The sequence below is a fragment of the Pinus tabuliformis genome, chromosome 3_1 (assembly GCF_031772625.1).
Source record: "Pinus tabuliformis cultivar Carrire ecotype Pingquan chromosome 3_1, CPIR1, whole genome shotgun sequence".
NCBI classification, from domain to species: domain Eukaryota; kingdom Viridiplantae; phylum Streptophyta; class Pinopsida; order Pinales; family Pinaceae; genus Pinus; species Pinus tabuliformis.
In genome coordinates, this window is record NC_142301.1 from 767,517,922 (window position 1) to 767,806,279 (window position 288,358).

The 288,358-nt window shown below is 39.5% G+C and overlaps 1 protein-coding gene across 25 annotated transcripts; it reads right to left on the minus strand.

The window, feature by feature from the left end:
* Positions 1-1,488: 1,488 nt before the first annotated feature.
* LOC149189636 (protein VAC14 homolog) lies at positions 1,489-231,096 on the minus strand. 25 transcript variants are annotated; one of them, XM_089411880.1, is made up of 23 exons: positions 230,651-231,095; positions 177,250-177,363; positions 176,852-176,917; positions 110,369-110,458; positions 110,114-110,233; positions 109,911-109,939; positions 109,592-109,734; positions 109,378-109,472; positions 108,326-108,412; positions 108,015-108,122; positions 107,662-107,753; positions 107,340-107,421; positions 81,260-81,325; positions 80,990-81,105; positions 80,766-80,886; positions 80,496-80,657; positions 80,258-80,386; positions 65,376-65,444; positions 3,716-3,996; positions 2,958-3,069; positions 2,714-2,737; positions 2,466-2,499; positions 1,489-2,024 (listed from the first exon to the last, which is right to left on the minus strand). In XM_089411880.1, exons 1-20 carry the CDS (start codon positions 230,738-230,740, stop codon positions 3,051-3,053), a joined length of 2,079 nt encoding a protein of 692 aa, XP_089268006.1. In that variant the 5' UTR covers positions 230,741-231,095; the 3' UTR covers positions 1,489-2,024; positions 2,466-2,499; positions 2,714-2,737; positions 2,958-3,050. The 25 variants fall into 25 exon arrangements, with proteins under 25 accessions (XP_089268006.1, XP_089268005.1, XP_089267997.1 ...); XM_089411883.1 differs by lacking the exon at positions 2,466-2,499 and adding an exon at positions 3,384-3,547 and having other exon boundaries at positions 1,994-2,428; XM_089411879.1 differs by lacking the exon at positions 2,714-2,737.
* Between the last annotated feature and the right edge of the window lie 57,262 nt (positions 231,097-288,358).

Below are 288,358 nucleotides of genomic sequence, written 5' to 3' on the forward strand. Positions count from 1 at the left end.
ATCGAGTTATTCCATCTTAGGAAAAAAATATTTTGATCCTATAATCCTTTCTTGTGACATTCTGCTTCTAGGAAAATGCTAACAAAATTTCAATGGCTCGTTGAATGTGATAAACAAGGAATACTATCCAACTCAATGCAATGAACATTGGCCATGAAAATAAGCAGGCATGTGACATGAGAAATAAATTACAACTCAAAAAGAAGAACCAGGTAAATTATAGCTTGTACCCACCATTTTTTGAGCCAATGGAAGAATATAAACCTTGCCTATGCAAAGCAGTCGTGGAGATACAGCTGGAGTGCAAGGCTGCCATCGTGGAGTGCTTGAGAAAATGAAGTGAAAATGCATCAACTCAGGGTTATAGACCATGATTAAGCAAGTGGAAAATGTTTTTTAACCCTACTTTGAAGTTCAATCTGGTCATGGGTTAATTTTCTTCAGTCAACAAACAAAAATGGCAAAAAAAAACAGCACCAAGAGGCAAAATGACCATCTGTTTTTTGTTACTATGATCTTCCATGACGAAGGACCATATGAATGTCTCATTTGGTAAATATTTCCAACTACCCAATCAATGAGTTCAGAACTTAGAAGATAACAACGTTTCATTTGCAAAAGAGTCCACAAGTAAAGGAACAAAAGTACATTATATTGCATTGCATTGCAATGTAGAGTAAGAGAAGGCCATAATAAGAATGTTTCACTGCTAAAAGCCCCAAAAACGTCAACTGTTTTAAGCATCCAAGAAAATATACTAGATTCAACCAGATCAAAGAGTATATTTTGCTCCTATAATCTGAAATGGCTAAAGACCATATAACAACATTTCATATGCAAAAAACTCCACGAAGGGAAGGAACGAAAGTACATTGCATTGCAATGTAAGACTAAAAAAAGCCATAATAACAGGGTCTCATTGCAAAACCCCAAAAATGTGAACTGTTGAAATATCCATGGACAAATACTACATTCAAGCAGATAAAGAGTCTAAATCAATATTTGATTGTGTCACAAGCTGCTCAGCTTCTAGCGATCAGTCCTTTGGAAAGGGGCCCTTGGATACTCTATTAAAAATAATTATTGCATCAAAATCGAAAATCTTCAGAGAAAAAATTGGAAGAGCTGGAGTAACAAACCAAGAATTCCTATTGTTCTACCCAACTTTATGGACATACAAATAACAAGTTGGCCTGCAATTACTTATATTTCAAGATACATACCAGCATGTCAAATCAATCAGCATCAGAACTTCATTGAAGATAACAATACTTTAAGACATGTTATGAAGGCAATTATAGATTAATCATTTACATTCTGAAGCCCAAAGCTAGCTTATCATCCTGTACTGTTAAAGAGCACAATTTTTTACCTTGAAAGAAATGAGTTCCACATTGAATAAGATGATACAAATTATAACTGAGTCACTGGGACACAAAAAAGCCAGCGTAAACAAAACGACTGTAACATGAATAGGTGTGACATGTATTGTTCTGCAATGACCCTCCTTGTCTACTTGTAATTAATTGCTTGTGTATGCAATAATATTCAACAAACTCTCAGGATTTTTGTCAATGTAATTGACTCTTTAGCACAAAATTTGGTGGCAGTTGGTCAGAAATATTTCTCTTACACCCCAATATACAACACAGATACCTCTGTTATCACTTGCCCTTAAATTATCGATAATCTGATGAACATTCTCTATTGTGGAAATGTGATCAAATATATCTCAAGACGACATGTGAACTTCAGTGCCTGTAGTCCAGTGTTTTGTTCATTGCGGCAGATGCAGATCACGATGGTAAATCGTGCTTGGTGCAGGGTAGAACATCTGCTGAAATTTCTTGCAAAATGCATGACAGCCACAAGGATGTTGTGTATGGCCTGTGATTTGCTAGTTACATTTTGCTCAGCTACAGATCTTTCATACACATCCATGCACTGTTTATAGACAAAAGGTTCGGTAGACTGAATGTCAGCAAGCACAATATCACCCATGTAGGTTGTTACAGGGACAACATCTGCAACAACTTTGTATATTAGAATTCAAATTTACTAAATAATCATCATATCATGTTGATATTCGCAACCACTAGTATTGTTGCTCAATACTAGAATAAAATTTTAATGTCATCCAGATTCCAAACAGCAGGAAGCAGTTCTTAAATTGAATTGCAATATAAATGATAGTTTTTTTCATCGAGGCAATTAAAAATGACACGTTCAACATGGCAATTCTCCATCATTAATGACAGGGAGATAGTTATCACTGTGATCTGTGTGTTGCCCGTGCAAATAACATTCATGAGAATCACTGGACATCTTCAGTCACACAAAGTGACTTTTTCAAACTTCAAAATACTCTCAATGCTGCCAGGGAAATTACTGTTTGATACAAAAAATCTTACATCCTTCAGAAAACCTTCTGCATGAGAAAGAAAATAAATTGATTTCAATCTTACCATAAGATGATGCTTTAAAGCCACCAGAAAGTGCCTGTTATATTAGAAATAAAGCTCAAATTAAAAGGAACAACAAATCAGAGGAACTGCTAACTAGCAAAACTCACTGGCCAGTTATCAAACAGTCTTATACACCGAATCATATAATTAATGACACAGATGTAGACATTCAACAATTGAATGATTTGCCAAAACAATTTAAATTCATTTTCGCAATAATATTCAAAAAATATGTTTGGCAGAGGCACCTTTGACAATCTTAGTGCACAGTCCTGAGAGAAAGGACAGAGTCACTCTTCAGTACAAAGCAAGAGACATCTCAGTGATCTGCTATTTGCTTCAGATCATCTATAATTCATCTAGGCAATAACCATAACACCGCCTTACAAGGGAAATTGAAATATAAAATGTCTGTAAGTTCCCACACAACGCTTGGAAAAGAAATATCAAAATAGAAAAGGCATTTGAAGCATAGCGTTTGCAAGTTCCTACCAGTAACGCTTTAAAAACAAGTACCAAGAATAGTAAAGGAAGGAGAAAGGAACAGCAAATCCACATCTCCTACAAGAAATTCAGAAATAGCATTCACTGCATCTTAGATGACCTGCAAAAGCAAAAGGTCCTCGGTTAAAACAAGGGTTTGGCAAAAGACCAATTCAATGGTATGAAGCATCTTTGAGGATTTGATTCTGAGAACATGACTTGTTCTCTGATGAGGTCTCTACTTTGCATAGTTTTCATTAAGAGTAATATTTTCATCTAAAACCAAGAGGAGTACAAAATTACTATAAAATTTAAATTGCTCTATAATTAATATTATGAAAAACATATTTACAGATGAAATTTCAAAGGAACCAAAGGCAAATGTGGTATTGTCAGCTTGGGTGTGCTAAAAGGGATAGCTTGAGTTAATCTTACTCTCCAAAACAGGATTTCATCTCCTATATCCCATTAAAGTGTAGCTTTAAGCACCAATGATGGACAAATTTTTAGCTGATTTCTTGTCAAGCTTGACACAACGATCTTGAAAGAGTATGACTTGCATTCTCTGTCATCCATCTTCTCTGGCTATGATCTAATTTCTACACACACCATTGTAAAAATGTTTCAAAATTTTCAAGAGGCAACTAATGAATAAAATCAACATACAAAACTGAAAAGTTTTCTGGTGATCCTGGAGTCAACATAAAATACCTAACCTGTCCGCTAACCAAAAAAATAGGCTTTTGAACCTGTTTATATATTAGTACCTGCGGCTGCGGTGAAACCGGTGTTGTTGTTGCATATGCTCAAACTGTTGCAACCTCACAGCGAAATTAATTCCAGTTGTTCCACTGGCAAACTCTGTATCATCATCACCATCTTCGCTACCTTGCATACCATTGCCAAGGCCAGGGATGTGTGTCAAGAGTTGAGCACATAGGTTTCCAGAGGTACTTCTTAATGCGCTGATGTTTAGCTCTTCACCACTAAATGTGTATGTCGGAACAGTCTTCAGTCTTTTCTTTAAAATCCCGAATGCAACACTTTGCTACATTTTAGGTACAGATAGAGAATAATCAGGTTCTTCAAATGTCTCCTCCATACATGGGTGAATAATATGCAGATGCATACAACAAATGTATCTCATTCTTTTGTTTTAATTTTAGCCTAAGAAGAAAATGTGGGAAATAAAAGTGTAGATGTAAACTAGAAAATTGGATGACCAACAGACCAGAAATGAATGCATAACCAATCTGTGCAAGTCAGTTCTTTTAAGGGCAGGAGCAGAGCATGAAGTGGAATCAGGAGGTGAAAACACTAAGCACTAACTTCCAGAAAACCCTGGAAGAGAAACATCCCAGGAGAGTTTTTTATATAACATATATTTTAATATAGTTTCATGCATATATATTCCAAAAAAGCAGCAGAAGGTCAAATTAGTTGCAGAAAAAAAGAAGACGTGGATTTTGTGCTACTTGTAGACAAATACTATATTTTTAGGAAGGTGGAAATGCAACCTGTAGTAGATTAATGATAATCATGTTATCAATTGGAATCAAAGCAAAAATGCTAAGGTGACACGTTTGAAGGACCCAAACCCAAGGATTGTCCACTCTGATACCAAATGTTACTGGCCAAATAACCCAAAAAGCATAAAAACTGAAAACATAAGTAATGCCATGCCTTGAGAATGAATAGAAGTGCCACTTTGAGGTGGCAACCTCCATTACACCTTATATTTACAAATAATTATTTATGATTTCTAACCTAGATTTCCTTGGCCTATAAATAAAGGGTACAATTACAAATAATGAGCCTAGCAAACCCAAGTTTCAAGGCTTAACAATCAACAATTAGTACACAGATAACATCAATCATCTAACAGTTTTAACATTCTCACTAAATGATCAACCATAACATCAGCCTTCAAGTTTCACGTTTCAACAATTAATATTTGTCATAAACAACCTGTAACAAATAACATCAACATGTAATTCAATAAGGTATCATAACCAAATAGAGATGTTATATGCAGTCAAGTATCATGAAACATTTACAAAATAGGCCATAATAAATAAATAAAGATCTTAAAGTTTTAGAACCTAATTGAAAAAGAGACATAATTTTATTATCTACTATACTTCCTCTTGCCACAAGAAACTTTTGATTTCCTTTCTTGTGCTTTAACAACAAGAGTAGCACAAATTGGTCACGGAGCATTGGTATGAGCTCCCCCACTACCTACACTCCCCCAGCACAATGATGGAGGTTGTAAAGCTAAAGATGCTATATCTGGTATCCTACTAGTGCTAACAATGGTAGTGGATGGGGGTGGCATCTCTACTGCATAATCAACATCATGAGCCTGATCAACCAAAAGTTCAGTTTCTAAGCACACTAAAGTTATGGCTTCATCCTCCAAAATATGATTCTCTGGACTGTTGTCCTAAGTATTATATGTTCTATCATTCTTCATTGCCATGAAATAATGGGGCAACGACCTCAAGTTATAGTACACACAAACCAAGCTTTCTATTTGATCTACATTCAAGTTGTTTCTCTTCACAACGTGGATGAAGTTGTAAGTGCTCCAACACCTCTCTACAAAAGAAGCCTCCACAACATATGAAATCACCCTCACCATAAATATATGTAAGATGTGTGGTAGAACCACCATACGTGTTCCACCATTCTGTAGTATTCATCCTATTTAATTTTTAGTTGCATGAATAGAACCAAAGACTCCAATCCCACTAATGTACAAGTTCAATTTGTTTCATACTTGATCACATTCAACCTCATCACAAAGCAGCTTGTCTAATGCAATCATACACCTATTACAAACCTCAAGATCCATGCTTGGTCTTCTCTTAACCCCACCCCTAGGTGTTGGTTTGGCACGTTGCCACACAATCTATTAGTTTTTGTAGCATCGGATGTGTTCTAGCCACGAAATTTGGTGGAGAGGCTAGAATACATGTATTCTCCAAAACCCAGAAATCATTTCTGGAAATTCCACCTAGAGATGACTTAATTAAAATAATTAGTCTTTTTTTAATGGTGCCTAAGTCTAAACTTAGGAAAACTTATTAATTAAAGGGTATTAATAAGTCATGGTGAGAATCTTCTAGAAGAACACATGGATCGAGTTGTAGTTAATCTTAGTCATCACTTATGTTTTAATCTTGGTCGTTGATGTCTCAACGAGAGATTATAAGAAGAAATTCGATGGGGTTTGGAGAACACACTTGAGACACCAGAAATTTGATTTTGTTGGGAAATCGATCTCTAGAGTAGCAGCATTCAGTTGCCGAAGGTGATTCAGTAAGATCGAAGCATTGAGAGATGGGCAGGGATAGTAAGGTCAAAGGGAGATTTTTCAGTCTGGTGAGTGCATAGCAAAGAGGCAGTGGGTGCCACAGAGAGGTAGTGCAGTGCTTCAGAGGGGAATTTGTATTTTGTTGGGGAGAAGCAATGATCCAGTGCCAGAAGTCGGAGTGGGATCCTGGAGGCCAGGAGAATCGATCTTCTAGACAGCAGCTGATCAGTTAGCGAGAGAGACATTGATCTGAGTTGTAAGACACAACACTGTGTAGGCTAACGCAGGGACTGCGCAGAGGCATCAAAGAGTAACTCATCTTGAGCCAAGGTCACTATCGGGTCGCCAGTGGGAGTGAGATTTTTCTCACTAGACTTTTTGTCAGTCATTTCTCTGTATGGATTGCTATATTTGAGCATCCATAGTTTTGTACTCATATTTTCTACTGCATAATAATAAAACCCTCAGCTATTGCACCGGTTTTCCCAAGTTTCTGAATCACCTACTGCAACAACTGATTAAACTTCTCCTATTTGTTAATCACTAAAACAAATTATTTATTGCTTCCTACAGCAAATATCGAAGCTAATACTACTGCAAGCTTCACTTAATTAATTTGCTCAAAACAAGAACAGAACAATAGAGAAAGATACACACAAGTGACAGTATTTTTTGGACAAACAACCCTAGAAAAACCCAAAGCCAGAAAATCAGTGCAGAGCTTTGAGGGTTTTTATTATTATGCAGTAGTTTCTAAATACAACTTTGGATGCCCTTTCGGCAATTCAGTTACAGAGAAAATAAACTGGCAGAAAAACTTAATGAGATTACCTCACTTTACACAGCAAATCCCGGTTGTTCTGACAGTTGAATTGTTGAATTTTCTAAGTCTATCCGTTAGAAAATTAATTTGTATTCTACAGGTTTATTTCTTCTACTTGTTTAAATTCGAACAAGTTATTTAATACATTTAAATACCGAAATAAACACAATACAGTCACAACATCTACAGATCATCAACTGAAAGAAAACAAGCACACAAGTGACACCGTTATTTTTGGACAAATGTCCCCGAAAAAACCCAATGCGGGAAAACCAGTGCAGCTATTTAGAGGGTTATATTATTATGCAATCTATCTGAGTACAACTGGGTGCCTAACTGGCTCACCCGACAGAGAAAAATACACGGTAGCAATACCTCTATATCCGGAAACAGGTATTCAAAAAACCTGTCCCACGAAACCCTCTCCGGCACAACTGAAGCTCAGCGCTAGCCCTTTTGGCCTCTGCATCAGCCTTCTGCTGACCTGCGTCAACCCCAGGACCCTCTGCGTCAGCCCTCTGAGGCACTGCGCAGCCTCTGGGACCCTCTGCATCACTCCAACAGCCTCTGCATGGATGACGCAGTCCCTCTAGCCTCTGCGTTGTCTCTACTGAGCACTGCGTAGCCTGGACTGGCTGTTGCTCTCGCTTTCTCTACTTCTGCACTGGTCTCTCAGTATTGTCTCTGCCTCTCTACTTCGTACAATGTTGCACAAAGCGAGGACGAAGCGGGGACGTGGAAGCATCATTTTCCAAAAATCTAGGAAGCAAAGCGTCTGCTATATATATATATATATATATATATATATATATATATATATATATATCTAAGTTGCAGGAAACGTTGCCTACGGGTCCGTTTCCGGCCGGAAACGAAACGGAAACGCGTTTCGGCGTACCGTACGGCTTGGAAACGCGTTTCCGGCCGTACGGGCACGTTTCCCGAAATGGAAACGTGCCCGTACGGCCGGAAACGCGTTTCCAGGCTGTACGGGCCCCGTTTCCCCAAAAAAATGACTTGTTTTTAAAAAAAAAAAATTTCTAATTAGTTTTTAAATTTTTTTAGGGTTTCTAAGCTGTTCTAGAAACCATTTCTAAAGTTATAAAAGAGCAGTGCCTCTCATTCTCTCATCACACTATTCAGCGAGGAGTTTCTCTTGGAGATTGGCAGTTGTTTCAGTAGCTGGTGTTTTGAGCAGTGAGCAAAGTAGATTTCAGTAGCAGGAGAAAGAGATTTCAGCAGCAAGAGAAGGAGATTTCAGCAGGAGATTTCTGTAGCAGCAGATTTGGCTCAGCTACAGCCATATTTCTCTTCTCTTTTCTGGCATTTCCGGGTAGTTTCAACCACAGAAAATTAATTTGGGTAAGCCACATTCATTTTGTTAGTTTTTTCTTACTATTTCTTCAATTTTGCTAGGGTTTATGCCGCTAAATTGCTGAAAAACGTTTTTTATTTATAGATTTGTTTTTTAAATTTATTTTTGCAGCAGATTTGGCTCAGCTACAGCCATATTTCTCCTCTTTTCTGGCATTTTAGGGTAGATTCAGCCACAGAAAATTAATTTGGGTAAGCCACATTCATTTCTTAGTTTTTTTCTTACTATTTCTTTAATTTTTCTAGGGTTTATACAGCCAAAAATATGAAAAACGTTTTTATTATTTACAGATTTGTTTTTTTAATTTATTTTTGCAGCAATGGCTTCCAGCCAAAGTGCAGCTGCAACTTCAAGCCCTAGGGCCAACCCAAGGGCTGAATATTATCCTCTTTGGAGGCATGTGACGAAGCTTCAAAAATGTGGAGGTGGTGGCTCATGGGAATGGCGATGCACTCTTTGCAATAATACGTACAAGGGCTCCTACCCAAGAGTGAAAGCGCATCTGTTGCATGGAGGAGGACAGGGGATTCTGGGTTGCACAAAAACATCAGATCCGTTGGTAAGGAGGGCATATCAAAGAGAGCAAGATGAGGCGGATGGTACTAAGAGAAGGCATGATGAGCATACTCAGGCTACATCTAACATTGAGCCAAGGATTGTAGTTGAAGCAAGAAAGAGGAGAGCTGGTCACACTCAAGAACATGAACAAGCAGCACCCAAACATACCAGAGGCTCAGGGGCATCCCAATCAGTTCAGGATAGCAGAATTGCTAGATTGGTGAATGTGCAAGCAAGAGAAAAAGCTGATTCCAGAGTGGCCAGGTGCATTTATGCATGTGGTATCCCATTCAATGTTGTTCGCTCTCCTTACTGGCAAGATATGATAAGGGCAGTTAACAAAGCTCCTCAAGGGTACAAGGGGCCCAACTATGAGAAAGTCAGAACCCAGCTTCTCAAAAATGAGAAGGAACTTGTGGAGGACGTTTTAGCTCCAATTCGTTCTTCCTGGAGTAGCTCTGGGGTTACCATAGTCTCAGATGGTTGGACAGATATGAGGCGCAGACCATTGATAAATATCATTGCCACTTCCCCCAAAGGAGCAATGTTTATCAAGGCAGAAGACTGCTCAGGAGAGGTGAAAGATGCACAGTTCATTGCTGATGTTATTATAAAAGCTATTGAACAAATAGGGGCTAACAGGGTGGTGCAAGTTATCACGGATAATGCACCAGTTTGCAAAGCTGCAGGTTTAATTATTGAGGGGAGGTATGACCACATCTTTTGGACACCATGCATTGTCCATAATCTGAATCTGATCTTAGAGGAGATCGACAACAAAGTTTCCTAGATAAAGGAAGTCACAGGGGAAGCAAGGGAGATTATCAAATTCATCACCAACCACCACCAGTCTCAGGCCATATTTCGAGAGTACTCCAAATTGGAGTTGTTAAAAGTTGCTGAGACAAGATATGCCTCAAACTTCGTGATGTTGCGCCGCCTTGTTGAGGTTAAGCATGCATTAGTTTCTATGGTGGTGAGTCAACTTTGGATTGAGTGGAGACAAGCAGATTCAGAGCGGGGATCTATGGTGCGTAGATTGTGCCTTGATGAGGATTGGTGGAGCAAGGTAGATTTCTTGCTAAAGTTCACAACCCCTGCATTTGAGCTTCTCCGGAGTGCTGACACTGACCAACCTTTCTTGGGAGAGGTATATGATGGCATGGATTCCATGGTTGAGAAAACTATGGAAATCATTTCGCAGGAGTCTCCACAACCTCTGTTTGTTGATGATCATTTTGCTGGTTTGATCAAGAAAATCATTGTTGACAGGTGGAACAATTTCAATACACCATTGCACACTTTAGCACATGCTTTGAACCCCAAATTTTATGATGAGGAGCTTATTGCTAAAAGCAATGGGAAGAGGAAGGCACCCCATAAGGATAGAGAGGTGGCTACTGGGGTGAAAAAAGCACTAATGAGAATGTTTCCTTCTCATCTACATAGGGAGGTAAAGGAGGAATTTGCCAGTTTTGCTGCAGGAATAGATGATTATGCAGATATATCAGCTTTGGAGGAGAGAAGCACCATGAATCCAGTTAGGTGGTGGATTTGTCATGGAGCGAATGGTGTACATTTGCAAAGCCTTGCCATTCGTATTCTTTCACAAGTGGCAAGCTCTTCATCAGCAGAAAGGAATTGGAGCACTTATGGTTTTACTCATTCTGTGAAGCGCAATAGGTTGGGCTCACAGAAAGCAGAGGATCTTGTTTATGTGCACTCCAACCTTCGCCTTGCATCTCGTAGGGGTCCAGAATACAACAGTGGTCCTTCTAAAGAATGGGATGTGGATGCAAAAAATCCTGATTTGGATCTCTCTCTTGCTGCCCTGAATATTGAGGAGGATTCTGGAAGTGGAATTGGTGCATCATCTTCTTCAGCACCACCATCCACTGTTGAGCATTCTGCTGCTTCTATTTTTGATGAGGATTGTTATGATGAGGATTAGTCTTTTGTGACTTGTCTCTATAGTTCTTGCAGCCTTATAGTCTTTATTGTACTTGCAGCCTCATATACTAATATAAATAAAGGCTGATTTTGGATTTTCCAATTCCTATATTTTTATTTTCATTATGTGATGACTCATGAGTAAATGTGATCATTGTGATGTAAATTTAATCTTAATGTTAAAATGTTTAAGTAAATGTATCATTAATGCTTTATGATTGCACATATATATATTAATAATTTTTAAATGTTTTTAATATATATATATATATTCGCGTTTCCCCGTTTCCAAAATTTGGGGAGGTCGCGTTTCGTTTCGCTTCCCCGTTTCCCCGTTTCGTGCAACTTAGATATATATATATATATATATATATATATATATATATATATATATATATTTGCATTTATACTCAAAACAAACATCCCAAATACCAAATTAGTTGTAGAAGACATGAAAACATGCATTATTTTGCATAAATCAAGATAGATATAATATCCATTGTACATTAATGATTAATTATTCGAGCATCAACCATTTAGATGCATCAACCATCTAGAATCTAGATTCTTCTCCTCTTGTCTAGCCTTTGCATCTACCTCGATTGTCTAGGGATATTAGTCAACATTGCTCAATTTTGATCAAACTACCTAATTCAAGACTTAAAATATGGTAGAAAAAGCTTAACATGCTTGATCGATGATTTTGACTTGATTGAAAGGTAATTTTTTGCTAAGGGCGTGCCGCGTGACAAAGGAGTTCAACAATTGACACCACCAATAGTAGGGTACATATAGGGCTTGGTGCTCTTGATTAAATGCTAATCGCATACCTTCATACTTGATATAATCTAATGAAATGCCACAATCCCATTGATCCTGAATTCCTGAAAATTGTTAAGTCTGTTGAATTTTGAATAGGATATGAGATTCTATTTTCTCCATATGAAGTCCAATGAGGCTGGAACCACTCTCAAACATCATGAGTCATTTCATGGTAATGTTAAAAATTTAAGTAAAAGGATGAAAATGAAAAATAAAGGAGAATGTCACTTTTACTTTAAGAATTTAACATTACCATGAGGGAGCATCTGCTATATTTATATTTTTTTTGCCTTCATTTGTCACCCTAACCCAAGGTGGACCCACCCCCAACAAGCAAACTCACCTAAAATTTTTAAAAAAATTGAAAAAAAAAAACGATTTTCTAAACGCTTTTCCGGAAGCGTATGGGAAGCGTACGCTTCCTCCTCTGAAGCGCCACGCTTCCGACGCCCGAAGCGTCGTACGAAGCGCGCTTCTGAGCCACACTTCCGAAAAGTCCAGGAAGCAGCAAAAAAAATCGGAAGCGCGCTTCCGGCCAAGCTTCCTAGGTGCTTCCGCACGGGACGCGCTTTTGGGCTTGGAACCGGGGGGGGCGCTTCGTGCAACATTGACCTCGTACTCACTGCCCCTCGCTGTTGATCATTGATTCAACTTTGCTTAGCAACCCCACGCTAGCAAAATGAATGACTGATCACTCTGATGTGTTCTCTAACTGACCCTCAAGCTTCTTCTTGTACTTTTCTCGTTGGTCCATCAACGGCTAAGATTAGATTTGGCTTGATCCATGACTTTTGGACCCTTCTAACACAGTTTTATATTAATACCCATTAATATTTTATTTTTCCTAAGTATAGACTTAGGAACTCCATTAAAAATATTACTTATTTTAATATCTCCCAAACCGAGTACACTCTGCCCAAACCATTTATGGGTCTTGGAGATCTCATGTGCTTTAGCCTCTCCACCAATTTTCATGGCTAGAGCACATCTGATGCTACCCCAAATCAACACTCCCTCTTAGCGAGGATTGTGCTCTAGTAATACTCCTCACTGAGTATCACACTGATTATATGGCACTGGTACCTGTGCTGATGCTAGGCCTCCCCGCCCAACATCCTCTGCACTGCTGCATCTTGTACTATTGCCCATGGCCCTGCCACTGCCACTGTTGCATCCGTACGGCAACTCCCTCTGCATCCGTGCTGCTGCTGGTCCATACTCCCAACACTGCATCCCCCTCTCATCATGCTACATCGTGCTACTGCATACTGCTACTGCACTGCAACTCGATTATTGAGAAGTAAGTAACTGATCCACCCAAATTCTGACATCCCTGTCAAGCTAGAAACACTCCCGATGCTAAAGCTCTCTCTGTCGCTAACAAGTGCTCCCTCTACTGACCTCTGCGTTGCTGCAACAACTCCCTGCATCTCGCACCACTACAAACCTCTTTGTGCCATCCTGCACCGTTGCAACACTCTTGTGTCTCTCATACTGTTGCAACCTGCTAGCCTTGCGCTACCCGGGGACTCCTGCGCTGTAGCACTCTCTACCGCTTCATCTGCATCCATCTCTACCTACATCTACTAGTCCTGCTACTCCTCTTCGGGTTTCCCATAGCAAGGTATAATCCAAGAGGTTGGGTACCTCAAGGATCCTGCCCCTCATCGTCTGTAGTCCTTCTGACTACATCTCGATGTCTCCCCACTTCTTCTCAAGTGGCACAGCATTCATGGCACAATCGTCATCCTCCTCGACTTCCTTCTCCGCCCTCGCTAGCATTGCCTTGGACTTAGAAGCCTCTCCCTTGTTCTTCTTCCTCAGACATTTGTTCGCATAGTGACCAAGTTCCCCACAGTGGAAGCACTTGACCTTAGAGAGGTCCTTCTTCTTCCTCTTCTCCTGCTTTCTCGCAGATGCCAGAGACGCATCCTCTTCCTCTTCCTTCTTGATCCTAACCCCTTTGCTGCTACTCCCCGTCTTGGTCAGCCATCTGATCTCTTCTTGACGAAGAGCCGCCCACAATTCTTCCCAATCCGGAAGACTCGCCCTACCCAGTATGCTCTGGACAAACATCTCCAAATCCTCAGACACTGTGTTAAGTGCGGTCCTTACCATCAACACCTAATTCGGCGTGGCCCCAATGGAAGTCATTTGGTCACGGATCTCCTTCAACTGACCGAGGAAGGCATATATCTGCTCTCCCTTCTGCATCTGGTATTACCTCAGTTGATTCTCCAGGAGCATCTTCCTCTGCACGGAAGTATGTTGGTACAATGTCTTCAAAGTGTCCCACATCTCCTTTGCCATTTCCTTCTCGGCAATATGTGGAACTGCATGATCCTTGACCCTATTAAGGATGATACACTTTGCCTTAGCCATTGCCTCCTCGTACCTTTCATTAGCTACCGGGTCAACTGGGATAGCCATCACTTTCAAGGCGAAGCCCTTGATACGATGTCTATCTAGAACGGACAAGATCATGGTCTTCCAGACCACAAAGTTGGACGCTCCGTCCAACCTGTTCTGATCTCTCAGCCCATTCACGGCCATCTCACTGCTCTTCTGTCGACTCCTTCGAGTCTCTCTACTTCCTGCCTGGAAGTTCTCGATTCGACTCCTGCTGAGTCTCTCTACTTCTCGTCTGGAAGTTCTCGGTTCAACTCCTCCGAGTCTCTCTACTTCCCGTCTAGAAGTTCTCTTCTAGACTCCCTCTGAGTCCCGATTTCCCTCCTGGAAATCCTTCTGCCAACGTCAAATTGCCCCACTCTGATCGTCTGTGCAATTACAACATTGATCCGCATTCCTTGGTTAGAAATCTGCCTCAGCAGCAACTCCCTCCACCTTGGTCTTGCCCTGTTAGGTATTGTTCTGACCACAGTACCCCACCAGCTTTGCTCCACAAACTACCCACAGCCTCCTATGCCCCAGAACTAAAGGATTGAGCCTCTTGGCTCTACGCAATCCCAACATCGACAAAACAACTCTCTCAGCCAACTGCGTCAGCCCACCTGGCCTCTACGTTGCTCTGCGTGAGCCTGTTTCTGCCCACCTTAGCCTTTGCGCTGCCTCTCTTTGGCCCACACTGATGACGCAGTCCCTCTGCATCACTCCTTCCTCTGTCGCTTTCTGCAAGGATCAGCTCTGTCACTCGGGACAACTGAATCTGTTGCAAATGCTCTGCTAAGTTGATGCCTTCAGTTTTCCTGTGATCTGCAACCACGCTCTGATACCATGTTGAATTTTCTAAGTCTATCCGTTAGAAAATTAATTTGTATTCTGCTGGTTTATTTCTTCTACTTGTTTAAATTCGAACAAGTTATTTAATACATTTAAATACCGAAATAAACACAATACAGTCACAACCAATGTTGCACGAAGCGGGAGCGAAGCGGAAGCGCGAAGCGGAAGCGCGGAGCGCGGAAGCGTCATTTTCCAAAAATCTAGGAAGCGAAGCGTCCGCGGAAGCGTCTGCTATATATATATATTTTTTTATATTTTTTTGCATTTATACTCAAAAAAAACATCCCAAATACCAAATTAATTGTAGAAGACATGAAAACATGCATATTTTTGCATAAATCAAGATAGATATGGCATCCATGATTCCATTGTAGTTACTAGTATGTACAACAATCATCTATATTCTAGCTATTACAAACATACATCAGTATCAATTTGATACTGCTTGATGCCTATAAAATTTCATAGGACAAGCTCAAGCAAGAGAAGGAATGCAATCACAAGGAAAGTTATCAAGTTTCTATCAAGCAAGGGACTGTTAGAATTCAAGTTTGGGAATATGTCAGAGCTGGGCTCAATTGCTCATGAAGGCCACAAATCAAATTTGAAAATGCAAACCATGATTGCAAAGTCCTCCTTCAGCATTTAATGGAAGCAGCCAGCAAGGAGGCTTGGAGAGCTAATTCAAGACTATTTAGGGCAGCATCTCACTTGCTAGATCAGGCCACAAGTCAAGAAGTATTGATGCTTTTTCTGTGCTATTTTGTGGAGGGTTTGTCTCTGTTTACAAGGCTGCAGGAAGGTGCTGCTACAGCTGTATGAGGAGGAGGATTTGAGAGCGCCAAGAGGCCTAGAAGGGACCTACTGCCCTAGCTGCAGTCATCTCAAGCAACAGCACAGGTAAAGGGGGGTGGTTCCTTGTCATCGAAGGAGATTCTCATTCTTCTCTAGGCCACAAAGAAGGGTTGTTTCTACAGCAGCTTGGGGGGTCTGTTTTGAGGGGGTGAAGGCCTAGTTAAGGTCCTCTACCCAGGCCACAGTCATCCTGAGGATCAGTGCAGTTATAACCAAGTATATTTTCATGTATATGAAGACCTAGACCTTGCTGTAGCAAAACCGTGAATTGTAGGAGGCTTGAGGAGGAACCTTAAGCCCCACCAGCAGTACATTGAATACCTAGTAGATCAGCATAGGTGGAAGCATAGTTGGACATAAGATCACAGTGATTTGAAGCAAGGTAAGGGCAACAAACTACATTAGCAAGAATTGCAGACTTTACAAGGAAGTCTCTCAGATCTACTCTCACAGTGTATTGATAATTTGATACTGCACCTCTGGAATAATTGGACGTTCGTTATATGGCTATGCTCTTGCTCCTGGTATGATTTACCAATAGTGTCATATGATCATTGGCATATGCTTCAGTATGATTCTTTGCATTATGACATTTGTTCATGACATCAATTCAATATGGACATGTCACTTGCTTCAGTCATATATATGTTATCGTTTCTCATATAGATCAATATTGGTATGGCTTCCCAATATTGGCAATGATGGGTATAAACCTATAAGCAGAGACTTCTTCATTCTTATATGCACTTAGCATTATGTATGGATATCACTGCTCAAATAGCTTGAGTATGGTATTGCTATGTTCTAATTACAGCAGTATATGCATGACCTCAACTTCAACAGTTGTATATATTTATGTGTGTGTGTGTGTATCAATCTCACAAATATGTATGGCATCCCTATGTATGATGGTACAGTATATGAATATATAGAAGTGCATCCATCAGTTCAGTAGATGATTGCGCTTCCGGTTGCGCCACGCAACCCGCCCTTTTTCAATGTATATTCATTGAGTTGACATTGTATTCAGAGCAGTAAGACCGTATATTCAGGCTACAATGCTCAAGTTATATGGTATTAGGAATCCTATATGAGAATGATGTCATATTGGTGGGTTGCGTCCAGGTTGCGTCAAGGTTGCGTCAAGGTTGCGTCCAGGGATGCGCGATTCCGGGGGGCCGCAACCTCAAATGGCAGGAATCGTTTTTTTAACCCGGAATCGCGCCACCTCAAAAACGGATCCGCGCTTCCACTGGGGATTCCGGATCGATTCGCTCCGATCCGCGATTCTGCCTTTGGATCCGGGGGGGGGGGGGGGAGCGATTCCTGCAACACTGGTCACAACATCTACAGATCATCAACTGAAAGAAAACAAGCACACAAGTGACACCGTTATTTTTGGACAAATGTCCCCGGAAAAACCCAATGTGGGAAACCCTGTGCAGCTATTCAGAGGGTTATATTATTATGTAATCTATCTAAGTACAATTGGGTGCCTAACCGGCTCACCCGACAGAGAAAAATACACAGCAACAATACCTCTATATCCGGAAACAGGTATTCAGAAAACCTGTCCCATGAAACCCTCTCCAGCACAACTGAAGCTCAGCGCTAGCCCTTCTGGCCTTTGCTTCAACCCCAGGACCCTCTGCGTCAGCCCTCTAAGGCACTGTGCAACCTCTGGGACCCTTTGCGTCACTCCAGCAACCTCTGCGTGGATGACGCAGTCCCTCTAGCCTCTGCGTTGTCTCTGCTGGGCTCTGCGTAGCCTGGACTGGCTGCTGCTCTCGCTCTCTCTACTTCTGCGTTGGTCTCTCAATATTGTCTCTGCCTCTCTACCTCGTACTCACTGCCCCTCGCTGCTGATCACTGATTCAACTTTGCTTAGCAACCCCACTCTAGCAAAATGAATGACTGATCACTCTGGTGTATTCTCCAACTGACCCTCAAGCCTCTTCTTATACTTTTCTCGTTGGTCCATCAACGGCCGAGATTAAATCTCTAATCAATGGCTAAGATTAGATTTGGCTTCATCCATGACTTTTGGACCCTTCTAACCTAGTTTTATATTAATACCCATTAATATTTTATTTTTCCTAAGTTTAGACTTAGGAACTCCATTAAAAATATTAATTAATTTAATATCTCCCAAAAACTGGGTACAATCTGCCCAAACCATTTCTGGGTCTTAGAGGTCTTATGTGCTTTAGCCTCTCCACCAATTTTCATGGCTAGAGCACATCCGATGCTACCCCAAATCAACATGAACCAACTATCCCTGAGTATCTCTGCGTTGGCCCTGTGTAGGCCCTGCATCAGCTCAACTGGGAAACGTCTTGCCCTCTGGAGCAGTTTCCAGCCCTCCCGACTCAGAAATATCAGTTCCTCTGCAAAACCTAGACTTTTGCTCTGGGTGACTGCGTTGTCTCAGTGTGGGTCCTTCTGGCTCAGCATCAACCCCTCTTCGGTCTGCGCTGCCTCCTCCTGGTGTCTCTTTGTTGCGTATCCTGACTCTGGAAAAGATACTCCAACCCAACTATCCCTACCGCTCACTACAACAACTCACTATCAAAATTCTCCCAACAGCTCCTCTACTCTGCTTCAGAAAATAGAAATTCTAAATTCTCTGTGTGTTTTTCCTAGTGACCCTCAAGCCTCCTAAAAAATCTCCCCATTGACATTCAAAGGCCCAGATTATAAGCTAATCAATGGCTAAGATCATTTCTGCTTGATCCTCGTCTTCTTCTAGAAGTTACACCCACAGTTTATATTAATACCCTTTAATTATTTTATTTTCCTAAGTTTAGACTCAGGATCCCTTTAAAAATAATTAATTAATTTAATAAAATTGTTTCTGACGGAATTTCCCAAAACGCTCTTTGTTCTTTGAAATACATGTGCCCAAGCCTCCCTGCAAAATTTTAGACTTAGAGCACATCCGATGCTACTAGAAATCAACACATTGGTCCAAAAATAACTATGTATTTATGTGTGTGCATCTATTCTTCCAGCATTATTTTCTTCCGCAGTATTGTATTTGTGAAGGTTGTAGTGTATTAGTTTCGATATTTACCATAGGATGCAGTAAATAATTTGTTCAAGTTTATTTAACAAATAGAAGAAACTTAATCAGTTGTTGCAGTAGGATTCGGGGTTTTCCGAATTTTCATATCGGAGCACAGATCGTAAGTCGAAGAGCTCAGTCGCAGAAGGGAAGAGGAACTCTGAATCTCTGTAGAGGCAACGCAGTCCCTTGGGCCATGAGGGTCAGTTTTTGAGGAAAATTTATTTCTCTAAGAGAGTCGACAAAGAAATTAGATTTTCCAGATCAGAGCTTACCAGAGGCAGAGGGAGACGTAGTATTTTCCTTGCAGAGCAGATCTTCAGCTGGGACGCATTTATTTTGCAGCAGTTTGCTAGTGCAAAATAGCATTAGGAGGAAGGAAGAGCACACACTGAGAGAATTCTTTTCTCAGCAGACTTCTAGACCAGAAGTTCGAATTTTCCTAGTAGACCAAGAGTAGTTGTGAGCAGATTTTCCCACTACAGCAAGGAGTGCGAAAATCCAGTCAACAGTTGCATAGAGGAGAAGAGGAGGAATTTGACATTTTTGCAGAGATGGCATCAACAAGGCTAAGAGATCAAGATCGATTGGTGTTGATTTGAGGTAGCATCGAATGTGCTCTAGCCACGAAAATTGGTGGAGAGGCAAAGGCACATGAGATCTCCAATACCCAAAAAGGGTTTGGGCAGATTCTAAACAATTTGGGAGATATTAAAATAATTAATATTTTTAATGGAGTCTCTAAGTCTAAACTTAGGAAAATTAAAATATTAATGTGAATTAATATAAAACTGTGTTAGAATGGTCCAAAAGTCATGGATCAACCCAGATCTAATCTTAGTCGTTGATTACAGACTTAATCTCGGTCGTTGATTTGTCAACGAGAAAAGTATAAGAGGAGGCTTGAGGGTCACTTGGAGAATACACTGAGGGAGACCAGTCAGTTCAATTTCTGGAGCGGGGTTAGCTGAGAAATTGAACCAGTGGTCTAGTGAGCAGTCAGGAGACAGCAAGTACAGAACAGAGAGATGGGATCAGCAACTAGAGATCAGCTCTGAGGCAGAGAGGCTGACACAGGGCATTTCAAGCAGATGCAGAGGCAGCGGGAGACTGCGCAGCAACTAGCTGGGCCTGCGTGGGTGACGCAGAGAGGCCCAGGGCTGACACAGTCAAGCAGGGGCTGACGCAGAGGGTCTGAGAGCCACGCAGAGGTCAGTCGGGTTGACACTGGGATTGGGAGAAGTGCTGGAGAAATTTTTCTCTCTGTGGGTAAGCCAGTTTGGCACCCTGTTGTACTGAAGAATTGCTGAATAATAAAATCCTCCCTTGCTGCCACGTTTTCCCACATTGGGTTTTTCCGGGGACTGTTGTCCAAAATATCTGTGTCAATGTGTTGATTCTTGTGCATATGTTTGCTTCTGTATTATGGTGTGATATCTGCAGTAGTATTTATTTTAATGTTTATTGAAGTAATTCATAAATAACTTATTGTGGAATAAGTATGAAAAGTAAATCAGTTGTTGCAGTGATAGAATTTTCACATGGTATCGGAGCGAGTAATCAGAGACAGAAAGGGAAAATCAGTTATAGGTCGACACCACGATGCAGAGGCATCCACATCAAGGGACTCACACAGATTTTTAGAAGATTGCACAAGAGAAAGAGATTTCGATTTCTCTATGTTGGCTTCCAGGCTGGAAGAAGAAGTGGCATGTATGACTAGTGTTGCATCATCAACAATATGGTATATAGGCAGTGGAGCCTCGTGGCATATGACAGGAATCAGGGAGTGGTTCTCAAAATATCGAGAAGAGAAGATGAACTTTTAAATCACCATGGGGAACAAGGCAAAGTGTACTCCAGTAGGGAAGGGTACCATAGTTTTTCAAATAGAATCAGGAGAACGGTTCCGTGCTACAAATGTGCTACATGTGCCAGGATTGGGGATGAGCTTACTTTATGTGTCGCAACTACCAGGCAAGGGCTATGACGTCTACTTCATCAAGGAGAAGGTATACGTCAAACACCCTAACTGGAAAAAGAAAGTGCAGATCAGGATCAAAAGTAATCGGTTGTATAGACTACACCATGGAGCTCTGAGAATTCTCAAGAGCACTGTACCAGGAGTTTCGAATCTGAGTACGGAACAAGATGATGTATGCAGGGGATGTGCTCTAGGAAAGTATGCCAAGGCAGCATTTCCTAGGAGCAAACACAAGGCCAAGAGTGTACTAGGATTGATACACTCAGATATCTGTGGACCTATGTCCGTCAAAGCTCTCAGTGGTGTTGAGTATTTCCTTACCTTCATTGATGACCACACAAGGAAAACTTGGATTTATTTTTTGAAAACCAAGGATGAGGTTTTCTGTCGATTCAAGGAGTTCAAAGCTCTAGTGGAGAATCTGACCGGGAAGAAAATAAAAGTTTTGCGCTCAGATAATGGTGGAGAATATGTTGATAAGGACTTCACTGATTTTTGCGCTAAGGAAGGCATCAGAAGAGAGTGGACAGCTCCCTACAATCCGGAGCAGAATGGGGTAGCAGAAATAAAGAATAGGACTATTGTAGAAGCATCTAGGGCCATGATGTATGATCAAGATATGCCAAAATTCCTGCAGGTGGAAGCATGCAACACAGCAGTCTATGTTCAGAACAGGACTACTCATCGGGCATTGGGCAAGATTACTCCAGAGAAAGTCTTCACAGGGAAGACACCTGAAGTCAGTCATTGCAGGATATTTGGGAGTTTAGCGTATTGCCGCATACCCAAAGAAAAGAGGAAGAAGCTAGATCAGACTGCGGAAAAGGGATATCTGGTGGGATATCGAAAACGCTAAGACATACAAAACCTATCTTCCAGAGAGCAAGAAGGTAGTAGTACGACGAGATGTAAAGTTCATGGAGGACAGGACTTTCAGAAGATCTCGCGAGATTCCTTCCGAGGAGCAGTTGAGAGAGGAGTCATTGGTTAAGCCTCTTCAACCAATAGAAGTAAAGAATTCTTCCTCAGGTCAAAAAAATTTTCAGGATGAGGAGCGAACAGAAGCACCTGCTGGCAGAGGAAGAACTAACAGGGAACTTCATCAGATTCTGTGAGATGCAGAGGACTTCATCGGTGCGCTAAGAAACAATAAGAGGGAGCGAAAACAGCCAGATAGATATCAGGCATTAGTAGCTCAAGATGGAGACCCTGCCAATTTCAAGGAGGCAGCTCAACATCAGGTTTGGCTAGATGTGATGGTAGAGGAGTACAACTCCATAATGGTGAACAATGTCTGGGAGGTGGTGCCAAGGCCTCAAGACAGATCAGTGGTAGGTTCAAGATGGATCTACAAGATCAAATATGCTGCAGACGACAATGTTGAGAAATACAAGGCCAAGTTTGTGGCTAAGGGGTATGCTCAAAAGGAAGGGATTAACTACGAGGATACTTTCGCCCTGGTAGCCAGGGATACATCTATTAGGACCGTGATATCTCTTGCAGCCCAGATGGGATGGGAGATCCATCAGATGGATGTCAAAACGGAATTTCAGAGGTATACATTGAACAACCAGAGGGCTTTGAAACTCATGAGAAGAAGTCTCATGTATGCAAATTGAAGAAAGCCTTGTATGGGCTGAAACAGGCACCGAGAGCATGGTATGGTCGAATAGATGGCTACTTGCAGAAGATGGGATTTGTCAAGAGTGACGCGGATCCGAATCTCTACTATCTGGTTGTAGAGAACGAGCCGCTAATCTTAGTATTGTATGTGGATGATCTCTTTTTAACAGGATCATCTAGACTCATTGGGGACTGCAAGAAGAATCTAGCCACAGAATTCGATATGAAAGATTTGGGACAAATGCACTACTTGCTAGGGTTGGAAGTTTGGTAGTAGAAAGGAGAAATTTTCCTTGGGCAAGGGAGGTATGCTACAGAAATCCTGAAAAGATTCGGGATGGAGGACTATAGAACTATGACTATGCAAATGATCACCAACTGGAAGAAGATTGATGCATCAAAAGACAAGGAAGTCGATCCCACCCTATACAGCCAGCTCATAGGGTCCCTAATGTATCTGGTCAATACCAGGCCAGACATTTGCTACGTTGTCAACACCCTCAGTCAGTTCATGGTGGAACCAACGAAGGCACACTAGGCAGCAGCCAAACACGTTCTCAGGTATTTACAGGGAACAGTGGATTATGGGCTCTTGTACACTAAAGGTAAGGATATCGGTTTGAGTAGATTTACTGATGCGGATTGGGTAGGAAGTTCTGTGGATCGGAAAAGTACCTCTGAGTACTATTTCAACATTGGATCAGGAATGACCTCCTGGTGCAGTAGGAAACAAAAGTTCGTGGCTCTGAGCTCATCTAAGGTAGAATATATGGCAGCAGCACAGCTTCGTGTGAGGACATATGGCTTAGAAAACTGCTTGTGAACCTATTCAGAAGGAATATGGAGGCGACCAGGATCATGTGCAATAATCAAAGTTGCATCAAGCTCTCTGAGAATCCAATGTTTCATGATAGGTCTAAGCATATTGATATCCGATGTCACTTTGTCAGACACTGTGTCCAACGAGGAGTTGTACAGTTGAGCTACACTCCTACAGGAGACCAGGTGGCGGACATCCTCACCAAGGCCCTTGGAAGGACAAAGTTTGACTACTTCAGGGAAAAGATGGGGATGGTAAAGGACCCGTTTCAGAAGTAGAAATGGGAGTGATAGCAGCACGGATGCAGAGGGAGTTGCACTGCGGATGCAGTGTTGGAAGAAAGGACCAGCAACAACACGAATGCAGAGGGAGTTGTCGTACAGATGCAGCAGTGGCAGAGCCATGGGCAACAGTGCAGGATGCAGCAGTGCAAAGGATGATGGACAGTAGGCCTAGCATTAGCACAGGGACCGATGCCGGATGATCAGGGTGATGCTCAGTGAGGAGTATTGCTAGAGCACAGTCCTCGCTAAGAAAGAGTGTTGATTTGATGTAGCATCGGATGTGCTCTAGCCACGAAAATTGGTGGAGAGGCTAAGGCACATGAGATCTCCAATACCCAAAAAGAGTTTGGGCAGATTCTAAACAGTTTGGGAGATATTAAAATAATTAATATTTTTAATGGAGTCTCTAAGTCTAAATTTAGGGAAATTAAAATATTAATGTGAATTAATATAAAACTGTATTAGAATGGTCCAAAAGTCATGGATCAAGCCCGATCTAATCTTAGTCGTTGATTAGGGACTTAATCTCGGCCGTTGATTTTTCAACGAGAAAAGTATAAGAGGAGGCTTGAGGGTCACTTGGAGAATATACTGAGGGAGACCAGTTAGTTCAATTTCTGAAGCGAGGTTAGCTGAAAAAATTGAACCAGCGGTCTGGTGAGCAGTTAGGAGGCAGCCAGTACGGAACACAGAGATGGGATCAGCCACCGGAGATCAACGCTGAGGCAGGAGAGGCAGACGTAGAGCATTTCAAGGAGATGCAGAGGCAACAGGTGACTGCGCAGCAACTATCTGGGCCTGTGTGGGTGACGCAAAGAGGCCCAGGGATGACGCAGGGAACCAGGGGCTGAGGTAGAGGGTCTGAGAGCCACGCAAAGGTCAGTCGGGCTGACGCTGGGATTGGGAGAAGTGCTGAGAATTTTTTCTCTCTGTGGGTAAGCCAGTTTGGCACCCTGTTGTACTGAAGAATCGCTAAATAATAAAATCCTCCCTTGCTGCATCAGTTTTCTCACATTGGGTTTCTTCGGGGACTATTATCCAAAATATTTGTGTCAATGTGTTGATTCTTGTGCATATGTTTGTTTTTGTATTACGGTGTGATATCTGCAACAGTATTTATTTTAATGTTTATTGAAGTAATTTCATAAATAACTTATTGTGGAATAAGTAGGAAAAGTAAATCAGTTGTTGCAGTGATAGAATTTTCACAATTGGAGGGAGCCTCCAACTATATGATCTGGAAAGCAAGAATTTCCAGTCTTCTAGATGAATATGATCTCAAAGCTTACATCGATAGTGTGGTAGTTGTACACGCAGATGCAGTTCCGTTGAAGACCTATAAGAAAGAGATGGAAAAAGCAAAGAGGTTGATCACGTGGTGTCTCACATAGCTGGGAAAGATACTGCCCCACAGATGTGGGAAGCACTTGCTATGCTATAAAAGGGATCTTTCGAACAACGGAAGATGTATCTTGAGGAGAAGCTGAGATGCACAAGGATGTAGAAAGGGGAGCGCATAGACCCCTTCCTCGCTAGGCTTCAGGATATACGAGACCAGTTGTTTGCAGTAGGGTCAGTGCCTCAACTTGCAAAATTGGTGTGGTTTGCTCTAAACAATGTTTCCGAAAAATGGCAAGTCTTCGTCCAGAGTATACTGGGTAGAGAAAAGATGCCAGATTGGGATCGTATGTGGGTTGATCTGCAACAGCGTGAGATCGTTGATTTTGGATAGCATCGGATGTGCTCTAGCCATGAAGATTGGTGGAGAGGGTAAAGCACATGAGATCTCCAAGACCCAGAAGTCGTTTGGAGAAATTCCACCCGGATGAAGAGTTATTAAAATAATTAATATTTTTAATGAGTTCCTAAGTCTAAACTTAGGAAAATAAAAATATTAATGTGAATTAATAAGAAATGGGTGAGAAAGTTCTAAGTGACGAGGATCAAGCCAGTTCTAATCTTAGCCATTGATTAGGGACTTAATCTCGGTCGTTGATTCGTCAACAGGAAAAGTATAAGAGGAGGCTTGAGGGTCAGTTGGAGACACACCAAGTGATCAAAGAATTCGATTTTCTGGGGCGAGGTTTGCTGAGGAAATCGAGTTAGTGATCAGAGTTGCAGTGAGGGGCAGTTCAGCAAGGGATTTTCATCCGAGGCTGAAGAATACATAGCAGAGAGGCAGCACAGTGCCGGGAGAGACAGCGCAGGCCCTAGAAGGGCTAATGCAAAGGCCGAAGAGTTCATGCAAAGGACGTAGAAGGCTGACGCAGGTAACAAGAATCCATAGAGGCTAACGTTGAGCCTCAGAGGCAGCGCTGGGGAGATTCTGTGCGGCAGACTAGGAGTAGATCAGTCAACTTTGAGCCAAGAGAGGGTGATGCAGCTCCTGGAGGAGTGACGCGGTTCCAAAGCAATGCTTGGAGCAGATTTCGTTGTCCAGCATAGGTAACAGCCAGAGTCACTGTGGGGCTTGACCATCTGGTTGCTGATTTGCCAGAATATCTGTCTCCGGATAGAGGTACTACTGGCGAGGATATTCTCTGTTGGGTGAGCCATTTCTGGCACCCTATTTGTATTCATGAAATATGCTTAATAATACAAACCCTCTATATGCTGCATCGGTTTTCCCAAATTGGGTTTTTCTGGGAACGATTGTCCAAAAATAACAGTGTCCCTTGTGTTATTGTCTATGTTTATTTCAGTGCACAATCTATATATTTGTGAAGGCTATAATAGTGTTTACTTCAATGTTTATGCAATTAAATAACTTGTTAATGTAAAGAACAAGTAGGAGATTGTAAACCAGTAATTGCAGTAGGGGTTTCTGATGTGTTAGATTCAGGAATTTTCACATGGTATCAGAGCGATTGCAGATCATAGGCGACTGAAGACACCAGCTGAGAATTTGAGAATTTGCAGCAGAGAAGCAGCTGTCCCGAGAGACAGCGTTGTTCCAGAGCTAAAGAGGCAAGAGGAGTGACGCAGTGCAGAGAGTGTGACGCAAAGGCTCACGCAATGCCTGTGTCAGCATTCTGAGCCGGGAGAGGAAGATGCAGTAGCTGGGAGGAGCCCACGCAGTAGCTGCATCAACCATCAAGGCCAGCGCAGAGGCAAAGGAGGGCAGATCAAGCTCATGCAGAGCCAGGAAGGATTGACGTAGTCGGTCGGGAGGAGCAAATTCAGCGCACGCAGAGATTGTGTAGAGCTTGAAGGGCTCAAATTCTTCGAGTTGTCGGGGCTAAGGGAGTTGTGGAGATTTTGATTTGTGGAGCTGGTGGGACGTTGTTTGTGTCGGTTCAGAACAGTGTCTAAGGAGACTGAACCAAGGTAGAGGGAAGCACTACCTCAACAGATTTCTAGCCAAGAAATCTAGATCTAGGTTGCAGCGGTGGCAAAGGAGGATTGGAGAGGAGTGATTCGACAGTTGGCCGAAGGATTTCCAAGAGAGAAATCATGACTCAAAGGGAGTCGAAGAAGAGCAGAGATGGCAGTGAACGAATTGAGAGATCAGGACAGATTGGACGAGGCTTCCAATTTTGTCATCTGGAAGGCCAAGATCCTGGCAATCCTGGATAAACATCGCATCAAGGACTATGCCTTGAAAACAATAGTTGTCCCAGTTGACCCTGATGCAAATGAGAAGTATGAGGAGGCCCAGGCGAAGGCGAAATGCATGATCCTAGATGGGGTCAAGGACCATGTAATACCACATATTGCTGAGAAGACAACAGCAAGGGAGATGTGGGAGACCCTGACCACCTTATACCAGGGCTCTTTCGTGCAACGAAAGATGTTATTGGAGAATCAGCTGAGGTCATATCAGATGCAGAAAGGAGAGGAGACATATCCATTCCTTCTCAGGTTGCAAGGGATTCGCAACCAGCGTACTTCCGTGTGGTCTACACCGGATCCAGAGTTCATGGTCAGGACTGCCCTAACTACAGTGTCCGAGGAGTGGGAGACATTTGTCCAAAGTATTTTGGGGCAGAGCGACTCTCCCCAGTTCGGAGGAGATGTGGGTAGCTCTTCAACAGGAAGATCTCAGGAGATTGACCAAGGCGAGGAGTAGCGGTTAAGGGAGTTTGAATCAAGGAGGAGGAGGAGGAGGAGGATGCAGCTCTCTGTTTAAATTGGCAACCAGGGCAAAACTTCATGTGGGTCATCTTATTCATGGTTGATAATATTTTTATTAGATTCCTCTCGTCGAGAGGTGTAGGATTAATATAAATATCATCCGATTCCGATAAGTATTCATGGAGATATGAATTTATTTTGATTATGGAATTATTATCAGGCTGACCTACAACTCATGTAGGCTCAGAAGCCCAATAGTCGCATCTATTCAATCACCAACGTTGTGTATAAATATAAGAGGACTTTTCCTCATTTGCACTCACTCTTCTCATCACATTTCTCTCTCTCTACTGTGCAGAAATGAGTCTCTTCTCTACTGCGCAGAAATGGGTCTCTCTCTCACACATGTGAAGCCGGAAGCTATTGAACCTGAAGCTGCAACTGCAGATCCAAATATTGACCTGCGTGGCCTAGAAGATCTCCTCTTTGGAATTGTGCTATAGGTCCATCTGGATTTCCTCTGAAAGCCGCAACTTTTGGTGGTGGAATGAAGTCAATCCGACGAACAGTTTGCAAGATATCGACTGCCCTAGTTTGAAGCCGGAAACTGTTGAAATTGAAGCTGCAACTGCAAAAGTAAAGATTGACCTGCATGGCCTAGAAGATCTCCTCATCTGAACTATGTTGTAGGTTCATCTGAACCTCCTCTGGAAGCCGCAACTTTTGGTGGTGGAATGAAGTCAATCCGACGAACAGTTTGCAAGATATCGACTGCCCTAGTTTGAAGCCGGAAACTGTTGAAACTGAAGCTGCAACTGCAAGAAGTAAAGATTGACCTACATGGCCTAAAAGATCTCCTCATCTGAACTGCGTTGTAGGTTCATCTGAACCTCCTCTAGAAGCCGCAACTTTTGGTGGTGGAATGAAGTCAATCCGACGAATGGTTTGCAAGATATCAACTGCCCTAGTTTGAACCCGAAAACTGCTGAAACTGATGCTGCAACAGCAAGAAGTAAAGATTGACCTGCGTGGCCTAGAAGATCTCCTCATCTGAACTACGCTGTAGGTTCATCTGAACCTCCTCTGGAAGCCGCAACTTTTGGTGGTGGAATGAAGTCAATCCGACGGTCGGTTTGTGAGATATCGTCTGCCCTAGTTTGATAATGAAGCCGCTAATGTTGATGCTGCTGATCTAGGGTTTGCTACTACTGATATAAATCAGATTTATTGTACTATTTCTCTCTGCTGAATTATTGAAGATAAAAGAAGATTTGATCAAAGGGTTTCCCCACACATTGTGGGGTTTGTCCCTGGCTAGCCGCCACATCTTGTGTCTCTTGTCTTGGCTTGTTTTCTGTCGATCGTTTAATGTTCTATCTGCACTTTACTTTATGTACATGTGATTGCTAATCTGTGGAATATAATAAGAAAAAGAAGTAAACTGTTATAAGCATAGAACATACCATAACTTAACATGGTATCAGAGCTGAGGTGAAGACAAAGCCCCAGCAAGAGCAAGAGCAATCACCGAAGAGAAGATTGGCCAGGCTATCCTAAAAGAAATACGGGGTCCTCAACATTCTTTCCTGCCGAAGACAAGCTCCGTGAGAAAGATGACTATCACGCATGAAAGATGTCTATCGATCTAACCCTAGAAGATCCAGGAGTGTTGGACCATGTAAGAGGCAATATTGTTGAGCCTCCATCAAATGCATCCGCTGCTGCATGGAACAAATGGAAAACCGAAGAAGTCAAAATAGAAGATCATCCGAGACTCTATCGACAAGCACTTGGTGGCCTACATCTCTGAACTGGACACCTCCAAGGAAATCTACGATAGACTAGGAAATGGCACTCACGACTCTTGGAGGATTACCATCCGAATGATACGTGTTCAGGACTACTCTTCTGAACTATAATGTAATTCCTAGTTTCGAGGTATTAATGGCTAGATGCATTCAAGAAGAAATAAGGGAAGAAGAGCAAGAAATGCCCATGCCTAAAGGTCCTCCTACTGCCTTTTCTTCTCATGCTAAGAAAAGAAATAATTCCGGGACTAAATCAAAAGGAAAGGCTGGACCTAAGGGTGGAAGAAAAGGACGATGTTACATCTGCGATAAAGCAGGTCACTATGCAAGGGAGTGCCCTGATAGAAAGGACTCACACCGGGACGATGATCAAAATCCCTCTGATGGCAAATCAAAAGAATGACAAATTCAACAGCAAAGGTAAGAGGAGAGCTGGGGATCGAGGAAGAGGACAACCATTCAAGAAGGCTAGAAAGTCCAGGATGTATTAAATGCACCTGACCTCAAAAAGAACCTAGTGTCCATCTCGACAATGGAAGACAAAGGCTACAAGGTAACCTTCAGCAATGGCAAGGTATGTATATGGAAAAATAATGTTAAAGATGCCTTTACTCTTGGGTTTTATGTTGATTCATTATATCAGGTCGATGGAAGTCCACTAGGTGTCATGTCTTATGACACATTTCTTCAGTCCGAACTTTGGCATCGGAGGTTTTCCCCCCTTCATTATAAATCTCTACTCAGTGTAAGACAAATGGTGAGAAAGATGCCCGAATTCCAAGTAGAGAAAGAAGGTGTATGTCTAGGATGTGCCGAAGGAAAGCTCAAAAGGGGACCATTCCCCTCAAGCCTAAGCAAGACCTCCAATATATTACAGTTGGTTGACTCAGGCATAGCTAAGGTTGCCATTAAGAGGGAGACTACTACACCACATTCTCCAGAGCAGAATGGTGTGGCACCGTACGATTGTGGAAGTTGTCTCTATGGGTAGATGATGTAACAATGCCTGATGTGGAAGAACCCATGGATCCTATTTATCCACCTGAGCCTTCCTCTTCTAGGAAGAGGCCTTCATGGCTTAGAGGGATACTTGATGATGCTGAAGGACATGCTGCACCCCGAGGAACCTTTTGTAAAAGTAAGAAACCTAATAGGTATTAGGGATACCTGACCATCATGAGCACGGTCATACAAAATAAGCCTTCATCATTCTCAGATGCCTTCAAGCATCAAGTATGGAAGGATGCTATGACCGAAGAATATGAGTCTATTATGAAGAATGATGTCTGAGAAGTAGTTCCCAAACCCCAGGACAAGACAGTTGTTACTTCCAAATGGCTTTACAAGATAAAACATGCAGCAGATGGAAGTACGGAAAAGTATAAGGCTTGTTTTGTTGCTCGTGGTTTCTCCCAAAAAGAAGGTATAGACTATGATGAGATATTTGCACCTGTTGCTAGATATACGACCATCCGCTCGATCATAGCCCTTGCCGCTTCACAAGGACGGAACCTACATCAGATGGATGTCAAGACCGCATTCTTGCACGGCTCGATCAAAGAGGAGGTCTACATGGAGCAACCCAAAGGATTTGAGATTTATGATCGAAAATCTCATGTATGCAAGTTGAAGAAGGCTCTCTATGGGCTGAAGCAAGCACCCCGAGCATGGTATGAGAGGATCAACAACTACTTGATGAAGCTGGGATTCACTAGGAGTGAAGCCGATCCTAACCTTTACTTTAAGGTTGAAGATGACAAGCCTCTCATACTAGTGTTGTATGTAGATGACCTCTTTCTAACAGGTGCAAACCCTCTCATTCACAAATGTAAGAGGGAGTTGGCTTCTGAATTTGAAATGAAGGAGCAAGGGCTTGAAGTATGGCAGAAGCCAAGGGAAATTTTCCTATCTCAAGGAAAATATGTGGTAAAGATATTGGAAAAATTTGGTATGATGGACTGCAAGCCTGTGACTACCTCGAGGATCTTAACTTTTAGAAGTTATATGGTAGTGATGTCGAACCAGATTTCGAAAATGCCTCTGAGTTTCAAAAACTCATTCGCGTTGATGTTCTTGGTGAACCTCTGTCCGAACATATGTTTTGGAGTTAGCACTGTGAGCTCATATTTGGTTGAGCCTCACTGCATTGATGCCAAGAATCTTCTAAGATATCTTCATGGCACAATTACTAATGGATTGAGATACACTACCGGAAATATGAAACTGCATGATTATTCGAATGCTAATTAGGCAGGTAGTGTGGAGGATCACTGGAGCACCTTTTAGTGTTGTTTCTCTTTGGATTTTGCTTCGATATAATGGATGAGCAAGAAGCAGAAGTCAGTGGCCATAAGCACCGCCGAGACCGAATACATATCTATGAGTATGATCTCGTATGAAGCTGCCTGGTTGGGGAAGCTCTTCAGTGAGCTGTTTGAACACATACCACTGTGATTCTCTGTAACAACTAGAGGTGGGATTCGATTATTGAGGAATCTCGTATTCATTGATTGCTCCAGCAGATCGACATCATCTGGGATATGGTAAGTCGATGAGCAAGGAGGCTCCATCGCATTAAGATGATGTACAGGTCGATACACCTTGTCAAAGCCCCAAGGAAAGATCTAATCTGTGATTTTCCCAAACGACTTGGAGTCATCAAGAAACCCTTGTACAAGGGTCCTGCATGTTGCATACATTGAGCTCTGGGAGCTCTGAGGGCTTGCGGTTCTTACTGGAGCAACATACAACCACAGGGTGACTCACCCTCCCCTGGTGGTGCGCACTGGAACAAGATGACTCGCTCTCTTGTGGGACAAGATGATTCGCTCTCTTGTGGAACAGGATGATTCGCTCTCCTGTGTAGCAAGATTGATGTGTTCTCCTGTGAGGCCTGGATTGATGTGTTCTCCATGGCGATTGTAGCAAGATTGATGTGTTCTCCTGTGAGGCCTGGATCGATGTGCTCTCCATGGCGGCCTGGATTGATGTGTTCTCCATGGCGATTGTAGCAGGATTGATGTGTTCTCCTATGAGGACAGGATTGATTAGTTCTCCTGTCGAGGCATCCTACCCATGCAGTCTAAGACTCATGGGAAGTACCTCTCATCTAATCAATGAGCAGGGAAATGAAGTTAGGGACCATAGTAGTATCGATGGACGTATCGTTGTATCTACCGTACTCCCTACACTAGGATGACCTCCATTGATCTGGGATCAATGATACTGGTCTAGGACCAGTGGTAGGAGTTGTACCATACTATAACGCTGACTTCGGGTCGGTTGAGACTTGAGACTGGTCTGGGACCAGTGGTACATACTCCGAGACTGACTTCGTGTCAGTGCAGTATTGGTCTGGGACCAGTGAGAGTGGTACATACTATGACGCTGACTTCGGGTCGGTTGAGACTGGTCTGGGACCAGTGGTACACTCTCTGAGACTGCGATACTGGTTTGGGACCAGTGGTAAGAGTTGTACCATACTATGACGCTAACTTCGAGTCGGTTGAGACTAGTCTGGGACCAATGGTACATACTCCGACACTGACTTCGTGTCAGTGCAGTACTGGTCTGGGACCAGTGAGAGTGGTACATACTATGACGCTGACTTCAGGTCGGTTGAGACTGGTCTGGGACCAGTGGTACACTCTCTGAGCCTGCGACATTGGTCTGGGACAAGTGGTAGGAGTGGTACTTACTATGAAGCTGACTTCGGGCCGGCTGAGACTGGTCTAGGACTAGTGGTACGCACTCTGAGACTGACTTTGAGTCAGTGGAGGATGATACTGGTCTAGGACCAGTGGAGTTGTACTCACTATGATGCTGACTTCGGGTTGGTTGAGACTGGTCTAGGACCAGTGGTACATACTCTGAGATTGACTTTGAGTCAGTATGATACATCCTCGATCATTTCTTCTTCTTCATAATTCAGACAAAAGCAGAGCAGAATAGAACAATGCAAGAGCAGAGCAGAACAGAGCAAAACAGTACCGATCAGTATAGGGCAGAACAAGACAAAGCAGAACAGGCAGAATAGAGCAGAGCAGGGCAAGGGTCAGGTTGTACAGGGCAGTGCATTTGATGGATGAATAGTAACGACCGATAGACAGATTGCAGATGAAGTTCTCCCTGGTTGAGAGGGAGTGTTAAAATTGGCAACCAGGGCAAAACTTCATGTGGGTCATCTTATTCATGGCTGATAATATTTTTATTAGATTCCTTTCGTCGAGAGGTGTAGGATTGATATAAAGATCATCCGATTCCGATAAGTATTCATGGAGATATGAATTTATTTTGATTATGGAATTATTATCAAGCCGACCTACAACTCATGTAGACTCAGAGGCCCAACAGTCGCATCTATTCAATCACCAACGTTGTGTATAAATATAAGAGGACTTTTCCTCATTTGCACTCACTCTTCTCATCATATCTCTCTCTCTACTGCACAGAAATGAGTCTCTTCTCTACTGTGCAGAAATGGGTCTCTCTCTCACACATGTGAAGCCGGAAGCTGTTGAACCTGAAGCTGCAACTGCAGATCCAAAGATTGACCTGCGTGGCCTAGAAGATCTCATCTTTGGAACTGCGCTATAGGTCCATCTGGATCTCCTCTTAAAGCCGCAACTTTTGGTGGTGGAATGAAGTCAATCCGACGAACGATTTGCAAGATATCGACTGCCCTAGTTTGAAGCCGGAAACTATTGACACTGAAGCTACAACTGCAGAAGTAAAGATTGACCTGCGTGGCCTAGAAGATCTCCTCATCTGAACTGCGTTGTAAGTTCATCTGAACCTCCTCTGGAAGCCGCAACTTTTGGTGGTGGAATGAAGTCAATCCGATGGTTGGTTTGTGAGATATCGTCTGCCCTAGTTTGATAATGAAGCCGCTAATGCTGATGTTGCTGATCTAGGGTTTGTTACTGCTGATATAAATCAGATTTATTGTACTATTTCTCTCTGCTGAATTATTGAAGATACAAGAAGATTTGATCAAAGGGTTTCCCCACACATTGTGGGGTTTGTCCCTGGCTAGCCGCCACATCTTGTGTCTCTTGTCTTGGCTTGTTTTCTGTCGATCTTTTAATGTTCTATCTGCACTTTACTTTATGTACATGTGATTGCTAATCTGTGGAATAAAATAAGTAAACGGTTATAAGCATAGAACATACCATAACTTAACACTCTCACATCAGTGGGATAGCAAGGGGTACAGAAGAGGAAGAAAAAATACATCTCCAAGGTCAAGTGCTTCAACTGTGGGGAGCTGGGACATTATGCCTCTCAGTACCCCAAGGAGAAAGGCAAGGGAGAAGCTTCTGACTCAAAGGTTGCTCTAGCAAAGGCGGAGAAGGATGTCGAGATTGATGACAATTGTGCCATGAGTGCTCATGCGCCTCTAGAGAAGAGGTGGGGAGACATAGAGTTGTAGTTGAAAGGACTATAGAATGAGGGCAGGATCCTTGAGGTACCCAAACTCTTGGATCACATCAAGCTACGGAAAACCTTAAAGACAGTAGCATGATGACAAGTGTCGGGTGGAGCAAGGTGTGATGGAGCGACAAGGAAGTGCTAGAGTGCAGAAGTCTGTAGCAGCGCAGTGGAGGATGCAATAGTGCGAGAAGCACAGAAGAGGTTGCAGCAGTGCAATGGTAGCAAAGGGAGCACAGAATAGCAACAGAGGTAGCTTCAGCATCACGAGGCTAACAGACTAAACTACATGTCAATGTTTGGGTGAAGTCAGTTACTTCTCGGTAACTGAGTTGTAGTGCAGCAGTGTGCAATGGATGTGGGGCAGCAAGCCAAGCATCAGCACAGAGGACTGATGCGGAGGATCAGTGTGATGCTTCTATGGTGAAGCATTGCTAGAGCACATTCCTCGCTAAGAGGGAGTGTTGATTTTGGGTAGCATCATATGTGCTCTAGCCATCAAAATTGGTGGAGAGGCTAAGGCACATGAGATCTCCAAGACCCAGAAATCGTTTGGAGAAATTCCACCCGGATGAAGAGTTATTAAAATAATTAATATTTTTAATGAGTTCCTAAGTCTAAACTTAGGAAAATAAAAATATTAATGTGAATTAATAAGAAATGGGTGAGAAAGTTCTAAATGACGAGGATCAAGCCAGTTCTAATCTTAGCCATTGATTAGGGACTTAATCTCGATCGTTGATTCGTCAACAGGAAAAGTATAAGAGGAGGCTTGAGGATCAGTTGGAGACACACCAAGTGATCAAAGAATTCGATCTTCTGGGGCGAGGTTTGCTAAGGAAATCGAGTTAGTGATCAGAGTTGCAGTGAGGGGTAGCGCAGCAAGGGATTTTCATCCGAGGCTGAAGAATACATAGCAAAGAGGCAGCACAGTGCCGGGAGAGACAGCGCAAGCCCTAGAAGGGCTGACACAGAGGTTGAAGAGCTAACGCAGAGGACGTAGAAGGCTAACGGAGGAGACACAGAAGCCATAGAGACTGACGCTAGGCCTCAGTGGCAGTGCTGGGGAGATTCTGTGGGGCAGACTGGGAGCAGATCAGTAGACTTTGAGCTGAGAGAGGGTGACGCAGCTCCTGGAGGAATGACGTATTTCCAAAGCAGTTCTTAGAGCAGCTTTAGCTGTCCAGCATAGGGAACAGCCAGAGTCACTATAGGGTTTGATCATCCGATTGTTGATTTGCCAGAATATCTATCTTCGGATAGAGGTACTACTACCTAGGATATTCTCTATTGGGTGAGCCATTTCTGGCACCCTAGTTGTATTCATGAAATCTGCTTAATAATACAAATCCTCTATACACTGCACTGATTTTCCCGAATTGGATTTTTCCAGGGACGATCGTCTAAAAATAACGGTGTCCCTGGTGTTATTGTCTTTGTTTATTTCAGTGCATGATCTGTATATTTGTGAAGGTTGCAATAGCGTTTACTTCTATGTTTATGCAATTAAATAACTTGTTAATATAAAGAACAAGAAGGAGATTCTAAACTAGTAATTGCAGTAGGGGTTTCTGATGTGTTAGATTCATAAATTTTCACAGAGATGAGGCAAGATTTGGTGAAGACCACCATCACTAGCAACAACAATAGTAGTGGGACAAAGCAAGTAAAGGAATAGGAGAATGTGGGCCTCGCATCAAAGGGGCAACGGGAGCAGTGCGGAAGGAAGAAGGGCATTTCCAAGGTCAAGTGCTTCAGATGTGGTGAGCTTGGCCACTACAACACTCAATGTCCTCTTAGGAAGAAGGACAAGGAGGAGAAGCAGGATCAGCATGCTACATCCGTGGAGATCGATGGGTTGTCCTCCAGATTGGAGGAAGAGTTTGCCATGATCACCAATATACCTCTAGGAGTGAGGTGGGGTGATTTGGTTTTGTAGCCCCAGAGAGCTACAAATGGGCAGGATTCTTGAGAAGATCCACCTCATGAATCAATACCTTGCTACAGGAGCCTATAACATGTAGTAGTAGGATGGATCAGTGGGAGTTGGTGCAGTCAGGTGCCAAAGTGACAGATGTAGCAGCTAGTATCAAGTCAGATACTTGGCAACGCAGTGCAGAGTTGGCAATAGTACAATTGGCACAGAGCAAAGTCAATCGCAGCGTAGAAGCTTCAGTGACAGCACAAAGTCTAGCAGCAGTCAGGACTCTGGTGACAAATGCATCATACTGACCACAGTTGGTTCAATATTTGGGATGCTTTTCAGTTGCAGTTGTAGCAGCAGCAGATGGAGAGGGAGTTACAGTGCAGATGCAGTGTTGGAAGCAGTTCAGCAGGGCCAGCAGTAGCACGAATGCAGCGTTTATCAGAGTTGTGCAGTAGTTGGTGGGCAGCAACAGCCAGACATCAGCAGCGTGATAGGAGGTGGTGCAGAGACAAGGTGTTGCTTCAGTGGGTTGCAGCACTAGAACACATTCCTTGCTAAGAGGGAGTGTTATTTTTTGTAGCATCAGATGTGTTCTAGCCACAAAATTTGGTGGAGAGGCTAGAATACATGTATTCTCCAAAACCCAAAAATCGTTTCTGGAAATTCCACCTAGAGACGACTTAATTAAAATAATTAATCTTTTTTTAATGGTACCTAAGTCTAAACTTAGGAAAATTGATTAATTAAAGGGTATTAATTAAGTCATGGTGAGAATCTTCTAGAAGAAGACATGGATCGAGTTCTAGTTAATCTTAGCCATTGATTATGTTTTAATCTTGGTCGTTGATGTCTCAATGAGAGATTATAAGAAGAAATTCAATGGGGGTTGGAGAACACACTTGAGACACCAGAAATTCGATTTTGTTGGGAAATCGATCTCTAGAGTAGTAGCATTCAGTTGCCAGAGGTGATTCAGTAAGATCAAAGCAGTGAGAGAGGGGTAGGGATAGTAAGGCCGGAGGGAGATTTTCCAGTCTGGTGAGTGCATCGCAGAGAGGCAACGCAGTGCTTCAGAGGGGAATCCATATTTCGCTGGGGATAAGCAGTGATTCAATGCCAAAAGTCGGAGTGGGAGCCCAGAGGCCAGGAGAATCAATCTTCCAAACAGCTGCTGATCAATTAGCGAGAGAGACGTTGGTCCGAGTTGTAGGACGCAACACTGCATAGGCTAACGCAGTCACTACGCAGAGGCAGTAGAGAGTAGCTCATCTTGAGCCATGGTCAGTGTTGTATCGCCAGTGGGAGTGAGATTTTTATCACTAGACTTTCTGTCAGTCATTTCTCTGTATGGATTTCTATATTTGAGCATCCATAGTTTGTACTCAGATTTACTACTGCATAATAATAAAACCCTCAAGCTGATGCACCAGTTTTCCCAAGTTGGGTTTTTCTAGGGACATTGGTCCAAAATAACTGTGTATTTATGTGTGTGTGCATCTATTCTTCCAGCGTTATTTTCTTCCGCAATATTGTATTTGTGAAGGCTGCAGTGTATTAGTTTCAATATTTACCGTAGGATGCAGTAAATAATTTGTTCAAGTTTATTTAACAAATAGAAGAAACTTAATTAGTTGATGCATCAGGATTCGAGGTTTTCCGAATTTTCACACAATCTAGCAAAAGTCCTGGGGGGGAACCTATGGGACAAATACTAGACCAAATGACAACAATGAGACAAACACCCACTACCAATGCAGTCAATGTCCCTTGTTTTTTACAAACTTTCACCGACGGGAGGAGCCTCCGTATGAAAGGAATCCCTTGTGATGATAGGGTCAATATCAAGGTATGAAGTGATTCCCAAGGCCCATTCAAGGAGAGACTCAATTAGGGCTCAATGCTTCAATGAATCTAAAGGCTCTCTGAGAAAGACCTAGGAGGAAAATCTAGACTTAAGGCTTGGAATTTTCAATGATGAAGAGTATACCTAAGGTCAAGACTTCGAAGATGATATAGTACCTCTCAAGTAGCTTTGTAAGATGCTTAGACACCTTAAATAGGCTTTCGCTATTCTTGACTCTTGAGAGACCTAATTAGGGCTTATGCTAGACCTAGGGTTTTTAGGAAAAACTTGGGAAGAAATTCCTCCAAAGTGCTCTCTAGGTCAAAGTAAGATAGAAGAAAGGGTCTAGTAAGATTTATTCCTTTGAATACTATGTTTACAGACCCACAAGAAAATCACCTTATCCAACGGAAACCAATTAGGTTATTCCTCCAAGGGTACACCTAGGGCATAAGATTTCAGGAGAGTTGACCGTGAGAATTCCACCAAATTTTGAGATCCTCTAGAGGAGACACCATCACAGTTTTCAATCCAAGAAAATTCAAGAAATTCATCCCCTAAAGAATTTCGCAAGGTGCCCTAGCTAGCCATCTAGGAAAAGGGGCCAAAATTTTTGGAGAAGGGAAAAGAGAAGGAAAAAAAGGTTGACCACCAATTTTGCTCGAACCAGTGCCTAATTCTTAGGGTATGGAGTCTATGATGATTAAAGATTTGCAAACTCATCTTTAAGGAGGTCAAAGAATGATGCTCTAGCAACCACTCTTCAACAATTACATACTCAATATCTATGGCTTTTCATGGAAAAAGAACAAAATCCCATCCACTAGGAACATTCATCTATTGTCATTCAAAAAGTAACATGTCCAATTTACAACCAAACCATCTTTCATAATGATATTCAACAAATTAGGGCACAAGAGATTTAGCTAGTAGCAATAATTCCACACATTAATGATTAGACATTATTGTCAGAAAAATTTTCAACAAAATAGCACTTAAAAGCTAACAAGAGATATATCCAACCATAGAAGAACAAGTAGCTCCAAGAAAGATCGAAATTTCAGCCTCCAAAGATATTGAAATGCGTCAATAGCAGTCTCCAATATCATCCAAGAAAAAGTGTGAAATTCTTATTACAAGAGAAGTCTAAGTGATGATGATGATCTCTCACAATGAGAGTCATCTCTATTTAGCCTCAACTAATTCAATTTAGCCTAATTAGCCCCTAGCAATTATAAGATAATGTGCAAAATACAAATCTTAGTCACAAGCCCACCAAGTAGCTAATAAAGTGATGAAGAAGCCATCCATAAGTGAGCCGGTGTAGAAGGGTCGTTGGAGGGCCTTGTTGAGTCCTCAATGTGCCATGATGAGAGAGAGAGATCCATGAATGATAGACAAGGGGGTGGCCCCTTAAACTCTATGTAAATCATCATGTGGTGCTCTAAAGTGGCTCTAGGGCACAAGTACTAGTCTCATGGGTCTTCAGATTAATGATAAGCCTATAGACTGCTCCAAATGTGGACTATGAAGATGGTGCATTCCCTTCCATGTCTCATGGGTGAGACAAACCTCCTCTAGTCCTTGGATTGTTAGTTTTTGTAGCATCTCACAAGTGTTCTAGTCTTGACTCATGTCAGAGAGGCTAAAGAACACAAGATCTCCAAAACCCACAAAAGGTTTTAGGAGAAAACATATAGAGATGGCTCAATTAAGTTAATTGATCAATAGTTAAATATTTCCAAAGTCTAACTTAGGAAAAATGATTAATTATCAACTAAGTCACATGACACGGGGATTCGGGATTCGTGGTGTCGGATTCGGACACGTTGACCCCCCAGAACAGGACACGTAGGATTCGTTATATATTATTTTATTAAAATATATATATGTGTATATTAAAAATTAGATATTTCTTACACAAATTTTAATTAATAATACAAATTTATTGATTTCAAACATAGATCTTCATCTATAGCTATTAGCATGCATAGTACATACAAAATTCAAATACATGTCAATCTATTATCTATTTCTTATGCTTGACCCTCTTGCCACCATGAGAAATGTCTAATTTTTTAGTCTTGTTGGAAAATTAGGATCTTTGTCATTAATATCACCCTCTAAGCATTAATATCCAGAGGTATCTTTGTCATTACCTTTGTATCTGTATAGGGATCTTTGTCATTAATATCACCCTTTAAGCATTAACATAAGATAGAACAAGCATAACATGTCAAGTCAAGATTTTGTTTGAGTGATGCGTACATTTTTAGGAGGGTCATGATACAGGAGTTCAACAACCAATGTCACTAACATCAAGGTACATAGAGGGATTGGTGCTCTTGATTAAATACGAGTTCCATACCCTAATACATGACAAAATTCAATGGAAACATTGCAATCCCCCAATCCTAAAATCCTGAAAAACTGATAAGTTTGCTGGATTTTGAATGAAATCTAAAATTCTACTTTCTCCATATGAAATCCAATGAGGCCGGAACCACTCTCAAACATCCTGAGTCATTTCATGGTAATGTTAAAAATTAAGTAAAAGGATGAAAATGAAGATTAAGGAGAATGTCACTTTTACTTTAAGAATTTAACATTACCATGAATAGCATATCAATACTAGGGTCTAGACTTGATCATTACGCTGCCAAAACGCTTGCCAAATGAAAATATGCGTGGCTATAATGACCAAATGCGGCCTTTTCATACCCGCGCAGGTCACTTTTGTCGCCTAACGAGTCCTGGAAAATAGGACACGATTCCCAAAATCGTGACACGTTGGGGGATTCGACGTGTCAAAATAGGACACGACATGTCATGTTTTTTGGACAGGAATTTCGAGAGAATCGTGTCGGACACGACGGATTCAGATTCGTGGGCCCTATAGAACGAATCCGGTTACTTAGATTAACAACAATTAATTGAGAAAGGTGAGAATTCTCTAGAAACTCACATGGATTGAGTTATAGATGATCTTAGCCACTGATGAGGATCTATGTGAAAATTTCTGACATGAAATTCTACTACAGTAACTGATTTATTTCTCCTACTTATTTCTTACAATAAGTTGTTTACAAAACCCTTCAGCAAACATTAAAATAAATTCTAATGCAGTTATCACATAATAGCATAGAGAAAATAACAATGATAAACAAGCACAAGAATCAATCACATCAACACAGTTATTTTGGACAACTATCCCCAGAAAAACCCAGTGCATGAAAACTGGTGCAGCAGATGAGGGTTTATTTATTATTCTTCAGCAACAATCTCTTTACAAGGAATAATTTTGCAGTACATAGAAAAACCTTCAAGAAAACACCTGAGATAATTTTCCTCCTCAACTAGGAGAAATTCTGACACCACAGAGACCCTTTATCCTTCACTGCGTCATCTGCGTGACTGTGTCATCCCTGCGCCATCTGCGTGAGGACTGCATGAGATCTCGTCCCTGCCTGTGCTGTCTCTCAGAGCTCTCCCTCTGTGCTGTCTCTCTGAGGCACTGCGTCACCTCCTCCTCAGTCTCTAACTAATGTTGAAACCCTCCTCTTCCTTCACCCTGCAACTCTCCCTCTGAAATCGAAATCCTTCTCCTTGAGAATCGATTTCCCTCGGGTTACTGAGTTTTTCCCTGTGTATCTCCAAATGACTCTCAAGTCTTCTCTTATACTTTTCCTGTTCATGAATCAACGGCCGAGATTAAGTCTCTAATCAACGGCTAAGATTAAAACAAACTTGATCCTCGTCTCTTAGAAGCTTCTCACCCATATCTTTATTAATACCCATTAATATTTTTATTTTCCTAAGTTTAGACTTAGGAACCCATTAAAAATATTAATTATTTTAATAACTCCTCATCCAGGTGGAATTTCTCCAAATGATTTCTAGGCCTTGGAGATCTCATGTGTTCCAGCCCCTCCACAAAATTTCGAAGCTAGAGGACATCCGATGCTACCCAAAATCAACAATCTAATCATGGTCGTTGGTTCACCAATGAGAGATTATAAAGCAACTTGATGGGTAGATGGAGAACACATTTGTGAGGTCGAGTTCCTTGACAGAGATCAAGCTATCCAATTGTAGCAACAGAGCAGGGAAGAAGAGTTTGAGCCAGAAGGGACACAAAGACAAAGAGGGAGTAGAGATAGAGATTCCGGAGGAGATTTTTGATGTCGGAGACTCAGTTGTAGGAGGGTCGAGTTTTCCTCAGTGAGGCTATGCAGGGACTATGTAGGAAACTTTAGAGGAGAAGCTTGATTCAGCTGAAGAGAGGGTCGATTCAGTTGCTAGGGACTGAGAGAAATTCTAGAAGGCCAAGCGAGTCATTCTCAGAGGCTAAGTTGGGTTGGATGTCTTGATTAGAGCAGTGTCCAGGTAGTGCGAATTTTACCTGAGCAGAGGCAGCACAAAGGTTGACACAGGGGCAGTTTGAGTAGCTTGTTTGTGCCAAATTTGGAGTTGGATCAATGTCGAGTGAGACAAAAAATGTCTCACTAATTTTTGGCCAGATAATCTTGCAAAGGATTTCCAGTTTGGGCATCTAGCTTGTACTCAGAATTTTCACTGCTACATAATAATAATAATAAGACCATCATCTACTGCATCGTTTTCCCACATTGTGTTTTTTCGGGGACATTTGTCCAAAAATAACTATCAATTTTATTGTGTGTGCTATCATTTTCTCAGTTTCCAATTTATTTCTGCTGCATATTTTATTTGTGAAAATATACAAGGTGATTTATTCATTGTTTGTTGTAGCAAATAAACTACATAATTTAATCAGTTGGAAGAATAAATTTCCAGTTGTTGCAATTTAAGGAAATTTCACATGGTATTAGAGAAGTTTTGAAGACAAATCATTGGCTCAGTAAAGAGGGAGAAATTTTGCAACTTCAGAGGGAGTCTCTAAGCAGAATTTCCAGATCTAGGCAGAGGTCTAGCCAGGGAGTGCGAATTGTTGGGCAAGGGTTTGATTTCCAGTTTCATGGGCAGGAAAAGTTTGAACAAGCTAACAACAGTTCCAACAGGTAGTGATGTTGTCGGGAAGCAATTCCGGTGAACAAATCAATAATTTTGTTGAGCAAATATGGGCGCAATTGGTTTGCAGTAGCAGAATCAGTACCAAGTGGAAGAGAAAAAGCACACACAAAAGGATTTTCTGAGAGGGTTTCCAAATTCAATTTTCTAGAGCAAGTTTGTGATTTCCAATAGCAAAAGGAAGTAGCAGCAGGAAAAACTACACATTCAAGGAGAGAGTGCGAGTAGCTGAGTAGGCAGCCAAGCACGAAAGGAGGAGATTCCTATTTATTTTCCCAGTTGTGAGTTTTGCAGAAATGGCCTCAACGGGACTTCGAGATCAGGATAGGCTAGATGGGGCATCCAACTACTGTATTTGGAAAGCCAAAATGTCTTTCCTACTAGATGAGCATGGTCTGAAGACATACGTAGAAAGAGTTGTAGTCGTACCTACTGTTAATTTTAGTTAACGATGGTATGTTCTATGCTTAGCACAATTACTTCAATGTTCCTTTAGCAGCGCAATGACAATTTCCAATTTAGTTTTCTGATAGCAATCACATTCACAGTAACTGTAGATAGAACATGAACAATAAAATGTAGAAGACAAGCGAAGACAAGAGAACAACAGATTTTGCGGATGCTAGGGAAAAACCCCAAGATGGGGAAAACCCTTTGATCAATTCTTCTTGTTATTATATCAAATGTTTAGCAAAGAGAGACAGTGCAAAAAGTCAAAATTGACTTGCCAAATCAAAGCCAAAACAACCCTGTCAAATTTGCAGTGAAATTCATCCCTAACCAGAAAGTCAAAGATGGTCAACGCAACAACAAAACATCCTCTTTGGTGCTCGGTCAAAGGCAGTAAAACTCAACCTTCAACAATGGTCAAAGTCAACCCAAAACAGTCACAAAATATACGGTCAAACTTGGTCAACCTGAAGCAACCCTGCAGTCAAACAAGCCTACAACCAACGCAAGTCAAACAACCCAAAAATCTTGGTTTATGTGCCAATCAATGTGGCCTGGTCAAACAAAGTCAAACCCTCCAAAATCGCAGTCAAACTTGGTCAAACAGTCCTTGATCAACGCTGGTCAATGCTGGTCAAACTTTAGTCAAAATCTGAAATCTTTGGCCATGTACTTCTGTTTGAAATTCGTCCTCCTTGCCACATGTGTGAATGAAAATATATGCCCAATAGTTGTACGAACCAACGAGACGAGAGAGAAGAATGTGTGAGTGAATGAGGTGCCAAATGAGGTTGGTGTTCATTTATATTTATACAGGTCGTTGAGGATGAAGTGACATGTCTTTTGCACTTCATGAGCCTAAATGATGATGTGGCCGACCTTGACAATTTGCATGTGTGGGCATAAATTCAAAAGCACGTTTCTGCTTGTTTGAATTTGATGATCTTTAGGTCAATTTGGTCCTCTCGAAAAGAGGAATTCAATGCAATCATCATCTTCATCAAATGAGTTGTCCAAAGTGGAATTTGGCCTAGTTTCCAATTTTAGCACTCCCTTACAACTAGGGAGAATTCCACCTGCCAATCCATCCATCACATCGATCATCATACCATCTTGTTGTCATGTATCATCTTTGTATCTCATTTCTACTCTGTTGAACACTAAGATAGATCATGAAGAAGAATTGATCAAGAGTGAGTCACAAGACCTTGCCACTCTCCACTAACAAAAGTCAGTCCACATAATCAAAGGTATAACCCCAATCAGACTTTATCCCACATCAAGTTGTTGAACACCATGCATCCTAGACATAGGGAGTACGGCAGTTCATGATGCGTCCATCTGTAGTGCTATGGTCCCTATCCACTTTTCCCAACTCATTGGCCAAATGAGAGGTACTTCCCATGAGTCTCGGACTACATGGGTAGGATGTATGTCGGGACATCCATAGGAGAAGGTGAACCACTCATCCTGCTCATATGCCATAGGAGAAGGTGAACCACTCACCCTACACATGTGTCATCAATCATAGGGGAAGGTGAACCAATCACCCTGCACACATGTCAACCATCATGGGATATCACAGGGGAAGGTGAACCACTCACCCTGTACACAGTGCACCTATAGGCAAAGGTGAACCACTCACCCTATGGTCACTCGTAGCTCCAAGAAGTACCCCAAGCCCCCAAGAGCTCCCAGAGTTAAATGTTCAACTCAAATGGGACCCTCATGGGAGGGTCCTTCCACGACTCCAAGTCTCTCTAGGAAGGATAAGAATTTGACCTTCCCCAAGGGCTTTGTGAGAATGTCAGCAACTTGCTCATTGATCCTGATGTGTTGGAGCCTTATCGCTCCCCATTGTACCATATCCCAGATAAAGTTGTACCTGATATAAATGTGGTTGGAGCGACCATGGAACACGGGATTCTCTAAAAGGTGAATCCCACTTTGGTTGTTGCAATAGATCACAGTGGTATCCAGCATGTGCTCAAATAGTTCACTGAAGAGCTTCCTCAACCAAACAGCGTCACAGTAGGCCATACTAGTTGAAATGTATTCGGCCTCAGCGGTGCTGAGAGCAACCAATTTCTGCTTCCTGCTTATCCATGAAATTGAAGAAGACCCCAAGGAGAGGCAACAGCCTGACGTGGTCTTTCGATCCACCACACTGTCAGCCTAGTCAGCATCAGTATATCCATGTAGCCTCAAACTTCGAGTAGTGTATCTCAGGCCATAGTTGATTGCGCCACGGAGATATCTTAAGAGATTCTTAGCAGCAATCCAATGTATGTGGTGAGGCTCAACCATAAATTGACTCAACGTATCCACAGTGAAACATATGTCTAGTCGGGAGTTTACCAAGAACATCAGGGCCCCCACAGGTTGTCGATACTCGGAAGGGTTTGCCAATTCAGGCCCAGCAGCACTTCCACATAGCTTCTTGAAGTTGAGTTTGTGAAAATTCCTCGACCAGAATCCCAGAATCCCTACTGCAGCAACTGATGATATTACTCCTATTTGTTAAATTCCTTTAAACAAATTACTTGCAGTTTCCTACGGAAAATATCGTAATACATACACTGTAGCCTTCACTTAATTAAATATTATGCGGAAACAAGAGACTGAGCAAGAAAGAAAATACAACACAATTGACATTGTTATTTTTGGACAAATGTCCCCGGAAAAACCCAATGCGAGAAAACCGGTGCAGCAAATCTGAGGGTTTATTATTATTAAGCAGTAGCAAATTTTGAATACATCTTTGAATACCTCTCGGGTTATTCAGTTACAGAGAGAGAAATACTGGCAGAAAGATTTGTGAGATTACCTCACACAATCACTGAGAAAAATCCCAACTAATCCGGACACTAGATGAAGTGCCTCTCATAGGCCCTACGCTGCCTCTGCGCTGCCTTACGCAGTCCCTGCGTCAACCCCTCTAGGCACTGCGTCACCCAATCAGTTGATCGATTTGTTGCCCAAAGTCACTGCTCTCAGCCTCCCGGTCTCGGCTTCTGAAACTGACTCATTCCAACAAAATTTCAGACTCTCTCTCACCGTGGCCCTTCGCGGCCCTACGTCAGCTTCTACGTGAGAGCTACTAGATCACTCTTTGCCTCTCTCTGTTGATGATTATCCAGCTGAGAAAATCTCTCTCTATGGATGCCATCCCTACCCTCAACTACAAGAAATCTACTCGATCAGAATTTCCTCCTAAGAACTTCTCACTTCAGAAATTTGATCTCTTGATCTCTCAGTGTGTTTTCCAAATGACCCTCAAGCTCCCTTAAATAATATTCTCATTGACATTCAACAACCCAGATTAAAAGCTAATCAATGAATAAGATCATTTTAACTTGACCCTTGTCTTCTTCTAGAAGTTACACCCACAATTAGATTAATATCCATTAATATTTTTAATTTCCTAAGTTTAGACTTAGGGTCCCATTAAAAAATATTAATTATTTTAATAAAATTGTTTCTGGGTGGAATTTCCCACAATGCTTTCTCAGTTCTTTGGAATACATGTGCCCAAGCCTCCCTGCAAAATTGGAGGCCTGGAGCACATCCGATGCTACCCCAAATCAACACTCCCTCTTAGCGAGGAATGTGCTCTAGCAATATACGCTGTTGCATACTGCTCTGACTCTGAAGCATCATCCTCTACGCTGCTAATGTCTGACATGTTGTCCACCAACTACTGCATTGTTGTTGCAACTGTACCAATGTTGTCCACTATCAACATTGCATCGGTACTATAGCTTCCTCTCAAGTGCTGCATCTGTTTTGTTGCTAGCATTGCCACTACTAACTGCTACTGCACTGTAATTTGTTACTGCTACTCCATCAGCAACGGAAAAACATCCAAAATTACTTGACTAACTGTGTTCAGTATGATACATGTGAATGCTGAAGCCTGACTGCTGCTAATCTTTGCATTGACCCTCTGAATATACTGCGTTGTTGTTGACCTCTGTTGTGTGTGATTTGCACAACTGCCAACTCTGCTCTGCGTTGTTCAGCCTCTGGCACTCCTAGCCACTGCCACTGTCTCCCCGACACTCCTCGACACCATCCGATACTAGTCCATCCTACTACTCCTTATCTGGCCTCTCGTAGCAAGGTATTGATCCGAGAGTTGGACTCCTCAAGGATCTTACCCATCTATAGCTCTTTCGAACTACAACTCCAAATCAGCCCACCTCCCTCCTCGAGGTATCTCGGTTATCATGGCGAACTACTCCTCTTCGATCTTTGTGGGCACAGCTGTCGGATCGTGTTTCTCATCCTTGTCCTTCTTCTTGAGAGGACATTGAGTAGCGTAGTGACCCATCTCACCACACCTAAAACACTTGATCTTCGAGACGTCTTTCTTACATCTTCGTTTCTCCTATTGTCCCTTTGATGCAAGGGTTGCATTATCCTCCTCCTCCTTGGGCTTTGACCCACTACTATTGTTGCATTCGTCAAGTTTGACCTTGAATAAATCTCTCCTCAGCTCCTCTTGTTTTAGAGTTGCCCACATCTCATCCCAATTCCGCAATGTTGCTCTGCCCATGATACTCTGGACAAAGACTTGCCACTCATCTGAGACAAAATTTTGGGCCAATCTGACTAACTCTGAATCCTGAGGTGTATGCCCCGTAGCAAACAACTCATCACGGGTTTCCTTCAGCTTCGTGAGGAATGGATCCACACGCTCTCCCTTCTGCATCTGAGCAGATCTCAGCTTCTGCTCCAAGTACATCTTCCACTGCTCGAAAGATCCTTGATATAGCGTTGCCAAGGCATCCCACATCTCCTTAGCAGTCCCTCTGCTAGCGACATGACACACCACGTGATCCTTTACTCCATCAAGGATCATCCTCTTGGCCTTCACCATTTCTGATCTGTACTTCTTCAATGGATCTGCATCTGCAGGGACAACCACCACATTGTCGACGTATGTCTTGAGGGCATGCTCATCTAGAAGGAATGACATTCTTGCCTTCCAGATGACGTAGTTGGATGCTCCGTCCAACCTGTCCTGATCCCTCAAGCCACTGGTTGCCATATCTGCCAAAAATAGAAAGTCGAATGACCTCCTCTCTCCTCTATGTTGTTGTTGGGCTAGCCTACGCACTCCCTACTAGAGCTAGTAAAACAGCTACCCCTAGTTGCTGCTCAGCGCTAGAGAATTCGAATTCCTTGGCTAGGAATTCTTTGAGGAAGAAATTCCCTCAGTCATGCTTCTCCTCTTTCTCCTGACGATTTTTTGCCCAGCAAACTACTTGCAGAAAAAATCTGCATCCCACCAGCTCAACACACGCTGAGAATTCAGCGTTGCTCCCTCTGCCCCAGCAAAAATTTGAACTGGAAGCCCTTCTCTCCGTCAACTCACTTGGAGAGAGACTGCCTCGAATTTTCAGCCCTCCAGCTAAGAACTGCGCAAACCCTCTAAGATTTCAAACTGCTGCCTCCTACAGCTTTTTCGATTTCCCTTTTCTGCTCAGCACTAGATCTACCAGCTCTGCTCTTCTTGCTTCACTTGCAACTCTAATACCATGTGAAAATTCCTCAACTGAAATCCCTACTGCAGCAACTGATGATATTACTCCTATTTGTTAAATTCCTTTAAACAAATTATTTGCAGTTTCCTACGGCAAATATCGTAATACATACACTACAGCCTTCACTTAATTAAATATTATGCGGAAATAAGAGACTAAGCAAGAAAGAAAATACAACACAATTGACACCGTTATTTTTGGACAAATGTCCTCGGAAAAACCCAATGCAGGAAAACCGGTGCAACAAATCTGAGGTTTTATTATTATTAAGAAGTAGCAAATTTTGAATACATCTTTGAATACCTCTCGGGTTATTCAGTTACAGAGAGAGAAATACTGGCAAAAATATTTGTGACATTACCTCATGCAATCACTGAGAAAAATCCCGGTTGATCCGGACATTAGATGAAGTGCCTCTGGCAGGCCCTACGTTGCCTTTGCGCTACCTTATGCAGTCCCTGCGTCAACCCCTTTAGGAACTACATCACCCAGCCAAATGATCAATTTGTTGCCTGGAGTCACTTCTCTCAGCCTCTCGATCTCACACCCCGGCGCCCGGCTTCTGAAACTGACTCTGCCCAGCAAAATTTTGAACTCTCTCTCACCCTCTACGCTGCCTCTGCATGGGCCCTTCATGGCCCTGCGTCAGCCTCTGCGTGAGAGCTACTAGATCACTCTCTGCCTCTCTCTACTAATGATTCTCCAGCTGAGAAAATCCCTCTCTCTTCGGATGCTATCCCTGCCCCTCAACTGCAAGAAATCTACTCAATCGGAATTTCCTTCTGAGAACTTCTCACTTCAGAAATTCGATCTCTTGATCTCTCGGTGTGTTTTCCAAATGACCGTCAAGCTCCCTTAAATAATATTCTCGTTGACATTCACCAGCCCAAATCAAAATCTAATCAATGGCTAAGATCATTTTAGCTTGATCCTTGTCTTCTTCTAGAAGTTACACCCACAATTAGATTAATACCCATTAATATTTTTAATTTCCTAAGGTTAGACTTAGGGTCCCATTAAAAAATATTAATTATTTTAATAAAATTATTTTTGGGTGGAATTTCCCAAAACGCTTTCTAGGTTCTTTGGAATACATGTGCCCAAGCCTCCCTGCAAAGTTTGAGGTCTAGAGCACATCCGGCGCTACCCCAAATCAACAAAGTTCTATTGGAGTAGACACGGACTTACAATCCACCATCCCACATCTCTCTAGCAGCTTCACAATATATATTCCTTAAGAAAAAAACATATCACCTGGCTTTTGCCAAACCCCCAGGCCACTGAAATAGTGCACCAGTCCTAGGTCCTTCATCTCGAACTCGGAAGTCAACTCCCTCTTACATTGATAAATGAGAGGGTTAGCACCTGTCATAAAGAGATCATCAACATAAAGGACCAAGATGAGAGGCATGTTCTTTTCAACCTTGAAGTATAGGTTTGGATCAACATAGCTCCTCATAAATCCTAGCTTCATAAGATAGCTATCAATCCTCTCATACCAAGCTTTAGGGGCTTGCTTTAAGCCATAGAGGGCTTTCTTCAACCTGCATACATGAGTCCTTTGATCTTGTACTTCGAACCCCTGAGGTTGTTCCAAGTAGACTTCCTCCTTGATCGAGCCATGCAAGAAAGCAGTTTTAACATCCATTTGATGTAGTCTCCATCCTTGAGTGGCAGCAAGAGCAATAATAGATCAGATCATGGTATATTGGGCAACCGGTGTAAATACCTTGTCATAGTCCACTCCTTCCTTTTGGGAGAAGCCTTGAGCAATGAACCTGGCCTTATATTTTTTATCACTCCCATCAACTCCATGTTTAATTTTGTAAAGCCATTTTGTGGTGACCATGGACTTGTCCTTGTCCGTGTCCTTGGGTCTAGGTACCACGTCCCATACATCATTCTTCATGATAGATTCATATTCATCATTCATCGCATCCTTCCATACTTGATTTTTACAGCGTCTTCGAACATGCATGGTTCAGCTTGAACAATGGTGCTGATAGTAGCCAAGTACCCTTGATACCTGATTGGTTTCTTACTTTCGCGGAATGTCCCTCTTGGAGCAATATGCCTTTCAGCATCTTCTATAGTATCTTTGAGCCATAGAGTTCGTTTCCTAGAGGTAGAGGGATCACTAGGAGGTGGATCAATAGGATCCATCGAACCATCAACGTCGAGCATAGGCTCATCTGTTGGAGGTTCATCTTGTTTTTCTGTAGCATCATCATTGTCCTTCCTTAGGATAGGGAGACCTCTAGCTTTCCCAAAGGCAGAATCTTCATCAAAGGTGACATCATGACTTACTTCCACATCTCTTTAACTAGGTACATATCTTATATGCTTTTGAATTTTCATTGTAACTAATGAATATACCTTTCTTCCCAGATGCTTCCAACTTGTTTCTTTTCTCTTTAAGCACATGAAAATACACTGGACAACCAAATATTCTAAAACGAGAAACATCAAGTTTCTTACCAGTGAAGATCTTCTCAGGTGTCTTGAAATCCAATGCTTGATGTGGGCTCCTATTTTGAATATATACAGCAGTGTTGACAACTTCTCCCCATAAGAACTTTGGTAGACCTTAATCATGAAGCATGGCACGGGTGGCTTCCATGATTATTCGATTCTTCCTTTCAGCAACTCCATTTTGCTCAGGAGTGTATGGAACAATTGTCTCCCTCTTAATGCCAGCCTCTCTGCAAAAGTCATTGAATTCATTTGATTCATATTCGGTTCCATTGTCGGTCCTCAATATCTTGATCTTCTTCCCTGTTTGATTTTCCACCAATGCTTTGAAAGAACAAAACCATTTGAACACTTCATCCTTCTTCTTCAAGAAATAGATCCATGTTTTGCATGAGAAGTCATCCACAAAGATTGCATAATATAGGTATCCTCCCAACGATGTTACGGGCAACATACTAGATAGATCAGAATGGACCAATTGAAGAATATCAGTAGTCTTGCTTTCACTAGAAGGGAATGGTCCCCTTGTAAGTTTCCCAATTGCACAACCCTGACAAACACCTTCATGGTTCATATTGAATTCAAGCATACCTGTAACCATCTTCCTTACCCTAGGTAAGGCTTTGTAATGCATGTGGGAAAATCTTCGATGCCATAGCTCAAATTGAAGTGAAGTATCACTTGTCAAAGTTCCCAAAGGACTTCCTCCAACTTGATAGAGACCATCAGCCCTAAATCCAAGTGTAAATGTATCTTTAGGGTTTCTTTGCCAAATGCGTACTTTTCCATCAATGAATGCTACCTTAAAGCCTTTATCTTCCATCGCAGAAGTAGACAGCAGTTTCTTCTTCAAATCGGGCACATACAATACTTGTAGATGAATGGTTTGACCTTGATTCAAGTGAAGAGTGACAATACCTATCCCTTTCACGGGGTAGGTGGCATTATCTCCAAGTATGATCTCTAGATTAGTCTTCTTTTCAACCAAATTTGAGAGGGCCTCCTTATACTCAGTGAAGCGAAGCACCTTGAGGCTCCACTATCAATCAACTAATGATCCAATGTGTTCGAAGGAAAAGCGATAGATAGAGCGGAAATAAGATAAAACTCATCTTGTTTTTCTACAATATTACTTCCATCATACCTGGAATTTCTCGTCCTTTTGGGAAGTCGACCATTTCCATTTCGAGCAACGAGAGCATTCCTCTTTCCTTTGTTGTTGAACCCATTGTTCCTTTGATTGCCATTGGCTTTGAAATTGTTGTGGTTGTTGTTGTCATCATCCCATGGAGAATTCTTCTTGTGAGAACAGTCTCTAGCATAGTGGTCAAACATGTTGCAATTGTAGCACCTTCCTTTTCTCCCCCCTTGGAATCCTTTCTTGAATCCTTGACCTTGTCTTCTTGGACTGGCATTATTCGTCCTCTTTGCATGAGCATAGAAAGTAGTAGGTTCATTTCCATTTGAGGGTTTGTCTCTCTCCATCATCCTAGTCTCCTCTTGAGTGCTTCTAGCCAATAACTCATCAAAACCATGTATCCTATAATTGTTGAGAATGGTGGTGACAAATACATCCCATGGTCTTGGAAGACCTCCAAGAGCAATGGGTAAGTGCTCTCTGTCAGAAATAACTTCTCCAATAGATAGCAAGTCATTCTTGATTTGCGTTATTCTCATGAAGTACGATTGAATAGACTCCCCTTTATCCATCATGATATCCTTCAATTTGCTTTTGAGAAAGAGGATTTGATTTGCATTGTTCACTTTGAACATCCCAACCAGCTTATCATACATTTCCTTAGATGTTCCTAAATCAAAAATATAGGCAACCAAATGCTTTTGAATGGAGTCAATGATAATTTTCGTAGCTTTGACGTCACCTTTCTTATACTTCGTCTTGGCAGCAGTCGTGCATTTGAAGGAGGCTCCGCCAATTTTCCCTACACATAGTCATTTGCATCATGCTCTTCGAAAGTCAAGTCCAAAGTCATTTTCCATGCATGATAGTCAGATTTGTCATTGAGCTTATCCTCAGTCTTGAACTAAGATGTAGAAGCCATTGAGGCTTATCCTTGTCGACCAAATCTCTCTTTGTGATTTCTTTTCTCTCTCTTGCTTGGGCTTTGTCTTCACCTAGGCTCTGATACCATGTTAATTTTAGCTAACAATGGTATGTTCTATGCTTAGCACAATTACTTCAATGTTCCTTTAGCAACCCAATGACAATTTCCAATTTAGTTTTCCAATAGCAATCACATTAACCATAAATCACATTGACAGTAACTGTAGATAGAACATGAACAATAAAATATAGAAGACAAGCCAAGACAAGAGAACACCAGATTTGGTGGATGCTAGGGAAAAACCCCAAGATGGGGAAAACCCTTTGATCAATTCTTCTTATTATTATATCAAATGTTCAGCAGAGAGAGAGAGTACAAAAATTCAAAATTGACTTGCCAAATCAAAGCCAAAACAACCCTGTCAAATCTGCAGTCAACTGCAGTCAAATTCAGCCCTAACCAGAAAGTCAAAGATGGTCAACGCAGCAGCAAAACATCCTCTTTGGTGCTCGGTCAAAGGCAATCAAACTCGATTTTTGGCAGTAGTCAAAGTCAGCCCAAAATAGTCACAAAATATGTGGTCAAACTTGGTCAACCTAAAGTCAACCCTATAGTCAACGCAGGTCAAACAACCCAGAAAATCTCAGTTTTTGTGCCAATCAATGTGGCTTGGTCAAACAGAGTCAAACCCTCCAAAATCACAGTCAAACTTGGTCAAACAATCCTTGGTCAACACTGGTCAAACTTCAGTCAACTTCTGAAATTTTCAGCCCTGTACTTCTGTCTGAAATTCATCCTCCTTGCCACACGTGTGAGAGAGAAGATATGCCCAATAGTTGTACGAACCAATGAGAGAAGGAGAGAGAAGAATGTGTGAGTGAATGAGGTGCCAAATGAGGTTGGAGGTCACTTATATTTATACAAGTCGTTGAGGGTGAACTGACATGTCTTTTGGGCTTCATGAGCCTACATGATGATGTGACCAACCTTGACAATTTGCACGTGTGGGCATAAATTCAAAAACACATTTTTCTTATCCAAATTTGATGATCTTTAGGTCAATTTTGTTCGTCTCGAAAAGAGGAATTCAATGCAATCATCATCTCCATCTAATGAGCTATCCAAAGTGGAATTTGGCCCTAGTTGCCAATTTTAACACCTACGGACCCACAACAGCTAGAGAATTACAGAAAGGAGATGGCCAAGGCAAAGTGGTTAATCCTTGATGGCATTCAAGATCATATAGTCTCACACTTAGCGGCCAAGAATACGGCCAAAGAAATGTGGGATGCAGTTGCCACGCTTTTCTAGAATCTTTCCAAGAACGGAAAGATATTCTTGAAGGAGAAGTTGAGAACCACAAGGATGCATAAGGGCGAAGGGGTAAGTCCTTATCTCACCAGGATTCAAAATGTCTGAGACGAGCTTGCCACAACTGGAAAGACACTTCAACAGAGTGAGTTAGTGCATACAACTCTCAATGGTTTCACCTTGGGGTGGGCTACCTTCGTCCAAGGTATCATTGGACAAGATAATCTACCAAGATGGGATCAATTGTGGGAAGATTCACACAGGAGAAAATGAGGTTTGCTCTAGTTGAGAGAAATATCAGTGGCAGTAGTAGCATAGGACCGAAGGGTGTGAAGGAAGAGGAGAATGTAGCCCTTACATCAAAGGGGAAGGAAAAGAAAGGTCCTAGTTAGGAACAAGGCTCACAGGGAGGAGAAAAGAAGAAGAAGGATATGTCAAAGATCAAGTGCTTCAGATGTGGTGAGTTTGGTCACTATAGTACCCAATGTTCAAAGAGGAAGAAGGACAAGAAGGAGAAGTAGGAGCAGGGAGCAGCTTCGGCAGAGATCGACAATTTGTCTTCCAGGTTGGAGGATGAATTCGCACTGTATGCAGCTATATCTCTAGGAGAGAGGTGGGGAGACATTGAGCTCTAGACTCCAAATTCCAGAGTTGTAGAGATTTGGGCAGACTCCATAGAGGAACAACAACATTTGCAAATCACTCCTCATATGGATCATTACCCTTGCTACAGGGGCCCACAGTATTCAATAGCAGATGGATTAGTGTTCAGGATGGTGCAGTCAGATCTTGAAGGATCGTTGCAGAGCTAGTTTCAGCCTAATGTTGAGGGGCGCAAAGCAGTGGCAGCGCAAACAGTTACTAAGTGGATAGTGCAGAGGCTAGTTGCAACCAGAGACTCAGGGGACAGTTGCAAAGCCAATCTAGTGATAGTTGATTCAGAGTTTTGGTTCTCAGTTGCAGTAGTTGCAACAACAACAGTAGCATGAGATCAGTGACAGCACAAAGCAAAGTTGGCAGCAATGCAAGAGGCACAGTGCAATGTCAGCAACAACGCAAATGCAGGGTAGTTCAGCTACAAAGTGGCAAATGAATCCGAGTATGCGCAATAGTTGGTGGGCAGTGGCAGGTTGTCACAGTTGTCAAGCATCAACATGTATGGGTGGATGTTATCAGACAGAGAGAACACCTTCCTTGCTAAGGAGTGTTAATTTTTGTAGCATTGGATAGATGTTCTAATCTCAACTTGTGTCAAAGAGGCTAAAGAACACAAGATCTCCAAAACCCAGAAAAGGTTTCAAGAGAAAACACCTAGAGATGGCTCAATTAAGTTAATTGATCAATAATTAAATATTTCCTAAGTCTAACTTAGGAAAAGTGATTAATTAACAACAATTAATTGAGAAAGGTGAAAATTCTCTAAAAACTCACATGGATCGAGTTAGAGATGATATTAGCCATTGATGGGGATCTAATCATGGTCGTTGGTTCACCAATGAGAGATTATAAGAGCAACTAGATGGATAGATGGAGAAACACTTCTGAGGTCGAGTTCCTTGGCAGAGATCGAGTTATCAAGTTGTAGCAGCAAAGCAAGGAAGAAGGTTCGAGCCGAAAGGGATGTAGAGACAAGGAGGAAGCAAAGATAGTGATTCCAGAGGAGATGTCCAGTGTCATAGAGTCAGTTGTAGGAGGGCCAAATTATCCTCAGTGAGGCTACGCAGGTACTACGCATGCAACTTTAGAGGAGGAGCTCAATTTAGCTAAAGAGAGGGTCAATTTTGTTGCTGGAGGCCGAGAGAAATTTCAAAAGGACAAGCGAGTCATTTTCATAGGTTGAGTTGGGTTGGACATATTGATTAGAGCAGCTTCCAGGCAGTGCGAGTTTGACCTGCACAAAGGTGGTGCAGAGGCCCATGTAGGGTCAATTCGAGTAGCTTGTTTTTGCTAGATTTGGAGCTAGATCAATGTCGGGTGAGACAAAATTTGTCTCACTAATTTTTAGCCATATGATCTTGCAGAGGATTGTCAGTTTAGGCATCCAAATTCTACTCAAAAATTTCACTACTGCATAATAATAAAAAACCCTCATCTGTTGCACCCTTTTTCCCACATTGGGTTTTTCTGGGGACATTTGTTCAAAAAATAATTGTGTCAAATTTATTGTGTGTGTGCTATCATTTTCTCAGTTTCCAATTTATTTCCACAGCGTATTTTATTTGTGAAAAATTGCAGTGTGATTTATTCATTGTTTGTCGTAGCAAATAAACCGCATAATTTAATCAGTTAGAAGAATAAATTACCAGTTGCCGCAATTTAGGGAAATTTCACATGGTACTAGAGCAGTCTTGAAGACAAATCAGTGGCTCAGTAATGAGGGAGAGATTTTGCAGCTTCAGAGGCAATTAGATTAGATATTAGAGCAATATCCCAAATGCTTTTGACAAGGAATGCTTCTTAAGATGTTCTTCACTTATTTTAGACAATGGAAACAAGTAAAGTTATATGATCAAAGCATAATTGAATGATGGCAAATGAGATTGCTAACAAGAACTTAGAAACACTACTTTCAATCATAAATTGATAGTGAAACAAAAGACAAGGGATATTTCAAATGCACTTTAGATCAAGTAGCAAATTAGAAGATGCAAGCTAAAGGATTAGATCTAGGATGCAATGATTATGAAACTAGTAATGCAAAGATAAGTTAGCAAGTTAGATCTAACACTAGAGACAAGAAACAAGAGAGCCTCGCCTTCAAACAAGGAGGCGGGATACCATGGGATTTAAGATCTAAAGTTCCCTCAAAACACAAAAATCACTTTATTATATATGATACAAGGGAAGAAGCCCTTTAGACCTAAGTCACATGACACGAGGACACGAGACACGGAGGACACGTAAATACGAGTAATCGACACGAGACACGGAGGACACGTAAATAGGAGTATTCGACACAAGACACAACGACCCCGGAACCAGGACACGAGGGACACGTTATATATATATTAAAAAAATACTAAAATATAGTCTGATCCATGTAGATATGAATAATGTTGATATCTATTTAGTATTTAGTATACAGTATTTACTATTTAGTAATTTACTAGATAGTTTATTAATTTACTACATCAATGATGTTCACAGTTCAATGTTCATTATTCATGTTATAACTTCTATTACTAACTTCAAACAGGTTCAATCATGTTCAAACTTCACATAAGGTAGTTTATAAATTATAAATTTATGTGTTCAAACTTCACTATTGACCAAAGCATTAATCGGGCTTTCTCTCCCTTTAGACCTCGAAGGTGTAGTGAGTAGTGAGCACATGACAGGTAGCTGGGCTTTTTATTTCAACACATGATCTATACATAGTCACTGGTCATAAAATGTGGTCACTGGAGTAAAATAAAGTTAAGTTCTATAAGCTGTAACACAACTTGTAGGAAATTTAAGTGCTCCAAACTCTCGGCAAAGCACATGAATGCTTGTCTCCTGCATCTCTAGGTCTAGGTCGATGTGAAGTTGTGAACAATGCTCTCAATGTGAAGTGAGCAATGCACTCGAATCTGATGGAATTCCTCACACTACACAACAAATTTGATTTCGGCAGTGAGCAAACTCGACTTCAGCGGCAAACAATGACAAAAAAACCAAAAAATAAATCATGTTGTAGGTTTTAAATGTCACTTTTCATGGGACATGTGTCCTAAGAGCTAAAAACGTTAGGGCACGTTTTCGCCACATCCAAAACACGTGCCTCTATTAGAGGACACGAAGAAAAATGTTTTCGACACGTTTTAGGGCACGTTTCGTGTCCAACACATGAAATACGAGATACGAGACCCTGAGGGATGTGTCCTGTGACTTAGCTTTAGACAAAGAAGAGGGTTCTTCTTCTTGAGGAGATTTACAATAATGAAAGAGCTATCAGATCTACTTATGATTTCTATTGCAATTTCCTCCAAAACACATGATCTGTCCTCAACTAGCTCACGGCTCCTAGTAAAGATGAATACACTCTCAAAAATGCTCTCAGCGTAGGTGATGGGAGACCTCCAAGTGCTCCTTCTAGGGGCTCTCATCCTTGAGAAAAAAGGCTCAAAAAACAATGCGGCTTTCTCCAAAAATTTGCAATAAAAACCAACCTTCAAAATCGAAATTTTTGCCTCAAAAATTTATGATAAAACCCTTCAAAATTTGGTTAATCTATGCAAAACAAATTAGGGTTAGTATTTTAATTTTCAAGGGAAAAAATAGAGCCATAGAGGGCTTGCGGCCTAGAGAAAGATGGGCAAAAATGCATGTGGCCTACAAGGAAAACCCTCCACAAAATCATTGATCCACAAAAAATGAACTAAACCCTTGCTAGATGTCAAAGATAAGCCTCCGAGGCTAGTGGGTATCACAAGAGAAAGGATGATCAAATCCCAAGCAAAAACCCTCAAGAAAGTTTGCAAAGAAAATTCAATGAAATGATAAACCCATGAAGAATTTGATCTTGGAGAGAAGAGGGCCCTAGAACCCTAGATGGCCTCTCAAAAAAAAATTCACTGCCCCTAAAACCCTAGTCGTCTAGGCTAAGAGGTGATCTTGGCATCAAAAGGATGCTTCTCCTTCAAAATCGGTGGGATCAATTCCGCAAAAATATATTTACACTTAGATCCAAGCCAAAATCGATGTCTTCATCTTCATATTTGCAATGAAACTCAACAAAACCCGAAAATATATACAAATTAATGGAAATTGTATACAAAATTAGGAGAAAACATATACAAGATCTATTTACAATTTACAAAAATAAGTCCTTCAATAGCACATCTATTCATTTAAAGTTCTAAAGATAATATTTTGAAAGATTTTAGATAGATAAATTTTGGTCTAAAGCAAATGGTAAGAAAACCCCTTTTCTTGATTCAAATGATGAGTCTTTAGATGACCCACTATGGGTTCCTCTTGGTTAATTCAACCAACAATGTCCCCAAGTATCCAAGATATGATCAACGATATTATTTTCTACACACTTAAAAAATATTTGTTAGATACACAGAGATTTGGAATCTGGATAGCACAGTGATAGAGGAGTCTAAAGGTTTAACGAAAAACCAATAGATCTACTCCACCTAGTGTGTTTCTCCAAATATAAATAATGATGCAAGATAAATTGTACACCAATGAATCTTCAAGAGCTAATGGAAATAAATAAAGAATAGCACTATTGACTAATTTTTGGCTAATTATTTCGCTAGAAAATAATAGTAATGACTCTAAAGGGGTTTATACATATTTTTCCACCCTCAAAGTGTGTCTAGATAGAAATGTTAGGAGTTGAGGTATAATTTTGAGTACCCACGCCCCCTAGAACTTCTATAGACAACACCTTTTACATCTTTACATGAAATATCACATAGAAATACCATTTCAGAAGGGGAATAATAAAAATATGACCTCTAGACTCAACCAAATTCTACAACACTTTAGAGATGATCTAGTATGATAGTTTACATAGACTCGATACACTAGGACTCACCTAAGACCTTACCATTGAGCGAGCATGCTCAGGAGAAAAACTCTACCAATTATAAATGTTTAAAAACACAAATAATTGGCGGAGGAAAAAAAAACTCCCTAGAGTGAAACTCTTTGGTAAAAATTATAGGCTTACCTAGATGTTTTACATGGCTTTATAAGCATACTAGAATCATTTTTACATAATGGCCCACAGGGCTACAGAATTTGGATTACATTATGATAACTAGAAGCTGCATGAAGATGATGATGATGAAATCTGAAAAAAAATTGACTACTCTGCACTGTACTCTGCTCAAGGGGTATTTGACACATGAGTGGTCAACAAGTCTAACTTAGGAAAACTGGTCAATTAAAGTGTATTAATTAAGGAAATCGACTTATGCTCTAGAGACTTCCAAAAAGTGACTAAAAAAATTTTGACTACTCTGCATTGTACTCTTCTCAAGGGGTATTTGACACATGAGTGGTCAACAAGTCTAACTTAGGAAAATTGGTCAATTAAAGTGTATTAATTAAGGAAATCGACTTATGCTCTAGAGACTTCCAGAAAGTGACATGGATCAAGTTTAAGATGATTTGAGTCCTCGATCACGACTAGATCTTGGTCGTTGGTGCTCCAACACGAGATTATAAGAGCAATTCAATGGGCTTGGAGAAGACACATCGAAGGAGCAAGAGAGAAGGGCAGTGTGAATTTCTCGATGTGCAGCATTCAGCAAGGGAAGAGTTCAAGCCAGCAAAGCATCAATGGGAGGATCAACAAAGATTAGAGAGGGTTTCTAGGGGAGGTTTTCACTAAAATTTGTAGAGGCCAAGTCCATTAGCAGGAAGGCCGTGTGAGTTTCTCCAGTGCGTAGATCTAGGTAGCAGATCACTTTTCCAGTTGCCAAGATCAAATCTAGAGGATAGAGCAAGTAGCCTAGTGCAAGTGCAGGATCACCAAAAGGAGTGACAGATCAACAAATCTCAATTTCTTGCAAGTGTGTATTTCCTGCAACAGTGTTTTTTGTGCACATTTACTAGAGGAGAGACCAAATTTGGAGAGGGTTTACAGGTCGATCTACTAGTTGGGGTGGTGGAGAAAATTTTCCAGAGCTCTGCCAGTGTTTTGGCAAGTAGATATATGAACTCTCTAATTTGTTGAAGATAATAAATATAGACCCTCATTTGCTGCACTGGTTTTCCCTTCGGGGTTTTTAACTTTTTCCAAGGACGTTAGTCCAAACTTTGGCATCATTTTATGTGTGTGCATTATTTTTTCAATTTCGGATTCATTTTCTGCAACGTTTAAATTTAATTGTGAAGATTGCAGTAGTGAGCTATTCGTTATTTGTTGTTAATTAATCAACAAAAGACAAATAAATTGGATCAGTGAGAAGAATAGTTTCTATTTTATTGCAATCGTGGATTTTTCAGAGAAACCTCCTGAAAATTTCTTCAGAAATTCTCACTGTTGAATACCTTGTTGCTGGTGTCTCCCTAGCTTCAACTACACCCTTGCTAAATCACTGCAACTGGGAATTCGAACTACTCAACTCACTCGTGTTTTGTTGTCCTCTCCTAACCCCATTGACTTGCTCTTATAATCTTTTGTTGGCCAACCAACAGCCATGATCTCATCTCCATTGAGGGCTAAGATCATCTTGACTCCATCTAATGACTTTTCCAGAAGTCTCTAGAGGAAAATTGATTTTCCTCAATTAATCTGATTTAATTAACCAGTTTTCCTAATTTAGACTTAGCAAATATTTAATTATTGGTCAATTAATCTAATTGAAGAATTTTATGGCTTTTCTGATGAAACATTTTCTAGGTTTTGGAGATCTCGTGTTCCTTAGTCTCTTAGACACCATAGAGACTAGAACAACTGTCCACTGCTACCAAAAACTAACACACACCAAATTAACTTAAACCCAAGTGAAAATCTAATTTTAACTAAAAGCAACCAAGTACACTCCATCACATTTTCACATTGCAACACTTGGTATTGGATCATTATGTCATTGCCACTTTACATTTCAAGCTCATTTACTTTTGACAATTTTATTTCCAAGTTCAAGAACTTTTACTTCAAGCAATTGTCATTTACTTTCAAGTATTTACTTTTCAAAGTACTAACTCTTGATTTGAGCATTTATCTTGGCACTGGTCTCTATTTGGTCATATGATTTGTGAGCATTTCATTCAATTTGTTTATCATTGCTACTTCTATTGTTTATGATGTTTGTGGTTATTTACTTGTGAAATCGTTTATATGCTTTGAGGTACATGCTAAAATTTGTTTGTGATTGAACGCTTCTTGGGTAACTCATTCAACTACTAGAACTCGATTCAGTATAACATAACTTCAGCCAAACCTTAGTATTTTTTGTCTCATAGGGCCCACCCCCCTTGGCTTTGCTAGGAGTTAGCCTAGACGGAGGAGTTGAGATTTGAGTGATGGTTACTCAACTCAAGACTTTGCCCCAAAGCCACACCAAGTCGAGTTAAATATTTTCTCCACGTTAGCCCAAGTGTGGATTTAGGCGGCAACAGACACCAAGGTTTTCCTCTAATAATACATTGGAGCACTCATCTCATGAAAAACAAATAATTCAAGAAAAAAGATAACCAGCTTAGTGAAACCTTGATAAACAAAAATGAAAAGTATTTCGTTTTTTGTCAAAATAAAAACATACATTTGTCCCCGCAAAATAACACCATGCTTGTCCTTTAACAGTACACCAGACCAATTCTGATAAGACTTTTTCTTGATGACATATTATACTTCGATAAGAGAAGTCTAATTCAAGACTCTTGCTAAAATCACTCAAAGCTGGAAATAACTTTGTCAGGCTCAACAAAATTGAACTTGAGAAACAATCCAAGAAAAAAGCAAACTGACTCAACAAAATCTTGATGAACGAAAACGAATAATATTTTATTTTTGTCAATAAATAAAAACAATCATTGTCATAGAATAGACACTATGTCTTTCTTCTCTAATAACACATTGGATCACTCATTTGATTCAAGGAATAATTCAAGAAAAAAGAGAACTGACTCAGCAAAAACTCAGTTAACAAAAATGCATAATATTTCATTTTTTGTCCATAGATAAAAACATTCGTTGCCACATGATAAACACCAAGCTTGTACTTTGACAGTACACTGGACCAGTTCTCATTAGTAGAAGTGCAATTGTAAGCAAATGTAATAACTAACTTTTTGGCGGTTTATAGGAAAAAATCCATGCCTGCACATACTGGACCACTCATCTCATTACAGATGCAAACAGTAACCATGTGTAAGCAAAATGAATGACTTTTTGGCATTTTATAAGAAAATTTTCATTCCTACACAGTTTTTCAAAAACACTCCAGGAATCTTTTGAAAAAATCATGATTTTTTTTTTTCAAGAACTCACAACTGTTTGACCAGTTGATGATTTGCGTAGAAGCTGCTGTAATCTGAAAATTAGTGAATTTTTAACTTTTTCAAGAAATCGCAACTTTTTGACCATTTGATGATGATTTGAGTAGGAATTGCTGTAATCAGAAAATTATTAGTGATTTTTGCAACACTAGGTTTATGCTTCTACATTGCATCAATATTTCTCTAAAGCTTCAATGATCTTTTTGGCTTGTGACTTGTCTCCTATTGTGCTTCAAGGACAAAGCCTTTCTAGATGGGAGGGCATGTAATATACCAAATTTCTACTTTTATAGTTAATAATTAATTATGTAGAGTTGCTTCAATTATGGCAATCATGTCTCCCACAACCTATATATATATATATATATATATATATATATATATATATATATATATATCTGTGTGTGTGTGTGTGACAGTCTTCATGATTGCATATCTTCATATCTACTGTGTGTTTGTGTGTTATATTTAGTTTCTGACCTTTGGACAATATGGGCTTATATATTTACAACGAGTGCCATGGCACACCGATACTACTACAAAATACTTCGTAAGCACTTTCATTATTGAATAGACGTATGGCATTGGTTGGCAGGTTTGACCTGCAGGCCCAGGTCAAATTCAATTGGTCTAGTAACACAGCTGAAAAGAATGTGTTAAACTGTAAGAAATCAGAAATCAAAATAATATGAATTGTTAATCACATTTCAGCAACTGTCATCATTTATACAAGTTGAGTTCCCTGCTTTGAAGTCTTACTAAAAATGGATATCTTTATGCACCTGAGGAAGCAACATCAAAAGGCCATAAAGAGTCTTCAACAGCCAAGGATACCGTCCAGGTTCTAAAAGCTGCAATACAATCACAAGAAATTCTGTAAATAATCTAACTCTCTCACGATGGCATGCTTCTTTATAGTGAAAGGAAAATGCCATCATCGTTTAAGAAAGAAAAGGTCAACAATTGAATTGCAAAAATTTGTCAACAACAATAGGAACTAAAAGTGTCCATGTGTACAAGCAATATTGACATTCAGAAATATTAATTCAACATTGTTCAGTATCCTTTCATAATTAAGAAAACTGCACAAATTTAATAGAAAATAGTGCATTCTTACCGACTTAATATTAAAAGGAAATGGTGAATAAATTTATATAACTTTGTCCTTAAAAAAATAGCAAGATATTATTTTACTCGAGAATTTCACACTAAACTATAATTTGTTAGGATATTTAGACACTTAGGATTTAGTTAAGTTCAACTTGGCCTAATGTGTATATTAGGTAAAAGTGTGTTTCTTCAGTATGCATCAGTTGCATCGTAAATCCAACAGTCACGATATGTTCTACACATAGAGTGATCCAACGGCTCATATTCTCCTCAATACTAATGGCTATTAAATTTTAATATGTGGCTTAACACTTGATTGGTTCATCATCTCTATTTAAAAAGCATAGAGGGTCATGGCTGATGATCAATTGTACAAACTCTCGTGTAAAAAAAACTTCTTTTGCACTAATAAAATTTCCTTGAGTGCTCATGTTAGTTGGGGTCGAGGATTGTTTCTCACTTAGAGGGTTTTAACCACGTAAAAACACTGGCATTAGGATCTTTGATCAGTTGTGTGAGTGGTTACTAAAAGTGTTCATCCTATATAGAATGCCTTGTTACCACTCAAACTAGCAGGGGACCTAATGGGGCAAATGCTAGACCGAGGGCAACAAATGGAGACTTCGCCCACTGTCACCTCAACTAAGGCTCCCTACTATTTACAGACTTTCACTGATGGGAGGAGACCTCTTATATGTGGAGTCACAAATGAAGGATAAATCAACAAGTGGATATAGAGTGACCCAAATAATCCCTTCCAAAGGAGGTTGAAGAATAGAGCTTGCTTGCTTTCTAAGGAAGGTACAATGTCTTCTATAAGAAGGATGGGAGGATTTGAGGGTTAGGTTTAAGGAATATGACTTGTGAAAGAGTTTCCAAATCCCTAAAATCCTTATTGAAATCGGTATGTCGGATGGTTCTTGAAGAATTCTCTTTTCAAACGAATGGGACCACATGGGACCAAGTGGACCCAGCCTAGGTTAAGAGGTAAGAGTTTAATAACCAATGATGTTCTTAACCTAGACAAGGACGAGGAAAGGGTTAAAGAACGAATATTCACTTAAAGGTGTTGAATTGATCTAATGAGGCACTAGCCTTGGGGATACTTGGGAAAAGTTTAATCTCGGAGCTAGGGCTTGGCTTCTCTCACAACTCCACCGTCGTAATGGCTTCAAAATTGGAGAGGCCTTGAGGAGACACCAACACAAGAGAGGCTAAGAGATCGAACTTTTTGGAGGGCTATATTGTTGGGAAAATGATGCCCTAGGTGATCCAACTTGGTTAGACCTAGGAAAAGATGAAAAATAATTGATTTTAGGTGACCATTTCTTTGTAGATCAGTGTCTTAGTCTTGGGAGAATAGAGTCTATGATAAATATGAATGGAGACCTTGGTTCTTAGTCAAGGAAGCCTCACTTGCTAGCCTTCTAGGGCAAAGAGAAGCAATCTTGCAACTTTTATACTTCGATATGCAAAAGGTAATGGCTTATCAAGATGAATTCGTTGATAGAATTATCCCTAGGAGATTTCATTCAAATTACATGGCCCATACATTGAGAGATGCTATATAGAGACAAAATTCCACAATTTAAGCAGTAAATGCATGTAGCAATTAGCCCTAAAAATAGCAAAAATCCCAATCCAATGTATATGACAAAGTAAAACAAGAATAGCATTAAAAGCATGTACTTACATGTAATAGAACATATCCAACCATCCAAAATTTGACAATAGAGAAGCTCCAAGATAAGATAAACCAAATCCACACATCAAAATTCATCCATAAAGCTCCAATTCATCCTCCAAGAAAAAGTGTGAAATTCTCAAGAGAGAAGAGATCCAATCCAAAGTGATGATGAGAAAATGAACTCATCTCACTTGTATTTATACACTAATGAGGAGTTCGAATTAGTCTCCTTGGCCTACATAAGCCCAAAAATAAAATAATGTGCTAATAATCTAACTTTTGGTGACAAGCCCACCAAACTAGCTCACAAATGAAAGAATAAGCCTCTTAAGAGGTCAGATGATGAATAATACATGTTGTAGGGCCCTCCAAGAGGCTTGATGAGGTCCATGGGTGCCATAATGAAGAGTAGGACCCTCAAAAGTGATGGACAAGGGGTTGGCCCCTTGTTCTCCAAACAATAAACCTATGGTGCTCCCAATGGGTGTGGGGGCACAATAATAACCTCATGGGTCTCCAAATGAGACGAAAATGCCTATAGATATTCTGTAAGGGCTCTGATGATGATGTAGGGAATGCCACGTCATCCTACAAGTCCTGGGTCAGTTGCCAAGTGCATGGTATATCTATGGGGCCGGCTGGGCAAAGGTGAACTAGGTGCATCTTCCTTGTCCAATAAGAGTATCTCGAGCATCTCTGACCATCCTCGGGGATCCATGGAATGTTGTCTACTATTGTGGAGGCCCATGGCTCTTGACACACGCCCTACATGTGCCAATGTATCCCTCTGGAGGATTAGGACCCTGTATAGGGAGACCAAACCCAAGATGGAGACCATCTGCAATCCCACATAAGATCCAATGTGTCCCCTAACCTTCTAGTACAACAAGTCATTAGAAAAATCGAGTAAATGAGCTTACCAACCATGGACCACAGGTGGGGACTCCATAATGGGCTTCGAGATGTACCAATGTCTCCTAAACTCCAAATGGGGTTAACCAAGTATCCTATCAGGTGGTTTCTACTTCTAAAGGGGATAATATGTTCAAGGTACATCCTTCAAAAGGTGGTGGCATGTGATAGATAAGTGAATGAAGAAGGGGATGAGAAGGGGCAGCCCTGGGCCACATGCTGGGGTATAAGGGTAGCTAATAAAAGGGAAGCCCACACCTGGGTTTATAATGTATAGGAGGGAGCAATCGTGGTACATGAGGTGCCCCGCCTTGATTTTCCACCCTTCTTTATATGCCTTTAGCCCTTTTATGATTTTGTTTGATTAACTACTCAGGGCTCAAGGCGTAAGAGCATGATACATAAGATACAACAGCGAATACCCCCTTTTAAGGTAGGGCAGTTCATTGCCCACTAAGGGTTGGGACAATCATGGGTTCCTATATGATGGAGGCTCATAGAACCTGTAGAAACCAAGGTGATGGCCATGATGATGCAGTAGAGCTCGTGCATTGGATTTTTCCCACATGTTAAATGTGTTTGTCCTGACCATCTTTTGCATTTTGTGGTACATTTTCCTGTTGAATGTGGCTAAATATGCTTTCTTTCTTTTTAGCTACATCAACCTCTAGCGCATCATTCCAGGCCTGACCCAAGGTGCGAGCAAGGGAAAGGGGCGAGCTAACCCTATGTGGACCCAGGTGGGAGAAATGATGAATGGGGTAATAATGAGTGGAAAGAGGGTAATATAAGCGGATAAGGGAGGCAGACCACACAACCAAAATCGGGGTTTCCCGTGAAATATCATCCCTAAAGCCAAATGGTCAGTAAAAGAGATCCCACGGGACTAGAATTCATGGTTAATATCCAAAAGGGGTCTAGGGGACAGGAGCACAGACCAAGCCCATTCTTTGTGCCGAATCCCCCCATTAATCCATGCCTAGGCGTGTCCATGATAAGCAAACTACAATACTCAATTACCAAATGCAAGGCATACCTTTAGGTTCGGGGGGCCCACCTTCAAGCATACAATCATGGCAAATGGGTGAGGGACCACATGGCTGACTTAGGTGGCGGAGAAATGGAACAATGAGCTAGCAGGTGGCTGCAAGGGGTTGCTGGCTGCCAGCTGAGGACCATCTTGGTGAAAAAAAAAAATTATCCTAGGGATATCACCTATAAAATGGTGGGTAACATCTGGCTCTAACTAGGACGTGATCTCTCGAAGAAGTGCGCGAAGTACTCAAACAAGAGGTCACGAGAACTCCAGCAATCTCTTGGTTATCGTAGACATGTCATCTGCACATATAATAGATGAAAAACATGGGGCAGCATGCTTTCGCGACGTCTCATGATCACACATGCTAAATGTTAGGCCATAAAATCAACAGAAAATAAAATATGCAAATATGCATCTATCTACCATGAGAAATATCATATGACATTAATTCTAATGCGAAAATGAGAATGCAATGCATCCTACCCTAACATGCATATGACGAAGCTATTATTAAGTGTAATCATAAAGCCAGTGCAACCAACATATCATCAAGTCAATATAAATATGTCTGCCTATATGATTACTCATGCAACAAATCCCAAAGCGAATGCAAACCCAAACACATGGAGGATGTTGCGAGCGGGAGGTGGGAAAATATGATGCCCACACATGGATGATTATGTGAGAAGAGATAAGAAAAGGATGTGATCTAGTCCATGAGATCTTCTCTTGCAACCAAAATATAAAGATGTCAACAACCAAACTCATAAAATCTTGATGGATGGCAATCTTTGGCATATCACTTCCACCATTGTCCTTATTATTTATGTCATGGCTTATGGCCTTCATCGGGTTATGATTAGTAGGAAAGGGAGGTCGACGAGATGGAGAAACACAAGTAGGTTGCACATGATGATTACACTAGAGAGGGGAGACTATGGAGTGATCAAAACCCTGAGGGTGCGTCCAAGGAGGAAAAGTATAATCAATGAATGACTTTTCCTTGACACTATACTCAGGAGGGGGGAAGGGCTCACATTTAGTTGAGATCATATGACCAGGAGTGAGGGAATCACCTGATGAAGGCTCAAGATGATGACCAAGAGGAAAAAGGGAGGAAGAAATATTGTATTCAACGGCTTTTGCCTTCTCGAAACCATAATCTAAAGGCTCAAGTGATTTGAACATAGAATCATACTCATGAGAAGTGGGAGCCTTATCAATTCCCTTGGTATCAAAGATTGGGTCTCTCCTAAAAGGAAAATTTATCACTTCCAACTACCCCTCTTTATGAAAAGGAAAATGAAGATTCTCCTTCCCAAGGGTATCAATGGATATGTCATCATAAATAGTGCCGAGGGGATGTCATGTCCCTTCCTAAATTAATTTGGAACAAGATTAATTATTACACTTTGGGGCCAATTTTGGAGGTGATGGGGCCCATTCAATTTTATTAGGAGGTTAGACTTAGCATAAGTTATTTTGTTGTGGTTAAGTTGATGTGGTTAAGTATACGTGGGGGCCACCCACACTAGGAGAATACGCATTCCCTAGTTCGATTTGCATGGAGGAGAAGTCGTTGGTTAAGTGAGGGACCCACGATGGAGGGAAAATGGAGGGAAAAGTGCTCCACAAAATCTATATAAGGAAGGCAACTCTCCTCATTTCATTCATCTTTTGGCATATCAAATTTCTCTTTTGGTTTAGCAAGAGTTCTTCAAGCGAAGAGCTCACCCTTTTTTCGAGGGACTTCGAGTGCCACCCTAGAGAGGTTTTTCTTCAGTCTTTCCGAAGGAGGATTTCATTGTGGTTTCCAGCAGTTGCATTCATCTCCAGATGGTGCATATTTCTGGAGGACGTAGTGAAGGGAGGCTGAGTTTGTTTGTGGCATCTTGCAAAGGAGTTTTGGCCAAGAGGATTTCCGAAGAGGAGGCATAGGAGATTTGTTGTCATTTTTCAGAGTTTGGAAGCTGGAGGAGAGTGCTTCTTTGCAGTGTGACTTTCGCACTTCTTGGGCCAGCACAGAGGTAGCATTTGGTGCACACGTGGGAGGTAGAGCATCAGTGTTTGAGGCTGAACTTTGTCGAGGGAGCTAAGGGAAGCATTTGTGGAGGAGATTCCTACATTTCTAGAGCTTGGGAGGAGGTTTTTGCTTGTATTCCTTGCAAGCCGTATTCTTGAGCAGTTTGGAAGGCGTAGGGCATATTGGAGGCCGAATTTGGGAGATTGGATTCAGACCAAACCCTTTCTGGGTTTTCGTGGATTTTGGTCAAGGAGCTTGGGGCTGAATTTAAAGCATTTTTTTAGCAGTGGAGATGGAGATTCTTGCAGTCCCTTTCCAGCGAGCAGTGTAGTTTTCTGCAATGTTGCACTAATCATTATCGGGATTAATTCGGCGCGAGGAAAAAATTGGAAAAAATAGTAATAATCGGAAAAAAATCGGTAATAATCGAGAAAAAATTGTTTGGTACAAAAATATTCATTTTTTTTCAATTTTTTTAATATCTAAACCATCTACAAGATAAAATAAATACATTGACACATAAATATGATAAAAGAACTAATATATAAGATGTTTAATATCATTTCTAGTGCTAAAATCACACATAACAGTGAATCATGTCCTGAATAGTAAGTCCTGACTCCTAAGTCCCAACTCAGCCTCAAAATATCAACAAAAAATATAATAATGTATCTCATATCATGAGTCATAATGTCATATACAATGAAATGAACCAAATAACTAAAGTCTAATACTACTGATTTCCTTTGCCCCTCTAGATGTAGATGTCGGTGGAGTTGGCAGTAGACTCTGTTGTGCTCTAGAAGCTGAAGAACTAGGAGCTACAGGAGGTAGACCACGTCCTCTACTTGTGACAGGGGTAGCTTGGGTCACCTCCTCCTCCTCATAAAAATAAAAAATAAATAAAATAAAATAAAATTCATTCCACGATTTTTTCCCTAAAAATCAGCAAAAAAAACCCTAATTTTAACTTCTTTTTGAAAAAATCGCAATAAAACGATTTTATCGCAATTTTTTGGCAATTAGTGCAACACTGGTTTTCTGGGACAGCGCAAGCATTAGAGGAGCAGTCATTTCCAACATTTGAGATCATTGTCTTATCACTTGGGTTTTTTCACGCTTGCCATTGAGGCAAAGCCCAGGTGCATTCCTCCATACTATTGTACTTGCTCCACTGATTAATAAAATGGCTCAGTTGGTTCTACTTCTGGAGTTTTTATGAGCATTTACTAATTGTTGAAATTTTATGTGTTGTAAATCGTATTTGCTTTGCATATCACTGTTTATTTTTGTTTGGAACATTACAATGGTATCAGAGCCCAGATTCTGGCTCAGTTGTGGGGGAACTTTCCTATGAGTGAGGAGAACCGACAAAATATTACTTACAGGAGGCAAAGGTACCGAAGCAGAGAGAGGGAGTTGGAGATTACTCCAGACACAGAGGATATGGGGGAGCCCAAGAGCAGGGAGGAAATGGCCTTTGACAGTCTCTTGAAGGCCTTGAGTGATTTGGCAAAAGGGCAGAAGGAATGCTGGACAAGATCAAGATGCAGAACCAGGAGTGGAGCACTCACCGGGAATTTATATTTGGAGAGACTTCAAGGGCATCTCAACAGTTCGATCACCTTTCACCTACTGCGCAGCAGCCATCCTCAAGTGAGCCAACTCAAGCTACTTTACCTTCTTTTATACCTTTGGTGCAGGGTGAAACAGGTGGAGGAGAGGATCCGTTATTGATTGGAAAGCATTTCAGGGAGTGGCAGTCCATGGGAGCAGATTTCAGAGAGGCTCTATCTTTCAGAGATTATTTCCAGCTCAAACAGAATGAGAAGGGGAAGGGCTATGGAAGCCATGGTACGCAGAATTATGAGTTGCACCGCACCATTGGGAAGATGTATTTTCCCACCTATGATGGCACTACCAAGTGCACAACACATGCTTGGATGGAGAAGTTGGACACATACTTCCATCTCAACAGGATGATGGAGGTAGAAGCCATCAAGATGGCCACATTGCATTTGGAGGGGGAGGCACACGATTGGTGGTTTCATGGCTTGTCCACTCTGGGGCATGTCAGCATGACCTCCTATGAGGACTTCACACGGAGAGTGGTGGAGCGTTTTGATCAAAGGGATCCAGAGGCTCACTTCAGGGAGTTGACTCAACTCAGGCAAACAGGACATCTAGAGCATTATATTTCGGAGTTCTTGAGGGTCTCAGTCATGATGCCTGATTTGTCAGATGCTAGGAGAGTACACACATTTGTGGAAGGCTTGATAGAGCCACTGTGGGGAGTGAAGTCACGCAGACCATCTACTCTTCTGGAGGCAGTGACCTGTAAGTGAGATTTGCAGGGGGCCATCCCCAAGACCCGGGCACCATTTCCTCCACGTACTCCCTACACTCAGAAGGGAGGTGACACTAGAGCACTTGCAATGTAGAGAACAACCCAAGGGCGGGGACAGTTGGATGATGAGACCAAGAGGGACCTAAGGAGGAGGAAGTTGTGTTTTACATGACGAGAGCCTTGGGTACCACGCCATCAGTGCATAGCGGGTAAGTCCCATTACATCGAGGTCTTCTTAGATGGTGATCAGGAGGACGAGATGGATTTGGAGCTTAGTGGAGGAGACAGCGAGGATCCAGCAGGGAGGGGACCACCAGCACCACCACCACAGGGAGGAACATCTTTTGCACCAACCAGGGGAGTCCTAGCTTCTTTGTGCAGGATTCCTAAATTTTAGACCATGAGGATCAGAGGTAAGGTGCAAGGGCAGCGTGTCTCAGTTTTAATAGACAATGGGCCACCCACAATTTTATTGAAGCTCAAATGGTCCAGAGGAGGGGGCATCACCACTACAAAGTTTGAGGGGTTTTCAGTCCTAAATTCTAATACCAGGAGACAGGACTATACAGTGCACTCGATATGTTCCCACTTTAACCGTGACCATGGGGAACCATTCGATGACAGACCACTTTTTCATGGTGGATGTACCAGACACCAATGTGGTACTGGGTGTCCAATGGTTGTATTCCCTTGGCCAAATTACCATGGTTGTATTCCCTTGGCCAAATTACGACCGATTGGAAGCAGCTTGTGATGGAGTTTGTTGGGCCAAATGGCAAGCACACGGTTCTTCGGGGCATGCATTCGTACACCCCTCAGACAGTTTCGGCCCACAAGATGGAGGTTGATTTGAGGTATGGAGACATAGCATGGGCAGTAGAGATGAGGATTTCAGAGGCTAGGGGGAAGGCCAAGCCACCACATCCAGACATACAAGCAATACTGGATAGATATCCGGTAGTCTTTAGAGACATACCACCGGGACAACCACCTGACAAGGGGTTTGAGCACACTACAGAGCTAGAGCCTGGTGTGCAAGCAATCATTACTACACCCTATAGGCATCCCAAAGCCTATAAGGATGAGATTGAAAGGGCCATCAGGGAGTTATTGGCATTGGGCCACATCAGACCAAGCTCTAGTCCATTCGCTTCTTCGGTTGTGCTAGTGAAGAAGAAGGATGGGACTCTCTACATGTGCATTGACTATAGGGCCCTCAACAAGAAGACCCTGAAGAAAAGGTATCCCATTCCGCGTCTTGATGAGTTGATGGACGAACTTAGAGGAGAGAAGTACTTCTCTAAAGATAGATTTGTGGTCAGGGTATCATCAGATTCGGGTGAGGGAGCAGGACATCCCGAAGACAGCTTTCAGATGTCATTATGGGCATTTCGAGTTCCTGGTCATGCCTTTTGGGTTGACCAATGCACCAGCTACTTTCCAGTCGTGCATGAACCATGTGTTCAGAGGCCAGCTGAGGAGGTTTGTACTAGTATTCTTTGATGACATCTTGATCTACAGCAGGACATGGGAGGAGCACCTGCAGCACCTAGAGACAGTATTGCATATATTAGAGGAGCAGCAGTTCTATGCCAAGATGTCCAAGTGCTAGTTTGGGCTGACAGAGATGCCCTACTTGGGGCACATCATAGACATAGATGGGGTCAAGGTTTACGAGGAGAAGATTCGGGCCATTCGGGATTGGCCAGAGCCTCGAGATGTGACAGCACTGAGAGGATTTTTGGGCATCTGTACCTATTATCGGAAGTTCGTGAAGGGCTTCTCACAGTTGGCAGCACCCCTTACTGATCTGACTAAGAAGGGGGCTTTTGCGTGGACAGAGGGAGCTCAGGCAGCATTTGATCACCTCAAGGAGGTGATGAGTTGTTGCCTGGTATTGGCACTTCCAGATTTTACACAGCCTTTCACATTGGAGTGCGATGCATCAGGTGTGGGGATCAGGGCAGTCTTGTCCCAAGGAGGGCACCCCATTGCTTTTGAGAGCCAGAAGCTCCTACCACATGAGATGTCGTATTCCATATACGACAAGGAGATGTTGGCCATAATGCATGCATTGGCCAAGTTTAGACAGTACTTGGTGGGGAACCGATTTTGGGTGAAGACAGATCACAACAATCTTCACCACTTCATGGGGCAGCAGGGCCTCAATGATAGGCAGCAGAGGTGGGTCAACAAGGTGCAAGCCTACGATTTTGATATTGAGTATGTGCGGGGGAAGCACAATGTGGTGGCGGATGCACTATCTAGGAGACCAACAAGACTCTCAGTCATGAGCATTTGCCATGATTGGAAGGCATAGTTATTGGTAGAGTACTCCACGGATCATCGGACATGCGAGATCTTGGAGCGTAGCTATGCAGATGAGCGCTACAAGGTGATGGATGAAGTTATATATTATAAAGGGCGCACATTCTTGGTTGCAGGGTCCCAGTTGAGGGAGCGCGTCCTTCGTGCAGCTCATGATTCTCCTTTGTCTGGACACCAGTGGTTCAGGAAGACTTATATGATAGTGAGAGAGCGCTTCACCTAGAAGGGCCTCAAAGGGGATGTGTTGAGGCATGTGCAGGAATGTGAGGCTTGTCAGAGGAATAATGGAGAGTTGACCCATCCAATAGGTCGATTGCAGCCTCTTCCTACCCTAAGGGGAATGGGAGAGTATCTCTATGGACTTCATCACCAGACTTCCCTCGATACAAGAGAAGGATAGTATTTTTGTGGTGGCCGGCCGGCTGACCAAGTTTGCACATTAATTTGCCATTCCGACACGATATTCAACTTCACAGGTGGCAGAGTTGTTCTTTAAGGAGGTCTTTTTCCTGCACGGACTCCCTAAGACTATAGTCAATGATCGAGATAGCCGATTCATGGGGGGATTTTGGCAGGAGCTTTTCAGGCTAGTTGGCACTGAGCTCACCCCGAGCACCAGTTACCATCCACAGACTAATAGCCAAACAGAGAGGGTGAACCAGTGGTTAGAGGGCTATCTCAGGAACTATGTGACAAGGCAGTAGAAGGCTTGGATTCGATGGTTGCATTTGGGAGAGTATTTCTCCAACATGACACATCACATGTCCATTGGTATGACTCCTTTCTGTGCTTTGTATGTGTATGATGCTTTGTTTTTTGTTGACATTGTTTTTGGAGACAGCAAGGCCCCAAAGGCCAAAGATTGGATCCTAGAGAGCCAAGATATCCTCAAGGCTCTTAAGGATAACTTGTAGACAGCTCAGAATCAGCAGAAGATGTATGCTCACAGGCATCAGGTGGACGGGCACTTCGAGGAAGGGGACTTGGTGTACCTTCGATTGCAGTCGTACCGACAGTCCACACTAAAGGAGAAGGGGGCCAAGAAGCTACAGCCGAGATTCTTTGGGCCTTACAGGGTGATCAAGAGTGTTGGAGAGGTGGCTTACGAGTTGGAGCTACCACCTAGGAGCAGGTCCATAATATTTTTCATGTTTCATGCCTCAATAGGGTGTTGGGGCAACAGATTACAGCAACCGTGGAGTTGCCTCCACTCGATGATGAGGGGCACTTGATTTTAGAACCAGAGGCCATCTTGGAGACCAAGGAAAGGAAGCTTAGAAGCAAGATCATCAGAGAATACTTAGTGTGTTGGAAGAGCTTGCCATATGAGGATGCTACTTGGGAGGGAGAGCACATACTTGAGCATCTAGCATTGAAGTTGCTTGGGGACAAGCAACATTTGGGAGGGGAGGACTACCATGTCCCTTCCTAAATTAATTTGGAACAAGATTAATTATTACATTTTGGAGCCAATTTTGGAGGTGATGGGACCCATTTGATTTTATTAGGAGGTTAGACTTAGCATAAGTTATTTTGTTGTTGTTAAGTTGATGTGGTTAAGTATACATGAGGGGCACCCATAATAGGAGAATACGCACTCCCTAGTTCGATTTGCATGGAGGAGAAGTCTTTGGTTAAGTTAGTGACCCACGATGGAGGGAAAATGGAGGGAAAAGTGCTCCACGAAATCTATATAAGGAAGGCAGCTCTCCTCATTTCATTCATCTTTTGGCATATCGAATTTCTCTTTGGTTGCTCGAGCTGCTTAGCTGAGTCACTTGTTGTTTAGCAAGAGTTCTTCAAGCAAAGAGCTCACCCTTTCTTCGAGGGACTTCGAGTGCCACCCTAGAGAGGTTTTTCTTCAGTCTTTTCAAAGGAGGATTTCATTGTGGTTTCCATCAGTTGCATTCATCTCCAGGTGGTGCATATTTCTAGAGGACACAGTGAAGGGAGATCGAGTTTGTTTGTGGCATCTTGCAGAGGAGATTTGGCCGGGAGGATTTCCAAAGAGGAGGCATAGGAGATTTGTTGTCATTTTGGAGAGTTTGGGAGTTGGAGGAGAGTGCTTCTTTGCAGTTGTGACTTTCGCATTTCTTGGGCCAGCACAGAGGCAGTGTTTGGTGCACACATGGGAGGTAGAGCATCAATCTTTGAGGCTGAACTTTGCCAAGGGAGCTAAGGGAAGCATTTGTGGAGGAGATTGCTACATTTCTGGAGCTTGGGAGGAGGTTTTTGCTTGTATTCCTTGCAAGCTGTATTCTTGAGCAGTTTGGAGGGCGTAGGCATATTGGAGGTCGAATTTGGGAGGTTGGATTCAGACCAAACCCTTTCTGGGTTTTTGTGGGTTTTGGTCAAGGAGCTTGGGGCTGAATTTATAGCATTTTCTGAGCAGTGGAGGTGGAGTTTCTTGCAGTTCCTTTCCAGCCAGCAGTGCAGTTTTTTGGGACAGCGCAGAGCATTAGAGGAGCAGTCATTTCCAGCATTTGAGATCATTGTCTTATCACCTGGGTTCTGTCACACTTTCCATTGAGGCAAGCCCAGGTGCATTCCTCCATACTATTGTACTTGCTCCATTGATTAATAAAATGGCTCAGTTGGTTCTACTTCTGGAGTTTTTATGAGCATTTACTGATTGTTGAAATTTTATGTGTTGTAAATCGTTTTTGCTTTGCATATCACTGTTTATTTAAGTTTGGAACATTACATAATGGCTATTGATCAGTGGAACACCCAATTGGTCCATGATCTCTATTTAAAGAGCATGGAGGATCGTGGCTGATGATCAATTGTGAGAACTTTCTTTGTAAAAAAAATTATTTTGTATTAATACATTTTCCTCAAGTGGCCATGTTGATTGGGGTTATGGACTGTTTCTCTCTAAGAGGTTTTAACCACATAAAAATGTTGGCATTATGACCTTTGATCTGGTTATGTGAGTGGTTACTAAAAGTATTCATCCTATATGGAATACCCTATTTTCCTGAACTCAATTTACCTATGTTAAACATGTTTCTAGAAACAAGAAACAGGAAATAGTTGAAAATGGGTCTCCAGAAATGGAAATGACAAGGGGCCTAAAATATAGGAAACCATGGGTGTAGCCTCAATAGGAAATGACATGCGACAATAGGAAACTTAGGAAACACTAGGAATGGTTTTCAGAAACACGAAGAAAGTCTGAATATAAAATTAAACACTAAATCAGAATAATAATTACAAATATTAAAAAGACAAGATTCAATTCCATGAATTTCAATTTCAATTGATAATTTCAAAAAATGTAATTACATATTGCACACCCCCATACAACAAAGATGATGAGCAGTGCATATTGTTTCACAATTAGGCAACAAAACAACTTTAAACATCAAAATGCTAAAATGTTGCTACAAAGAAGAGAGGAATTAGAATCCTTCCACACTAGAAAACTCTCCTTTAAAGGAAATCCCAACCAAAATGTGTCCCCTTACTGTCAAAACTTTGCTGCTGCTGTCTAGACTCTAGAAGTTGTCGCTGTCAAAATAAAGATGACCAAATGAAGTGAAAAATGATCTCACTTCAACCCCCCCCTCTCAATTTTTCCTCTCTATTCCATTTTAGGGTCTGAAGGCCATTGCAGAGGCCACCAAACCCTTTTATTGCTTTAGTTTTATTATCTAGAAAAAGACTCAGGGTCAAGCAATTTCCATCCTGATTTCTGATAACAGCCAAGAAACAGCTGAAATGTTTGCAAAAACTGCCCAAAATGTTTCCAGAAACTGCCCAGAACTTCTCATCGGATTCTGAAATGTTTCCAGGCTGGTTTATGGCACCAAGAAATGTTTCAAAAACTGGAAAAATGTATCCGGCTGACCAGAAACAGTTTTCATGTATCCTTAGCATTGACTCAGCATAGGTATTGTAGGCTGATGCTAAATCTCAGAAGCCAGTTAATATGTTTCTTATAGGAGAAAATAATTGGGCACATTCATACAGTGATAAACATTTCTTCAACATTATTAAAAAGAGATGTCCCTTCAGCACAACCAAAGCAGATACTTGGTTCTTCCAAAACTATAAACACCTTGTAGAAAAAAAATTCCTTTTACATTCACATAATGAATTTTTAAAAGAAATGTTCCCTCAGCACAATTAAAGCAGCTACTTGGTTCTTCCAAAACTATACACACCTTTGTATAAAGAAAATCCCTTTTAAATTCACATAATGAATTTGTATACCTGCAGTCTCAAATGTGTAAATATCGGCATCTCAAGTAACTTGACCAGCTTATCCAATTGAAACAGGAATCTCGTATCTATGTCCTTTTCTACAAACAATTGGAGCACTGAGCTCGCATGTTGATATGCCTGTTTAAGAATAAATCAGCATTAATACATTCCTCATTGCTGGGACCCAGTAACTACTGATCTTCCAGCCATACAGTAAGAAACTATTCAGCTCCAACTAAATGCTTGCCTGAGCAAGTAAGCAGAGGCTTATAGTTGCTATTGGTGAATGACACCATGAAGAGTACAAAGCTACAAAGAAATCTTGGCCTCCCAGATTTGATAAAGACTGTTTTAGAAGAGCCCGAAGCTCTTCCAACTCAGATGCAGTTAACAGGATTAGATTTAGTGCCTGAACACACACAATAATAGATCCAGTCAACAAACATGAACTGGCCTTCTCATTTGTAAAACTAGCATTTCTTTTATTGTGTATGTTTTCCAAAAGAGAAATATAAACCTCAATCATGACTCTGGCAAAATCTAAATCAGTTTCTTTTTCCAAGATAGTAGACAATTCTCGATATACATGTTCAGCATCAAGAAGAGCACACAGCCGCCTCAATATCAAAGTCCCACGCCTGCAAAGAAAGAAAACCCTCAGAAAGGTTTTATCACTGATCTCCAAAACTGTACATCATGATGGATAGTGTTTTGCAAAGCTTATCAATGAGCAACTCTTACTTCTCAAGCAGAAGATGATCCATCTGGAAGTTATGTAACAGAAAAATTATAAGACGGTGAAAATATGGTGCTTCTCTTGCTACACAAGCATGCACCTCCAGAACTAGCAACACCACCTGTGTAAAAATTCCCACTAAATTACTGACAGATAGTAAATATTTCCATTTATGCCAAAAATTGAATTGACTATAGCAACATAATGTGAAAGCCAAATAGAAAAGCCTAAAACACTAACAATTGATGGTTGAAATAGGAAAAAAAATATGTTACCTCATCAAATGGATCTGCAAGAGCTTGGAGAAGAGAAGGAAAAATATCATCAAGAAATGCTATCACCTGTAACCAAGACAAGCACAAAGTATTAAATGTGTTCTTCTAACTATATTTTTTCCTATTCAGTTGCAGCCTAATTGTTTCAGACAAGAGTTGAAAGTTACATAAGAGAGGATTTCATTCCAATATCCAATTTTCTAAAATGTCTTTACCATTAATTCGTTTGAATAACCACATTCCTGTGCCTCTGATATGGGCCAGAAATGGAACAAGATGATAAGATCTAAACCAATGTTGCATGACTCATACTCGTATAAGACTCGGCGAAGCATCAACTCGTCTACTTGTATAAGACTCGGGAACGACCCTTATAAGGCTCGTCAAAATACAAAAAAAAACTTAAAATGTGGTAAATTTTAAGCACAAAAAAGAAACTAATGACAATTCCAATCCTTATAAGTTATAAAAACCACAATATATGTAATAATTCATAACATCATCTCATATCTATAAAAGTACAACATAACATATTCAATTTTTGTAAGCAAAAGACACTGAATAAGAAAAGGACTCATGATTCCATAATTAAAATCAAAAATGTCAGCAAGTTCAAAATTCAAATACATATGTCATAAATGATAAATGATTGTCTCATAACAATCTTGTGTCTCATCACTCATGGACGACTACGCCTACAATAAGCCCTCGCGGAGCTAGTGCTAACATCAAAAGGCTGAAGCAATTGTGAGGTAGGTGTATTTGGAGTCTCCATTTGAGATGGCAAACTAGAGAGATCCTCAGTCTCTTCATCAAGCCAACTCAAATCAGGGGCCTCCTCCTCCACAACCCAATCAGACTCTAAATCAATAGTATCCAATAAAATTGGATCTGTATCCTTTGGTTGCACTTGTTTTGTGAGCATTCGAAGGTTGTAGTAGATGAAAACCAACTTCTCCAACCTCTCATGCTCCAACCTGTTTCTCTTTTTGTTGTGGATGTGCTCAAACACTGACCAATTGCACTCACAAGAAGAAGCATTGCAGGGTTGACTCAGAACTCTGATGGCGAATTCTTGTAATTGTGGTGCCTCAGTGCCACAATCTATCCACCAATGAGCTGTAAAAAAATAACAACAAAGATTATTAGTTTGCAATGCCAAACATATAAAAGAGAACTAGCAAAATTACAAGCTAAGTTCTAACAATTTGCACTTACAAGGCATTTTCTTGTCCTTGAGACGTTGGCTTGAGCTGAATCCAAACATGCCAGATGCTTCCTTGTACATATCTCGTTGTAAGTTGATTTTGTCCTGAATATCTACATCTAGGAACATCTTCTCAATGCATATCATGACACCTCTCATCACCTCAAGATCTCTTTGAATGCTAGACCCCTCATTATAGAATAAGCTCGGATTGAGATATGCTCCTGTTGCATGCAATGGTGAATGTAGTTGCTTGTCCCACCTGGAATCAATAATTTGCCATATAGGGATATATTTAGATTCATTTCCCTTATAAAAAGTCTTGATGGCCTCTTTGGCCCTGTCCATGCCCTCATAAATATATCCCATTGCAGGTTTCTCTCCATCCATCAATCTCAAGACTTTCACAAGGGGCTCAGTGAAGCTGACAATCTCAGTCACTTTGTCCCACAAACTATCAGCAAAGACAGAGGTTTTCAAAGACAGTGCTTCCGGTTTTGTGCTATCTTTCCAAAATACCCATTGTTGGCTACAAAACATTCTTTTCAAAGCTTGGTACTCATACAAAAGGCTTTGGAGGGAAAGAAAGTTTGTAGAAAACTATGTGATAGTTGGGTGACTAAGCTCACCCTGTGTCAATTCCCTCATAAGGTTCAACACCCAAGCATGATTATAAATATACTTGGTAATATGCGTGCATTCTTGCACAATGTCTTGCACCCACTCCAACTTCCCAATGTCCTCTAGCATCAAGTCTATCCAATGGGTAGCGCATGGAGTCCAAAAAATGGTGGGATATTTGGAACAAAGCAACCTTTTAGCTGCCACATAATTTGTTGCATTGTCCGTGATTACTTGGGCAACATTTGCAACCCCAGCTTCCTCCACCACATCAGCCAACAATGTAAAAATCAAATGTGCATCTTTTACATTTGCAGATGCATCAATGGATTTTAGAAACATGGTTCCTTTAGGACAAGCTACAACAAAATTTATTATTGTTCTACCCCTCTGATTTGTCCACCCATCAGACATAAGTGTACAACCTGTAAATTTCCATGAGCTTTTAATGCTCTCCAATTGTTCCTTGACACACTCAAGCTCCTCATCTAGCTCTTTCCCCCTAAGTGCATTATAAGTTGGGGCTTTGTATCCAGGGCCAGCACATGCAATGGCATCCACCATGGGCTGATAAAAATAAGACTTTGCATAGTTGAATGAAAGACTGTTATGGTACCAAAACCTCCTCACTGCCATATCTGCCTCCTTCCTCTTCTTATCATTGAAACTGTCCAAGGTTGGTTGAGATCCTGGAGTTATACTCTTGTTTGCCATAGCAGTTGAAGAGGAGTTACCAATACTTGGACTTTGAAACTGTGTTTCACTCTAAGGTGAAGATCTACCTATCCCAACAATCTCATCCTTCATTCTTGCCCTCTTAGAACTTGCTTCTTTAATGGCTTCCAAAGCAACTACCATTTCAGTAGTGACTTCATCAGGGCAACTTTGACAACATCCCACACCATGCCCAGGAATTCTGGCTAGGTGGTATTTCAGCCTGTTTATGCCTGCATACATTGTGGCATTGCAATAATTGCACTTGATATTGTGGTCATTACCAGGAATTATTCGTTGACCATGTGCCCATGCTGAATCACAAGATTGTCTAAAACCCTTTGGTGGCATGGTAACAAAATCTGGGAGGAAAAAAAAAATAATTTTTTTTTTTTTTGGTTTTAAAATTTTTTTTTGGTTTTGATTTTTTTTAATTTGCAAATTTTTTTGGTTGTGTGGCTGATACAGTGACCCTGTGTGGCTGAGTTTCTCACCCACACAGCGACCCTGTGTGGGTGAGAAACTCAGCCACACAATGGCCCTGTGTGGCCTGTGGCTGATTTTCTCAGCCACACAGCGGCCCTGTGTGGCTGAGTTTCTCACCCACAGGCATTCCCAATCAAAAAAAAAATTGCAAACATAAAAAAATAAAAAATAAATAAAAATTAAAAAATAAAAAATAAAAAATAAAAATAAAAATAAAACCAAAATAAATACATGGAAAACATGCTAAATAGGTTCATGAAGCCTACTTGAAGCTTAGTCTGATCTGATTAAGCCTCCTTTAGCCTCCTCCAACAGCTCCTTCATGCTCCTTTAGCTTCACACTCAAGTTTCAACACTCACACAAATTAGCCAAACACTCGAATGACAAGTGAATGAGAAATAGAAGGGAGAGAGGTGCTTATAAAGGTTTTTTTTCCCTCCAATTTCCCTTTTCCTCCGCCTCATTTCCAAAAAAAGAAAAAAAAAATGAATTTTTGGACAATTTGGGGTTTTTTCTGCCCAAAGGGTCTTATAAGGGTCCGATGGGAGTCTTATAGGCTACCCGTGGGTCTTATAAGGGTAAATGGGTCTTGTACAAAACCCGCTAGGTAAGGGTAAAGAACGTGGGTTTAATGAGGGTCACACATCCTCCCTTCTGACCCGTTCTTACTCACGGGTTTAATAAGGGTGGTGCTTCACTGATCTAAACAACTTTTCTGATTGTGATAAAGCACATTAAAACTTGCTCTGGAAATTGAAGATTTTATTCTCATTTTTTGGATGATAGTACATGGGATTATAATTGGTCTAGGTGGAAAGAATAATCTAAACACTAATACCAACAATTTAAAGGTTATCACTTATATTATAAATTTGTCAAGTAAATATTGTACATGGTGTATTTTGTAAAAACATCCTAATATTTTATAACAGCAGGTGCTAAGGCCCAATTATGTGAGGAATGTACTCACATATCAGAGAATATTTCCTACGTCGTCCACTTCATTGTGTCATTAGGATATAAGCCTAAGTCATAAAGAATGTAAGTAAAGGCATGTGGGCTAGATTTCCCTAACAATAAGAGTGGAGCATATGATATCACAAGTGACATGAACCTATCTTACTATTTTGAGTGGCAAGAACTGCACAGAGATAGAAAGTTCCTAGATCGGATAATTATATTTGGACATTAACTCCTCATCAACCATCACCAAACATATTGCTTCTGTATGTTGACCATCTTGAGATAGGAAGCGGGTTGCTCATGTATTGCGTGCTATATTGGCTTTCTTGGGGTGTCAAACATTCCAGTCCCCATGGTTTTGCCCTTTCTCTATATGATTAGCACCACTTTATGCCAATATTTTTGTTATGAATATAATTCGTATAAAAATAATAATAATTAATTAACTAATGGTTAGTTAGTTAGTAATGAAGAGGCATGTCTTAGAGACATGACCATTCATGAAAGGGCACTTTCCTAGGGTATATAAGCAAGGCCCTCATTCTCATTTGTAATGATCTCATATATTACATCAATTCGATATACAATAATCAATATACAGTTACATGTCTTACAATGGACATTTATGTCTTTGAAGTTTTTTAAAGATTTCCATTGCGTATAGAAGCCTTGTTCGTTACATTGGTATTAGGGCCATGTTCGCAGATCCCGGCCTTTGGCCATCAACTTTTCATCGCAACTAAAGCGTTTCACTACACGAGTTGGAGTTTCTCCATTTTCGGTCAGGCCCTTGGCACTTTAAAAAAAAAGTTTAAAAAAAAAAAGGAATTGGAAAAAAGATTATAAAAGTAAAGAGTTATATATATATATATATATATATATATATATAATTAAAAAAATAGTTTGATGTAAATTTTGAAGGAGAACATTCATATATGTATAAAGGTTCTACATTATTGATAAAAAGTGCATGATAAAGTCAAAAGGGAATCTTTGCAAATATCTTTAAAGTTTCAAATTATAAGTAAGAGAAGGAAGAGTAGATAAGATTATCTTGATTCTTCATTAAGTGGTTTACAAGCTCATTGTTTTAGCAACCCATGATAATTGTCGATGGTATTTTCAAGGTAAAAGAAGAACAAAAAGAATACAATATCCCTTTATGTGAATGGTAAGTTTTACTTTTTACGTGGAGAAAATTAACCGAGTCAAAGGCACATAAGTGAACATATATTTTCACTATGGTTGTAACTTTTCAAAAAGAAAAAATAAAAATAAAAAGGAATATAAATATATATAGAAAAAAAATTATAAAACAAAATAAGTTAAAAAAGAAAAAAAAGTAAAAAAAAAAATTATTAAAAAAAGAGAGTTTAAGAAAAAAAAATTGTTGAGAATATTGGGAAAAAAAAAATTATATATATATAATTAAATAAATAAATAAATAAATTAAATTACCAAGGAAGGTTATCAAGTCAAGAAAAATGGAGCCTAATTCGAAAATAATGAAGGAAGTAGTCAAGATGAGTCCCACACAACAATCACTATTTTGGACTAAATGTCCAAGCTATCTATAGGAAATTGGATATACATATATTCAAAAAAAGTAAAATTTACATTGTCCAAGGTGTGGAAGAATATTTAGTACAGAAGAACATCAAGACAATGAGGAGATGCAAATAAAATGATTAAAGGAAGAAATCGCAAAACTTCAATAAAAGAAGAAAGCATCAGAGAAGAAATATAAAGATCTCGAAGATCGGTTTCATGAAAAATCAACAGAAAGCAACAAAGAAATTTGGCGTCTAAGGGACCACAATGAGAAATTACTTTCACAAATAAAAAAGTCCAAGGTTAAGAAACAAAGACTAAAACAAGAAAAGAAAAGTTCTAATAAGGAACTAAAGGAGAATCTATCAGAGAAAAAAAAAATTAAAATAAAATAAAATAATGTATATATATATATATATATAATAAAAAATAAAATTTGTGCCTAAAAACCCTAAATCAAAAATTATTAGAGCAAATCAAAAATTTAAAAGATAAAGAGAAAGATATTAAGGCTAAGTTGCACGAAACGGAGAAACGGGTACGAGTTTCTGAAACGGGCACCAGTACGAAACATGACCCCCCCAAATTTTGGAAATGGGGAAACACGATATATATATATATATATATATATTAATTAGGACATTTAAGAAATATGTGCAATCATAAAGCATATATGATACATTCTAATTTATTACATTATGATTAAATTGTCAATTGTCAATGCATAAACTATAAGCCTCTAAATTTACATCACATTTACTCATGAATGATCACATAATGAAAATAGCAATATCCAAAATCAGCCACGAGAAATTTCTAATTTCGTGTCTCGTGCTTGATTGGAAGTCTCCTCCTACATAGTCGAACGACATTAGTACTCTTGATTAAATACAAGTTCCATATCCTAGTACCCTACGTGCTCTTGATTATTGGGAGTCTCCCCTGCATAGAGGGCTTGGTTCTCTTCATTAAATACAAGTTCCATACCCTAGTACATGACAAAATCCAATGGAAACATTGCAATCCCCCCAATCCTGAAATCCTGAAAAACAGAGAAGTCTGCTGGATTATGAGTGAGATCTAAAATTCTACTTTCTCCATATGAAATCCAATGAGGGCGAAACGGAAACCACTCTCAAACATCCTGAGTCATTTCATGGTAATGTTAAAAATTTAAGTAAAAGGATGAAAATGAAAAATAAAGGAGAATTAAACATTACCATGAACTACATATCAACACTAGGGTCATAGGCTTGAACATTAGGCTGCTCCACTCAAAAAATCCTCTTTTTTATAACTTGAGAGGCATCTAGAAGCATCCAGAAGATATTTTAGTCGCTCAATAAAAAATAAAATACAAGAAAAAGTCAAGTTAGAAGAGGAAACTCCACCATACGGCCTGGAAACGCGTTTCCGGCCGTACTAGCCATGTTTCCTCCTCAAGAAATGGGCCAATACGGCCAGAAATGAGTTTCCAGGCCGTACGGTACGAGTTTCTTCTTTTCCGTTTCATTTCTAGCCAGAAACGGACCCTTCTCCAACGTTTCCTGCAACTTAGTACTAAGGACAAAGTCAACAATTCAGAAAATGACGAACTTTCATGTCTAAGGAATCATAACCAAGCCTTACTTACGCAAATAAAGAAGCTTAAAAGTGACAAGAAATCACTAAATGACGAATTAGAAAACTTCAAGAAGTAGTATCAAAGTCTCCAGTCGTTTCAGTCCAAGTTGAAGATAAAGAAACAAATACCGGTCCATTCAAAATTGTAACTCAAGCAGAGGATAAACCTACTAAAGTGAAGACACATGCAGAAGTTGCAGTTCAAACGATGGACATTCCAAATGATGATTCAGTAGCCATCTCAACAACAACCGCGCCTGAAGGAAATCAGGAAAAAAGTTACAACCCGTAACATGATAAGGGAAAGTCCAACCAAAAGAACTATTTATCAACATCTGAATCACAAGAGCGGACTTTCCAATCAATCTACGTACCAGTATCACTCAGAACATAAATGACAAATTTATGTTCCCAAGAATACTGAAGTTTGCAAAATCCAGTCCTATGATAACTATTCATCACAAATTTCCAGAGATCAGAAGATTCCACAGAAGATTAATCTAGGATGGTCCGATCCGTTCTCAGTACGACAATTTTGTCTATCACTCAAAGCATCATATCATCTTGTATCAACGAAGATGAAAGTTCAGAGACGAGAAAATATTCTTAGTAAGCTTTGAGGACAAAGCTTCTTGAAGAGAGAGGCAATATTATGAATATAATTCATATAATAATAATAATTAATAATTAATTAACTAATAGTTATTTAGTTAGTAATGAAAAGGCATGTCTTAGAGACATGACCATTCATGAAAAGGCCCTTGCCTAGGGTATATAAGCATGCCTCATTCTCATTTGTAATGATTTCAATTTTCATATCTTACATCAATTCAATATACAATAATCAATATACAGTTACATGCCTTACAATGGACATTTATGTCTTTGAAGTATTTTAAAGATTTCCGTTGCGTATATGAACCTCATTCGTTCCAGCTTTTTTCCAACATTTTGGCCGTTGCACTGGCCAGTTTATTACATCCTATCAGGTGAGAGAATGGCAGTGAGATACGGATGCAGAAAGCTTTGCTGCTGCAATTTTCTTGAAGAGAACTTTTCTCCTTCATCTAGCATGGAGGCCAGCAAGGATGAATTGATCCATAACTCTTCCCTTGTTCTGGCGAATAGGTTAGAAAGCAGACCTTGTTCAAGAGCATAGGCTAGTGTGGTATTTGTGGCTATAATAGAAGTGTTTTCACTGCTTTTGTATTGTGCTGACATAGCTCTCACCTTGATCTTTGTGGAGCCAACAGGATAACATGAGAATAAAATATGGCTTTTCCTTTACCTAACATGGAGGCGAGCAAGGAATGTAATTATAAATTGTTAGATATTTGAGAGAAAGTCATTCATATGCCCATGGATTTTGCTAGAAATTATTGGAGATTTGTGAAAGAGTTGTGACTTGCTCCTGCCCTTGGCACCTTTGTCATATCATTGCCCAAGCTGGTTGGTTGCATTCTTGTCGGACTGCCTATGGCTGGCTGGAAAATGTATCCCTTAGCAATCACTTTCACAAAACATCTCTGTAGAAAGAAATATATTAAATTCATGGGCTTTTGATGTACTTATATTCTCTATCTTAGCTAATGAGAAAGATAAGTACTAAAGTTATAGGCTATTGATGCACTCATATTCTCTATCTTAGCTAATGAAATAGAAGAATTGGTTTAGCCCATTTGGCATATTGTTTTGTATGTAATGAATGACTTATGATTTATGTGTTAATGCATGAAGTAGCTAAAAAGGCAGTATAGCTTCAGCCCTTATTTTCTGTTTTGTGGTTGTTAACAATAAAGGTTTGAGATTCTGAGTACAATATAGAATGGTATCAGAGAAAAAGAAATATAAAATTTGATGAACCCCGACATGTGATAGTGCAGGGTACACTTCAAGTACATGGTTGTTAATAATGAGGATCGAGATTCTACATACATTATGGAAGGGCATCAGACAAAGAAATATAAAATTTGATGACCCCTGCCTTGTGATAGTGCAGGGTGCATGGTTATAAGTTATAACAATAAGATTTGAGATTCTGAGTACATTGTGGAATAGTTTCAAAGAAAAAGAAATATAACATCTGAAGACCCCATGATAGTGCAGGGTACACTACAGGCTTGAAGCAAACTTCCAACTACCATTTCTCAGTACAGCATGAGGGTCATATGTTGTTGGCTACTAAAAAATACCCACCTGCTATTAAGATTTCAACCACATCATAAACACTTAGAAAAAAGAGATTAAATACGAAAACCCTAGCAATCATGCAAATTAACAAATATACACTAACAAATACCAGATTCATAATAACAATCAGATACCCATTCTAGCAGTATCAAAAATATCCACACATACATATCCTATGTGATATAAACAATTAAATGATTAGATTAGAATTTAACCAGATATACATGCATAGAGCACATAGAAAATAACACTATTTAGCGTCCCATTATTGCTTATCCTTTGTCATCAGTTATGGTCATAAATCGGAATATCCCAAAAAATGTAAGACACAAGGTTTATAGGAGGAAAACCCTTCATGGAGGCAAAAACCCACTCTAAAAGATCTCAGTACTCAACGGCAACCAACTATTACTACCTTGCAATGCTTCTTGCCAGACATCCAAAAGCATAATGATGGAAAAAGCATGAACAGTCTCTACTCTAACCCCGTCTCCTCTATTTATGTACAAGGTTCACTTGACCTAGCCAGCCTTAAGACTAGGCAGTTACCCAAACCAGGGTTACTTAAATAGAAACAACTACATGCCATCATGACAAAAACCTCTACAACATTATTTGACCTGAGAATGCTTAGTAGCCTCCTTTCTATGCTTGGGTTTGCTTATTTTAATCAAATGCCTATTAAATTTGTTTCCTCAAACAAGTTGTTTTAATTTCCTGGTTGGTTCTAACTTCTAACTTCTACTTATTCAGTGATCCTAGGCAAATACCTCATTATAAATCTCTTTTTGGAGTATAATTTGCGTTAGTGTCTAACAATCCAGACATTTCAAGTGGGCACTCCACCCATCATCAGGGGATATAGCTTTGATAGATATAGAAGAGAAAGCCACCGTGAAGAATTTATAGGTCTAACAAGAAAGATATAGCCATTAGTGATATAGAGAGAATAAATTATAAATAATAATAATATATAGTGGAGAGTCAAAAATTGATTAATAATAATAAAAGCAATAAATTAAACAAATAAACTAACATTAGGGATATCTTCTCAAGCTTAACTAATAATACAAAACAATTTAATTATCAAGAAGATAATGCCAACTAATATTGTTCAAATACTCAAGTTACAATCAAAAAATGCAATTTGCAGTGTTGAAAAATACAACGGAAAACAGATTGGGAATATATTACCTAAAGAAAGAGTGAAGGATTAGTATAAAATAGAAATAGAAATACAAGATTATAGAACAGGATTAAAAGGGAGGGATGACTATTAGATCAATAAAAACCTAACAAGATAGGGTTTGATGAAAAACCTAATAAAAATATGCTCAAACTAAAACAACCAAATAGGAAGAGAGGAAGAAACTTACTAACAGAGTGGGCGGATAATCAGCTTCCAGGATTGCCTAAGTCTATAGCTGTGTTCTCGATTAAAAATTATTAGTACATTTATCAATTTCAAGGGCTTCTATAATGATGCATCATGCAACATTAGTAACGTGGGGTAGATGCTAAGATTTTTCTTTAGTCAAAGCAAATTAAATTCTTAGTGTTACGAGTATTCAACAATCATTGATTTACATAGGCATTTATGGAAGCTGTTGCTTTCGATGTTCCTACTTGTTTGCATTTGCCTAGTTGTTCTTGTTACCCACGAAAAGTGGGTAACCAATAGGAAAAACTTTTTCTCCTTGTTGATCAGCCAGCCAACCAGCAGCCCTATGATGACCCACAGATAGTTTTTGTCATGTCCCCAATAAATAATTTTGCCAAGTAAAATCCTCATTTTTGCAATTTTGGCGTTAGGGAATATTTTGGCATATAAAACTTAGGAAAAGTGGGTTATGGAGGCCCCACTTAATTTTTGGAGGAAAAAGGAGAAATAAACATTAGAGGAAAAGGAAATATTTTTTGTTAAGTGAAATATGGGGACCACCAAAGAGGGAAATTCGAACCCCTTGAGAAATTCACACTAGGAGAAGGAAAGAGAAAAGAAGGGGAGTTCAAACTTGTGGAGAGAGGGGACCACCAAGGGAAAAAGGACCAGCATCTATAAATAGCACATTGGGGCTCCACTTTTGCATCTTTTGCTCATTATTTTCTGAAGATCGAACTCTCTTGGAGGTTGTTCAGCACAAGAGAAGCAGAGTTTTTTAGCTCAAGAGTTTCAAGTGAAACTCATCCTCATTTTGGAGAACTTCGAGTGTCTCCCTAGTGAGGCTTTGGGGGAGTCTATTTCAGGACTTCCATTGGAGTTTATTGCAGAATATTCACTTAGAAATTCGCTATTTCTAGGCGCAGAGAACAAACCCTGGGGGTTATTTGGAGCAACATCTTTCTATTACATGTTCTGGGTATTCGCAGGAGATTTTCTATTGGTTAAAGGAGTTTGGCACCATTATTCAAAGTTGTTCCCATATCTTTTGGCTGGGCCAAATTTTCTCTTATAGAGCCTGTGCAGGGGTTGGAGAACAGAGGTTTTGTTGGTGTTTTGTGTTGGAATTTGCCAAGAGTTTTATTGGGAGTGATAGCTATTCGTCAGGGCCCGGAGGATATTTGTGCACAATATCTCAGCCATTTGCAGGAAAATTCTATCATTTCTCGGCAGTTTCTCTTTGGTTGGAACTTGGCCGCAAAACTGTGTAGCTGGAAATTCGCTCTATTTTGGGCATTCCAGGTCAGATGGAATCAACCCAAACCATTTCTGGGTTTTGTCGGTTTAGGTGTGAGGAGCCTATAGCTAATTTTTTAGAATATTTGGGCCAGAATTGTACATACTTATAGTAGGGCGTATTGTTGAGTAGCTAGGCAGTTTGCATCACATTGTGGGTTCGATTTTGGCTTGGAGTTAGGCCAAACCTTTTCCATGTATTTCTAGGCTATAGGAGAGGAGTTTCTGGCTTTAATTTCAAATCAATCCGAGCATTATTGGGGTCAGAATTCTAGTTTCCTTCCAACAGCAGTTAGCAGAATTTCTGGGCAGTGCGCAGATTTTTGTGGGAGCCATTTCCAGCAATTGGATTAGTGAGATCTTACTTGGGGTTTGCCTAGCTTGCATAGCAAGCCCAGGTTCTATCATTCCTTGTCATTTACGTACTCAGATTTTTGTGTTAATAAAATGACTCAATTCGTTGTGTATTTTGATGTGCATTTTTTGAATTTGTTTATTGTTGTTGCTTTCTTGTACATGTTTCTGTTATTTGCTGTAAATTTCAATTTTGGGACATTACAGTGGTATCAAAGCATGATTTTGGCTAGCTATGGGGAAGCTAGCAAGATCATGATAGTATTGGGCATGCATGCACATTGATTGGTGAAAATATGGACATCTCAATGACGCAAGAAAGATGGAGTACATGGAGGATTCGAGAAGAAATTCACAGAAATAATGAGAAAATAATAGAATTAAAAAGAATATGGGCCCAGTTTTGTAGCAGTGAGGGGATAAACCAGGACCATCTTCATCCTTATGACAAAGACACCAAAGGTACACAAGCCATGGGCATGAAGCCATTTACACCATGTGGGGAAAGTCGAAAAAATCAAGATACCAACCCTCCTCAAAAGGAGTGGACAGGCCAAGGACAGTTAGAGGGTGAGACCAGGAGGCATTTCTGTTGGTGGAGACCTGGCTTTAGATATCAGGAGCCTGAGGAAGAGATTGAGCATGAGGCTGATGGCACGCAGGAGGAGCATGTAGAAATACCCAGAGTGATGCAGGAGTCACCCTTGTTAGAGATTCCTTTGATAGCTCCGGCTGACACCTTGGCGAAGAGTGTAGAGCGTACACTTGTAGTGCCACCTGTTGTTGAGATATCCATTGATGATGTGTCCAAGGTCGTGCCCGAGTTTTCAGATGATAGCAGCCCACAGCAGATTGATGAGGTGTCAGGAGACATATCCATTGGTGTGGTGCCAGCAAGCATAGTGTTATCCAAAGTCATGATAGAGTTTCTAGATGGTAGCCACCTATAGCAGAGTGGTGAGGATGTTATGCATGATGAGCTATTTGTGGAGGGACAGGTAGTGGCTCATGTTGAGCCCATTATGGAGGAGGATAGTCGTCCTTGGAGTCAGCCACAGATGAGGAGAAATCAAGTGCATCGGCAGCCATCAGCGTTGTCGTACTTTCAGACGACAGTCCTCTTCAGGCATACATCAATGGGGTTGGCAACATTGTTGGGTTGCCTCTACATGTTGGTGAGAGGGGTTGCGTCACCTAGGAAGATTATATGTATTATGCATTGACCAGACTAGAGAGACAAGGCAACATGAGCTACATAGGGTGTGTGAAAATTTCTATCCTCAAGGAACCCCTAATGCAACAAAACTAAATTTACTTCACCTACTTGATTTTAATATACATTATCAAGTTATTTTCTGAATAATACTGAAGTAAATTACTTTTGCAGCCTACACCAATTTAATTTGATTACATGAAACAAGAAACTGAGCAATGAACAAGATACATAGGACACCATTATTTTTGGACAAAATAGTCCCTGAAAAAACCCAATGCGGGAAAACCAGTGCAGTTGCTCTAAGGGTTTTATATTATTAAGCAGTAGTTCTGAATACAATGTTGGTTGCTCTCCCGGCAATCCAGTGACAGAGAAAAAATATAATGACGGAAAACTGAATGAGATTACCTCACTTCACCCGACACCGACTGATCCGACAGCAGAATTGGCTAACCCCGGCTATCTTCTGTGCTGGCCCTGCGTCAGCTCTGCGTTGTCTCTTCTGCCTTCTAGAGATTTTGCATCAACCTCTCTTGTCTGTTTTGGCAGCTCCCCGGCAATTTCTGATTTTTTGCGTGAGGGCAGCCTCACTTCTGCGCTGGCCATTCTGGCTCTGCGTCAAGACTGCATGGGCCCAGACTAGCCCAACATCAATCCATCTAGTTGTTGCACTACCTCCACTAGTGGCTCTCCGCCTCTCTGTTGGGTTGTGTTATATTCTTTCCACGACTAGCCCACGTAGTTAACCGGGAGGTTAGAGGGGGGGTCGGAGCCCCCCTTCGTTGTGTCGATTGTGTAGCGGGGGGGGTCACAGGGGGTTTGAGGCATACCCATAACCCCACTTTATGGGGTCCAAGGCAACACCCCGAAAAAATTTGGTTTTGGACCTTATGTTAGGTTGGGCGGGCCCACCTATGGTTTTGTGCATGATTTTCGCACATGTTTTTTGGACGCGATGGTTTTCGGTCCATGGTATTGGATGCTTTGGCATGTATAAATATGTATTATAACATTGAAAGGAACATAATGAAAAATCAAGCTGGTAGTCCCAGTTTTGGGATCCAGGGGAAAATATCTGTGTATATGTGTTTTATGTGTTATGCTCTCGCATTGTTTATTTTCTGTGTTTTAGAATTCGTATGCAGGTAATTTCTGTATGGGGTTAAAACCTACTCTCTCGAGTCTCTGCCCGGTATTCTCCAACTATCCCTGCCCCTCTGCTGCAGAATGATTACCTAGTTCGAATTTCTCAGCTTCCTAGCCCCAAAAATTGAACTCTAGATCAATTCGTTCTCTCTGTGTGTCTTTCTAAATGAACCCCAAGCCTCCCTCTTATACTTTTCTCGTTGAGACTTCAATGGCCAAGATTAAGTCTCTAATCAACGACTAAGATTAAAACTTGACTTGATCCACTTTCTAGAACATTCTCACCCATATTTTGATTAATACCCATTAATACTTTAACCCATTAAAAATATTAATTATTTTAATAAAATACCATCCGGGTGGAATTTCACCAAACGGTTTATGGGTTCTTTAGAACTCATGTGCCTTAGCCTCTCCACCAATTTTCATGGCTAGAGCACATCCAATGTTACCAAAAACTAACACTCCCTCTTAGCGAGGAAAGTGATCTAGCAACAATGTCCAACTGCATGTTGCTCTGTCTCTGAAGCATCTCCTTTCCGCACTATTGTTGCCACCAACACTGTGTTGTTGCTGCTACTGTACTGTTGCCCATGACACTGCCACTGCCACTGTTGCATCTTTACTACAGCGCCCTCTACATTTGCTGCTAACACTGCCATTGTTAGCTCTGCACTGTGTCATTTTCCAATTGTTGCTGCTCAGTAACGGAAAAGCATCCCAATTTTTTGAACTAACTGTGTTTAGCATAATACCATGTGAATGTTGGAATCTGACTGCTACTAGTCTCTTATCCTCTGAATGTTCTGCATTATTGCTGACTTTTGTACTATGCCCTCTGCATTGCTGCCAACCTTGCTCTGCGTTGATCAGTCTCTGGTCTCAGGCTACTACATTTGTCTCTCCAACCAACCCACTGCATCATCTAACACTAAGTCCATCTCGCTACTGCTGAATCTCGGGCTCTCGTAGCAAGGAATTGAACCAACAGGTGGGTTCCTCAAGGATCTTGCCCACATGTAGTCCTCCCTCAAGGATCCTGCCCACATGTAGTCCTCCCGACTACAGTTCTATATTGCCCCATTTCCCTCCTAGAGATGCGTGGGCACTCATGGCAAACTCATCTTCGTCAATTTTTGTTGGAGCAACCTTAGGATCATGTTTCTCATCCTTATCCTTTTGCTTCAAAGGACATTGGGATGCAAAGTGGCCCATCTCGCCACATCTGAAACATTTCACCTTTGAAATGTCCTTCTTCTGCTTCTGCTTCTGCTGTCCCTTTGATGCTAGAGTTATGTTCTCCTCCTCCTCCTTGGTCTTCGTGCCACTCCCACTACTGCCATTGAGGTTGACCTCAACCAACTCCCTCCTTAATTCTTCCTGTTGAAGGGCTGCACACATGTCCTCCCATGAAGTTAGTCTTTCCCTGCCCAATATGCTTTAGATGAAGACTTGCCATTCATCCGAGACTCCATTCGGGGTCGTCCTTACCATCGCGGTAGACTAAGTAGACCCCACTGCAGCACGCTGGTCTTTGGTGTCCTGAAGACGTTGAAGATAGGAGTTAACCCCTTCTCCCTTCTGCATCAATGTTTGTTGCAACTTTTGTTCTAAGTACATCTTCCGTTGTTTGGAAGAACCTTCATACAGTGAAGACAAAGCTTCCCACATTTCTTGGGCTATATCTTTGCCCTGCAAGTGTGAAACCACATGATCTCGAACTCCATCGAGTATGAACCTCTTCGCCTTTCCCTGCTCGACCTTATACTTCTTCTTCTGATCATTGTCCGCAAGATCAACCACAACACTCTTGACGTAAGCTTTGAGATCATACTCCTCCAGAATAGCTAAGATTTTGGTCTTCCATATGACATAGTTGGAAGCTCCTTCCAACCTATCCTGATCTTTGAGCCCATGTGATGCCATCTCACCCAAACTGTCGAATTGACTCCTCTAGTCACTACGCAGCACTAGTTTGCTGCCCGGCAAGGGAAAAATTTGAACTTTTGGCGAGAAAAGTCCTCCAAGCTAAGTTGCAAGAAACGTTGGAGAAGGGTTCGTTTCCGGCCGGAAACGAAACGGAAATGAGGAAACTCGTACCGTACGGCCTGGAAACTCATTTCCAGCCGTACTGGCCCGTTTCTCGAGGAGGAAACGTGGCTAGTACAGCCGGAAACGAGTTTCCAGGCCGTACGGCGGAGTTTCCTCTTCTAACTTGACTTTTTCTTGTATTTTTTTTTATTTTTTCGCTTCTAATTTTTTATTGGGCAACTAAAATATCTTTTGGATGCTTCTAGATGCCTCTCAAGTTATAAAAAAGAGGATTTTTTTGAGTGGGGCAGCCTAATGTTCAAGCCTATGGCCCCAGTGTTGATATGCAGTTCATGGTAATGTTAAATTCTTAAAGTAAAAGTGACATTCTCCTTTATTTTTCATTGGCATTCTCTTTTATTTTTCATTTAAAAGTGACATTCTCCTTTATTTTTCATTGACATTCTCCTTTATTTTTCATTTTCATCCTTTTACTTAAATTTTTAACATTACCATGAAATGACTCAGGATGTTTGAGAGTGGTTTCGCCCTCATTGGATTTCATATGGAGAAAGTAGAATTTTAGATCTCACTCAAAATCCAACAGACTTATTTGGTTTTCAGGATTTTGGGATTGGGGAGATTGTAATGTTTCCATTGGATTTTGTCATGTACTAGGGTATGGAACTTGTATTTAATCAAGAGAACCAAGCCCTCTATGCAGGGGAGACTCCCAATAATCAAGAGCACGTAGGGTACTAGGGTATGGAACTTTTATTTAATCAAGAGCACTAATGTCGTTCGACTATGTAGGAGGAGACTCCCAATCAAGCACGAGACAAGAAATTAGAAAGTTCTCGTGGCTGATTTTGGATTTTGCTATTTTCATTATGTGATCATTCATGAGTAAATGTGATGTAAATTTAGAGACTTATAGTTTATGCATTGACAATTGGCAATTTAATCATAAAGTAATAAATTAGAATGTATCATATATGCTTTATGATTGCACATATTTCTTAAATGTCCTAATATATATATATATATATATATATATATATTGTGTTCCCCGTTTCCAAAATTTGAGGGGGTCACGTTTCGTACCCGTGCCCGTTTTGGAAACTCGTACCCATTTCCCTGTTTCGTGCAACTTAGCCTCCAAGGAGAAAATTTCCCTTCTATGTGTCTTCTCTCTTTTCCAACAGATTTCTGCCCCAATAGAAACTGCGTCCTTCAAGCATTGCGTTGAGGCTCTGTGTCACTCCCTTTGCCTCTACAAGCTTACGAACTGAAAATCGTACCTCATTGTCGACTCTCTCAGAGAGAGATTTCCTCAGAATCTCTACTTTCCCAACAAGAACTGCGCAATCCCTTCAAGGGGATTCAAATTTCTGCGAAATGCAGCTATTGGCCTCTCTACTCAGCGTTGGATCTGCTCTTCCTATTTCAAAATCAATGCTCTGATTCCATGTGAAAATTGTTATCCTCAAGGAACCCCTACTACAGCAAAACTAAATTTAATTCACCTACTTGATTTTAATATACATTATCAAGTTATTTTCTGAGTAATACTAAAGTAAATTACTTTTGCAGCCTACACCAAATTAATTTGGTACATGAAACAAGAAACTGAGCAAAGAACAAGATACATAGGACACCGTTATTTTTCGACAAAATAGTCCCTAGAAAAACCCAATGCCGGAAAACTAGTGCAGCAGCTCTAAGGGTTTTATATTATTAAGCAGTAGTTCTGAATACAATGTTGGTTGCCCTCCCGACAATCCAGTGACAGAGAAAAAATTGATGGCAGAAAACTGAGTGAGATTACCTCACTTCACCTGGAAGTTTCCAGCTAATCCGGTAGCAGAATTGGCTAACCCGGCTATCTTTTGCGCTGGTCCTGCATAGGCCTTGCGTCAGCCTTACAGGCTCTGCATTGTCTCTTCTGCCTTCTAGAGCTTCTACGTCAACCCCTCCCGGCTGTTCCAGCAACTCCCCGACAGTTTTCAACTTTCTGTGTGAGGGTAGCCTCACTTTTGCGTTGGTCCTTTGGCTTTGTGTCAAGACTGCGTGGGCCCAGACTGGCCTAGCGTCAATCCCTCTAACTGTTGCGCTACCTCCACTAGTGGCTCTCCGCCGCTCTACCCATATCCTCGAACTATCACTTCCCCTCTGCTGCAGAATGATCACTTAGTTCGAATTTCTCAGCTTCCTAGCCCCAGAAATCAAACTCTAGATCAATTTGTTCTCTCTGTGTGTCTTTCTAAATGAACCCCAAGCCTCCTCCTTATACTTTTCTCGTTGAGACTTCAACGGCCGAGATTAAGTCTCTAATCAACGACTAAGATTAAAACTTGACTTGATCTGCTTTCTAAGACATTCTCACCCATATTTTTATTAATACCCATTAACACTTTAATTTTCCTAAGTTTAGACTTAGGAACCCCATTAAAAATATTAATTATTTTAATAAAATACAATCCAGGTGGAATTTCACCAAACGGTTTCTGGGTTCTTTAGAACTCATGTGCCTTGGCCTCTCCACCAATTTTCATGGCTAGAGCACATCCGATGCTACCAAAAACTAACAAGGTGCAACATTCAAAGGATGGGGGGTTAGTTCCATGTACGGGGGTTCGTGCTTTCAATCCTTCCCTTGGGGTTGGATGGCTAGGGATTCTGAGTTGGTACCCAACGGAGTGAGCTAAGCATATGGAGTTGGTCATAGACCAGAGTAAGGGTCAGCAGGCACATTCAAACATCCGGGAAAATGGAGGTCCAGGTTGGCATTGGGATCCAGGTGGGACTACCTACCATTTACCAGACATGCAAATTGACTACGGCATCGGTGGCATAGTTGACCCAGTGGTTGAGCGCACGCATTTGCTAGGGGAGTTTCAATCAGCACCAATGGCCAGTCAGTTTGTGAGGGGACTCCATGGGTCATCTTGGTATGTTGGTTGTGCATGGGGTCGTAGGATGATCCACACACTCTAGCAGAAGATTGTCGCAGGGGGTGGCATTGGCGGGCCACCAGACAGTGCCTTGTATGGGGTTGGGGATTATCCACAATTATGTCGGGCACAAGGGACACAAAGTAGTCGAGTAGTGGTCGCATTGCTACTAGTACATAGGGAGATTCACCTCTCGGGTCCCTCAAGGAGGATTTGGAGGGAAAATCCATGCATCAGAGGTATGGTGATGCGACGATGGAGGTGGTGATGCCAGTAGGGTACAAGCTAATGCGTACTGCCTTAGCTTTAGGCCATGGCATCCAGTGGTGTGTAGGAGCATACAATATTGAGCAGTGGTTTGCAGGTGAGCATGGAGATGCATGATGGTGATCCAGATTTATGAAGGAACGAAATGAAATAAAGATATGAACAGAAACAACGAAAACAGAACTTCAATTCATTAATAACAAAGTACTAAAAACTGTATACATAAAGGAAATAAACTAGCTCAGGCAATGGTAGCTTATCTCTGAGAAGAGATGTGGCGGCTACATGTCTTCTGAATTGTGTTACAATGAGGCTCGAAGGCCTATTTATTATTGAGAAACAATGGAAAACCCTAAACATTCGAAAACCTAACCCCAGGAGATGAAGCACCAAAACTCTGTGGGCCCCCATTGGGGTAAATTGGTACATCAACTTCCCGGGGTTGTAACTTTGGCATATGATCTTCGTTTGACATGTACGATACCTCATTAGAAATATCTATCTAAGGACAATGACTTTCAACTGAAAACCCTTACCGCAAGCTATGGCTTTGCCTGTTTTCCAAAAAAACGTCGTTTAGGGCCCCAAAATGGCTTTGGAAGTTCAAGACTCGAAAAACTGCCAAAAATAGTAAAGTGTTCTACAATTAAGGAAAATGAAAGAAACAATGATGGGGATCCAAGTGGAATAGGTGGGTGGCCACCAATATTCACCTGGATTAGGTGGGGCATCGTAGTATGGTGTATTGCACTCTGGAGTAGGAGGTGTGAAAATTCCTAGTCCAAGGAACCCCTACTGCAGCGAAAACTGAATTTACTTCTCCTACTTGATTTTAATATACATTATCAAGTTATTTTCTAAATACTGAAGCAAATTACTTCTGCAACGTACACTACTTTAAATTTGATTTCAAGAAACAGAAAACTGAGCAAAGAACAAGATACATAGAACACCATTATTTTTGGACAAAATAGTCCCCGGAAAAACCCAATGTGGGAAAACCAGTGCACCAAATCTGAGGGTTTTCTATTATTAAGTAATAATTCTGAATACAAACGTTGGTTGCCGTCCTGGCAAACTAGTGATAGAGAAAATACAATGGCAGAAAACTGACTGAGTTTTACCTCACTTCACCCAACAGATTTCAGCTGATCCGGCAACAAAACTAGCTAATCCCGGCTACCTTTGTGTTGGCCCTACGTAGGCCCTGTGTCAGCGTTACAGGCTCTGCGTCAGCTTTGCGTTGTCTCTTCTGCCTACCGCGTCAACCTTCCCGGTTGTTCCAGCAGTTCCGACTTTCTGCGTGGAGGGCAGCTTTAGCTTCTGCGCTGCCCCTTCTGCCTATGTGTCAGGCTTGCGTGGGCCCAGAGTGGCCCAGCATTAATCCTCTTAGTTGTTGCGCTACCTCCAATAGCTTCTCTCTACCTCTCTGTCACTACTCCCGAGCAACTGATCACCTAGTTTGAAATCTCAACTTCGTAGCCCCAGAAATCGAACTCCAGATCAATTCGTTCTCTCCATGTGTATTTCTAAATGAACCCCAAACCTCCTCCTTATACTTTTCTCGTTGAGACTTCAACAGCCGAGATTAAGTCTCTAATCAACGGATAAGATTAAAACATGACTTGATCCACCTTCTAGATCATTCTCACCCATATTTTGATTAATACACATTAATATTTTAATTTTCCTAAGTTTAGACTTTGGAACCCCATTAAAAATATTAATTATTTTAATAAAATACAATCCGGGTGGAATTTCACAATACGGTTTTTGGGTTCTTTAGAACTCATGTGCCTTAGCCTCTCCACCAATTTTCATGGCTAAAGCACATCCGATGCTACCAAAAACTAATAGGAGGAGCAACTCACATCGCAATGAGTACATGCAGGGAGTGTCAAGTACAGTGACACAAGCAGGATACAAGATGGTACAGTGTGGTACAGTAGTAGCAGGCGGTATCGAGTTGTGTACAGTGGCATGCCAAGTTTGGGGATACTCGGGGGTACGTAGGGGCATATGGTGTTGCACAATGGATTGTTAAAGTGTTGCCTCCAAGGAGACTTATGGACAGGGACACCAGGCGTGCCTTTGGGTGTAGTTCACCCAGGATCAACAAGGACGCAAATGAGCAACAATGACGGTATCCATGGGGACTCACATGCCTGTCCCTTTTCTACATCGCTTGCGGGCACAGATCATTTGGTTGTTGTCCTTTGACACTCTGGGCATGAGCAGCAGGGGAAGGGGAGCTCACATGAGATATTTGGATGGGACTCATCGCATCAAGGGAGAGACTTCTCAGTGGTGGCATTGGGTCAGGGCACAAGTTGATAGGTACAAGTTTGGGGAGTGCATGGTTTGTTGCGGAGGTGGTGTATGTTCCACCCTTGAGTTCACACTTAAAGGGATGCATGACACATTTTGGGCGATGCACTCCAAGGTGTCATAGAAACATATACAATAGATGGTTGACCTTTCTTACGGGTGGATGTTCAGTCGCCAAGAAGTATCGAGGTGTGTTTTCAAGAGACAAGAAAGTCGATCCCACAGTGTGGTATGGCAGGCGCAGGGCAGTTTTGCATACGCTAGATTGATTCATGTTGTTTGGAGTCCATATATCGATTAAATGCAAGGAGTAGAGATGTGGGGCAGGTGCATTTCACTAGTTGTCAAGACAACACCGCAGCAGATCTGGTTAGGGGATCCAAAGATTCAGTTGGCTTAGAAGCCCCTCCATTTCATGAGGAGCAGGACCATAGAAAAGCGTGATCTAGCTCACTTTGGGGTGGACACATGGGGTATCACTGAGGCCTCCATTGTTTGGCGAGGCATTTTTTTCCAGTTGTAGCTCAGGATCGGGATTAGCAATGGATGGGTAGATATTGACATCATGGAGATACCTCGGCAAGATGAGCTTAGCCTTCATTGATATTTCACAACCAGGTTTCAAGGGAGGAGGATGTAGTATGCACATGATGGGTAGCTTGTGAGAGTCAGAGCGGCGGAGCGACAGCATCGTGGCACCCTTCTGAGACTAGCATGGGACTTGGGCATCGTAATACTGAACAACTCGGTGACCTTTAGGGATGAGTTGGCTACTACAAGGAGATATCATTCAAATCTTCCATTGGGGTTTTTTGACTCGCTGATGGCATGGGGGACTTCATCAGCATGGCATGCTGGTTAGCAGGAGGATATCAAGGGAAGCTCAAGCAAGAGAGAATTCATCATCACAGGGATTGGGGTGTATCTTCAAGAGTTTACTCTTGGAGTGCATGAGGTGGACTACTCAATGGAGCAGCTGTGAAAATTCCAAATCAAAATCATATTGCAACAACTGGAAATTATTCTCCTAATTGTTAATTTAATTTAACAATTTATTTACTGTTTGCTACAACAAATACTGAATAAGTCACACTGCAATCTACAAAAATAAAATTGCGGAAGAATAAACGTTGGAAGAAATGATAGCACACACACATAAAAATAAAACAGTTATTTTTGGAAAAAAATCCCCTGAAAAACCCAACTTGCGAAAACTGGTGCAGCAGTTGAGGGTTTTATTATTAAGCAGTAGTGAAATAATCTGAGTACAATTTGGATGTTGAATACTGGCAATCCTGCAGAGAAAATATTGGCAAAAATCTAGTGAGGAAATTTCCTCACCCCACAGGAAAATCCAGGCTATGACCTTAGCTCCAAGTGAGGCGTCCAAACTGGCTTTGTGTAGCTACTGCATCACCCTAGCGTAGTCCCTTCTGCACTCATTTCGAATCAGCCTCTCCTCAAGGCGTCTAGTTTGTTGTTGTCTGGGAAAACGTCTCTCCTAGTCTTCAAAACCTCTGTCCAGATTCTAGCACTGAAACTCATCTTTCCCCAGCATAATCAAAACTTCCTCTAGAGGTTACTGCATTGCCCCAGCGTCAGCCTTTTTGTGACTCTTCTACCTCTCTGCAAATGTACTCACCAAATCTAGAATCCTTCCTCCAATTTTTAGGGGCATCAAGCTAAAATAGACTTTATGATTCCTCACATAAATAGAGGAGAGATCAATTGTATCATAACATCATCACAACTTGGAGATTTCGGCCTCTCTCTTTAGAGAATTTCGACCCTCTTTTCTTGTGGAAGGGATGTGACCAATGAATGCACTTTGACATTTGGGGCAAATTGTTTGCCTTTGGAGCTATTTTCTTAGATCTATGGAATGGACATCATGCATGTTATCTTGTAAGTGAGCTATTTTGTTGAGTAAATCTTTTTCTTTATGTCTAACTATGGAATGTATTGAATCTATGGTTTCATTTGTGCCCTAACTTATTGAAAATTTATTGAAAGAATCTAGATGTCATTGCATGCATAATTCCTGGATAATATGTGAATCATAACCCTAGTGGTGAACATTAACTAGCTCTCCCATGAAAAATTTTGGTCCATTTCAATAGGTAATTACTAGGGTTTTTGAAGCTAGGGTATCATTTATCCTTCCTCCTAAGCAACCTTTTGCTCATTTAATCAACTTGTAGACTCCACACGCCCAAGGATAAGGCACTTTGCCTCCTTTGTTGGTGATCAATCTTATTTTCATACATAAATTCTTCTCTAAATTCAGCCCCTTTAAGGCCAAACTTGCTAACTAGGGCTTGGTACAAATCCCTAGGGAAGGTACATTAGTGGGATTGGAGAGCCTAAACATCAAAAGGAGGGTATTTTCCACAAAATATCTTATTTTGGTGGGCATCCACTTCAACCTTGTAAATAAACTTCTTTGCCCTAAGGTAAAACCCTAGTTTAGTCTTGCTTCAACTTAGCGGCTTGTTTGAGGGTTTTACATGCCTTGGTTTTGCTGATATACATTGTTGGAAACCCTTTCTCCTTGCCATGACCTTTGGCCATCCCAACACTCAACTTACCAATCAAGGCCTAGGTCTTGCGCTTTATCTCATAGGCCTCTATCAAGAAAGCGAATTGACTCCTATTGGAGCCTTGAGCCTAAATTGTATCTTTCTTGTAGAAGGTCCCATTGAGTCACCTTGTACCCTAACCCTAGAACATCATTTAGGTGACCTCACATATCAGGACTCCTCCCATCGGTGAAAATCCATAAAGAGAAGGGAGTTTGGGATGTGGTGATAGTGGGCCATCACCCCATTGTTGTCACTTGGTCTAGTACTAGCCTTGTAAGGTACCCCTCTCCAAGGTCTGCTAGATTTTGCAGCAACATGGCCCACTGAGGAAATTACATATACAATAATAAACGTGGATCTGATTTAGCTAATCAAGCATTATATTTGTCCTTCGATCTATCCTGGCTGATCTGGATCTCCTTTGTTGTTCCTTGCACCTTCCTCGGACCCAACACACTTGAATGGAACTCCTTCTCCACCGAACCATTGAAATCTCACTCCCACTGTGTCTTGTGTTCAAGATGCCTTGTCTGTATTTTCTCTTGGTCTATCCTTTCTTTTATAAACTTGAGTTATGACCAAATCCACAACCCTAATCTCCAAAGTGATTGACGGTTGAGATTAGATCTCACCTCACTTGAGATTGACAGTTGAGATTCATCTAATTCACTAATGCAAAAGACTTTGCATTTCATTAGATTAACTCACTTTATCTTATGAAATGAAATTACTTTAATCAATAAAGTAATTGTTAAAGTTGAGGGTGTATTAGGTGACTTTTTCAGGCGTAGACACTAAGGCTTGTGCAAAAGTACCTGCCTGAGCTACAAACATCAACAATTTAGAAAGACAGGCCATGGTTCAAGAAAACAACTGTTTATGGCTCAACCAGCAATGTGACAATGTTCCACATCTTTGAAAGGTAAAAACCTCGCCAGGGCAGTTCATCCATCATAACTCTAAGACAGTACCAAGATGTTCTTGGTTAGATAGTGATTAGATATATCATATGAGCTTATATCCAATATTACTTGTTAAATTCTAAAGTTTAATCCAGAACAAGCTAGGGTGAATGATGATGATTTATGAATTATGAACAATGGAGTGGTATATACCATAGACTCATAGAGTATAGACAGAAGCAAACAGGGGATAGATATGAAATATACCTCTGTACGATGCATATCTAGAAGCAACAATATCCAACGTAAAGCCTCAAGCCTTGTAGCCTCCCACTCACTTGATAACTGTCTGTCATACACATTTCTCACTCTTAGAGCAGTTTCAGAAATGAGATGCAAGAATTGAGAGCATTATCCTGAAGGATGATGCCATGTGCATATCAACAGACTAAAAATCATGGACATATTACAGTGAAGAATTGACAGACTAATTGAATGAGCAGTCTTTTCTTTGACAGCAAATATTGAGTACCAAATATATAATATACACACAAACCTATCCTTTTCTCCAAGAGAGTGAAAATTGCACCTTTTAAAAATAATCACCACTGCTCCAATGTCGAATCCCTCAGCAGGGTCAGCCCTAACTGCACGAAGTTCTTCATTTGTTTCACATGCAACCTGAGATCAGATAATTTTATTAAATGTCCACAAATGAACCTTGAAAGTACAACCAGTTATAACAATTGTGGGAGTGCAAAAGGAAACTCCTGGAAGCTAAAAGATAAAAAGATACATGTGAACATAATGGTAAAATGAAATGACAGAAGAGACAGCTACTACATATCATTAGGTAGAGATAATCACAATTCATGAAAAGAGATATCAGTGGATATTCAGCAAGCAGGACACAGAGAATATTGAGGAATTTTAATCACCAACCACTCTAATTTTCTCTTCTTTGTCAGAGATGCATGGTAAAATTGCTCCAAAGATATCTGCATAGTAAGGAACCAACCGGTCTCCTCCAAGCTTTACAAATTCATTCATCTGCACAAGTCAGTTTCTACCATGTAAGATCAGTCCCCATAAAGAATCATTAAACCAAACAATAATACCCACATGCAACCACAACGAATATGGGGTTCACAAGAAACGTTTAGAGTCTAGGAATTTAAAAGTCCTACTTCAGCTATATATATAAGTGAAGGTGAAATAAAAATATTAAGAAACAACTCTGACATCTTCTTTACCCAGATAATAGAAGACAACCGAGTAAATTCATCTGGGGAAGCTGCCCTCCGAACTAGGATTTCAGTCATACGCCCATAATCAACAGCCTGGCAATCGATCACCAATCAACGCTAATAAAGAAGCTAAGGAGGCGATTTGCTTTTCTAAATGGAGTGCAAAGAAATAAGTGTCCCTAAGAATAACAAGATAACAATTGAGATTTGTGCCAATAACCATTTTCTTAATATATAAGCAGAATGGAAAAGTGTTGCAACACTGCATTAACGTTCACACTTTGTAACTTAACACTGCTTTGGAAGGAACTGCAAACCATGTTTTATTGTATGAAGTAATGTGCCTTCTTCTGAAGCTAAATTCCCCAGTCTGAGCACACAATCGTGAGATACCCACATGATTTTCTTAATATGATGATTCTCACTAATATTCTAATGGCTACAAAAATAGAGAGTTATGCACTGTATTTAAAGAAACTGCAAACAATATTTTCTTATACGTAGCAGTATGCCTTCCTTTGTAGCTAAACCCCCAATTCTGAAAACATGGTCCTCAGAGATACCCACATGCTTTTCTTACTAAGATAATTCCTAATCCTAAATGCTCTCTAATCCTCTAATAGCAGCAAAAATGGAGACATCTGCATTGTCTATGCAAGAAGAATTAGTATTACCTATATATGATGATTCCTCACTAATATTCTAATGGCTGCAAAAATAGAAAGTTCTGCATTGTATTTAAAGAAACTGCAAACAATGTTTTCTTAGAGGTAGCAGTATGCCTTTCTTTGTAGCAAGCCCCCCAATATGCTTTTCTTACTAAGATGATTCCTCAATGCTCTCTAATCTTCTAATGGCAGCAAAAATGGAGACATCTACATTGTCTATGCAAGAAGAATTACCTCTATACACAGAAGACAAATATACTTATCTTTAGTTATCACAAAAATTGTTCAATATCACAACTGTCACAAATAATAAAAGTTTGAAGAATGACTTGATATTAAATAGATTCACCCTTGGCCTGTCTTGATTCTTTATGCAATTGAGGGTCTCACCTGAGAGTTCTTTATCTCTTGTAAGAACTCAGCAAGTGCGAAATCTGCTTGTTGCCTTATCTCGTGGCTGGAGTCACTCAGCATATTGAAAAGACCTAAAAGATAAGTTTAACACAATCTAAATCTTTACTATCCAATATGAACAGACTCAGACAGGAAAGCTATGTATTGATCCCAAGACATCATCCAAGATAAGTAGAAGCAAATTCCATACCATCAAGAAAATCTGGAAGGAATCCTAGCATATCAATGTCAGGAACTCGTTCCAAAACAGTAATCCATCCCACCAGAAATTGCCGTACATAAGGGTTGAGAACATTCATTCGCTCCCTGAGCAAGGGTATGAATTCTTCAATCCTGAATGAATTTTACCCAATCTATTTTGGGTTAATAAAACATAGTACCAGTAAAGCAATTGTCTATTAATGAGGATCCAATCAAATAGTAATCAAAATTCTCAAATTAGCAAAGAGATCGTGCAGTGAGTTTACCATAAATAAAATCAAATAGATATATGGAGAAGCATTGCATACCTGAATCGATCAGTTACCGTAACAGTATCCTGCATGAGTAATACAAGATACTCAGAAACTACATCTATTAAAGTCTTTCAGAAGAAAGATACACATTTCATAAGATGTTAAACCTGTAAATAGGTATTATACAAAGAGAGACAATGGAATGTGACCACATTTTTAATAGAGGATAAACGTGCTCCTAAGAAATCAAGTTTCACCTTAACAAGTCGATCCAAAAGATGTGCAGCACTCTGTACATTAGGATCCGAATCTGCTGACAGCTTCAAGAGAGAATCGAAAATTTGGTTAAAAAACACAATGATATCTCCTCGTGCAACCTGGAACAGAACATGGGGAATGAGTAAGTTTAACCACCAGAGTTATAAAACTGCCCTAAGGTAACAAAAAAACTATTTAAAAAATCCTTTTCAAAATGTGAAACTCAGGCATAAAGGCCCCGATGAAACTTTTACCTTTGCAATGTTATAGAGGGCTTCACATGCATAGTACCGGACCCTGCTATCTTGGTCAGAAAAGGAGTTGATAACAGGTGGAATAATTTTCTGAGACAACATAAACAGAAACATTAATCCAAATGCATGTCAGAAATATTAATACACCAACCAATAGCATATTACCATAAAGTAAAAATAAAGATATAGACAAATTCTGAAAAATGAAACATATAAGCCTTGACCCTGAAGCAAATTATGTCAAAAAAAAATCCTATAAAATAAGCAAATATCGCATATTCCAAATTATCAATAACTTGTGTATTTTGGCTTATATCAATATGTTGTCTCTTTTGTGAAAATTTGGAAACCTCGAATCCTACTGCAGCAATTGATTAAGTTTCTCCTATTTGTTAAATAAACTGAACAAATTATTTACCGTGTTCAACAGCAAATATCGAAACTAATACACTGCAGCCTTCACAAATAACTACTGCGGAAGAAAAATAATGCTGGAAGAATAGAATCACACACAAATAAATAACACTGTTATTTTTGGACCAATGTTCCCGTAAAAACCCAACTTGGGAAAGTCGGTGCAGCAGCTGAGGATTTTATTATTATGCAGTGGTAAATCTGAGTACAAATCTATGGATGCTCAAATCTAGCAATCCATACAAAGAAATGACTGACAGAAGATCTAGTGAGAAAAATCTCACTTCCACCGGTGATCCAACACTGACCTTGGCTCAAGATGAGTTGCTCTCTATTGCCTTTTCGTAGTCCCTACGCAGCTCTGCATCACACAACTTGGTCCAGCTTCTCTCTCGCTAACTGATTAGTTGATGTCTGGGAAATGGACTCTCCTAGCCTCCGGGCCCCCACTCTGGCTTCTAGCACTGAATCACTGCTTCTCCCCAGCAAAATATGGCTTCCCCTCTAAAGCACTGTGTTGTCGCACGGATTGACACGACAACCCTCAGACCGGGGGCTGTCACTCTGATCCCCGATCCCTCCGTTTAAGCCTGTCTCCCGTGGCTAAGGGGGGTAGTCCCGGTGAGATGATGAGACCAACTGTCGACCAGTTGGTTGGGAGACACGAGACACGATATAAAAAAGCACTAAAATGATTTGATTAATTGAGCAGACCAGTGCCTTAAGAGATTGTTATTAAAACGATTACTTGTTAGATGATATAGAAACATAAACTGTGAACAGCAATCATTTGTCATCAGCTAAATCACAATGCTCTTAAAATGACCAAAACGATATCCAGCAACTGAGAATTTTGAAAAGATGAAAGCCTTAAACCATCACGAATCATAAACCATTAACCAGATATCAATTTCGCATCTCGACTTTAGATCTCAGCATGAAAGATCTGACAATTCCCGAAAATAACTGGATCTAAAAATTTCCACAATATTTTTATATTTTTTCGATTTTTTTTTTTTTTTATATAAATGAAAATTAAAAATCTAAAAATTTAAAATTTAATATCTATTCTGAAACTAAACTATAAATAAAAAATTAAACTAAACCAAAAATCTTTTTATTTATTTTTTTATTTTTCAATATTATAAAAATAATCTAAATCTAAAATTTATGAAAACTTTAAACATAAAATCTAATTAAAACAAAAACTAAATCAAAATCTAATTAAAACTAAGCTTAATCCTAAACTAAACTTAAAAATAAATTAAAATCTAACCTAAAGTTAAATCTAAAACATAAAATTAAAGTCTATTCTAAATAAAATCTAAAATATTAACTATAAAAAATCTAAAACTAAAATCTAACATAACTCTAAACTCTAACATAAATCTAAAATCTAAACTATATTAAAAAAAAAAAAAAAATTAAACTTCATATGAAAAAATCAAAACGAAACCCCTTTTTCCTTTTTTGAATTTATATATGTATATATATCACAAAACAAGGTTAGATTTATGAAACAAATTTAAACAAAACAAAATTAAAACCTAACTTAAAACTACGCTTACCTAGGCTTAACCGTTGATTTCATTCAAAATACAATTCAAGAAAATCTTAAGAAAAAAAATAAAATCGAAGCTACAGCAATACGCATACACATTTGAAATTTAAACCAAATCAATATCTACGCTACCCTGCGATGAAGAAATCAGAACGCATGGAAATAGAGATGCAAAGCGTAACAGGGCACGAAAAATATATGGAGACCCTAGCCGTCAACTGAAAATCGCAGGCAAATTTAAATGCTGACAGGAAACAAACGCATTACCACTCAGGATATCTCTTCAAATTCGAAAGCGATTTATTTTATCACCTAAGGCGCGTGACAGCAAGATTGGTTCGATTCTTACCTTCAAAAAACTATATTAACATTACCTGAGCGTGATTTACCTACTTTTCGAATCGATTTAGGCACAGGATTTCGGTTTGAAAAGCCGCAACAATGGAGATGGCGGCAGACGGTTTTCACGCTGGATGGTAAACATTTCACACCAAAAACTGCGATTTCTGCAATGTATTATATGTGACGGCGGATCTCCTTGGATGCTGAACGCTGAGCAGCAACGACAAAAGGAAATACGTCCTTGTGTGCACATGACCCTCATGCGTTTGCAGGTGAATAGGCTGACTGCAAATCGTTTCCTGATCACAAAACTCTCTGTTTTATTCGGAAACCTCTGGAGAAGACCCTATACTGGGCTCAACAAAAAATGCTTGCGGGAGTTGGCTGGTTCAGCCGAGAACTTCCCCGAACGCCCACAAAATTCCTTCAGAAAATGTTTTCTGCACAGCTCAAAACAAATGTCAACAAAGAGGGCAAAAACGCTGCTAGATCTCAAACAGTGATGGAGATACCTGCCATTACTTCAGAAACCCTAACAGCACTCAAACCCCAGCAAGTGAACAAGATACCTGTGTTCACAATACTCTACAAAAAGCTATTATTAATGGCTGAAAATAACATATGCAGAAAATGAAATGATCTCACAGCATTCCAAGAGAGTAACACCAGCAAGATATGGACCCCAAAGTCTTCCTTTATTAACCATAAACAGATTTACAAGAGAGCTTCTTCAATATCAGACTCACAGATCGAATTATCTAAAAAGACCCCTAGCACCCTATTTAAAGGAAATGATCCCAACGGCTAGTTCGAGTGATCTATGTAGAAATGATCTCGACCGTTGATGAGGATCAAGACATCTCTTGATCTCATTTGTCGATTTATTCACTTAAAATATTATTATTTTATTAGTTAGGGTTTTATTATTTTTTTAATTTTTTATTTATTTCATTTTTTTAATTTTTATTTATTTTATTATTTTTTATTATTTTTATTCATTTTTTAATTTCTTAATTCATTTTAAAATGGATCATCGAACTAAGCCTTCGGAAACATCACCTAGGACCTAGGACTTAAGACTCATGAGGGGATTTAAAACATTTTTTCGACCCTCAGGACACATTACATCATGACTTTTACAATTTACATCTTAAGGGAAAAAACCCCTTTAACATAGACCCTCACAAATCTCCCAGTTCTGCGACACAACTATAATCTAGCAGATCAACACACTAGGATTCTCCTAAAATTCCAATGACAAAATCCATCCCGGCTTTGGGGTCAGGTTTGAAGGAAAACTCTGCCGATCCATGGATCGGTGAGACAAAAAACCTTCCGGGACGTAGATTACCACTAGAAAGTTAGGTCCACCTAGGCAATTCACATACACGACTCATATCTGCTAAGATTATTTACAATTAATACATGCAGACTGGGTTTACAATTAGATTGATCAAGCTGCTGATGACTGCTGGATGGCACGGACACGCTGATCAGGTGCTGCCCTTTTCTTGCAAAGAAAAAGGGGGTGTACTGCATGGGTAGTTGACCGTTAGAGGTCAACATCTGGCTCTACTTGGGGACACGTTGCTGCTTGCAGGAATGTGAGAATCCAGAATCTGCATCCATACAACACAAAAATAAGTAGCGTCCATCCAAAAGCATCATATACATCAAGCACAATAAAGATAAAAGCTCCTCATTTATTAACTATCTAAAGCAGAAACGAAAATGCGGAAAAAACAAGGAGTAGGGTTAGAAATACGATACACAGGATGCCCTACGGCATCAGATGTGTTCAATATAGTGCATACTGAGCATTTGCCTGCTTTCAGGCAAGTCTGTCGGCTGCTTGTCGGATGTGCCATGTCCAATTTTGCATATGGTAGGACTCTTTCCTATCCGAAAATCAAGCTGCTCACGGCCGTCTGATGCGTCAAATCTTCTTCTTATTTTCTTTCTCTTGCGCTTTTTCTTTCTGGCAGGTTGAATTACTGATGATCTGGTACTTTCTGTTTCAAAACTATCAGATGAAGTGTGCGTGATATGTCTTTCTTCAGCCCGCATCTGATCTTTATCATTCTTAAGTCTATCCGGATCACCTTCAATTAACCATCTTTCAATCGAATCAATAACCTCCTCATAATAAGATGGAGCTTGTTGCAGCACATGAGAAGGCTCCTGATCTATTGATGTCACCTGGTTTCTTTCATCTTCCAATTGCTGAAACCTTTGAACCTGTATTCTAATGGCATCCATCTGTCTAGAGTGTTCAACCTTTATATCACCGATTTGTCTGGCATGATGTTCTTCCATGTCTTTTATCATTTTATTGTTCTTTTCCTTTATGTCCATCAAGTAATGCTGCATGAAATTTATTTCTTCTTTATGATTCGCTTGCATGTCAGCCAACTGATTATTATGATTGAACGTCATGATAGTCATTTCCTCTTCCATAGTTAATAACTTGTTTTGCATAGAGTCAATTTCCCTATCATGATCAACTTTCATGGTCACCATATTTTCCTCTAAGACTGACATCTTGCTATGCATGTTTCCAATTTCTGTTTCATATTTAGTTTTCATGGCCTCAATTTCTTTAGCATGCTGATTTTGCGTGACCTCAATCTCTCTATTACGTTTTTCCAGGTGGGTGCATAAAGTTTTCACATCATTGACATAATTAGTTTGATTGATTTCCATATTTCTCACCAGCATCATTAGATCTCGTAAAATTTTCTTTTGCTCTTCCCTTTCATTGTCATTTGTCCCTGATTTTTCACTATCATGAACTTGATCTGCAATATTTCCGGTGGATGACACATTCTGACATGATGAATCGTCTTGGGATCTTTCAGCTGGACCGCTTATCAAATTACTTTCATTCTGTTGCACAATTTTAGAGGCAGAAGGCAAGCTGTTTGGATAACCATATCTATTTTTAAAAGCATCGACAATGTCTTCTAAAGAAGTGAAAGATTCCTTTGGAAAATTGTTAAACCAATTCAAAGCATCATCTTCTAAAGAAAGGACAAATAGGCGCATTTTGATGTCTTCATGATTAAACTGAGGGGATCTACAGTATATGATCATGATGCGAGTAAACAAGACTAGATGCCTTCTAACAGCGATTGGATCACCACCCGAGAAAATAGGTAACTTAGGAATGGCATCTTCCGGAAAATCATGGAGACGTTCAGTAAAACGACATGGCTTAAATGAATAATCCATGATGAATGATAAGGGGTTAGATAGATGATAGAACTAGATCTCTGCTCAAGAAAATCAAAAGATGAAAGAGGTGGAGTCGCCACTTGAACAATAAATCTGATTCTAAGATCCAAAAAGGTACCAGCGAGCAGATATAAGGAAGGCTTCTTGTCTGGGAAAAATAAGAAAATGGAGTCGCCACCCAAACAAGAAACAAACCCAAGAGGTGCTACTGATATGGGATGAAAAGATGCCAAAAATATTGAATCTGCCAGCTCAACTGAGAGATGAGAGATGAGAAGATGAATGTCGATGAAACTCCAGGAACAGAAAGACTCTGTCCCCGGCAACGGCGCCAAAAAATGTTGGCGTTGCCGGGCCAGATGAAAAGATAAGAAATGATAAGGATGATTGTCGTTGAAACGCCGAGAAAAATGTTCCCCGGCAACGGCGCCAAAAAATGTTGTCGCACGGATTGACACGACAACCCTCAGACCGGGGGCTGTCACTCTGATCCCCGATCCCTCCGTTTAAGCCTGTCTCCCGTGGCTAAGGGGGGTAGTCCCGGTGAGATGATGAGACCAACTGTCGACCAGTTGGTTGGGAGACACGAGACACGATATAAAAAAGCACTAAAATGATTTGATTAATTGAGCAGACCAGTGCCTTAAGAGATTGTTATTAAAACGATTACTTGTTAGATGATATAGAAACATAAACTGTGAACAGCAATCATTTGTCATCAGCTAAATCACAATGCTCTTAAAATGACCAAAACGATATCCAGCAACTGAGAATTTTGAAAAGATGAAAGCCTTAAACCATCACGAATCATAAACCATTAACCAGATATCAATTTCGCATCTCGACTTTAGATCTCAGCATGAAAGATCTGACAATTCCCGAAAATAACTGGATCTAAAAATTTCCACAATATTTTTATATTTTTTCGATTTTTTTTTTTTTTTATATAAATGAAAATTAAAAATCTAAAAATTTAAAATTTAATATCTATTCTGAAACTAAACTATAAATAAAAAATTAAACTAAACCAAAAATCTTTTTATTTATTTTTTTATTTTTCAATATTATAAAAATAATCTAAATCTAAAATTTATGAAAACTTTAAACATAAAATCTAATTAAAACAAAAACTAAATCAAAATCTAATTAAAACTAAGCTTAATCCTAAACTAAACTTAAAAATAAATTAAAATCTAACCTAAAGTTAAATCTAAAACATAAAATTAAAGTCTATTCTAAATAAAATCTAAAATATTAACTATAAAAAATCTAAAACTAAAATCTAACATAACTCTAAACTCTAACATAAATCTAAAATCTAAACTATATTAAAAAAAAAAAAAAAATTAAACTTCATATGAAAAAATCAAAACGAAACCCCTTTTTCCTTTTTTGAATTTATATATGTATATATATCACAAAACAAGGTTAGATTTATGAAACAAATTTAAACAAAACAAAATTAAAACCTAACTTAAAACTACGCTTACCTAGGCTTAACCGTTGATTTCATTCAAAATACAATTCAAGAAAATCTTAAGAAAAAAAATAAAATCGAAGCTACAGCAATACGCATACACATTTGAAATTTAAACCAAATCAATATCTACGCTACCCTGCGATGAAGAAATCAGAACGCATGGAAATAGAGATGCAAAGCGTAACAGGGCACGAAAAATATATGGAGACCCTAGCCGTCAACTGAAAATCGCAGGCAAATTTAAATGCTGACAGGAAACAAACGCATTACCACTCAGGATATCTCTTCAAATTCGAAAGCGATTTATTTTATCACCTAAGGCGCGTGACAGCAAGATTGGTTCGATTCTTACCTTCAAAAAACTATATTAACATTACCTGAGCGTGATTTACCTACTTTTCGAATCGATTTAGGCGCAGGATTGCGGTTTGAAAAGCCGTAACAATGGAGATGGCGGCAGACGGTATTCACGCTGGATGGTAAACATTTCACACCAAAAACTGCGATTTCTGCAATGTATTATATGTGACGGCGGATCTCCTTGGATGCTGAACGCTGAGCAGCAACGACAAAAGGAAATACGTCCTTGTGTGCACATGACCCTCATGCGTTTGCAGGTGAATAGGCTGACTGCAAATCGTTTCCTGATCACAAAACTCTCTGTTTTATTCGGAAACCTCTGGAGAAGACCCTATACTGGGCTCAACAAAAAATGCTTGCGGGAGTTGGCTGGTTCAGCCGAGAACTTCCCCGAACGCCCACAAAATTCCTTCAGAAAATGTTTTCTGCACAGCTCAAAACAAATGTCAACAAAGAGGGCAAAAATGCTGCTAGATCTCAAACAGTGATGGAGATACCTGCCATTACTTCAGAAACCCTAACAGCACTCAAACCCCAGCAAGTGAACAAGATACCTGTGTTCACAATACTCTACAAAAAGCTATTATTAATGGCTGAAAATAACATATGCAGAAAATGAAATGATCTCACAGCATTCCAAGAGAGTAACACCAGCAAGATATGGACCCCAAAGTCTTCCTTTATTAACCATAAACAGATTTACAAGAGAGCTTCTTCAATATCAGACTCACAGATCGAATTATCTAAAAAGACCCCTAGCACCCTATTTAAAGGAAATGATCCCAATGGCTAGTTCGAGTGATCTATGTAGAAATGATCTCGACCGTTGATGAGGATCAAGACATCTCTTGATCTCATTTGTCGATTTATTCACTTAAAATATTATTATTTTATTAGTTAGGGTTTTATTATTTTTTTAATTTTTTATTTATTTCATTTTTTTAATTTTTATTTATTTTATTATTTTTTATTATTTTTATTCATTTTTTAATTTCTTAATTCATTTTAAAATGGATCATCGAACTAAGCCTTCGGAAACATCACCTAGGACCTAGGACTTAAGACTCATGAGGGGATTTAAAACATTTTTTCGACCCTCAGGACACATTACATCATGACTTTTACAATTTACATCTTAAGGGAAAAAACCCCTTTAACATAGACCCTCACAAATCTCCCAGTTCTGCGACACAACTATAATCTAGCAGATCAACACACTAGGATTCTCCTAAAATTCCAATGACAAAATCCATCCCGGCTTTGGGGTCAGGTTTGAAGGAAAACTCTGCCGATCCATGGATCGGTGAGACAAAAAACCTTCCGGGACGTAGATTACCACTAGAAAGTTAGGTCCACCTAGGCAATTCACATACACGACTCATATCTGCTAAGATTATTTACAATTAATACATGCAGACTGGGTTTACAATTAGATTGATCAAGCTGCTGATGACTGCTGGATGGCACGGACACGCTGATCAGGTGCTGCCCTTTTCTTGCAAAGAAAAAGGGGGTGTACTGCATGGGTAGTTGACCGGTAGAGGTCAACATCTGGCTCTACTTGGGGACACGTTGCTGCTTGCAGGAATGTGAGAATCCAGAATCTGCATCCATACAACACAAAAATAAGTAGCGTCCATCCAAAATCATCATATACATTAAGCACAATAAAGATAAAAGCTCTTCATTTATTAACTATCTAAAGCAGAAACGAAAATGCGGAAAAAACAAGGAGTAGGGTTAGAAATACGATACAAAGGATGCCCTACGGCATCAGATGTGTTCAATATAGTGCATACTGAGCATTTGCCTGCTTTCAGGCAAGTCTGTCGGCTGCTTGTCGGATGTGCCATGTCCAATTTTGCATATGGTAGGACTCTTTCCTATCCGAAAATCAAGCTGCTCACTGCCGTCTGATGCGTCAAATCTTCTTCTTATTTTCTTTCTCTTGCGCTTTTTCTTTCTGGCAGGTTGAATTACTGATGATCTGGTACTTTCTGTTTCAAAACTATCAGATGAAGTGTGCGTGATATGTCTTTCTTCAGCCCGCATCTGATCTTTATCATTCTTAAGTCTATTCGGATCACCTTCAATTAACCATCTTTCAATCGAATCAATAACCTCCTCATAATAGGATGGAGCTTGTTGCAGCACATGAGAAGGCTCCTGATCTATTGATGTCACCTGGTTTCTTTCATCTTCCAATTGCTGAAACCTTTGAACCTATATTCTAATGGCATCCATCTGTCTAGAGTGTTCAACCTTTATATCACCGATTTGTCTGGCATGATGTTCTTCCATGTCTTTTATCATTTTATTGTTCTTTTCCTTTATGTCCATCAAGTAATGCTGCATGAAATTTATTTCTTCTTTATGATTCGCTTGCATGTCAGCCAACTGATTATTATGATTGAACGTCATGATAGTCATTTCCTCTTCCATAGTTAATAACTTGTTTTGCATAGAGTCAATTTCCCTATCATGATCAACTTTCATGGTCACCATATTTTCCTCTAAGACTGACATCTTGCTATGCATGTTTCCAATTTCTGTTTCATATTTAGTTTTCATGGCCTCAATTTCTTTAGCATGCTGATTTTGCGTGACCTCAATCTCTCTATTACGTTTTTCCAGGTGGGTGCATAAAGTTTTCACATCATTGACATAATTAGTTTGATTGATTTCCATATTTCTCACCAGCATCATTAGATCTCGTAAAATTTTCTTTTGCTCTTCCCTTTCATTGTCATTTGTCCCTGATTTTTCACTATCATGAACTTGATCTGCAATATTTCCGGTGGATGACACATTCTGACATGATGAATCGTCTTGGGATCTTTCAGCTGGACAGCTTATCAAATTACTTTCATTCTGTTGCACAATTTTAGAGGCAGAAGGCAAGCTGTTTGGATAACCATATCTATTTTTAAAAGCATCGACAATGTCTTCTAAAGAAGTGAAAGATTCCTTTGGAAAATTGTTAAACCAATTCAAAGCATCATCTTCTAAAGAAAGGACAAATAGGCGCATTTTGATGTCTTCATGATTAAACTGAGGGGATCTACAGTATATGATCATGATGCGAGTAAACAAGACTAGATGCCTTCTAACAGCGATTGGATCACCACCCGAGAAAATAGGTAACTTAGGAATGGCATCTTCCGGAAAATCATGGAGACGTTCAGTAAAACGACATGGCTTAAATGAATAATCCATGATGAATGATAAGGGGTTAGATAGATGATAGAACTAGATCTCTGCTCAAGAAAATCAAAAGATGAAAGAGGTGGAGTCGCCACTTGAACAATAAATCTGATTCTAAGATCCAAAAAGGTACCAGCGAGCAGATATAAGGAAGGCTTCTTGTCTGGGAAAAATAAGAAAATGGAGTCGCCACCCAAACAAGAAACAAACCCAAGAGGTGCTACTGATATGGGATGAAAAGATGCCAAAAATATTGAATCTGCCAGCTCAACTGAGAGATGAGAGATGAGAAGATGAATGTCGATGAAACTCCAGGAACAGAAAGACTCTGTCCCCGGCAACGGCGCCAAAAAATGTTGGCGTTGCCGGGCCAGATGAAAAGATAAGAAATGATAAGGATGATTGTCGTTGAAACGCCGAGAAAAATGTTCCCCGGCAACGGCGCCAAAAAATGTTGTCGCACGGATTGACACGACAACCCTCAGACCGGGGGCTGTCACTCTGATCCCCGATCCCTCCGTTTAAGCCTGTCTCCCGTGGCTAAGGGGGGTAGTCCCGGTGAGATGATGAGACCAACTGTCGACCAGTTGGTTGGGAGACACGAGACACGATATAAAAAAGCACTAAAATGATTTGATTAATTGAGCAGACCAGTGCCTTAAGAGATTGTTATTAAAACGATTACTTGTTAGATGATATAGAAACATAAACTGTGAACAGCAATCATTTGTCATCAGCTAAATCACAATGCTCTTAAAATGACCAAAACGATATCCAGCAACTGAGAATTTTGAAAAGATGAAAGCCTTAAACCATCACGAATCATAAACCATTAACCAGATATCAATTTCGCATCTCGACTTTAGATCTCAGCATGAAAGATCTGACAATTCCCGAAAATAACTGGATCTAAAAATTTCCACAATATTTTTATATTTTTTCGATTTTTTTTTTTTTATATATAAATGAAAATTAAAAATCTAAAAATTTAAAATTTAATATCTATTCTGAAACTAAACTATAAATAAAAAATTAAACTAAACCAAAAATCTTTTTATTTATTTTTTTATTTTTCAATATTATAAAAATAATCTAAATCTAAAATTTATGAAAACTTTAAACATAAAATCTAATTAAAACAAAAACTAAATCAAAATCTAATTAAAACTAAGCTTAATCCTAAACTAAACTTAAAAATAAATTAAAATCTAACCTAAAGTTAAATCTAAAACATAAAATTAAAGTCTATTCTAAATAAAATCTAAAATATTAACTATAAAAAATCTAAAACTAAAATCTAACATAACTCTAAACTCTAACATAAATCTAAAATCTAAACTATATTAAAAAAAAAAAAAAAAAAATTAAACTTCATATGAAAAAATCAAAACGAAACCCCTTTTTCCTTTTTTGAATTTATATATGTACATATATCACAAAACAAGGTTAGATTTATGAAACAAATTTAAACAAAACAAAATTAAAACCTAACTTAAAACTACGCTTACCTAGGCTTAACCGTTGATTTCATTCAAAATACAATTCAAGAAAATCTTAAGAAAAAAAATAAAATCGAAGCTACAGCAATACGCATACACATTTGAAATTTAAACCAAATCAATATCTACGCTACCCTGCGATGAAGAAATCAGAACGCATGGAAATAGAGATGCAAAGCGTAACAGGGCACGAAAAATATATGGAGACCCTAGCCGTCAACTGAAAATCGCAGGCAGGAAACAAACGCATTACCACTCAGGATATCTCTCAAATTCGAAAGCGATTTATTTTATCACCTGAGGCGCGTGACAGCAAGATTGGTTCGATTCTTACCTTCAAAAAACTATATTAACATTACCTGAGCGTGATTTACCTACTTTTCGAATCGATTTAGGCGCAGGATTGCGGTTTGAAAAGCTGTAACAATGGAGATGGCGGCAGACGGTATTCACGCTGGATGGCAAACGTTTCACACCAAAAAATGCGATTTCTGCAATGTATTATATGTGACGGCGGATCTCCTTGGATGCTGAACGCTGAGCAGCAACGACAAAAGGAAATACGTCCTTGTGTGCACATGACCCTCATGCGTTTGCAGGTGAATAGGCTGAGTGCAAATCGTTTCCTGATCACAAAACTCTCTGTTTTATTCGGAAACCTCTGGAGAAGACCCTATACTGGGCTCAACAAAAAATGCTTGCGGGAGTTGGCTGGTTCAGCCGAGAACTTCCCCGAACGCCCACAAAATTCCTTCAGAAAATGTTTTCTGCACAGCTCAAAACAACTGTCAACAAAGAGGGCAAAAATGCTGCTAGATCTCAAACAGTAATGGAGATACCTGCCATTACTTCAGAAACCCTAACAGCACTCAAACCCCAGCAAGTGAACAAGATACCTGTGTTCACAATACTCTACAAAAAGCTATTATTAATGGCTGAAAATAACATATGCAGAAAATGAAATGATCTCACAGCATTCCAAGAGAGTAACACCAGCAAGATATGGACCCCAAAGTCTTCCTTTATTAACCATAAACAGATTTACAAGAGAGCTTCTTCAATATCAGACTCACAGATCGAATTATCTAAAAAGACCCCTAGCACCCTATTTAAAGGAAATGATCCCAACGGCTAGTTCGAGTGATCCATGTAGAAATGATCTCGACCGTTGATGAGGATCAAGACATCTCTTGATCTCATCCGTCGATTTATTCACTTAAAATATTATTATTTTATTAGTTAGGGTTTTATTATTTTTTTTAATTTTTTATTTATTTCATTTTTTTAATTTTTATTTATTTTATTATTTTTTATTATTTTTATTCATTTTTTAATTTCTTAATTCATTTTAAAATGGATCATCGAACTAAGCCTTCGGAAACATCACCTAGGACCTAGGACTTAAGACTCATGAGGGGATTTAAAACATTTTTTCGACCCTCAGGACACATTACATCATGACTTTTACAATTTACATCTTAAGGGGAAAAACCCCTTTAACATAGACCCTCACAAATCTCCCAGTTCTGCGACACAACTATAATCTAGCAGATCAACACACTAGGATTCTCCTAAAATTCCAATGACAAAATCCATCCCGGCTTTGGGGTCAGGTTTGAAGGAAAACTCTGCCGATCCATGGATCGGTGAGACAAAAAACCTTCCGGGACGTAGATTACCACTAGAAAGTTAGGTCCACCTAGGCAATTCACATACACGACTCATATCTGCTAAGATTATTTACAATTAATACATGCAGACTGGGTTTACAATTAGATTGATCAAGCTGCTGATGACTGCTGGATGGCACGGACACGCTGATCAGGTGCTGCCCTTTTCTTGCAAAGAAAAAGGGGGTGTACTGCATGGGTAGTTGACCGTTAGAGGTCAACACACTGCATTGCCTCTCCGCTTTGTGCTGCCTCTTTGTGGAACTCTTTGTCTCTTTGCTATGCACTCACCGGACTGGAAAATCTTCCTTCCGGCCTTACTATCCCTACCCCTCTCTCACTGCTTCGATCTTACTGAATCACCTCTGGCAACACATAGCTGCTACTCTGAAGATCGATTTCCTAGCAAAATCGAATTCCTTGGTGTCTCAAGTGTGTTCTCCAACCCCCATCGAATTTCTTCTTATAATCTCTCGTTGAGACATCAACGGCCAAGATTAAAACATAATCAATGGCTAAGATTAACTAGAACTCGATCCATGTCTTCTTCTAGAAGATTCTCACCATGACTTAATTAATACCCTTTAATTAATCAGTGTTCCTAAGTTTAGACTTAGGAACCATTAAAAAAAGATTAATTATTTTAATTAAGTTTTCTCTAGGTAGAATTTCCATAAACGATTTCTGGGTTTTGGAGATCTCATGTATTCTAGCCTCTCCACAAAATTTCAAGGCTATAACACATTCGATCCTACAAAAACTAACACTCCCTCTTAGCGAAGAATGTGTTCTAGAGTTGTTGCCGCCCTACAGTAACACCCTGTCTCTGCACCACCTCCTGTCACGCTACTAATGTCTGGTTTTGCTACCCATCAACTACTGCACAACTCTGATATACGTTGCATCTGTGTTGCCGCTGGCCCTACTGAATTGTTGCCAACACTACAACTGCAACTAAAAAGCATCCAAAATACTGAACCAACTGTGATCAGTATGATGTATCTATCACCCAAGTCCTAACTGCTGCTAGACTCTGCGCTGTCACTGAAGCCTCTGTGCTGTTGCTGACTCTGCTCTGTGCCAACTAAACTGTTGCCAACTCAGCACTGCGTTGTCCAGTATCTGACCGCTACTAGCCATTGCATTTGTCACTATGGCATCTAACTGCACCATCTGCCACTGATCCATCCTACTACAACATGCTATGGGCTCCAGTAGCAAGGTATTGACTCATGAGGTGGACCTCCTCAAGAATCCTACCCAACCTATAGCTCTTTGGGGCTACAAAACCAAATCACCCCACCTCACTCCTGGAGGTATAGTTGTCACCATTGCGAAATCTGATCTACTCATATTGTTGTTACTGCTCTACTGATGCTTCTGCAGTGCTGCTGCAACTACTGCAATAATGAGTCTGGTCTCCTCAGATCCTGAAGCACTAGATTCCATAGGGCTGCTCCCTCTGAAACTAGACTCCCTTCGAGTCTTGATCTCCCTATGGGAATCTCTCTGTTCCCTTCTGGCAAGTCACACTGTCCTCCTACGCTGGAAACTGGACTGCATAGCTCTGCACTGGGAATCTCCTTGCTGGAACTGCACCTGCATACTGCAACTGGGCAATTCACACTACCTGTGTCACTGTTGTTGATTTGGGGTAGCATTAGATGTGCTCTAGCCACGAAAATTGGTGGAGTGGCTAAGGCACATGAGATCTCCAATACCCAAAAAGGGTTTGGGAAGATTCTAAACAGTTTGGGAGATATTAAAATAATTAATATTGTTAATGGAGTCCCTAAGTCTAAACTTAGGGAAAATAAAATATTAATGTGAAATAATATAAAACTACATTAGAATGGTCCAAAAGTCATGGATCAAGCCAGATCTAATCTTAGCCGTTGATTAGGGACTTAATCTCAGTCGTTGATTTGTCAACGAGAAAAGTATAAGAGGAGGCTTGAGGGTCACTTGGAGAACACACCGAGTTGATCAAGATTTCGATTTTCTGGGGCAGGGCTTGCTGAGAAAATCGAAAGAGTGATCAGAGTTGCAGCTAAGGGGTAGTGAATATAGAAGCAGAGAGGCAGAGATAGTACCGGGAGGATCAGTGCAGAAGACGGGAGAGAGGAACGCAGAGCCAGAGAGAGGTTCACGTAGAGCCAGCCAGGGCTCACGCAGAGGCAACTAGGAGTTGCACAGTGCCTCAGAGAGCCAGCGTGGGTGACGCAGAGGCTCTAAGGGCTGACGTGGTGCCTCCAAAGGTTGACGCAGGGCGAGCTAGGGTGGCGCTGGGCAGACACTAGGCCAGAAAGGGCTGACGCAGTCCCTAAAGGCTGACGCTGGGAGTTTTCGTGGGGCAGATTGGAGCTGGGAGTTGTCAGAGTGTTTATCCAGGGTTTCAACCGGAATATCTGTCTCCGAAGGAGAGGTACTACTGCCGAGATTATTCTCTATTGGGTGAGCCGGTTTTGGCACCCAGATTGTATTCTAAAACTGCTTAATAATACAAAGTCTTGCCTTGCTCTGATACCATGTGAAAATTCGCTGCAATAATTGATTTATTTCTCCTACTTATTTATGATAAGTTATTTACCGATACTTTAGTAAATACCAAAATAAATTAAGTTGCAGACTTCACAAACTAGAACTGAAAATTAAATGGCAAGAGAAACATCAGCATATGAACAATCACATTGACACACTTGTTTTTGGACAATCGTCCCCGGAAAAAACCAATGTGGGAAAATCAGTGCAGCAAATCTGAGGATTCTTATTATTCACAATGAATATCTGAATACAATCTAGGATGCTCATCTAGCAATCCTTTACAGAGAAAATATTAGCGGAAAATCTGAGTGAGTTTTACCTCACTTCACTCAGTAGAATTTTGGTTGATCTGACACAAGACTGGCTAACCCCGGTTATTTTACACTAGCCCTGCGTAGGCCCTGCGTTAGCCTTTCAGGCTCTATGTTAGCCCTACGTCACCTTCTCTGCCCTCTGCGTCAGCTCTCCCAGCTGTTCTGGCAATTTTGGATTTTGCGCTCTCCCAGCTATTGCACTACCTCTCTGCAAGCTCTCTCTACCTCTTTGTTCTACATTTTCCGGAAATTCCTTCTCCTAGATTCTCTCTGCCCCTTAGCTACAAGATCTCCCCAATCGATTTTCCTCTTGAGAACTTCTCACCTCAGAAAATTGATTTCCTCAATCTCTCTCTGTGTTTTTCCAAATGAACCCCAAGCCTCCATTTTATACTTTCCCTATTGAGTCTTCAACGGCCGAGATTAAGTCTCTAATCAACGGCTAAGATTAAAACATGACTTGATCTACCTTCTAGATCATTCTCACCCATATTTTGATTAATACCAATTAATATTTTAATTTTCCTAAGTTTAGACTTATGAACCCCATTAAAAAAAATAATTATTTTAATAAAATGCAATCCGGGTGGAATTTCACCAAACGGTTTTTGGGTTCTCTAGAACTCATGTGCCTTAGCCTCTCCACCAATTTTCAAGGGTAGAGCACTTCCGATGCTACCAAAAACTAATATTATGGACCATGGAGGTGTTGGAAATACTGAGAGGGGGGGTGAATCAGTATTCCTTAGCAATTAGCACTTTTAAATCTTTTCAGAGCATTAGTTAATCTTAAATTAGTATTAATGTTTATGCAGTAATAACAGTAAATAAAAGAATAAAGTAGGCACAAGAATTTTAGGTGGAAAACCCCCTCCGAGTCAAAAACCACTGAACACTTGTCTAATAAATTCTTTAATCTTCAACCCCAACTGAAATGAAAGCAACAACTTCCTAGAATTCTAGAAAAGCATTCTTCTCCAGCTCTCACTGGAAGGACGCCCCAACGCCCTGGTTTCTTTAGTAATCAACTGAATGGATGCACCAACACCCTAGCGAGCCACAACTCGCCCTAGCACCACCCTACCACCCTAAAGTGTTCACAGGCCCCAACCTATAGGCGACTTCATACACCTGCCTAGCACCTCCCTGCCACTCTATAATGATTGAAATAAGACAAGACTATGGATTCCCAAACCAGGGACAACAATCCACGATATAATAAGATGTACAATGATTTTCATGTACTTGACCAAATACCCAATCACTCTATGACCTGCAACCCAACCATGACATTATCCCAACAGTGACTCCTATATGTCCCAACATTGCCTCTTCAACTCTAGGTAGAATGACTCTTTCACAAACGACTCTTTTACAATCTTTACAATGATGACTCTTTTACAAATGACTCTTTTACAATGATGACTCTTTTACAACTTTACAATGATGACTCTTGGCCTTAACAATACTTCACGATATTTGGATGGTTGTCATGTCTTCAAGAATGTCCCGTTGCAATGCTTCCTTTGATTTGATACTTCTGCTCTTGAATTCTTGCTTGATGTTGTACTTTAATCTTCTTCTACCTACATGCAAAATTTGCCCGACGAAACCAATCCCAAAACAAAACAAAATACACTTCAACTTACCTCTTCCTACAAAATACATGTAAGAGCATAATAATGAATAAATACAAATTAAAATTACAATGTGTACCTGAAGTGTGCTTGTCAGTTTTGTTGTTGACTTGGTGCAGCAGTAGACAAAGACTCGCACTCTTGATATAGGCCTGGACTATATGCAAGACCATACCCAAAACTGACCTAAAGATATATACAATAAAAACTGATGACAGACCCTAGACTTGTGATGGACCAAGTTCTAAGTACAACAATAGAGACCATTCTATCAACTATGACAAGACAGGTAACATGAACTTACAACATTATATAGATTTAGCCGACTTGGTGTAGGATCAAGAATATGTAGCATCAAATGTGTAGTATCAAGAATGGGGCATCCGAAATGTGGTATCAAAACTAACTGTGACATATAGAGAGAGAGATATATAACCGAGACCCTGTATATACTTACGTTGTCCTGCAAAAACATATGTCAGAGATTATACTCAAAATTTAAATGTAAACACTAATCATACATACCTTGTTGTAGGAGACTTACCCTTGACTGTTGATGCATGGTCCTTACTGCAGTGATCATTGAATGCATGCTCTTTCTTGCCTTCTACGAGCTCGATATTGAATTTGTTGTATCTATGTAATTTCGGATCTCCAAGGTCTAAAAGTTCGTCCTGTGATAGCCCTCTAAGTCCTCTTTCCAACCCCACAGATCTGGTCACGAATGGATTCTTCAAGAAAGAGTAATGCCCAATCTCCCACGATGACCTGATTATAGACTGGTTTAGTAGAGCGAACTTGTACGAAGTGCCACATGTCACTGTTGCAACCTTCGGCCCTGAAAACGATATCCAACAAACTACAGTTCGTCCTCTTTTTGTCACTATTTACGAAATTTGAATCCAATGCCCAGAGAGAAAGTTATGACGATTTTCCCAACATCACCTGTTTGACATGAAATTTGGGAGCCTGCAAAAACCCCAACTTTCTTAGATCATATCTCTGAAAATATAGCGAACCAAGATCTAAAATTCGATCACGAGGTTCATCAAGATTTCGGCTCAAATGGGTTTTACTTTCAGCGTCGCAGAAAAACAGTTATAGCGAAAATGCCACAATGACCTATTTGAAACCACAAAATCCCTACTAGAGGAGGATATGAGGGTCACTATTTATATGAATGTCTTGAGTTGAGAGGGTCCTCAACAAGTGAATGTTGGAGGGATTTTAGGAGCAAAAAAAAACATTATTAATTATTGACTATTCAATGACCACAACCAATTATGAGTGCCATGCCACAACCCCATAGGGTTTTAGCCCACTAACTAGGGTTACTAACTTCAAACACGAATATCTCTCAAACCATGAAGAATTACGTGGTGTTCCATATATCAATGGAAACATCTCGACGAGTAGAATCCATCTAGAAGATCCTTGACTTAGAATAGAGTAAGTTGTCAAGTCAAAATGCCCATGCAAGATCGAGGTAGCCCCTGGTGCTACTTGGGTTGACATCAATGACAACCACTGATCAACAGGAGGACCTCCAAAAAATAGAATTATTATTACTTGTTCAAAATTCTTAACTCATTGGTCCAAAAACTTCAATTTGCTGGAAAATAGTCTTCTCGAGCCCAAACAAATTTTTGGACCAGGTCCTTCTGCCTTGGAAATGAAGCTTTTATTTTTTACTTGAATATTTTCCTTCGAAAATAGCCTCAGATATTTTTTTTGATGAATTTTCCACTTGCAGGGTAATTAATTTTCCTTTCATTTTATTCTTCAACAATTTATGGCTTAATTTTAATTTTTATTTTGCCAAAAATTAAAATTAATAGACTCAAGAGGGCATTAAATAATTTTCCACCCTCTAAGTGTGTCAAAAAAAATATTTTGTTAATGGTGTTCTAATTATGAGGAACCATTCACCAAAAATATTCCTAGATAACACTTTTACATCAATATATTACAAATTCAACACTTAGAAGGGGAAATACACATAGACTCAAACTCTTTGTTAGTTTTTGTAGCATCGGGTGTGTTCTAGCCACAAAATTTTGTGGAGAGGCTAGAATACATGAGATCTCCAAAACCCAGAAATCGTTTCTGGAGATTCCACCTAGAAACCACTTAATTAGATTATTAGTAGTTTTTTAAATATTTCCTAAGTCAAAACTTAGGGAATTTGACTAATTAATCAGATTTAATTAAGGCATGGTGAGAATGTTCTAGAAAAGTACATGGATCAATTTCTAGTTAATCCTAGCCATCGATTAAGATTTAATCGTGGTCGTTGAAGTCTCAACGGAGGATTATAATAAGTCGTCGATGGGGCTTGGAGAAGACACACCAAATCAGTTGAGCATTTGATTTTGTTGGGAAATCAATCTCCAGAGTAGTAGCATTCAGTTGCCAGAGGTGATTCAGTGAAATCGAAGTAGTGAGAGGGGCAGAGATAGTGAAGTCGAAGGAAGCTTTTCCAGTTCCGGCAAGTACATTGCAGAGAGGTAGTGATTGCAACAGAGAGGCAGCACAAAGCCCTCTAGAGGAGATTTTCGTTTTACTAGGGAGAAGTCGAGACTCGGTGCCAAAAGTTGGATAGAGGTTCCAGGGGCCGAGAGAATCATTTTCCTAGACAGCAGCTGACGACAAAGTGAGAGATGACGTAGTTCCGAGCTAGAGGGGCTTAGTGACTGCGTAAGCTAACACAGACACTGTACAGAGGTAGCAAGGAACAACTCAATTTCAAGCTAAGGTCAGTGTTGGATCACCTGTGGAGTGAGGAATTTTCCTCACTAGTTATTTTTGCCAGTTTTCCTCTGTTTGGATAGCCAGTTTGGGCAACCATAGTTTGTACTTAGATTTTCAATACTGCATAATATAAAACTCCTCAGTTGCTGCACCAATTTTCCCGAGTTGGGTTTTTCCGGGGATAGCCCAAAAATAATGGTGTCATATTGTGTGTGCATCTATTTCTTCCAGAGTTTTTATTTCTTCCGCAATATTTGTTTTGTGAAGGTTGTAGTGTATTCGTTTCGATATTTTCCTTAGCACACAACAAATAATTTGTTTAATTACATTAACAAATAGAAGAAATAACATCAGTTGTTGCAATAGGATCAGGGTTAGCCGAATTTTCACATGGTTTCAGAGCGCAGATTGTAAGCCGAAGAGCTCAGTAGCAGAAGGGAAGAGGAATTTCGTAGCTCTGCATAAGCAACAGTTCAAAACCCTCAGATGCAGCACAGTTTCTTGGCCAGGAGGGTCAATTTCTCGAGGAAAATCGATTTCTCTGAGACATCGACAGAGAAATCGGATTTCTCCAGTTCAAGGATTACCAGAGGCAGAGGGAGCAGCCAGTATTTTCCTTGCAGAGCAAATCTCTAGATGGACGCAGTATTTTGCAACAGTTGCTAGTGCAAAATAGCATCAGGAGGAAGAAAGAGCACACACTGAGGAAAATTTTCCTCAGGGGACTTCTAGCTTCAGAAGTTCATTTTTCTCTTGCAGATCAGCAGTCGTTGTGAGCAGATTTACTCACTCCAGCAGGGAGTGCGTAGAGCCTAGCAGCAGCTAAGCAGAAGAGAAGAGGAGGATTTCGACTTATTTTGTTGAGATGGCCACTACCGAACTACGAGATCAGGACAAGTTGGACGGTGCTTCCAACTATGTCATCTGGAAGGCAAGGATGTCCTTCCTTCTGGATGAATATGGCCTGAAGCCATTCATAGATGCAATGGTAGCTATCCCCATAGATGCAGATCAGTTGAAGAACCGAAAGGAAATGGCGAGGGCAAAGAGGTTTATTCCTGATGGTGTTCGAGATCACATTATATCACACATAGCGAACCAGGGAACAACCAAGAAGTGTGGGATACACTTTCCACGCTATACCAAGGCACTTATGAGCAGCGGAAATGTACTTGGAGGAAAAGTTGAGATGCACCAGGATGCAGAAGGGGGAACACATAGACCCCTTCCTCACCAGGATTCAGGAGATCCGAGATCAGTTGTCAGTGGTTGGGGCAGCGCCTCAAGCCATAGAGCTAGTACGATTGGCACTCAACAGTGTCTCCGAGGAGTGGCAAGTATTTGTCCAAAGCATTTTGGGCAAAGAAACCTTGCCAAGGTAGGACAAGATGTGGGTCGATTTGCAACAGGAGGAGTTGAGATGAGACTTACTAAAGAGCTCCATCAATGGCAGCAGTAGCAGGTCGAAGCAGGTGAAGGAGGAGGAGGCTGTGGCCCTCACATCAAAGGGTCCCAGTCAGAGACAGGGGAAGCAGCGAAAGGAGGAGAAGGACATGACGAAGGTAAAGTGCTTTAGATGTGGTGAGCTTGGTCACTACAGCACCCAGTGTCCTCTCAGAAAGAAGGATAAGGGGGAGAAGCAAGACCAGCAAGGAGCATCAACAGAGATTGATAGGTTGTCCTCCAGGCTGGAGGAAGACTTCGCCATGGTCGTTGACATACCCCCGGGAGTGAAATGGGGTGACTTGGTATTGTAGCCTCAGAGTGCTACAGATGGGGGGATTCTTGAGGAGGTCCACCTCTTGAATCAGAACCTTGCTACGGGAGCCCACAGTATTTCAGTAGCAAGATGGATCAATGGTAGTAGATGTAGTCAGATGCCAGAGTGACAGATGTAGAGTCTAGTTGCATGTCAGATGTTGGGGAGCGCAGTGTAGAGTTGGCGCCGTGCAATTGGCAACAGTGCAGTTTGCACAGTGCAGAGTCAGTAGCAGCGCATATGCCTCAATGACAGCGCAGATACTAGCATCAATCAGAGACTCGAGCGACAGATGTATCATACTGATCACAATTGATTCAATATTTTGGATGCTTTTCAGTTGCAAATGTTGCAGTTGCAGCAGCAGTAGATGAGAGGGAGTTGCAGTGCAGATACAGTGTTGGCAGCAATTCAGCAAGGTCAACAGCAACACAGATGCAACATATATCAATGTTGCGGAGTGGTTGGTGGGCAGCAGCAGCCGTACATCAACAACGTGACAGGAAATGATGCAGAGACAAGGTGTTACTGCAGGGGGCAGCAACCCTAGAACACATTCCTCGCTAAGAGAGAGTGTTAGTTTTTGTAGCATCGGATGTGTTCTAGCCATGAAATTTTGTTGAAAGGCTAGAATACATGAAATCTCCAAAACCCAGAAACCATTTCTGGAAATTCTACCTAGAGACGACTTAATTAGATTATTAGTCGTTTTTTAAATATTTCCTAAGTCTAAACTTAGGGAATATGACTAATTAATCAGAGTTAATTAAGTCATGGTGAGAATGTTCTAGAAACGTATATGGATCCATTTCTAGTTAATCCTAGCCATTGATTAAGATTTAATTGTGGTCGTTGAAGTCTCAACGGAGGATTACAAGAAGAAGTCGATGGGGCTTGGAGAAGACACAGCAAATCAGTTGAGCATTCGATTTTGCTGGGAAATCAATCTCTAGAGTAGCAGCATTCAGTTGCTGAAGGTGATTCAGTGAGATTGAAGCAATGAGAGGGGCAGAGATAGTGAGGTTGGAGGAACTTTTTCCAGTTCCGGCGAGTACATTGCAGAGAGGTAGTGATTGCCACAGAGAGGCAGCGCAGAGCCCTCTACAAGAGATTTCTGTTTTGCTGGGGAGAAGTCGAGACTCGGTGCCAGAAGCTAGATAGAGGTTCCAGAGGCTGGGAGAATCAGTTTCCCAGACAGTAGTTGACGAGACAGTGAGAGGTGACACAATTCCGAGTTAGAGGGATGCAATGACTGTGTAGGCTGACGCAGACACTGCGTAGAGGTAGCAAGGGACGGCTCAGTTTCAAGCTAAGGTCAATGTCGGATCGCCTGAGGAGTGAGGAATTTTCCTCACTAGTTATTTTTGCCCATTTTCCTCTATTTGGATAGCCAGTTTGAGCATCCATAGTTTGTACTCAGATTTTCAGTACTGCATAATATCAAAACCCTCAGCTGCTGCACCGGTTTCCCGAGTTGGGTTTTTCCAGGGACTTAGTTCAAAAATAACGATGTCATATTGTGTGTGCATCTATTTCTTCTAATGTTTTTATTTCTTCCTTGGTATTTGTTTTGTGAAGGTTGCAGTGTATTTGTTTTGATACTTGTCGTAGCACACAGCAAATAGTTTGTTTAATTAAATTAACAAATAGAAGAAATAACATCAGTTGCTACAATAGGATTCAGGGTTAGCCGAATTTTCACACTCTTAAGACTTAGCCAAATTCTGCGATAAGACACATGATCTAGCATGAGGAAAATACATAGACTCGATAACACTAGGACTCGCTTAAGACCTAGTCAATGAGCTCCACCCTAGCTTTGGGGTATATATGGGAGAAAAACTCTGCAATTATCCATGTTTACAAACACAGATAATTTGGTGAGGTTAAAAAACTCCCTAGAGTGAAACCCTTTGAAAAGAATCATAGGCTTACCTAGGTGTTGTTACATGGCTTAATATTCATACTAGAATCATTTTGTCATTACAAAAGCAAAATTTTGATTACAATGATGATATTGACACAATTTTTGTTCCACTGTTGCATACTCTGCTTCTTGGACTGTTGACATGTACATGGTCAACAAGACCCAAAGATCCTTTAATAACTTAATCTTTCCTCAATAAACCAATTTCCTATGTCACGAAGAGCATTTAGAACATCTTTATTGGTTCTAAGAGGAGGTTGGTTATGCAACAGTTGGTATAAAGGCAACATCAAATGATTAAAAATGTCATAGAAATGGTTTGAATATTGGTTGCTGGAAAGAATGGAACAATAATGGGGAATAGGGGATTTATCCTTTGTACAAAACCATTCAAGTGATGGAAATGGTGAAATAGTTGTTATGGCATCCAAAAGATAAGCGAAATACAAAAGGGTAGCCTGAAACTTGGAGGGGTGACAATATTGCCCTAATTACATTGGTCAAGTTGTGAGAGAAAATACTAGCCCAATTAAAAACCTTGGCCTTTGGGCAATACTGTGGAAGAAAGGGGCCATTCTTCCTTGAAATGGTTTGTGTTTGGGTGACCATAAAGCCTAGAGAGCATAAAATTAACTAGTGAATGAGGATGCTTGAATTTGCCAATTAAGGATAATATGTTTGTTTTGGTTTTGAAACCCTGAGGATCCATTACCCAATTTCTAATACAATGAGCGGGTTCCACTTCATGCGAAATTAAAAACTTTTCCTGAAATTCTGATATATACTCCGTATTTAAATCAACTTTTGGGCCTCGTAATTTAGATATCTTATGAAGAGTTTCAAGTCGCCAAGAGCCAATTACTTTCCTAGAGTCACTAACAACAATGCATTTATCAAGGTTTGTGTGAGTGATGATCCATCGTACCATATCATAGTAATGGAGCATAGGTTGCCTGGTTGCGACTTTATGAAGTCCAATCCTTTTAATGTTGTTATAGTTATCATCGTCTGAACCAGGGTCCTCTTCTGAAGTGTTTCCCACCACCTGGTTTTAGGTCCTTTCTTCAAAGAACTTTAAAATCTCTTCCCATGACATTGCTCCAGTGTCCCCGGTATTGCAAGTAGTATCCATAAAGAATGTTGCCTTTGGGATTTTATCCTCTTCAGACTATGATTGCTCAGCATTTGACTTTATTACCGGACTATGTGTAGCAAGCTTCAATTCTTTCTTTATCCCCATTTTCTATGCACAACAAATTAATCATTAGTGAATATCATAAACATTTGCAGTGTTCGAAATATAGAGTTTTTATACACTTTGAGCAATGAATTTACTAGGAAAGCTCACTCCTAGAGAAGAATTTCACTGATAACAACTTGCCAAGGTTCTTCAGACAAGCAAAGAAGTTCAAGGAATTCTTCAGAGTAAATGAGTTAGATAATCCGAGGATGTTGAATTATTACAAGTGTATTTTCTTATTAATGAAAGTGATACTTTCCATAAATTCATGAAGGGTGGCGGCCTGTGAAACCATTTCAGGCATTAATGCATGTCAAATCACTTATTAATGGCCAAGAATAGAAACTTAGCAGCTAATCCGGGCATTCGAGATTAATAGCATTTTCGAGCTTCTTTCACTTCTTTGGCACGAAGGTCAGATCTGCGTGTTTAACTGTAACTTGTGTTAAATAAGGATTCAAACCGTTTTAATTAATGTTAACACAGTTTAATCCTCCTTAGTATGTTATAATCTTATCCGAGCATCTGGGGTCTGGGAAGTAACAAGTAGTGTCTATCAAAAGAAGCTAGATACCGGATTCCCCTTTATTATCACTTGAATGTGATTAACTCCCATAATTAGGCTAACCCTATAATTAATGAATTTAATACAAAATCTGCTCATCCAGAATATTGGGTATGCAAAGTGTTCTTGTTCAAGGAGAGAGGAGATGGGTGGATTTGTAATTATTCGTTAATTAATAATGATTAAGACTTCAATTCAGTTATTAATCAAAGGGTTATGAGGTTATTTGATCATCCAGGGAACGAAAGGTGTAAAGCATTTTAGTCATCGCGCGAGCTTGATTGGGCAGATATCAAACGGAGTTCAAAATTTAATTAAACACGACGTACTCAAACAAGTCCAACTTTTCCCGAGTAATAGGACAAACATGCTCATCCGTGGAGCAGAGTGGGTAAAGCTTTCCAGGCATAGTGCTAACCCAAATGGGCGGATACACAAGACAAAATCCAAATAAAATAAAATATAAAGCAAATAGAAGTGGATTCGGTTCATTTAACAAAGAGATAAGAACAATATGCATATTCAAACATCTGAGATGGCCAAAGAAGATCCTATTATGGGCAATGTTGCACGAAGCAAGGATGAAGCCGACACGATTTTTGGAGACGAAGCATCGAAAGCATCATTTTCAAAAAATCCTCAAAAGCAAAGCATCCCGAAAGCATTTATTTTATCTATATATATATATTCAAAAAAACATCCAAAATGCCAAATTAGCTACAAAATATATCAAAGCATGCATACTTGTACATAAATCAAGATAGAAATGGCATCCATAGTACATTAATGATTAATTATTCGAGCATCAACCATCCAGAATCTAGATTCTCCTCTTGTCTAGACTTTGCCTCTACCTCGATTCTCTAGGGACATTAATCAACATTGCCCAATTTTGATCAAGCTGCCTAATCCAAGCCTTAAAATATGGTAGAAAAAACTTAACATGCCTAATCAATGATTTTAACTTGAGTGAAGGGTACATTTTTGCTAATGTTGTGACAAAAGAGTTCAACAATCAACACCAACAACACTAGGCTACATATAGGGCTTGGTGCTCTTGATTAAATGCTAATCACATACCATCATACGTGATATAATTTAATGAAATGCCACAATCCCATTGATGTTGAAATCCTAAAAACTATTAAGTCTGTTGAATTTTGAATGGGATATGAAATTCTATTTCTCCATATGAAGTCTGACACGGTTGGAACCACTCTCAAGCAACCTGAGTTATTTCATGGTAATGCTAAAAAATTAAGTAAAGGTAATATTCTCCTTTATCTTTCAAGGCGCATCTAGGAAGCGTTTAGGGAACATCAAGGGAGCACCCTAGAAGTGTCTAGGAAGCAAGGTTCCTCTCATAGCGGTTCAAAAATTCCCGAAATTGCGCAAATCCAACTTAGAGTGTGGTTCCAATTTTTGGAAGCGCGCTTCGTTTGCAATTCCTCATAGTGCATGGTTCCAAGGTGTGGTGCGTGGGAGGAGGATGGTTCCTACAACACTGGTCTTGGGACAAGGTTGATGCCAGATGGGCGAATTAGTATCAATACTTAAGTGACATCCAGAACTCATGATTCCATTTAGCTATTTGCTCTAAAGGTGATTTGAATAAGGATTTCTAATAGAGTTTGAACAAAACTATATAAAATCAAACTTAAACATAGACATTTCATGAGAAAATTGTTGGAGTTTCTAAGTCTAACAATTAGAAACCCTCCATGCACTTTACTGATTTATTCCTACCTACTTGTTCTATTAACTAACAAGTTATTTACCATATAAATACTGAAAATAAATACAAGTGCATGCTCAACACATTACAGATCATCAACTGAAGGAAACAGAAAGAAGCACACAAATGACACCGTTACTTTTGGACTAATGTCCCGAAAAAACCCAATGCAGGAAAAACGATGCAACTATTTGAAGGTTTATTATTAAGCAGTTCTTTTCTAAGTACACTGGATGCCAAACTGGCTAACCCGACAGAGATAAAAAAATCTGGCAGCGATACCTCTTTTCGGAAACAGGTATTCAAAAATCCTACTCCACGAAATCCCTCTCCAGCACAATCTGAAGCTCAGCATCAACCTTGCTAGCCTCTGCGTCAGCCTACTGAGGCTCTGCGCAGTCTCTCTGGCTCTTTGCGTCACTCCTACAGCCTCTGTGTGGATGATGCAGGCCCTTCTGGCTCTGCGCAGTCTCCGCTGCCTTTGTGTGGCTCCCTCTAGCTCCGCGTCTGCCTCTCTCTACTTCTGCACTGGTCTCTCGGCACTATCCCTACCTCTTTGCCTCGTACTCACTGCCTCTCGCTACAACTGATCACTAATTCTATCTCTCTTAGCAAACCCCGCTCTAGAGAATAGAATGACTGATCACTCTGGTGTATCCTCCAAGTGACCCTTAAGCCTCCTCTTATACTTTTCTCGTTGACAAATCAACGGCCGAGATTAAGTCTCTAATCAACGACTAAGATTAGATCTGGCTTGATCCATGTCTTTTGGACCATTCTAACACAGTTTTATATTAATTCACATTAATATTTTAATTTCCCTAAGTCTAGACTTAAGGACTCCATTAAAAATATTAATTATTTTAATATCTCCCAAACTGTTTAGAATCTGCCCAAACCCTTTCTGGGTATTGGAGATCTCATGTGCCCTAACCTCTCCACCAAATGTTGTGGCTAGAGCACATCCGATGCTACCCCAAATCAACAAAAACCATTGAGAGCAACTTATCAATAGCTAAATAATGAATAAAGCAAGCCAAAACAAGAAATCTTAGTAGAGTCCCCATTTATTTTAGAAACAAATGGGGGGTTGTTGTATACACCACAGCAATCCCTTTATCAGTACAGACTCTCTTTCTTCCTCGAAGGGTTGAACTCTCCCAATCACATTAGCCACACTACATCTGGCACCACTCTGGGCCTTTCTATATTGACCAGCCTAAACTGGATAACAGCGCTTACTCCTGCATGGGCCTTGTCAGCCAACGGTTGCTAGCTCCTATAAACCAAACCAATGCCCAACACACGTCCATTTACACTCAAGTCTGTCTAACAACTCTGCCACCTCTTCAACACCCTGCAACATTATGCTCCTACTGTCTACAAATTTGTGTACCTTGTCTTGACTTGCTGTAGACCTGATCTTGCTAGCCCCCTCTCTACAACGACCTCACGTCGAGTCTCTTCGTGGCTAGCTACCTGCTGCTCTAATGGCTAGCCTATCTGCCTTGTCCATGTCCCCATGTTTTTGGTCACTCTTTCCTTGACCAGTGCATACACTACCTCAACTCCTGACTGTTGTTGTTGCGAAGCACAGGCCTGTCTATAGCGCTCCTCCTCCACCTCCACAATGATTTTCTTGCATCAACAACCCCACTCCCCCGAGAACCCAACAGGTTATCTCCTAGTTGCTTCTAGATGATCTGGTCAATCAAAATCTCATCATAAGTGGCAATTAAGCACACGGCCTATCTCACCCTACATATGCTCTTCCTGTTGTTGGTGCCTCCAGAATTGATTGTATACACTTCTCGCCGCTTCCTAGCCCCCCCGCCATCTATTACAGTTTTCCACTGCCTCTGTTTCTTTGTTGGACAATGGCATTTTGGTCGGCTATGTCACGACCTTGACCTTTTGTCACATAGTCTCTCTACACCACTGCCCTTCTACTACCTCCCAGCTAATTTCTATATTGGTTGGGTGTGGGTGCCTTGTGCCTCGACCTTGCCTGTCTGGAGACTGCTAGCCTATTGGCCCAGCAACTGACAGCTAGGTGGGTCTAAGTTCTAACAAACCACTCAAGGTTGTTGGCCACCCTCCTTGTTTTTAAACTTTAATCTTCAATTGAACAAAAAGGAAAGTTGTTGCTTTCTCTTCGTATAGTCGTCTACAATCCTACAAAAAAAATGCCATGTACAATCACAGCGTAACCTTGCTTCGGTGATCTCTATACGAACCTGGCTTCCAGCATGATTCAGAGATCGGTTATCAAATTTTCTCACTCTAATACCATGTTAATTTTTCCTAAACCTAACACTAGACTATTTATTGACCTAACAAGTTACAAATCTACTGAATAAATGCATAGCCAAGTTCTCAACACAATTAATGCAAGAAAAATCACACATAATCAATCTCAATCACAATGACACAAATAAATTATGCCCAATCAACAATTCTTCACTAAATCTGAACTTAATTGGGCTCCTTTCCTAGGATAATGGCCCAACTAAGAAAATCACAGATATAAAATGCTCGAGATCTGATCAAGCAGATCAAGCCCTAGATTGGCCCTCGATCTCTTTGGCTAATATAGATCTCCAATTCCACCCTTATGCACTTCCTCAGACCCAACACACTAGAGTATCACACTCCTCACTTGAGAAAAATCCCTCTCTCCAACACCAGTTTTGTTGTATGTTGTGTCTTCTCCTCTCCTTAGCCTTGTTTTTATAACTTTACATTGAGTTATATACCTAACCCTAATCTCCAAAGTGATTGACCGCTGAGATTAGATCTCACCTCACTTGAGATCAACAGTTGAGATTAAAACATAATCATTAAAGTAAATTACTTTAATTTTCCTACGTTTGTTTAGCTCAATTACCCAACATAATTAATTATGTGTTTTTCCTAATTTGAACTTAAGCTAAGTTACTTAAGCAAGTGTCCTAAGGAGATCTTGGGCAACATTTGCATGCCCACACACTTAGGCTTATTACAAAAGTACCTACCTGAGCTACAAAAATCAACATCAATGTAATCATAATTGGTAAATTATGTGGCCCCGAGGGTTAGCTCAATTGTTCGAGTCCCCATCAACAAGGCACCTTTGCTATTGAGAGGTCACTGGTTCAATTCTCTAAACACTCTCGGGGTTGAGCTCCGTGGTTGAACCGGCAAGAAGTGATCCCTTCATGTGGATTTGACTGGTACAAATATTCTGTGGACGTAGCGATCACCGATCTCCGGGGTCTGTGAACCATATAGATATAAAAAAAAATGCAAATTATGTAGCAGTAATTCAATCATTTAGCCTAAGCATTACCTGATCAATGTCATGTTTGTTGAATTTCCACGACCTTGGGTATAGTTTAGAGTCTTAAAATCACTGGCACTACCAAACCAAGAATCTCATCCATAAACTACTTTGCACAGTGGAAATATAAAGCAATAAATCATATATGCACAATATACAGAGTTTTAAACAAATTGTACAATAATGTACAATCACCAATCTTCGTTATATTAATCCAAATATGATAAATACAACAATCTATGGTTACAAGATACAATGACAAACTTCGTTGCGCAACTTCTATGTCGTATCTTGTCCTGTCGATCCTTCGCTCCCGTACTGCTCACTAGTAGTGCCTTAGTCCATCAAGGCATCTACACATTAAGACTCCAAGAGGGCTACCTCCTATCACTGTTGCAAGTCATGTCTGCTACAATGAACACGGGCTCATCAACTGCTCTCTGGGTAGGCCTAATTCCCGAGCTCCAATCTGCCAGGCTAGCAGCAACTTTCGTCCATCAAAGTGCTGCACTTCGGCACCAAAACTTCACCCAATCTCGCACCAACAAAGTCCTTCTTGTCTGCTGCTCTAGGGCTACTTTGGGTAGCCAACTCGCTGCCCTCCAACAGCTCTATGATACCCAATCTTGTCACTGTCAACTCTGCTCCTAGGAAAGTCTCTTCTCCTCCTCAGAAGACCCTCCACTCGGCATCAACAGGCTGCTAGAAAGCTGATCCAAACGAATCAAATATTTGACCCAATACAAGACATAAATGTTGCTCCAATTCTGTAGTACTGTTGTCCCTGGTTAGGGCATTGACATGTTGCAACAACCCTTGTTTCTCCACCCAAACAACCCTTAATTTACTATGGCTTAGTCAAGGGAGTATGCCATGATTTTGTGTTGTTTTTTTGGGCTTATACCACCCTCAAACAGTCCATCGTAGGTACCTTTCTGAGGTGGTATGGACTGCGGCCTACCACAACTCTCTTCCTGTACCTACGGCCCACACAAACACAGAGATAACCCACCTTAAAGCCGCCCCACAGACCTACATTATCCTCTGTTGAAACTCGGCCTTCCTGAGGTACGTTACAGCCCTCCACACAGTTAGAGAAGCACCCAAACCAGCCCTAAATCCACGTTGTTCTATCCTCCTTTCCTACGGCAAAATAGAAGCTAATTTGTTCCCTCATCCTAGTTCGGCTTCACCTTCAACAAGCTCTTGTATTGCTCTTTTTAGATGCTTAAAATGACTCAACTCGTTCTAAATATATAGGGTTTGCTACCTCCAACAAGTTCACTCAAAGAGACACGTCTACTTGGAATTTTCTTCAAGTCGGCCTACTTGAAAATCCAATATTTACTATGTCAACTTCAAAAATTCATATCTCTCTAATGACAACTTGGATTCAGACGATTTTCGATGCGTTGGAATCATCTTTCCAAGCACTATCATCCTCATCCATCACATGTCGTGAATCCATCATGGTTTTTCCCCAAAACACGATGGGTGCCAAAACCCCATACTTGGGTTCCAAGCCCACAAGTTGCCCTTGTGGCGCTTTGTCCTCCAAACCCTGAACCCTAGGGCTTGGAGTACCTCCCAAGCTACACAAATCAACACTCCCTCTTAGCGAGGGAGGTACTTCCAAGACTAGGAAGTATCTCGTCATCATCATCACTGCTCACAACACTTGCCCAACTCTTGGCACTCACAATCGCAGCAATCCCTATACAATGAACTACGCCCTTCTCGGAAGTGTCGTTGTCACTTCCAGAAGCAACCTACTTCTTCTTCTTATCCTGTAACGTCTTCCACTCTTTCCATGATTCCTTCTTGGTAGTTGTAGGAGCACCCTTGCTCACCACTGACCACGCGCTCTTCTTGGGTTGCAGAGTCTCCCTTTGAATCTGCAAGCTCCCTCTCGAACTAGACTCCTTTTGAGTCTCTGGAACTTGGACCTTCTCAAAAAAGTGTACCTTCTTCTTGGGAACCTGTGCCTTCTCCTCTGAAGCCTGCACCTACACCTAGACTTGATTTTTCTTCTCTGGAACCTCCACCTGTCCATGCTTCTTTCCATGATCCTCAGGTTTGGCAGTGAACCTGTAGAGACCATGCTCTCTAACTCCGAATACAATCCCATCGAACTTAGAGCCTCTGAGCCTGAATCTTGCCTTCCCATCCTGGAACAAGATCTCAAACCCCTTCTTCTCCACCATCGAGACGGAGAGCACATTATATCTAATTCCTGGTACAAACAATACATCCTGGACCCACATCATACGTCCTGTCTCCATTTTGAATGGAACAACACCTGATCCTCGGATCTCCAAGTAACTCTTATCGCCCAACACCATGTGCAACTTCGAGTCCCATCCAGCTAGAGTCTCAAAAACATCCTGTGACCCTGTCATATGCTTTGTCGCACCACTGTCCACGTACCATCCATCCTCTTTGATAGTACTCTGCGAGAAATGAGAAATCATAGCGAAATCCTCCTCTTCGTCTTCCAATCTTCTAGTGAGCTCATCCATCTTTGCTTTATTGGTAATAAGGGTGACCTGCTTCCCTTTTCTTTTCTCATAATCTCCCTTCTTCTTCTTCAGACATCTCAACGAAAAATGACCCATCTCGCCACAATTGAAACACTTGACTTTACTCAAGTCCTTCTTTTGCTTACCCTTCATTCGTGATGCAAGTGCCACGTCATCATCTGAAGCTTTCTGCTTCGGCTAAAAATCCTCATCTCACAACTCTTCCTGAATGAATTCATCCCACAGCCTAGCCCAATCTGACAGCTTCTCCTTAGCAACGATTCCTTTGATGAAGGGTTTCCATTCCTCAGTGAACCCTTTCAAGGCAATCCTTACCATATCTCCATCTGAGACAGTCACACCGATGGTAGCAAGCTCATCCTTGACCTAAGACAATCTCGTCAGATACGAGGTCACGCTTTCACCCTTTAACATCTTAGTGGACTTCAACTTATCCTCCAATACCAATACCCGATTCTCGTTCTTATTCTGGAACAAATTCTGAAGAGACACCCACATCTCATGTGCGGTGTTCTTCCCGGACAAATGAGGTATTAGGGCATCCCTCACACCATCAAGGATGATCAATCTCGCCCTCGCATCCAAATCTTCCCATATTTCCAGCTCCTTAGGGTCAGCTAGCTTCTTGATCTCTTTCCCCGCAAAATCCCAGATCTTGTTGACCTGCAATATTGACCTGATCCTTTCCTTCTATGGACTATATTTGGACAACGCCTCCAACCTGTCCTCATATCGGATACCTGCCAGAAACTTCGACATTGCAATGAACACTTCACTCACAATGTGACCAACTCCCTCTCACGCTGTACTTCATTGCACACAAATTTGATTTACTCACTTTCAAAGTAGCTCAAACACGCTCTGATTCTTAAAATCACTAACACTACCAAACCAAGAATCTCAACAATAAACTACTTTGCACAGCGGAAATATAAAGTAGCAAATCATATATGCACAATATACACAGTTTTAAACAAAATTGTACAATAATGTACAATCAACAATCTTCGTTATATTAATCCAAATCTGATAAATACAACAGTCTATGGTTACAAGTTACAATGATAAACTTCGTTGCGCAACTTCTATGCTGTATCTTGTCCTGTCGGTCCTTTGCTCATGTACTGCTCACTAGTAGTGCCTTAGTCCATCAAGACATCTACATATCGAGACTGCAAGAGGGCTGCATCCTATCACTGCTGCAAGTCACGTCTGCTACAATGAACACGGGCTCATCAACTGCTCTCCCGGTAGGCCTACTTCCCGAGTTCCAATCTGCCAGGCTAGCAGCAACTTTCGTCCATCAAAGTGTTGCACTTCGGCACCAAAACTTCACCCAATCTCACACCAACAAAGTCCTTCTCGTCTTCCTCTCTAGGGCTACTTTTGGTAGCCAACTCGCTGCCCTCCAACAGCTCTATGATACCCAATCCTGTCAATGTCAATTCTGCTCCTAGGAAAGACTCTTCTCCTCCTCGGAAGACCCTCCACTTGGCATCAACAGGCTGCTAGAAAATTGATCCAAACTGGTCAAATCTTTGACCCAATACAAGACATAAATGCTGCTCCAAGTCTGTAGTACTGCTGTCCCTGGTTAGGGCATTGACATGCTGCAACAGCCCTTGTTTCTCCACCCAAACAGCCCTTAATTTACTGCGGCTTAGTCAAGGGAGTATGCCCTGATTTCGTGTTGCTGTTCTGGGCTTATACCACCCTCAAACAGTCCAGCGTAGGCACCTTTCTGAGGTGGTATGGCCTGCGGCCTACCACAGCTCTCCTCTTGTACCTACGGCCCACACAAACACAGAGATAACCCACCTTAAAGCTGCCCCACAGACCTGCGTTATCCTCTGTTGAAACTCGGCCTTCCTGAGGTACATTACAGCCCTCCACGCAGTTAGAGAAGCACCCAAACCAGCCCTAAATCCACGCTGTTCTGTCCTCCTTTCCTGTGGCAAAACAGAAGCTAATCTGCTCCCTTATCTGAGTTCTTCTTCACCTTCAACGAGCTCTTGTATTGCTCTTTTTGGATGCTTAAAATGACTCAACCTGTCCTCAATATATAGGCTTTACTGCCTCCAACAAGTTCACTCAAAGAGACACATCTACTTGGAATTTTCTTCAAGTCGGCCTACTTGAAAATCCAATATTTACTATGTCAACTTCAAAAATTCATATCTCTCTAACGACAACTCGGATTCAGACGATTTTCGATGCATTGGAATCGTCTTTCCGAGCACTATCATCCTCATCCATCACATGCCATGAATCCATCATGGTTTTGCCCCAAAACACGATGGGTGCCAAAACCCCATACTTGGGTTTCAAGCCCACAAGCTGCCCTTGTGGCACTTTGTCCTCCAAACCCTAAACCCTAGGGCTTGGAGTACCTCCCAAGCTACACAAATCAACAATGTTTAACTGGTGCAATTTTGTAAGAACAGGTTCGGTCCTAATAAAACAATGGTGGTTATCAATAGTCCATGTCTACATGGTATAGGGTTTGATATCATCGGTTCATAACAAATAAAGCACCTAACATTATTAGATATATGAATTAGTAAGAATTCCTTATAGTATGTTGTTAGATAAATCAAAATGCACGTTAATGCTACAAATCTATTTTATGATAAACAAGTACTTTATCCATAAGTTCTAGTTTTGTTTTGCAACCTTTCGAACTAAAGAACTGCTTAGTTTTACAAAATAGCTTCTTGTGTTCAGTAGCAACTAACACCACATTTAAGCACTAAATGGTGAAATGTATCTTATCATTACAAGGAAACTTTGTTTATATACTGCAAATTAGATGAGCCTCTTAGAAGCAAATTTGATGTGCGACAGGCCATTTTTAAGTACAACTAAAATAATAGTAAGAATTGAAGCATAATGTGTATCTTCTTTTTTCAAGGTAATTTAGTTTGCACAATTTCAATATTGTTCAAGAGAAACTTCCATGCTTTATGTATCATAATGAAATAAGCTTTAAGAGATTATTGCCTACACAGTGCAGTTGTTTAATCTAATTTCAATAAATTTAAAAACATGCTATCCCATTCATAATTACATTGATATGTGCCCCCCCATTGAAAAGTGGCAGAATAGTCTTTCTTTTAATCTAAAATGTCGATCTTATGGTCAGTAATCAAAGATGTTGGCATAAATTTGTCGCTTCCGCTAGATCGACAGATAGGGTTTTCAATACTAACTTCATTGCATCTATAAATGCATAGGTTTATCATTAATGAACTAGTTTATTATTTTACATTTACCTAATACAATTAAGAAATTATGGTAGCTGATAAAAAGACAGCTGGGGCTATGAAACAATGTTGCAAACATCAACATCAGGATAAAATCGGCAAAGGTCCAGAAAACCAAAAAATTATAAAAATCGCGAAAATATTAGTAAAAATTGGCAAACATTGGAAAAATTAAGATACAATCGGCAAACATTGGCTAGGCCAAAAAACCGAAAAATCGAGATAAAATTGCGATAAAATCGGGATGTTTGTGACATTGTTATGAAATTGAGAAGAACATCCTAGCACATGAGCTTTTGAAACACATCCCCAGTGCATTGGCTTCTAAAACATGACATTCTCACTCCCAAGGGGTTTGTTAATACACATCCCAATGGATGCCATTGAACAGGTATGAATTCCCAGCAGATGCGCAAGATCACATCTACCTAATACTGGAGAAAATGGTTATCAGCAACACATGTTATATTGATCTAGAACATGTCTTTTAGAAATGATGAGTTCATCCTGTTTACCTCGGACAGGAAGCATTCTCTGATATCCATTTGCTTTTTCAGGGTCAAGCACGGCAAGATCCCATAGTTTGCCCCCTATAATTTCACTAACATTCAAGGTTATCCACATGATATTCCAGAAAAGGCAATTGATAAGGTGCCTTCTTTTCAAGGCAATAATGCAGTTAGTGCTAGTGATCACCTTAAGAAGTTTAATCTTTGTGTGGGAAAGTGGTGCACTACTGCTAATTATAATCATGAAGATATTAAGATGAGGCTCTTTGTCCTTTCTCTAGAAGATGATGTTATGGATTGGTTTCATGATTTTCTGAATAATTCTTTCGATTCTCTACAAGCTATTATCAATGCCTTTAAGAATAGATATGGAGATAAGAAAGAAGAAAAATATTTTCTTAGCACTATTAGTAATATAAAGAAGGAGAATGAGACCATAGAAGAATTCAATAAGAGGTTTAATGATATTGCAAGGGATTTACCTCAAGATTATAAACCTCCTGAGAAGTCTCTTCTGGTGTATTATATCAATGCATTCCCTGCTGATCCTTCTTATGAGTTATGGCGCACTAAGCCTGCTGATGTGAAGGCTGCCCAGACTTTGGCTGAAGAAATGGAAAAATGTAGAAAGGCATCTGGGAAGTTTGAGATTCCAGGTTTTTCTAGGGGTAATCTTAAGAATGAATCAAAAGGTAAAGAAGTTAAAGAAGTTGATAAGGATCCCATTAAAGAATTAACGCAACTTATTAAAGATATGAAAGTTGATCATGCAAATCAGATAATTTCCCTTCATAATTGTTTGATCAATATGGAGAGGTCTCAAGGAAGTAAGATGCAGAATAATAGGAATAATAATAATGCATGGCAAAAGAGGGGCCCTCCTAATGAGCAAAGACCGCCTAATCCGCTTGAGTCTGCAAATGTTGTTGATCAATATTTAACATATTGTAGACCTTGTGAGTTGCCACCTGTGTTGTTGCAAGAGGAATCTTGGATAGTGGAAAGGCAAGGACAAGTGATCAGATAAATATAGTTGGTAAGGAACATCACTTGTCTATGGAGGATTGGATGGAGGTTGTTGAGAATAGTTATGATGTTGAGACACTCCCATATTCTTATAGTATTAATAATGTTAATGATGAGAAAGACATGATCACTGAGTCGTATGGAGAAAAGCAATCTCCGGAGCAAGTCTTGGAGTTTGCAAAGGAAGAATAAAGAGCATCTTGCTTCCATGGATTGACTTATCAGTGGAAGAATAAAGAGCAAAAGGAAAATCAAATTACCCCTAGAGTTTCGACCCCTGGTTGAATATTGACTTGGGAGGTTGGATTAATAATGAAAAAATCCTGGTTCCTGTCACTGAGATTCTAAATATTCCCTCTCAAAATTCTAAGTTATTAAAGGCTGTTAATGCTCCTCATATTGATGATTCTCGTGAACAAAACCATGATGTTGTCTATCAGGATGCTCCGGTATATTTGCAAAGTATGGATCCGGATAATAAAGATCATTAGTCGTTTTTCATTACTTTACTTGTCAATGGTTTTCGATTATATAATTGCATGTTGGACTCTCGTGCATCAACTTGTGTCATGACCAAGAGAGTCATGGAGCAGCTCAATTTAAGAATCTCTAGACTGTATTACAACATGTGTGCCATGGATTCCAAGAAGAATGAGGTTCATGGGTTAATTAAAGATTTGCAGGTGCATTTGTTAGTTTACCATGATATAATGATTGTGATGGATATTGTTGTAGTGGATGTACCGGATGCTTGAGGTGTGTTGTTATTGAGAAAGTGGGCCTCTAATCTAGAAGGGAGCATTCAGATGAACTAGTCATATGCTATGATTCCTTCTCCTAGAGGTAGTGGATTTGTTAGACTTAACAGACAACCTGAAAGAAGATTTCAAGTTGAAGACCCCAAGAGACCCCATAATGAAGTTATAATGGGACAATCTAATATTGGGAACTATGCCATCTTCTATAACTCCATAGTTTCTTTGGATGAAAATTTTGATGATTTGAAGAGTCAAGTATGGCATATGCATTTCAATGGTGCAACTTCCAAGCATGGTAAAGGTGTTGGAATTGTGTTGAAGTCTCCCCTTGGTCATGTTTTCAAGTTTGCCTATAGATTGGAGTTTGAAGCTACTAACAATGTGGCTGAGTATGAAGCCCTGTTGTTAGGTCTTGAATTAGCAAGAGATATAAAGGTAAAGATGCTTAGTGTTAAGGGAGACTTTGATCTTATCATTCAACAAGTCAAAGGTAAATTTTCATGTAAGAATGATAAACTTAAGAAATATCAAAATGCGGTCTAGGACACTATGGAATTGTTTGATGCCTTTAATCTTGAGACTGTCCCTAGAGAAGAGAATAGCCATGCTGATGAGCTTACAGTTGTTGCATCTACTTTGCATATATCTAATAGAATGATAAATGATAAAGTCAAGATAGAGGTTACATTTAGGCCTTCAGTCCCTGATAATGTTGACCATTAGAAAGTGTTTCAAGATGATAGTCAGGTGGTTCATTTTTTGAATAATTTAGAAGAATTTGAAGATTTTAATATTGGCTATAAAAGGGAAGGATGTGATTCTATTGAGAATGGTGATGTAACTAATCCTACCCCAAAAGGTCAGGTAGCTTTGGAGCAACTCTTTGATAGGCACGATGCCACAAAGAGGAATGAAGAAAAGAAAATCGATCTTGGGGAATTCATCAAAGTAAATATTGGTACTTCTGAAGATCCGAAGATTATTAAGATTAGTAAAGGTACCACCAAGGAAGGAAGAAAGAAATCGACTGATTTACTTCATGGATATCGAGATGTCTTAGCATTTTCTTATGATGAATTGAAAGGCTACAAGAAATATGTTATGGAATAGATTGTCCCTTTAATACATGAAAATGCTAAGTTGTTTCATCAAAAACTTAGGCAAATTAATCCTAAGTTGGCCCCCTTAGTCTAGAAGGAGCTTCAAAAGATGCTCGCATCTGGGATTATCGCACAGACTCATTCATCATGGTGTTCTAACTTGGTGATTATTAGGAAGAAAAATGGAACAATCAGACTTTGTGTTGACTTTAGAAACCTTAATTTAGCTTGTAAGAAGGATAATTACCCTTTTCCTAACATGGAAACTATGTTGCAAAGAGTAATTGGTTTTGGTATGATGTCATTATTAGATGGTTTCTCTAGTTATAACCAAGTCTGGGTGAAGAAAGAAGATCATCATAAGACAACTTTCACCACCATGGGGAACGTTTGAGTATATCAGAATGCCTTTTGGGTTGACCAACGCTGGAGCAACATTTCAAAGGGCTATGGATTATGCCTTCAAGGGTTTAATTGGTAAAATTATTGAGATATATCAAGATGATCTTACAATATTTTCAAAAGATGGTATTAGTCATATAGATCATCTCAGGCAAATCTTTAACAGGTGTCGAGAATATGGAATATCCTTGAATCCTGCTAAGTTTGTGTTTGGAGTAACTTAAGGGAAGTTACTTGGTCACATCATTTCTAAAAATGGGAGGAACATTGACCCCGAAAGAGTTGAGGCCATTCAGAAGATTCCTTTGCCTCATAATATTAAGTCTTTTCAGACCTTCCTTGGAAAGATTAGCCTTCTTAGGAGGTTTATTCCAAACTATGCAGAGATTGTTAAGCCTACGCAAAGTTTGTTAAAAAAAGATGCGAATTTTATATGGAAAGATGATGGGAAGAGGGCTTTTCAGGAAATCAAGGCTTCTATCTCAAAGGCTCTTGTCTTGGTTAGCCCGGATTATTCTACAAAGATCATGACTTTTTCTTTCACCTTAGAGGATACTATTGCGGGTGTTTTGCTTCAAAAGAGTAGGGAAGGTCACAATCTGTTGATCACTTTTATGAGTACGTCGCTTCAGAATTCTGAATTAAATTATAGTACTATGGAAAAGCAAGCTTATGCCTTAGTCAAATATCTTAAGCATTTCAGGACATATGTGGGATATTCTAAAGTTATTGCTTTTGTCCCACACTCTGCGGTTAAAGATATATTAACTCAAATTGATTGCTTAGGGACTCATGCTAGGTGGGTTACAAAGATTCAAGAATATGATTTGGAGATTAGACCCACTAAGCTCGTGAAAGGCCAAGGTTTGGCCGAGATTCTGACTAAAGGTAATGAGAAGGCTTTGGGTCTTATTTGTCAAAATGATTTATCTAAGTTTCAACTTCACTTGAGCTTCAAAGATTAGGAGAACTTGAGTGGTATAAGGACATCATTTATTATTTGCTAAATCTTACATGTCCTAACCATTTAGTTGCTCATAAGAGGAGAGATTTTAAGTTGAAGACAGCTAAGTATTGCATTTTGAAAGATGGTCTTGGATGGAGAAATCCTAAAGGGATAATACTTAGATGTGTTGATGAAGTTGAAGCGAAAAAGCTTATTTCAGAGTTTCATGCAGGATTTTGTGGTGGTCATTTCGCTGCAAAGACTACTACCCACAAAATCTTGCGAGTTGGTTATTATTGGCCTTCGATTTTTTCAAATGTGCACAAGTATGTTAGAAGTTGCCAAGCTTGTCAATTGTTCACTGGGAAGTAGAAGTTAGTTGCCCTGCCCCTACAACCTGTGGTTTTTGAGGCTCCTTTTCAGCATTGGGGTTTGGATTTCATTGGAAAATTCAACAAAAATTCTAGTAATGGCTACTCATGGATCTTAACTGCTACTGATTATTTTACTAGATGGGTTGAAACCATTCCTACGAAAAATGCTTATGAAAAGGTTATTATGGATTTTATTGAAGATAAAATCATTACTCGATTTGGTGTCCTAGCTAAGATTACCACCGATGATGCCAAGGCTTTTAGTTCTTTAGAGTTTTCATTTTTTTTTAAGTATGGCATTATTTTGTCTCACTCATCAAACTGCTATCCTCAGGGTAATGGTCTTGCAGAATCTAGTAATAAGAACCTTATAAACATTATTAAGAAGATAATAGGAGACAATAATCAATCCTGGAATAGCAAGATCAAGAATGCATTATGGGCATATAGAATTACAAAGAAGAAAGCTACTAGAAAGAGTCCCCTTGAACTTGTTTATGGCTTGGATGTTACTTTACCTTTGCACCTTAGGCTCCCAGTTTATCAACTCCTTCAGCATTTTACTAATGATAAAGATGATATGCAGCATAGAATTGATCAGATAGTGGGGTTGAATGCAACTTGTAGAAAAGCTTGTGATCATATTTGTAAAACTCAATCTAAAATTAAAAAGAATTTTGAAAAATCTTCTCAAGTTAGACCTTTTCAAGTTGGAACCATGGTATGGTTATGGGATCGCAGGAACGAGAAGCCAGGAAATAACAGGAAGTTCGACAACTTATGGTTGGGACCTTATATCATCAGAGGAACTGCTAGACTGAATTCCTTCTACTTGAGCACATTGGATGATGAACCACTTGACTTACCTATAAATGGCCATAGGGCATCCTCTGTATTGTATCTCTAACCCTATTCCCTATTATTTCAGTTATTAGAATAGGTTTTATTTCAGCATTTTTACTTCATGTCATTAGATTATTTTCATTTAGTATTGTTAGAATAGTTCCTATTTACAGAGCTTCTATTTAAGTACTTGATATTATATGATGATTTATGATTTACATTTGAATGATCTGATCTACTTTGTTTAATGTGGATACGGATTCTAGATTCTCACATTCCTTCAAGAAGCAACGTGTCAACGTGTCCCCATGTAGAGTCAAATGTTGACCACTCATGTGTCAACCACCCCTTGAGCAGTGTATAGTGAAGCGCTGCCAGAAATTTTTCAGATTTCATCATCTTACAGCGTCTGGTCATCATAATGTAATCCAAATTCTACAGCCCTGTGGGCCTTCATGTAAAAATCATTCTAGTATGTTTATAAAGCCATGTAAATCATCTACTTAAGCCTATGATTTTTATCAAAGAGTTTCACTCTAGGGAGTTTTTTTTCTCCGCCAATTTTCTATGTTTTTAAGCATTTATAATTGGTAGAGTTTTTCTCCCGAGCATGCCCCAAAGCTAGATTGGGTCTCGATGGTGAGGTTTTAGGTGAGTCCTAGTATATAGAGTCTAGGTAAATTATCATACTAGATCATTTATAAAGTGTCACAAAATTTGGTTGAGTCTAGAAGTCATGTTTTTATTGTCAAAAATCCCCCTTTTGAAATGGGATCTTTGTATAGCATTTCATGTAAAAGATGTAAAAGGTGTTGTCTGAAGAGGTTCTAGAGGGTGTGAGTACTCAAAATTATGCATCAACTCCTAAAAATTTTACCAAAACACACTTTGAGGGTGGAAAATCATGTCTAAACCCCTGGAGTCATTATTATTATTTGCTGGCAAAAAATGGCAAAAATAAGTTGCATTGAAACAGATACGAATACGGAGTTTGAAACAGATACGGAAAATTTTCAAAGATTTTGGATACGATATGGCAAGGAAACGACATATATATATAAGAATTTCATATTGACATTCATCTTTTAGAATCTAGATTCTATATCTAAAAACACATAATCATCATCATGAATTCAACATAAACAAATCATCATCATCAATTCAGCATAAACATTGTCATCATCATTAGTGATTATTATAACATTCAACATATTATCATCATCATTAGTAATGTAATTAGAAATGCTACAGCCTTTGTGCTTTCGGGTCCAAAGCATTCAAAGCAATGTTTTAAAACTCCGACTCGACTGAGGGTCGACTCCGACTCGGTATCGACTCGGCCAATTCGATTTCAATGACTCAGTCATTGTAAAAAATACATTAAATATTTATTTATTTTTTATAAAAAAACATAATTTTAAAGATTTTCATTCATGTTTCCAAACACACAGCATTGGAATATAGATGGCAGACAACATATGATCAAAGTAGGCTCATGAATATATCCATTATATCAAAATGGCACCCAGTGCACTGTCCAATAGTAAATACATACATGATCAAAGATTCAAAACAAAAACACATAACCAAGGAGGCTAGAAATGGCCTCTACAACAAAAGTAAATTGTGACCAGTACTACTGGGCCACTGGCTAGTAACTACTACCAGAGGAGCCAAGATCATGTCGATCAATCTCTGGATCATCATCAGAGTCAGACAAGGGGGCCCATGGCTCCTCCTCATCATCATCTCCAACTGCAACTGTAGAAGTGGTAGCACTAGCAGGCTGTGCAACAGATGCAAGCTGAGATAGAGAAGATATGCGGCTGCGCTTCTATCGTGGCTGAGCAGAGGAAGCGCCTGCAACTGGAGTCCTTGCTGGTTGTGAGGCTGAGGCTGGTAGCACAAGTGGATCGGGATCTGCATTCAACTGAACATCATGTTCGAGTGATGCCTCCCTATCTAAATCAAAATCAAGATCCTCATTAGATCAAACTCTGCTAGATGACTCTCCACTACCCAATCTAATGTTGGATCAATGTCTTCCAACACAATGGGATTTGAATCAGGTCTTTTGTTCAGCAATTGGTTGCGTCTGAGCCAGAGGTTGTATTGGACATAGACTAGATCATTTAACTGTTTTTGATCCAAACAGTTTCTCTTCTTTGTGTGAATCCTCTCAAAGACAGACCAATTGCGCTCACACCCAGTAGCACTGCAAGTTTGACTCAAAATACGAATTGTAAACTTCTGTAATTCAGGACAATGGCCACCAAAAGCCTCCCACCATTGTGTTGCAAAAACCATAGGAGTGTAATGAGTTAGCTCAACAATATTACAAATTATATCCAACTTTCAGATTATAAACTATTTAACAAAATTTAAAAAAACTATTAAGAATTTGAAAATTGAAACTTTTGTTTACCTAGCTCATATGCTTCTCTTGCAATCTTTGCTGAAGGTTGTGACTTGTCGGTGTATCTCCAGCTGATCAGACTCCTGGGATCATGCAATCAATGCAGTCAATTAGTCCATCTCTGACCTCCCCCCTCAAAACTCCTGACTCCTTAGCTTTATAATGATACCGTGGGTTCAAAAAATACCCAGCTACATGTATAGGGCGATGGAGTTGATTGTTCCATCTTTCATCAATGATTGCCCAAATGGGCCAATACTTAGCCACTCTATCCTTGTATGCCCTCTTTATTTGCTCCTTTGCTTGATCCATAGCCAATCTTTCCCCATCCACCAACCGCAACACCTTAACCAGTGGCTCAGCAAGCTTCACAATCTCTGCTGCCTTTCTCCAAAAAGTTTCTTCATTAACTTTCTTTTTCAATTCTTTGCCTTCCAGTTTGTGAGACCAATTGCTTTGATTCCATTCATCACTAGAAAACATCTTTTGCAAGTTTCTATTTTGGGAAAGCATAGATTGCAATGTCAAAAAAATGAGTAGCAAATCTAGTGATGGCAGGCCTAATAATATCCCTGCCGCCAATGTGTTTCCTCATGAGGCTCAAAATCCATGAATGATTGTAGATAAATTTTGTTATGCTTTTGGCATGATCTACAGTGTTTTTGACCCAATCTAATTTTCCAATATCCTCAAGCATGAGGTCTATGCAATGTGCAACACATGGGGTCCAAAAGATGGTCTTGTGTTTTTCCTCTAACAGCTTACCAGCAAGAACATAGTTAGAGGCATTATCTGTGATGACTTGAACAACATTAGCCACTCCCACCTCCTCAACAACCTGATCCAATAGCTGAAACAACAATTGCCCATCTTTTACCTTATCAACTGATTTTAAAAACATGGTTCCCCATGGGCAAAAGATAAGAAAGTTTATGATGGTACGGCTTCTTTGATCAGTCCATCCATCTAACATGATGGTACATCCTGTTCTTGCCCATGAGTCCTTGAAATCTTTCAAATACTCATTAATGGAGGCAATTTCTTTCTGCAAATGATACCCCCTTAGCTCATGCATAGTAGGGCCTTTGAAGCCTTTTCCAACAACATGTATGGCATCAAACATAGGCTCATAATATGGTGAACGGGAAGCATTGAAGGGGATATCAGTATCATACCACCATCTAGCTATGTAATCACAAGCAGTCTCCCTCAATTCTTTCTTCCAATGGTCATCTAAAGTGGGTTGCATTTGACTTTTACTAGCTTGAGGACCATGTGCATCTGATGGAGAGGAGGGAGTGAAATAGCTTTTGATAGTCATATCACCCTTTTTCATTCTACCCTTTCCCTTTTCTTGAATAGAATCAAAAGAAGGAGGAACATATCGGAAAGGGTTGGATGCATCAGTATGAGGGATAGAGGAAAAACCCTCAAAATCATAATGGGGATTGGTAGCCATCATTTTTTGCATCTCCCTCTTCCTCCCAATTTCAGCCTCTAACTCTTTTTGCCATGCCTTATCTTCTTTAAACTTCTCAAAGCTAGCTAACAATTCCTTCCTAATCTCCCCAATTTCTGGTGAGGTACATGGAGTAATTTGGCCTCTAATCCCCGCCAAGTGTTGTTTCAGCCTATTAATGCCCCCAGGACCTTCCTTAATTTTCCTATGGCAAAATTTGCAATGCATTTGACTATCAACCATTTCAACATATGCCCAAGTAGCATCTTTCACTCTAGGTGCCATTTTTTGACTTGGAAATGAAAGCAAACAATCTCAAAATGAAAAAAAAAAAAAAAAAAAAACATTGATTCAATGTTCGTTTCTTTCACAAAAAACACTCTTTAGGATTTCTAGATATGCACCTAAAATTTAATAAGCAAAAACAGATTTGTACAAGTGAAAAAGATACCTCCAGGCACAAACTGCCTCCTCAAGCTTGCTCCAAGATATCAACTCCTCAATGCTGCTCCAAATGGCTGCCCAAGAAGCTCCTCACTCCAGTTACAATGCTTGCCCAAGACTCCTCACTGATGCTCCAAAAACAAACTCAACAACTGCTCACAAACTCTCACTAAAGTTCTCACTCAAATGCATGAGATGGATGTGAGAGAATGAGAGGAGTTGAGTGGGTTAAATAGGGTTTGGGAGAGGGGAATGGACCCCAAAGACCACTTAACCAATTAATAAAACAATTTGGAGTCCCCAACACTCAGCAAAATCATAAAAAAATTAAAAAATATATAAAAAAAACTTTGTTTTGGGGTTTACTGGCCGCATGAAGTGACCCGGCCGAGTTGATACGGAGTCGTCCGAGTTAAGACTGACCCAGCCGGGTCAGTCTTAACTCAGCCGACCGAGCCGGTTTGTTGGCCGAGTCGCAAATTCTTTTACCGGCTCGGACCAACTCGGCCGAGTCGGTTCCGAGCCGGCTGGCTTTTAAAACACTACTTCAAAGAACATGTCATGCATAGCAGATGGTATCTATCTCCCTTGCATGGCAATTAAAAGGCCCATGGGATCATTGGGATATTCCACCAAAACCTATTTAAACATTTCAATCTTCTCAACATCAGCTTGGTCTCTTGACTATATGTAGGCAAAAGATTGGCTAGAGAAGACTTGTTATATTGAAGGGATTTATGATATCAAGAGCAAAATGAATAATGATTAACAAAACCTTAATGAAACTAAAAATTAATCGCTCAAATAAATATCTTTACGAATATATTCATCAAACCCTTCTATTTGCATTTTTGAACATCTATCTTTTTCTGAGTAGTAAGAATCTTTGATAAATATATGGAGTGTTGTTGTTTCTCAAGATTTAGAAGAGACGTTACGAGACTGTGTTTATAGCGAGTTTATTTGCAAATATGATTTCTTCATTTTTATTATTTATTTATGGCTAATACATATTTTCACGCTTTTTAACATTTTAAGGGTGGATTCTAATCACAATTTTCGTGGATCCGTTTCCGAAAATCCGGAAATGGATCCAAAAAAATTTAAAACCCTTGGAAACATATCCAATTCCAAATCCGAAGTTTCTAATTTTTTGAAACGACACAAAAACATTTTAACGGCGTTTCGAACAAGGATCGTATCAATTTCCGTTTCGGAAATGGGGATCCGCGTTTCCAACAAATTCTTTACGCGTTTCCGGTGACTTAGTGGCAAAATAATTAGCCAGAAATTAGTCAAAAAATTAAAATGAGAGAAAATAAAATTTTCTCCAAGTGGAAAAATAATTAAAAAGGGAATGTGCACTTTCCAAAAAAGGGATCAAATTCAAAGTTGAGAAAAGTCTCATTTCCAAGGCAGAAAAGACCCACAAAAAATTTGTTGGGCCAAAAGAAAATTATTTTCTCAAGGGAAATCGAATTTTTTGGTCCAGGTGGTTATTTTGAATGAGGGAATTTCAAGAAAATTATTTTTGAAAATTTTCCAATGGTCCAAAACCACCCCAAAGTCAAAGATTGGTCCATCCAATGCATTAATCAAGGAGGTCAAATTTTTTTATGGATATGTGTAGTAGTAATCAAGGGTTCAAATTATTTTGAGGAGGATTAAGTCAACTAACCGTTTTTTCCACTTGGAGGCTCTCACACCCTCATTTTTCTATATAAAGAAGCTCTAACCTAGTCATTTAGTAACAATGTAAAATCTTGAGCTCTTGGCTAAGTGAAGCTCTGCTACTCTTCTAATATTTGTTTTGAGCAATAAAATAAAGTCTTTTGGGCAAAGCCATGGTGTTATTCTTCAGTTATATGGTATAATCTTTCTAATTGCGTGTGCTTAATGTTCTACTAATGTTTTAATTTTGATATTTCCATTAGCTCTCAAAGATTCATTGGTGTATAGTTACCTTGCATCATTGTTTAGATTTGGAGAAACACACTAGGTGGAACAAATCTATTGGTTTTTGGTTAAACCCTTAGACTCCTCTATCACTATGTTATCCAAATCTCTATGGATCTAACAAATATCTTTCAAGTGTGTAGAAAATAATATTGTTGATCAAATCTTGGATACATGGGGACATTCTCAGTTGAATTAACCAACTATTCAACCATAGAAGTTGAAGAACCCATAGTGGATCATCCAAAGAATTATCTTTCGAAATAAGAAAAGGGGTTTTCTTACCATTTGCTCTAGATCAAAATTTTGAAAATCTTTCAAAATTATTTTAGAGCTTTAATGAATAGATCTACTATTTGAAGAGCTTATCATTGTAAATTTGTGAATAGATCTTGTATATATATTCTCTCCTAACCTTGTATATAATTTCTATTTGTCTTGTATATATTTGTTGGGTTTTCTTGAGTTTCTTTTCTTGCAAATCTGAAGAGGGCATCAATTTTGGGCTTGGATCTATTTGTATATATTTTTGTAGGCTTGATCCCATCGAAATTTTGAAGAAAATTGTTTTTTGAAGTCTAGATCATCCTCCTAGCCTAGACGGTTAGGGCTTTTGAGGGCAACGAAAATTTTAAATGGAGTCGTCTAGCCTTTTTTGGTGGTCACAAGGGCTTGGAGGCCTATTTCCCTCGAGATTGAATTTTTCTCCAAGGGTTTCCTCCATATAGTTTTTTTGCAAATTTTTTGAAGGGTTTTAACCGTTTTTGTTCTTCAAATCTCATTCTTGGGTAACCGCTAGCCTTAGGGCTTATTTTGGCACCTTGTGAGGGTTTGTTTGTGGCTCATATAATTTTGGGAGACCCTTTCTTGAGGGTCGCATGTGCTCTAGCCCTCTCTCCCTAGGCCACAAGCCCTCTAGGTCTTTAAATTCTTGTCATCAATTTTTTTGTGCTAACCCTTGTGATTTTGTAGGGGATTCCACAAATTTTTTGAAGGGTTTCACCATACATTCTTGGCATAAATTTCGATTTTCAAAGGCTTATAATCACTTGCAAATTTATTTATTTTGGGAAGTTGCATATTTTTAGGCCTTTTTCCTTAAGGCTAAGAGCTCCTTGAGGAGCCTCTTCTTTCATTGGTGCGAAGGGCTTATTGGTATAAGGAAGCCGAAATTTTTTAAGTAAATTGAGCCTTGATCTTAAAGAAAATCAACATAAAAATTTTGATAAACTTTAAACAAAGTTTTAATAAATTTTTTTAGTAGGCCGTCAATATTTGAAGGTCTTCCTTCACCTAGGTCATAGGTTTTGATGACTGGTATAATTTCTTGTTGAGGGCCGAGGTCTTTTGAGGGTTGGATCAGCTTGTTCAAAGTGTTTGGAATCATATTTGATAGCTGGCCTTGTTTGTTTTGTACCTTAAGGAGGTTGTGTTGTGAAGTTCTTCTATCATTGTAATTCTCCTTGAGTTGAAGGGTCCTTTCTCTTTGTCAAAAGGACTTCTTCTCTTGTAATATAATAATAAAAATCTTGTCCTTGAGGGAGCTCGGGATCTCAATCCCATGGTATCCTGCCTCCTTATTGAGAGGGAGGCATCCTCTTTTCCTTTTCTCTTAGTCTTTAGATCTAGCTTACTAACTTGTTTCTCTTGCATTGCTAGTTTCATTGTTATCATAGTTTAGATCTGATCTCTTTAGTTGCATTCATTAATTGGCTATGTGATCTAATTGCACTTGAATTAGCTCGTCTTTATTTCACTTGCAATTGAAGATTTAAAATAGTCTTTTTCTAATCTTGTTAGAAGTCTCATTTGCCATCATTCACATGTGTTTTCATCATATATCTTTACTTATCTAAATAAGTAAAGACATCTTAAGAAGTATTCCTTGTCAAAGGCATTGTGAGATATTGCTCTAACATCTAACCTGATTGCATTTCTATTGTTTCATTGAGTAACATTCTACTTGTTTGATTGATCATTATTATAAGCTAATCATCTTATGCTCATAAGTGAATCTTGGTTATAAGTGCATTGGCTCTTTCTTTTACTGAAGAATTATTGTTAATGAATCTCATTGGGACATTTTCATTTGCATCCTAGATCTAATTTGCAAATTAAAATTTACCTCAAAGCATAAGCTTGGATGATAGAGAGATAGGACAACCTTCTCCATTTTCACTTTGAGAAGTTTGACCCTTAAACAACGGTTAAAATGAGTGACCTTGTAGTTCTCTTGTGGTTGAGTCCCTTATAGGAATGGAGGTACTTGGGTTGCTAGAACTCCTAGGTAGGTATCGTTAATGAGGCCTTAGCCTCCTTCCCTAGCAGTTCTCCCAACAACCTTGTTCTAAGACTTGCTTCAATAATTGAGGAGAAGGCCTTCACCTTAGAATAGGCATATAATTAAAATTTACCAAGATCTTGCATCTCACATAGGTAGATCTTGCATCATCATTTTGCATTTCAATTGGTTATTGTGATTGGAATTGTGAGCTCATTTCATTTACTTGTGAATCTTACATTGTTATACTTGTCATTTTCAAGTTTACAGTTTCTTGAATATCATCTTTACTTGAAGTACAAATCTTGTTTCTATTGCAAGTTTATCTCTTATTGCTCATATATCCAATTGTTGTAATCTTTTGATCTCTCTTACTAACCTTGTCTTGCGGCATTGTTTGTCTTGTGACTTGGGATATAGTTATTTTGCGCAAGTACTTTAATTTATATTTGAGCATTGTTATTTATGTTAGTTTTTGTAGCATCAGATGTGCTCTAGTCATGAAACTTGTTGGAGGGGCTAGAACACATGAGATCTCCATAACCCAGAAATCATTTTTGGAAATTCCACCTAGAGATTACTTAATTAAATTAATAACCTATTTTTTAATGTTTCCTAAGATGACTTAATTAGATTTTTAACCTATTTTTTTAATTAGATTATTAGCCTATTTTTTAATGACTTAGGAAAATTGGTTAATTAATCAAAATATATTAAATCAAGGTGAGAATTCTCTAGAAACTCACATGGATTGACTCCGATGTGATCTTGACCCTTGATTAAGTTTTAACTTTTAATCTTGGTCGTTGGTGCTCCAACAGAAGATTATAAGAAGAAGTTGATGGGCACTTGGAGAACATACTTGAAAAGTTTGATCTTGATGAGTCCAGCCCACCCTTGTCACACTTACCAATGTTAATAATGTGATTAGAAATGAATTTAATGATTAGCAGTTGGGTTACATATGATATTGTTATATTTGGTAGTTGATTGCAATGATATTATAATTGATTTAGGGTCCGCACTTATGATTTGTACCCACACCTAACGAATATTGGACAAGTATCCACTCCTCGGAATTGTCACTCCTGCTTTGGTATGAGGGTCTCAAACCCTATCTCCTGGTCATTTCACTTGTGAACTATTGAGGTTTTAGGGCTCTGCAATGTGGTTATGCTGCGCGGTTTTCTCTGTGTAATATTATGTTGCCTCTGGTACTCTAGCTCGGCTCTTGACTTGGAAACTTGTCGGCTTCTCCATCTGGTAATGAGCTCTTGTTTGAACCTAGTTATTCCGTTATTTGTTTCTCTGTCTGCACTTAATCTTTCTATCGAATTATGGATTATAGTCTGCTTGTGGAAACTAAGATTTCTCTGTACAAGTCAATGTTGGTTATTTAGCTGGATTGTGCGACTCCTTTTGGTCTTGAATCCTTCTATGCGACTGTTCGTTGAGTGCTCTGGTTGTATTCCTCTGTTTCGTGGACAGGTTGCGGTCGCAGGGTCTCGGCTTCGGTTTCCTTCGCAATGTTAAGGTAAAATTTTTGTTCTCTGCTATCAGTCTTTTCTTCTTTTCACACTGTTAAACTAACGCACTTGCTCCTTCGTGAGCAGAGTGACCCTAGGTGACTGCAATGTCAGCATCCTGTCTCTGCAAGGTAATTTCGAACCCTGGTTTCGTTGTTTTCTCCCGGTCTTTACTTTCTCTGCCACATATCGCTCACAAACTTCAGTTAATGTCTGGTCGTTGCAGGTATGTTCGTCCTGGAGGGTTTTGGACTTCGACTCTTCGATGTTCTAGCTAGACCCAGGTAGGGTCATTCCCTGTCATCTTGTAACTAGTTTCTTTCTCGTCGTAGGCTAGGGTTACAGCAATTTATTGTAATGATTTGAGGCCGTCGTCAGTATGTATGCATAGGCTGTTAGACTTGCTCTGTTCCTCTTGTGGGTAGTTGTTGTATGGTTTGGTTTACGGTTAGGGTTTCTAAACCCGTATGCTATGATACCCTTCGAACCTTGTATAGTGTTATTATATGGACTATGTGTATATTTAAATGAGGTTTTGTAACTGTATATATTCGAACAGAGATTCTTGTGCTTATTTTATAAATGAAACAAGAGGGTTTGTTCTTCAGAAGTACCTGTATGATTTGTTTGATTTTGCTGTTCAGAAATGCTTGCGTCTTGTCTCTACCTTTGATGCTCGAATTATGTATACTCGTCCAGGATTCCTCTGCGCTTGCTTGATTGATAAATTCAGGGACTGTATGCCCTCGTTTCTGCAACGTATTCTTTAATTATGTCTGCAAACTTGTTTTGATTTGTAGGCCTACTTGAATCAATGCAAATAGAAACACATATGTGTGTACATGCTTGTGGAACAAAACAGAGAATGGACTTTCACTGTTTCTGGAAATTTAACAGAATGACAGATAGATAGATAGTTACAAGATATTGGAAAATAGTCTGTGTGCTCAGAGATATTTTATTAGATTTTACTCTCTCTCCAAAAAGTCGAACCTCTTACAATTGCATTCTGTTCTTTTTCAATAATTATCTGGAACTATTTTCTCCTAACTGTTGTTGGTTACATTCTGTTGGTTACACATTTTTTTAGTTCCAAAAACTATTTATTGTCCTACGTTACAATCTTGTAAAAATTGACATGAAAATAAAATTAATTACTTGTAACAGTTTACCTAATTAATCCTCTACCTTCCTACATATTGTTCTTTACGAAATTAAAACAACATAAACAAAAACAACTACAGTGTTCACTTAGCAATTTCCTTTTCAGTCCTCTCAGAGACCAAACAGCCTTTCGTCATGATGACTCGTCAGCTAGATGCTCCTGCATCAGGCTCCCGGGGTAAGAAAAAGTCATGGCTCCGTTCCATGAGCTCCTCCACAGAATAACCCGCCTTCTGTATCTACGCCGCGTCGAGCCACGAACTGTCCTCAATTGGACAATTCTTCCACTTGACAAGGTATCGCAGATACTCCTTCCTGCGAGTCCTCTTGGCCACCTCTGTGTCGAGAATCTTCTCAATCTCATGGGGTTGAGCCAAAGGCATGTGCCTCATCCAAGAATTGTCTCCAACTTGGGTATCCCGTTCTGGCCGTACCACACTGTCTTCCTCCGGGTTGGCAGTATATGGGAATAGGTCTGCCACATTGAAAATAGGTGATATGCCTATATCTGGTAGCAGCTGTATCTCATAAGCGTTGGGTGAGAATTTACACAAAATCTTGCAGGGACCAATCTTCGTGAATTTCAGCGTGTTATACGCACCCTTAGGAAACCGTTCTTTGCGTAAGTGTGCAAGGACTTCATCACCTACATTGAATTGGACTTCTCGTCGCTTTAGATCTGCCTGTTGTTTGTATTTTTGAATGTTGTCCTGAAACTTTGATTTCACCTGTTCGTGTAATTCATTCATCGCTTCAGCAAAATCTTCTCCATCAGCACTTCTCTTCTCCAACTTTTCCAGATCCCACAACTCATGTATTCCACGAGGATGCATGCCGTACAGGATCTGAAATGGGCTGTGTCCGGTGCTGCGATTCGGTGAATCGTTATAAGCGAATTCTGCCTGAGTGAGCGAACAATCCCATAACCGTGAATTTTCCCCAGTCAAGCTCCGTAACAAGTTTCCCAAACTCCTGTTCACCACTTTTGTTTGCCCGTTAGTCTGCAGATGATATGCAGAGCTGAAGTTCAACTGTGTGTCCAACTTCTTCCACAGGGTGTGCCAAAAGTGTCCCGTGAATTTTACATCCCTGTCAGAAACAATAGATCTGGGTAGGCCGTGTAATCTAACAATCTCCGTGAAAAACAGGTGAGCTACATGAGTGGCATCACTAGTTTTTTGACAAGGGATGAAATGCACCATTTTCGAAAACCTGTCTACCACCACCACCACCGAGTCATAACCTCGTTGTGTTTTAGACAGTCCTAAGACAAAGTCAATGCTGACTGAGTCCCATGGTCTACTTGGAACAGGCAGTGGTGTGTAAAGTCCGGTGTTTTGACTATGTCCCTTCGCTAGTTGGCAGACTTTACACCTACTCACATATCGTTGTACATCCCTTCGCATTCTTGGCCAGTAATAGAAGTGTCCGAGCTGCTCCAAAGTTTTGTCTATGCCGAAATGTCCGGCTAGACCTCTGCTATGCTTCTCCCGTATAATATTTTCTCTCATCGAACAATCAAGAATACATAACTATCCCCCTCTAAACAGTAGTTCCTCCTGCAAGTTGTAGTCCAACCATGGACTTTTGTTCCTCAGCACGGGATTTTGACAGGCTTCATAGGCCTCTTTGAAATCCATGTCGGTCTGGTACAAATCTTTCAAATGCTCGAAACCCAACACCTGTATTGTACTTTCCTGTAAGAGCAAGGCTCTTTTGCTCAATGCATCCGCCACCTTGTTGGCCTGCCTGCTGATGTGTTTCAACACAAAGGTGAAACTCTGCAAATACTCCACCCATTTGGCATGCTTGTGGTTCAATTTATGCTGTTGCATTACATATTGCAGCACTGAATTATCAGAAAATAACACAAATTCACTCCCCAACAGGTAGTGTCTCCAATGCTTTAAAGCTTGGACAACAGCATAAAATTCCTTATCATATGAGGAATACTTCTGCCTACTTTCGTTCAACTTCTCGCTAAAAAATGCAACAGGTTTGTCTTCTTGGCTGAGTACAGCGCCAATAGTTGTACCACTTGCATCGCATCGAACCTGGAAAAGCTTATTAAAATCTGGTAACCTTAGAATTGGCCTTTTTGTAATTTTCCTCTTTAGGAGCTGAAAGTTGTCCTCTGCTGCCTTGGTCCAACAAAAAGGCTGACTGGCCTTTTTGATAGTGTCCAACATAGGCACGCAGATTTCACTAAAATTTCTTATAAATTTGCGATAGAAACTCGCCAGCCCATGAAAACTACGTACCTCAAATAAGCTTTTCAGAGATGGCCAATTAATGATTGCTGCAATCTTTTCTGGGTCCATCTTTAACTCATTTTCTGCAATTACAAAGCCCAGATAAATCAATTCTCTTTGTAGGAAAGTACATTTTTTCAAATTTATCAGCAGTTTATTCTGCTGCAATTTCTCTAGCACTCTTCAAACATGTTGAAGGTGCTCCTCTTTAGTCCTGCTGAAAATTAATATGTCATCAAGGTACACTATCACAAACTTGCTGATGAACTCTTTCAGCATTTCGTTCATCAATCTCATAAAAGTACTAGGGGCATTACTCAAACCGAACGACATGACCAGCCACTCGTACAGCCCTTCATTAGTCTTGAAGGCTGTCTTCCACTCATCTCCTTCCCTGATCTGGATCTGATGATAGCCACTCTTCAAATCAATCTTCGTGAAGTATGCTGCCCCACTTAAGCAGTCCATCATATCGTCCATCCGTGGTAGGGGAAACCTGTAGGAAACCTGTACCTAATGGTGATTTTGTTGACGGCCCGTGAATCCGTGCACATCCGCCATTCTCCTCCTTTCTTTGGAGCAAGAACTATTGGTACTGCACAAGGGCTCAAGCTTTCCCTTATCAGCCCTTTATCTAGCAACTCCTGCACCTGTTTCCTGATCTCCTCATTATCTTTGGGGCTCATCCGATATGCTGCCTTATTTGGTAAGCTTGCTCCGGGTATAAAGTCGATATGATGACTAATGCTTCTTTTGGGAGGAAACTTGTCTGGCAAATCATCAACTATAATGTCTCTGAATTCCTGCAACATCTCTTGAATTTCTATAGGCAAATCAGACATTTCTGTGTGCAACAGCACTGTCTTTGCCCTCCTCACAACAGCATAATTCACTTCACTTTCCTCAATCTGTTTCACAAACTGTTTTCCACCTATTAACAATGTTTTCGTCCTGCTTGCTTCTGTTGTCTCCTCTTCCTTGATGGGTACAAGCGTATGCTTGATTCCATCTTTAACAAACTTGTAGCAGTTCGTTTTTCCATCGTGTACTACCTTCCGATCATACTGCCATGGTCTTCCTAGCAGTATGTGACACACGTCCATTGGCATAATATCACAGATAACTTTGTCTTTGTACCTGCCAATGTGAAATTCAACCTCACACTATTCATCAACCAACAGCTGGTGGCCTTTCTGCAGCCACGACACCTTGTAAGGGGTGGGGTGCTTAAGCCGCTTCAAACCCAACTTCTCCACCATCTCGGTGGCAACCAAATTATCTGTACTCCCACTGTCAATGATCAATTTGCAGCACTTCCCGTGTGATTTGCAAACTGTCCAAAATAGTGCTTTCCGTTGGGTCTGTTCAGCTGTTTCTTTGGTTGGTTTCAGCAATACTTTGTTTAGAACTAAGGCCTCCCCCGTTTCCGCTACATTTTCTGTGTCTTGGGGCGATGCCTCAACTTCCTCAGGCTGTGCAACAAATGTTCCCCTTTGGCCAGCTTGCTCTGCTTCAGGGCATTCAAAAGATCTGTGCCCCCACTTGTGGCACCTGTAGCACTGGAAATTAGCTCCTCTACCTCGGCCATTCCCTCTTCCTCGCTGATATGGCCTGCCACCTCTAGTGCTGTCTCCTTTCTCTGTTGTTCCTAAAGCCTTGGAGCTGCTGCCCTCTTCGCTATTGCTGGCAGTTCGTCCTCTGCCATAGGACTGTCCTCATCCTCTGCCATAGGACTGTCCTCGTCCTCTGCCGGTTCCCCGTCCTCTCCTAGCATTTTGTTTTCTAGTAATCTTTTCCTTAGCCTTCACAGCACTTTGATAGGCTTCTTCTATATTTCTCGGGAAAGAATGCTGATTTCATCCAATATTTCCAGTCTCAAACTGTTTATGTATCTTGTTGTCTTCTCCAGAGTGTCATCGGTATAACCAGCTCTCAAGTTCACCCGGTAGAATTCTTCTGTATACTCCCTTACTGTCATCCCTTTTTGTCTTAAATTCTGCACTTGTCAGTAAAGTGCAACCTAGTAATCCTTAGGCAGAAATCTGCCTTTCAGCTTGGCCACCATCCTTGACCACTTCTTTATCGGTAACTTGTTCATCCTCCTTCTCTCTGCTTGGACACTATCCCACCACAGGGCTGCGTGTCCCTTCAATTTGGTTGCAACGAACTTGACTCTCCGGTCCTCGCTGATCTCTTCACTTTCAAAATACTTGTCCAACTCGCTTACCCAGTCCAACAGAACTTCTGTGGACAGGCTGCCATCGTAGTTAGGAATCTCTGGTTTGGGCTTGCTACTGGCCAACAGAACCGACCTCAACAACCTCATCTCTAGCCCTTCCTCATCCGATCCGTCTGTTGCAACTATGGCTTCTTCCTCGCTGTCATCTCCTATTTCTGGATCCCTTCTCCTTCCTGCCTCCACTACCTCTAAACGAGCAGTAAGGATCCTTATTTCTTCCCTCAGTCCTTCGTCTGCTGCTCTGCGCACACCTCTCCCACGTCCTCGTCTTCCAACTTCCATATCCTGGCACTTTCAATTTCCTACTCTGATACCACTTGATGGGTCCAGCCCACCCTTGTCACACTTACCAACGTTAATAATGTGATTAGGAATGAATTTAATGATTAGCAGTTGGGTTACATATGATATTGTTTTATTTGGCGGTTGATTGCAATGATATTATAATTGATTTGGGGTCCGCACTTATGATTTGTACCCACACCTAACGAATATTGGACAAGTGTCCACTCCTCGGAATTGTCACTCCCGCTTTGGTATGAGGGTCTCAAACCCTATCTCCCAGTCATTTCGCTTGTGAACTGTTGAGGTTTGAGGGCTCTGCAATGTGGTTATGCTGCGCAGTTTTCTCTGTGTAATATTATGCTGCCTCTGGTACTCTAGCTCGGCTCTTGACCTGGAAACTTGTCGGCTTCTCCGTCTGGTAATGAGCTCTTGTTTGAACCTGGTTATTTCGTTATTTGTTTCTCTGTCTGCACTTAATCTTTCTGTCGAATTATGGATTATAGTCTGCTTGTGGAAACTGAGATTTCTCTGTGTACAAGTCAATGTTGGTTATTTAGCTGGATTGTGCGACTCCTTTTGGTCTTGAATCCTTCTATGCGACTGTTTGTTGAGTGCTCTGGTTGTATTCCTCTGTTTCGTGGACAGGTTGCGGTCGCAGGGTCTCGGCTTCAATTTCCTTCGCAATGTTAAGGTAAAATTTTTGTTCTCTGCTATCAGTCTTTTCTTCTTTTCACACTGTTAAACTGACGCACTTGCTCCTTCGTGAGCAGAGTGACCCTAGGTGACTGCAATGTCAGCGTCCTGTCTCTGCAAGGTAATTTCGAACCCTAGTTTCGTTGTTTTCTCCCAGTCTTTACTTTCTCTGCCACATATCGCTCACAAACTTCAGTTAATGTCTGGTCGTTGCAGGTATGTTCGTCCTGGAGGGTTTTGGACTTCGGCTCCTCGATGCTCTGGCTAGACCCGGGTAGGGTCGTTCCCTGTCATCTTGTAACTTGTTTCTTTCTCGTCGTAGGCTAGGGTTACAACAATTTATTGTAATGATTTGAGGCTGTCGTCAGTATGTATGCATAGGCTGTTAGACTTGCTCTGTTCCTCTTGTGGGTAGTTGCTGTAGGGTTTGGTTTACGGTTAGGGTTTCTAAACCCGTATGCTATGATACCCTTCAAACCTTGTACAGTGTTATTATATGGACTGTATGTATATTTAAATGAGGTTTTGTAACTGTATATATTCGAACAGAGATTCTTGTGCTTATTTTATAAATGAAACAAGAGGGTTTGTTCTTCAGAAGTACCTATACGATTTGTTTGATTTTGTTGTTCAGAAATGCTTGAGTCTTGTCTCTACCTTTGATGCTCGAATTATGTATACTCGTCCAGGATTCCTTTGTGCTTGCTTGATTGATAAATTCATGCACTGTATGCCCTCGTTTCTGCAACGTATTCTTTAATTATGTCTGCAAACTTGTTTTGATTTGTAGGCCTGCTTGAATCAATGCAAATAGAAACACATATGTGTGTACATGCTTGTGGAACAAAACAGAGAATGGACTTTCACTGTTTCTGGAAATTTAACAAAATGACAAATAGATAGACAGTTATAGGATATTGGAAAATAGTCTGTGTGCTCAGAGATATTTTATTAGATTTTACTCTCTCTCCAAAAAGTCGAACCTCTTACAATTGCATTCTGTTCTTTTTCAATAATTGTCTGGAACTGTTTTCTCCTAACTGCTGTTGGTTACATTTTGTTGGTTACACATTTTTTTTAGTTCCAAAAACTGTTTATTGTCCTACGTTACAATCTTGTAAAAATTGACATGAAAATAAAATTAATTACTTGTAACAGTCTACCTAATTAATCCTCTACTTTCCTACATATTGTTCTTTACGAAACTAAAACAACATAAACAAAAACAACTACAGTGTTCACTTATCAATTTCCCTTTCAGTCCTCTCAGAGACCAAACAGCCTTTCGTCATGATGACCCATCAGCTAGATGCTCCTGCATCAGATTTCCTTGGCAGTTCGATTTCCAGAGAGCAACAGCAATTGCCGGAAAGCCAGAGAAGGAAGCAGAGATGGTGAGGAGCAGGGATAGTGAGGTTGGAAGAAGCTTTCCAAATCCAGCGAGTGCATTTGCAGAGAGGCCAAAGTTTCTCCAAACGGCTGCGCAATCCTAGCGCAAAAGCCTCAGAGGGTAGTTCGATTTGCTGAAGAGGGAAGACGTTTTCAGTTCCAGAGACCGGGCAGAGGTTCCAGAATGTCGGAGAAGCGTTTTCCCAATCAGCAGCAAGTAGGATGGGTTGATTAGCAGATGATTCGAGTAGCGCATGTGGCAGGCAGCTTCAGGTTGACGTAGGGCGTGCGCAAACCCAGTTGGAAGACTTGCTTTTCAAAGGTAGTCCAGCACCAGAATTGCCCGGAGTGAGGGTAATTTCCCTCTAGATAATTTTGCCAGTATTTTCTCTGTAGGACAACCAGATTTTGGCATCTAGATTATTGTACTCAAAATTTCTCACTACTACATAATAATAAAACCCTCAGCTGTTGTACCAGTTTTCCCAAGTTGGGTATTTCCTCGAACATTTGTCCAAAAATAAACATGTAAATTTTATGTGTGCGCTTGATTTTCTCAGTTTCCGAAACTATTTTCTTCCACAATTTATTGGTGAAAATCACAGTGTGAATTATTTGATATTTGTCGTAGCAGATAAATTGTTAAAAAATTAACAATTAGGAGAATAATTTCCAATTGTTGTGATAGATGAAATTTTCACATGGTATCAGAGCGTGAGTGATTAGTCGAGAAGCTCAGAAGCAGAGAAGAGAATTTCACTATTCAGAGGGAGTAGCAAGCCGAAATTCTCAAAGGTTGTGCAGTACACAGATTGGCAATTCGAATTGCTAGGTAGGAGTTCGATTTTCAGTTGCAGTCTTGCAGAAAACTCAAAGTTGCCCGAGATAGTGATTCCAGTAGTCAGAGAGACCAGCAATAGCTCATATTTTCGCTGAGCAGATTTCTAGTTAGACGAAAGGGTTTTGCAGCAGCAAAATCAGCGTCGGGTAGAAGAAAAATTGCACACACAGTAGGAGATTTCTCTCAAAGGGTTTCTGCCAAGAAATCTGATTTTCCCAGTAGCATGTGGCAATAACAGCTAGCAGAACTACGAATTCCAGGTGTGAGTTCAAGTAGCAGATTAGTAGTCGAGTAGAGGAAGAGGGAGTTTCCTGACCATATTCAAAAATGGCAACAGCAGGGCTCAAAGACCAAGATGGATTGAAGGGAGCCTCCAACTATGTCATCTAGAAGGCTAGGATATTATTCCTTCTAGATGAATATGGTTTGAAGACCTATGCAAAGAGTGTGGTAGCAGTTCCCCAAGACCCCAATCAGAAAAAGGAGTACAAGAAGGAAATGGAAAAGGCCAAGAGGATGATTCTGGATGGTGTCCGAGATCATCTAGTCTCACATGTGGCAGACAAAGGGACGACCAAGGAGATGTGGGATGCTTTGTTTGAGCTATTTCAGAGTTCTTCCAAGCAGTGGAAGATGTAACTCCAGGAGAAGTTGAGGAACACCAGAATGCAGAAGGGCAAGAGCATAGATGTCTTTCTCACTTGGATTCAGGAAGTCCGAAATCAGCTTCCAATTGTTGGGTCAGCGCATCAACCCACAGAACTTGTACGATTCGCACTAAATAATGTCTCAGAGGATTGGTAAGTATTTGTCTAGAGTGTCTTGGGCAGAGATACCTTGCTGAGGTGGGACAATATGTGGTCTAATCTGCAACAGGAGGAATTGAGACGAGCTCTGTTAAAGAGTACCATCAACGGCAGCAGCAGCAAGGGTGTGAAGAGTGAGGAGGAGAATGTGGCCCTAGCATCTAAGGGTCCCAGTCAGGGGCAGGGGGAGCAGAAGAAGAAGAAGAGGACCTATCAAAGGTCAACTGCTTCAAATGTGGTGAGCTCGGTCACTACAGCACGCAATGTCCTCTTCGAAAGAAGGACAAGCAGGAGAAGTAGGACCAGGCAGCAACGTCCGCAGAGATTGACAAGCTATCCTTCAGGTTGGAGGAATATTTTTCCATGTTGGCAGCCATACCTCCAGAGAGAGAGGTGGGGCGATTTGGAGTTGTAGTCCCAGAGATTGCAAAGATTTGGCAGGGTTCATTAAGGGGTCCATCTCATGGATCATTACCTTGCTACGGGGCCCACAGTATTCAGTAGCAGGATGGAACAATGTCAGTGATGTAGTCAAATTCCGAAGTGACAGTTGTAGACTCATAGCAGTCAGATGCTAAGGAGCGCAGTGCAGTGTTGGCAGCAGTGCAGAGTCAACAACAGCACAGATTCTTTAGTGGACAGTGCATTAGCTAGTAACTGTCAAGACTCAGGAGACAGATGCATCGCATTGAACACAGTTGATTCAGTATTTAGGATGCTTCTCGGTTGCGGTAATTGCAGTTGCAGCAACATTATTTGAGAGGGAGTTGCAGTGTAGATACAGAGTTGGAAACAATATAGCAGTGTCAGCAGCAGCACGGATGCAGCATCAGAGTTGCGCAGTAGTTGGTGGGCAGTGGCAGGCAGTCACAGTGGCCAGACATCAGCAACGTGACAGAGGATGGTATAGAGGCAAAGTGTGCAGCACTAGAACACATTCCTCACTAAGAGGGAGTGTTAGTTTTTGTAGCAACATATGTGTTCTAGTCACGAAACTTGGTGTAGAGGCTAGAATACATGAGATCTCCATAACCCATAAATCATTTCTAGAAATTCCACCAGATGACTTAATTAGATTATTAACCTATTTTTAATGTTTGCTAAGTCTAAACTTAAGAAAACTGGTTAATTAATCATAATTAATTAAGTCAAGGTGAGAATTCTCTAGAAACTCACATGGATTGACTCCGATATGATCTTGGCCCTTGATTAAATTTTAATCATGGTCATTGGTGCTCCAACAGAAGATTACAAGAAGAAGTCGATGGGCCCTTGGGGAACACACTTGAGAAGTTTGATTTCCTTGGCAGTTTGATTTCCAAAGAGAAGCAACAATTGCTAGAAAGCTAGCGAAGGAAGCAAAGACAATGAGGGGCAGGGACAATGAGGCTAGAGGAAGCTTTCCAGATCCAGCGAGTGCATTTGCAGAGAGACCGAAGTTTCTCTAGTAGGCTGCGCAGTCCTAGCGGAGAAGCCTCAAAGGGCAAACATTTTCAGTTCCAGAGGTTGGGCAGAGGTTCTAGAGTATCAGAGAAGTGTTTTCCCAATCAGCAGCATGCAGGACGGCTTGATTAGCAGTTGATTTGGGCAACACGTGTGGCAGGCAGCTTCAGGTTGATGCAGGGCTTGCACAGAGCCAATTGGACAGCTTTCTTTTCAGAGGTAGTCCAGTGCTAGAATTGCCCAGAGTGGGGAATTTCTCTCTAGATATTTTTGCCAGTAATTTCTCTGCAAGATAGCCAGATTTCAGCATCCATATTATTGTACTCAGAATTTCTCACTGCTACATAATAATAAAACCCTCAGTTGTTGCACCAATTTTCCCAACTTGTTGGGTTTTTCCGGGGACATTTGTCTAAAAATAACTGTGTGAATTTTATGTGTGTGTGTGCTAGATTTTCTCAGTTTCTAGCGTTATTTTCTTCCGCAGTTTAATGGTGAAAATCACAATGTAAATTATTTGATATTTGCCATAGCAGATAAATTGTTAAATAAATTAACAATTAGGAGAATCATTTCCAGTTGCTGTGATAGATGAAATTTTCACAATTTAGGCACTGGTCTCACACTCTCCCATTCCAAGTGTCATTGAATCTATCTTTTAACATTCACCTTGCTCAATAATAATCATCTCACTTGCCAATTAACTTTAAATCAAGTTGCCTAGAGGAGTAATTGCCTCGCCCTTAGTCTCCCAGAACTTGTCGTTCCTACAAGTTTTCCTCTTTCATTTACCTTTAGGGACTACCCCCCATAGCTTGTCTAGAAGAGAGCTTAAATGGAGTGAGTAGGGAATAGGTGACATCCCCTACTCTGAGCGTTGCACCTTAAGCGTACACTTTGGGTGACAACACATCCCACGGGTGTATATCTCAGGAATATCTCTGAATTTTAGCAATAAAAAGCCAGCTGCATCTCCTCCATCCAAGAGTTGAAAACAGGCAGCTGCATGGATTATAGACATGACCCCGCCTTTCAAACCTGAAGCCACTTAGCTAGACAAAACACCCAGCAGTTCAACATCACCAGAATTCACATACCGAATTAGTATTATGACGAATGGACGCTTATTCTTCTATATAGACTCAGACCATGTATAGATACAGTGACTGATAATTTCCATCAAAATAATTCGTAGCTGCAAGACTCGACAAGATATTCATGTAAATTTTCCTTGCCTATCCGCTACTGAGTATCACTTGCAGTGAGCATAATATCTTTGGGAAATAACTCCATCTAATCATATACCAAGGTCAGCCGCTCTACATAATATCCTTGGGAATAACTCCATCTCATAAGATACTCAGGCCAGCCACTGTGCCTGCCATTTGTTAGGGTCTCTTGTTAGTGTATCAGAATACGCAGAGAGAGTGATGGTTTTCGTACTATCAAATTACAATTATATGTGAAATGGTTAGCTAGAGTTAAAGGTTGCTCGAGATAATTTACTTCAGGTAAGAAATTTGTTTCTTAAAGTTACCCAACAAAAACAAAATTTGTTCAAAATAAACCACATTTGAGTAAATAGTATATAATACCTAATACAAAAAACCTCATAAAATCATTACAAAAATACCATATAATTTAGAAAAAAGGTGTTCAGAAAATAACTTAAAACATTCTTACAACAAAAACATCCATCAGAAACAAACAAAGAGAATTTCATATTAAATAGGTCATTCATCAAAGGATAATTTAAACTAATGGTGCCTGTCAGCGTATATCAACCACTTTTACTTCAATGTGGTTCAGCTAGTTTTGTAATATGACAGGTTACGAACTTGGCAACTTTATTCCATCATAACTCTTTGTTTAGAATATTCAGTAAAACCTTGATTATCATTTCTACAAGCACTGGCCAAATAAAAGGCTAGAAAGCACTGAACATAATCTAAACTGCTTGAATTCCACTTTACCTCAAGATGTGGAGCAGCTTCTGATGCCAAACCAACAGTTGCTGCAGCAAGTCCTATTAAACCACCCTAAAAGCAGAACTTCTTGTTAGATTTTTAAGAACAAGAATGACAGTAGACTGTTTTGAAGACAAGCAACCACAAAGCCATTAACATGGTTAGCAAAGGATGTGCATCAAGTGTGAAGTCTGTACAAGAGTAACAATAATTTTGTCACAACATTTTCTGTCAAATGCCCCATACATATGAGATCAGCCAGATAACGTTAAAGGGGCTCAACATGACTAAAATTTTATTGAATGTTCTGTATCTAAGAACAATCAAATTAAATAATACTTTATACCCAATCTTCAACTCGTATGGAACGATGAGATAAACATCATTAGTTTCACATCACATACCTTTCTATGACTTGCTTGAGGAGAGAATGTAAATTCATTAGTTAACAAATTTATTAGTGCAGAAATCTTCTCATGATCCCCTGCAGAAACCAATTGTTTGACAATGCCTTCAACCTAGTGCAAAAGAACAAAATACAAGATTAGAAAAGAGAAAAAGCTGATAAGCTCATTTGGTAGATGATCCATTTATCTGAACCCAAGGCTACTCCATTTCTTTCAACGCTAAAACATTTCATTTATCTGGATTCGGAACCAAAGACTATGTTTCTCTCCACACTGAAAATGCTAATCATATCCATTACAAGAGCATTATAATTTTGAAAAGACTTTTTTACTTTTTACCTGTTCTTTCTTGGAATTTATGAAGATGAATACACATCATATCAAGAAATTGAATGTAAATGAATGAAAGTTGTGTCTGTGGTAGCTTCAAGATGATCCAAGCTCAGTTAGACAAGATAATTGCGAAGGTGGTTAATAAGTAAAAAATGGTCAGCCAGTTGATTCATTATCTATGACAAGAAAATAGAGAAGGTCAATATGTGCATGTCGGCACCAACCTAACATTACAAAGTCCATACAATAAACTTGTTGGATATTTTGCATGTGATTTTGATAAGGCATATATTAGTAGTGGTTCCAACATGTAGTCAATGTGATAGATGACTACTTTCAGGAAGACCGAGTTAAATTTTTAAGGAACACATACAAAACCTGTGAACAGTTCTTCAATGGAAGGGATTGCATTTTGCCACAGTAAAATTCAACCCCATACTATTACCAATTGTTCCAAAAAATATTAAAATTGGTCATAGTGTGATAGTTTGACATCTATTATTGGATTCAGTATGACTTACAAAATTCAGGCCGGTTTGGTTGTTACACTAAAAAGTAAAAACTAGCACAGCCATATAAATTAAATGGCTGATAAACGTCAGTAGCCATCAAAATACTTACATGCCATTTGTAATGCTGGGACAGAAGTGGAGGTCAGAAACTGAAAAACAGTTTGGAAAGCCTTGATTTCATCCATTGGGTTGTGTATACGACAAAGAATATCCTCACATTATTAAATCTAGACCATCTATAATTTTTTATTTTTTAAAGAATGGAAATTGTGGAAGCCCTATTCTGAAATAGACCACACCCCTATCGGCGTAATAAATTGCCAATAGTGTGCACCAGATGACTCATCTTGTGTGCGTACTATCACTGACTGTCACTGTCAAGCTCAGTGTACTCCTACAAGCATTGATGTATCTCAAATTATAGCAAGGATGCACCTAATGAATCATATATATTAGGAAATTTTAATCCAAACGTGTCATATAAAATATTTCACAATGTTTATGGTAATAGATGGGCATGCCACTTATGTCAAAATAAGTCATTTCAAAGTAATCGTGATGATAGAGGAGATAGCTACTCCCTTAAATGACATGAAAGGAAGAAGGTTGTGGAGGACAAAGTGCAGAGACAAAAGTAGTAAATAACAAGAAAGAACAACTTATATGGTTTGTATAATAGTTCCAAAGTGTTATAAACCCAGTTTCACCTAGTTTGAGAGGCAAAGGATCAGTAAATAAAAAACATGTTTAAAGCGTTTAAGAGAGGACAAAAATGTAAAACATACAAATGCAGGAATCAGTATCATTATGCAGATTCAATTTGCTTATAAAGGTGAAAGTACCCAGCTGATTAGTGGGGATCTATAGTAGTCAGCAAAGGGCATCTGAAAGGTCATCTATGTAAGCCTCTGTATGTATTATTGGGTGCACATGTATGACTTGAGTTTAAATAGGATATCTCCTCATTAGATTGCCTCAATCTATCACCATGTTCTTATTTTTTTCATCGTGCCAATGTCAGTTCAAGCAACATTATGCATTTTGATTGCATCATTAGATTACAAACATATTTTAGTTATCTTTGAAGTACATGTTTTAGCTATCTCTTAAGTATATCATAAGTATTAAGTGTTAGGATATTTAAACACTTGGGAATTAGTTAAGTACAACTTAATGTGTCTATTAAGTAAAGTCAATGTTCCACCAAGTTTTTGAGACAAGGGAACGCGAGAACGGGGAGATGCACAAGGGGGACATGTGAGAGCACCCCCAAATTTTAGGAAAATTCAGGGGGGACGGGGGGACATTGGAGTGTGTGTGTGTGTGTGTTATAAACATGATTCAAATTCAATAATGAAATACATTGATTCACACATTATAAATAATTCAATAAAATAGAAATAGTAAAATATTGTATACATTGATCTAAATCTATCATTCATCATTCTAGAATCTACATTGATTTGAATTCAGCATTCATTATTCTAGAATCTGATTAATACTAAGCAAATAGTAGATACTAAAGTCTGAAGACTAAAATAGTAAATTAAATTACTAAAACTCAAAAATAGTAAAGAGTAATGAATCAAAGACTCAGTCTGAGGTCTAAAATATCCTAAAACCAGCTATCTAAGAAAACAGATCAGATCTAGTTACTTGTTAGAATTATTAACTTTTATATGCAGCGGAAAATAAGAAAAGCAATCACACAGTGCACAAATATTTCTGCCCTTCTAGATCAGTTCATCATTCAAAATTATCTTCAGAACATACAAGAGCTCCCTTATAAGGAAAAAATGGCTCTGAGAAATTAATCAAACATACAACAAACCCGAAAATTACAGTTTGCACGAAAATCAAGCAGAATGCCCTCCAATCCATACAGCAGTACACAGTCTGAACGGACAATTGCACGGCCTACTCTACTAGGCTGTATGGCTGCTTTTTTCCTTGCTATTGACTGGTTGTCTGTCCTTGCTCAACACTAGCTGCCTTCTCCTTGCTGAACTTGCCGAAATCCTCACCAATGGCTCAAAATCAGATCTTTGATTTTCTGCTTCACTCACATGACTTGTGAAATGAATGCTTTGTGTGTCTTTTTCTTCTGCCCTCTCTTTATTTTATAGCTTTGATACAAGCCAAAAACATGATCTTCATCAGTTGAGATCTAACCGTGAGATCAACGGCTCTCTTTTAATTAAATTATTAAGTGACCCACCTTAGTCACTTTATTAATTAAAAGTCACTTTAATAAAAAGTGTTTCCTTTATTAATTAATTAATAAATTAAACTTTTGAAAAAAAAAATAGGATACTTTTAATGGTGATTTCCATAAATAGACACCCTCATGGAAATACCTATCTGAGCTACAAACATTGACACTCCCACTTAGCGGGGAAGGTATTCTCCACCACTCCAAGCTTGTATTGAAACCAGACAAACTTGCACTTCACCAAGGCTTGGTGAAAATGTTTGCTAACTACTCCTCAGTAGAATTATATTGGAGCTTGACTGCTCCTTTCAGCACCCTGTCTCTGATGAAGTGGCATTTGATTTCAGTGTGCTTTGACCTGTCGTGAAACATTGGATTCTTCGGGAGATTGATACAACTCTAGTTATCGCATTGAATCATTGTCAGTTCAAGCTTTCAACCAAACAATCCAGTGAATAGCTTGCAAAGCCAAATGGCTTCACAACTAGCTAGACTAGCTACCATGTACTCTTCCTCAGTTGAACTCAGTGCTACTGTGATCTACTTCCTGCTAACCCAAGAAATGACTACTAACCCCAAACTAAAGCGGCACCCAAAGGTGCTCTTCCAATCTGTATCACTGCCTGCCCAGTCTGAATTTGAGTATCCCCACAACCTCACACCAATCTCCACCAAGGTATTGCAATCCATATCCTACTGTGCACTGCTAATATCTGAGCATGTGCCTTGCTACAACCCAGTGAACCTCCCTCAATTTCACCATGAACTGGCTCAGGGTGTTAACAACAATGCTGATGTTTAGTCAAGTGTTGACCAGATACATCAATGAGCCAATCAACCGTTAATTTGGTGGCTCAGTGACAAATTCCAACTATGGGACTAGATTTCTCTTTTCAAGAGGACCAATTTTGACTATTGAAGCACTCAATTTGGACAAGGGAAAGTGTATTTTTGAATGAAAATCCCATGTGTATATTTCATCAAGTCGGCACTAAAGAAAATTGGACACCCTTGGAAGGCTATAAATACAAGTGACCTCAACCTCATTTGAACATCATCATGAGACATTCTTCTATTCTCTTCCTTGGTTTGGCTCGCACAGGTCTGAGGCAAGTTCATGGAAATTGGTTGGCACGAGTCTGAGATTACAGGGTCCGAAGCTCGCGCATGTTTGTAGGGTTTTGGATCACACTCGTAGGCTTGTCAAAGGCAATTTTCGACTATAGTCGCAGGCTTGCAGACTCAAGGTACCAACTGGAAGCTCTCAGTCACACACATGTCTCTTCCTCCATGTGACTGGAATCTAAAGTTTGATTTTTCAGTTGACCAAAGTTTTTGCCAATTGACCACAGAGTTCGACAGTCAACCGCAGATAGTGACAGTTGATTACAGGCTCCTGAATCAGGGTTTTGATTATTGGCATGGTTGGGTTCATCTCATGGATATTGTTTAGTTGATTTTTGTTGGATAGGTTTATGGTTGAAGATATGAATCATTCAATGACAATCTAATAAGAAGAAGAATTTGAAAGGGTTTCCCCATAGTGGGTTTTTCCCTGGTCTCCGACCAATCCTAGTGTCTCTGTGTGAATGATTTTCTTCTATTGTTCCTTTATGTTCTGCTACATTGATGATAATATTGTTCTTTCTACATAGATGCATATGTTGTTGAATAATGATGTAAATTTGAACAATGATATGATGCCATGGGGTGACTTTAAATATGGAATAATGAAATGCAATTATGAAAGCAAAGAACAATATAGCCCTAAGAAAAATTAACATGGTATTAGAGTTAGGATGAAGAAAAGTCATTGAAGATCACCCCTATGAAGACACCCTTGATGGATGCAAGAGAAGATGGAGGAGACCTAAAAGAATTCTAGGGTTTGAAGGAAACCCTAGGCAATTTGGTTATTAGGGTTTGATGGATATAAGGTTAGGGTTTGGAAGAAACCCTGGTTTATGGCAAAGATTTGAGATATACAATCTAGAGACCCTAGCATGATCAACGTGAAGATGTTCAAGCACTTGTGACAGATTTGCTTAAGCCCTAGATGGGATAGTCTCTATTAGGCTTGGTTGTTGATGAAGTTGGTAAATATATTGAAGGCAACATTGTCATATGGATAATGGATGGTAATGTCCCTTGAAGGTTGGTTCAAGAGGGAGTTGATCTCCTCTCATTAAAAGATAAGTACCTTTTAGATTTATGTTACCTCTTTCCTGTTTGAGTTTATTGCTTTGATTATTACTTATACTTCCTGCATGTATATGTGAGTATTTGGATACTTCTAACCTCTTGATGAGATGTGATAAGTGGATCCTTTTTGAGGATCATTTGAGATGCAAGAAAAGATGGCTATTGCAGGAAGAGAGGGGCTACAATTGTCCATGACAAGGAAGTTGACGAACTGCTCCCGCTGCCGATGTCAAATAAGAAGGTGCACAGGTATCTGAATACTACAAGTTATGTATGGTGTATTGTTTCAAATGCAATATCGGATGGCAAGGTAAGCCCTAAGGTATGATGAATATCACCTTCACAAATGGCTCATGCATGCATATGAAAGTAAGTTTGATTCATGGTACTTATGATGAGATGGTGCACTTGGTATTGGACAAGTATCTTACATTCTAGTCATGGTAAAGCTACATTGATTTTTGATATATTGGTATACTTGATATTTGGCATGCATCTTTCATTATAGACATGATGGATTTCATATAGAAGGCTAGCTCATTGATTCTTATATATGGTAGCTTGATACTATTGATAATGCTTGTGATAAGCATGACAACCTTGATGATAGAAGTGTAACAATAAGATTGATATTCAAGATCTTCTTGTTGACCTTGGTTAGCTTGGTAATTATGACATGTGGTAAAATTGGATGCCCTGACTTGATGGTTAATGATAAAGAAGTGATGAAGTGATCATAATCCTTGAAGTATGATAATACACTTGTCAGCTGCCCTAATCATATGACTCTAACCCTCGATGAAAGTTTGATGTGATGATGAAGTAGCTGATGTTGACATGCTATGACCATGATGGATATATGTTTTAGAATCTGATATAGCTTGATTTTATGATCTAACAATTTTGATACATGACAATATTATAGACAAGTTGATGACTTGAATAATAATGGTTGAAGGGGTTGCTCATTCAGAGGGAGAATCTCTCCATAAGATCCCTACACCTATTATCATTTGCATTATATGTATAGAAGATTATTTATTGTTGAAGTATGATTTCTAGACATGAATAGACTAAATATCTTATGTTGATAGTCTGCAGCGAGTTCTAGTCTGAAAATAGAGGGTTTCCCTTAGTCTAAGCCCCGACCGAATGCAAGCAAGCTTAAGAGTGTGGTTGTAGCCTCTCAACCGCATGGAAAAAAGCTTATGGGTGTGGTTATGCCTGTAGGTCACAAAATTGAAGCTTTATGCATAAAATTAGGAATGCACCAGCAGTATGACAGTCCTACAGATATGGAGCAGACATCAAAAAGTTCTATGAGCAGGGAAGTTTGAATGTTTGACTTACTATAGAGAATGTGAATGTGTTGACTAAACTTGTGTTTGCAAGTGACCGGAATATGCATATCAATATGTCATTTTGATTTAACCATTGAAGCTAGTGTATGACAATATTTGATAATAGTTGCAAAGGCTTGACGATATTTGGTTGATTGGTATATATAAGCAATGTTTGGAGTTTGACACGATGCTTGATAATTCATAGAGATGTTTTAGAACTTTGACTTGATATGCTTTAGGTTATGTATTGATTGAACTCATTGTGATAACAAATTAGGATTTTGATTTGATAACTGATGGTTTGCCTTGATGACGGTGCTATGTGGGCATGGTGACTTTCAGAGACTAATATTGGTATTCAATATTGATTTTGTATTGGCTTCATTGGCTTTGCCTCATTGGTTGAAGTATATACAGTTGTGATTCAGTATGATAAATGGATGAAACTCATATGACTTGTCCCTGACTTATGCATTCATATTTAGTGACAGAAATGATTCATGCTATGATCATAAGGATGGCTTGATAAAGGTTGATTAGATAATACTTGGTAAATAAAAGGTTGTTGTAACTTGGTCCAAAGAGTTTGTCACATTGATACTAGCAGAAACTTTTATGACTTTGATATTAACTTTGATTTGGCATCTAAAGCTTGATACGCTGACTTAGTTGATTTGATTGCATAGTATTGAAATGTGTAAGAATGAGCATATTGGTTTGGTCAAGTGTTATGTTTGCAGAAAGCATTATATGAAGCAAGCTTGTCGAACCTGGTATGTCTGTATTGACAGTCATCAAAGACGTGTCCATCCAAACCTCTACTTCAAAAGTAGTCCAAGGTATGACTTTGATTTTGGTTTTATATGTTGATGGTCTATTCTTGACAGGTAATGAGCCTCTGATGATCAAAGTAAGAGGGAGATGGCCTCTGAAGTTCAAAATGAAGAATCATGGCATGATGAATTACGTTCTGAAGTTGGAAAAAAAAAATCTATATCGTGAAGCTATTGAAGAGTTGTTGGAAAATGGAAATGCAAATCCTTGGACACTCCGATTGAATTTCAAGAAGTTATGAAGAGATGTTATTGAACCTGACTTGGCAACTAACAGTCAATTGAAGCATTGATGTTTCGTGTGAACACCCATCCATATACATATGTTTTGCATAGAACAACCTGAGTGAATCCATGATTGAGCCTCTTCATACACATTGAGTTGTCACCAAGCACACTTCAATATATTTGCATGGGACGATCAATTTTTGGTCTAAGATATTTTTCCTATGATATGTGATTGCATGGATGTATTGATGTTGTTAATGATAAGATGAGCACATCTGGGTGCTGCCTTAGTATGAGATCTACCATGATATTTTTGGATGAGAAGTTTGTAGCTGTAAGCACGACCAAGGTTGAGTACGATGTTGCTAGCATGGCTAGTTGTGAGGCAAGATGAGGAAGCTCTTTAGAGAGTTGTTTGGGCAGGTTCTGAATCTAACAAGGATACATTGCAATAATAATAAGTGGGATTTGATTGGCAAAGAATCCTGTATATTGTTGGGACTGAGATATCTTCATATATTGAGACAGTGTTGCTATATGAAACAAGCTTAGGCTTGTGGTTGGCACCTCCATAAGAGGGAGGATGAATAAGGTATCCTTCTTTTTGTGATATATATATTTTGTTCTAATATAATATTGGATTCGATGTCCAACATGAACAGGAGACTACTGTTATTGCAACATGATGATTAATCTGATCCCAGATATGAGCATGATGATATGTTTCTAATCTATAAAGAGCAGGACTGATCGAGAACACTAAGCCAATGCTTCCCCCCTATCTAAGCTCCCAGGGTGAGGAATTGCAATGGAGGGCTCCTGGGGTTGAGGGATCTCTGGACAATAGGGTCATAGATGTTGCTCCCCTATTTGTCACCCATAGGGTCGTAAATGTTAGCTCCCCTATCATGGTCTATGCAGAGTATACCCCAGTTGGCATCATACCCACAATCAGGGCTTGTTGGGATTACTGCTCCCCATCTGGCCAACGTGTTGAGAGTGTACTTGGGGGTGTACAACCCAAGCTGATTATTATGCACGTGTTCTACCACATGACTCTTGAGGGTCATTGTTGTTGATTTGGGGTAGCATCGGATGTGCTCTAGCCATGAAAACTGGTGGAGAGGCTAAAGCACATGAGATCTCCAAGACCCAGAAATGGTTTGGGGAAATTCCACCCAGTTAGAGAGATATTAAAATAATTAATATTTTTAATGGGTTCCTAAGTCTAAACTTAGGAAAATTAAAATATTAGTGGGTATTAATATAAAACTGGGTGAGAATGTTCTAAATGACATGGATCAAGCCAAATCTAATCTTAGTCGTTGATTAGAGACTTAATCTCGGCCGTTGAAGACTCAACAGGAAAAGTATAAGAGGAGGCTTGAGGGTCAGTTAGAGACACACCAAGATTGATCAGTCAGTTCGATTTTCTGGAGCGGCGTTCGCTGAGAGAAATCGAACAAGTGGTCTGAGTTGCAGCGAGGGGTAGTGAGTGCATTGCAGAGAGGCAAAGATAGTGTTGGAGGGCCAGCGCAGAGATTGAGGAGGCTATGCAAAGCTAGCAGGAGCCATGCAGAGGGCCAAAGGGACTGCGCAGAGGCTAGCAGGGGCTGCGTGGGTGACGCAGAAGGCCAAAGAGCTAGCGCAGAGGAGCAGACGGCTGACCCAAGGGGTTCCAAAGCTACGCAGAGCCTCAAAAAAGCGTTGGAAGGATTTTCGTGGAGCAGACTTGCTGAATATCTGCTTCCGAAGAGAGGTATCACTGCCAGATAGAAATCTCTGTTGGGTGAGCCAGTTTGGCACCCTAGTTGTACTCAAGAAAGTTGCTTAATAATAAAACCCTCAAAACTGCTCCACCGGTTTTCCCAAGTTGGGTTTTTCCAAGGACAATTATCCAAAAATAATGGTGTCCCTTGTGTGTTTGTCTGTTATTTTCAATTGATGATCTGTAGATGGTTGAGACTGCATTTGTGTTTATTTTCAGTATTTATATGGTTAAATAGCTTGTTAAGAAATAAACAAGTAGGTGAAATAAACTAGATAATGCAGGAAGAATTTCTGACGTGTTAGACTTAGAAATTCCAACAATTGTTGGGAAGATCAATGGGCAATAGGATGGGTTGAGATGTGCTCCCCTATATCACATATTGCTCGATATGGGGTTATCGATGTTTAGTTCCTCCATGAGATTCCAGGTTGAGAAGTGCTCCTCGATGTGACTTTTGGGTTGAGATTTGCTCCCCTATTCAATTCTGGGTTGAGATAAAGCTCCCCGACGTGGTTTCAGGTTGAGATGTACTCCTTGATGTTGTTCCAATTGAGCTAGTCTCTCTGATGTTGATGCGGGTTATAGAATTGGCTCCCCGCTAATACTTCCCGAGTAGTAGCATTGGGCTCCCTGTTGGCAGTTATTCTAGGTGGTAGCAGTGGCTCCCCAATGAATAGAGGGTTGTAGAATGAGCTCCCCTCCAATATCAAATTCTTCTTCTTTTAGATTCAAGAATGTTCAACATATGAGCAGGGACAATCAAGAGATAAGCAGGAATAAGCAAGAGATGAGCAGAGATGAACAGTGACGACATTTAGATACTTGAGATTGGATATGATTTGATGACAGGATATTTGCGATGATTACATGGTGTAGTTGGAATTTCTCCCTAGTTGAGAGGGAGTGTTAATTTGGCAGCTCAGTGACAAATTCCAACCATGGGACTAGATTCCTCTTTTCGAGAGGACCAATTTTGACTATTGAAGCACTCAATTTGGACAAGGGAAAGTGTATTTTTGAATTAAAAGCCCACATGTGCATATTTCATTAGGTCGGACCTAAAGCAAATTGGACACCCACAAGTGACCTCAACCTCATTTGGACATCATCATGAGACATTCTTCTATTCTCTTAGTTGGTTTGGCTCGCACAGGTCTAAGGCAAGTTTACGGAAATTGGTTGGCACAAGTCCAAGATTACAAGGTCTGAAGCCCGCACGTGTTTCTAGGGTTTTGGATCACAGTCGCAGGCTTTTCAAAGGCAATTTTCGACTATAGTCGCAGGCTTGCAGGCTCAAGGTAGCGACTGGAAGCTCTCAGTCACATGCATGTCTCTTCCTCCATGCGACTAGAATCTAAAGTTTGATTTTTCAGTTGACCGAAGTTTTCGCCAGTTGACCGCAAAGTTCAGTAGTTGACCGCAGACAGTGGCAGTTGATTACAGGCTCCTGAATCAGGGTTTTGATTATTGGCATGGTTGGGTTCATCTCATGGATATTGTTTAGTTGATTTTTGCTGGATAGGTTTATGGTTGAAGATATGGATCATTGTACTCTCTCTTTGCTGAATCATTCAATGACAATCTAATAAGAAGAATTTGAAAGGGTTTTCCCCATAGTGGGTTTTGCCCTGGTCTCCGACCAATCTTGGTGTCTCTGTGTGAATGATTTTCTTCTATTGTTCCTTTATGTTCCGTTGCATTGATGATGATATTGTTCTTTCTACATAGTTGCATATGTTGTTGAATAATGATGTAAATCTGAATAATGATATGATGCCATGGGGTGAATTTAAATATGGAAATAATGAAATGCAATTATCAAAGCAAAGAACAATATAGCCCTAAGAAAAATTAACATCAACTTCCTGTATTGTCTAGAATCTTGCAACTCTAAAACTAAAGAAACAATCTTTTTAAGGTTGGTCAACATCAGAGTGGCCATTGGTCTGTTGTCCTCCATCCTAAATCTTTGCAAGATCTCTAGAGCTTCACTATCCGGGGAAGATCTTGCCTAATTGCTGCCAAACCTCAAGTCCCAGAAAGTAATGCATCAGCCTGATATCCTTCATCTCAAATTTTGACACTAGATTTGACTTGCAACCTACAATTAATCTCTCTGCACCTAATAGAATGAGAACGTCCACATACAAAACCAAATTGAGGGGCTCAAATCCAACCAACAAAAAGTATAGGTTCAAATTTGCCTCACTTTTGGTGAAGCCTATGCCCTGCAGATAGCTGTCAATCTTGGAATACTAGGCCTTGGGTGCCTGTTTGAGTCCATACAGAGCTTTCTTAAGCCTGCATACATGCGTCTCTCTATCATGGACCTCAAACCCTTGTCGCTACTTGACGTAGACTTCTTCCTCAATAATGTCATTGAGGAAGTCGGTCTTCACATCCATTTGATGTATGCTCCATCCCATCTCAGAAGCTATCGAAAGAGCTTCTCGAATAGAGGAGTATCTAGCTACAGGAGAAAAATTCCCCTCGTAGTCTACTCCCTCCTTCTGGGAGGACTCGTGAATCACTAATCTGGCCTTGTATTTCTCCATACTGCCATTTGTTGCATGCTTTACCTTGCAAAGCCACTTAGAAGTCACAATTGACTTCCACTTTGGTCTCGGCACAATCTCCCAAACATTATTCTTCATAATGGAGTTGTGGTCCTCCACCATGGCATCTCTCCACATCTGTTGCTTGGTTGCTTCCTCAAAGATGGAAGGCTCTGAGTCTATGATGTTGGTCATTAAAGCCATGTACATCAGAAACTTCCACGAAGGTCTACTCTCCCTGAAAGTGGTCCTAGGAGGCTCAACTGTCAACATAGTCCTAAGCATCCCACAAGATCTGCTATGCCCACTTAAGCCTCCTAACTGATGTCAAAGGAGTTGACTACTCCTCCTACACAGAAGGCTAGCTATATCTACTATTGGAATTATCTGCTCTTGGCTCCTCCTTTGGTTCCTCCTCCTGAGCCCCCTCTATAACGGTTGGTAGGTCCTGAGATTTCCTAGATGCCAAGTTCTCCTCTAACTTGACATCTCGGCTAACATCATCTTTCGCTAATTTATCAAGAAGACTCTATAAGCCTTTGAATCCTCATTGTATCCCACAACGATGCCCCTCACCTAAGGGCTGCAACTTTGTCCTCTTTTCCATAGGCATGTGGATGTATACTAGGCAACCAAATATCCTAAGATGACCTGTCTCAGGCTTCTTGCCTGTGAATGCTTCCTCCGATGTCATATCCTCCAGATTCCATTGTGGGATCATGTTCTACAAATACACAACTATATTGCATACCTTGGCCAACAGAAACATTAGTAAACTCTGATCATGGATCATGGCCTTCATTACAATGATGATAGACCAGTTCTTCCTCTCAACAACCCGATTTTGTTGCAGGTTGTAGGCCACTATCTTCTCCCTCTTGATCCCTGCCTCCTTGCAGAAATCAATGAACTCATTAGAGGTGTATTCACCCCTGTTGTCTGTCCTCAGCACCTTGATCTTCCTTCCTGTCATGTTCTCCACCTGAGCTTTGAAAGCTCTAAAATGACTGAAGACCTCACCCTTGGTCTTCATGAAGTAGATCTAGGTCTTCCTGGAGAAGTCATCAATGAAGGTCACATAGTAAGATGTGCCCTTTATTGAAGATATTGACATAGGCCTTACTAAATCAGAATGGATCAGATCCAAAATGCCTTTGGATCGAGTCTCGCTGCTAGGGAAAGATGCCTTAACATTCTTGCCAAGTGAAAACCCTTTGCACAACCTTTACCAGTCTAGACTGAAGTCTAGAAGCCTAGTGACAATCTGTCTTAGTAATGGTAGACCTCTATGATGGAGATGCCCAATGATTCCTCCTGTGCCAAAGCTCACACCTGCTCTCGCTGGTATGCACTAGTACCTAAATAGGCTAACCCTGAAGTCTATATAGGTTCCCCTCCCAGACTCTAATCCTCATTGTAGTCTTTGGACTGGCTCCCTCTGGGCAGATGAACACTTGCCCCCTCTGAAAGTTAACCTCATAACCTTTGTCCTCCATGACTGAGATGGATAAAAGGTTCTTCTTTAGGCCAGGTACATAGAGTACCTCTTGCGCATCAAAGGACCCTCCTAACTCAAGCTAGAACTGAATTGTCCCCTGTCCCCTCATGCATGCTTGGCATCATTATCAAGCTCGATATGGATCCCTAAGTTGTCCTCTAAAAAACCACTGGATAACTCTCTAGCCTTTATCACGTGGCAAGAGGCACCACTATCCAAGTACCAGGAACTTCTAGCAATGGTGTTGGTAGAAAGGCAAGACACAAGTGAAAAGTCACTCTCGAACTTGGAAGCAAGCTCACTCAATTGTGTCTTTGTTGTCGCTACAACTATCTACGACTTCCCCTTGCCCTTCTTCCTTTGTGGACATTAAGAAGCAAAGTGGCCATTCTTATGGTAGATATAGCATTTGATCTTTCTCATATCTCTCTTATGCTCGAACTATTGTCCCTCTCCCTGACTATCACCCTTCTTGATGGAAACTTTCCCTTTGGTCTTCTTTGTCTTGTTGACCAAGGCTAAGTTTTCATTTGTTGCTCCTCCTCCCTGCTTGTTGGTCTTGGACTCTTTACGAGTCTCCTCTTGGATGCAGTCATCCCAAAGTCTCTCCCAATTGGGAAGATGCTCCCAGGCACAAATGCCCATGATGAATGGTTCCCAAGCCTTGGTGAACCCATTCAGAGCAACATTCACTAGCTCTGCATCCAATACAGCTTCTCTAATAGCTGCAAGCTGGTCACAAATCTATGTGATCCTCAAAAGGTAGTTGGTCACATTGTCAGAGGGGTGCATTCTCCACTCTCTAAGCTTACTTTTGAGAATCATTTTATAACTCATGTTATCACTTTGAAAAAGTGATACTAAGGCATCAAACATCTCCTTAGATCTGGTCTTTTCTGCAACATGCAGAATCAGATGATCCTTAACAGCTTCAAGGATCACCCTCTGTGCCTTTATGTCCTTATACCAAACTGCCTACACTACAAGGTCTACTACTATTGGTGTCTGTGTGCTCCCTGAAGACTGCGTTGGAGTTAGAGGAGGGTTGGACACAACTTCCCACAAGCATTGCTTCTTCAAGATCACTGATATTCTTGCCTTTCATGGAAAGAAATTCGAAACCCCATCAAGTCGACCCTCCAACTTTCCTACTAGTTACTGACATGGTTGTCCTAAGCTTTATTTCTCAAGCTTGTTGAAGTAACCTGTAAATTATAGATTTGTTTCTCTCAAAGTTGGAGCTCTAATACCATGTTAAAATATCCTAAAAATGGCTATTTAAAGAAATAAATCAGATCTAGTTACTTGCTAGAATTATTAACTTTTGCATGTAATGGAAAACGAGAAAAGCAATCACACAGTGCACAAATATTTATGCCCTTCTAGATCAGTTCATCATTCAAAATTATCTTCAAAACTTACAAGAGCTCCCTTACAGGGAAAAATGGCTTTGAGAAATTAATCAAACGAACAACAAACCTAAAAATTACAGTTTGCATGGAAATCAAGGCAGTTTGCCCTCCAATTCATACTGTTGTACAGCCTACTCTGTTGGGTTGTATCGTTGCTCTTTTCCTTGTTGTTGATTGGCCGCCTATCCTTGCTAAAGAATGGTTTCCATCTCCTTATTGAAATTCTCACCAATGGTTTTTTTTCCCATGGAACAAGTCGTAATTTTCAATAGTAAGAGAAAATTACATTTTGTAGATGCTGAGCATATGTAGTATGTAAGGCATTGCCTGTCCAATATAAGTTAACGGTGATATAGATGCTCCACACAGGGAGCAAATTGATCAAAAACCAAAAAATTATAGTCTCTACGCAGAGAGAGTATAGTTCAGCTTAGTTCTGCAATTAAGTGACATGAAGAAAAACATATATATTTACATATAATCAAAAAACTTCCTGACTCATATTGAGCCATCCAGTTATGCTTCTAGATCTATGAACGGTCTATGATAGTGCTGATAGGTAACACCGTCCTTCTCCTCATGAATCATCCAAGTGCCATCATTCCTGTGCGCTGCCTCCTTGGATAGGTGATCGGCAGCTGTGTTGCGTTCCCTGAAAATGTGATGGCAAACAAAAGTGTCAAAAGTCAAGATGAGCCTGTGAATATCATCCAAGATATGCCTCAATGTGTATGCATTGCAATTAGATTTTTTATTTATCCAGTTGCATACTAATTTTGAATCCCCGAAGAGTTGGAGGTTCGTGCACTGTTTGTTCAGGGCAAAATGGATGAGGAATTTGGTTGTTATGAGCTCTGCGTAATTATTAGTGCCTCTACCCAGACCCATTTGTATTTTAAAGGTATGGGATTCTGATATATGTAGAATGGCTCCCCCCCCACATCCTATATCCTGGGCCGATCCATCGAAATATGCCCATGGTATAGAAGTATTTATGATTTCCGGGCTGATGTTCCTATTGTGCTGTTGGGTGGTCTCTTCGGGGATGGAGTGATAGTCGGCAATTATTCTTGACAGAATAGAGGGCCAGTGAGGAGCCTTCTGTTGAAATATGATACAATTCCTGGCTATCCATATAGCCCAACATGTAAGTAATGGCAGATTCCTCTCCTTTCCTGTGGTGGCCTTCCACCAGTTGTTCCATGCATCTTTGATATTTTCACCATGCCACTGACATAAGGTGGGAAGCGATGTATGTAGACTGTTCCATAGCTCTTGAGTGATAGGGCAGTCCAGGAAAAGGTGGTCATTGTCTTCACTGCAGTTTCTACAGAGGTGGCACCAAAATGGTCCTAGATAGGATCGCTTCATCAGATTTGCTCCAGTTTTTCTCTCACCAATGGTTGAAAACAACATCTCTGATTTTCTCCTTCACTCACATGACTCATGAAATGAATGTTTTGTGTGTCTTTGTCCTTTGCCTTCTCTTTTTTCTATAGCTTTGACATAAGCCAAAAACCTAATCTTCAACAGTTGAAATCTAACCATGAGATCAATGGCTCCTTTTTAATTAAATTATTAAGTGACCCACATTAGTCACTTTAATAAATTTAAAAAAGAAATGTTCACTTAATCAATTAATTAATAAAATGAACTAAAAAATCATAGGATACTTATAATGATGATTTCCATAAGTAGACACCCTCATGGAGATATTTGTCTGAGCTACGAGCACTAACGATCAGTATCTAGAGTGAAGACTCAAAAGTTAAAACTAAAAAGGAGCAATGCACAATGAAGCAGTGTTATCAGAACCGCACCAGTCATCGAACCAGTCAACCCCAAAACCGAGAACAAGTAATAAAAAGGGATCAAAAAACATCAACCCAAAAATACATAAATGTTCAAATTTTGAAAAAAAATACATAAATATTCATATGCATCCATATCAATCCAAACCGTTATACACAAATATGCAAAGTTTCTCTCATATATAGCAAGAGTGCATATAACCAAGATAGAACCAAGTGCAGTCCATCTTTGAACCAAAAATACATCAACAAAGAGGCTCTAGATGGCCTCTATAGTCCAAAAAAAATTATGCTACAACAAATACTTACATATCATCAAAGTCAGTCTATATTGGGATCTGTTACCCACCATTTCGTGGGTGATATCCCTAGAAGAAAATTTCTTCCAAGATGGTCCTCAGTCGGCAACCAACGGCCCCTTGCAGCCACCAACTTGCTCGTTGTGCCATTTCTCCGCCACCTAAGCCAGCCATGTGGTCCCTTACCCATCTGTCATGATCGTATGTTTGAAGGTGGGTCTCTCGAACCTAAAGGTATGAATTGTCATTTGGTAATTGAGTATTGTAGTTTGCTTATCATGGATACTTCTGGGCATGGATTAATGGGGGAATTCTACGGAAAGAGTGGGCTAGGTATGTGCTCTTGTCCCCTAGACTTCTTTTGGATGTTAACCGTGGACCCTAGTCCCGTGGGATACCTTTTACTAACCTTTGGGCTTTAGGGATGGTACTACATGGGAAACCCTAATTTTGGTTGTGTGGTCCTGCTCCCTCATCCACATATATCACTCCCCTTCCAGTCATTCTAACACCATTCATCATTTCTCCCACCTGCGTCTACATTCCTCCAATGGGTCCACATAGGGTTAGCCTTCCCCTTCCCCTTACCCACACCTTGGGTCGGACCTGGAATGATGCCTCGAAGGTTGATGCAGCTGAAAAGAAAAGTAAAAGCATAATTGGCCACATTCAACAAGAAGATGTACCACAAAATGCAAAAGATGGTTGGGACAAACACATTTAGCACGTGGGAAAAAGCCAATACATGAGCACTACCCCATCATCATGGCCATCACCCTGGTTCCTACAGGCCCTAGATGACCCTCCTTTATAATTCAAGAACCCATGATTGTCCCGACCCCAGGTAGGCAATGAATCGTCCTACCTTAAAGGGGTATTCAGTGATTCACTGCTATATCTTGCGCATCATGCTCTTATCCCTTGAGGCCCGAGCAGTTAGTTAAAGAAAAATCATAAAAGGCAAAAGGCATATAAAGAAGGGTGTAAAAATCAAGGTCGAGGCACCTCATGCACGACGATTGCTCCCTCCTATACATTATGTACCCAAATGTGGGCTTCCCTTTTTATTAGCTACCCCAGGGTTGCCCCTTTCATTCCCTACTCCATTCATCTCTTTATCACATCCCACCACCCTTTAAAGGATGTACCTTGGACATACTATCCCCTTTAAAAGTAGAAACCACCTAATAGGATACTTGGTTAACCTCATTTGGAGCACATGCCAAAGCCCACTATGGAAGAGCATGCAATTAGGAAGTGCCCACCTATTGTCCATGGTTTGTAAGCTCTTTTACTCGATTTCCTTTGATGACTTGTTGTACTAGAAGGCTAGGGGACGCATTGGATCTTATGCAGGATTACAGATGGTCTCCATTTTGGGTTTGGTCCCCCTATACAGGTTCCTAACCCTCCAGAGGGCTACGTTGGCACATGTAGGGTGTGCGTTGAGAGCCATGGGTCTCCATGGATCCCTAGAGATGTTCAGAGATTGCTCGAGATTCACGTATTGGACGAGGAAGATGCGACTAGTTCACCATGCCCAGTAGGTCCCACAGCTGTACCATGCACTTGGCAGATGACCTGGGACTAGTATGTTGATGTGGTATCACTTACACCACTATCTGAGCCCTTACAGATGGTCTACAGGCATCTTCGACCTACTTGGAGACCCATGAGGTTACTTGTGTGCCCTCACACCCATTGGGAGCACCATAAGTTTATTATTTGGAGAACAAGGGGCCAACCCCTTGTCTACTACTTTTGGGAGTCCTATTCATCATTGTGGAACTTATGGACTGTTAATTTGGGGTAGCATCAGATGTGCTCTAGGCCTCAAATTTTGCAGGGAGGCTTGGGCTCATGTATTCCAAGGAACCCAAAAAGCGTTTTGGGAAATTCCACCCAGAAACAATTTTATTAAAATAATTAATATTTTTTAATAGGCCCCTAAGTCTAAACTTAAGAGATTAGAAATATTAATGGGTATTAATCTTATTGTGGGTGCAACTTCTAGAAGAAGACAAGGATCAAGCTAAAATGATCTTAGCCATTGATTAGCTTTTAATCAAGGTCGTTGAATGTCAATGAGAAGATTATTTAAGGAAGCTTGAGGGTCATTTGGAAAACACACTGAGAGATCAAAAGATCAAATTTTTGAAGTGAGAAGTTCTCAGGAGGAAATTTTGATCGAGTAGATTTATCGCAGTTGAGGGGCAAATATAGCATCCGGAGAGAGTGATTTTCTCAGCCGGAGAATCATCAACCGAGAGAGGCAGAGAGTGATCCAGCAGCTCTCACGCAAAGGCTGATGCAGGGTAGCGCAGACGGTGAGAGAGAGTCTGAAACTTTGCAGCAAAGTCAGTTTCAGAAGCCCAGACTCTGGGTGTGAGACCAAGAGGCTGAGAGCAGTAACGCCGGGCAACAAATCAATCAACTCGCTGGGTGATGCAGTGTCTAGAGAGGTTGATGCAGGGACTGCATAAGGACTGCACAGGGCAGCGTAGGGCTTGCCAGAGGCACCTCATCCAGTGACTGAATCAGCCGGGATTTTTCTCAGTGATTGTGTGAGGTAATCTCACAAATCTTTTTGTCAGTATTTTTCTCTCTGTAACTTAATAACCCTTGAGGTATTCAAAGATGTATTCCGAATTGCTACTGCTTAATAATAATAAACCCTCAGATCTGTTGCACCAGTTTTCTCGCATTGGCTTTTTCCGAGGACATTTGTCCAAAAATAACGGTGGTATTGTGTTGTATTTCCTTTCTTGCTCAGTCTCTTGTTTCCACATATAAATTAATTAAGTGAAGGTTGCAGTGTATATATTTCAATATTTGTCGTAGGAAACTGCAAATAACTTGTTCATGTAAATCTAACAAGTAGCAGAAATATCATCAATTGCTGCAGTAGGGATACCGATTTAGGAATTTTCACATGTTATCAGAGCCGGGTTAAACAAGAAGAGCAGTGCCAGAGAACCCAGCACTGAGCAGAAGAGGGAGATCGAAAAGCTACAGGAGGCAGTAATTCGAAACCCCAAAGGGTTTCCACAATCCTAGCCAGAGGGCTGAAATTTCGAGGCAGTATCTCTCAGAGTGAGTTGAAGGAGAGAAGGGCTTCCAAATCGAGTTTTTGTCGGGGCAGAGGGAGCAGCGCTGAAGCCTCAATGTGAGGAGAAACTGGTGGGACACAGATTTTTCTGCAAGCAATTTGCAAGGCAGAAAATCGTCAAAAGAGAGAGGAGAAGCACGGCTGAGGGAATTTCTTCCTCAGAGAATTCCTAGCCAAGGAATTCAAATTCTCCAAATCTAAACAGCAGCAAGGGGCGACAGTTTTACTAGCTCCAACAAGGAATGCGTAGGCTAGCCCAGCAGCAACACAAAGGAGAGAGGAGATTTTCAACATTTGTGGCAGAAATGGCAACCAATGGCTTGAGGGATCACGAGAGGTTGGACGAAACATCCAACTATGTCATCTAGAAGGCTAGAATGTCATTCCTTCTAGATAAGCATGCCCTCAAGACATATGCTAACAGCGTGGTGGTTGTGCCTACAGATGTAGATCTATTGAAGAAGTACCGAGCTAAAATGGAAAAGGCACAAAGACTAATCGACGATGAAGTGAAGGATCATGTGGTCTGTCACATCGCTAGCAGAGGGGCTGCTAAGGAGATGTGGGACGCATTGTCTACGATATATCAGGGATCTTCCGAGCAGCGGAAGATGTACTTGGAGCAAAAGCTGAGATCTGCACAGATGCAGAAGGGGAGCGTGTGGATCCATTCCTCACGAAGCTTAAGGAAACCCATGATGAATTGTCTGCTACGGGGCATACACCTCAAGATTCAGAGTTGGTTAGACTGGCCCTCAATTTTTTCTCAGATGAGTGCCAAGTGTTTGTCCAAAGTATTCTGGGCAAAGCAGCCTTGCCAAATTGGGATGAGATGTGGGCAACTCTAAAACAAGAGGAGCTGAGGAGAGACTTGGTCAAGGTTAAACTTGACGGAAGCAGCAACAATGGGTCAAAGCCCAAGGAGGAGGAGGATAATGAAGCCCTTGCATCTAAGGGGCAGGAAGAGCAGCAGAGACGTAAGAAGGACATCTCAAAGATCAAGTGTTTCAGGTGTGGTGAGATGGGTCACTACGCTACTCAGTGTCCTCTCAAGAAGAAGGACAAGGATGAGAAGCACGATCCGAAGGTTGCGCCCGCAAAGATCGAAAAGGAGGAGTTCGACATGACAGCCAAGATACCTCCAAGAGGGAGGTGGGCCGATTTGGAGTTGTAGTTCGAAAGAGCTACAAATGGGCAGGATCCTAGAGGAACCCACCTCTAGGATCATTTCCTTGCTACGGGAACCCAGATCAGAAGTAGCAAGATGGACTAATGTTGGATGGTGCCGAGGAGTGTCGAAGAGACAGTTGCAGTGGCTAGGAGCGCTAGAAACTGAACAGCGCAGAGCAGAGTTGGCAGCAGTGCAGATGGCACAGAGCAGAGATCAGCAGCAGCGCAGTAGATTTAGAGGGTCTGTGCAAAGACTAGCAGCAGTCAGGCTCCAGCGTTCACATGGTATCATACTGAACACAGTTAGTTCAGTAATTTTTTATGTTTTTCCATTGCTGATGGAGTAGGAGCAATAGTTTGCAGTGCAGTGGCAGTGGGCAGTGACAGTGTTAGCAGCAACACAGATGCAGCACTTGAGAGGGAGTTGCAGTACGGATGCAGTGTTGACAGTGGCAGTGTTAGCAACAGCACAGTAGTTGGTGGACAGCATGTCAGACATCAGCAGCACAGAAGATGATGCTTCAGAGTCAGAGCAGTATGCAACAGCGTATATTGCTAGAGCACATTCCTCGCTAAGAGGGAGTGTTGATTTGGGGTAGCATCAAATGTGCTCTAGGCCTCAAATTTTGCAGGGAGGCTTGGGCACATGTATTCCAAAGAACCCAAAAAGCGTTTTGGGAAATTCCACCCAGAAACAATTTTATTAAAATAATTAATATTTTTTAATGGGCCCCTAAGTCTAAACTTAGGAAATTAAAAATATTAATGGGTATTAATCTAATTGTGGGTGTAACTTCTACAAGAAGACCAACCTAAAATGATCTTAGCCATTGATTAGCTTTTAATTTGGGCCGTTGAATGTCAACAAGAAGATTATTTAAGGAAGCTTGAGGGTCATTTGGAAAACACACCGAGAGATCAAGAGATCGAATTTCTGAAGTGAGAAGTTCTTAGGAGGAAATTTTGATCGAGTAGATTTCTTGCAGTTGAGGGGTAGAGATAGCGTCCAGAGAGAGAGATTTTCTTCACTAGAGAATCATCAGTAGAGAGAGGCAGAGAGTGATCCAGCAGCTCTCAAACGGAGGCTGACGCAAGGCCATGCAAGGTCATGCAAAGGTAGCGCAGAGGGTGAGAGAGAGTCTGAAACTTTGCAGCAGAGTCAGTTTCAAAAGCCAGGAGTCGGGGTGTGAGACTGGGAGGCTGAGAGCAGTGACTCCGGGCAGCGAATCGATCAGCTCGCTGGGTGATGCAGTGTCTAGAGGGGTTGACGTAGGGACTATGTGAGGATTGCACAGAGGCAGCGTAGGGCCTAGCAAAGGCACCTCATCCAATGATCGGATCAACCGGGATTTTTCTCAGTGATTGTGTGAGGTAATCTCACAAATCTTTTCTGCCAGTATTTCTCTCTATAACTGAATAACCCTTGAGATATTCAGAGATGTATTCAAAATTTGCTACTGCATAGTAATAATAAACTCTCAGATCTGTTGCACCAGTTTTCCCGCATTGGGTTTTTCCAGGGACATTTGTCCAAAAATAACGGTGTTATTGTGTTGTATTTTCTTTCTTGCTCAGTCTCTCGTTTCCGCAAAATAATTTAATTGAGTGAAGGCTACAATGTATGTATTTCAATATTTGTCATAGGAAACTACAAATAACTTGTTCATGTAAATCTAACAAGTAGGAGAAATATCATCAGTTGCTGCAGTAGGGATTCTGGCTTAGAAATTTTCACATGGACTTCATCAGGCTTCTTACAAAGCCCAACTACATGTATTGTTGATCATTCGACCTCTTCAGAGGCTTATTCTTTTGTTTAGGAGCTAGTTTGGTAGGCTTGTCACCAAAGTTAGTTATTTTGCACAATATTTTTATTTTAGGGACTAATGTAGGCCCAAGTAGCTAAATCAAATTCATTAGAAGTGTATAAATAGAAGTGATGGGGATTCATTTCATCATCATCACTTGGTTTGGACTTGTATCTCTCTAGAGATTTTCGCTATTCCTTCTTGGTGGACGAAATTTTGGAGCATGGAATGAATTTTGATGTTTGGATTATCTCTTCTTGTCTTGGAGCTTCTTGATTGGCAATTTGTTGATGGTTGGATATATTCTCTTACATGTAAGTACAAAATTTAATGTTATTCTTTCTTTTACTTTGTCACATGCATTGATAATGGGATTTTCGCTATACTAGGGCTAATTGTTGCATGCATTATTGCGAAATTGTGGAATTATTGTTTCTAGATAGCATCTCTCTATGTATGGGCCATGTATGTTGAACGAATTTTCCTAGGGATAATTCTATGGTTGAATTCATCTTGATAAGCCATCTCATCTTGCAAAATGAAGTATAAAGCTTTAAGGTCACTCTCTTTTTCCCTAACGCTAAGCGAAGTAGTCCTTGAAGCCTCCTTGACCTAGAAACGAAGTCCATTCTCATTATTCTTCTTGACTCCAATCTCCCCAAAGGATTAGGCATTGGTCTACCATAAGGTGATCATTTTAAGAACCATTTTTCTTCATTGTTTCTTCTTTATTCTAGGTCTAGCCACATTAGGCCTCCTAGGGCATCACTTTCCCGACAAACCACCCATAGAAAAACTTCGATCTCTTGGCCTCTTCCGTGCTGGTGTATCTCCTAGGTACCCTCCAAATTTGAGGAGATGTCGATGGTGGGATTGCGAGATATCCCAAGCCCTAGCCTTGAGACTGATTTTTGCTCTAAGTTTCCCTAGGCTAGTACCTCATAGGGATCATTTTAGCACCTCTAAGTGAAGATCTTTTCTTTGATTCCTTTCTCTTCCTTGTTTAGGTCAAGCTCATCATTGATTGTTAGATTCCCTCCTCTTGACTTAATCTCGGTCCACTTGGTCCCGTGTGGTCCCATATCTTATTAAAGTCAACTCTTCAAAAACCACTTGGGAAACCAAGTTCCACAAGGATTTTAGGGTTTAGGAAGCTCCTTTACAAGTCACGTTCCTTTATTCAAGCCCTCAAATCCTTATTCCCCTATCCTAGAGAACCTTGCACCTTGCTTAAGAAGCATACAAGTCCCACTCTTGAGTCTCTCCTAAGAAAGGGTCATCGAGATCACTTCACATCCATCTTAGTTGATCTATCCTTCATAAGTGATTCTCTATATATCGGGTCTCCTCCCATCGGTGAAATTGCATAAATAGTAGGAAGCTTTAGTTGTGGTGACAATGGGCTTTAACTTCATTATTGCTCTTGACCTAGCAAGTGCCCCTCTAGGACCCCCTGCTAGTTTGAGTGGTAACATTTTTGGCTCTGTTCTCGAGGAGGAAATATGTCTACCTCCCTAGTGAATCATTGAAGAATTGTTTCGTTGACGACACTTCAAGTATTCCTCTGGCGACTCCACTCATTCTTAAAACCCCTAATTTACTTGAAAGCGACAACATTCCTCCCAAAACTAGGGATGCTACAAAAAAGAAGAAGGAAAGAGCCCCATCACCCTTTGGGACCGCTCCTCCCTAAATTTCAAGAGGTCAGTGACCCTTCCCCAAAGATGGCATCTAGTTCTAACACTGACCCAAAACAAGACCAACCCAACATGGCTAAAAGTGAAAGACACTTGGCTAGTGTATTTGCCCCTTTGAAATTGAGTGATGACCCCAAACCATTACCCGAAAAGTATAACCAATGGTTACCCAAATTCAAAGGGGATGCTACTTGGAGTGCCCATGACTTTGTTGAAGAATTCTATTGGCACATGTCCCCTAGGATGATCTTCGATGAAGATAGGCTCATGATGCTTTTTGCTCTATCACTTGAAGGACAAGCAAGAGAATGGTACCTTAGTCTTCCCCCAACATGCATAGAAGACTCTGATGACTTCGAGGACCTATTCATGAAGAGATGGTCATGCAATGCCCAAGGAACCTTTAACATTGAAAAATTCTATCAAATAACTAGGGGAAGGGAAGACATTCGAGAATTCATTCAAAAATTTGATAGGGTAGTCAAGGATATCCCCAATCATTTGAAACCCTCTGAAGCTAACATCCTTGACAAATTCATAAAATTTGTGGGTGGCCACTTGACCTATGCATTAAGGGACAAGAAACCTTCCACATTGGCTGAAGCCAAAGAGATAGCAATGGAAGTTGAGGAAAACTTACGAATCTCGAAAGTGGATGTCACTGACCACCCTAGAGCTAAAACCGAGGTCAAGAAGGAGAAATCTAAAGATCAACACGAAGAAACCCTCCTGGCCATCCTTAAGAAAATGGAAAAGTTTAGTGAAGAATTCAACTCATGTGACAGGATTATCATTAAAAAAATCACTACCTTGGAAAGGGCCCAAAAATCTAGTTATATTCCAAAAGGAAAACCCTTTCCCAAAAAGAAAAATGAAGAGGATAAGCTGAGCTCATCTCAAATCCCAAACACTTTGGCTCCAACTAACGCAGTTGAGCAAGACTCATCTTCTGAAGATGAGGGAAGTGAAGAGGGGGAAAGTGATGATGAAGAAATAGATGAGCAAGCTAACCTTGTGGAATCTGACATTTTCAACATTTTGCTGGGAGGCTCATACACGCACCCTCCCATTAGTGAGGTCACCCTTAAGGAAGAAAAGGAAGAATCCATTCTTAATACTGATAGCAAGGGAAGGTTCAAAGGGGTCCAATATTCACGAAAGGACAATAATAAAGACCCTACAACCTCTAAGGAACCACCTAAAGAAGTCTCATTGACCAAGCAAGCCCCTCCCAAGGAGTCTCTCCTTGAAATTCCTCCCAAAAAGGATCCTCCAAGGAGAGAAAACATCAAGAAGAAAGAGAAGGGAAAAGAGGCTAGGCTTGACATTGACATAGGGGCTGCCATAGGGAAAATAACCATACCCGTTCCTTTGAAAGAGATTGCAAAACTTCTCGAGCAACAACAACAAATCAAGAAGTCCCTAGGTATTCAGGAAGAAGAATTACCCGAAGACTTACAAAACATTCATATTCTTGATCGAAACCCTGGGTATGAACCATTTATGCTCACTTTGGCTATCAATGACCTCCTCTTACACAATTGTATGTTAGACTCAAGGGCTTCCACAAACATCATGCCTTTAAAAGTTATGAAGCAATTGGGTCTCAACATCACTTGCCCATACAAAAAGGTATGTGGTTTTAACTCTAAGCCCGTAGAGGTGGAAGGTCTCATAAAAGACCTAAAGGTCTCTTTGGCTAGGAACCCTGATATATCACTTCTCATGGATGTTGTGGTCATAGATGTCCCTGATGTATGGGGGATGCTCTTATCTAGGAAGTGGGGAGCCACAGTTGGAGGCCATCTCCAAATGGACTTGTCATATGCTACTATCCCACAAACCGATGGTACCCCTTTTGTCCTCTATAGAGAGCCTACCTACCTTTCTCATGTGATCAAGCCTGGACCAATCCCATACTATGAAACACATGAAATCGAGAAGCCTTCTCCTATTCTCCCATCACAAGTATGCATTCTCAAACGACCAAATCACAAGACGAGTAAAAAGTGGAAGCCTAAAAAGGAATATAAGGTCGAGGACTTGGTCTTGGTTGATAGAGACCCAATCCCTGTCAAGATTCATGGAAAAGTTGGGGAGGACTATTATTACATTACTAGACCCAATGACGAACTTTGGCCCGAGTAGGTCAAGTTAAGTCGTATTACCCCTTTCCATGAAACTTGACATTGTACCATATGCATGGTAGAGTAGGATGCATTGCATGATGATTTTGCATTAGAACTAATGTCATATGATATTTCTCATGATAGATTAGTTGCATTTAGATTTTTTAAAAACTACATTTGAAAGATTACTTTTATGAGACGATTTTATGGGTCTAATCCAAGCATGTGCGATCATGAGACGTCACGAAAGCATGTTGCCCCGTGTTTTTCATCTATTATATGTGCAAGTAATAGGTCTACAGTAACCAAGAGATTGTTGGAGTTCTCGTGACCTCCCGTTTGAGTAGCTTCATCCACATTTCCGAGAGATCACGTCCCAGTTGGAACCAGATGTTACCCACCATTTTGTGGGTGATATCCCTAGGAGAAAAAAATTCCAAGATGGTCCTCAGCCGACAGCTCTTTGCAGCCACCAACTAGCACATTGTGCCATTTCTCCACCACCTGAGCCAACCATGTGGTCCCTCACCCATCTATCATGATCGTATGTTTGAAGGTGGGTCTCCTGAACCTAAAGGTATGACTTGTCATTTGGTAATTGAGTATTGCAGTTTACTTATCATGGATACTTTTGGGCATGCATTAATGGAGGGATTTAGTGGAAAGAGTGGGCTAGGTATGTGCTCTTGTCCCCTAGACCTCTTTTGGATGTTAACCCTGGACCCTAGTCCTAATGGATCTCTTTTACTGACCTATAGGCTTTAGGGATGGTACTACATGGGAAACCCTGATTTTGGTTGCGTGGTTCCGCTCCCTCATCCACATATATCACTCCCCTTCCACTCATTATAACCCCATTCATCATTTCTCCCACCTGCGTCCACATTCCTCCAATGGGTCCACATAGGGTTGGCCTTGCCCTTCCCCTTACCCACACCTTTGGTCGGGCCTGGAATGATGCCCAGAAGGTTGATGCAGTTGAAAAGAAAAGTAAAAGCATAATTGGCCATATTCAACAAGAAGATGTACAACAAAATGCAAAAGATGGTCAAGACAAACACATTTAGCACGTGGGCAAAAGCCAATACATGAGCACTACCCCATCATCATGGCCATCACCTTGGTTCATACAGGCCCTAGATGAACCTCATTTATCATTCACAAACCCATAATTGTCCCAACCCCTAGTAGGCAATGAACCGCCCTACCTTAAAGGGGGTATCCACTGCTATATCTTACACATCATGCTCTTATCCCTTGAGCCCCGAGCAGTTAATTAAAGAAAAAACATAAAAGGAAAAAGGCATATAAAAAAGGGTGGAAAAATCAAGGTCGGGGAACCTCATGCACCACGATTGCTCCCTCCTATACATTATATACCCAAGTGTGAGCTTCCCTTTTTATTAGCTACCCTTGTACCTCAGCATGTAGCCCAGGACTACCCCTTTCATTGCCTACTCCATTCATCTCTTTATCACATGCCACCACCCTTTAAAGGATGTACCTTGGACATACTATCCCCTTTAAAAGTAGAAACCACCTAATAGGATACTTGGTTAACCCCATCTAGAGCTTGGAGACATTAGCACATGCCAAAGCCCACTATGAAAGGGCATCTCATTATGAAGTTCTCACCTATTGTCTATGGTTTGTAAGCTCTTTTACTCGATCTCCTTTGATGACTTGTTGTACTGGAAGGCTAGGGGACGCATTGGATCTTATGCAGGATTACAGATGGTCTCCATTTTGGGTTTGGTCTCCCTATACGAGGTCCTAACCCTCCAAAGGGCTACATTGTCACATGTAGAGTGTGTGTTGAGAGCCATGGGCCTCCACAGCAGTAGACAGCACTCCATGGATCCCCAAAGATTTTCAAAGATTGCTCGAGATTCACCTATTGGACGAGGAAGACGCATCTGGTTCACCATGCCTAATCGGCCCCACAGTTGTACCATGCACTTGGTATATGACCAAGGATTAGTATGTTGATGTGGCATCACTTACACCTATGAAAATTTCTGAATCTAACACATCAGAAACCCCTACTGCAATATCTGGTTTACTATCTCCTACTTGTTCTTTACATTAACAAGTTATTTAATAACATAAACATCGAAGTAAACACAATTGCAGCCTTCACAAATATACAGATCAACAACTGAAATAAACTGAGACAACACAAGGGACACCGTTATTTTTGGACAATCGTCCCCAGAAAAACCCAATGCGGGAAAACCGGTGCAACATATATGAGGGTTTTATTATTAAGCAAATTTCTGAATACAACTAGGGTGCCAGAAATGGCTCACCCTTCAAAGAATATCCTTGGCAGTAGTACCTCTATCCGGAGACAGATATTCCGGCAAATCAGCAACCGGATGAACAATCCCACAGTGACTCCAGCTGTTCCTTGTGCTGGACAGCGAAAGCTGCTCCAAGCACTCCTCTGGAACTGCGTCACCCTCTCTCGGCTGATTTGCTCTCAGTCTGCCCCACAGAACCTCCTCAGCGCAACCTCTTCAGCCCAGTGTTAGCCTCTACAGCCTTCTGTGTTGTCTGCGTCAGCCTCTGCATCCTCTGCGTCTGCCTCTACGGCTTCTGCGTCCTTTGCGCTGGCCTCCTTAGCCTCTGCGTTAGCCCTCCTAGGCTTTGCGCTGCCTCTTCTGGCACTTTGTTGCCTCTCTGATATGTATTCTTCAGCCTTGGATCGAAATCCCTTGTTGAACTGCCCCTCACTGCAACTGATCTCTAACTCGATTTCCTCAGCAAACCCAACCCCAGAAAATCGAATTCTTGATCTCTCTTGGTGTGTCTCCAACTGACCCTCAAGCCTCCTCTTATACTTTTCTTGTTGACGATTCAACGACCGAGATTAAGTCCCTAATCAACGGCTAAGATTAGATCTAGCTTGATCCTCGTTGTTGACCTCTACTGGTCAACCAACCATGCAGTGCACCCCGATTTTCTTGACAGAAAGAAGCAGCCCCTGATCAGCATGTCCGTGCCATCCAGCCATCATCAGCAGCTTGATCTTTTTGATTGTAAACCCAGTCTGCATGTATTAATTGTAAATAATCTTAGCAGACATGAGTCATGTATGTAATTTGCCTAGGTGGACCTAACTTTCTGATGTTAATCTACGTCCCGGAAGGTTTTTTGTCTCACCGATCCACGGATCGGCAGAGTTTTCCTTCAAACCTGACCCCAAAGCCGGGATTGATTTTGTCATTAGAACTTTAGGAGAATCCTAGTGTGTCGATCTGCTAGATTATCGTTGTGTCGCAGAGCTGGGTGTTTTGTGAGGGTCTGTATTAAATGGGTTTGTCCCTTAAGTTGTAATTTTGTAAAAGTCATGATGTAATGTGTCCTGAGGGTCGAGAAATGTTTTAAATCCCCTCATGAGTCCTAAGTCCTAGGTCCTAGGTGATGTTTCCGAAGGTTTAGTTCAGTGATCCATTTTAAAATGAATTAAAAAATTAAAAAATGAATAAAAATAATAAAATAATGAAAAATAATAAAAAATTAAAAAAATCAAGCAAAAACCCTAACTAATAAAATAATAATATTTTAAGTGAATAAATCGACGGATGAGATCAAGAGATGTCTTGATCCTCATCAACGGTCGAGATCATTTCCACATGGATCACTCGAACTAGCCGTTAGGATCATTTCCTTTATATAGGGTCTTAGGGGGTCATTTCAATTGATCTGATCTGTGAGTCTGTACTGAGAAAGCTCTCTTGTAATCTGATTTTCTGATTAATAAAAAGACTTTGGGGTTCAAAAATGGCTGGTGTTACTCTCCGGAATTGCTGTGAGATGATTGTTTTTCTGCATATTTCAATTTCCAGCAGTTAAATATAGCTGGTTTTCAGAGTATTGTGAGTACAGGTATCTTGCTCACGTGCTAGGGTTTGAATGTTGTAGGGTTTCTGGAATAATGGCAGGTATCTCCATTATTCCTGAAATCTAGCAGCATTTCTTGCCCTCTTTACTGATGTTTGCTTGAGGTGTGCAGGAACTCTTTAAGTGAAGGGTATTTGTGGGCGTTTGGGGAAGTTTTGGGCTGAACCAGCCGACTCCCACAGGCTTTTCTGTGCAGAGCCCAGCTGATTGTGCCCTGGGTTAATCTTTTAAATTTTATCGCGTGTTTTACATGGAGAGATTTTCTTTATGATTCACAGTGAAGTTCAAGTTTTTTTTCTGATATTTCGAAAATATTCTGCTCTTATTGCCAAATCTGGCCATTAAGGGGCCAAATCTGTACATTAATAAACTGTTCTAGGGTTTTAATTTTTCTGATTTAGGGTTTTCAAGATTCTGTTTTTTTTTTACAAATTTTTCATTAGGGTTTTCAGTTTGGTTTTATGTACATATTACTTGTGGGGTGATCTGGTCTATTTCAAGTTGCAGGGTTTCTCAAGCATCCAGGGTTTTCATCAAGAGCAATTTTTTGAGTCAGCTGTCGAAGAGCATTCCTGGAGCATGATCGCCAATATTACTTGCATTACATGAAATCAAAAACAGTGGAAAGCCCTCAGCTATCGAAGCCGTAGCATGCATCATTCCGAAATCGAAAGCATACGCTGTGGTTTTCCTGGGCAAATCGCTTCATCAGCTGAGGTTTATCGTTCCAGTTACTGCGTGAACAGATCCTTTGAAAACGACTGTGCAAGAAAAACGTCGATGTGTTTGGCATGAAATAGTATTGAAGAATCCAGTTGTGAATTTGGAGGCATCGGTTCAATCAGAAGCACGTGCTGGGGTTTTCTGAGCCGCCATCAATCATTCCACGCATCTGAAACTCATCCTAAGCCGCATATGAACCTGCAAAAACACACAAACCCTCAGAAAAATCGAATTCGTATTGGAGTTCTGTGGTTATTTACGTCGGCAGCCAGCGTGTTTCCCGTGGGTTGTTTAGCATTCCAACTGTTATGCTCGGGACTGTTGCGTTTCTCATTTTTTGCTGTAGCGTGGGTCATCAAGCCTCATCGAAATTTCTCTGCGTCTTTCAATTTCAGTCTCAGGTGAAGCCGAGTTTAAAGAAATCGCAGCAAAGGGTCCGTTATTGGGTCCAGGTATCATTTCATTTAAATGCTTATTCGATGTCTGCGTGGTTACGTAGGTTTTTAGTTAGGGTGTAGCTTAGTTTCGATTTTATTCATTTAGGAATTTTTATTGTATGTTAAATATAATGTGAAGAGGTTTAGACGTAGGTTTAAATTAGATTTAGATTTTAAAAAAATTTTTTTTCATAGTTTTTATTAGATTAGATTTTTAATTAGATTTTTTTTTTAGATTTTACATAGTTTCGTTTTATAGTTTTTTTTTATGTTAGTTTTTATATAGTTTTGTTAAAATGTTAGTTTTATGCTATGGTTAGTTTTAGGATTTTTTTTTAAATTTTGTTATAAAAAATAAAAATATTTTTGTTAGATTTTTAGATTTAAATTTAATTTTTTGTTTAGTTTAGTTTTAAAATTTTCCTTAGTTTAGATTTTAGGTTTTAATTATTTTTTTTTAAATCATTCAAAAAAATACAAAAATAAAATAAAAAATAAAAAATAAAAAATTTTGTGGGAAATTATTTTTGCAAGTCTCAGGAGCTTTCGCGTTATATCTTTATTGCTGAGATCTAAGGTTTTTTTCAAGCCGAGATGCGAAATTGATATCTGGTTGATGGTTTATGATTTCTCGTGGGGATTTAAAGCATTCATCTTTTTCAAATTTTTAGCTGCTGGATATCGTGTTTGTCATTCTAAGAGCATCATGATTTAGCTGATGATAGATGGTTGCTGTTCATGGTCCATGTTTCTTTATCATTTAAAAAGTAATCATTTAAAAATTGACTCCACAAGGCACTAGTCTATTAAATCCCTAAATCCATCTAGTGCTTATCATATCGTGTATCGTGTCTCCCACCCAACTGTTTGGCAGTTGGTCTTCACTATCTCGCAGGGTCTACCCCCCTTAGCCGCGGGAGACGGGCTTAAACGGAGGGATCGGGGATCAGAGTGACAGCCCCCGGTCCGAGCGTTGTCGTGCCAATCTGTGCAACAACATTTTTGGCGCCGTTGCCGGGGACAGAGTTTTTCTGTTCCTGGAGTTTCATCGACATTCATCTTCTCATCTTCTCATCTCTCATTTGAGCTGGCAGTCAATATTTTGGCATCTTTTCATCACATATCAGTAGCATCTCTTCGGTGTGTTTCTTGTTTGGGTGGCGACTCCATTTTTTATTTTTTCCCAGACAAGAAGCCTCCCCCATATCTGTTTGTTGGTTACTTCTTGGATCTTAGAATCAGTTTTATTGTTCAAGTGGCGACTCCACTTCTTTCATCTTTTGATTTTCTTGAGCAAAGAGCTAGTTCTATCATCCATCTGATCCCTTATTGTTCATCATGGATTATTCATTTAAACCATGTCATTTTACTGATAATCTCCATGATCTTCCGAAAGAGGCCATTGGTAAATTACTTAAGTTCTCGGGTGATGATTCGGTCGCTGTTAAAAGGCATTTAAACATGTTTACTTGTGTAATGATCTTATACTGTAGATTTCCTCAATATAATAATGAAGATTTCAAGATGCGTCTATTTGTCCGTTCTTTAGAGGGTGATGCCTTGAATTGGTTTAATAACTTTCCTAATGATTTTTTCACTTCTTTACAAGACATTCTCAATGCTTTTAAAGATAGATATGATAGTCCAAACAGCTTGCCTTCTACTTCTAAAATTGTTGAACAGAAAGAAAGTAATTCAGCGGTTGAAGAAAGATTTCAAGGTCAGAATGTGTCATCCACCGGAAATATTGCAGATCATCATAGTGAAAAATCAGGGATAAATGACAATGAAAAGGAGGAGCAAAAGCAAATAATACAAGATTTAAAGATGCTGGTAAAAAATCTGGAAAGCAACCAAACTAATCTTATCAATGATGTTAAAACTTTACGCACCCATCTGGAAAAACGTAATAAGGAGATTGAGGACACGCAAAATCAGCATGCTAAGGAAATTGAGGCCATGAAAACTAAACATGAAACGGAAATTGGAAACATGCAAGCGAATCATAAAGAAGAGATAAATTTCATGCAACATTGCTTGATGGACATAGAGGAAAAGAATGATAAGGTAATAAAACACATGCAAGAAAACCATGCCATGCAAATCAGCGCTATAAGGGATAAATGCTCTAGTCAGATGGATGCCATTAGAATACAAGTTCAAAAGATTCAACAATGGTCAGATGATAAGAGAAACCAAGAGCCTTCTCATTTGCCGCAACAAGTTCCATCTTACTATGAGGAGGTCATTAGGTGGATAATTGAAGATGATCCAGATAAGCTTAAAAACGATAAAAATCAGATGCAAGACACAAACGGACTTAGCATGCATATCTTACACACTTCATCTGATAGTTTCGAAACAGAAAGTTCCAGATCATCAGTAATTTATCCTGCCAGAAAGAAGAAGCGCAAGAGGAAGAAGATTAGACGAAGATTTGATGCATCAGACGGCCGTGAGCAGCTTGATTTTCGGATAGGAAGGAGTCCTACCATATGCAAAATTGGACATGGCACATCCGACAAGCAGCCGACAGATTTGCCTGAAAGCAGGCAAATGCTCAGTATGCACTATATTGAACACATCTGATGCCGTGAGGCATTTTTTGTATTGTATTTCTAACTCTACTCCTTGTCTTTTCAGCATTTCATTTCTGTTTTATGATTAGATTTACTTTTCATGTTATTAGATCGTTAATAAATGAAGAGCTTTTATCTTTCCTGTGCTTAATGTATATGCTGATTTTTTGGGATGGACGCTACTTATTTTTGTGTTGTATGGATGCAGATTCTGGATTCTCACATTCCTGCAAGCAGCAACGTGTCCCCAAGTAGAGCCAGATGTTGACCTCTACTGGTCAACCAACCATGCAGTGCACCCCGATTTTCTTGACAGAAAGAAGCAGCCCCTGATCAGCATGTCTGTGCCATCCTGCCATCATCAGCAGCTTGATCTTTTTGATTGTAAACCCAGTCTGCATGTATTAATTGTAAATAATCTTAGCAGACATGAGTCATGTATGTAATTTGCCTAGGTGGACCTAACTTTCTGATGTTAATCTACGTCCCGGAAGGTTTTTTGTCTCACCGATCCACGGATCGGCAGAGTTTTCCTTCAAACCTGACCCCAAAGACGGGATTGATTTTGTCATTAGAACTTTAGGAGAATCCTAGTGTGTCGATCTGCTAGATTATCGTTGTGTCGCAGAGCTGGGTGTTTTGTGAGGGTCTGTATTAAATGGGTTTGTCCCTTAAGTTGTAATTTTGTAAAAGTCATGATGTAATGTGTCCTGAGGGTCGAGAAATGTTTTAAATCCCCTCATGAGTCCTAAGTCCTAGGTCCTAGGTGATGTTTCCGAAGGTTTAGTTCAGTGATCCATTTTAAAATGAATTAAAAAATTAAAAAATGAATAAAAATAATAAAAAATTAAAAAAATCAAGCAAAAACCCTAACTAATAAAATAATAATATTTTAAGTGAATAAATCGACGGATGAGATCAAGAGATGTCTTGATCCTCATCAACGGTCGAGATCATTTCCACATGGATCACTCGAACTAGCCGTTAGGATCATTTCCTTTATATAGGGTCTTAGGGGGTCATTTCAATTGATCTGATCTGTGAGTCTGTACTGAGAAAGCTCTCTTGTAATCTGATTTTCTGATTAATAAAAAGACTTTGGGGTTCAAAACTGGCTGGTGTTACTCTCCGGAATTGCTGTGAGATGATTGTTTTTTCTGCATATTTCAGTTTTCAGCAGTTAAATATAGCTGGTTTTCAGAGTATTGTGAGTACAGGTATCTTGCTCACGTGCTAGGGTTTGAATGTTGTAGGGTTTCTGGAATAATGGCAGGTATCTCCATTATTCCTGAAATCTAGCAGCATTTCTTGCCCTCTTTACTGATGTTTGCTTGAGGTGTGCAGGAACTCTTTAAGTGAAGGGTATTTGTGGGCGTTTGGGGAAGTTCTGGGCTGAACCAGCCGACTCCCACAGGCTTTTCTGTGCAGAGCCCAGCTGATTGTGCCCTGGGTTAATCTTTTAAGTTTTATTTCGTGTTTTACATTGAGAGATTTTCTTTCTGTTCACAGTGAAGTTCAAGTTTTTTTTCTGATATTTCGAAAATATTCTGCTCTTATTGCCAAATCTGGCCATTAAGGGGCCAAATCTGTACATTAATAAACTGTTCTAGGGTTTTAATTTTTCTGATTTAGGGTTTTCAAGATTCTGTTTTTTTTTTACAAATTTTTCATTAGGGTTTTCAGTTTGGTTTTATGTACATATTACTTGTGGGGTGATCTGGTCTATTTCAAGTTGCAGGGTTTCTCAAGCATCCAGGGTTTTCATCAAGAGCAATTTTTTGAGTCAGCTGTCGAAGAGCATTCCTGGAGCCTGATCGCCAATATTACTTGCATTACATGAAATCAAAAACAGTGGAAAGCCCTCAGCTATCGAAGCCGTAGCATGCATCATTCCGAAATCGAAAGCATACGCTGTGGTTTTCCTGGGCAAATCGCTTCATCAGCTGAGGTTTATCGTTCCAGTTACTGCGTGAACAGATCCTTTGAAAACGACTGTGCAAGAAAAACGTCGATGTGTTTGGCATGAAATAGTATTGAAGAATCCAGTTGTGAATTTGGAGGCATCGGTTCAATCAGAAGCACGTGCTGGGGTTTTCTGAGCCGCCATCAATCATTCCACGCATCTGAAACTCATCCTAAGCCGCATATGAACCTGCAAAAACACACAAACCCTCAGAAAAATCGAATTCGTATTGGAGTTCTGTGGTTATTTACGTCGGCAGCCAGCGTGTTTCCCGTGGGTTGTTTAGCATTCCAACTGTTATGCTCGGGACTGTTGCGTTTCTCATTTTTTGTTGTAGCGTGGGTCATCAAGCCTCATCGAAATTTCTCTGCGTCTTTCAATTTCAGTCTCAGGTGAAGCCGAGTTTAAAGAAATCGCAGCAAAGGGTCCGTTATTGGGTCCAGGTATCATTTCATTTAAATGCTTATTCGATGTCTGCGTGGTTACGTAGGTTTTTAATTAGGGTGTAGCTTAGTTTCGATTTTATTCATTTAGGAATTTTTATTGTATGTTAAATATAATGTGAAGAGGTTTAGACGTAGGTTTAAATTAGATTTAGATTTAAAAAAAAATTCATAGTTTTTATTAGATTAGATTTTTAATTAGATTTTTAGTTAGATTTTACATAGTTTCGTTTTATAGTTTTTTATGTTAGTTTTTATATAGTTTTGTTAAAATGTTAGTTTTATGCTATGGTTAGTTTTAGGATTTTTTTTTAAATTTTGTTATAAAAAATATAAAAAATAAAAATGTTTTTGTTAGATTTTTAGATTTAAATTTAATTTTTTGTTTAGTTTAGTTTTAAAATTTTCCTTAGTTTAGATTTTAGGTTTTAATTATTTTTTTTAAAATCATTCAAAAAAATACAAAAAAAAAATAAAAAATAAAAAATTTTGTGGGAAATTATTTTTGCAAGTCTCAGGAGCTTTCGCGTTATATCTTTATTGCTGAGATCTAAGGTTTTCTTCAAGCCGAGATGCGAAATTGATATCTGGTTGATGGTTTATGATTTCTCGTGGGGATTTAAAGCATTCATCTTTTTCAAATTTTTAGCTGCTGGATATCATGTTTGTCATTCTAAGAGCATCATGATTTAGCTGATGATAGATGGTTGCTGTTCATGGTCCATGTTTCTTTATCATTTAAAAAGTAATCATTTAAAAATTGACTCCACAAGGCACTGGTCTATTAAATCCCTAAATCCATCTAGTGCTTATCATATCGTGTATCGTGTCTCCCACCCAACTGTTTGGCAGTTGGTCTTCACTATCTCGCAGGGTCTACCCCCCTTAGCCGCGGGAGACGGGCTTAAACGGAGGGATCGGGGATCAAAGTGACAGCCCCCGGTCCGAGCGTTGTCGTGCCAATCTATGCGACAACACTCGTTATTCAGAACTTTTTCACCCATATTATATTAATATACATTAATATTTTAATTTTCCTAAGTTTAGAGTTAGGGTCTCATTAAAAATATTAATTATTTTAATATCTCTTCATCTGGGTGGAATTTCTCCAAACGATTTATAGGTCTTGGAGATCTCATGTGCCTTAGCCTCTCCACCAATTTTCATGGCTAGAGCACATCCGATGCTACAAAAAATCAACAACACCATCATCTGAGCCCTTACAGATGGTCTACAGGGATCTTCGACCTACTTGGAAACCCATGAGGTTAATTGTGTGCCCTCACACCAATTGGGAGCACCACGGGTTTATTATTTGGAGAACAAGGGGCCAAACCCTTGTCCACTACTTTCGGGAGTCCTATTCACCATTGTGACACTTATGGACTTCATCAGGCTTCTTAGAAGGCCCAACTACATGTATTATTGATCATTCGACCTCTTGAGAGGCTTATTCTTTTATTTAAGAGGTAGTTTGGTGGGCTTGTCACCAAAAGTTAGTTATTTTGCACATTATTTTTATTTTAGGGGCTAATGTAGGCCCAAGTAGCTAAATCGAACTCATTAGAAGTGTATAAATAGAAGTCATGAGGATTCATTTCATCATCATCACCTGGTTTGGACTTGTATCTCTCTAGATATTTTCGTTGTTCCTTCTTGGTGGACAAAAGTTTGGAGCATGTAGTGAATTTTAATGTTTGGATTATCTCTTCTTGTCTTGGAGCTTCTTGATTGGCAATTTGTCGCTGGTTGGATATATTCTCTTACATGTAAGTACAAAATTTAATGTGAGCATGTAGTGAATTTTAATGTTTTCATTATCTCTTCTTGTCTTGGAGCTTCTTGATTGGCAATTTGTCGCTGGTTGGATATATTCTCTTACATGTAAGTACAAAATTTAATGCTATTATTTCTTTTACTTTGTCACATGCATTGATAATGGGATTTTGGCTATTCTAGGGTTAATTGTTGCATGCATTATTGCAAAATTGTGGAATTATTATTTCTAGATAGCATCTCTCTATGTATGGGCCATGTATGTTGAACGAATTTTCCTAGGGATAATTCTATGGTTGAATTCATCTTGATAAGCCATCTCATCTTGCAAAACAAAGTATAAAGCTTTAAGGTCACTCTCTTTTGCCCTAATGCTAAGCGAAGTAGTCCTTGAAGCCTCCTTGACCTAGAAACAAAGTCCATTCTCATTATTCTTCTTGACTCCAATCTCCCAAAGGATTAGGCATTGGTCTACCATAAGGTGATCATTTTAAGAACCATTTTTCTTCACCTTTTCCTCTTTATTCTAGTTCTAGCCACATTAGGCCTCCTAGGGCATCACTTTCCCGACAAACCACCCATAGAAAAACTTTGATATCTTGGCCTCTTCTGCGTTGGTGTGTCCCCTAGGTCCCCCCCACCCCCACCCAAATTTGAGATTCCAACAGTGGGATTGCAAGATATCCCAAGACCTAGCCTTGAGACCGATTTTTGCTCTAGGTTTCCCTAGGCTAGTACCTTATAGGGATCATTTTAGAACCTCTAAGTGAAGATTTTTCTTTGATCCCTTTCTTTTCCGTGTTTAGTTCAAGCTCATCATTGATTACTAGACTCCCTCCTCTTGACCTAACCTAGGTCCACTGGGTCTCCTATGGTCCCATATCTTATTAAAGTCAACTCTTCAAAAACCACTTGGGAAACCAAGTTCCACAAGGATTTTAGGGTTTAGGAAGCCCTTTACAAGTCACATTCCCTAACCTAAGCCCTCAAATCCCTATTCCCCTATCCTAGAGAACCTTGCGCCTTGCTTAAGAAGCAAGCAAGTCCCACTCTTGAGTCTCCCCTAGGAAAGGATCATCAAGATCACTTCACATCCATCTTAGTTGATCTATCCTTCATAAGTGATTCTCTATATATCGAGTCTCCTCCCATCAGCTGTAAAGAGTAGGAAGCTTTAGTTGTGGTGGTAGTGGACTTTAGCTTCATTATTGCTCTTAACCTAGCAAGTGCCCCTCTAGGACCCCCTGCTAGTTTGAGTGGTAACAGGATCCTCATTATCAATATCACCCTAAGCATTAAAATAAGATAGAAAAAGCTTGACATGTCGAATCAAGATTTTGTTTAGTGATGGGTGCATTTTTACTAGGGTCATGACAAAGGAGTTCAACAATCAATGCCAGCAACATTGAGGTATATAGAGGGCTTGGTGCTCTTGATTAAATGCTAGTTCCATGTCATTACTGCTCAAACTAGCAAGGGTTCTAGGAGGGGATCCTATAGAGAAAATACTAGGCAAAGTGGCAACAATGGAGCAATAGCCCACTGTCACCTCAACTAAAGCTCCCTGCTCTTTATGGACTTTAACCGATGGGAGGAGTCCCAGTATCTTAAAAAGACTAGGGGATTACCGAGACCTACGGTTTGAGGATTATTACTTGAAAAGAGTTACCCAGGATCAAGGAATCCTAAAAGAAAAGGGTTTCTAGTGTCCTTTGTGAAATTGGAGTTTCAAGTATGCGGGAACACAAAGAAGCCCAAGTGGACCCGAACAAGACCAAGGGTTTGGTTTATAACAACAAATGGATAATCTTGACCAAGTCAGGGAGGAGAATAGGATCAAATTAATTGAATTCTTCTTGGAATTTGAGTGCAATGATCCTAATGAAGCCACCAACCAAAGGGAACCTAGGGATGAGAATGGTCTTCAAGCTAGGGCTTGAAATATCTTCAGATTCCACTGTGGGATTGACCTCAAATTTGGAGGACCTCTCAAGAAGACCCCAGCGCAGTAGTTGACCAGTTTTCAAGGATTTTCAATGGCTAGAAATGATTTTAGATGGTGCCCTAGGAAGCCTACTAGGCTAGGGCTTCTAAAGAGGAAGAAGGTGAGAAGAATATTCTTCCGTGATCACCTTAGGACTAGGAAACCGGATTCGTCCTAAACCCCCTGCGAATCCCGAATCCGGCGAATCCGACACGATTCGGTCCGGATTCGTGTCCAAATCACAGGACACGTCGTGTCCGAGGGCGTGTCGCGATTTTCAAGGGCGTGTCGCGATTTTAGGACACGTGTCCGGTTTCCAGGACTCGCTAAGCTCAGCGCAGGTATGAAAAGGGCGTGTTTGCTCATTAATATTTTCATTTGGTAAGTGACTTGTGCTGTTGCAGCAAGGAGTAGAGCATTTTGGCAGCTTCATAATCAAGTCTAGGCCCTAGTATTGATATGCTATTCATGGTAATGTTAAATTCTTAAAGTAAAAGTGACATTCTCCTTAATCTTCATTTTCATCCTTTTACTTAAATTTTTAACATTACCATGAAATGACTCAGGATGTTTGAGAGTGGTTCCGGCCTCATTGGATTTCATATGGAGAAAGTAGAATTTTAGATTTCATTCAAAATCCAGCAGACTTATCAGTTTTTCAGGATTTTAGGATTGGGGGATTGCAATGTTTCCATTGAATTTTGTCATGTATTAGGTTATGGAACTCGTATTTAATCAAGAGCACCAAACCTAGAGCTTCTGAATATGTCGCTCCCGCTCCCGTTTTCGCTCCCGCTCCCGCTCCCCGCTTTCGCTCCCGCTCCCAAGTAACACTGTTCCTGATGATATGGGTCTGGACACCATTGTTGAGTTGGCATTGGCCAACATGGATCTCAATGATCCAGTGCTAGAGCCTGTTAGATTTGATGACTTAGCCTCCATACCAGCAGATGCAAAGGCGACTATGGATACAGGGGAGGAGGAGGATGTAGAGGAGAGCAGTGGGGACTATGATGATGGGGACAGTGATGTTGATTGATGCCTTGAGGCTTGTATACCTGTAGTTGTTTTATATTTTCTATTTCTATTTGCCATTGGCATTGCACCAACACTACCTATGTAACACATTTTGATTTGATGACTTAATGAGAAAACTACAGTTGTGAGTGTGTTTATCTTACTATCTTGTAGTTGTAAGTTGTCTTTCAGTTATGAATTATGAATCATGATTTAAATTTTTAATAGATTTATCATTTATGTGACCAGTACCACTGACATTTATTTGAATTTTGTATGTACTATGCATGCTAATAGCTATAGATGAAGATCTATGTTTGAAATCAATAAATTTGTATCATTAATTAAAATTTGTGTAAGAAATATGATAATATCTAATTTTTAATATATATATATATATATATTTAAATATATATTATTATTATATATATATATATATATATATATATATATATATTAATAAAATAATATATAACGTGTCCTGTTCCAGGGGGTCAGCGTGTCCCGAATCCGACACCACGAATCCCGAATCCTACGTGTCCCGAATCCCCGTGTCAGGTGACTTAGCCTTAGGACTATACCAGTGCCTAGCCAATTGGGAGAATGGAGTCAAATGAAATCAACATTTAGATAGGCTTAATAACAACCAAGGAGTTCTATAGCAACTTCGTATGGCCTAAGTAGCAACTACGTTACAAAAGAAAATTTATACTTCTTTATATTGCAAATGATGACTTATCAAGGTAATTCATGTACCCCTAGGACAATAATTCACCATACTTCAAATGATTGTATGAAAAATCCCTCACAAAGACAAGCCCGGCAACTTCGCATAAGCTAAAGAGCAACTACACCAGCGTCATGAACAAAAATATTCCATGGACAATTCTATGAGACAAAATTACAAATAAGCATGAAAAAGATACTCACAAGTATAGCGAAATTATTCCAATCATCAAGATGCAAAGAAATTGAAGCTCCAAGACAAGAAATTAAGCTCTTCCAAACATCGAAATGCATTAAATCTCCAATTCATCCATCAAAAGGTCCAGCGAAATTTCCAGAAGAAACAAATGATCCAAATCCAGGTGATGATGAGATTCAAATGAGCTCTCATCAATTTATATCCTCCCTAAGGGGTTCCATTTGCTTAATTAAGCCCCAAATAATAAAATAATGTACAATAATGACATGACTTGGTGACAAGCCCACCAAGATAGCTCCATAATACAAAGATAAGCCTCTCAAGAGGGAAAAATAGTAAATACAATGAATCGTTGGGCCATTGAAGAGGCCTAGTGGAGTCCAAAGTGTGCTAAGGTGAGAGAATAGGCTCCAAAAAAAGTGACCAAATGGGTGGCCCCTTGATATCCAAGCAAATCAAATGTGGTGTCCCCAAGTGTGTGTGGGGTCACAATGACATCCTCATGGGTTTCCAAGTGGATCGATAATCCCTAAATACCATCTATAAGGGCTAGAATGATAACATAAGCCCTCCTTTTGTCTCCCATGGTGAGACACATCCTCACCTGGGCCCTGGAACATCTGCCAAGAGTGTGGTGCAAGTGTGAAGTCGGATGGGCGCGGTGGTCCAAGTGCATCATCCTCATCCAAAAAGGTGGAACACAAGCAATCAATGAGTGGTGTTGAGGGATCCATGAAGTGGTAATCTTCTCCCTACTATTCTGGAGGCCCATGGCTCTCAACGCTCACCCTACAAGTGCCAATATGACCCTCTGGAGGGTTTGGACCTCGTACAGAGAGACCGAACCCCAAATGGAGACCCACCTGCAATCCTATATAAGATCCAATGTGTCCCCCTGCCTTCCAATACAACAAATCATTCGAGTAATCGAGTAAAAAAGCTTACAAATCATGGGGCCAAGTGGACACTTCATAGTGGCATGCCCTTCCATAATACAAGTGTCTCCAAGTTCAAGAAGAAGGTTAACCAAGGACCCTATTAGGTGGTTTCAGCCTCCAAGGGGGTGACATGTCCATAGTACATCCATCAAATGGCAGGTGGCATGTGATATAATGGTGGAACGGAATGGGGCATCAGGGGAAGGCTCCAAGCCACATGCCACAGTACAAGGGTATCCATAATAAGGGAAGCCCACACTTGGGTGTATGAATGTAGGAGGGAGCAATCGTGGTACATGAGTTACCCCGACCTTTGTTTTTCCACCCTTCTTCATATGCATTTTGCCTTTTATTATTTTTTTTTATAATAGTTCGGGCCTTGAGGGGATGAGAGCATGATGTGTAAGATATAGCAGTGGATACCCCTTTTAAGGTGGGGCAATTCATTGCCCACTAGGAGTTGGGACAATCATGGGTTCCTTAATGATGAAAGGGGTCAGTATGAAGGACCCTAGGGACACTAGACAACACTATGTACACATTTTGATGGCTTAAATGCCATTTTTGGCAATAGAGATGGTGATGATCTCTCTATACTCAAAATCATGCATGCTATATTTTCAGCAGAATGTAATTTTATCTCTTATCTGAAATAAAATTACATTTTTTTCGAAGGAAGAAGAAAAAAAAAAAAAAAAAAAACTTATAGGATCTATGTCTAAGAAAATCTAGTGGGGAAGAGAGAAATGATGCCTCTTTCCATGAAGGCTTGAAAGCAGTCACTAAAAGTCCAAAAATAAAGGACAAGCATGGAACAACATCCACCCAAGCCATTGTTGCATGAACCATCACCCCCCCATGGATCAGAACCCAGAATTGTGTCCCATGCGGAACCATGGGCGAACCATGGACGGAACCACGGTTCTGCCAAAAACCACACTTCTTGGACTTTCAGAACCATGACGGTTTTGTTCGCAGTTCCGCAGGCCCGAACCATAGTTCTACCGCAATTCCCAAGCGGTTCCAAAACCCATCCACACAATTCCATGGGTCACTTTTTTTTTTAATTTTGGAACCGCTATGTGAGGAACCATGCTTCCCAAACACTCCCAAGGGGCTTCCTTGATGCTCCCTAGACACTTCCTAGATGCTCCCTAATGGTAATGTTAAATTTTTAAAGTAAAAGTGATGAAATGACTTAGAATGTTTAAGAGTGGTTCCAACCTCATCAACCTTCATAGGGAGAAAAGAGAATTTCATTTCCCATTCAAAATTCAACAGACTTAATAGATTTTGTAGAAATTTTACTGCCTGTAGCCCCACCCCAGTTTTAAGTTTTTGTAAGTGGTTTAATGCCCAAACCCAGCATGTACATATAGTTGTTATAAGAAATTAAATGCACTCAACTTAAAACATTGAAGCTCCTTCTACCATCTAAACATTTCTAGCTAATATAAAAACATTAAATGAGCAAGCATTCAACACGAAAAACAAAAATATTTTTGGTCCAATGACCTTGGAAAAACCCACAAGGGGAAAACCAATCTTCAAAGAGGATTTTTTTTGCTTCTAGGAAAATTAATTACACAGCAAAAACAAAGTACTTATCTCCCCCTTTTCCAAGCTGATGTCACTAGTCAACAATTCCTTGAAATGTGTGCCCCACAGAAAACTGACAGCAGTAATTAATGCACTGTCCACTCACTGATACTTCATCAATTTTCTCGTTGAAGACAAACAATAAATGCCTGAAAAAATGTGCTTGCAGCTCTTGCAGTTTTCTCCTAAAATTTGTGCCAATCTTTGACACTTCAAAATCAATAGCAAATGATGCCTAATATTACTCCTGACAGCCCTCAAAATTCGTGTCAGTTTCTGCCTAAAATTTTGTGCTCTGAAATGATGACTGGTGCCTCAAAATTCACACCCAGCAGCTCATAAAATTATGCCTGCTCCTCGATTTTTGCATTGGGTGTTTGTGGACCAATCACCTCGATTTTCAGGCCTGAAAATCAGTCCGTCCTTGATTTTCTGCCCTGGAAAACTGTAACAGCCTTTCCCATGAAAATCAATCCACCTCTTGTAGCAATTTTCAGCCTCCTAGATTTTCGGGCTCCTAGAAATTCGGGATCCTAGTTTGCTCTAGCTTCTTCCTCCTACAAATCAATGGCTATGGCAGCCTCTCCTCTCCTCCTTGACTCTCCTCCTCTCCAAAAGCTTGAGTGAAGAATGAATGAGAGAGCCCTTTCCTTTTTCCTTTTTTGTCTTCTCAAATGAAGAGAACCAAAACCCTTGAGATCTAATGGCTGAGATTAAATCTCAGCTCATTAGATCAAGGGTGGAGATCATTTCCTCTCTTGACCCTTCATACATGTGTCCCCTTCAATTAATGAGACTCCTAGTCACTTTTTAATGTTCTTGTACCATGTGCACTTTTTCTCTCAAAAAGTCACTTTAATAATAAAGTGTACCTTGTACTTTTCTCATAAAGTCACTTTATGACACAAGTGACATTAATATTAAAGTACATAGTATATAACCCATAAAAATTAACTTTCTTCCATGATATTAATATAACTCATAATGTCACATGACAAAAAAGACATTAATGCCTTCCTAGGCCAAACAGATAAATGCACTAGGAAACACCTCCTTGGTACCCTTATCTTCAACACTCCCTCTTACCAAGGAAGGTGTTTCTCACCACTCCCATCCTGTCTCTTAAATATACATGCTTCCCCTTGACAATGACTTGGTGAGAATATTTGCTACCTGTTCATCATTGAATACATATTGAAGCCTCACTACTCCTCTTTGAACCCAATCCCTGATGAAGTGGTACTTGATCTGTATGCGCTTTAACCAGTCATGCAAAACTGGATTCTCCATGAGTTTGATACAACTCTGATTATCACAGTATATCGTAGTTAGTCTCAGCCTCTGACCAAAAAAGCCACATGTCATCTTATTAAGCCAAATAGCCTCGCAATTGGCCTGACTAGCTCCAATATACTCAGCCTCCGCTGATCTCAGTGCCACTGATCTTTGCTTCCTTCTAAACCACGACACAACTACCGAACCCAACATGAAACAACATCTGGAAGTACTCTTCTGGTCACTAGCACTTCCTGCCTACTCTGAGTCTGTACAACTTGTCAACCTGACTCCAACTCGGATATAGTCCAAACTATAGTCCACTTTGCCCTGTAGGTATCTCAACACATGTTTCATAGCCACCTAGTGCACTCTCTTGGGCTCCATCATAAACTGACTCAATGTGTCGACTGCGAAACTGATATCCGGTCTAGGGTTGACCAAATACATCAAAGAACCGATCAATTAACGATACAAGGTGGGGTTCACCTACTCAGAATTTGAAGCATGCAGCTTCTTCCAGTTGGTGATCATAGGAGTAGCCACAGGCCTACAACCCTCCATACAAAATCTCCTCAGTATGTCCTCTGCATATCTACCCTGGCCCACGAACATATGCCCATCCTCCTGCCAAACCTCCAACCCCAAAAAGTAATGCATAAATCCCAGATCTGTCATATCAAACTCTGAAGCAAGGTCTCTCTTACAGTGCTGGATGAGTTTGTCCTCTCTTGTAATGAGCAAGTCATCCACATATAGAACCAGAATGAGTGGATCATCACCAACCATGATAAAGCATAGGCTCGGATTTGCTTCACTCATTTAGAAACCCATCTGCTACAAGTAGGCATCTATCCTCTCGTACCATGCTCTTGGCACCTGCTTCAGTCCATATAAGGCTTTCTTAAGCCTACACACATGAGACTCCCTCCCATGCACCTCAAAGCCTTGTGATTGCTCTATATACACCTCCTCCTATATGACCCCATTGAGAAAGGTGGTCTTCACATCTATCTGGTGAATCCTCCAACCCATCTTAGTTGTTATAGATATCACTGCTCTAAGCCCGAATTTCTAGGAGCCTGAAAATTTAGGAGTTTGAAAATTGTTGCAGGAGGTGGCCTGATTTTCATGGGAAAGGCTGCTACAGTTTTCCAGGGCAGAAAATCGAGGAGGGACTAATTTTCAGGCCTGAAAATTGAGGTGATTGCCCATAAACACCTAGCACAGAAATCAAGGAGCAAGAATGATTTCATGAGTTGTTGGGCATGAATTTTGAGGCACCAGTCAACATTTCAAAGCACAGATTTTTAGGCAAAAATGGACGTGAATTTCGAGGGCTATCAAGGGTAAAATGAAGTGTCAAAGTTTGGCACGAATTTCAAGAGAACTTAGCAACAACTACAAGTGCAATTTTCCAAGCATTTATTGTTTGTCTTCAAAGATAAAATCAAGGCAGTATCAGTAAGTGGACAATGCATTAATTACTACTGTCAATTTGTTGTGGCATACGAATTGGAATTGCTTAACAGTGACATTAGCTTGGAAAAGGGGGACATAAGTATTATGTTTTTGTTGTGTAATTAATTTTCCTAGAAGCAAATAATATCTTTCTTGGACACTAGTTTTCCCCTTGTATGTTTTTCCAAGGTCATTGGACCAAAAATATTTGTGTTCTTTGTGTTGAATGCTTGCTCATGTAATGTATTTTATATTAGCTGGAAATGTCTAGATGGTAGAAGTAGCCTCAATGTTTTAAGTTGAATGCATTTAATTTCTTATAAGAACCATAGCACATGTTGGGTTTGGGCATTAAACCACTTGCAAAAACTTAAAAATGGGGTGGGGCTACAGACAGTAAAATTTCTACACAATGGCTATGGCAGCCTCTCCTCTCCTCCTTGACTCTCCTCCTCTCCAAAAGCTTGAGTGAAGAATGAATGAGAGAGCCCTTTCCTTTTTTCTCTTCGCAAATGAAGAGAACCCTAACCCTTGAGATCTAATGGCTGAGATTAAATCTCAGCTGATTAGATCAAGGGTGGACATCATTTCCTCTCTTGACCCCTTCTTACGTGTGTCCCCTTCAATTAATGAGACTCCTAGTCACTTTTTAATGTTTTTGTACCATGTGTAGTTTTTCTCTCATAAAGTCACTTTTAAAACCTAAAAGTCACTTTAATAATAAAGTGTACGTTGTACTTTTCTAATAAAGTCACTTATGACACAAGTGACATTAATATTAAAGTACATAGTATATAAGTTTGTAACCCATAAAAAGTAACTTTCCTCCATGACATTAATATAACTCATAATGTCACATGACAAAAAAGACATTCATGTATCTTCCCAAGCCAAAAGGATAAATGCACTAGGAAACACCTCCTTGGTACCCTTATCTTCAACAGTTTTCAAGATTTCAGGATCAATGGGACTGTGGCATTTCATTAGATTATATCATGTATGAGGGTATGTGATTGGCATTTAATCAAGAGCACCAAGATTTATATGTACACCAGTGTTGGTGGTGTTGATTGTTGAACTCCTTTGTCATGGACTTAGCAAAAATGTACCCTTCACTTAGGTCAAAATCATTGATCAGGCATGTTAAGCTTTTTTTACCATATTTTAAGGCTTGGATTAGGTAGTTTGATCAAAATTTGGCAATGTTGACTAATATCCCTAGAGAATCGAGGTAGAGGTAAAGGTTGGACAAGAAGACAAGAATCTAGGTTCTAGATGGTTGACGCTTGAATAAGTAATCATTAATGTCCTAAGGATTGCATTTCTATCTTGATTTGTGTACAATATGCATGCTTTGATATCATTCGGGATGTTTTTTTTAATATAAATGCAATGATATAATATATATAATAGACACTTCTGGGACGCTTCGCTTCCGAGAAATTTTGGAAAATGACACTTCGCTTCCAAAAAACGCACCCAATTTGTCCTCACTTCGTGTAACATTGGTCCAAGCTAATACCCTTCAAGTCCTACATTTCCCAGATGAAGGATGAGTTGACCTAGAAGGGATCAAAGAAGACAAAAGATGGAAAGCCACAAACATGGAGGTTCAACTCCTCTACCTCACAAGGGGGGTTGCCTTCCTTGTACCCAAACAACCTATAGCCATGAATTAAGCCCCTATAGTTGAATTTTAGTCTCCTTCGCAAACAATGCTTGTTGATATCTCATCTTCTCCTAGATATGCTTGAGGTTGAAGATTTCCACTTGCAATGAAGTGGCATCCCCTAGCAAGTTTAGGAGATGGAAGTTTTCTTGTATTTTCATCTCAATGACAAGTTGTTTATGATCATGATTTTTTTATTCAACTACCATAACCCTACTAGTAAGAAGCTAAACTTTGAACTATAGTCGAAGATTACAAAGCTTGGCTCATTCCATTCTTGTTAGATGCCCTTTGATATGCATTACAAATACCTGAAATATGTCAAAGAATATATATTATTCAAGAAACGATAGTCAAGGACCCATAATTTTCCTCATTTTTTCCTAAACCACTAGGAGCCCTTGTTGGGGAAGAAATTGCTCCCATTACATGCTAAAAGTTGGTTGCTACCTTCTAACATGTTGTCATTATGAATTTGGTTGTAGTGCAGGTTGTGATGTTGGTGGAGCCCAAAAAAAAGGTGTAGTTGATGTTGTTGGTCCTATTAACGTAGCTAGGAACCCAACTTAGGAGGAAGGGAATTAAGTTGTGACAAGGAGAAAAATGTTAGGGTCAGGGAAGAGAAAGGGGAGGTAGAGGATGGGTGTGGGTAGAGGGGAGAGAGATAGAGGAGCGGTTATGGGTGAAGAATAGAGAGGAATAGACAAAGGAGGGAATGGAAGGGATAGAGGATGGAAAGGAAGATGAGGAGGATGTAGAGGAGGGGTTTAGAGAGGATAGTAGGGAATGGGTCAAGGAGGATGGCAAGAACACAAAAGAGGTCAAGGAGAGGAAGGGAGAGGGGAGCATGGTTTGTAGAAGGACAAGCAAGGGGCGGGGAGGAAGGAGGAGCCACAAAGGTAATCAACACAAGGGAAATATACACGAGGGGCACATGCATGAGGCTAGCATATGAACGAGAGTGTGGAAGAGATGCACAAGATCACTTTGCAGTATGCAATATGAAGCCTAAAGCTAGGGCACAAGGAGAACCAATCATGATTACACCACTTCCAGATATCTAGGAACCATAATTGATCCACAAGCAAGCTAATTGTTGCCTAAAACCACTATTAAATAATTAATTTTACTATTGTTGACTTTACTATTAATGTTGCAAGTTGTAATAATACATCTCTCACAATAGCTCCAAGAGTTAGCTCAATCGGTCAAATCAGTGCCTCACCAATCGAGAGGTCACAGGGTCAATTCCCAAAAGCTCTTGGGCTCAGGTCAGTGAATAGGCCGAGGGGTGTTGAGCCCCTTCGGGTGGGCTCCACTCAGTGTTGAACAACCCTGGACGTAGCGAACCCACTAACCATGGGTATCCGTGAACCAGAAGTGAAAAAAAAAAAAAAATACATCTCTCACACACCATCAATCAGCATAGAGGTCATATTTATAGCACCCCTAAATGGCTAGGTGGTTTAACAACCTAACCCCTAACTACAACATTCAACATTACACCAGTCACATATTTTAATTTAACATATAAAGTGACAAGTATTAATGACTCCTAGCACCATTATTGAGTGTTACCACTTTAACATCAAAATGTTTTTGTCTATTGTTCAGTTCCATTTTAACCTATAACTGTTTATACAATCACAGCTTTTGGTTGTAAAAGATCAGGTAACACTAGGCAACTATGACACACAATAAACCTTCTACAACTACTTACATCATAGATCAGCTATGCACATTGCACATTGGTGAGAATTTTTGGTTCCATAGATCCAAAGTTACATGGATGATTCAAAATGCCCTTAGGTACTTAACCCCACTTTGGTCCATAATGCACCATGTATTGGTTCAGAAAGGCAGATTGTAAAATGAACCTAGGAAATGATATCACATGGTAGTATGAGTCATTAAGCACATCTTCTGGGTTCTCAATTATAACAGCAATTTGATGGCAGCATAGATATAATATGGAGGCTTGTATATTGGCAATGGCGGAAAGCCCTTTCGGGAAAATATATACCTTTGTGTCAAGGCACTACCGCATATAATCTTTGAAGAAACAAGTACAGGTCAAAACTAAAGAAATGAGAGATCAAGACCAGACAAACCTGGCATTGAATTAAGCACCTGTGACACTGTCTGCACATTAAGGCAAGCACCAAGAAACTATGTAAGGCCCGTGGAGAAGCCAAGGATATACTCAAGGCAACAGTGTCTGTGGACCTACATATACATTTCTACACAATCATCAGAGTAGCATGCATTCAAAGAACAACTTGACTGTTTGTTTGCAGATGATGCAGTTGCACAACATCGATGATTGTATTTTTACTTACTCCAAACTCCGATGAAATCATCAAAGCACATCCAGTCCTCGTGATGTCAATACAAGTAAGATGACCTAAATGTTTAGAGCTGGACAAACATAGAAGTCAAAACAGCTAGATGATGAGCAGACTGATTTATAGCAGCTTTTTGACCATCTAATCTTCACTTTGGTGTAGGCTACACATGGGTTATAAGTATTAGATGGCTATCAATAATATATATCTTTTCAAACTGAATAGTGCAATAGACAACCTCACAAAGACATGACCAGGTGTGAGGTGGATTGCCACAGATAGTTGTCACTAAATAAGTTCCTTGTACAACTCAACCATGCACAGGGAATTGGCGTGATTCTCAATCCAAGCCAACATAACCCGATGCCTAAATACAACCTTAACATGGTTCACTGCCGAACATGGTCATCCGTCGTAACTAAATATATCTATACGTCATATAACCATATTAGTACACCCAATAACAACCACACTATGGCATATTGCCAGAGATAATCATAACTCAGCCCTTTTCAGGTAATTCCACTCGTCCATCAGATTAACTTAACAAAACCCAAGTGTGTAAATTAAACTCTACTGCACTTTTGTCAAGAAATTGTCACAATTAAGTACATTCAAGGTGAGTTCGGATATTATTAATATTAATTACATGGACAATTGTACTTGTGAATATGAATCCAAGACCAGAAAAAGCAAGCTGGGGTCTTCAGTGAGGCTACATATTACCAGAAACAAGAAACAGGGCTAGAGGGTTTCATGGGATATATTATACATATTAAATTGATTAATAATGTCCTAATGCAGTGTTAATTAGGTAATGGAACTGAGAAAGGGGATGGTAACAGATAGAGAGACAGGTCTCCTGATCAGGTTTCTGGTAACATAGTGTAAGGTGTTTATTTTCCATGTGCCCCAATGCAGTGATGGACCACAGCAATAACTGAACCTGGTTCTTTGTACTTGTGAATACGAGTCCACACCAAAATATCAAACCGGGGTCTCGTGTGAGGTAGTCGCATAATCTGAATCCGATGTATTCATTATACCGAGATGCCTGAATCAGACTATGCCAAATTGATATCGGTACTCACCATCATTTGCAATAGACCCAGACGCATGAATCCAACCATGCCAACTTGACATGGGTACTCTAATTTTGAAAATATCTGTGTTGGTATCAAGAAACTTCGAAAATGATAAAAAAAATGTAAGGAAATCTTCCTTTACAATGGGAATTGAATTTATTATTCATCATTTTTTGTGCACAAGGAAATCCAACAGTGCTATGATAAATCTGCGTGAAGTTACACAACGGGAATTGAATTTATTATTCATCATTTTTTGTGCACAAGGAAATCCAACAGTGCTATGGTAAATCTGCGTGAAGGTACAAAAAAAAAAAAAAAAAAAGAAGCAGAAAACAGACAATTAAGTACCTCTATTGCTGCAATTTTTCTCTTCTCGTAAAGGTTGTCAAGGAGATTCTTGAGCACGGATGATGGCAGGAGAGAAAAACCGTCTGTCATTCTGGGATCTCGAATGTAATCCTGAAGGTATAATGTAAAGCTTGCAGAACAGAGAACTGTTATTGTTTTTGAGACAGGTTTTCGGCGAGAACAGAGAACTGTTATTGTTTTTCTTCCTACGTTTTAAAGCCTGAGAAGCAATAAGGGAGGAATTTGAATGCATTTATTCGGGCTGTTTGTCTGGTAATTTTGCTTTAACAGAAGATACCAGCCCGTCTGAACTTGATCCAGCTAGCACACACTATAGAGTACCGTTAGCGCAAGAAAAGCAGAGGAAAGCACGGACCAGGGTCTCATGGGGCTAACAGACATTGGAGTTAGGTGTGCAGCATGCCTTACTGCGATCATATGGATTTTGTAATAGGCTTTTTAAATGTATCTTATTTGTCCAAAAGTTTGTTTTTCTGAACAGTAATTTTCATTACTATGATATTAATATTTTCATTCTAAAGTATCTTTGTAGTTGTCATGATGTTAACTTTCTCCACAATGTTATATTATTTTGTTTAAATTTCCTTCCTGAATAGGGTGTTTGACATTATCATTTACTATTTCATATAAAATAAAATAATTGTAAGATAAAAAATAGTTTATAATAATAAATATTGTATAATTAATTTTATTTGAAATATTAATTTGATAATTAAGATAATATGGAATTATAAAATATCAGTAATCTGCTTATTATAAAGAATTTTATAAATAATATAAATATAAATAAAGATAATTGTTTTATGATGATTAAAAATTAGTGTTAATTATTAATTAATAATAATGAGAATAGTTATTATTGATTGTAATTCATCAGTGAAGTTGATTTATCATTGTTATATAAAAAAAATCTGTAAATAGATTTATTGATAAGTTATTACATGTAAAATCAAGTAATAATTTATTGAGAATTTGTATAAAAATAAAGTTTCATTTTTTTGAAATGTTTTTGGATTTTAAATTATTAATCCACCTCCTTATATATAAGGAAAATCTTACTTTAATCAATTATGAGTAATTTTATATTTTATTCACAAATTAAAAAACCATTTTAATTATCTAATTTAGGCTTCTCTGATCTATATCTACATTATAAGAAAAGAAAAAAAATCAGTGATAATCACATCAAGGAATATTTCTGGACGCGTTTTAACCAACCAAAAAAAACCAATATCTTTTACTTTACTATTGTGGTTAAGACTATTGTTCATGAATCTTAACTTTTTCTTTCTAAATCAATCCAATCAATACTACCAAAAACATGATAACTACCAATCTATGATAAGCATCACATTTACTTCAATCTACATCTTACATTGTCAAGATTCAAAAAAAAATCATATAAATTAACCAAATTATAACTTTATTTTAAATTGTTATTATTATTAATTATAAGAATAATTAATATATGAATTAAGCACACACATCTATAATTTAAAAGACATATAACAAAATTCTTAATCATAAACATTCATTCATACTTTGCTATGGAGATTCTTAACCTATAAATAAGTTTTATTACACATGGCTAATTAATACCAAATTCCCAAAAAACCAAACTCATTTCATATGAAGTTTTTTTTTTATTTAATCAACTTATTTAAATGTTTCATATGACTTTTTTTTTATTTAATCAACTTAATTAAAAAAACACAAAGGGCATAACTACTTATAAGATAAAACTCAACTTTTCATATATGACTATTATTAAAAATATTCTAAAATATTCCATAAAAATGAAATCCCTACCATTCAATTTATAATTATTAATAAGTAAATTAAAAAATTTGAAAAAACTATTCCAAAATAAAAACACTTATATATATATATATATATATATATATATATAATTTCTCATATAATTATATACTATTTCAAAGAAAATATAAAAATAAAAATACTGCAAATTTAATTTATCATAAATTCAATTTAATTATTTAATAAAATAAAATATAATAAATTTAATTTATATTAGAAAATTCAGAAATTCCACTTATTTTATCTAATAAACTGTACAAATATAAAAATATCACGAGTCAAACTCATTTTATCCGTTAAAATAAAACAATTTAGACAAGTGACAAACTAATGTAAAACCTCATAGAAAATTGCGAGTTTTCGTGTCGTGCACTACTGAGATTGTTAGGTGTGATGCCTTGTAATCTCTTTGACTTGTAGTTGTCACGGGAATTCATGCCACGTTGATATTCTCCACGGTTTTTTTTGAAGGTGAAGTGGAATAATATGTAAATGAAATATTTTATGACAAATCTATTAAAAAAAATTATGATAATAATTAATGTTTATTCAAATCTAAATGGTTTATTAAAAGGTAAGATATTAGTTCTTTGATTAGGGTGAACCACTAACTTTGGAGTTATGCCTCGCGTGTTTAATGCATTTTATTTGTTATTCAGTAAAGATGTTGGGTGCTTGTTTTTAGGCGAAGAATTCTATGGAAAGAATAAGGTACATCAAGCAATTAAACGAGAAGGCGATATGTAGGGTCGAGGTAGTTGGGCGATGAGAGAGGGAGGTGGTGGATGTGTCTGGTCTCTTGCTTCTGTGCATGGCTCATACATTGTCATGGGGGAGAATTATGGTTGTTGTAGGGTCTTTGGCGTTCAATTTGGCACAAACGGGGCCTGGTTTGAAGCTCTGAGTTGCGACTACCGTGTTTGGGACCCAGGTTTAGTGGGTGAGTGTTCTTGAAGCTCGTCCGACGGCTTGGAGGAGGAGAATTCTCCTGTCGGCAACAAGCTTCGTCGTTTGAGGAAGGTAGTTCAGCTATCTCCAAGTAATTTTTTGTGGGATTAGGTAACTTTACTGGTTTTGGTGGTTATAGTAGGGAGGGTGATACCCCTTCCGTGGTTGCATGGAACGCCTTTGACAGCGGCTGGACACAGTGTTCCAGCGGGAAACTTTTGTTCTGATGATAATGTTGTTTGGGGAACTGTGTGTTTAGTTTGTTGTAATGCTCATTTTCTCGGTTGGGTCTCTTCCCTGGGGCATGTCATATTTCTCTGGGTTTCGACTGTTATGGTTCCTCCTGGTGTCGACCAGAGTTTTTGGTCTTTCCTTGTTGGGGTCCGGGCGAATGGGTATTTCTCTTGGCATTCTGTGAGTCTTGTTATTTTATGTGGAGGCATATGTGCATGTCGTCTTTGCCTAGAGCTCGAGACTGGTACATGCTCTTGGTGTTGAGTGGTTTCATTTGGAATTTTTCAGAGTGGGGGAGTTATGGGTGCAGTGTTGTTAAGTTTCTAGTGGCATGTTTCGAGAATATTTAGTGTTCTTGGACAAACGCCTAACCCTCTAGATCTAATAGCAAGTCTAGAAACAACAGACAAAGTAATCTTAACCGTTTCTATAATCAACAGATAAAACAAGAGAGGAGAGAAACCTACTTGTAGTTTTCACTAGCTCCTTGTCTCCCTTGATCGATCTTGCTGCTGCTTTCCATACTTAAGCCGCTTGGAAAGTATCTGCACAACTACAGAAACAATAAGCCATCAAGGCAAATGATAATGATCTATTGCTTATAAATAACATGGAATCGAGAACATGATATACATATGAAAGCATTAACATGTAACACAAGCATAAGGAAAAAGTCTTGAAAACTTTATTGATAAAAGGAAAGATTACAACCCATATGAGCTCGATCCAACAGCACTCTTCCAATTCAATCTCTTTTCACCTCATGAAAAGCAAGACACTCCAACACTATTACAATACTTGCGCTCAATTCTAATCTCATATCACCAGCATTTCCTTACAACTCAATATTTTTTAGCCCCTGATCTCTTAGATAAGTGATCTATTTATAGGTGAGTGTAGGAGGTTATGCCATCAATGGTGATGATGAATGCCTTTCTAAATTTAGAAATTAGTTCCATGGAAGAAGGGATAGGGGATTGATGTTTACTAATTCTCTTTCTCATCCAAATGCGAACTCAAAGGCGCGGGTGGCATTGAGAAACTTCTAGAGGCTTCCAATGGATAAGGAATCTTCAAACCCTCATGGAAATTTACTCAAATTCGCTCAGTGTAGGCCAAAGAGGGACCAAGTGCGTTGCATAGCACCCTATCAGTGTATGGTTTGCATTACAGCGCACCCTAATGAAGGCCTACCTGCGCTGATCTTCTTAGAGGTAGTTTTTGGATGTTTTTAGTGATGGAACTTCTTGGGAAGTGAGACATTCTAATGACTAACTTCTTTAGGGCATGTAACAACTGCACTAGAGGTTGATGGGCCCTAATAGTATTGATCTGTAAGTTGGGGTTGATATTCCCAAATGGATCTGAATCTCTGGTTTCTTTGAGTGGTTTGACCATCAGGAGATGGCCTTCGCAGAATATACATATTCAGGGATAGATTTCTATGGTGATCCAGATCTGATGTTATCAGTTGAAGCGCAGTGGAGTGCTATTGGTAAATTGTTTGACCAAAATGTTTTCTTTTTAAAGTTTCTACTTTTTTTTGTGTTTTTTGATTATTGCCAAGACTAATCAAACATTTTTTATATGCATGCAGATGTTGGATCTATTCGACCTGTGGGACACCAACGGGAGGTAGGTGCGCCAGTACAGAGAGCCGTTGGGAGAGCAGGTCTCTGAGACTTAGATTTAGCAGAGACATTGGTCGAGCTATAGGATCACATAGAGGGTTTAACCCTGGGTATTCCGGATGTTCGGATCGAGGAGTTACCTATGCGATTGCAACGCCATACCATTGGTGTGCCGAGTCGTTGGATGAGACTCCTACGCATGATAGCACAGGCTGTGACCTGTTATCATGAGCAGCACTAGTCTATTTGGATATTTTCTGCATACATTTTTTTGTTTTTTGGGTTAGATGACCAATTTTTTTCTTTGACACAAATTATTTGTAAAAACTTATATACAACTATCTATTTGACTTTCAAAGTTTTATTATGGTTAAGTGATGCAATCCTATTCAAATGATGATGTGAATTGAAAATGTTTACTTTACAGATGTCGCAAATGTCTATTTAACATATAATTCGCTAAAGAGTCAGTTAATGTGTTTAGCTTTCTGGAAATATGATGATATTGAATATACTCAAAATACCTTTCCAGAATATGAACTCTAAGGAACATGCGATGAATTGCTGGGTTGCGAATGGTATAGATGCCAATAAGTTGAACTACAACAAGTTGTGAGTCTAGCCTAATGATGATTCGGCATATGCCAAGTGAAATGGCATCAGAGAGGAGTTCAATCAATGTGCTATACTCAACAATATTGTTTGTCGATCATCCAATACATATCCCTCTAAAACTCACTAACTCGTCGCTTGGAGTGAAAATGGCCCATGCTGCAGAAGATAAATTCTGCGTACTACGACTAGCTCCATCGGCATAACCAACAAATGGTTCCAAAAAGTTCGACATCTGCAACAAATGCGAAGTGGATTACCTAACCAAATAAAAACTCTAAAAGAAACTAACACACACAAATGCAATCAAAGCATATATACAGTGAGTCTTACTACACTTAACTAAGCATAGTAACGTTTAAGGTACAACCCGTTTCGGGGCTGCGACAATGGAATCCCATCATAGTCCACTAACTCGTAGGCACCTTTCGTCAACACACGTTTAACAATATAAGGGCCCATCCATAGCGGTTCAAATTTTCCCGCTCCAAGTTTATCAGAATCCTGATCATAAAGCAAGACCAAGTCACCTTCTGAGAAGATACGAGGCTTAACATTTTTATCATATTGCGCCTTGATGCGTTTTTTATGTGGCTCGTTAGCCACTGCGGCATCACGACGGGTTTCATCTAGATGGATTAACTCCAAAAAACGTGCTTCTTCTTCAGAAGTGTTAGGTAGCGGGTCAATCGCGAGTTTGAGAAACGAGATTTCACATTGGATTGGTAAGATTGCTTCCAAACCATACACCAACTGAAAAGGTGTAAATCTGATCACATTTCTCACCGAGGTTCAATATGCCCACAAATTCGAGTACAGGATTAAATGCCAATTCCTTTTATGAACTCCAATCATTCTTTGCAACATGTGCTTAAGGACTTTGTTGATAGCCTCAACTTGTCCATTAGCTTGCGGGTAGTATGGAGTAGAACTATCATGTGACAATCCTAATTTGGCAGTTAATTCGACCATCATGTGATTGCAAAAATGTGACCCATGATCTGTAACTATAGCTTGTGGTACACCAAACCTGACAACCACATGGTTGAAAAAAATAGAGCAGTCGTTTCGCCACTGTTGTTCAATGTTGGCATCGCCTCGGCCCATTTGGTAAAATAGTCAATGACGACTATAATATACCCATGCCCCCCGGCCGAGGTGGGGTTACATGTCATAAAGTCAATGCCCCATTTTTCGAATGGGCCAATAGCAACGACTGGATGCAGTGGTGCAGGTGGTAATCTAGTTTTATGGTCAAATATCTGGCAAGCATGACAACTTCTAACTGCAAGAATGCAATCTTTGAATATGGTTGGCCAGAAGTAGCCAGCACGTAGAATTTTCTGTGCAGTTGCGTAACCAGATAAATGCCCCCCACAAGCACCTGAATGACACTCATTCAAAGCTTTTTCGGCCTCCTCATGAGTAAGGCACCTACGTAAGATCGTATCGACACCACGACGATAAAGTGTATCACCAATGATCAGATAATCTTTGGCTTGGTATCGAGTACGTCACTATTCAGAGCGAGAGGTATTAGGCCGAAAAGCTTGGGTCTGGAGATAGACTAGTATATCTCCATACCATGGATCACTTGACGAGATAAGAAACAGAGACTCATCCAAGATTGATGCTTCTGATGTTAAATCATTAGAGGATGAGGGAAGATCGCAAAGTAACTCAGCAAAGACAAGAGATTTCTTTGATTTAGATTTGATGAATTCCAAATCAAACTCTTGCAAGATAACTATCCATTTAGAATACTTGCCCCCCAGCAATTGACGTGACAAAATGTATGTCATAGGGTTGCAATTTGATACAATGGTAGTTTTGCGAAGGAGGATGTAATGACGAAATCTCTGCACAGCTTGAACTGCTGCCAAGGCTAACTTTTCGACATGTGAATACTTACTTTCTGTATCGTTGAGATTATGACTCAAATAGTAAATAGGATGTTCAATTCCACTTTCTTCTTGAACTAAAACCATACCAATGGTTGTATCTGCAGCAGCGAGATACAGGTAAAAGTCTTTTTGATAGTTTGGGGCATACATTAATGATGCTCTAATCAGGGAATCTTTGAGAGCATCAAAAGAAGCTTGCGCAACTTGGTCCCAATGGAAGGGTACCCCTTTCTTCAATAGACGTGTATAACCTTTAGCTAATTCAGCATAGTTTGGAATGAACCTCCTCAGAAAGTTTGCCTTCCCTTGAAGTCTTTGTATCTGTAACAAGTTTGAAGGTGGAGGCAAGTCAAGGATTGCCTGAACCTTAATGGGATCAAGTCGAATTCCATCTTTTGAAACTACGAATCCAAGCAATTGACCAGAGCCAACACAAAACACACATTTATGTGGATTGAGTCTTATCTTGTAGTGTCGACATCGTAAAAATATTGCTCTCAAATGTTGCGGGTGATCAATCCGTTTTCGCGAATGAGTAGGCAAATCATCAAGATAAGGTTAAACAATGTGCTTGATGTCATGGAAGGCATAATCCATCGCCCTCTAAAATGTAGCCCCTGCATTCTTCAAACCAAAAGTTAGATTTCGATAAGTGAATGTGCCCCATGGACATATAAAAGCGGTTTTTGATTGGTCCTATGGGCAGATATTGATTTGATTGTAGCTAGAAAATCCATCCATGAATGAAAAGATTTCACATTCGGCACATTCGTCAATAATCTGGTCGATAAAAGGTGTAGGATAATTGTCCTTTGGACATGCTTGGTTTACATCCCTATAATCGACGCACACTCGAATTGTCCCTTGTTTTTTCATCACTGGAACAATATTAGATACCCAATCAGTAAGAGGTATAGGGAAAATGAAGCCAGCACGCAAAAGTTTTTCAACCTCTGCTTTAATGGCAACGACTTTCTTAGGATGAACAGGTCGAAGCCATTGTCATACTGGTTTGACATCAGGGTACATTTTAATCTGATGTTCAACAATACTTGAGTCAATGTCTGGCATCTCCTCATAATACCATGTAAAGATATCTCGAAATTCGCGAAAAAGAGCACAGTAATTATCAAGTTCCAATGGAGAACAGGATTTTCCGACATGAATGTTTTCTACAATGTTAGGCTTGGTCGAAATGTTTATAGAAATCATTTCTTCTATGTTGGACAAATTATGCTCAGAATCTATAGTATTTATAGAATTTGACAAAAAATCAACGATCGATGGGTGATGTAGTTCATTTGAATAATCTTCATTGTCATCTCAAAGGTGGGAACGATGATGATAATCCTCCCACAGTGCCTCTCCTATCATCATTGATTGGACGATTCCTTCATCCGTAGAATGTATACGTGAAAAAGGATCCGAAGATGTACCATACTCTAACGATCTATCTACCCATACAATTGTTGAGTGCGGATTAGGGTTTGTCGCACAAGCCCGAAAAAATTGATTGCTATGATGTTTCAATGGGGCTTAGCGGCAATGCCTCGCTATGACCATTAGTTTCAAAGTAGTTGGAAATCTTCATAAAATCAGATGATGTAGAAGAAATCATGTTACAAGTCTCTACTCTTGCCACTTCCGCCAAACCAAATGGTGACGGGAGGGCAAAAGTGCCCATTAAAGAAGGATCTTTAAGGAGACCTACTCCAACACATTGAAGTGACAGTGGGTTTCCGTGTATCAACAGAATGCTTCCCATAGCCTGTGAACTATTGGAAAAGAAGGCTAGCTAATCAATGACTGTGATTCCACCCTTGAAAGGGAATGCAATTGTACAAAATTATGTGGAAACAACAACAGCCATAGCATATACCCAAGGCCTTCCCAGTAAAATTTTGTAATCAAGGAGTCTGTCAACTACCTGAACGTCAACAGTTATTGTCTTGCCTCCTAGTTCAATTTGCAGGTTACTCAAAATCCCATATGGAGTGTATGTTCTTCCATCAAATGCTTTTAACGTAGTTGGTGATTGTGATAATGGCAGTGAACCAAGTGTTTTCCGGCAACTCATGGACATAATGCAAGTAGATGCCCCCTCATCAATAAGAGTTCGGTGAACATTTTTATTGAGAGCTTTTACATGTATTAGGAAAGCTAATTGCGCCAGTAACTGTGGTGAATATCCCGCATGGTTGAAAACCACAAGATTTGAATCTGTAGGATCTATTCCACCTATTGCTGACAATAAAGCTTGTTTCTAGGAGGGACAATTTTGCAACACCTCGAGTGTCGACATAGCGGAAGGTGATTGAGCCAGATCTTCCACTATATTATAGTTTTGAGCTGCTCAAGCACGAGGATTAAATGTTGATTTGTGTACAACTCCCTTTGGTGGCTTTATCGTCAATTTAGGTACAACTGGTGGAACAACTTCTGATGAAGTCAAGGTCAAAGTACTAGGTTGATCAGTGGCTTGGTTATTCGATGACGACGGATTTCCATAATCTTTGTTTCTTTTCGACACCAAAAGATCGTTTTGCGGATTTGCGATGGATAACATGAGTACTTGGGATGTGGAAGCATGGTCAGTTGCAACCAAATGTGTCTCCGGGGTTGGAAACAGATCTGTCAACACAACCGATGTGGTTGAGGACTTTAAAAGTTTAGAGACCTCAAAGTGATGTGGACAATCTTTTGTATAATGCTCGTCATTACATATCAGACATGGATAACAAGGTTTCCTAGCCGCGGTAGGGGAATCAAATGATTTTTTTGGAGTGGAATTTTCTTGTTTCTTTTTGTTATTCTTCCCCTTTTTCTTACCTCCTAGTTGCTTTAGATTTTTGCCTTTGTGAGATGACACGACATTAATCTCAGAGGCATGAGTGTTTTCTAATGCATTTGCAGCTTGATTGGAAATAGCAAGAGTTTGACCAGATGGTCTTCCTGTTGCTTGTGTGCTTGAAGAACCGATCACACCATCACCGGCATGAGAGTCCTTACTCGATTGTGGGGGTGGTGGAACAGTGTAAGCTGGTCTAGGTGCATTAGTTTATCATAGAGCGTGTCGGATTGTGTGTAAATCAAATCCAAGTATTGGGCACGAGCGATAACTTGCTCTTCTGTGACAACTCCACCTTTTGCCACATCCTCGGTGATTGATGGCAACAAGGACTTTATGAACCACTCAGCTAAAAGCTGATCAGGAACATATGTCTTAACCATTCAATGATGACACCGCCACTCATGAATATGATATGATATATGGGTAGAGGTAGTCTGTTTAATGTTGATCAAGAGTTCCGTTTCAGTCTCGTATTTGATAGGTAACTAGAAGTGGATCAAAAAGGTAGTGGTGAAGTTACCGAAAGAAGCCCTTGGTAATTCAATGTACCATTTAGTAGCTGGACTAGTAAGTGTTCTTTGGAAAAGACGAATTCTGATTGAATCATCATTCAAAGTGTTGGATGAACACCATAAATGAAAGGTCATAACATGATTCGATGGGTCTTCTCCAGGATTTCCGTTAAACTTCAGAATATTAGATGGTAACTTGTGCGGAATTACCGGCCACCAAGGTACATATGCGATTGGATCATTGGTGAGCCGGTTTAAATCTGGTAATTCTAAAGTTGCTACGAATGGCAACTGTCGATTCAAGTCAGGTTGAGCATACCTAGGATATGATGGAATTGCCTATGCAATAGGTCTTTGCAGACCATCGTAGGGCATCTACATTTGGTAACCTTGGTAAGGTTGTTGAACAAAACCAGTATAAGGTGGTTGTTGATAACCAGATTGAAATTGTGGTTGTCCATAACCTGCAAAGCCTTGTTTTCCAAGACCTTGGTAAGCTTGATATTGACCAAAACCAGGTTGATCTTGTGAACCAAGTCCAAACTGAGATTGGAACTGTTGGAATTGTGGCAATCATGGTTGTTGAGACAACTATTGCTGCTCAGCAATGAAAGATTGACCAAGTTGTGGATCAACTATACCAGTGTAAGCCTGGGTCAATCCAAATAAAGGTATACTAACCTGAGGTTGTTGCTGAGCTCTAGAAACAAGTGGTTGTTGTATAACAACTTGAGAAACTTGAACCTCTTGACTTGAAACTTGTGGTTGCAAGGGAGAAGGATCAGTTTGTACCGGTTGAGATACAATAGTTTGAGCTTGTGACTGTGGTACAATAGTAACAATAGTTGTAGTAAGAATATTTGACACAATTTGTATTGTTTGTGTTGGATACACAAGCCTTGGTTGAGTTGGCATTACTGGTTGCCATTGACAAACTCTAATTCCATTTTGACTTGAATATTGTGGGAAATTACCATATGGTTGTCCTCCGGAATAAGGAGGATACGGTGAATAAGAATATTGCTCTCCATATGGTGGCAATCCAGTATTTAATGGATACACAGGTCTTTGTTGACCAGATTGCCCAACATGATACTGATGTGCAAGATCAAACTGTTGAGTTCCCATTAAAGAAAAACCAGGTAGAATTTCGGTTGAGGACATGGGTGATGACCATGGTGCAGAAGCAACCCATAAGTGGGTTCTAGATAATGATTGGTAACTAACTGGGACGGATGATTCACCATACAAGTGCGACTCAGGTGTGGTAGAAAACATCGAAGGAGTTACAACAGAGGATTCCGTTGCAGCTGCATCAAATGATACAGTCTTGGATGTTAACGGTTGTTCAGCCATGGTTAACTGGCCCAAGAGTTGTCCTAAATATTCGACGAGTACTTGAAAGGAAGCAGGATCAGATGAAGGAAAGTAATCAGGAGTAGTAGGGTAAAGATTAAGCCCAGTTCCAAAGTGAAACGGGGTTCCAAGTGTGGAATCTTCTAATAATTCCTCTTCTATGGCAATCAAATCTAGTGGAAGAACTTGACCGTCAGGTCCGTAAAATATTTCTAGTATTGATGAGAGTGTAGTTTCAACAGTGACTGATGTCTGAGGGGTAACGACTTCTAAATGTTGAAATTTGAAGTCCAGATGTTTAGGTAAATGAACAACAGTTTCAAGGGGAGGTTCCTGAACAACTTCAGATTTAGATGTAACTTCTATTTGAACTGGGATAGATTCTAGACCAACTCCTGGTTGAGTTGTTTTAAGTTCAGAAGCACTTTCCTATTGAACAATTTCAAGTCGAGTATCAACTTGTTTTTGTGCAACCTTGGTTACTGTTACACTAGGATCAATGCTAATGTTCTCAGGTAATTGTGAAACTTCTTCTTTAGGAACGGATGTACTAGAAATAGTCGAAGTAACTGGAGTCTCTGTAGCTACCGAAACAAATGTTTTAGGTAACCCAGATGAAGAACTAGGAGTTCTTGATGTACTAGACTCAGTTAAACGAGACCGCTTTGTTCGAATTGGTGTCGCTTCGGGAGGCAAAGGCAGTTGGCTCGCTGTTCTCCGCGAACGACGGGGTTTGGGTTGATGTTCCTCCACGATTGCTGATTAATTTTATCAACTTAAAATCAACTAAGGAATGAGGATGTTATTTGTGGTCAATTAATTTTTTACGACACTGGAACACAACTTCGCTTTTTCATTTTTAAAGAGTCGAGAAAAAGCAAAAGATGACTCTAGTCGCTTTCGATGTTTAATGAGCTTAAAAGGACAAGTGCTCAAATGATCCTTTTACTTTTAAAGAGTCGAAAAGGAATGAAAGTGACTGCTCTGGAGATTCTAGACAAGAGGGTTTACCAGACAAATCGCAAACTTCAATATACACCTTGGTGATAAATGAAAGAGAAATGACCAAGGACTTTACGTACGACAGTCAATCTTCCCGAATGTTATGTTCGGTGCATTGCGATCGGTAAGGCAGCAAACTCAACTTCCTAGGGATAAAGGATTTCAACCTATTGGGGTCTCCCACCATATACTTGACGGTACAGGGAGCACAAGTTCGTACTAGCACTTATCGAATCAAAGAGGAGGAATCACCCAACCTCAGTGAAAACGACAGCCACTAGGTTTAAAGACGCCAGAACACGTCTCTAGCTTAGACCTCTAGATGTTTTTCGTTAAGTTCCAATGCGTTATTAGATTAATTGATGTAAATTTTAAGTTGATCTTGCTTAAAATTTGCCTTTCAAGTTCACCGCGTGATGTGTTCTAAAATTCCTAAGAATGCAACTAGAATGAGAAGCACTCTTTCCATTTAATTTCAACAATGAAAATCCTAGCTATGAGGGATAGAGCATACAAGTACTTTTTGAACAAGCAACAAAGAGCACAAACTAATGCAATTCCCTAAACCATTCCTTTTGAACACACAAACTCAAGCTCTAAAATGCAAATTGCATGTATTTCTTTTCAGTTTCTCTTAATGTGAATGATGCAATAAGAAAAACTAATGCACAAACGATTCAAAAATATTTTCATAAAAAATGACGATTTGTGACAATTTCTTTTAAAAGGGAAAGGAAGACTGTACGACACTTTCGATTTTAAAGAAATGAAGATTTTCGACACGTTCAATGAAAAAAAAAATCAAATGCACAAATAAATCAATAGATTATTTATGAAGGAAGACTTTACGACACTTCAATTTTCGAAGAAAATGACGATTTTATGACACTTTCCTATTGACAAAACAATCGATCAAAACTACCTTTCAACAGTGGATTGCAAATGATAAAACAAATACATAAAAAAACATCCAACAATCCAGTCTAAATAGGGCCAAATTTAGGAGATGAAAAATTGATTTCAGAGACAAAACATCATTGACATTCAGCAACTCATTCAAACAAGAGAAAATTGGCAAGAACTTTCAGTTCCTAGATGGGAAACTGACCCTAAAGGGATCAGTTTAGGCAGCAATTAGAGACAGTGCGATGAATCGCACTGAACCTATGTGGGAAGTGCATTGCAGTGCACAACGTCCTTCATCATACTGCGTTGATGACAGTAAGCAACTCTGAAGGCAATTTTGTCATAGTTTTAACTCAATTTTCAATGAAAGAGGATTGAAATCAATAAATGACCACAAGTACAATATGTAGAAATGTATTAAGAGGCTAATAAGCTATTAAGAAGGATAAACGATCCCCAGTGGAGTCGCCAATTTGTTTCGGGAATATTTAGTGTTCTTGGACAAATGCCTAACCCTCTAGATCTAGTAGCAGGTCTAGAAACAACAGACAAAGTAATCTTAACCTTTTCTATAATCAACAGATAAAACAAGAGAGGAGAGAAACCTACTTGTAGTTTTCGCTAGCTCCTTGTCTCCCTTGACCGATCTTGCTGCTCCTTTCCGTACTTAAGCCGCTTGGAAAGTACCTGCACAACTACAGAAACAAAAACCCATCAAGGCAAATGATAATGATCTATTGCTTATAAATAACATGGAATCGAGAACATGATATACATATGAAAGCATTAACATGTAACACAAGCATAAGGAAAAAGTCTTGAAAACTTTATTGATAAGAGGAAAGATTACAACCCATATGAGCTCGATCCAATAGCACTCTTCCAATTCAATCCCTCTTCACCTCATGAAAAGAAAGACACTCCAACACTATTACAATACTTGCACTCAATTCTAATCTCATATCACCAACATCTCCTTACAACTCAATATTTTTCAGCCCCTGATCTCTTAGATGAGTGATCTATTTATAGGTGAGTGAAGGAGGTTATGCCATCAATGGTGATGATGAATGCCTTTCTAAATTTAGAAATCAATTCCATGGAAGAAGGGATAGGGGTTTGATGTTTCCTAATTCCCTTTCTCATCCAAATGCGAACTCAAAGGAGTAGGTGGCATTGAGAAACTTCTAGAGGCTTCCAATGGATAAGGAATCTTCAAACCCTCACGGAAATTTGCTCAAATTCGCTCAGCGCAGGCCAAAGAGGGACCAAGTGCGCTGCATAGCACCCTGTCAGTGTATGGTTTGCATTGCAGCGCACCCTAATGAAGGCCTACCTACGCTGATCTTCTTAGAGGTAGTTTTTGGATGTTTTTAGTGATGGAACTTCTTGGGAAGTGAGGCATTCTGATGACTAACTTCTTTAGGGCATGTAACAACTGCACTAGGGGTTGATGGGCCCTAATAGTATCGATTTGTAAGTTGGGGTTGATATGCCCAAATGGATCTGTAACATGGCAACATAGGTCATTGAGTTCCCCCTCTATTGCTCAGGGACTTGTGGCGTTCATTGGTGTGTGGGTAGCGGGGTATCCAAGGTTGTACGTGTTCATTGGCTCGGGGGTGTGGGAGATGGTTGGTAGCATCTCGAGTCATTTCTTTAGCATGGGGGCAATTTGTGGTGGTGTTGGTTGTCTAGGTGGGTGATGGGCTATGAGTCCAATGCATAGGCAAACAGGTCGCCTAAGACGTGGAGGAGGGCCGCAAGTAGGGATTGTTGGTCATGCTCGTCAGGGAGCCCACGTTGAGGATGAAGGGGCGATAGTGGAGGATGTTCAGCGAGCATGTCGTGAGATTTCTCCCGGCTAGATGGAAAAACCACCCTCCCTCGCTCTCATCAGTGAGCAGCTCAAAGGAATTTAGGCTTCTTTGGATTTTATGGACCAGTATCAACATGAGGAAAAAATCAAGTATGTGGCTTATTTGAGTGATCTTCATACTAGCCAAGGGAAAATTATAGAGGCCCTCTCCTCCCTTCGCTAGAGTTAGACGAGAATCATGGACAGATTCAGATTATACGAGATTGAGGCTCATGTGGCATACATGGAGTATCTAGTGAATCCAGGAAATAGTGGGATCGACCTCCTTGACCTTGTAATTGAAAATGTTATCTATGTTCTGCTTTTTGTCTGATATTGTAGTGGGTAGTAAGGCACCTCTAGTTGGTTTTGTTTTTGCGGATCATCATTGTATGACTTTGCAGCATATACTTTCTTCCCAACAAATGTGGTCAGATTGAGGGGATGGGAAGTGATAAATGTTATGATGTAATCATTTTTCTAAAGAATTAATGTAAATACTTTGACCAAGAGAATTAAAAAAAAAAAAGAGGAGAAAGAATGTTGGTACCATTCCATGACCTTCTTTTTCCTCTTGAAACACATCATTTGTCTACCTTTTCCCTCCATAGATCCCTTATATTCCTTGAAATTGATTAGTTAACAGTATTATAGTTGTTAGTTTGCATTAAAGTTAGTTTATGAGTTTTTATGTTAGAAATTAGGAGTTTTTAATAAAAAGTTACAGGAAGTTACAACATCCTGTAAATGGTTCATCATCTGACACGTGGCATGACAGGCAAGCTAAAGCAAGGAATAGGAACGAAAACTAGAATGTACAAGCATGGAGAAACATCGATCCTACAGCGAATCCAACACTCCTTGTCATGCGGTCAACGCTGGTCAAAGCCCCAGCCTTTTGGTGACAAACGCAGCAACAACCATAGGTTTCCAAACCGGTTTCGTTTTGTTTCTTTTTGGAAATCGGTTTTGAATGGAAATGACCCAAAAATCATTCCATAGTAAAAGCGGAAACAACAACATAGTGAATGTACATTCAATCCAAATGAAAACAGTGTATTATTTTGTTTTTAAAAAACACGGATGTAGATACAGTTACATGGTTGTTGTTGATCTCTGTGTATCATTTGGAGAACATAGCTTTTGTATACTCTTCAGAACTTAATACCAGAACTCGATTACAGTCACGGTTTCATTATAACATTGTTCATGCGTTAATACCTTAGTTGCTTGCGTGAATTCCAGTATACCGTTGAAACGCGGACGGGCCCTGCGTGGACGGGTATACTATCATTTTCATTTCATTAACAACTTTTGAATATTGAATAGCATGCACAGTCATTAGAGTTATGCTTATGATTTCGTTGATTTAATTAGCAATCCTTATGAATGATGTTTATGATGATAGCTTAAAGGATTTATCGTTAAGATCATTGAACTGTATCTCATAAGAGATCTGATCCTTCGTTATATTTTTAAAGCATCCTCATAGACCTTGTTTTCCATGCATTTGAATTTTAGTGTGCTTTTGATTTCAGTATGCTTTTAATCTTTCATGAATGTTGAGTGTTAAATGTTGAGTGCTCACTAGACAGAGTTTTTATGTACAGTGTCCTTGTAAGGGGACTAAAATCTCAGTTTAGTAATACACAGTGTCTTTAGGACAGTTAAATGAGTTGAGTGACCTGAGTGCCAAGGTGATAGGGAGCATATATTAACCTTCCGTAAAGAAGTATTGTAACCTGCCACAATGAACACTTAGTTAGGAATCCTTTATGTCTATAGATTTTAGACGCATGCCTCGAAGTTTACTTACCCTGGTCGATAATAAATATAGCCTAATCTAGCACCCTAGGTTTGTCACTACATTTTGGCGCCGTTGCCGGGGAGGCGTAGTTAGAGGATTTCGAAAAAAAATTAATAAACAAAAACAAGCAAAAACATAGATTTAGAAGTCATGTTTACTTATGCCTAGATCTAGAGATAATAAAGGTAGATTCATAAAACCCCCCATCCAAAAACTAACCTACCATCAGGAGCAGCCCCTTTAGGAAACATTGAACACACAACACCAGCTGAGGAAGTCACCATACGAGAATTAGAGGATAAACAAAAATCAGGGCAAAGACTCACACTCATCGAGAGGCAAATTCTATTAGCACACAAATCACAGAAGAAACACTTCCCTGGATCCTCTATATAAGGAGAAAGTAGCACAGTGACTCAACAATCTTTCTTTAATCTTCTCTTTGAAACAAGTGACACTGAACAAGGAACAGAGGAACCTATAAAAATGTCTGAGGAAGGAGATGGATCAGTACCAAATCAAGGTCTAAGAGACGAGGAAGAGTCAACCTTTGAATTTCTTATTCAAGAACCACAAGAAGACGATGAAATAAAAATGAAAAACATACCTCCATCTATGCTACCAAACTTTTATGGCATGGCTCCAAAAGACCCAGATTCATTCTTGTTTGAGTTTGACATTGTATGTCGAACATATGGTTACACAGATGATGCCCATAGGCTTAGACTCTTCCCATCAACATTAAAAGCATCAACATTAAGATGGTTCATGGGGCTTGGTGAACATGCGATAACTGATTGGGATGGCATGAGAAGAATATTCCTAAAGAAATACCAACCTTATTGTAGATCGAAAGATTCCAAAGATGATATCTTTAGGATGAACCAACAAGAGGATGAAAATTTAGAGGAATACCTAGAACGGTTTGTTTACAATTTACAAAAATCCAAACACTGAACCATGCCTCTTGATTTGATTTGAACAATATTCTTGAAAGGAATTTGAGAGGAATACTTAGATGATCTTAACTTGATGGGCAAAGGTGATATTTCCACTTTACCTTTTGAAGAAATTGCTGAGTTATGTGAAAAATATTCTAGGAGCAAAGCCAAAATTGGAAAAAGAACCATATCATCCAAAGCCACAAAATCTGCTTCAGCAAGTGTCACAAGGGCTGAAATAGGGAACCTGTTAGAGGAATTCAAAATAGATTTGTTAAGTACCTTAGGAACCCAAATTGACACTCTAAAAGCTAAGAAGAGACAAGAAGAGGAAGATCAGATGATGGCTATCTTTTGCCCAAAATGCCGGAAGAAACATGCCTTAAAAGACTGCCCATTAGAAAACATTCAAGTTTGTGCCTTTTGTACTGAAAATCATGATATATTTCACTGTTCTAAAGTCAAGGTTTTGCAGAATTGTAATGTGGCAGCTAATGCAGATATGGAAAATGTGTATTACATGGGCACAAAGAGACCATGGCAGCCAAAACCAGCACCTCAAGGTATGTTCCCAAATCAGAATTTGCAATTTCCTGTACATGATCAGATGTATGCTCAGAATTCATGGAATGTACCCATGCCATGGCAACACCAAAATTACCCCCAACAACAATGGAGACCATCTCAACAATACTCTCAACAATATCATTCATATCCTCAATCATACCAACCATACTCACAGCCATATCAACAATATCATCAGCCATACTCGCCATATCCTCAATCATATCAGCAATATCCTCAGCAGCAAGTTGTTTACCCACATCAACCTCAACCCACTCAACAAGCATTGCCTACTCCTCCACCAATAAATCCACCACAATTACAACTTCCATCTAACTCACAACCTCCCAGACCTACTCAAATCCCTGCTCAACCTGTACCAAATCCAAATAACAGAGCAGAGAGGCCAGCCTACAATGTAGATGAGGGAACCTCATATCCCACATTACCCTTGCAAAATATCAATTTGAGGTCTGGTAAGGCACTTCACAAAGAATCTCCAATAGCTGATAAACAAGAAGAAAATGAAGAAAATGAAAATGAAACTGCAAATCAAAGAAAACAAAATGATGACACCAAAAATAAACAAATGCAACCATTGCATCCACCACCTTTTCCAGACTGATTGGTCCAAACAAAACTTCCAATGTCTATACCGCAGTTTGATGTTTTAGACGAGCTCAAAAATGTCTATATAAAAATTCCACTACTACAAGCCATAAAAGACATTCCCATATATACTAAAGCAATCAAAGAACTGTGCCTTAAGAAGCCCACTAGGAAAAGGGTTGATCCACAAACTATTCATGTTATTGAACATTTAGCTGGCCTTATGACAAATACCATCTCAATGGAAAAGTATGTTGATCCTGGTATTCCTAGAGTCACTGAAATCATTAATATTCCAAACACCTTAATAGATCTTGGGGCCGCAATAAATGTCATGACTCTTGAAACCATGAAAACACTCTAGCTCACAAATTTGCAACACACAACAATTGTTCTAGAACTTGCTGATAGGTCTAAAGTGATTCCTGAAGGGATTTTGGAGGACATAATCGTTTCACTGGACTCTTGGGAGTATCCAGTGGACTTTTTAGTTCTTCAACCCAAATCCAATTTAGGAGGGCACCCTATCATCCTTGGTAGACCATGGTTAGCAACTGCTGATGCATTCATAGGATGTCGATCGGGTAATATGATCATTTCACGAGGAACTGAAAGAAAACAACTCACTCTTTACCCATTAGCACAATCACCAGCAGTAGCACACAATTTATGGCTTGACGATAAATACAATGACAAAGAAGAAGTACAATCTATTTTTAGCATCAACCAAATCTATGATTTTCAAGAACATAATAATGATGATTTGGTAGAACTATTCCTTTCTCAACCTGATATTTCCAAAAATTTGAGAAATGACCAATATCATGCTGCAGATGAACTTTTAGCCCAAAATTTTCAGGAAACATGCACCATTCAATCTTTGCAAACAACATTCCACGATATTTTTCCCATTCAAACCATCACAAACACACAAACTCAGACCATAGAGATTAGTCCAGGAAAAACTCTGAATATTGGCACTCACCTAGACTCATCTCAGCAAGAGAAATTGATTCAATTATTGAGAAAATACCAGAAAGCATTTGCTTGGGACTACACCGATATGCATGGGATTCACCCTGAAACATGCACTCACCATATTTATACCGATACTACTATCAAACCAGTGAGGCAACCGCAGAGACGAATGAACCCCATGCTCTAGGATATTGTTAGAGAGGAATTACAAAAACTGTTGAAAGTTAATTTTATCTATCCTATCTCTGACAGTCAGTTGGTATCCCCGTTAGTAGTAGTGCCCAAGAAAAATGGTAAGTGGCGGATTTGTGTCGATTACAGACAATTGAACAAAGCAACACTCAAAGATTATTTCCCACTACCATTTATCAACCAAGTGCTAGACACATTAGCTGGAAAATCATCATTCTCTTTTCTTGATGGTTTCAGTGGCTACAACCAGATCAGGATAACCTTAGAGGACCAGGACAAAACCACTTTTACTTGTCCCTGGGGCACTTATGCTTATAATGTTTTGCCATTTGGACTTTGCAATGATCCAGCTACATTTCAGAGAGCTGTGTTAGCTATTTTTGCTAATTTAGTTCATGATTGCGTTGAAGTTTACATGGATGATTTTTCAGTGTATGGTGATTCATTTGAGCATGCATTAATAAATCTTGAAAAAGTTTTGAAGAGATGTATTGAAGCTAATCTATCCCTGAGCAATGAAAAGTGTTGTATGATGTTAAACGAGGGGATAGTATTAGGCCACTATATTTCTTTTCAAGGTATTAAAGTTGATCCATCGAAAATTCAGATCATTGTCAATTTGCCAATTCCGAAGACTCAAAAAGAGGTAAGAAGTTTCCTTGGGTATGCAAGCTATTACAGAAGGTTTATTGAACATTTTAGTAAAATAGCTTCACCTTTGTTCAAGCTTCTAGCCAAAGATGTACTTTTCAACTAGAATGAGAATTGCCAGCAAGCATTTGAAACACTGAAAAAGAAGTTGTCAACCACACCAGTCTTGAAAGGACCTAACTGGAACCTACCATTTCACATCTTTACAGATGCATCTGATACTGCAGTAGGTGCCTCATTAGGCCAAAAAGAGGAATCTTGTCATTATTCCATCTATTTCATTAGCAAAAATCTAACACCTGCAGAATTAAACTACACAGTCACATAAAAAGAAATGCTTGCCATCATATATGCTGTGAATAGATTCCGACATTATATAACTGGTTATGAAGTTTTTGTACATACTGACCATTCTGCCATTAGGCATTTAATGAACAAACCAGTAACTAGTGGCAGAGTTACCAGATGGTTATTATTGTTACAGGAATTTAACATCACAGTGTTAGATAGACCAGGTAAGGAAAATCAGGTGGTAGATTTTCTTTCTAGACTGCAAAATCAAGGTGAGGTTGTTCCGGTTGAAGATTATTTTCCAGATGAAAATCTATTTGCAATTTCAATAGTGAATCCTTGGTATGCTGACTTGGCCAATTATTTGTCTACAGGAAGAACACCTCCATACTTTACTCCAAAGGAAAAGAAGAGGCTAGTCAAACAAAGTGCTCGATACTCATGGATTAATGGCGATTTATTTTACACTGGTTATGATATGATTATTAGACAATGTGTAAGAAATGATGAGATAATTGATATTTTAAAATCTTGCCATGATGAACCGTGTGGTGGGCATTTTGCAGCTAAGCGAACAACATTCAAGATTCTTAGTCTTGGATACTACTGGCCATCCATTTTTAAGGATTCCAAGAAGTACGTGAAGAGTTGTGATAGCTGCCAAAGAATGGGCAGGCCAACAGCGACAGATGAGATGCCACTTCAACCACAAGTGCACCTAGAGCCATTTGAAAAATGGGCTCTAGATTTCATAGGACCCATTAATCCAACTTCCAATGGTAAGAAGTACATCTTAGTATGTACCGATTACGTAACAAAATGGGCTGAAGCAAAAGCACTAGTTAGAGAAACTGAACAAACAGTGGTAAACTTCCTTTTTGAAGAGATTTTTGTAAGGTATGGAGTACCAAGGGAGATAGTGACTGATCAAGGTACTCAGTTTACTTCAAAGTTAGTTAAGGACATCACAGAAAAATATCAAATCAAGCATAGAAGAAGTACACCTTACCACCCACAGGCCAATGGCCAGGTGGAATCCACAAATAAAACTTTGGAAGGAATTATCACTAAGATGGTGGCAATGAACAGAAAGAATTGGGAAGAGAAGCTCAAAGATGCACTCTGGGCTTATCGAATCATGTGGAAGAATACTACAAGATTTACACCATATCAGTTGGTGTATGGCAAAGAGGTAATGCTTCCTATTGAGTTTCAAATACATACTTTTAAGATGGCTGCAGATTTGGAAATTGATCTGAATAAAGCACAACAAGAAAGAATTCAGCAGTTGAACCAGCTGGATGAAATGAGGCAGCAAGCAGAGGAAACAACAATCCTCATGCAAAAACAAAGGAAGCAGTGGCATGATGCACATATCAAGAAGAAGCAGTTCAAGGAAGGAGACTGGGCTTTACTCTTTGATTCTAAATTCAGAGATCATAAAGCCAAGTTTACTACACATTGGATGGGCCCATACGAAATCATTCAAGTCTATGACAATGGATCAGTCAAGCTCATCACTATTGATGGAGAAGGCCACTCCTTTACTGTCAATGGTCATCGCTTGAAACTTTACAATAAGCCCATCAGCAAGCAAAATTTTCTTCAAACTGTATCTCAACAGAGAGAGGTTGAGATATTGCAGCCTTCAGCTGCAGTATCTCTACCTTAATTCATTTCATTTCAATTTAGAAATTCAAAAGAAATTAAAAAAAAAAAAAATTAATTAAAAAAAAATAAAAATAAATAAATATATAAATAAAAAATAAAAAATAAAAAAATGGGTTAGATGTGAAAACCAGACTCTGGCACACTCTAACCCAGAATTCTTACTTGAAAACCAATTCGTTGGCTGGTAAGAATTCCTTTTCTTTTTGTTTCCTGTTTGATTCATCAATTGAATAATGACTTGAGGACAAGTCAACGCTTTAGTGGGGGAGAAGCATCAGCATTTTGTTTTTTCTTATCTTATCTCCTCATTGTAAATTCTCAAAGATTTCTTATCTCATCTCCTCACTGTAAATTTCCAAAGAGTTTGTTTCAGCACTCCAGATTTCAATAAAGAAGTTGTTTTTGTCTTTGTTCTAATCAGAGGGACCTGTTTAAAAACACTATGCAGTGGGACTTGTTCTGTCCAGAAGACCATGTTACCAGCACCAACAGTAGTGGGACTTGTTCAGCATACATAAAAGGGACCTGTTAAGAGACTGTTATCTCAAGTTACTTCAGCAAAGCTTCATCAAGTTTCAACAGAGATTCAAAGGTTGCTTGTCACCTAGGCTTCATCAAACACCAAAGATCAAGGAACCTGCACACATATAGTTCTTTTCCAGATTTCAAAGAAGTTGCATAAACATTTTCCAGATCTCAGAGGGACCTATTGCATTCAAGTTTATCTCAGAGGGACCTGTCATGAACAACAAAGATTAGTCAAGAAAGACTAGTCCTACCTAGCATGCCAATTCAACGATTGATCAACCAATAAAAGTGTAATGTATTCTTTATTTTTAACATTTAAATTCTTAGATTAATTTTTAATGTTAAATGTGATGACTATGACTACTACGATCAATTTCAAAAACACCTGCATACCTATCACCCCTTATCATATTCTCATATTCTTAATCCCTATCATCTCCCAACACTCTAGCCTATCCCATATTTATACGATTTTTGAAATCCCCATACTCTCCATACGATTTCTCAATCCCCTCCTATATCACCCTTCCAGCCTTTGTTATTAAGCCAACCAAACCCTACTGTCGGTCCAACATCTCTATTCGGCCAGGTACCAATGAACGGGGGACATGTAGTGAATTGTTAGAAAGCCAAATGTTATACAATTTCTTCATTATGTTTGAATCAGCCGAATTATGACATAACCACCCGACGAAGTCGAATGATGCAAACGACTATCTGATATCATGCTCCAGTACTCCATATATCCTTCCAACGTTCTCATGATGGTGTTTATACGACCCGGTACAGCTACTCCTCTGTCATAAAATATGAATATGCTATGAATTGAGTCGGGTCGGTTATTAAAAAAAAATTCATTTCATTCTCAGTGTTCTATATTAGCAATTCGACTTCTGTGATTTCAACAGCAAACACTGAGAGTAGCAAGCACTACAAAAGGAAAACACAGTCATCTGGGTTTACAAGTTTCGACCTCCACCGTAATTACAAGACAGTCATCTGGGCATCGCTTAAGTCACTGAAGGAGCTAGTTTCAAAGAACAAAGGGTGCCACCAGGTTAGTAGTGTGGAGCGGAAGACAAAGGTAACAAACCAAAATACCTTTGTTGAATTCGTAGGCATAAACGAAGAGGGTTGGAGCAAAATTTCTCTGTCAAAATGACTAATAGGGTAGAGCCAAGCACATTTGACAGTTCCCAGTACCACGATCACTGCATTGCAATTCTAAAAGAAAAACAATGGCTACCCTTCTTGGAGAAGTTTCATGGAAACAATGAGGAAGTCACTAAACAATTTGCCTTTACATTCAATGGGGAGAAAGCCTTGATAGGTAATTTTTCATTCAGGGTTTCAGAAGACACCATAGCATAGTCCTTAGGGATCAGCCCAGAAGGGGAGAAATACTTCAAGACAAAACAGTTCAAAGAAAAATCATGGACCCAATTCATGTCTAGATCGAGGGTCTCATCCGTTAACTGGAAGAAAGGTGTCCCTAGGAGTTGGCTGATGCATCCATGGGACGAAATGGTGTATATCATCCAAAAATTTGTAACTTGTGAGGGCCGCTACAACATCGTTTACTTATACCACATCAAACTACTGTTACATTTGAAAGGGCAGTGCACTATTAGCTTACCATACTTCCTCTTGCAGAGCCTAACCAAAATGTCGAAAACCATCCAAAAGAAAAAAGGTAACAAGGACAAGAGCTTATATCATTTCGGGCTAATTAAAATTCTTATTGAGTATGAATTACAGAGAAGAGGAAGAACGTGGAAGGAGTTCTTGGCTACCAACCAAATCAAAGATGAAGAGGATGAGCAAGAACAGCAAGAGCATTCAGGAGTTATGCATGACATTGATGAAGAGATTCCTGTGCACAAATCAAGCAATGTACCTCCACCCATTAGTAGTGTGAGGACGAGGAAAATGAGAAAAGAGGATGCCCAGATAGCAGAGCAAGATAAAATTTTTACTACCTATACAAGAAGATCCAGGAGAGCACAAAAGACTCAGCTACAAGAAGACCAACCAGAATCGAATGCATCTGCACTAATGGATATTGAGAGTAGTGCTCACTCACAACTTGGACCAGAAGCTGAGATGGAGGCTGAGAGCAACAATAGGCAAGAAAAAGAGTCACCACCCGCCATTAAGAAACAAAGGAAGCTGGAAAAGCAAATTGGAAAGTTAAAGGAAGAACTGATGGAGGCCAACATGCTAGAAAAAGTCATCAAGAAAGAGAATGAAATGCTAAGAGCACAGAGTAAAGAGACTCAACAGAAAAATGAGAAGTTGAGGGAGCAGATCAAGGAACTCGAGGCTGAACAAACTGACATTTGCAAGTGGGCAACCAAATGGTATAACCAAAAGAAAGCCCTCAAGGAGAAGTACAAGAGTTTAAAGCATGAGCTCCACAGTCAGAAAGATGCCCAAGCTAAGAAGAACATGGATGCATTGTTGAAAGCAGCAGAGGTGCAGGCAGGGACAGAGTTTAGAGGCAGCACATTAGGATTAGCATGAGGACATGCTAATTCATTAAGCTTGGGGGAGATGTTGGTACCATTCCATGACCTTCTTTTTCCTCTTGAAACACATCATTTGTCTACCTTTTCCCTCCATAGATCCCTTATATTCCTTGAAATTGATTAGTTAATAGTATTATAGTTGTTAGTTTGCATTAAAGTTAGTTTATGAGTTTTTATGTTAGAAATTAGGAGTTTTTAATAAAAAGTTACAGGAAGTTACAACATCCTGTAAATGGTTCATCATTTGACACGTGGCATGAAAGGCAAGCTAAAGCAAGGAATAGGAACAAAAAATAGAATGTACAAGCATGGAGAAACATCGATCCTACAGCGAATCCAACACTCCTTGTCATGTGGTCAATGCTGGTCAAAGCCCCAGCCTTTTGGTGACAAACGCAACAACAGCCATAGGTTTCCAAACCGGTTTCATTTTGTTTCTTTTTGGAAATCGGTTTTGAATGGAAATGACCCAAAAATCATTCCATAGTAAAAGCGGAAACAACAACATAGTGAATGTACATTCAATCCAAATGAAAACCGTGTATTATTTTGTTTTTAAAAAACACGGATGTAGATACAGTTACATGGTTGTTGTTGATCTCTGTATATCGTTTGGAGAACAGAGCTTTTGTATACTCTTCAGAACTTAATACCAGAACTCGATTACAGTCACGGTTTCATTATAACATTGTTCATGCATTAATACCTTAGTTGCTTGCGCGAATTCCAGTATACCGTTGAAACGCGGACGGGCCCTGCGTGGACGGGTATACTGTCATTTTCATTTCATTAACAGCTTTTGAATATTGAATAGCATGCACAGTCATTAGAGTTATGCTTATGATTTCGTTGATTTAATTAGCAATCCTTATGAATGATGTTTATGATGATAGCTTAAAGGATTTATCGTTAAGATCATTGAACTGTATCTCGTAAGAGATCTGATCCTTCGTTATATTTTTAAAGCATCCTCATAGACCTTGTTTTCCATGCATTTGAATTTTAGTGTGCTTTTGATTTCAGTATGCTTTTAATCTTTCATGAACGTTGAGTGTTAAATGCTGAGTGCTCACTAGACAGAGTTTTTATGCATAGTGTCCTTGTAAGGGGACTAAAATCTCAGTTTAGTAATACACAGTGTCTTTAGGACAGTTAAATGGGTTGAGTGACCTGAGTGCCAAGGTGATAGGGAGCATATCTTAACCTTCCGTAAAGAAGTATTGTAACCTACCACAATGAACACTTAGTTAGGAATCCTTTATGTCTATAGATTTTAGACGCATGCCTCGAAGTTTACTTACCCTGGTCGATAATAAATATAGCCTAATCTAGCACCCTAGGTTTGTCACTACAAAGAAGAAAGTTAAAATATTATTAAAAAAACTTGAAAAGAATTGTTTCAATATCATCATAATTTTGTTAATGTATTCCAACACTGTTAATTTTAAAAAATAGATTTTATTTAAGTAAAAGGAAAATAATTTAAATAGAAAATATATTAATTAGAAAAATAAAAAGAACATTATTAAATTAATTTTAAATTATTGAATTGAGGCTTCAGGGAAGCTATTGAAATTGAAAGAAGGCTGAACAATCTCAATAGAGATGACGGCTGGAAGATCAATAGCTGCTGGATCCCTGCCCTTTCTTCCTAGTCTTGTTTTCTCTAGCTTTCATTGTTTCCCTTATTTTCACGGTTCTTTTTCCTTGGAGCCGTGTCTTTCCTTCCTCCTAGGGTTTCTCCTTTTGGCTCTGTAGTTTTCTTTTTGATCCTGTTCTTGTCCTTCTTCTTTTTAGAATGTGTCGCTCACTTGATTTATTTATTTTTATTTGTATTATTTTTATTTCTTATTTATATATATTATTATTATTTTTAATATTTTCTCGTTATTTATTTATTATTATTTTTTTATATGAATTTTTATAATTTTTTTTCTTCGATATTAGTACCTTTTACAACCTTCTACTTTCTTAATTAAACTGTATATATTATTATTATTATTATTATTATTATTATTATGATTATTATTTATTTATTTATTTTATTGATTTTTGGTTAAGTTATCTTAATTTTCTCGTTCCAATGTTTTGATTATTTCTAACTAACTTTTATGAATATTACTTTATATTTATATATATATACATATATTTTATACATATATTATAAGAAAAGGTCCTTTATATAACTAATTCCCATCTAAATATTAAACAACTTATAATTTTGAATTATCAAACATAACTTTTTAACTTACCATTAACACCATTTAAATTATTTTTTATATATTTATATATTTTTATTGGTTACCTAATCTAACTAATTTCCATTAAATTATAATAATTTTTATAACCTTGGTCCTAAAGTCAAAATTAGTCGTTGGTCAAGTTAGCTGTTGGAGACTCTGATCGGACTATTCAACATGCTAAGCTGGATCTGTTTCTTCAACTTGTCCTGACGATGGACCACACTAGTTGGTTCAAAATGCGTTGACAAAGGTTTTTTGAATGTGATTTACACTGAAATCTCTTCTTATAAATTTAAATTTATAATATTATTGTTTAAATTTATGTCAATTTAACATTTTTAATGTATTTATTGTGAATCATTAAATTTGACTTATCAATCAATTAAATCATTTTTTTAATGATGGTGGAAATTTAATTTAAATATTCTATAAATAATATAGATTTATTGAAATTATAATTTCAATTATTTATATCTTAATTATTATTCTTGTAGTATAAGTATATAGTATTCTGGCAGGAGTCTGGCAAGACCCAGAGGCATCTGGCAGGAGTGAAAGCCTGCTCCCTTACGGACCACCAGCGGGTTATTACAGGTGGCGTGGTTTTCCTTGATAACGGTGATGAGTCAAACCGACATTCGCGGATAGCAGCCAGAGATGGCTGTCCTCACTGTTGGTTTGACACCTGAGTTTGATAGGTTTTGCCACCTTCGGAAGAAAAAAAAAAAAAAAAAGTATATAGTATTCTATTTGATATTGAATATTATTAATATTATGGTTGAACAACAAAAAATTACATTTTCTAATGTTAAATATAGTTTTTTAATGACGGTGGAAAATTAATTTAAATATTTTCTAAATAATATAGATTTATTGAAATTATAATTTCAATTATTTATATAACTAGACTTCATCTTAATTACTATTCTTGTAGTATTAGTATATAGTATTTTATTTGAGATTGAATATTATTTTTTTTGGTCAAATAAGAGTGGAGCCTTCTATTAACCGCAACAAAGATTACATATGTTACATGTCTTTACAAATGTAAGGACCATCAAGGGCTAACCCTATGAAGAGTAACCAACTACATAACCCGAAATAAACCCGAAACCCTCAACCTGAGGCTTACAAAATAGGTCACCATCCATGATCCAACCCGATGGCCATTCAATGAGACCCCCAGTGATCCGACTGTTATTACAGAATTCGCTTCAAAGGTGAGCTCGGTCTTTATCAGCTTTACGGATTCGGCAGGGTAAATAAACAGTCAAAGTGTAAAACTTCGGGTCCGTTTTTGGACCTAGCCTCCTCCTATGTTGAGGCCCGATGTCCTTTCGATCTAGATCCCGTGAGATCTGACGGTCATGAACACTGTCGTCTCGGCAACATGCACCCCTTTTACCCGGTTCACGAACCCGATAAGGATTGTGAGCCGTTAGTTTATAAATGTTTGGGTCTGGTTTGAAACTTAAGCTCTGATCACTTTGAGAACCCAAAAACCACACGATTAAGCCCCTATTGATCTGACGGTCCTTCGAGATATCAGAACGGAAACCTGCACGATCTTTACCTTCTTTTCGGACTCGATGAAGATTATAAACCGCGAATCTAAAAAACTTCGGGTCCGCTTGAATAGTTAACCTTTGATTACTTTTCCACCCGATGGCCATTTGATGACGAAGGCTATCAAGATCTGTGGCCGGCGACCTTCTAAGAGGCCTGTTGTTTACCAAGTGCCTCTCCCCTGTAGAAAGCTCTGTTTTGAGCATTTTCCTTCTCTTTATCTTTTTTTTCCTTTGGGGATCAACGGTTAAGAATGACTTACGCTTCCACTTTCTCCTGCTACCACTAGTCTTCCTTCTTTTTCATTCCTAATAGTTTGGAAGTTTTCCATGTCTTTGGCCGCCTGTCTTTGGCAATCCTCATGCAATTTCCCCGAGGGTGTCGAATCCCAAGCATACCTGCTATAAATTTCCTTGCAAGACACTCCTTCATTCGCCAGACGATCAACTAGCATATTGGCTTTTCTTCGCACATGAACGAAGTTGGCTGTTCTCAGGGTTTGTAGGTGGGAGTGAATTCGCTGAAAGACTTGCAAAAGCTGCCAATGTTTTGAAACTTTCTAGATGCTTTTCCATTACAGATCTTATTGGTCGCATTAATAACCAATTCAGAGTCTGCTTCAATGATGGCACTATGAGAGTTTGACTCAATTAGTATTTCCAGGCACTGCTCTAAGGCCATGAGCTCTGCCATGTTATTAGTGGCAGTCCCCAAATGACTATGAAAGATGTCCTTTATGCACCCCTGCTCATCTTTGATGACCCCGCCAAAACCAGCCATCCCTGGGTTACCTTTAGAGGCTCCATCTATGTTAATTTTCAAGAAACCATGAGGAGGAGGTTGCCAAAAGTCTTTAACAACGTTTATTTGGCTCACATCTTTGTGTATGCTTTGGGGAACTAGCGCTTGGAGGCCCAACTGCAGCAGTATACTAGTGTCCTGGGGCAGAGTCGGGTTCTCAGGAGGTCTCCCTAACATGGCACCAACAATGTCTTTGAGCTGTCTTATTATTTGTGCAATAGTGTTCTGGGTTAAGCTAGTTTTGTTCTTGAAAATCATGCCATTACGTTCTTTCCAGACATCCCAGATTAAGAAGCTTGGAACCAGAGTCCAAGCTTTTTTGATGATCTCATTACCTGAGAAGTCTTTTCTCCAATTCTTCAAAGTGTTGGTAATACTGAGGCCACCCAATCCCACAAGGTAGAGGTGAATGGGTAGAGGTTGAGTAAGTGTTCCATCGTCTCCTCTTGTGAACCACATAGATAGCATTTGGATGGGCCAACAAAAACTCTCTTCAGAAGATTTTCCCAAGTTAGAATTTTCTTTTGTTGAACCAACCACATAAACAACTTTATTTTCATCCAATGCGGGTTTTGCCAAAGGTCCTTCCATACCTTATCAGGGTTTTGATAATCAAACCCTAGGGCTATTCGTTTGGCTTCTTTGAGGTTAAAGTTACCTTCTGTGTTTCTTCCCCATCTAAGTTGGTCAGACGAGGATGATACCAAAATCTTCCTCTGTTCCAAGTCCATAGCAAGAGAGTCTGCCTGAGCTTTCAAAGGGCTCTCTTCCCTGTAGCCTAGATCCTTCCATATTCTCCATTTGCCATTGTTCCTTACCTGATCCCAGAAGTCACTTACCATGCATAAACCTTTGTTGTTAGTATCATTCTTGAGATCGGTTAGTTCTTCCCTAAACAGGTTTGGTTCTTGCTGCCAGTTGTCCTCCCAGAATTTTTCTAGGTTCCCAGCTCTGATCTCCCAGAAGCTGTGCTGCTGGACAATGCCTCTATTTTCCCAAGCAAGATTCCAAATGTGGGAGCCCTTGATAAGCCCAGACATTCGAATATGATCCCTCTCCTGCCAATTATTTGCATATTTATGTTTCCAAAGCTTGGCCCATGGGGTTGCCGATTCCTTAAGCCACCTCCACCAAAGCTTTGCACCCGAAACTCTGTTGAGGGTTTCAGGGTCATGAAGCCCCAAACCTCCATGGGCCTTAGGTTTGCAGAGCTTATCCCAAGCTACCAAAGCCCATTTCTTTTTCTCTTCCCCTTTGCCCCAAAGAAAATCCCTTTGAATGTTCATGATCTGTTGCAAAACTCCTTTAGGAGTAGGAAGAGCTGACATCATGAAAATGGGTATGGCCTGTAGGATAAATTTTGTGAGCACAAGGCGCCTTGCTAAATTCAAAGATCTGCATGTCCATTTTCAACCCTATCCTGTAGTTTGTTAATGATCGGCTCCCACACTCCCCTGCTTAGAGGTTTTTTTGTAAGGGGCATTACAAGGTACTTAGAGGGTAACTGATCCCTTTAGAACCCTAGAATTCTAGTAAGGTTTCTCTGAATAACAATGTCAGTGTTAAAAAAGAAAACTTTTGATTTTTCAAGGCTTACCTCTGTACCAGTGGCCATAGCAAAGTCATTCAAGATTTGTTTAAAATCTTTGGCTTCCTTGACCATGGGAATGCCTTGCAGCATAGTGTCATCCACAAATTGTTGGTGAGTTAAAGTAGCTCCATCTATGGTGAGTTTCAAACCCTGGATTCTTCCCTCAGCACTTGCCATTTTTATCGCTCTTCCTAGCCCTTCCATCATGAGCACAAAGAGGAAGGGGGAGAGCGGATCTCCTTGTCTTAGACCCCTAGAAGGCATGCAGGTTCTTGAGGGCGAGCCATTAAGCAGGATTAAAAAATTGGCTGTGGATACAAGGGCCATAACCCATTTGATCATACCAGCTTGCTTGTTACTCTTAAGAGAGTGTACCATCTCATGAGCTTGTATGATGTTGTTGAAAATCTGTCTTCCTTCCACATAACCAGTTTGCTCCTCTGAGACAAGAGCTAGAAGAAGGGGCTTGAGTTTGTTAGCGATCACTTTGGAAATAATTTTGTACACCACATTACATAAAGCTATGGGTCTGAATCTGTCCGATGTCATAGATTTTTCCTACTTTGGAATCAAAGCTATGAAAGAGGCATTGAGAGCCTTTATGACCGATTTGGATCTTCTTGATTCTTCCATTGCATCAAGGATGTCTTGTTTGACTATTTTCCAGCATGCTTTGAAGAAGTCCACATTGAAACCATCCGGGCCAGGAGCTTTCCCATTTTGCATCTCGTTAATGGCTTCACTGACCTCATCTTCAGACACTGGCCTATTAAGATTATGATTGTCTTCCCTTGTTACAAGCTTGGGAATGTACCTTGTGAATTTGTTAATGAACTGTGACCTGTCTAAGAGAGGCTCCTTTGCAATGTTAAGGAAGTGTTGTACTAGGACAAATTCCATTTCTTTGTGGGTGACGAGCTCATTCCCTTGAAGATCTTTGAGTTTTGAAATTTTGTTATGTGACCTGTGACTCAAAGTTGATTTATGAAAAAAATTTGTGTTTCTTTCCCCTTCTCTAATCCACTGAACTCTCGATTTCTGTCTCCAAAAAATCTCCTCTTGCCTGCACCTATCATCCCATTCCTTCTTAAGTGAATCAGCTTGAGTTTTCCTTTCCTCAGTAAAACCATATGTGATTATGAGCTGAATAATACCATGTAGTTTTTGTTCAACTTATTTTTTGGCTTTGAAAATGTTACCAAACTATTTTTTGTTCCAATCTTTGAGTTTGGCCTTGATGTGTTTAAGTCTTTGTTGTAGAATGAACATTTTAATGCCTTGAAAGGGCAAATCTTCCATCCACCATTTCTCAATGTTGCTGGTGAAGTCAGGGTGAGAGAGCCAGACATTTTCAAACCTAAAAGGTCTATTCCTTGGTGTACCCATAAAAGGGCTTCAATCTGGACAAGCCAATGGTCTGAGCCTCCAAAAGGAAGGATTAAAGTTAACATGTCAGGGCCTGTGAGAAATAGGTCCTCTGAGATCATGAATCTATCTAGTTTAGAGGCAACTTGAAAATCCCCTCCTCTCTTGTTGTTACAGGTGAAAGTACCATTTATTGTTTCAGCATCCACTAATCTCATGTTATTTATGAAGTTCTAGAAGGCAATGGAGTCTCTGCCTAGTGTTCTGGTACCCCCTTTTTTCTTTGTAAGAGATTTGATCATATTGAAATCCCCTGCCAGAATCCAGGGCATATCAGGATATCTCTCTCTTAGCTCCTCAAGGGAAGTGAGAAGCTTGAGTTTGTCTTCTAATTTTTTAGGACCATAGACATTTGTAATCATGTAAATCTCCTTATCACCCACAGGTTGTATTACCAGTGAAAGATAGTTCCTAGACGCTTCCGCATCTAGGATTTCAAGTTTTTGGGGATCCCAAAGTGTAAGAATCCCTCCTGTTGAGTTGTATGCCTTTACCTCTAGATACTCATACCTGCTTAACCATTTGCTATGTATTTCTCTGATTTTATCCATCAAGCACTTTGTTTCCTGAATGAAAACCATATCTAGTTTTTCTTCTTTTATTCTACTGCTGAGATTTCTTTGTTTCCTTTTACTTCCTAGGCCCCTAATATTCCAGGTTGTAAGCTTCATTAAGAAAGGTTTGTAAAAGAGTAACTGGTGAGATATTTCATCTTACCTGAGTTGATCATGAGTTTTCCACATTCTGTCAGTAGCTCATTATGTCTCTTCCTTCCTCTTTTCCTACCCGGGTTCTTGGAAGAGTGCCTCGGTGTTTCCTCCATTGTCTTCATCCCTCTATTTTCCTAGCTGTCATGGTTTCTTTTGACTCCAGAACCCTTAGCTTGGGATCTCCATAGGAAGAGTTGTTGAACCCTGTCAAACTCCTCTTTTGGTAGGGAGTCAACTCCTTTGGTAATACCCTGCTCCAGAAACTTTTCTAGATCCAAGTTATCCCTCTCAAGAATCTCCTGTAGTTCATGGTCCTCCATTCCCGCCTCACTTGGGGTCATCTCATGGTCCCTATTGAGCTCCACAATGCTCGGTAGATCATCCTATTGCTAGTTGTTCTTTGGTATGTCCTCCATGCTAGTATCCCTATCCTTCTCATTGGTTTTAGTTTCCGATTTCTGGTTTTCCTCATTGTTTCCAACTTCTTCTTCTAAGATTTTGAAACTATTGTGGCTCAGTTGCCTGTCCTCGTCGATTTTCTTTTGGTACCACTTTCCTCCTTTCCCATTACCCCCCACCTTAGTGAAACCCTTGGGATCTTTGCTTGTGGTTGTTTTTTTGTTGCTTTCAAGTTTGTTTGATGGGCAGTCTCTGTATAGGTGCCCGTGTTCATGGCACTTACGACACCTAAATGGGACATGCTCATAGTCCACCGCCTGCACCCATTTTTCATCATAAACTTCTAAAATGATCTCATCTGGGAGTGCCCCGAATAGGTCCATTTCCACACAAATCCGGGCGAAGGAAGTGTATTTGCCTCTTAATGTTGCCTCTGATGTCTTCATAAAATGCCCTAATTTGTTGCCAATAGCCTTTAGAGACTCCGACAGCCAATAATCTAAAGGAAGGGAGTATAGTCTTATCCATACTGGCATTGAAGTGAACGTTTCTCATTCTGGGGCAAAATTCATCACCCATGGTTGCATGTACAAGCCTGGTAGTGTAAAAATAGGGTCCTCCTTCGAACACTCTGTCTTTATCTTCTAAGCTCGTTAACACCACCGTAAATAAGCCCTTAGATACAAGGTGAAGGTTTATTTCCCCCTTAGGTTTCCAATGGTTCCTTATCCATGCATGTAAGGCCTTCTCCGTCGGCCAAATTCCCATAAATTTGCATATGATCACGTGTTCCGCCATGTGATCTCTGTGCACCTGTAGTGTTGGGTCACTTAAAATGACCCGAGGAGTAATGATTGACTTGGGTTTGTAGACTCCTGTCGCCCTTGAGGGTGTAGCTTTCTGACTGCTGCCCTCTTTCCTCTTCTCCCTGCTATCTTCCTCATGATTTTCTCTCTGTTCGTGAGGTTTGATATTTCCTGTGTTAGTATCCTCAGTTATCACCTCCGTTGGTTTCTTGAAGTGATGTAGATCAGTTTCCTTGCTTCTGTTCGCAGCTATTTGACTGTAGGAGGGAGCAGAACTCCCTCCTCCATGACCTGCCATGGTTACCAGCACCAAACCCTAACTCAAACCCTAGTTCAGATTGCAGAGCCTCCCTCACCAAAACCCCATGGCATCTGACATTGAATATTATTAATATTATGGTTGAACAACAAAAAATTACATTTTGTAATGTTAAATATAGTATTAATAAAAATATTTTATAATATAATGATGGTTGGTTTTTAAGGTTATAAATGAAATGGTTTTTTTGAATATTTTTAATGGTTAATTTTAATCCAAATTCACTAGATTTTAAAAACTTGGGTTTAGATTGTTTAATCTGTACATTTGAGTAATTTATTTATACATTAAAAAATATATTCTAAACATTAAAAAATCATAATCTTGCTTGAAATTGTATCTAGATGAAAAGGGTTATTCCATCTATAAATTAAGCTATGATATTTTTTAATATAATAATGGTTGTTAAAGGTCGCCCATCTTGATTTCCCATACTTTTCGATGTATTGTCCTAACTCTTAACTTTCCATTTTTTCTTCAATGTTATTGGAGAATAGGTTTGGGGTACTTGGAGATAATGCTTACATGATAAGTTTAGAGTTGGTTTGGGATTTTGTTGAGAGAATATCTCAACCCCCATATTTATATTTAGAATTAATTTGACCTTAATCCAACTATTTATATGTATCATATCTGTGATTGAATTGAGTGAAAAATAACTTTTGTGTGTGTAATTTTGATTTTCTTACTTGGTATCAGAGCCTTTTGGGCATAACTCCCGTAAGGGAGGGCCCAGGAATAGGTAGATGTGTGAATATAATGTGTTTGTGTGAAAATTAATTTCCTATTAGCTCGAATATGAAGCGACATTGGGCGGCAGGAGACGAGCAGAGAATCTGCGATGCAAACATCTAGTAGGCGCAGGACTAGGTTTTTAATGGAAAATTGTATGCATCAAAAGAGAGAGAGAAGAGATTCATAGGTGTAATTGAACATATTAGTGAGTGGATCTTGATGGATGAACTTGAGAAAATCCAAACGATTCATCTCTTCAGTAAAAGGTTGGTTTCTTTAGGGAGTCAAGGGTCTTATGCTTCTTACAAGCAAAAAAAGAAGATTGATTGTGGCCAATCCATTAATCAAAATCCTCTAACTGATGCTTGATGTAAATGTCAACGTCACAATTGAAAAATTAATGTCATGATAAATATGAGTCTATATAAGCCTGGTGGTAAAGATATTGTGTTATATCAGGATCCACATTGAGCTTGGAAAATACATGCTTTAGTCGTTGACTTACTCTTCGTGACCTTTGCATGGAGGAAATACATTGGATCGAGGCAGCGAAAGAAATCAAAGGAGTGAAGGGGAACCACGTAGTGGATCTTTAAAGGTTTTGGTATCTGAATTTGTTGAGAAAACAATGTGTGAGTTATTGTTGGTGTTTGTGGTTCTATTGGTGTTCTAATTTCACTAGTTGCAAAATTATTATATGGTATGGGTTGTAAAATAACTTTGGTATGTAAAAATTTTATAATGCAAAACCAATCAATGAGTAGAGTGGCATAATTTAAATTGTTATTTCTCCTTGTATATGGTGTCATAAGAACATATCACTAATTTGGTTATGTTTACCTTCTGTCATAAAGTTGATGGGTCATGTAAAGCCAGGAACGTTGGCTACAAGTTATCCTTATATATTGCTAAGTGTGTGTGTGAGATAGGTCAAGTTGTATGATCAAATTTTGGACACATTCAGTACCCAGACAACTATCCTAGATAATTGTTAGATACAGTGAGCTATGTCATCCGACAGATGGGAGTTTGTACATAGGATGGTTTGGTTACTTGACTATTTTTTCTGACAACTACAATGAGCTATGTAACTTGGCAGAATAAAGTATGTCAATATTATTGATCATGCAAGTTCATCAACAATGGACGGAGATAGTTGTACCTTAAATGAGTTAAGTGGGAAGCTTGAATAATGTGGTGGAGAAAGAGAGTGAATTGTTAGACTTTAGAGTAGATAGAACTGTCATTGAAGACCATATTAGACATATGTGATATATATGTGAACTCTAATTTGTCATTTATTGTATTGATGTTAATTTTGGCATGTAAGAATTAAGGGAGGGACTTGGAGATAATGCTTACATGATAAGTTTAAAGTTGGTTTGGGATTCTGTTGAGAGAATATCTCAACCCCCATATTCATATTTGGAATTAATTGGATATTAATCCAACTATGTATATATATAGAGAGAGAGATATTTGGGATTGAATTGAGTGAAAATTATTTTTTATGTGTGCAATTATGATTTATACATTCAAAAATATATTTTAAACAACAAAAAATCACAATGAAATTGTATCTCGATGTAAAAGGCTAGTTCATCTATAAGTTAAGCTATGCTATTTTTTAATATAATAATGGTTGTTGAAGGTCACCCATCTTGAATTCCCATATTTTTCGATGTATTATCCTTACCTTACCTCTTGGCTTTCCATTTTTTCTTCAATGCTATTGGAGAATAGGTTTGGGGTCTTATTGTCCATTTCACTTTATACCAAGTATTATGGTGGAATAAGATTCTAACATGGGAAAATTTATGCATATGTGGTTTCTGTGGACCAGACAGGTGTGTCATGTGTGCCTCTTCCGGTGAAGATGTGATTCATCGATTTTTACAATGCCCACTTGCAAATACCATCTAGTTGGGTGTACTAGATATTCTAATGTTGAAGGCAACTTGGAATCATTCATGCTTGCCTGCAAAATTGGCTTGTGGAATACAAGGAGCGGTGTTCCCTTCCTTTATTCATTTTTTGGGGAATTTGACGCTACAGGAATGTTCGTATTTTTGAGGATTCTAGTTTGGATATTTAGCAGTGTTGTTATTCCATTGTTGCATATTTCAATGAGTATGGGCTAATGGCTAATACGAATCATGAGAGACATATTAATCTCATTAACATATGGGACAAATTCCCCGTTGGCTTTTAGTATGGGGCGGCCAACAATGGGAATTGTGGGTGTGGGGTATACATTGTTATCAATCCAGAGCTTTATTTTCATTTTATGTGGAATTGTGGTCAAGGAATTAACATTAATGCGGAGATCATTGCTCTATGGGGGGTAATGTTCTGCGAAAAATAGCTCTCCATCGACAAATTGGTGGCATTCAGAGATTCAAAGGTAGCCATAGATTAGGATGAGGGTTGAACAACTTTTGGACACAACAAGCTCATAAACTAGATGTTTTGTATTGAAAATATTAAGGGGGAATTCATGGATTTGACTTTCTCCCACCTATATCGTGAGCATAACATTGTTGTTAATGAGCTATCCAAAAAAGGTACACACCAATGTCTGGGGAGTATATTTTACACTACTTTTTCCAAGGACAATATGAGGGATTTATGGCCATATACAAATAAATTAGGCAGTGTCATATGAATTTGAAGTATGTATTACTAATTTTTCTGTTATGCTTTTTGTTTTCCGTTGAAACATATATTTTGGACATGGCCATATAATGTGGTACTATGAAAATATTTAAGCATGTTGCGGGGAAGTTTGTTTATCATATACAACGATAGGTAACTGCCCAGGTTATACTATGTTATACAACTGAATTCTATTATGGATGTTGATGCTCATATATAGACAATATCTATGCCTTGATTCAATATGGAACTTGTTAGTTGGATATCGGGCAATAGGGATCATGAATGAAATCATGGCTTGATATTATATTTTATAATATGTAAACTTTTTTTCTATTACTAAAAATTAGTTGGTTTTTTCTCTCTTGATAAAAAATAATAATCACTTACAAGTAAAACCCAATGAAATTGGGTGAGATGCATGAATATTTTATACGTAATTTTATTTAATATTATTTAATTCACGCACTGCAAATGAAAAATGTATTAACCTCTAAACCATGTTACGAGCTACATTTAGACATGCATATGACACATATATCATTTAGTCACCCCATGGCTCCTCCAAAATCCAATACTTTTTTCACGCCCAAGCTCCAATGTGTATTAAAACATTTTCAATTCTAGTTCATTTCCAATTTCTTTGATGTGAATATTCACAACATTTGAAAAGATTTCACCTAAGTTTTGGTAATTTGGAAAAATATATTATTATTATTATTATTATTATTATTATTTTGGGAATCATTTAATTATACAATGAGAATTTTGTTAAAATTATTTCAAAGAATAATTATTGTTATTTTTTTGGGTTAGGACACAGTAGTTGATATCATTGACTTAACATTAGGCATCGAGGAGTTTCACAAGTTTTTATAAAAATGAGACAACACTTGGTCTTTACTTTGATGTTGTATTTGAGCATGGTTGAAATGTTCGAGGTACTGTCAATGGAAACTAAACTAGACTTGGAGGCCCATGAGGTAAAATTTATTAGTTTTCTTAGGATATATATAACGTTTCCATTATGCAAAAATATTACATCGATGTGTCCAAATTTCCAAAATCCTATTGCCTTTACTCTTACCAGATTTATTGGGCAGTAGGTAGTTACCAAAACATATAACAAACTGCCAGAAAAACTTAGCTAACCAGAACTAGAAAGGCACATAACACTAGAAGACCTTCAAGATCAGAATGCAGCTAGAAACCATTCAGGGTCAGAAGAATTAACCAACGCAGAACACTTTGGTTCAAATCCCGGTGATGGCAGAGGCTTGAAGTCACAATGTACATGATTCTCCATATGGGTGAACCTTCCCTCAAATCGATTCAATTTCTCTTGTATGTGCCACTGCCCACTTTGCATGTTAGCCAAACAATCTTGCATATGCCACTAATTTCTCTGAAGATCGTCCATGAAGCCAATTATTGTGTTTCTGTCATCATGCTAATCTCAACTAAGTTGCTCCAAAAGTAGAGTGATATGCCTGAGCTTACTACCAAAGTTGTCTGAAGAGGGTACTAGCTCCTTAGTTCCAGGTTTATGGGATGGGTTAGGGTCAACAACCTCACTTTGGCATGGGTCCTCCAAACGAGATCTACCATGTTGTCCCCTCTCGCCAATCCCCCTCCTAGCTCCACCCCATTGACAAGACAGTGAAATATGGATTGCACACCAATAGATTTGTAAAGAAAATAGACTACAAGCGCACCACATGTGCTCAACTCTCCCAAACGTTTCACCCATAAAGCTAAGCCAAAATATCCTCCCACTTGAACAAGCACCCACTTTACACAAGAAAAATTCCAGAAAGCTAAGAAAGAAATTTGTGATTGTATTTGTAGTAAAGGTTCTTTATAAATTTCCTAAAACCTTGTCATTATGTTCAAAGTTAAATTTTAATGTTCAATGTGGAATAATAAAAAATATTTGAATTTTTTTTGTTAATAAATAACTCTATCTTGACATTTGTTGGCTCATAATTTTCATTATTCCTCCATATATTTTGACGCAAGGTAACCCCCGCTTACACCCACAGTATGCATGTAAACTGCATAAGCACATTAGTCCCAGGAATTTCAACTCTCTAAGGAGTCAAATCTTCATTAACTAAGGTTTTAGGCCCCCTTTAATAGTCTCATGCGGAATGATTTATAGACTAACAAAGTCTAATCATTAATCCACCTTTTTCTTTATATCGGAACTCAATCACCCCGCTTAAACCTTCTATCGGCGCTTAACTCATTATAAACCCTTTATCCTTTGATAATGGTGGACTTATATATGAAACTTCATATACCCGCGCTTAATCCTTTATAATTCATTTACAAAGGAAATATACGCAAAACATACCTTTTCCGCCTTGGTACGACCTCTACATAGATATCGATGCTACACCTTTATCGCAATCGCAATATCGGTCCTCTGCGGTCACACTACACACTCTACCTTCTGCCTCCGATATGCGAACATATTCCGGATCTCAAATTATTATACACTGCCACTATAACTTTGTCGGTTCCATTCCACCGATCCTTCCGCAACACTCTCTGAACTCTAATCTCTTCGATCTCCGATCAGCGATTCATCGCTATCGGCATGTCGGCCATTGGCATATCGCGTTCCATTGCCACCAACCATTTGACCTTCCGAATACAATTAGCGATCTATTGCTATATTTAAAAGGGTCGTTCCAATCTCGTTCGAATGGTTTCCGACTAAATCTTGACCATTGATCTGGCGCTCGATCCAACGGTCGAGATCCTTCCCCGTTCCAAAAGTCGCTTGACGGTCCTCCGCCGTTGATCTACACCTAGTAGATCCAACAGTCCACGATGTTTTCGGGTGAGATACAAGCACGGGGAATAACCGCCCGATAAGCGGTTTCCCTCTCTCTCCTTGCTGCTACGTGTCACGATTTGTATGGAATCGGGGCCAACGAGAGAAATACCACTTATGGCCTTCACCTCGCCCGAAATCCACTTATGTGTATAAGCCTGCCTTTCTTTGTTAAAGTTCGCTAATGCGATGTTTCAGCACTGCTCCATGCAACATGATCTGGACCGCTGATCTATGAGATCCAATGGTTGTTGTGCATCACCTCTGTACTTCTCTGCTCTTCTCTTTGCTTATGTTTCATGCTATTTTCAACGTTTTCTCTATGGTTCGGGTTTCTTCAAAGGTTCTCGTCCTTCCACCATTCTACTGCGCACTCTCTCCTGAGCTTGCCTTCTACGAATTCTCACATCGCAATCTCTTCAGAGCTTCACTCTGATCATTCAATTGGATTCAAAGACCCACTATGATTCCTCTAAATCATTCTCCTCCTCTGTGTATTTCTTCAGAACTTTACCTGCAACCTCTGTTACAGAACCTACGAATTCACACATAAATCAATCATTAAATACTCAATTCACACACTTACACAGTTCCGGGATAAACCTCTGTATAAACAAGTATAAACAACTGATTACATATTGAGACCCTCTGTCTCACAGGCCTGATCTTCAATATCAGTGGCCTCCCTCTCTCACTCTGCCCGTAGGCTTACATTTATACCAGAAAGGTTCTGTTGAACTAATTCTGGTTCAAACCCTTAATCTACTGAACTGACTCCTAAATGTCCTCTAAGTCCACTTCTAACTCCAGTGAATTCCTAAGAACTCTCTCTAGTTCCTCGAATCATGAAACTGCCTTAAGAGTTATAATTGACTTCTAACCATTAAATGTATGTGACATTTTATAACGAAAAATTGTATTTGAAAGAACTTTGACTCATCTATTAGTTTTGTGTGCTTTATAAATTTCGTGTATAAAATGATTACAGTATTTAAAGTAATACAAATATATGGAGGAATAATGAAACTGTGAGCCAACAAATGTCAAGATAGAGTTATTTATGAAATTATCGAGTTTACGAGTTGAATAGTAGCATAATACTTTATCATGGAGTTTCTTTGGTTGTTTCAAGTCTTTCCATCGTAACAAGGAGAGTAATACCACGTGTAGATGATTGTTATCACCATGACACGTGGCATAGATATTTGAGAATGCTTTGATTGTGATTTTTGAGAAAGCTAAATGAGATTTGTGTATTCTGAAACATCTTATGTGATTATACTACAATCTTATAGAATTTCGGGTTGTTAGTGTGCACCTACTGTACTTAAATATGTTTTTTCATAGTTTTTAAAGTTTCCTTTCACTATAAAACGTGAAACTTTGTGAGAAATTGAGTGCATTAGCTGTGATTTTCTAGAAAGTTAAACAGAATATGTGTATTGCGATGCATATTCTGTGATTATCTTATTATCAAAGTATATGTTATGATCTTACAAAGCTACTAAGAATCTGTATGTCTTAACTTCATTTATATGTGTTTTTCTGTGTTTTTTCACAGGTTTTTTAAGTAGCATTTTACTATATTATGTGAAACATGTTAAATTTAGGAAATTATTGTTTGTCATTTTTTCGGATAGCTGAAAGGAAATTGTATATTGTGGTGTATTTTTAATTTTTTAATTTTTATTTTACATTACGAGGTGTATGTCACGAGGTATATGTTATGCTTTTCTATAACTAGCCATAGCTTGCGTTTTTATTCTCTCTATATATGAGGAATATGCTAGATCAAATAAGAGAAATCAAAGCTAGAGAAAACGAAAAAAAGGGTGAGCACTTATGAAATTGTTTTTTTTTTTTTTGTAATTGCCTATTACCATGGGCACATATTGGTGATTGTTTGAGGAACATTGTTTAGAAAATGAAAAGGAATAGATGTTGAATGTTGTGAAATAAAGGAACAATGCACTATATATAATAGGATTGACCAAGTGTTGGATAACAATGGTCTTTTTAGACTACATGCATCTTCTTATACACTAGGGAACTATTTATTTGATGTGTTTTAAGTTCTATTGCAATTTTTGTATTCCTCCATTGAATTGTGAAATGGATTAGTAGACCATTTCTTGGTTTGTCTATATAATGGTAATGAAGAGACATTATAGTCATAACGATGTGAATTAGGGTCTAATTTTTGTGTTGTTTATATGGGATCCATGATGTTGACACGTACATTCACAAAATGCATTTGTCTACATTTATGAAACTAATGAGACAAATAGAGGACAATGGGGAGGTATGTTTTTCATGTGATGGTTAACCAAGTGGTTAAATATAGCAATTGGATTTTGGTCAATAACAAGGAAAACAATATATTTTTTATTCAATGTAAACGCAAATACATATCCTTATGCATCTTATTTTCTGGTGCAAATCCTATTAGTGTGCACTAAAAACCATTACTTTACAAGAAACTTCCTAGATGTTATTTCCAATCATCTAATATTTACTTGTCATTAGTGTGCACAGATCTTGAATACCATTAGAATTGTACTATGCATTGTCAAGGATTAAGCAAAGCAACTACAAGTACTTCTAATTACATAGATAGTCCTTTTAGTGTTATATGGTGTTTGATAGCAACAATGTTCACTGCATAGTCTTTGCAACGTTATATATTCCAATATTTTTGCAATGCACTTATGAACAATAACCAAGCTACATCGCATTGCTAGAAACAACACTTGATGGTGAACAACATATAGAATATGGAATAATTGCAACTTGGCAAGGGTGCCTCATAAATATGCCAATGCCATATGAAAAAGGGAAGATAGAGGGTGGGCCATTTTGTTTTCAATCAATATTGATCATATTCAAAACAATAGTTGAGCATGGTCCTTCACTAATAAGAGGGTTATAGACTTCTACTCAACTTATTTGAGTTGTAATGAAACATTTGATATGATATCATTTGAAATAGATACATTTCACATCCACTATGAGTCATTGCTAAGAGAAGCATATGGCAACACATGCAATGGGAATTGTGATCAATCACCAATTAGTGCAAGTAAAAAACACAGAATTGGCTACCATAAAGTTAAGGAAATGTTATGTGAAAAACGTAAAATCAATGGCATACTACCTATTAAACATGTATTATAAAAATATCAAGATGTCCAACATATACATTGTAAACATACAACGTTGTTGACAAATAGTTATGACAAAAGAAATAGCATATTACTTACTGAACATGCACTAGAAAAAAGATTGAGATGTTTACCATCTTCATTCTCAACATACGACATTGTAGACAAATAGTGATGCAACATTCAGTTGCATTGCCATGAAGTAAAAACAAGTCCACCTAGAAAGTGTAAGCTATCTTATCAGAAATTGAAAAAAGTGCTACACGAAAATAACAATTGCAATGCCATATTTCCTAGTGGACATAAAACATAGAAACATGAACATGTACATTGCACATACTATATCTATGCAACAAATCAAAAATTGGCATATCATAGATTTAAACAACCACTACACAACTACAATAATGTAAAAAATGGTTGGCAAGTGAGTAGGTCTATTTAAAAAGAAATATGTAAGGCAAGTTTATATGAAACAAATTCATGACACACCTAGAGACAAATGTGCAATTTATGAAGGATCTTGTCTCACCCAAGGATTGGAAAAAGTGACAACAAATGACAAAACATTTTCCAATAATAATAAAAAAGGTGTTACTTCCAAAAGAGTACTTCAAAATGGAAATTTGCCACAATTTGCAACACCTGACCAAATAAGATACAACATATCATATCCAATCACAAAAACAATTTTGGAACTTGAAGAAATACTTATATCACTAAGAATTGCATTTGCACAAATTAGACAATGGGGTTATAAACAATCTTAGATGTGTTAATGGGATTGATTATCAATGTGCTTGTCTATATGGATGTTACACAAAAGCATTTCCCTAGTTCATGAATGAAACAATAACAATTGCAATTGCATTGAAAAGAAAATTACAATAGATAAATGCATACCACATAGGGAAAGTACATGTAAACATTGTTACGAGAGCATTGAAATAATTATGTTCCAAAGCTTTATATAAAGTTGAGAACATTTGTATAAATGAGAATTAGAATCATACTTTTAAAAAATATGATGATATATCCAAGCAAAATGGACATACCAATTCTAAAAGTGGCATAGATAATGAATCAAAAAGTGAAAGACCTACTGAGATATTAATACATGGATTCATGAAGTCACAACACATTTATAATTTGTAGGACAAGAACATTGAGCTTGCACCCATTGAAGGGAAACACCCACTTAATTTTCAATGACAATATGTAAAGGAAATGAATTTCCCAACATTGTTTTATGGAGATCACATGATGATGACATCATAAAAAGGTTTTGCTATAAAAAATAGTGCAATGGGAATTGCTACATGAAAGAAATTATTTATCATTTCACACAAAGGATTTTTTTTTAAGTAATGGAAATGATATATTCACAGAGTGATCTCTTGCATACGGGTATGAATAAGAAAAGGACAACTAGGAGGAGAAATATCATAGCAAGAAATATGAAGTACAGATTAAACTTAGAACAAATACTGAAATTCAAAGTTGTCTACATAAATTTCAAGAACATACACATTCACTTGATTATCTACAACAAATCAAGAAAATATATTTGCAACGATATGATAGTTGGGTCCTCTAATATTTTTTGGTCACATTCATAAGTGTAGAGCGCTAGTAGAATCCATTAGTAACTACATTGATGAGTTGTATAACACTAAAAAGGAAATCATATTGAAGCACTAGAAGAAAATGACATTGATTACCTTGTAAGAAAAGATCCAATCACATGTGCTTGTTACTACGGACATAGGATAAATGATATAAGGTAATTGATATGCAATGATGATTTTCTTTTTGGGAAAGTATTAGACTATTACTTGTTAACAAAGTTTTAAAATAGAGGAAGTAAACTCAAACATGGGTTCTTATAGATAGAAGATGTTCCTATAGATGGAAGGGATAATAACTCAAGAAATGAAGAATTTTTTGACAAATACATAACCTATGACATGGGTTATTTAGATCCAAAACTTGCCAAAGTGCATAGGCATTACCATACAAGAAGTTGTAAAAAGTGAAAGAATTCCCATTACAAGTTAAATTTCCCCTTGCCTTTAATGAAAAGGGAAAAGTATTTAAACCAATTATTTTACTTAACAAAGTGCTTATTGAGAAGTCAAAGTCCTTGTTCACATTTCCGTAGCAAAGAAATTATGAAGACTTAATGAATTTTGAACAATTCTTGATGGAAATAGAACTGACAAAAGTTGAATACATCCAATTAATAAAATGTACAATAAAGCAACTAACAATATTTCTAAAACAAAAACCTTCACATATTTGGAACAATTTTTTTGCAAACAACATGTGAAATTTATGGGCTGTAAATAAGAATGTTCAATATGTGCTCAATGCATATGTTGCAACATCGTATTGTAGTTTATATATGACCAAAGTTGATAGGTCTATGTAACATACCCCCTACCATCCCTAGCCCCTACTAAGGGTAGAAGAAGGAAGTTACTTTAATGTCTTGGCCTCCAAATCCTAATTATGGAAATGGGATCTAAATTTTTTGATGTTTTCAACTTCCTCAAAACTTGAAACGAATGACATCATTCCGTTCGTCTTGTCAAGACCTTTCCAACAATATAAAATTTCCCTTAATTTGACTCCCAGATCAAAAGATATGGTCAATCAAAGTCTGGCCTATCAGGTCTTGCCATGTCATCTCACCTACCACGTGGTCCCCATGTGGCACCCACATGTTTACCCAAGTCATGGCCATGTCACTACCCCCATGGCAGCTCTAGCCTAGTTGTCGACATGTTCATGGCTGATGTCACGTTACACTTCACCATGATTCACAAGATCGTTCCACATGAATATGTGTGTGTGTATGAGGTACATGAATGCAAACCCCTCCATGGCCACATCCCCCCAGGAATAAAATATTGGCAGGTTCTGTTGCAGTCCCCCATCAAAACTATCAGGGAAGAGATTCCAGGGTTACGTGACACCATGTAAAACTATTAGGAAGTTTACCAACCAATCGCATGAGGTCTTATAGCCTTCATGGACCCTCCTCCTACATGAATTCATTCTGAGTGTTTCCCTCAACACCACATCACCCTAGGACTTAAATCCTGACCATTTTATTATGCCTCCATTCAAATCCATAGGGGTAACGTGGAGGGCCACCTGGCCATCCCGCCATCTCAATATGTAACGTTGCATCCTAGCCAATCGCGTGTGGTTAAATCCCTTACAACTATGCATGTGGGTTCCACCACTGCCACCTCACCCCTTGAATAAAAATTACAACGGGATTGCACCCAACCCCATGAAAAATCATCAGGGTAGAGGCATCAGGGTGACGTCAATGACTTTTATTTTCACACCCTCCACGTAAATCTTCTACAAGGATACCACGTGTTACACATTTTCAGGCCACTTGGTCCCTGCAAAACCTCAAATCCAACTGACGTGTGTCCTGTCTCCCAGGTCGCCATGTCACCTGCCACACTATCTATGGGTCCCGCCAAGTCCACTACGTGGTAAGGCTTAAATTCACATTATAAATGGTTTTGAGGTTCTTTGCCTTAATACAACGAAATCCTAGCAATTGACCCCACTATGCCATGTCGTCCTAGTGTTTAAAATCCAAGGAGTTTCCATCCTAACTCCCTTCGAAATCTCCATGGAAATTTCTCTAAGGTCTATCCAACAGTGGGAAGTGCATGTAGAATCAACGACCAATATCAATGCTAGGGGATGTTGGGATGATGGGCCACACGATTCCATATAGCCCCGACAATTAAATCTTGTCAAAATCATACCATGCCTCCACTTGAAATATCCAGCGAAATACTTTGAGGGTTACGTGGACGATGAGGATCGTCTCGTTGCATCCAACAACACTAAGATTCCTTTCCTATGTGCCCTTAGTACTGGCTCCTAGCCATATCGCTCAACAGGGAGTCTTCCTTTTATCCTCGGGCAGTTGAACTTCAACCGTCGTGCCCTTAATGCTTGGACATAGCACCTGTTCACATGGTGCATAAAGCACTAGCTTGCTTGCTCCTCCAGACACTGGATTTCCAGCACCTTGCTACATAAATGAGTACATGGTTTCAACATTTCCCCAGCCTTCAATGCTCGGTCATGACGTTATACTACACATGGTTGTTTGCAACTCGAGGGCCACATTCCTTAACACCTTGATATATATATATATATATATATATATATAGATATATAATGGTTATGAAACTCTTTGGGGCTATCCCTCCTGAGCTTATGATGCAAACACATATTGATAATCATGTTATCTTTAATGAGCTCACAGAAGCTTATGTACAGCCTAAAAATAGATATGTATACATAAACACATATATGTATTTGACTCACTTATATAAAACACTATCCTTCCTGAGCTTGCAAAGGCTTCGACCCAGTTTGTAATTATATAGTTATTTAGAGATATATATGTACACATGTTGTGATATCTCTCTTGAGCTTTTAATAGGGCTCGACTCAGACCATTCAACATATATATAACAATATACTTCCCAAGCTTGGCAACTGATAATAAGGCCTGGTAGGAAAACTATTAGTTACATTATAAATAAGACATAGGTTTTTCCATCCATTATATTGACACCCATTGGGCCAATTTCAAACTCATAATAGTTCGTGGATCTACAAACCTCTTAGGATAATGATGAACAGAAAAACAAGTTCATGAATACATACAAGGATCCATTCACTTACTTGAGAATTACACAGGAAATCAGCATTCCTTAAGCATGCAAGAAATTACATTCCACTTTATATAGGAGTATTAAACAAGCACATTGAATTAATATCAACATAGACCTTAATCTAACATTCAGACACATTTTGAACATTCAAGTGCAAGAGTTTGAGTATCACTTATGTTAGAAGTTGCAATGGTAATGAAGAAGCATTGGAGTCATATTAATGTGAATTAGGGTCTAATTTTTTTTGTGTAAATTACATCAGATCCATGATGTTGATACATACCTTCACAATATGCATTTGTATGCATCTACAAAACTAATGAGACAGATAGAGGACTATGGGGAGGTATGTTTTGCATGTGATGGTTAACCGAGTGGTTAGATATAACAATTGTAGTTTGTTAAACAACAAGGAAAACAAAAATACTTTTTATTCCATGTAAATGCAAATACATATCCATATTGCATCTTGTTTCCTGGTGCAAATCCTATCAAGGTGCACTACGAACCATTACTTTACAAGAAATTTCCTAGATGTTGTTTCATATCATCTAATATTTACTTGACATTAATGTGCACATATCTTAAATACCATTGGAATTGTATTATGCATCATATGTATTCTCAAGGATTAAACAAAGCAACAACAAGTACATCTAATTGCAAAGAAAATCATTTTAATACTATATGTTGTTTGAGAGCAACAAAATTCACTATACAGCCTTTGCAACTTTATATATTTCAAATTTTTTGCAATGCACTTATGAACAATGACCAAGCTACATCACATTGCTTGGAACAACACTTGATGGCTAATGACATATAGAATATGGAATAATTGCAAATTGGCAAGGATACCTCATAAATATGGCAATGCCATATGAAAAAGGGAAGATAGAAGGTATGCCGTTTTGTTTTTAATGGATATCGATCATATTCAAAGAAATATTTGAGCATGGTCCTTCACTAATAAGAGAATTATCAACTTCTACTCAACTTATTTTAGTTGTAATGAAACATTTGATATGATATCATTTGAAATATATACATTTCACATCCACTACGAGTCGTTGTTCAGAGGAGCACATGGCAACACATGCAATGGGCATTGTGATCAATCGCGAATTATACCAAGTGAAAAAACATGGGATTGATTACCATAATGTTAAGGAAATGTCATGTGTAAAAATAAATATCAATGCAATACTTCCTATTGAACCTACATTATAAAAATATCAAGATGTCCATCATATACATTGTCAACATACAATGTTGTTGGCAAATAGTGATGACAAAAGCACTAACTTATTACTTATTGAACATGCAATAGAAAAAACATTGATATGTTTACCTTGTTCATTCTCAACATACAAAATTGTTGACAAATAGTGAGGCAATATTTAGTTGCATTGACATGAAGTAAAAACAAGTCCACCTAGAAAGTGCAAGCTATCTTATCACAAATTAAAAAAAAGTGCTACATGCAAATAACAATTGCAATGTCATATGTTATTGTGGACATAAAACAAAGAAACATGAACTTGTACATTGCACATACTATATCTATGCAACAAATCCAAAATTGGCATATCATAGATTTTAACAACCACTACACAGTAACAAGAATGCAAAAAATGATTGACAAGTGAATAGGTCTATTTAAAAAAATGTAAGGCAAGTTTATATGAAACAAATTCAGGACATGCCTAGAAATGAATGTGTAATTTATGAATAATTGAATTTTGCAAATAATGTGATCTAGATTGTATCATTATATTGTTTGGTATCCATCTCATTTATTTTAGAGTCAGAAAAGTGGGAGGAATAAGCTCATAGGACCATTTTTACTGGCAAGACCCAATTTGGAAAATTGGGGTATGAAACCATCCACGGACAATTTGAGGCATCAAATAATGTATTTTGGGGGTAAGACTTTGCACTTTAGCATTGCACCATTTTTTCATATTCTACACACAGAGCCTTTTCTAATGACACAAGAATTTCCTTAATCAGAGTCCGTGTGCATAACTTCATAAGTTGACCTTCCTTTTTTCACCACCATAATTCAAGAGGATGCCACGTTAGCCCACATTATTCATGGAAATGGTGCTTGCCATGTTATTATGAGGAAGAAGACTCTAGAAGAGCCCATATTTTAACTCTAGTTAAGAGTTGAGGTAGTCAAACCTAACCACTAGTAGGCTATCGAGATGTGTTACAACTGAGCCACTAGGTGGAAAATGGGTTCCATTCTTTTCAATTGTATTTGTCCCATAGATGAAAAAAATAGTCGAGAGGGATAGGAGATAGAGCATATAGAGAGGATTTGAGCATTGTAGTAGCCCATGGGCCATAGGTAATACTTCTTTGTACTAGCAGTCATTTTATATTCAGAGAAATGGAGTAGAGCAGTCTCACCTTTCAGCTGGGGTTTCTCTCGAAAGGGTTTCCTAGGTAATATCTTGTGTCAAATAGTGGTTTATGGGTTTTTATTTCATTGTTTTCCATTTTCTGCATAATTTTAATTTGCATGCATATGCAATTAACAAGTAATCTACATATCCAAAAATCCAAAGAAAAATCAAATCCTAGTAGTGTAGATTTCATATTTTTTAGATATAGTTTTATCAGATATGTTGTGACATATTGTTTAGTGAAATATCCACGGTAGTTTACAAATCCTATTAGGTATGTAGAGGACTAGTGGATTCGATGGTACTACTTTTGATCTAGGTGGATCCTAAAAATCCAAATTTTTGAAGTCCTGAAAATTCAGCGAAACTTATCTCAAATCAAAGATATTATCGTTCTAAATCCAATGGTGTGAACAAAACCTCTATTCGACATAGTATGTGAAAGTTATGCCTCGCTGAAGTTTTCGACAAATAACTAAATTTTTTGCAAGCAGGGTCGACACATTGCCACGTGGCAGCTGACGTCAACAGTACGGATGTTGATGTCATCCGTACATATGATGACATGGTAGTATGATAAAAAAAGACATGCCAATTAGAGGATGACACGTTGTATATGATGTTAACCATACAGATGATGATGTCAATAGTACAGAAAACAATACAATCAACAGTATAGACCAATCAGAACGCGCCATGTGGCACCCAATGACATGCATACTTTTCTGCTAACTGAGCGACATGTTGACACTTTGCGATGGATGGAAAGGACGAAATTGTTTCCTACTTAATTTTCCTAGTGACCCCTAAAAATTTGGCGATATTTTTTGACTTCGATGGTTGAAATAATAAAAAATTAATAAAATTGGGTGGCGGGCCACTCAACCGGTAGACACGTCGACCACTAAAAAATATTATATATATAACGACCCAAAACACTGATTAAATATGGTGTTGATGGGATTCAAACCCCCCCCGACTGATAGCTCCAACGATCACCCAAACCAACGAAAACGACAAGTCAAAACAACGTAACACGACAACAGATGAGTGTCGAACTCAGGACCTCTGGGTGCAAAACAAACCCATGCAGGTTTTGTTAGCAATGCACTAACAACGCTACATTGTTTTTAACGGTCGCAAAAATATATTAAAGCCCATTCGTTCATGAATGGGGTAGCCATGTGTTAGCACGAGAGTGAGGAGGCACGAACGGATGAGTGAAACGCTACAATGGAACTCTACGCACATGGAATCTGAGATGGGGAATATTCCCTAAGATATTCATGTAGGGGAATATTGTAGGGAATATTTTAGATTACCTATAGCTAAGAAGTCATAGTGATAGAAATTGGCCAAGTTTATAGTCAAATTTCATGGTTTTTTGCCAAAAATTCAACCGTGCAGTGTGTTTCTTCATCCAAGCAGTGCATTTTCGGGCCATCCCTAGAATTGGAGGTATAAGGTGTAATTTTTCCCATGTATGCATTTTTATTTCACTGAGATTAATGCAAAAGGAATCCCCACTTTGAGCAGGGTCCGAAGACATAGTCCACCTTGGATGAACTTTGTTATCATTTTGAGTGTGCTTGTAATGCCTCCTCCCACATGTAACCACTTTTACAAACTGTTCAGGGTAAACATGAGATGAGTGTCACTATGAAATGACTCGACCTCCAAGTTCTAGTTATGGAAGTGGGGCCTACAAAACCATAACAAACTGACATCCCATAGGGACTACAGACCTCTTAGGAGCCTGCAAACCAGCCCAGGTGATTAATCCTTGAGATGGAACTCTTTTTCACAAGGCTTATCCTCAAACCGCACCCATAAGACTGCATGCACGCAGTTATGAGGCTTCAATCACACCCGTAAGAATGTCTGCATGTGGTTATGACCCAAATTTCTCAGTTAAGTGCATGCGATGGCGAGATCTATGCCACTTTTTCAGGCAAGCCTCTAGACCACTACCCAGAACTACCTGTAACTTCCCAAAATCATGATTAAGATGACAACAATGCCAAACATTCAAACTTGAACAAGATCTTGATCAGGACATGCCTAGTACATGACAAACATTTTGTTAAACACATGGTAAACATGAAATTTATAGGTCATGAATGCATATCTAATCATAAACTTCTAAATTTCATCTGAGAATCACCAAGAAGGCTCCAAGCCCTCTCTAACTAACTCCAACAACACTTATTAGTCCATGCATTTATCAACCATCGAGTAACTTAACAAATCATATATAAGAGCCATAATTAGAGCACATCATATAACCATGTATATAACTAACATATAACCATAGTAGAGACCATAACAAATTAGCCACAATGTCAATATAATAACCAGTACAAGTGCTCATAGGAAAATAAATCTTATTAACATGTGAAAATGTTAACCAAGTCAGAGACTTCCACGTACCACTCGACCATAGATTAGGTTGAACCAAATCTCTCTTTCAACCAATCACCCCTGCACCATATTCCAAGCATGAATGTGGGATCATATGGGTTAAACCAAAATAAAACCAATTAGGGCTTCCAAAGGCCAGACCACCTCAACCCCAACTGCAATTATTTCACCTAACCAGTCTAGAAATCACTAATACCAAACCAGATTGGTCTATATCCAAGTTTTCTAGGGATCCAAGAAGTAGTAACTCAACCCACAACCTCCAGGGAAACTGAGCTATTCCAGGGCTCCAGAGTGTTTGTCCTAACCCCAAGGCTCGAGGGACTAGTAACTCAACCCACAAACTCCAAGGAAAACCAAATTGTTCCAAGGCTCCAGAGCATTTGTTCCAACCCATAACCATAGGGAACCTGAGAACCAATTAGAAAATACAAGGATGGGGAAACCACTGCACCATGACTATCCAGGAAATGGCAAGGCAAAAGCACTATCAATCTAGGAAAATCTCCATGCCAATGACCACAAATAACCAAGAAACTATATGCGTATACCATGCATCCAAAAATTAGCAAGTAAATCACACATGCAACTTGTTACCTGCAAAGTATCCCTATTGTAGTTGTTGATCCAACTGTCCCCTTGCACTCCCTTACTTTCCTTTGCTTTCTTTCTCCAATCCAAATGAATGCTAGAGTGCTCCAGGCATGCTCCAAGAATGCTCTAAGTGTTCAAGAGTATGAGAGTGTGAAAGGAGAGAACCAAAATTGAACTAACAAAAGCTAAGCCAAAAGATGTGAATTGTTTCTCTAATGTCTTTTTATCATTGATGTCTCATTTTCTCTTCATTTTCCTTCATTTTTCCTCTAATTTTACTTGCATGCAAATTTGTGTCTCTTCACCTTCCTTTTCTCCTATTTTCCTTTATTTTCATAATTAAATGCCAATTATTGCCTCTTTGTCTTTGCAAGATTTCCATACCCATTATTAATCGACAAGTGATGCCCACTCTAATTTTTTACCCACCATTCATCTTGGAATATGTGCCCCATGACCTTGGTATTATTTTATTTACATGGAAAATCAACTAGGGGTTGTTACAAATCCATCCCCCTTGGGGGGGCATCGTCCTCAGTGTTCAATGACACTTATAACCAGCAAAACATGCTGCCCATGGAGCTTTATAACACAACTCAATGCAACATTTACATCATACCAAACTGTTGAAACCATGAACACCATACTGCTTATTGGAGCTTTATAACACAACTCGATGCAGTATTTACAACATACTACTTATTGGAGCTTTATAACACAACTCATTGCAGTATTTATAATACACATATGCATATATAAACATAAACCAAAACACATATACCAAACACATCTGCTCAACTAGAAAATAAGGTAGGATACAAAGCCCATATTTGATTAGCCATCTCCCATGTAGCTTCATTGGGCCCAAAGTGCTTCCACTGCACTTTAACCTGCTCAATTGCTCAGTTCTAGAGCATGAGTTGTTTCCACTGCAAAATGCACTAAGGTTTTGGATGGAACTCTCCCTCTGGTTCCACCTACAATACATGCCAATCAATCACATGATCAACATCCCACACATATCTCTTAAGAAATGAAACATAGAAAACATCATGGACTTTCATTGTTGGCGGCAGTGCAAATTTGTAGGCCATTGGTACAATCCTTTCAAGGATCTCAAAAAGCCCACAACTTCAAGGTGCCAACTTGGCACATGATCCAATTTTATGAAGGAATGAAATGAAATACATATATAAACAAAAACACATAAATACAACGATAACATAACTTTGATTCATTAATAACAAAGTACTGAAAACTGTTTACATGCAGAATAGAAATAAACTAGTTCAAACGATGGTAGTTTATCTTTGAGAAGAGATGTGGTGGATACATTCCTTATGAACTATGTTAGCCATAAAAATCCAAAAACCTAACCCTAGGAGATGAAGTGCCAAAATTATGTGGGCCCCGTTGGGGTAAATTGGTACATCAACTTCTCCAGGTCGTAATTTTGGCATACGATCTCCATTTGACGCATACGATACCTCATTAGAAAGATATACAACTTTTGACCACAAACCCTTACCAATAGTTATGGGTTTGTCCATTTTACAAAAAAAATTAAATAATTAAATAAATAAAATGTCGTTTAAGGCCTCAAAACAGCTCCGGAAGTTCATGACCCGAATAGCTACCAAAAGTAATAAACTGTGCTAGAATTAAGGAAACTGAAAGAAACAATGGCAGGGGTCCAAGTGGAATAGGTGGGTGGCCACCAATATCCACTTGGATTAGTCCTCCCCCCTTAGGAAGCAATGGTCTGCATTGTGTTGAGTGCCTCCATGAGATGGGGAAACTTCTGTTGAACTTGGTTCCTGGTGAGCCAATTGCCTTGGTGCAGGAATTGGCCAGCTTTGATAACCCGATACAATTGTATCTTCTTTCGGCGA

What these genes read in the sequence shown, in the direction of transcription:
- LOC149189636 (XM_089411866.1), bottom strand. Translation starts at nt 230,740, where the DNA reads ATGACAGACGGTTTTTCTCTCCTGCCATCATCCGTGCTCAAGAATCTC. An exon ending in GAAAAATTGCAGCAATAGAG is followed by an intron (nt 177,364 to 230,650) that starts GTACTTAATTGT and finishes CTTTTGCACTAG; the next exon opens with GTTGAAGGCATTGTCAAACA. An exon ending in AAGAGATAAAGAACTCTCAG is followed by an intron (nt 108,413 to 109,377) that starts GTGAGACCCTCA and finishes ATCGATTGCCAG; the next exon opens with GCTGTTGATTATGGGCGTAT.